The sequence below is a fragment of the Myotis myotis genome, unplaced genomic scaffold (genome assembly GCF_014108235.1).
Source record: "Myotis myotis isolate mMyoMyo1 unplaced genomic scaffold, mMyoMyo1.p scaffold_m19_p_8, whole genome shotgun sequence".
In the NCBI taxonomy this organism is placed as follows: domain Eukaryota; kingdom Metazoa; phylum Chordata; class Mammalia; order Chiroptera; family Vespertilionidae; genus Myotis; species Myotis myotis.
In genome coordinates this window covers 51,053,570-51,341,927 of record NW_023416390.1, presented here as the reverse complement: position 1 = coordinate 51,341,927, position 288,358 = coordinate 51,053,570, and the positions used below count along the sequence as shown (strand labels likewise).

At 37.7% G+C, this 288,358-nt stretch overlaps 2 protein-coding genes and 1 pseudogene across 4 annotated transcripts; 1 reads left to right on the top strand and 2 right to left on the bottom strand.

The window, feature by feature from the left end:
- Positions 1 to 15,394: 15,394 nt before the first annotated feature.
- SCN3A (sodium voltage-gated channel alpha subunit 3) lies at positions 15,395 to 126,165 on the bottom strand. The gene is made up of 28 exons (XM_036320582.1): positions 125,970 to 126,165; positions 107,697 to 107,871; positions 95,476 to 95,789; positions 90,853 to 90,971; positions 88,900 to 88,989; positions 84,280 to 84,408; positions 83,694 to 83,785; positions 82,371 to 82,643; positions 82,105 to 82,168; positions 79,969 to 80,110; positions 79,056 to 79,262; positions 69,876 to 70,166; positions 62,805 to 63,149; positions 61,663 to 61,795; positions 60,025 to 60,263; positions 54,150 to 54,323; positions 52,826 to 53,182; positions 50,367 to 50,834; positions 39,957 to 40,077; positions 38,446 to 38,600; positions 37,291 to 37,464; positions 28,688 to 28,810; positions 25,851 to 26,123; positions 24,916 to 24,969; positions 22,279 to 22,416; positions 21,151 to 21,255; positions 19,080 to 19,350; positions 15,395 to 18,568 (listed from the first exon to the last, which is right to left on the bottom strand). Exons 3-28 carry the CDS (start codon positions 95,737 to 95,739, stop codon positions 17,373 to 17,375), a joined length of 5,997 nt encoding a protein of 1,998 aa, XP_036176475.1. The 5' UTR covers positions 95,740 to 95,789; positions 107,697 to 107,871; positions 125,970 to 126,165; the 3' UTR covers positions 15,395 to 17,372.
- A 34,293-nt stretch (positions 126,166 to 160,458) lies between these two features.
- SCN2A (sodium voltage-gated channel alpha subunit 2) lies at positions 160,459 to 287,572 on the top strand. Of its 3 annotated transcripts, none has more exons than XM_036320464.1 (27): positions 160,459 to 160,657; positions 190,308 to 190,622; positions 192,266 to 192,384; positions 201,901 to 201,990; positions 202,741 to 202,869; positions 203,437 to 203,528; positions 204,407 to 204,679; positions 206,925 to 206,988; positions 208,397 to 208,538; positions 208,677 to 208,883; positions 210,218 to 210,505; positions 213,291 to 213,638; positions 217,886 to 218,018; positions 222,280 to 222,518; positions 233,369 to 233,542; positions 234,801 to 235,157; positions 237,458 to 237,937; positions 248,398 to 248,518; positions 252,926 to 253,080; positions 254,883 to 255,056; positions 260,337 to 260,459; positions 262,676 to 262,957; positions 264,409 to 264,462; positions 267,618 to 267,755; positions 268,111 to 268,215; positions 271,753 to 272,023; positions 279,133 to 287,572. In XM_036320464.1, the coding sequence occupies exons 2-27, from the start codon at positions 190,356 to 190,358 to the stop codon at positions 280,332 to 280,334; spliced, it is 6,027 nt and encodes a 2,008-aa protein (XP_036176357.1). In that variant the 5' UTR covers positions 160,459 to 160,657; positions 190,308 to 190,355; the 3' UTR covers positions 280,335 to 287,572. The 3 variants fall into 3 exon arrangements, with proteins under 3 accessions (XP_036176357.1, XP_036176356.1, XP_036176358.1); XM_036320463.1 differs by lacking the exon at positions 160,459 to 160,657 and adding an exon at positions 188,599 to 188,693; XM_036320465.1 differs by lacking the exons at positions 160,459 to 160,657; positions 203,437 to 203,528 and adding exons at positions 188,599 to 188,693; positions 203,250 to 203,341.
- LOC118662354 lies at positions 235,976 to 236,068 on the bottom strand (annotated as a pseudogene).
- Positions 287,573 to 288,358: the final 786 nt, after the last annotated feature.

The following is a 288,358-nucleotide window of genomic DNA, read 5'->3' as shown; positions in this document are numbered from 1 at the left end:
TTTCCTTATCTTTAAAATAGAATTAGTAAAATTTACCTCATTAGGGTCTTATGAGGTATAAATAGGATAAAATTTTATAAACACTGGATACATAGTACAGTGGTCTATAATTATCATTTTGCTATTTTCTTTCTGACCAATAGGAGATTCTTTACATTTATATATAATGCCTTTACATTTATTTATAAATTCTTTACATTTATTTATAAATACATATGTATTGCATTATTTTCTTCTACAAAAAAAAGATCTTTTAAAATAAATTTAAAGACCTCTGGGTCTTTATAATTCTGGGCACATAGGAATGCATGCAGTAAACAAAAGAATGTTGTGTAGTAGCTTCTAGAGATGGAGAAATCTCTAGATGTATTTTTCTCTTTAATGTTTGTATACATATATACACATATCACACATACACCAGAGTGGTAGGAGAGTACAAGTCCTCATATAATCGGCTTTAAATAAGCTGGCCACTAAGAAGTTCCAATTTTATAATGAGATGTGGAAAGTACTACTCAAGTTAAGAAGAGTTGGCCACTGTGAAATGGAATGCAAGGCACGTACTAGTCTACACTAATAAAAGAGAAAAATGGTAATTGGCTTATGGCACTACCCTTTTCATTGGCTAATCAGGGCTATATGCAAATTAACTGCCAACTAAGACTGGCAGTTAACTGCCAACAAGATGGCGGCTAATTTGCATATGTAGGCACAATGCAGGGAGGCGAAAGGGAAAGCAGGAAGAAGCCCCCTGCCACTGACAGTGATCGGAAACCCAGGGGGGAGCTAAGAGCTGGGGGGCAGGGCAAAGGCGGCCCCAGGGCCGCCTTTGCCCTGCCCCCCAGCCATGATCGGAGAATCAGGCGCCTTTGCCGCCCTGGCCAGTGATAGCAGTAAGTAGGGGTGGAGCCAGCGATGGGAGCTGGGCACGGTCGAAGCTGGCAGTCCCGGGAGCTAGGGGTCCCTTGCCTGGGCCTAAAGCGGAGCCCACGATCGCGGGGCCGCTGCAGCTGCGGGTCCCCGCTGCCCGGGCCGGACGCCTAGGCCAGAGGCGTTAGGCCTGGGCAGGGGCGGAGCCTGCAACCACGGGGAGCTGGGGGTCCCCTGCCCAGGCCTGACACCTCTGCCGGAGGCCTCAGGCCTGGTCAAGGGGCCGATCGGGTGATTGGTGATCGGAGGGTGATGAGGGTCAACTCCTCTGGCCGAGGCATCAGGCCTGGGTGGGGGGCGGAGCCGGGGATTGGGGGGATATGATGGTCCCCTTGCCCAGGCCTGAAGCCTGGGTCAGAGGCGTCAGGCTTGGGCGGGGGGTGGAGCAAGCGATCAGAGGGAGATGGGGGTCCCCTGCCCAGGCATGATTCCTGGGCCAGAGGCCTCAGGCCTGGGCGGGGGTCAGAGCCAGTGATCGGGGGGAGATGGGGGCCCCCTGTCCAAGCCTGACACCTCTGGCGGAGGTGTCAGGCCTGGGCAAGGGGCCGATCAGGCGATCGGAGGGTGATGGGGGTCTACGCCTCTGGCCGAGGCATCAGGCCTGGGCAAGGGGCAGAGCCAGCAATCGGAGGGGTCTGGGGGTCCCCTGCCCAGGCCTGACGCCTGGGCCAGAGGCATCAGGCCTGGGCTGGGGGCAGAACCAGTGATGGGGGGAAATGAGGGTCCCCTGCCCAGGCCTGACGCCTCTGTCAGAGGCGTCAGGCCTGGGCAAGGGGCCAATCCTGCGATTGGAGGGTGATGGGGGTCAACACCTGAGGGCTCCCAGTATGTGGGAAGGGGCAGACTGGGCTGAGGGACACTCCCCCCCACACACACACCCAGTGCATGAAATTCGTGCACTGGGCCCCTAGTATATATATAAAAAGCCAGCAACCAGGACGCTGTAACAACTGGAACGACTGGTCACTATGATGCCCACTTTGGCCAGCGAACCGGCCCGATCAGGGGGTGTAGCCAGCCAGCCCACTGCCCACAGCCCCACCCCATGGCTGGCCCCTCTCCCAATCGGCCCTCCAACCCCAACCTCCTGCCGTCTCCTCCTCCTGACAGGCCCAGCCCTGATCTGCCGGGCTGGTTGGACCCCACCTGTGCACAAATTAATGCACTGGACCTCTAGTGTTATTATTTTAAATGAAATGATTGCTCCTATAGTATGCTTTTAAGAGTACATTATTAAAATGGAAAATTAAAGCTTATAAAAATATGTATTTTTATTTTTTAGAAGCAGTTTTGAAATCATATTGTTTGGAGACTAGACTTAGAAATGATTTACATTAACATTTGGCCCTTGAATTCACTTTAAAGTTTGAATTCTGCTGTTTTATTCCCTGTATGATAGATACAAATTGAGAAATTAAATAATTGAAGCTGGATTAACTTCTTGAAATAAAATTTGAAAATTTAGAGAAGGAAAACTACACATACACATATGTATATATTTAAGGTTTGGGGGAGGCCAAATATACTCCCCTCAATCTCAAACCAAGCTAGACATTGTGTCTTCTTGGCTGGAATAAAGCTAGCCCACAAGGGTTACTATGTCTTTCTGCAGGCAGGAAGACCCCAAAATAGAACTCAGAAGGTGAAAGCCAAGTTTTCCTGGTTTCTTCTACTAAATCCCTGGGAGGATTAAGGTGAACAGAGCCTAGAAATTTTCTTTCCACACTTTTCCCTCTGGGAGATTGAGTTGGAAATTTCCTCTATGAAAACATGAGATGCATATGTGTCTCTCTGTGTGTATGTGTGGTGTATACATATACACATGTATTTTCTCTTTAATGTTTGTATAAATATATATGTACTAGAGGCCCGGTGCACAAAAATTTGTGCATTTGGGGGGGGGGGTCCCTCAGCCCGGCGTCTGCCCTCTCGCAGTCTGGGGCCCCTCGGGAGATAATGCCCTGCTGGCTTAGGCCTGCTCCCGGGTGGCAGAGGGCAGGCCCAATCCCTAGGTGCAGCCCCTGGTTGGGCTCAGAGCAGGGCCGATTGGGGAGTTGGGGCACTGCCCCCTGTCACATACAGAGCAGGGCGGATCAGGGGGTTGGGGCGCCGCCACTGTCACATTCAGGGCAGGGCCAATGGGGAGGTTATGGCTTTACCCCATCACACACAGAGCAGGGCCCGTGGGGGGGGGGGGGGCGCGCTGCCCTCTATCACCCACAGAGCAGGGCTGATCAGGGGGTTGGGGCGCTGCCACTCTTACACTCAGGGCAGGGCTGATGGGGAGGTTATGCTCTACCCTGTCACACACAGAGCAGGGCCCGTGGGGGCGTTGGGGCACTGCACCCTGTCACACACAGAGCAGGGCCGATCAGGGGGTTGTGGTGCCTTCCCCTGTCACGAACAGAGCAGGGTGGATAGGGAGGTTGTGGCCCCGCCCCCTGTCACACACAGAGCCACAGGGCGATCAGGGGGTTTGGGCGCTGCCCCCTGTCATGCTGATCCCGGTTCTGGGAGGCCTCGCGGCTCCACTGATTCCAGTGCTGGGAGGCATATTACCCTTTTACTATATAGGATAGAGGCCTGGTGCATGGGTGGGGGCCAGCTGGTTTGCCCTGAAGGGTGTCCTGGATTAGGGTGGGGTTCCCCACTGGGGTGCCTGGCCAGCCTGGGGGAGGGGATGATGGCTGTTTACAGCTGGTCACACACCCTTCAGGGTGGGGGTCCCCACTGGGGTGCCTGGCCAGTCTGGGTGAGGGGCTGAGGGCTGTTTTCAGGCTGGTGGGTGACTGAAGCTCCCAACCGCTCCTTTCTTTCTTTCTTTTTTTTCTTTTTTCATTCTGGGACACTTTATCTCTGGCTCCAGCTCTGAGGCCTCTGCTGCTGAAAGCAGGTATCTGGTTTGTTTGGGTTCTACAATCAAAACACTGTTTCAACTCCAGCTCTGAGATCCCGGCTGGCTGAAAGCAGGTTTCTGGGGTTTTGTTTAGCTTCTATATGTGTAACAATGTTTCAAACTGCAAGCTCAGAGGCCGGCAAGGCAGGCGGGGAATGTTGGTTTCCTCCGTCACTGAAGCAAGCAAGCCTCATGGTAGCTTCAAGCTGCCTGGCTGCCGGCCGCCATCTTGGCTGGCAGTTAATTTGCATTTCACCCTGATTAGCCAATGGGAAGGGTATCGGATGTATGGCTAATTACCATGTTTCTCTTTTATTAGATAGGATATGTATTATACACTCCCCCTCCCACTCCTTATGAGAGAGAGAGAAAAAGAGGGAGAAAGAGAATAATCAGGAAGTAGAAGGAAATGTTTTAATTGTTTTGTTTCAAAATGAAAAGTCAGAGTAGTTATAAAAGTCCAGGAACACCACCTAACTTACTGAAGATAAACTGCCATCACCATTTCTAATCTTTGTTCTTTTATTATTATAGTTAACATTACTGTCATAATACGTTATGTCCCCAAAGTCATTAAGAACTTAAATATTGATCATGACATCACTTTTTAGTATGTTAGGCAAGTGTAGGTATCCCTTAAGAAGTGCATTTTGCCTTTCATTATAGCTTAATATCCATTTTTATGTAACATTTCTTCATTTGTGGTTTGTTTTCCAAGTTTTATCCCAAAAGGATTGGAGTGGCATTGTGTTATAAATTCCTGTATTCATTTGTTTGATTGTGCTCTCAGAATCCAGAAGGATAAAGTCTTCATGAATAAATATGCTTAATTATTTGAAGGTCAAAAATTCCATCCATATTATCCATCATCTAAATTAAAAAATAACACACCACACACATTAGGAACTTTAGTGTTGATATACAGTTCATGAATAATGTATAAACCAAGACCTTCACAGCATTTTTACATAAGGTCATAAAAAAATCCAAGAATGTATTTGTGATAATTTTCTTTTGGAATTTTTTTTCAAGGGAAGTAGCTTGCAGTAATTAAATAATAAAAATAGTTTGCATGTAAATTTATTATTTAATTTATAACTTTTTTCATTTACATACTGCTTTTTCCTGTTTGCATTTTCTCCTAAAGGATACAGGATGTCAACATAAATTAAAGATGTGACCATAGATTTTCTAGACAAACTAGCTGTGCTTTGAATTTAATAAGACTACAGAATAAAGGAAGAAATGCTATTTATGTTTGTCCATACAATTGAAATATAAAGAATACTATTAAATATCACTGATTCACTTTTTTCTATTTTAAATTCCAGTTGAATTAATTTGCTCTGTTTTATAATATAAATAAGGCATTTTTATAAACTAGGAGGAGAGGTTCTTTATAAGTGGTAATAGATTCCATATTTTTACTTATGCTTGTTTTAGCCACTTTTAATTTGAGGAAATTTGGTAGTTTGTGCTTATCTTTTTGTACATATTACTGGCCTTTAATGAAAGATGACAATTACTAAACTGATATATAGCTTTCTTAAGGAATGTATATATTCTTGTTATAATATTATTTTTTCTTTTTACTATTACATAGGAAGACAATTATATTGGAACAGTAAGAGCTTTGTCTTTATTGAACCCTAGAAGAAATAAATGGCTTTCTTAAAAACAGCTCTTTGAACCCAGTCCGTGTGGCTCAGTGGTTGAACAGCTACCTATGAACCAGGAGGTCATGATTGGATTCCCTGTCAGGGCACATGCCTAGGCTGGGGGCTTGATCCTCAATGGAGGCTTTCAGGAAGCAGCTGATCAATGATTCTCTCTCACCATTGATGTTTCTATCTCTCCCTTTCCTTTCCTCTCTGAAATCAATAAAAATATATTTTTAAAAAACAGCTCTTTGATTTATTTAAATTTTAGCTAATGATCAGAGTATTCCTTATTGTCCTTAATATTGTATTGTGTGTGGGGAGGGAATGAGGGGAGATTGTTTGTATGCTTTTCCTTTTCTCTTTCAACGTCCTAGTCATTGCTTCATGTCACAGCAAAAGGCTTCACCGCTGTTTTCTCATGCTGGCTCCAACCAGCCCTGCTGCTTCTGCTCAGGGCAGAGGAGGAGGCCTCTCCCGTCTCCATGACAACCTTGTGTCCTCTGGGAACCTGCTTGTAGCTAGAGACCTTCTGAGAGCAGGGGGAGGGGCCGTTTCTGAGGAAAATCTCACCTCATTTCCCCTTTCCGGAGAAATTTGCTTAATTGTATCTCTCTCTTATTGTTTGTACATGATGGTGTTACCCAAAATCCGCTCGCTCACAACCTTATTTTGTATACAAAAAATCCACATCACAAGGGTTTTCCCAGCAGCTGGTACAGTTTCTCATTCACTTTCCTTTTATGTTAATTTTCACTTTGTCTCTAGTTCTCCAATTCATGAAATGATTTAAATATTAATGATCACTGGAAAGCTGAACCCTGCCTTAGCCTGGGAATATTGTTGCTATACATTATGAATATTTGAAAGGAATAAAAATTATTCCCTTTGCTTTTTGTTTAATCAGACTTACTGTTATTGGGGAAATGGAGGTATTCCTTTCCCTACTGAGTGCTGGGATGGAGTCCTGATGATATCTCAAGAAAAATAATTTTCTCAGACTCACACAGGCCGATGAGTGATTTTTATTTGTGTGGAATTACATCCCTGGGTTTCCAAAGTCCCATTTCCCTTAGTCCAGTTATAGAAAAAGTATAGTTGGGGTTTCAGTAGAGCTAAAAGCAAAGGCAGTGCCTAGACTTTCGGTTTCATGTTGCAGCTGGGTCCCGTTCAGCATCAGGCTAGGTGCAGCCCATTAGTCCATTGTGTGTGGGAATCCACATGGCCGTGGGCCAATGTGGGCAAATACAGGAAGCAGGAGCAAGCAGCCCCACCAGCCAGGAGTCAAGAGCAACACTCCATGAACCAAGAGCCAAGAGCACACGGGAAACCAAGAGCACAAGAGGGCACACTCCTTTGTTTAGGGGATTAAATACCCCAATTGTGGAGCCTTTGCAGTGACCACACCCATTCTGGTCAATGACCTGTTCCCAGGTGTGACTAACATGCAAGTACCTTTGCTAATCCCCCCCAGTTTAGCTGGGCATGTGGCTATTCTTCTCTGTGTCCAGTCCCTCCCCCAGCAATCTTCAGGGAAGAGTCAGGTGGCTCCCCAGGCAGTGTAAGCGTTAGCTTCCTGGTGAAGCAGTTCAAAAGACATACTGTTTGCCCTTCCCTTTGCTCCTTTCCTGTTCTTCATAATTAGGTTAGTTACAAGAGTATCTTTATTATTATAATTTAAAGTTGTACCCCCCTACCAAAAAAACAAAACCCAAAACAAATCACTGTTTTATCATTAGGCTCCACAGATGTGTGTCATATACTTTATACAAACCTAAATTTCCCAAGTTAATTTATTTTTTGGTGGGTGAGCATCTGACTTAACCTTTGTCACAAATTCTTAGCAATATTTTATATATATATTTACCCCTTTAAGTAAGTAAACTTTTATGAGAAAATAGGTATATTTTTGCCTTGTGGCTATGCCTGGTAATGGTAGTGGGTTGGTACAATAATTTTCCCGTTATTCTTTATCTCAAGGCCATTTCTTCCAGACTTGCGGTTTCAACTAGCATCCTGAATCAAATCAATTACAATTTGTGTCAAGGTTGTCTTGGGCCCCGGAACCATGCTCAGCCTGGGATGGTGGCCCATGTGGAATGAATTTAGATAAGCTGGAACTACATTTCCCAGAATTCCCTTTCCCCATGGCTTTGGTTTAGAGTTGCCAATAGGCACACCAGAAGCAGCCGCCATGCTATTTATGCTCTGAGGGATGCACTTGGCCCCCAGCAATATGCTAAATTGTGCCTGCTGCTTTTCATCTTGTGGGAGCAGCCCGGGCAGCATTGGGCCAGCAACTCCTCTGGCGCCATAGTTCATCTCCTTCACCTTCTCTGCGTCCTGGACCAGTCTGTGTGCAGCTCCGCATTGCCCGGCGACAGCTTCTAAGGCAGGTCACCCACCCTCTTGGTCTTCTCTTTGGGTTTCTCTGAATCCTGGGCCAGGTGCGTTTGTAGCCGAAACTTGACTAAATTTAAAGGAGACATAGACAAATTCACAATTATATAAGAGATTTTAACATACTTTTCTCAGTGACTAATAGAATAAGCAGACAAAAACTCAGTAAGTGCAGAGATGATGAAGCGTTAAATATGTAGATCACTGTATCTCACAATTGCAGAATAGACATTTTGATATACAGAACATTTACTAAAAATAACCCCCCCAAAACATGTCATCTATGAAGTACATCCCAACAAGTTTTTATTGTATTTATTTTAAAATTTTTGTTTTATTGTAGTAAGAACACTTAACATGAGATTTACTCTCTTAAAATTTTAAGTGTGTAATACAATATTGTTGCCCATGGATATAATGCTGCAAAGCAGCTCTTTAGAGTTTATTTATCTTGCTTAAGGAAACTTTATACTTGTTGATTAATAACCACCCTCTCCTTCTTCCCCCAGCCCCTGACAACCACCATTTCAATCTTTGAATCTATGATTTTGACTATTTTAGATATCTGGTATAAATGGAATTATACGTCTTCCTGTGATTGGCTGATTCCACTTAGCATAGTGTCCTTGGGGTTAATCCATGTTGTCTCAAGCTGCAGAACTTCCTTCCTAAATAGTATTCCTTAGTATGTATATGCTACATTTTTTTTTTTTTTACCCATTCATCATAGATGGACATTTAGGTTGTTTCCACATCTTGATTATTTTGAATAGTGCTGTGATAAAAATGCAATTGATAATACCTCTTTCAGATCTTTTTTTTAAAAAAATATGTATTTTATTGATTTTTTACAGAGAGAAAGGGAGAGGGATAGAGAGTTAGAAACATCGATCAGTTGCCTCCTGCACACCCCCAACTGGGGATGTGCCCACAACCAAGGTACATGCCCTTGACCAGAATCGAACCTGGGACTTTACAGTCTGCAGGCCGACACTCTATCCACTGAGCCAAACCGGTTAAGGCCTCTTTCAAATCTTGATTTCAGTCTTTTGGATAAATAACCAGAAGTGAGATTGATAGATCTTATTTTAGTTATTTTTAATTTTTTTTTAGAGTAATCTTCATATAGTTTTCTGTAGCAGCTACATTATTTTGCACTCACACCAACAATGTGCAGGAATTTCAATTGTCTCCATATGCTCACCAGCACTTGTCTTCTTGGATATGCAGATTAATGTATTTCATTAAATTCAGGAAGTTTTCAACTTTTATTTCTTCAGATGTTCTTCATTTTTCTTTCTGTTCTCTTGTTTTGGCATTGACATTTTATGTATGTTGGAGTGCTTAATGGTGTCTCATATTTTTTTCTAAGGCTGTTTGTCTTTTTTTTTTTCCCTCTCTCTTCTTCAGATTATGTAAACTCTATCAGTCTCTTCTCAATTTTGCTGATTTTTTGTTCTGCCAGCTCAAATTCACTGTTGAATCCCTCTAGTGAAGTTATTGTGTTTTTCAACCCTACAGTTTCTGATCCCACCTACCCTCAAAGACTGTTGTTATTGTTTGCGTGCTTCTTTTTATTTTTTAATTGTTTAGTGATTTGACTGAACTAATTTTATAAAGTCTAGTTACTCTAAAGTGTGTAACCACTAATTTTCCTGCTCAGACTGCCTTCCTTTATTTTTTTATCTTAGGTGTTGCCCTCAGGTTGGCATTAGCCATTTATTGGTCAAAGGTTGTGCTTAAGCCCCCTTATCCAGTTAGAGTTTTACTTTTTGCCATTGGATGTATGTGTGGCTTGGAGGTTGATTTCATGGTTCAGGGTGTTTGGGTTTGGGGCCCTATGTCATTCAGGGACTAGTAGCTTTGAATTCTTCTCTCTGCTCCGTAGCGGGTACAACCTTGGACATGCACACAATGTTTCACATTGCCAGACAAGAGCCTGAATTTATTATTAATCCTGCCTCCTAAGAGTCACCCCTGGATTAGAATCATGTGTTGTTCAGTCAGTGTTTGGGCAGAGGTTATATTTAAGCCTCTTATACAACTGAGCCTCATGCCATCTTATATGATGGCTTTGTGTGAATTTTGGGGAGTGCTTTCATGTATGCCCATATCTTGTTCTGATTTCTCCCAAGTGAATGAAGCCTAGTCCGTGTACAGTCTTTTTGACCCACATAATTGGCTGTGACCTTAACACAGTTCTTTTTAGCTTTCTTTTTCCTTGGTTCACTCCATTAAACCTCTGGCTGCTCTATTGTTTTGCTTGAATCATGGGGCTACTAGCCTCATAATGTCCACCGAGATCTTGTTGTTTTAGATAACACCCTTAGACATGGAGTTCTTTACTCTCTATTCCATATAAAGCCAGTCCCTCAGGAACTGCTCCAGAGCTCCTTGTCCTTAACCACAATTTGAGCTGAGACTCCAAATACATTCCCAAAAGTTAGATTTCTAGTTTAATTATATTTAAACCTGGTGTGGTCCATGTATCAGTTCTTTGAAATTTTTTGACACTTGCTTTTTGGTTTGTCATTTAATGTGTTTTAATAAATGTGACTATGCAATTGAAAAAATCATGATACTTTTTCAAATGCTACTGAAGAGTTCTTTGTGTGTCTAGTATGTGAAGCTTTTATTTATCATCAAAGAATACGTGTGCTTTTTGGTTTTTCATCCACTCATTACATTTTGACTATTGTTAATTTCTACCAGATTATTTTTTACTTTTTATTGATCTTATATTTCTATTTTTCTTTTCATTCTTGTGCTTTTAAATTCATTGAATATCAAGTTATTTTACTTTATTCCTGCACTGATCTTAACATTCGTTTTTCTTTGTATATCTTTGAAATTTTAGTAAGAGTTTTAAGCAAAGTTTAAAGTTCATGGTCCTACCTTGTGGTGACAGGAGAAGATGTGACTTGGATGGTGGGAACACTGTAATATACGGGTCTTGTAATATAGAAGCCCACACCTGAAACCAGATGATCATGTTGACCAATTGTCACCCCAATAAATTTAGTAAAAAATAATAAAGTTAATATTTTTATCATCCTCCTGAATAATACACAGACTTAGAATTTTTGAACTCCAACATCTCTCCCAGCTTGCATGAAAATATTTTACTCTTTTAGTTCTATTTTTTGTTTGTTTTAACCACTGAAGTAAAAATTATTATTGCTTCTTGCCATCACTGTTTTTTAATTTTATGTGTTAATCATACATTTACAGTTTTGTTTTGTTTTTGTCTCAACATTCCTTTCTGCATCTTAGAACTTTCTGATGAAATAATTTTTCTTCTACTTGAAGTATATCTTTTAGACATTTCATTGTGAGAATATATTGGTAATAAAATATCTCCATTTTTGTTTATCTGAAAATGTTTGAATTTCCTCTCTATTCTTTTTTTTTTAATATATTTTATTGATTTTTCACAGAGAGGAAGGGAGAGGGACAGAGAGTTAGAAACATCGATGAGAGAGAAACATCGATCAGCTGCCTCCTACACACTCCCTACTGGGTATGTGCCCGCAACCAAGGTACATGCCCTTGACCGGAATCGAACCCAGGACCCTTGAGTCTGCAGGCTGATGCTCTATCCACTAAAGCCAAACCGGTTAGGGCTCCTCTCTATTCTTAATGATAGTTTTCCTGTGTATAAAATACCTGTTTAACAGACATTTTCTTGTAACATTTCTTGCTGTTATATTAAAATTGTTCTGTTTACTTTGTCTTTCTTTTTACTTGTAAGTTTTGTCATTTGCTTTGTTGTGAAACTTATTAAGATGTGCCTGATTATGGCTCTCTTTTGTTTATCTTGATTAGGATTTTTGTGATTCCTGAATGTTAGAATTTTTGTTCATCATCAATAATGAAAAATTCTTAGTCATTATATAATCACATATTGGATTCCCTTATATTATAATTTCTCTTTTGGAATTCCAATTATGTTATATCTTCACACAACTCCCTTAATTTCTCTTAAGGTTTTTCATATATTTTCTGTCTTTGCCTCTGCTGTTTAGTTTGTAATTTTTTTCAGATTTTAATTCACGATTTCTCTCTTTCATGTAAGTTGCTATATAAGCCTTCCATTTGTTTTAATTTCACTTATTGTATGCTTTGTTTCCAGAAATGGCGTAATACTCTTCAAGTGTGCCTCATAATTTTTTATCTCTCCCTCACTATTCATATTTTAAATCCTTTTTTATTTTTTAATACCATTAAGCATACTTCTATCCTATATCTGAAGACAGTGGATGTGTTCTCCTGCTCCCACTCTACAGTTTTGTTTTCTCATTGTTTACTTTGTCATTTCTTTAATTATGAATTCATGTTTCTTGAACTTTATTTGTGGGGTATCTTTGAAGCCTGGGCTGAGCTGTGGTCTTTCAGAAAGGATTTCTGTTCATTTCTACCAAGAGCCTGGAACCACTGGCAACTTGTGTCTGCTTTAAATTGAATTTTTGCCTGGCAGTATTTTGTACTAGGCAGGTAGTATAAATATGGGTCAAATCTGGGTGAATGAATTTCAAGAGAGATTTTCCCCCATAAACCCAGAACTAAGACAAGACACAAGTTTGCTTACCAAAAATTGCCTTTCTATCTGCCTTTGCTAGGTTGGTTTTAAAAACATGTTTTCATTAAGTGAGTATCTTTTTGTGGTCTTGAATTTATTCAGGATCTCTCACTCAAATTGGATCAAAATATTTGTCTTCTATTCCCTATACTCAAGTTATTAAGACCAAGCTATAGGTTACTGGGATCCACAGAAGCCCCCAGAGCAGCCTCTGAGTTCAGCGCTTGCTTACCTTTCTCTATCAGCCCTATGGAATTTCCCTTGCTTTCCTGTAAGCCCAACCGTACAGTAAAATGGTCTTTAAAAATACATTATTCTTTTCTTAGGTATTTTATGATAGGAAGATTTTAAGATAGTAGTCTCATTATATGATGGAAATATATATTCGTTAAGCAAAATCCTAACATCATACTAAAGTGTACTCATGAATTATCAAATGTGAAAAATATTTTCATGATTAAGGTACCAAAATAAAACCTATGTTTTTATCCATGCAACATATGTCTGATTGAAGACAACTAAGTAAAACTATTCTTTCATTGATACAATTAATGAAATGAAGTTTTGTTTTAGTAGTTTCCGTTAGGTAATATATATTACTTGAAAGCCACAGCTAAAAGGTATACAGTATTTCCAAGATATGTGTATATTTTTAACTGATTATAAAGGTGGTGAATTTAGATGCTAATAAATTTGAGAGTCATTCTCAATTGGGACTGAAAAAAATGTATAGTACTAGTATTATTGTTTGGCACTTAAATATTTTTTTGTACTCCTGCAAGAATCAATTGTACTAGTAATATATCTGAATACTAATAGTCACTGATACTGTGGTAGTCACCGCTGATAGGAAAGAAGGGTAAAAAAAAATTAATGAGATGTGCCCCATACTTTAGATATTTACAATCTACTAGAAGAGATAAATGAAAAGGAGGTAATACAGCACATTATGATACACACCATCATTGATACACTTAAGAAGTCTAGGAAGAAATGATATATTCTACTGGGGGAAATCTGAGGATGGTTCCTAAAATATGATGATATTTGAGCCAGTTCTTAAAAGATGAGCAGTGCTTTACCAGGGGGGAAAAGGAGAGGGAAGGACACTTCAGGCAAAGAGAATAGCATGTGCAGAGACAGGAGAGATATCAAAACATTGTGTAATGTGACTCTATGGCGGAGAGAGCAGGGTTGTGGAGTGGTGGCCATGACAGATGATAGTAGTGGGATATGTGAAGGGCAGGTTATCCAGAGTAATTTTTTTTGTTTTACTCCATACTAAGATAAAACTGATCTCTCAGTAATGGGGTGCTATCTAGTTTAGAAGGTTTCTGATATACATTTCTGTATGTCAACTGGCAGAATTCCAGAGGACAGAGAGATTCTGAAGAGGAGAGGAGGGGAGGGGGGACAGTTGCTGCCAACAAAAGGATCTCTAGGAGTGAGTAACAACAAATGTTTGGATACATCAAATCATTAATTCTTTTCTCTGTAAAAAGAATAAAACATTTTTGATGTTATAAGGTAAGAGGATCATGTGCTTCTTTCTTTTGTGATTAAAACCAGTACTCTAGGGAATGCAAAACTTAAGCCCAACTTTTTCATGTTTTGTGGCAAATGTTAATGATCAAGAAATAAGTAATTTTTGTTTTCAGACAATTTCACAAATGACTAATTATTTATTTGCTTTAATCTCTTTGGTTATATATCAGATGTTATCTTTTAGAAATCTGTAATATCACAAAGAAGAAAAAATAGCTATTTTTTTTCAATTATTTTAAACATCCTTCAACCTTGTAGTATAAAATCTTTGAGGTCACGAAGACTTTTAATGGGATTAAAGTCAAGGCCAAATGTGTTTCTGTCTGTTTAAAGTTATCTGAGTAATTTTTTAAAAGGTATATTGACTCTTCTGACTATTTTAGAGGATGGTTATTTAGATACAATTCATATCAATTAACAGATTGCTTGGCTAATCTATAATAATAATAAAAGCGTAATATGCTAATTAGACCAGAGGTCCTTCTGGACGACCTTCCAGATGAAGCCAGAAGGACGACCTTCCAGATGAAGCCAGGGCTGCAAGGGAAGCCCAGGTCCCGGGAGCCAGAGGAAAGCCAGTGCCGGCAGCCAGGGAAAGGCAGGCCTACTCTTGCACAAATTTCATGCATTGGGCCTCTAGTAATTACATAGTAGGATACATAAAAAGGTTAAGGATTTTGCAAAGCAATACTTCTCTGTGATATTGGCAAGATATGAAAATTTATTTGAGCAGAAAGAAGTCAATGAATTTCAATTAAGTCACCTTATATCATTTATGTTGGGGTTAGGGTTAAATCTGAAATGCATATTTAGACCCAATTCATCTTCAAAACACATGCATTATAACTGGAGTTTACCACTGATAATAAATATTTGGTTTTGACATGACATCAATCCAAGGAACACTGAAAAAAGTTAATATAAATCCTCAATCACTACATTATTAATATTTTATCTGTAAATAGGAGTTCATAAAATCCATTTAAATATGAAGTATATAAGATTTATTAACTACTTAGAAATTTGGAGATGGTAACAGTTATACTGAGAGGGGTTGAGATTAAAATGATTATAGCCAAAGGAATTAATTTTGAGTTAATGATCATTGTAGAGAGCTACTGTTATTGTTAGGATACCTACAAACTGGAACATGTGGGTTTGATCCTTTGCACACACAAAAGTTCACAAAAGTGCTTTATTCTGTAGTACTGCTTGGTGGATCATGCACTAGGTTGTTATGTAATTAATGTGAACTTTTATGTATACAGATGTCAGATCAAGTATAGCTTTTACTAATTATATATTTTTTAAACTTCGAACAATAAAAAAAACAGAGGCCAAGAAATTAAATACAATAAAAAATGAAATATTTATTCTTTTGGCTCAATAATGACGTAGCTCACCATTCTCTTTTAGTAATAGCAATTCCCTGCATGCAGTTCATCAATACACTACAAGTAAATAGTTTTGTAAAATGAATTAACATTAAATTTTTGGTTTGTGCAAAAAATTATATCATTTCAGATCATTGCACAACTTTGCCACTTTGTTCATGGCTGGAAAGGACACAGCCCAAGTTATATCTCTCGTAGCTTTAGTGTAGCAAGAATAAAAAAATAATACTAGTCTGCATAAGCAAATACTACAAAAGTTGAGTTAAAAAAAAACTTCCATGAATAAAGGGTTATATTGAGGCAACCAGAATTTGTAAAAATGATCTAGGTTTGAGTTTTTGACCAATGTATCTACTATTGGTATGGTAGAAAATATAACAAAGAAATTCACAAAACCCAGTGTCTAACTTTTATTTTAGGAGATTATCCTTTGAAAAGTCTTATGAATTCAAAAGTTTGGAGTTGTGATTAAAAATAAGAAGCAAAAACAAAAAGCAAAATAAGTTGCCATGTCATCAACCTGAAAATAACTTTCTTATGTACAAATGCGACAAATAAAATTGATCATATTTTTACATTATATTTCAACAAGTGTTGGACATATTTATAGCAAAATATGAAGTATACAGGTTTTGACAACAGGCAGTATGCAGTGTGTTTCCTTGAGATCTAGAGAGGCATCACACAACACTCAAGTTAAATTAAAAATGCGAAAGTAAAAGTGCTTTTAAATAACTGCAAGCTATTCTGCTTGACGTACTAGACAGAGAGCTGGTTGAATTCACTCTACCACCAACATGTCACTTCTTCTAACCAAGACTTATAAAGAATAGGTTGAGGAAAATAGAGCAGCATAGGCAATATTAACATGCATTAGTGATAGTCTTCGAACTATTTATGTTTAATGAATGGTACAGGATATATCCCTGTTGGAAGCTCGCAAAAGACACATACACTGTGGTACATATTTGATTTAATAGAACTTGTTTATCAGGCTGTATATATACTTATATATATATATATTTGCCCAAACATGCACCACAGGAAAAAATAACTATTTACATAACAGGGTGTTTAATAAAATGTCAGCTTTGCTAAGAGCAAAAGATGGCAAAACAATACTGCAGCAGAAAGTGGAACAACTATTCTAAAGTGATACTTTAGATAGACTATACTTTTCTAGAACAGATTATTAAATTACTTTTTTTTAAAAGCATTTAACCAAAATTAAATATAGAACTCTGGAACTTGGAATAAAATTTGCACTTGCTGAAACAGAACACTTTGCATAAAAATAATCCTTTAAAATTAGAGGAGACTTTACAGGCACATAACTGTTCAGATATAAACAAACATAGACAAACACTTTCAAAATTAAAATCATCTAGAAAATGGAAGTACCTGAAATTGTTGATATTACAATTTTGTTTCTGGTTTTGAGCTAGAATTTCATCTCTCAGACAAAACACTTTTGTCTGATTATTTGAAAACTTTTGGAGTAGGAACACAGGGATCATATACTTTTTTCTCAACTTAAACCTCATTTACAAAAATAGTGACATAGTATTATGAATAAACTATGAATTAGGGACCAGGGAATCCACTAGAACAGATTTTGTAAAAATATGGCAGATATGGAAGTTAAAAATAGAGTGAATGCTAGTACTGTACTAAAGGTGTTTGGTGTAGTTACAAGGATCACTGCACAACTGTCCCTACAGTCTAGGTAGCTGTTGGGTTTCTCCTCAGCAGTGTCAGCTGGTAATGAGAACAGCAACCTTTTGTCATTGTTGATACCCTGACTCACAGAGTTGTAGTGACGGAGAGGCCACTGTCTTGTTATAGGCACTGACCATGAGTATTTGTTAAAACAGTCAGTTTGGCATAGACCTCCTCTGGGAGTCCTGTTGACACATAGACTTTACCTTCATAGGCTGTAAACAATTGATTACAGAGATAATTCTTTGTTTTTACTTCTGATTGTCCCTGACCTCTTTCCCTTTGCTTTCTTTTTCGGGTTTGTCTTTCTCAAACTTTTCTTTGTCTGGCTTTGTTACACTATCATAGGAAGGAGGAGAGGTGGTAGAGGAACTTGCATCTGTTTTTTCTGGGGTGGAGTTCCCATTTAATTTGTCAATAATCATGTCTTCTTTTATAGGTAAGTCAACCCTCCCTTTGATTGCCTCTTTATTATATTTACTTGATACCTTTTTTAACCTTTGCTTTAAAAGATAACATCTGAAATTACGCTGAATAATAGCAGCAGACACCTCCTCTTGTTTGCGTTTCAAAGTGGTGGTGATGGGTTCATAGGAGACTTTGGATGGGTTCGATGCCATGAACCGGTCTTCCATCTGTATTCGAAGGGCATCCATCTCTCCACTCTCACCCAAAACACGCTTTGTAAAGGCAAATAAAATGTCGAGGCAGTGGATCCGGTCCCCACTGACCATGGGCAGGTCCATGGCAATGAGTTGAACTTTGTTTGGTTTTGCTACCAGAAGAGGAGGATCCAGGGCAGCTGCAAAATCTGAGAGCTTGGAGAACTCTATAAACTGGGTAGCATCGGGGTCAAACTTCTCCCAAACCTCGTAGAACATCTCAAAGTCATCCTCACTCAGGGGCTCTGCACTTTCTTCAGTAGCAACACTGAAGTTCTCCAGGATGACAGCGATGTACATGTTCACCACAACCAGAAAGGATATGATGATGTAACTGACGAAAAAGAAAATCCCTACAGATGGGTTCCCACAGTCTCCCTTAACTGAGCTTCCAGGGTGAATTGCATCAGGGTCACAGTCAGGTGGTGCACTGTTGAGAATAGGTGCTAACAAACCATCCCAGCCAGCAGAGGTGGTAATCTGGAACAGGCAGATCATGCTGTTGCCAAAGGTTTCAAAGTTGAACATGTCATCAATTCCAGCTTCCTTTTTAACATAGGCAAAGTTGGACATGCCAAAGATGGCGTAGATGAACATGACCAGGAAGAGCAGGAGGCCGATGTTAAACAACGCAGGGAGGGACATCATCAGAGCAAAGAGCAGCGTGCGGATCCCCTTCGCCCCTTTGATGAGACGTAGGATTCGGCCAATCCTGGCAAGACGGATCACTCGGAACAGGGTAGGGGACACAAAATATTTTTCTATCATCTCAGCCAGAAACATGCCTGTGGAAACAATACAGAAAACCACTAATAGTGAATATCTTATGCTTACATGAATACTTTATCTTTGCAAGTTCTATGAAAACAACAAATTTATTATGAATATAAACCTTTGCTAAATATTTAGATCCACTTCCCAATTTAGCAATTAAAGATTACAGTTTTATACAATTATTATGTAATGTCATAAACCTATATGGATTTCTGCAAAATCCAACAAAGTAAATAATCTCATAGTGATATAGCAATTTAAATTTATACACACCATTTTCTATGAACAGGTATCCTCATATATGAAATGTGCTAATTACAAAGACTTTTTTCCAAAATTTACAAATATATTATTTTTTATTTTTTAATACCAACATTTTTCAGTTAGAGGGAAATGAACAAGACTGTTAAACTTCATATATACACACATTATAATTCTCAGACCTTATTTCCATGTTACACAGCTGTCAGGCCTTGAGGGACCTTCCTACAATAGACCTCTCTGTAATGAAAGCATCCTTACCTACAATGGAGAGAATCACCACCACAAAGTCAAAAATATTCCAGCCTATGGTGAAGTAGTAGTATCTGAGGGAGATAAGCTTTAGCACAAACTCTCCAGTGAACAGGATAATGAACACAACGTTGATCCGGTATAAAACTGTAGTCATGTATTTGCTCTGGTCATCGGTTTCCACCATCATGGTGACCATGTTCAGGCAGATGAGGATCATGATGCTGATATCAAAGACTTGTCTGGTTACAAAATCAAAGACCATTCCTTGGAATTTGTTCTAGAAGAGGAGAGAGGATAGAGAAAGTTAATATGCATATTTCATAAATAATGATCCAATAAAATTACAGTCAAAGTTCCACCAGTGGCCATGAGATGTACACCCTTCTCACATAACCCCACAAAATTATGTATGCTTCATTTCTCTTATGTTAAAAAAAAGAGAAAGAAATGAAAAAAGTGATTTGTGCCCAGCCAGTATGGCTCAGTGGTTGAGCATTGACCCATGAACCAAGAGGTCATGGTTCAATTCCTGGTCAGGGCACCTGCCCAGGTTGTGGGGTCAATCCTCAGTCTGGGGCATGCAGGAGGCAGCCGATCAATGATTCTCTGTCATCATTGATGTTTCTATCTCTCTCTCTCTCCCTCTCCCTTCCTCTCTGAAATCAATAAAGCATATTAAAAAAGAAAAAGTCATTTGACAAGAGCTAAACATAATTGGTTTATTTAGGTTCTATGGAAAGATAAAGCTGAATAAGGCATAAATTGGTGGCGGTTGGCTGATAATATGTATGGGTTTTGCTTGACTTTAATAACTATGATTATTTTTTTTAATATATTTTATTGATTTTTTACAGAGAGGAAGGGAGAGAGATAGAGAGTTAGAAACATCGATGAGAGAGAATCATCGATCAGCTGCCTCCTGCACATCTCCTACTGGGGATATGCCCGCAACCCAGGTACATGCCCTTGACCGGAATCGAACCTGGGACCTCTCAGTCCACAGGCCGACGCTCTATCCACTGAGCCAAACCAGTTTCGGCAACTATGATTATTTTTATAAAAATATAATGGCAACTAGTAATAAATATTTACAAAGGAGGTTAATGTAGACAGACTTGTACAATACTCCAATTCATTTATCAATACTTTAGGACCGATAGTATCTTTTTTCTATCTCTCTCTCCCACAAAATATGTCAGTCATTTTCTACTTAATTCTACCTCTTCTAACTGTAATATTTAAATGAACTTCAGTAAAGCAGGTCATGCCCTTTTGTGTACCCTGCACCTCCTCCTCCCATCTCCTACCCAGCTCTAACTACTCTTAAACATATGGTGAAGTGAAGCCATTTATAGGATTCAGGAGATCCTGTCTAGTCCCAGTTCTAGCAATTACAGGCTTTATGACTTGGGTTGTGATATTTACCTTCTGTGGGCCTCAGTTTCCTTATTACTTACACATCTGGGAGGATAGATGAGTTAGAGTACAGCTCGGTGAGCATGATACCTCATTATCATGCCTTCCTGTCATTAGGGAGCTCTACAGAGTATGCATTCCAAATATGTTTTTGTTGTGGGTATTTTGTGAAACAAACTATTTTGATGATAACCTTTTCCTTGCTAAAAATGTTAAGAATATTTTTAGTCATAAGAATAAAGAGAACAAGCAGCATAGAGGGAGGCCATGGGTGTGGGATGGGAAATCTGAAAAACTCCATCTACTTAAAAGGCCAAGAGGGTACCCTTAACATGATCACAGGTGCAGGATCCCAGTGCATTGCTGGCAGCAGTGGGAGCATTGAGCCTGTGTGGGAAGCAGTTACCTGGAACCCTTTAGTTGAAGACTTTCAATTGACAGACTGTAAAGAACATTTCCCCTTTTTAAAGAACTTAGTAATTCTTATTGAGTGTCTTATCGAGTGTAGCAGTTGTGAATTGTGTTACACAACATGGACCTCACAATCAGGTCATATTATGTATTGGTGATATCACACAATATGCTCTGATCCAGAGCACTGCTCAGTTTCATCCTATGGAAATCAGGCTTTGGAATTTTAAAGAAGATGAGTCATTCTTACTGCAGGCCGAGGTATGGGTTTCTGAGGTTTCTTGGACCCAAGTTTCTTCATTGCATTGTAATATTTCTTTTGTTCCTCTGTCATAAAGATGTCCTGACCTCCAAAGTAAAGACACAGAAGAAAATTGGTTACAATCCCCACATGTGTTACAATAGCACTTTTACAAAAATATGTCTGGGTCTTTCCTTTAATCCTCTCTCCGTTTTTAAATAGATTATTACCCTGCTTCATACAGATTTTTCTGCTTTTCCCATTTATGTGAAATTCTGAGTACTTAAATATTATGCAAACCCTGTAATCACATAAAATTCTGATTAGTACAGGATCTTAATTTGATTATAATATGTTTAGAAGGAGGATCAGAGGTCTCATATATTTTCGTGAAAGAAAAAAACGTTTTCTTAAACCATTTCACTGTTGACAGTTTTACTTCTTTATTCAACAATTTTTGAGCACCTCCTGTGTGCTGAACAATGTATCTGGTATCAGACTTTCATAGATATAAGATACAGTGTCAACAAATAAGCACTGCAGGCACTGCAGGGATAACAATAAATTCCAAGACTCGGAAATGGGCTTTGTGTAGGAGAGTACCCTTAAGCTAGATCTTAAAAGGCGGTTCAGTGTTTGCTAAGCAAAGAAGTCCAGGCTGAGAACATAGTCTACGTAAAGTCATGAAGGTAGAAGAACATGGCTTGTTTGGAAAAGGGCAGAAAATCCATGTAGCCGTGAGTGTAGAAAATGATAGTAGTGTTGATGGTGGGTGGGCAGTGACTGAGGACTAGGGAAGTGGATATAGAAAATATGTTATGGAGAAAATGAGGCTGGAAAACTGGGTGGAGATCATCCCTGAAATGCTTCGTAAGCAAGGATAAAACACTGGAGGCCCACTGGATGTTTTGAGGCAGTGGCCATATTTTTGGGTCAGGAAGACCCTATTAGCAGATCTGCAGAGGATGCACCTGGAGAGGATCCACTGACTAGAGCTGGATTCCTTTGCACCTGAACTGACCATATAGTGAATGGAAAAGAACATAAAAATGATCTAAGTCTGTCATAACTGTGAGTGTTCATATATAACAGAGAAAAGCTCAGAATGGAGAGAGGTGAGAGCTGAGGAATACTTATCTTCTTTTTCTGTTGGTTGAAGTTATCTATGATGACACCAATGAACAGATTCAGAGTGAAGAATGACCCGAAGATGATAAAGATGACAAAGTATAAGTACATGTACAGATTTTCTTCATACACAGGCTGCAGTTTAACCTAAATAATATTGAAAATATAAAATATTTAAAAACACAGTAAGTACTTAAACTGAATAACAATTTGATGAGTGTTGTTACTTAATATAGAGCTACTTTTGCCTTGCCCTGAAACAGTAGTTTGCAAAAACAATTCTTTTTCAAATTGTTGTGATGAAGGATAAGGAAAGTTTGTAATTTTTATGAGTGTTCTTGCATCTGTTTTCCCATTGTGGCATATCTGTACATATTATTTAGAGTAAGTAACAGTGGTAAAAACAGGGCAAACATTTTGAGCCTATTATTAGTCATATATATTTTTGCAGTATTTTCAATTTGGGTTTGGAAATGGAAATGCTGGCTCTTGGAGATACGGCTTTAATAACAGAAAATCAACCTCTCAGAGGAAAATTCAGCATAAATGATATGCTCTGAGGAATTATTTTTATTCCTATTTTTAAAATTGAATTTCCTTGAAACTTGCTTGCTTTTATCATGGTATTTTTGGAAGTTGTTTCCCAGACCCGGGTTGTTTATCATACTTACCAGGGAGAGGGAGAGACCTTTTCTAATCTTAACAGTTTCATTTGCTGGATCAATTTTACACCTTTTGATCCAAGAAGTTAGATATCTTTTTTTTTTCTAAGAAGTTAGATGTCTTTTCATTTTAGATACATAAAATAGACATGTATTAACCAAAAATTATCTACACTGAAGCGTATGGTCTTAAAAAGGTCATTTCTACATACGATTGTAAATGATCTGATAATATCTACACTAATAAAAGAGAAAAATGGTAATTGGCGTATGGCGCTACCCTTTTCATTGGCTAATCAGGGCTATATGCAAATTAACTGCCAACTAAGATGGCAGTTAACTGCCAACAAAGATGGTGGCTAATTTGCATATGTAGGCACAATGCAGGGAGGCGAAAGGGAAAGCAGGAAGAAGCCCCCTGCCACTGACAGTGATCGGAAACCCAGGGGGGAGCTAAGAGCTGGGGGGCAGGACAAAGGCGGCCCTGGGGCCGCCTTTGCCCTGCCCCCTAGCCATGATCAGAGAATCAGGCGCCTTTGCTGCCCTGGCCAGTGATAGCAGGAAGTAGGGGTGGAGCCAGCGATGGGAGCTGGGCACGGTCGAAGCTGGCAGTCCCGGGAGCTAGGGGTCCCTTGCCTGGGCCTAAAGCGGAGCCCACGATCGCGGGGCCGCTGCAGCTGCGGGCCCCCGCTGCCCGAGCCGGACGCCTCAGCCAGAGGCGTCCTGCAGGGGCAGGGGCGGAGCCCGCGCGATCGCAGCGCCCCCCGCTGCCACTGTGGGTCCCCACTGCCCTGGCCGGACGCCTAGGCCAGAGGTGTTAGGCCTGAGCAGGGGCGGAGCCTGCAACCGCGGGGAGCTGGGGGTCCCCTGCCCAGGCCTAATGCCTCGGCCAGAGGCGTTAGGCCTGGGCAGGGGCAGAGCCTGCAACCGCGGGGAGCTGGGGGTCCCCTGCCCAGGCCTGACACCTCTGCCGGAGGCCTCAGGCCTGGTCAAGGGGCCGATTCGGTGATTGGTGATTGGAGGGTGATGAGGGTCAACTCTTCTGGCCGAGGCATCAGGCCTGGGCAGGGGGCTGGGGGTCCCCTGCCCAGGCCTGATGCCTGGGCCAGAGGCATCAGGCCTGGGTGGGGGGCGGAGCCGGGGATTGGGGGGATATGATGGCCCCCTTGCCCAGGTCTGAAGCCTGGGTCAGAGGCGTCAGGCTTGGGTGGGCGGTGGAGCAAGCGATCAGAGGGAGATGGGGGTCCCCTGCCCAGGCATGATTCCTGGGCCAGAGGCCTCAGGCCTGGGCGGGGGTCAGAGCCAGTGATTGGGGGGAGATGGGAGTCCCCTATCCAAGCCTGACACCTCTGGTGGAGGCGTCAGGCCTGGGCAAGGGGCCGATCAGGCGATCGGAGGGTGATGGGGGTCTACGCCTTTGGCCGAGGCATCAGTCCTGGGCAAGGGGCAGAGCCAGCAATCGGAGGGGTCTGGGGGTCCCCTGCCCAGGCCTGACGCCTGGGCCAGAGGTTCAGGCCTGGGCTGGGGGCAGAACCAGTGATGGGGGGAAATGAGGGTCCCCTGCCCAGGCTTGATACTGCCGATCCTGCGATTGGAGGGTGATGGGGGTCAACGCCTGAGGGCTCCCAGTATGTGAGAGGGGGCAGGCTGGGCTGAGGGACACTCCCCCCCGACACACACCCAGTGCACGAATTTCGTGCACCGGGCCCCTAGTCCTATATAATAAAAGGCTAATATGCAAATTGTCCCATCCACCAGGAGTTCGACCAGGGGGCGGGGCTGCTGGCCAGCTTCCCACAGTCCCCCCCGCCCTGCTGCCCCAGCCCAATGGGCCCTGATGAGGGCCAGCCGGACCCCACCCATGCATGAATTCATGCAGCAGGCCTCTAGTCTAATATAAAATTCTGGGCCTTTCAGTTAAATTATCACAGATGTTCACTATGAAATATCTAGTAGCTATAAATAGTTTTTAAGCAACACTTACATCTCGTGAATCAATAGCTGCATACATTATGTCCATCCAGCCTTTAAATGTGGCCTGTAAACAACATATATTTAAATTCTGCATAAAAACCTAATCCAAGAATATGCATTTTACCTTATGAAAACATGATAGTGTTATTACAAATAAATTTTTGTACAATATTATGGAGTTGAATGAAGAAATGAAACTAAAGTAGAACAAGATTTTATTTTGAGTCTGGGACTTGTTTTCTTTGTTTCTCTTGGAAGGTTTTTTTTGTTTTTTTTTTTTGTTTGTTTTTTTTTAAGCTAAAATTTAACTAGATGCTTGATTCATAAAACCCCATCTCCATCTCAAATCTTTTTCATACTTAAGGTGTGCTCTGTGATTCAAACCTGTGACATGTTTAAACACAATTCAGTCATTTTCATTAAGTAATTATCGATTAGTTAATATACTGTCAATTAAGTCAAAATTATTAAACATTACTCATTTTTAAATTCACTCCATAAGTTTGCATTTTCACATATATTAGAACCATACTCTTTATATGTTGGAATAATTAACTATATGGCTAATAATCCATCCATTTAATTCATTACTCAATATACTAGTATACATTGTTATTTTAATGCATAAGATTGTTCCTTTGGTAATGATTGCTACAAAAACTTAGAAATGCTAATGGCACAGTAGTGCTCCATAATATTATAAGGAAATACAGGAAGCAGAAATATAAAATCACATCAAAACACACTAAAAGCTGAACTCTGGGGAATATTCATGATAAAATAATTGCAAAACATCTTTATAGTCAAGTCAAGCTTGTAGTATAGGTGTTATCATCAACTGTTTTTGTACTGTTAGATATTAATCATTCAAACAATGAGCATCAGAGAAATGATCTTAACTGAAACATTTGAAAATGTTTTCAAAACTCACACAGCAGCACTTACCACTTGCAGCAATGCGAGATATCCAGCACCAACATTGTCAAAGTTTACTTTCACGTTTTTCCACCGAGCTTGCTTGCCAAGAGCCTGACAATCGCTAAAGTTGTTGACTTCACTAACTTCAAACATGATACCCGTTGTTGTGTTAACACAATGGTAGAACTTGCCAGCAAACAAATTCACACCCATGATGCTAAAGATCAGCCAGAAGATGAGACAAACCAAGAGCACGTTCATGATGGAGGGAATTGCTCCAATAAGAGCATTCACAACCACCTACAAGAAGAAATGAGGATAAGGCAGCTTACGAATCGTTAAAATGGAAACCATTCCTTTCATTTATTTAATACTGAAATGGGTGTGAAAATAAAATAAAAAGCTAGATGGACAAGTTGTTTCTTCTAGTATTTTCTAGGACATATTTGATGAAGGAAAACAAACATAACTAAAGAGCTAAAGGATTTAAGGAAAACAATATGTCAAAGCATGAAAAGAAATAAACAAAACCTAATATAGTCAGATGGAGTCAGAAAATGTTTGCATGCTGGGGAAAAAAGAAACATTAAGTACCAACAAAATAAATAATCACCATTCAGCAATACATTTTAATTTTCAAGAGTGTTAATAGATGATTGATTACTGGAAAATGTGATTAAACCTTTTACAAATAAGCAAATATTAATGATGCATTAAATCTGTATCCACAGCACAAGTTAACTTGTCATGGATGTAAAAACAGGATTAGGAATTTGCAAAGTCTTTTTTTTTTTATCCTATTGATAAATTCAATTTAAAAAATATATTAGGAGATGAGATGAAATTTATCTCTGGACATGAAAGTACTGAATCTGTCCCCATCATTATTATTCCAACTCTCTTAAATGTTCACTTTGTGGCACATGTCACTTCACCAGGCTGACCTATTTCATTAAGGAGAAATTCAGTCATAGTCATCTTTCCTCTAACTAAATTCAGAAGAGATTCAGATGTATTTTGAAATCTCTAGGGCTATCAACAGTATCTTTTCTTAATAGAATCTGGTTTATAATGGACTATTTTTTAAGCATTTACACTAAGTGAAACTATTGTTTTATTTAAAAACTAGAGGCCTACTACACAAAATTCATGCACTGGGGGGAGGGAGTCCCCTCATCCAGTCTGTGCCCTCTCACAGTCCGGGATCCCCCTAAGCTGTCAGTGGGACATCCTTAGCACTGCTGCGGATGTGGGAGAGGCTCCCACCATTGCCACTGTGGTGGCCAGCCGTGAGCAAGGCTTCTGGCTGAGCAGCGCTCCCCCTGTAGGATCACACTGATCACCAGGGGGCAGCTTCTGCGTTGAGAATCTTCCCAGTGGTGGTCAGTGCGTGTCATAGTGAGTGGTCCTTCTGCTGTTTGGTTGATTTGCATATTAGTCTTTTATTATATAGGATATTATAAATATTATCTTAGAAATCAACACCAAAAAATTTTAAATTGACATCAAAACCTGGAATCCAAAACTGTCATATGCTACTTGAATTTGATTTCCTTTAGAAATTAAGTCAAATATATTATACTGAAATCTGGTTTTATGTTACTAAAGTTTGTGTAAAATTGCCTCCACAAATTCTCTTGTCATCAAATAAATGCATTATATATTTTACCATATTTTATAGCTGGAATGTTAATTTTGCCATATGACTGAGTTAAAAATGACAGAGTATTTTTCTCAGATTAAAGCAAATATATATTTTTTGTTTCATTTAATTGCTATGTCCCCTCAAAAATGAATTATTAATATGAAGCCATACAACCAGATGAGGGCTTACGTAATGTCAGTAATGGTAAAAAATTGGTGTGAAAAGAACCTGAAATTGTGTAATTTTATTAATATTATCTTGTGACTTCCATTATCAACTCTCAGTATAATAAAATTTTAATGTACAAACCAAGTATTTCTTTCCTTGCAAGGATCTGAAAAGTCTGGAGAGTGGTTTAATTCACCCTCAAGAGTGAATCTCAAAGTCAAGGCTGAGGTGCTTTTAGTATCCACACTTCTCCTAACATAAAAGCCCTATGGCCTAGAAGAAATTCAATATCCTTGTGCTTTTATAAGTTGGATTAAACAAAGCTGGCCTCTGCACTAAGTAGTATTTTGAGTTTGTTGCAAGTGGGTGTGTATACAAGTGTGTACTGTATGTTTAGATGCATAAAATATACACTAAGGAGGAGAGCAGGAGAGGAAAATACGAGTGCTATAGAAAAAGTGAACCTCATTCAGAATGCTCACTTCAAAGGGAGATCTATAAAGCAAACCCCAGGGGTTGCCTGCAATCTTTAATTACCCTAACCCCCCACTTTGTTTTCTTTGGATATATAGATTTTGTCAGAGGCTACAATTTAGTGTTGTTTTCTTGTTTAACAACTATTTTTATTGCTGATGTTAATTGAAAAAGTAAAAGCACACAAAAACCATTTTACCTTTCATTCATCACCCGTAATTTTTGAGGAATCAAACTACCTATTGAAGGGAAAAAAAAACCCACAAAACCCTCCTAGGATGAATGTCAGTAGTAAATAGTCGTTTCCATGTGTATAAGCAAAGAAAAGAAATAAATGGTTTTTGGAAGCATCCTTGAACTTTTGTCAGAAGACCCGGACTCTAGTCGTCCTTCTGCCACAGTTTTCTGAAGGCTTGTTTCAGTTTCAGGCTCGGCTCAGTGATCGCTAGTATTCCTGCTCTGAAACTTTGTAATCCCATTAAATAAATTTCAAGACACTATGACCCCACTCTGTATCTAAATCATAACCTACATTTAATGCTGACATGAATCATCAGAGAGCTCTTGGCCTTCTTACCCTCATGCCTTCAAACCGGGATAAAGCTCTTAGCGGTCTTAAAGCTCTTAGTGTCCGGAGGGATTTGATGGCACCAAGTTCTGAGTAGCCGAGTGCAGTCGCGACCAAGCTAACCAAAGAAACCTACAAAAGGAAAAATTATTCATCAGTCCACCAAGAAATAAACTGCTGGCTGAAGGCATCGAATATGGCCGAGTCTTCAATGGCAACCATATACAACTTCAGACATATCTTGGCAGCTTTCATCTCCCACATAGTGGGATCATCTTACATGGCCAGCCTCCTCTCACACTATTGCTTTCCTTACCAGCGAAACCGGAGTCCTTGCTCATTTTTATAAACATTTGGAAACTCCTCTGATTAGATATTTCGCCCATGGAGCCCTTGTTTTACTTCTGCATATATATAGGGTATTCTTCTAAAATGTATACACACACTTTGAGTACATATTAAAGGTAGTGTTTATTAAAATATATTTCATTTCCAAAATTGAGCTATACATTTTTAGGACACTCTGTATACCATTAATAATTCAGGCTTTGGTATAAAAGCCATATCCTCCATAGATCTGTGCTTAATATCATTGATTAGGAACCATGTTTCTCTCCTGAATTTATGTAGTATCTTCGTTATGCATAGTGGAGGCATTTGCCATGTAATCAAGTCAATGCATCCATTGGATGGCTTAAGGGAGTTAGGGTTTAATTTCTTGTGAAAGATGCTATTGGAAATGGATAATAAGTGAACCTACCAACAATCTTTTGAGGGCAGATAGAATTGGAGCCACTGTCCCCTCATTGTTTAATTTAGCATACATCTCACAAAATTGAACAGAAAAATAAATGACTTGAAATTAAAATTGACTAGTGGCAGGATAATTTATTGAGCTATTCATTTCTGTCTAGTGTTTGCTGCCGCAGAAGACTGGAAAGATGGGAAAGTTATTAGAGAACACACAGCCTTCTATATTCTGGGTTCCTTTGCCTCAGGAGGCTTTAACAACCCTTTTTATTTCTGGAGCTTCTTACTGAAGACTTCCTCCACCCTCCCAACTTAGTCTTTTATTTAGAGGTAAATGGCTGCAGAATTTCCAAAACCCTAAAGTAAGGAGGTTTGTGCTTTGAATGGAAAAGGAAATGGTAATAGCCAGAACCCAAAGGTACTGGCAGGTTAGGAAGTTGTGGGTTCAAAGGCTAGGAGGCGCCACTGACACATAACCACCCGACACTGGACTGAGTGGCTGGGTGTGTTGCTGGGGAAGCTGGGAATTATTGAATTGCCTTTAATTTAATGGGCCTCATGTCATTTTGTGTAATGCAAAAACTCACTTTACTGAGTTAACTATTGTGAAAACCTTAATATTCTTTAAGGTAATTTTGAAATATATAATTTTTTAAAGTGCATGTAATTTTGATTGATTTCAGAGAGGAAGGGAGAGGGAGAGAGAGATAAAAACATCAATGATGAGAGAGAATCACCAATCGGCTGCCCCCTGCATGCCCCCTACTGGAGATGGAGCCGACATCCCAGGCATGTGTCCTGACTGGTAATTCAACTGTGACCTCCTGGTTCATAGGTCAATGCTCAACCACTGAGCCATACCAGCCGGGCTTGAACTATACAATTTTAATATATATCCATCAATAAATAATTGGATACGAAAAAATGAAGTACTGCCATTTGCAACATCGATGGACCTTGAGAATATCATGCTAAGTAAGTCATTCAGAAAAAGCTAAGAACCATATGATTTCACTCATATGTGGGATATAAAACTGAAACTCAGACACAGACACCAAAATAGTGGTTACCAGAGGGAAGGGGACTGGGGAAGTAATAAAGGGCAAAGGGGACCAAATATATGGTGACAGAAGATGTGACTCTGGGTGGTGGGCACACAATGCAATATACAGATTATATATCATAGATATTTGCACTTGAAACCTATATAATCTTATTAACCAACGTCACCACAATAAATTTAATACAATACAAATAAATTCTGGACTCTGGAGAGCACAAGAATGATTACTTTCTCAGCCAGGCAGAAACCCAAGTGCCTGCAGAAGTCAAGTTGTTTCAATGGCCTCTCAATAGGGGCTGAACCTGGAGGCACCAAGTTCCTCTCAAATAGGGAGGTAATGGATGGCGCTGAAAACAGAACTGGTTGAAAGTCTCCACAGGAAAGCGAGTCCCTTCATCCACCTCTCTACAGCTCTGCAGGAGGACAGACGGGGATAATGCACCCTCACAACTTACAGAGTAAAGTCTGTATCTGCAGTAGAAGTCAGAACATAGAAACAATAATCTACACTGTGAGACCTGTGAGACCACAAAAGGCCTCTTCAACACATCATGAAATGGAGGGTTTTTCATGAATAGCGCCATCAGGCTCAACTTGCATGCGGACTAAATCAATATTTCTTACAGCAAGGGCACCTGGAGCTTCAGGACACATAGTGTACACCTCCTCTCTTCCGCCCCAGGACAGTCATTTTGTCCTTTATGCTAGGCAGCTGCTGAAACGGGGCTCAGATACTGGTGAGGGCCAGGTGCAAAGCTGCCATGGGGGTGCTGGCAAAGGGTTGTTGATGAAGAAGGGAGGTGAGGGATGCTGGAGCTGCTGGGGTTTGATCAACGGGGATGGGTAAGGTTTACGGCAAGAATGGGGGGAAGGATATCCAGTGTCTGTGAGAAGTAAAGCACAGTTCCTATGCAATATCAGTCAGGAATGAGAGCTCATTCTTATGTAAGGGGAGTTTATAAGCCAGGAGTTGCCTCTTTGCCTTTGACATCCCTCTACCTCTATCTTAGGATTTTACAGTTTATTTATTTGTCTTTAACTTTGTACATGATTAGAAAATCCACAATGCTCACAAGCTATAAAAAGCAAATATTTTGGTCATTATACCATTTATTTTTAATTATAATTTTTTTTTTTTTTTTTTTTTTTGGTGGTGGGAAGCTGGAGTTAATCTGTAAGTGTTCATCCCTGGGGAACGGATGAGCAAATTCTGGTGGGGCTTTACTATAGGCTGCTGTATGGCACACAGACCCATGGGTTCCACGGGGATTTCATTTAAATATTACTAACACCTTTTTTAAAAAAAAACAAACACAAAGAAAACAAGCACCTTGAACCAGGTCATTTCTAAGTTTACTTCCTTGTCTGAAATTCTATAATTCAATAATTTCAAGATGGTTAAAGCAAAATAATACTGTATTCATGCTGAAAGATAAATCACAGTATTTTTATTTACGGATACATTATCCTTAATCAGTACAATACTGGAAAAATACTTCTGTTTATGGGGTATGTAACTATGTATCTATCCTTGGGTTTAATCCTTTTTTTTTCTGGGAAAATAGGAATTGTTTTTGACATTTTACATAATGATTTTCCTCATCTACAAAATTGGGATCAAAACAGTAGATGCCTCAGTGGTTGTTGTGAAGATTAAATGAATTATGGCAAAGATTAGCTGTTATTAATATTATATAAGGGAACCTTTATCTGCCTTTCCTGCCACTATTTAGAATCCTAGATGATGACTGATATCATATCCGTTAGAAAGAGGGACCTTTCTAGGAGAGAGACTTTATGAGGTTATGACTGGAGCTTCAGAAAACATTTAGTAAGCCATTTCTTGGTCCAGTCAGTCATATGGTGTTAGTGCTAAAGGGGAGGACCCAGGTCCCCAATTTATTTTTTATTTGGTAACGTGAAAAATTTGCTGATCGTCTGGCTGTGAGGAGTGATAGAGAAGGGTAGGTTGAAGATGACATTGGGTATGGTTTTATAGATATACCACCATCAGACTAAACATGGAATTCAGGAAGAAATGCATGAATAGAGGGAAAAGAAAATGAATGTACTCATACAGAAGGAGTAAAAGTAGGTATTATCTAGGAAGCATTTAGAAAGGTGTGTTGTGGTTTCAGGAAAGACTAGAATTAAAGACTTAAACTCTCTTTGTGCTAAAAGTCATGACATTTTAAAGAATGAAATACAGAATTTTATACTGTTAATAGGATAACTGATTAACCATGGGCAGTGAGAAAGTTTTCTTATTAACAAATCGATGATGCTAAAAGAGAATTGCATCCTTCCCAAAAAAGGAACAAAGCGAATCATCCTTACTAGGAGACATTTATAGCAAAAGCTAAAGCACATACTAAACTGTTTACATGAAAGTATGTCTGCAGAGAGATCAGAAATTGACATGAAATGACAATAACTTAGGTTATTCAGTTCCTTTGGAAGTTCTTTTAACTTAACGTAATTCTCGTCACAAAAGCCCCAGCTGAACAAGGCAGGTGTGTTCATATTAGCAATTGTTGCCATTCCACCATGGAGTTCAGTGTAGGAACTCTTGGACTAGCGCAACACAACATGTCAAATAGGTGTGTGCTCTACGGCAAATATGGGGCAAAGAGCACAGTGCTAGGGAGAGGCTGCTCTGCCACTTACTGGATGTATGACCTCTCCAAACCTCAGTTTCTCAGTAGCAAAATAGTGATAATAAGGCTTACATCGCATGAGTGTTAAGAGGATTAACAAATAACTTATAACTCAAAAGAGATACTGATAATAAGTTTTATAATGTAGGGGTTGGGAGCACAGTCAGACTATTTGAGTACACAATTCATCTTAGCCTCTTATTAGCTATATTTACTTAGGCAAGTAACAACTTTTCTTTGTCTCAGTTTCCCCATCTGCAAAACGAGAGTGATTATGGTTTCTAACTCATACAGTTTTTAAGATTAAATGAGTATATATATATATATATATATATATATAAAGTGCTTTTAGTAGCAACTGTACACAGTAAGCATTAAATTAGGGTTATTAGTTTTAATTACTATTAGGAAAGGCTCTTAATTAGTACATTCTCTGTCTCATCCAGGTTCAGGGCTTCAAATGCCATTTATAACCTAATGACTCCTAAATTCATAACCAGGTCCTGGCTTCTCTCTAGAGTTCAAGACTTATAGAAAAGCCCACATATATTCTTAAATGTCTAATTGGCATCTCAAACTTAGTACATTCCTCTCCCACCTACCATCTGCTCGCCTGGTCAAATGTGTTTTGATCTTCCCCATTCCAGTTAATGGCTTCATTCTCTACCCGTTTGTTCAACCCTGGGTTGAAAGAAAATCTATTTGTGGAAGCCTCCCTTTTCTTCACACCACACATCTAGTCCATCATTCAGTCTCGTCACCTCAGTCTGACACAATCTTCTCTTTCCTAGATTATCAATACAATTCTCTAGTTGGTCTCCCTGTTTTGACTCTGCCATTCTTTCCCCATCAAGATATGATCATTTTGAAACTATAGGTCAGATCCCTGCACACACCCCTCCCTGAGCTTCCTATTGTAACTATAATTAATACATATGAAATTACTTAATATACACAATATGTAATAAATTACAATAAAAACACACAACTTCTTGCATGGCCTTTAGGTACCTTTCTTAAGTCAGTTTCTATCATTCTTACCCATGTTCCCTCACACACAAGCACAGTAGTTTTCTTTCTGTTTCTTGAGTGTCCTCTGCTCACACTCATTCCAGGACCTTCAGATTGGCCTTTGAATGACTGGCCCGTTATTACAGACTGAATGTTTGTGTCTACTCCCAAATTAATATGTTGAAACCTAATCCCCAGTGTAATAAAATCTGGAGGTGGGAATCCTTGGAAGGTGATCAGGTCGTAAGGGCAGAGCCCTCATGAAGGGGAGTAGTGCCCTTACAAAGAAGACCTCAGAGATCTCCTTTGTTCCTTCAGCCATGTGAGGTCACAGCAAGAAGAAAGCCTTCTAGGAGCCATGAAGCAGACTCACCCCAGTGACTGAATCTGCCAGTGCCTGGATCTGGGACTGAAAAGTTTATATTGTTCATAAGTCACTTAGCCTATCGTATTCTGTTACAGCAGCCCAAGTGGCCTAAGATACCCTACCTCATCATTTACCTTTGCAAAGACACCTTCCCTAGACAGTCTAGCTAATACTCTCCTCCTGTTCCTCACTTTGTAGTAATTCTCTATCCTATTATCCTGCATTATTTAATAGCAGCAATCACAATCTATTAACTTATTTTTAGAGTTTATTTGTTTATATCTCTACTACCTGTTCTATACTCCCATAGAACAGTGACTTTCAACCAAGATGCCACAAGAATTTTTTAAAAACAATACCTGACTATTTATGGGCACTGACCTCTTTTCCCACAAGTTGTCAAAATAATGACAACAGCCAACACAACAATAGCCATCCATTATGAATGAATCAAAATTACACCTGTCAGATCAGCAAAAAGATATCAGAGTGAAAGCTCAAGTTTAATCTGTCTTATTTATCTCTCCCTTATCTACAATAACAAAGTGCTCAGAATATTTGAATGAATGTTTTGAGGCTGGACAGGTAGCTCACTAAAATTTACTTTTAGGTAACGAATAAAATAGAGTACATTTTTTACATAAGTAAATTTTTCAACATTTGAAAGTATATTCCTTCAGGTATGACATACTTCATTTATACCTCAGATTTTTTAAAAAAAAAATTCTATAGCTGTTTAGTTTTGTTACTGCAAAAATACCCGATGGATTGTGAACCCCTGTTACATATATTTTACTTATACTTTCAAAAACTGTTTTAACTCTACATTTACATTAGCCTCGTGGTCTGAGAAAAAATAGTTATCTGAGATTACAGTAATTCATATATTTCAGTTCCTGCTTTAGGAGAAAGAAGAAAATAGACCCATTTAAGATAATATAATTTACCCAGCGACAGAAGGCTTTAAGTACCCAGTTCTAATCTACTAATTCAGTCCCACCAAAAGGAAAGTAATTTTTTGGGAACCATTCTTTTTCATTAATTTATTCATTTTTGACATTATTTAATAGACACCTGAATAACCATTTACATAAAGTGGTTAAGGATACAAAGATGGTACAATACCCCTGCTCTTGTGAGATTTTTGCATGGTATTCATGTCTTCTGCATGAGGAAAATACATGGAAATACTAAAAATGCAATGTAATAAGTATTTCAGTGAATGTACATTTTTTTCAGTAAATGTAAATATTCAGTAAACTTCAGAGTTTTCTGGAGTTCTATCACATTTGTGGATTTTCTTAATACATGGCAAAATCTTTTCAAACCAGAGAAGATTCTTAAATATATTTAGTGTTTCATCATTTCAGGGAGAAGCTAGAGATTATAAATGCTAAATCCCAAGCCCAGTCTGAAAAAAATATTACATTTATACCAGTTAGATATGAAATCTCGGAGTGGGGACGGGTAAGGAACACTGAATTTAGAATTAGAAAATTTGGACACTAATCTCAGCTTTGTTACTAAGTTGTGTTATTTTAGAAAAATTCTTTAAACTGAGGCTTCAGTTTAGAATAAACTCTTCAGAAAACTATCTAGAATAAAGGCTGGATATTCTTTAAGGTCCATTCCAGCTGCAGAATATGAGAATATTAAACTTAACTTTGATGGATAACTTTTCAGGACAATATTGAGACTCATCTCTATTAATCATTAAAGACCAGCTATGGAAATTGGAAGTTATTTCTGGTCTATTAAAACTGACTCAGCAGCAGATTTCTTTTCAACTCAAAGGGTTAAACACATTTTGGTTATAGAATTATGAGTATGTGTGAGAGAAAGGAAAGTAGAATTTAGATAAGTCCATACTTGTCAAAAATGATAAAAAGAATGAATGCACACATATGACAATCATTGATTTATAGTGCCAAGTGTTAGAGCTAAAAATAAAGTGCTTTATGATTGCTATGAAACAGCTAGAGGTACTTGCTGGGAGGCTGTGAAGCCTTGTGCAATGGAATATCACAGACTACAAAACACCAGGTAACTATCGTTTTGTCCCAGTGCCACTACATTGCTTAAAATAAAAATAAAAAAAATAGACTGCAAGTTAAACAGATTCCACCACTGCCAACATTCCTATGACTACTCACCCCAGGACAATCAGTTTAGAGCAGGACTCCTACACCTAACTCTTTGCGTGCTAAATATTTGATTACTACTGGGCTATATAACTACTGGTTTAAGACTAGAAATGCATTTCACTGTCTCTGTGGGTATGTGACTGAATGAATACAGTATAATTTATTTTAACATTATTTAATAACATGTTCCCTAGTAAGTGTAAGAGGTAGTTCTCACAATGCCTGGGCCCAAAGCTTGTCTTGATTTTACTTCCTTGAACTTACTTTAATTTAACTGTTAATAAGATAAATGCTTAGATCTGTCAATTAGCAGACATTTTTTTAGCTATTCCTGAATTTGAGCTCCTAAACTTTCAGAAAAAGAAGAGCTGTCTTCTTGTGGCATGGAACGTATTTCTGTACTTTCTGTTACCACTGTCCACATTTCTAGGACGTCTGTTTTCCATGAGACTTTTCTAATTTTTGTATCTATTATACATATTTTAAAAGGTAACTGCATAATTGTGTCAGGATTAGTGAAACTAAGTTCTCAAAAGTCAAGGTTTTAGTTATAGATATATATGAAATGTCAAACTTGCTATTTAAGAAATCATTTTCTAAAAATTAATCAGTATACTTACATCAACAATTAAGAAATCTAGCCAGCACCAGGCATTTGTGAAATATGTTTGAAATCCATAAGCTACCCATTTGAGAAGCATCTCCAGGATGAATATATAAGTGAAGACTTTGTCAGCATATTCGAGCATGGTTTTGATAGTCTTTCGTTGTTCAATGTATATATCCTCAAAAGCCTGTGAATGAAGAATTTTATTTGAATGGCTTGCCTTCCCCATATATTTGATAAAATCACTTAGTATAGTACTGGTCACACAGCAATAATTTGATAAGTATTAGCTAATATCAGACAAACATTGGATATCAGGCAAAATTTAAAAACTAAAACTAATGGAAAATGTAGTCAAATAAATGTCAGTATCTTTACTGATTTAGTATGTGCTTTCTTCCTTGCTTTCATACCAAATCTCTATTTCAATTACTGCTACAAAGACATGCTTTTAGAGAAGTAATATACACTGAGAAAAATAATTAGAAGTTTTGTTAATGAGGGGAAGACTTGACTTATTCCAACATGACCTTGAATGTTTCCCTGAAGGACCTGGTTTATTTTGAAAGAATAAATTGACTAGACATAAATAAATCAAGATACATGTTTTATTCCCTAAGTGTTAATATGATTTTTAGGGACAAGTGGATGGTATTTGATATGGAAGGTAGCATAGTTACAGAATGTCTCTGGAAATGGTTTTCTCAGTGAGGAGAACATCTGTTAGATAAACACCAGATGAGAAAGTCCATCTGGCTCGTCATGGTCCTGATTTATTCTGTACTGAATTTTGCAAAGTTAAACCCTAGATGCCAAGCTCTGCAAGGCACAGGTATATCTCACTTGCTTTTTGAAAAATTTTTAAAATTTTTATTGACTTCAGAGAGAAAGGGAGAGGGAGAGAGAGATAGAAACATCAATGATGAGAGAGAATCATAGATTGGCTACCTCCTACACACCCCCCATTGGGGGACTGAGTTCATAACCCAGTCACGTGCCCTGATAAGGAATTGAATAGTGACTTCCTGGTTCATTGGTAGACTCTCAATCATTGAGCCACTCCGGCTAGGGCTCATTTGTTTTTTAAACTCAGTGTATGCTTTTGGTATTTTCGGAGAATAAGCTATTTTACTAAGACCTGATTCTTGTCAACATGCATTTGACTTACCAAAGCACCACTACTAAGGAGGATCATGAAGACAATGAAAGTCTCAAACCAGTTGTGTTCAACAATGCTGTAGCAGGTTTTCCGAAGATTCCACCAGACCTTTCCTTTGCCTTCTTCTGTACTTACTTGACAGAATGGAAACTTTTTAATACATCCTAAAAGATAAGAGTAAATGAAATAAGTTAGGAAAATAACTTTTACTCTTAATTAGGAAAAAATAAATTTTGTTACTCCCATCTCAGTCTTAAATCATCATTTTATAGGGTAACTGGTTACTTCATTACCTAGTTATCTTCAGCACCCCTCCAGTATAATGAATCATCAATTCCTAGAATTCAAGGAATTACTTTACCAAAAGTTGCGTAAGTATAAATGGGTTCGTTCTTTAACGCTAGTTAGGATCTCTCTGCCTCAAGGCCATTGATGAAAATAGCACTTGTCAGGATTAGGGAAAAACTACATGTTCAAATTGCTTATTTCTTTTTTGATGCGATCCTGGATTTTCATTTCCCATTTTTTCATGCACAGAGAATCCCTATGTGTTCCCCAGTATTGGCCACTGTCAGTTTTTCCAAGCTAATTTATTTTCAGCCTCAGTGCTTTTCTTAGTCACACCTATGACTCATCTTGTCAGTCAGTATCTCTATTCCTTTGTCTTCCCCCTCTTTGCTTTCATGTTACTGTATTTCAAACTTCCATCTACTCTTCTGCTCTAACTCTCTGAGCTTCTCCTCATCAGATTTAATTCAATCACACTGAATCAGCAAATCTCTATTGATTTATAAGCAAGATGCTGTAGTGGTTGCTGTGAGAACAACTACTGTTCTCCCTGACAAAGCTCTACAACACAGCTATAGCCCCTAACAGCTCTGGTCACAGCACAAATTAAGCACATTTGAAACTGTAAGGGATGGGGTGTAATTAAATTTCTTTCTTTCTTTTGTTAATCCTCACCCAAGGACATTTGATTTTTAGGGAGAGTGGGAGAGAGAGGGAAAGACAGAAACATCGATGTGAGAGAAACACATCAATTGGTTGCCTCTTGCATGAGCCCCTACCAGGGCCCAGGCCGGGGAGGAGCCTGCAACCAAGATACATGCCCTTGACTGGAATCAAACCTGGGTTGCTCTATCCACTGAGCTAACCCGGCCAGGGCGGAATGGGGTGTAATTACAGCAGCTATAAATCAAATCACCACACTAACAATGGAGTCTGAAGGCATTGCTGTATCAGTGAGATGACATTCCAGAATGCCATTTATCTCATAAGGTTAACTTTTCCATATTCTGGAGGGGAAAAAAAAAGACATGTCAAATCATCTTAATTGCACAGGCGTGGCCACTGCTATAATACAATCCGGAAATATAGATAAATTAACTTTTTGGAAGAAAAGAGGAAAGCAAGGATAAACATGCCTTCATTTCTTTGAAATATTTCTGTCAAATGAGGTATATTCAGTCTCTGTAAGGAAAGAAGGGAGATTACATTTAATCGCATTAGAGCTAGTTTACCTTCAGTAAAACAAGCTTCTGGTTTAAGGTCTTCTTCAGGTTCAACCTCAGTTTGTTCACCTTCTCGGGGAGGAGCAACATCAACGGTGCTTCCTTCAGAGGAGCTGGTTCCATTTAATTTCTGGAAACAAAACCCCATTGCAAAGATGTGATTTCTCTCCCCTTTTATTAGTTAATTTGGAAATGCTCTGTCATAGTGTGAATAAAATGGTATTTGACTCCATTAACATTACTGATGATTATGTACTAATAATTTAACATAATTAAAGTCCTATTCAAAACAATGTAACTACTGACTTACTTCAGAGAAAATAAAGTTTAGACAGCATTCAATGTGGGTGACTGGGAAAGATGGGTTATACCGGTTAACTAGTTTTATGATCTCTACATATGAATGCCACATGAAAAGCATTTAACTCATCAATACTCAGGCCAACTCAAGAATAGTTTGATAAAAGTTTGGCATGCTGGCATCCACTACTGATTATATTAATTAAAATGTATCAAGTCAAATTCTAAATTTCCACCTCTTCCAATGGAAATTTTCAGAGGGCAAAGAACATTACCAGTTGTCTGTACTACTGTCCATGTTTCTGTAATTTTAGAAAGGAAGAATGGCTCATTAACATTAGTCAAAGTCATTATACTTCAATTTCGAGCTATATTTTTCTCTGACTTACATAATCTTCTTCTTACTTTACTTCTTTACTAGCAGAAAAATGATCTCTCTTTCTCTCTCTCCTGTTTAATATTTGCTAAAGATTTATAAATGGGAATTTCTTTATAAATGACATTGTTCAGAATTTGTTGTGACTTATTAGGAGCACATTTTTAATTCAACATGTGATCGGGCTGTGGATCTTTCCATTAAATAAATCACTGTGACATGCTACGTGGCTAGCAAGAACCACTTTAATGTTACAATAATAAATATCTAATAAGTACTCTGAGGTCACTTAGGAAGACATTATGGATGTGCAACATTTTATGAAAACTGATGCAAAGACATGACATACAGCAAAACCTAGGCAATGTAAAGCTTTCAGAATGAAAGAATGGTGCATGGTCATCTTAATGGTTTCAAAGCCTCCATTAGCTTTAGTAGCTGAATGGAAGGGTCACTCTGCCCTGGCCTTCTGAAAGAGTTAATGTGCTACTAAAATACGCCTAAATGTCTTCCTAAGTGCAGGAGAAAATTTGATTCAAAATTCTTGATTTACTGAAATCATAGTGCAAATATAGTTTGATATGTTATAATGCGACCTAATTGAAGAGTAGTATCCAGATGATACTTTTTGTGATGTTACTTTGAGGGTGAAGTTAACCAGGTGCAACTAAATAGATTATGAAAATTAAGTCAAAATATAATTCTATAATGAAATACCTCCTATCCTGGATTATGCTACAAAGAGAAGCGAAGCCATCATTTTGGGCTGATGGTTCATAGGATCATTATAGTACAAGAATTTTACCATTAAAATTCTCTATTTTTTGGAGAGGTGGACATATTTTCTTCGAGGACTTTTCTTTTCTTTTAATATCATTATTCTTTTAAGAAAATCCCAGGAAAGCTATTGCTGGATAGAATTGTAGCCGATTCTGGTATTATGAAGAAAATGCTGGATAATTATTTAGACTTGGCAACAACTCTCCCCTTCTAATTTCACTGTTTTATGGGGTTGGACACTGTAATGTTTAATGAGTGTTAGCAAGAATATCATAGTTGCATAATATGATAACATCACAACTGCAAACAAAAACCAGTAAAAAAACAAATATTTTTTGAGTTTACTTATAAAAAGTTTCATGCTTCTTCCTCTTGGCCAGTCCAAGCTCAATGATTTATTTTGAGCCTAGTCATGGTCCATCTCCCATGAAGCCTTTATTTCTTGCATTATTTCTCCACACTAAATTTCATAGAATGGTTAGTCCATTTTACTTGTTTGTTTTCACCAAATATGTTCATAGATATAGATATAGATATAGATATAGATATAGATATAGATATAGATATAGATAGATATAGATATCTAGATATCTAGATATCTAAATTACCACAGACAAAATCATAATTTATGTACATATACAAAAACATATATACCAAAATGTACACACACACACACACACACACACACATACCAGACAATCCAAGCACAAAATAGACAATACTGTTGTTGAGTTTATGAAGAGTGAATAAATGAATAATTATATTTCTATGTTACTCTTTTTTTTTTGGAAATATATTTTTATTGATTTCAGAGAGGAAGGGAGAGAGAGAGAGATAGAAACAGCAGTGATGAGAGAGAATCTTCAATTGGCTGCCCCCTGCACACCCACTACTAGGGATCAAGCCCACAGTTGGGCATGTGACCTGCTTAGGAACCAAACTGTGACCTCCTGGATCACAGTTTAACACTCAACCACTGAGCGGCACCAGCTGGGCTGCGTTTCTCTTACAGACAGAATTATAGTATTTAGATAATTTCATCTCTCCATTTCGATAAATAATTATTGTCTTAACAGAGCTTATTTAATTGTATTAGGAAACACATTTTTCTGCATAAATAGGAATTATTTAATTAATATTTAGTGATAACATATTTCAAAAATGTTTCTCTAAAATATTGGCAAACACTCAATCACTCAATAAATAAATCTGAGAGAAGAAATTAATAGTATATATGTATATACCCACATAAATACACATGTACTTTCCTATTTGAAAACTTTTGAAAATATACTCACCCTTCACTTCTCATTTTAGCACTGTTCATATGACTCTAAGATGTTTATTGTTTTTCATAATATTTGTCTGCTCTATATTATGTCTTATATTTAAATACAAATACTTATTTAAAGCAAACTCTTCACAGCACCAGTAATAGTAACTGCTAATCTGAATGACAACTGGATCTACTGTTTACTAAGTTTTGACCTCAATACATATTTTTGTTATGGTACTGTCTTTGGATTATAAATGTTGGTGAATGTGATTAACATATTTGGATACACATAATTTTAATTTTCTAAATGGCTCTAGAGACTATGCATTCAAAATCATAATGTAAAGAGGTTCAGTAGTGAGTTAGTTCACCTTATCCACTTGGTATTGTGAGACATAACATGTTTTTTGAAAACAGAAAAGGAAAAAATTCTGCATGCCTTCTCTTCCCAAACCTATTTTACAATGAGAATCGCTTCACTGTTATCCAGGAATTTTCTGATTCTAAGGATAAGTTCTTTAAACTTACAATCTGTAAAGCTCCTTAAGGAATGTTCAGAGATCTGTAGACCCTCATGCACCAAAGCTTCAAACATAGTTGGTAGGTTAGTGTTCGTTTCACTAAAAAGTGTTCTGTGGGAAGCTCCTTTCCCTATTGAGGTTGATATAAGATTAATTCTTAAATTAAAGAATCAGGCTTTTTCATATTATAATCTTCATAGGCCCAAATTTTTCATAGGAAAGTTATCAAAATATTATATCAACTACATAAAAGTTGTAAATTTACCTGCATTTATAATTAAAGCTTAGACTGTCATTACATTATAACAACTTACCGATTATGAGGTACTTCCTTATATGCTCTATTCACTGGATCCATAAAGAATTTTATTGCTGTGGTTTTAAATCATGATTTTATACCCCAGGTAACTAGTTAAGCATTTAAAATTCTATACATTGAGAAAATACTATCTACATAATCTAAACATTTTCTAAGTTCAACTCTTTGACATTCATACTCTGGTAGAGGGTAGTTTATAATACATTTTATCTTGGCCAAACCCAAATGACTTCTAGGATGGCTATTTAAACACATGTAACTGATTTAAAAGCAAGTGAATGGTGATAAATACAAAAAAGAACTTACTTTCTCTATATTGCCATAGCTGTGATACTACAACGATATAAAAAAAAGCAAAGAAAACCTGAAATGAATTTTTTCATATTAAGGAGCTTAATGACTGTACTAAATAACTAAAATTAATACTTGTTCTGAAGTAGTTTGAAAAACATGATTAGCTCTATAGGCATAACGATGCAATGCTTATGCTTTCATATAAAGCCACATAGTACAAGCCGAGACTTGTTTCCTTGTACTATTTTCTTCCTGCTCCTCCTAAATTGTATGGCACTTAAGATTAGACTCTCCCATCCCTTGCAGAAATTACCGAGTCTACAGAGGGATGATGGCTTATGCTGTACAAATGCACACTGGAAAGCAGGTTTTAAGATGCAACATTCTCCAGGCCTAATTCAGCCGCAGAACACATGCCTGGCTGTAGCAGAAGCCTGGCGCAATGCTGTGGAAGCTGCACGCTGATCCAAGAACCATGCGCTCAAAGACATGGTACCTGAACATGAAGTTTTCAAGAAGATTAATTACAAGTACCACTCATCAGAAATACCAGAATCAGCGCCCAGGAAAGCCATGAGACCATGTTTTCCCTTGAGAGCATGAACTTATATAGAAATCCTCCCCTTATGATGAATGTTCCTCTTGATTTTTATCCAATTAAATAATGAAATTTAACTTTCAGAGATAGAAGAGAATGTTAGCAACTGGCCTACTTCCACTGAAATGCGCTCACATTTCATTTGTTTTCAATCAGCTAACAAATGTTTGACTCTCACAAACTGCTGTATGAATCAAGAGGCGAAAATAAAAGATTCAGCCATTACAGATTGCCTTTAAAATCTAGCCATTGACCTCAAAACCCCTTCTGGGTTTTGTCTTGTAAGTAGAAGAGGAAAATTTTTTGGTCAGACATACTATCGGGCCTTAGTCTGATCTTTTGGATATGCATATCCATATCTTGAATGAAGACATTTCACTTGACGAACAGGTAGCCACATAGTTGAGACCACTGGGTTGCTTATCCAAGGCAGGAAGTACACAACTAGAACCAATAGTTCTCTTTGATGGACCACTTTTTGAATGGTTAAAAATATAAATCACCTGTATTTGGTTTGGCCTCAACATTTAAAATGTGCAATCCCCCCTAGACTCCTTTTAAAGTAGACTTAATAAGGACAGAATATATGAAACTAAAAATAATTATGTGGTAATTGAAGGATAAAGTAAAGGGGCATCAAGAGGGCAGAAGAAAAGGCTGGTTTATCTTGAGAAGATCCACAAAGAATTGTCATCTAAACCAGTCTTCATTGAGTAATTTCAGCAGAAATATACTAAAGCACCAGAACAGTTCTCTAAAATGGCTATTCACACACCCGTCTGTGCTTCTGTAAGAGACACCTCACATTCGGTCATTTTAAATTAAAAAAATGCATAAATCACCTGGGACTGCATTTTTTTTTTCTATTTTTCACTAATAATCTTATTTCTGAATTTGTTCCAGTCTACAGCTAATTATCAGTTATCTCTAAAGAATAAGAAAGTATTTATAAATTAAACCTAGAAACAACTCTAAACTCTACTTAAATATCATTTTTCACCAAGAGCCTTGAAAATTGCCAATATTCATAAACCTCTCACTTTTGCTTTATAATTTCTTTCCCAAAACCCTCACTCAGGCTCCAATAAGCAATGATATCAACAGGAAAAAGTTGAGTCAAGAGAATAAGCTAGACATTTAGTTAATCCACAAACCTACAGTAATTTTGGGAGATGCCCTTTACTCTTCATAAAACTATAATTAATATTCAAAAGTAGGAAATTTTCCAACTCTTTTTTTTTTGCCTGCTCAGTTTTGGGTAGAACATTTTAGGGAGAAATTAATGTAGATCAGGGAAATTTTTAAAAAATGGGTACACTGGGCCAATTACTTAATGATCAAGACACAAGGAACTTTTTCTTCCCCATATAATGATGCTTTCCTCCTTTTAATTACTTTACAGTGATCACTTAGGGCTTTGCAGACATATGATTTAACAACTTTTCTAAACTACATGAAATCCAAGATATGTAGTGCCCAAATGCATACAGACTATGGCCCTTCATATCCAAAAACTTATGATCACCCTAGTCTTCTTTTAAAAGAGCTTATCCCAAAACACATGAAAACAAACATTTCCATTTGGAGCACATGGGTTGGATGGATGGAAAATTATCCTTACAGATCTGAATATGGAAGCACTAATTAAACATCTATGTGAGTCTCATTTTGGTAATACAATTGACTTATAAGGGCTGAATCAACAACAAAAAGTTGTGGTCTTACTTTAACGAAATAAAAGCAGATAAATAAATAAAAATGCATGCCCTCAAGTTCTTGACTATCTTGAACTTTAAACATTCCTATCATGTTTTAAAATAGATATAAATCCTATGATCATGCAATTATTGCTTTTAAAAGTGTACAGGGACTAAACTGGAAAACTCATTAGCAGAACCAGATATGATGTTGAGGCTGCCCGTGTAGCTGACCATGCTGTGATGTGTCACACGATTCAGCAGAGAGCAGCTGAGCATGTCTAGCAGTTCCTTGCCACGGCAGGGGAAGGAACATAGCTGAGTAGCATGCAGGCCAGTCAAGATTCATTTAGTAAGTAATTGTACTTGTACACTTGCTTGGGTAACCTGGGTAAAAGTGGTGGCACGAGCCTCTGGCTGGTTAAAAACCCCCAGAGCTGCATTCTTGATGGCTCCCGCTCGATTTTACCCCTGTGAGAAGTAAGAATGGTAAGCAGTGAAGGTCACAGCAGGATAATGCTAGATTGTGCTTTGGAATTCAACTTCAAATATGACTCTTAAGAGCATTTATTCTATATCCTTTACCTAAGAAGACAATGAAACCTTTTAAGGACTAAATTGTCAAAATTGATAATTATAAAAAATTCAAAGAAATCATGCTTATGGAAACTTGAAAAAAGATAAAAATGAACAGAATTATATGTTATATCTTGTCACAATATTTGTGTAATTCCAGACTATTCAAAAAGAAAAAGATCGCTATTTTGAAATCTGTACCTTAAATTTTCTTACATTTTTTTCATGCAAAGCTTTATGTTTATTTTCATACCAGACTGTTTGTTAGTGGTCCATATATATCATATATCATATACTATATAATAACAGCAATTCATTTTTTATCTCTAAAAACTTTTATCTAAAAATTTCTCCCCAACTGTGTTACAGCTGGATAGAGTTTATTATGAAAATCAATAAAAGGAGTTGATTAGATAGGTTTTATACACCATCTACATTAATGATTAATTTACTGCCTCTTCCTAAAGCAGAAATGAAATGTAAAATTTCTTCTCTTCCTTTTTTTTTTTTTCTGTGATAAATGTATCACTCTGCTGGGTTTAGCTTGTTTTCTCACTTTGTCAGCAAAGAGATACGATACTGTGCTCTCCAAAGCACAGCTCAATGTTTTTTTGCTACTTGTGGTAAAAAACAACAACAACAACAATAACTAAGAAACTTGAGCCAAAATGTCACTTTGAGAATATGTGTGTGTGTGTGCACGCATGCACACATGCTTGCATGCATGTGCACAATAATTACTAAAAAAAAGAACACAGCTAACATTAATGTGCTCCTGAAATATGTTCAATGTCAGCAGTTTTCAGAAAATCAAAACTGAACTTTGCTGAAATTTATTTAAATCTTCTCTATAATGTTAGAACATGCTGATTTTTGTTTTAAAAAAGTGTACTTTTAATTTTTGTGTGAGCATATATGAAAATTGATTGCCCTGTTATCTTTCCAGGGATTTTTTTGGTACTAGTTTTAAAAATCATTGACATAAAATTTACTGTTGAATTTAATTTTACTGCACAAAATATTTTGCCATTTTATCCTAACTTTGTAAAAGTATTTAACTGTATATTTACTTTGATTCATTTTCCCACCTTATTTTCTGTACACTTTAAACAATTTCATTACATTCTGTAATTAGATTCCATGTATCCAAAATTAGCTTGAAAGAAGAGAGAATGCTTATTGAAAAAGTCACCCAATAAAGGAATTTTTGTTCTGATAACAAAATGTTTTCTAGGACTTGATAATGAAGACATTGTATCACATTATTCCAAATTTATGATTTTTTAGCCACTAAAAAGACATGACAGTGAGGTAGTATTCTACAAAGCAATCATTTGAGATATCTACAGACATTACAGAGTTTTTTGAAGTATTATGGAAAGCAACTGTTTCAAGATACTTAGTTTTCACGGTGCCAAGGTGATGAAACCTGGGATATTAATGTAGCAAACATTTCTCCAGCTCTTTGTCTTTTCTAGCTCTTTTTGAACCCAACCTAGTCTGGTCCCTTGTCTTCCCTCATTTTTTCTTTGTACTTACCTCTTCGGTAAGCTCCTGTAATTTCAAGGGATCAGAGAATTATGAATCTGCATTTTTGAAGCTATTTTTAAACCCTGACCTTTCACCCAGCCTCTGGTTCCACACATTGTCACTTCTACTTCAGCATAGCATAATGAAATTCCTTCTCTTCCCATATAAGCCTGGTGATCTTTTCTACAAAGAGTTTTAGACATTGGCATTACCATTTTTCCAATTTCCCAGATTTTTTATTGGGTTTATCAAACCCTCACACTTACTCCCTTACTCCAGAATTTCCTCACCTCATTGCTATCAAATGATTGCTACTACATTCCCCACCACAACCCCACTTATCCCTCACTCTAAACTGTTTAACTCATTGATACAAAATAAAATTTCCTAAAACATCATTTTTCTGTTGGTTTTCCCCTGCTTCAATATAGACAGCTTCTTATTGACTATGCAACCAATTCCAAACTCATCAACTTATTTCAAAGACTGAGCAATCTGAAACTAACTCATTCAAAATATGTTCCACTATCTTCTCAACCAATTCTTTATTCATGTTGATTGTTTCACTGGCTCACCTTAATATTAAGCTCACTCTCAATTCTGTCTTTAGTTTAGTAGGTTTTTGCTTTTTTGCTTTCTCTTTGCATATTTGACCCAGACTTTGAGGTCTGTTTTAATTTTATCTCTTCCATTTAGCAACTTACTATGTTCTTGCTGTTCTTAATACCCACACCCTTCTATTCAATGCTATAGGATTAATCTTTTTAATGTCTTTAATTATTTTGTGAGTTAGTGTTAGCTTCCTCAAAGATGTTGAGGTTTCCCTGAAGGGGGTTATGTTATGGAGCGCTCTTTTAATTCTTTCTTACTCTTGGTATCCAGCAGAATGCTAAGTTGATCAAAGTATTCAATAAATGTTTGTTAATTAATTGGTGTCTCCTCTTAAATAAATCAATAACAGATGAAAAATTAGAATTAACTTCTTATTTTACTAGAATGAGCAACATATAGATTAGGATTGAATTCACTAAGTAGACTTTGAGTGGAATTCAGAGAAAAAAATCTTATGCATCATTTAATGTCTATTTTTACTCTTTCCAAAATATTTTCAAACTTACTGTTATATATCAGCAGTTATGAAATGCCTAAAAAAGATTAAAAAGCTATCACTTGTAATATTGTCAACTACTTATTACTTATACAAATTCTGTTGCTACTGTTATTTAAAAAAGAAAGTTATAAAATATGCTCACAAAATCAGACAACACTGGTCTGATTCCTGGGGCGTCAATATTATGCCCTCAAACTAAAACTTTCTTTTATAACTCCATGGTAGACTTATTTCTTACTGGTATATTAGAAGTTCACAAATAAGTAATAGTAAAAATTTTAATACTGTTCTCCACAACACAATACTGCAGAATTAATACCATTAAGCTACTAATATGGTATCCTTTGAATTCTTATCATAAAGTGGGAAAAATTCCCTACTTTCTTTTCTTTTAAATAACTAGTCTATGACAATAAAAGTAGCTTTTGAATCTATAATTTAACTGTAATCTTCAAGTAGAGCTTTTGTAAGTAGTTCTTAGTATTTTCAAGTTCATCTGGAAGATTTGCTCATCACCGACTGGGCAAAATATAATCAGTGCTATTTGTAGCTTTCTAATATGTACAACTCTTTCATAAATGAATAACACAGTATCATAGGCAATAAAACTTTCAGAGGTGAACAAAAACTACATAAACTTTCACATTAAAACTGTAGCAAACCCTAATATATTATAGAAAGTAAGGAGATGACACTTTCACAATGATCAATAAAATATGGTTCCTTGATTTTTCTAAAGAGCATAATTAGTACAGAATAGAAAGTATTAGTTAACATCTCTTTTTTGGAAGGCCATATTTTTAAATTAGACTTTCAAACTATCAGGAAAATGAATATTAATTATTCAAAATGAACATGTTCTATGGAAAGTTGGAATTCCTATGATTGAATTTCCCAATGAAGAATATTTTATACTTTTTGAATATTACCATAGATAATGTCCAATATACTTTTAAATAACATAAACACATAAGAATACTAAGTAATCTTATTGCCTGGTTATTCAAAGAAAGGCAACACAAAGTTTAAAAGCATTCTTACCTCTTTGCTTTCTTCTAGTTCAGACTCACTGCTGAACTCTTCAGTATTTAAGTTTTCAAAGTCAGACTCTCCAACAGCAATTGGCACTGTCACAGTGAGGCTGGGGTTGTTGATGAAGGACATATCATTTTCATCGATTACATATTTTTCAACACTGCTTCCAGTACCTACACCACTGGTGGTTCCATTCCCATCTTTTAGATAATTAAGCTCTTTGCTTATTTCAATTCCAGTATTATTGGATATGCAGCTGTCTATTTTGTTGCCTTCCTGGATTTCTAGGACTTTTGGCTTTCTAATAAAGGTTTTTCGGAAACAGTCCCGTATCTTACTTTTCACATAATCAATTCCCTTTTGCATCCTTCCTACTGCAATCTGGAGATTGTTCATTTCGTTATCATCATCAGTAGCAGCAAGGTTGTCAGAGCTAAATGAACTCAACAATAAGGCCAGAAAGAGGTTCAGAACCTAAAAGAAAAAAAGAATTGTTACATTAATATTGAAATATGCATTATTATAATAACTTAAGACACTCATAGATCTTTGCTAAAATTAATTCATCAAATGCTTCTACATTGCTTACTGTATTTTAGACACCATGTCTTAATTACGTACTACTTAAAAGAACCTGACATCTGTCTGCTGTAAGGGCAGAATGGGAAAACAAGCTCCATCTATTTCCTACTGAGGACAATGGGGAAGCAGAGCTTCTAAGATTTAAATTGTGTCTACTCAGAGTGGTCAATGAAAAATAAATCCCATTTTTATGTCTTAGCTCTATGAGAAAAAAGTAGATATTTTCATCTTAGTCATTTTTACTTCATGTTATCAGTTTGTATAGGGAATGTCTAGTTTTGTGTTTAAATAATGAATTTATTTGTTTAATAGCCTAGCAACATGTTAAAACAATATACTTGAAATGTACATTCCTTTGTCCAATAGCCACAAACTTTTATAACAGCAGGAATTTCTAAATTCAAATTATATAATACATTTCCCATAAATATGCTTTGAAATTTGTGTCCAAATAGTTCAACAGATGGAGAAAAATCTAAAATTATCCCAAGGCATAGGCTAGACCCATAAATTACTTTTCTCTTTCCTCTTTTTGTACAGAAAATATGAGGAAATCTTATCTCTGAGAGTATCTCTGGGATACATGGAGAAAATTATCTAATTATCAGATAAAATATGACTAATACAGAATAATTAATTATAACTGATGCAAAAGGAAATTTATTTATAGGAATATTTTTAGCCTGAAATGTAGTTACTGAGTTAAAAAAATGTTACATGGTAGGAAAACACATGAAAATAAAAAATCCCAGTTTGTTTCCTTATTTCTTTATCAAATTTTGTTCAGAATATAGAGCTTCTTAATTTATTATTCTGAAAAAATTGCTTATTCAAAGGTATTCCACAACATTATTTTAAGCATTCTCATTTGAAATGTACCTCTCAAGGCATAGTCCAGTATGATAATATAAAGAAATGCTTTGTCTACACATGATTGAGAAATTTAATCATTAAAACTAAATATACAAATTGTGTTTTTACATCCATACTTTTAAGCCAGAGCCAAAAGTAGGTCTTTTACATCTAGTCAATGTCCATTCGTATGAGTAACTTAAACTGTAATAATTTTATTTTCCTTTTAGAAAGCATATACAGGGAAGAATATATTTAGTTCCTCCCAAGCCATTTGGATAATTACAATATATAGCTAAAAATACTAGTATAATGCTCTATTTCATTGAAATTTGTCTTCAAAATTTGGTACTGTGTAACTTACGCCCTTGAGTAAGTGAACAATATGAACTCTGAACTTATAAAGAGTGATTTCAAGATAGTTGTATTTTAAGATATATTGGAGATTATTATTTTATCAAAATAATATTAGGATAAAAATAATTCAGGTTATAAAATATTATGATAAAATATTTTTGATTATAAAAACATTTACTTGAAGAAAAACACTAATATTTCCCCCCCAAAAAAACTTCAGATAGATCTCATCATCATAGCAACCACAATATTTCAGTTTTGTTATTCCAGTTTCATGGTTTGGAAACTTGAGAATTTAAGTTACTGGCCCATGCTTAGAGTGTCAGCACTGGGATCTGAGTCTAAGTCATTGATGAAAAACCAAAGATCTGTCTATTGTGTAAGCCTACCATCCTAGCTACTGTCTGATCTTGTTCTTTTTTAAAAAATAATATATTTTTATTGATTTCAGAGGGGAAGGGTGAGGGAGAGAGAGATAGAAACATCAATGATGAGAAAAGAATCAGTGATTGGCTGCCTCCTGCATGCTCCACACTGGGGTTTGAGCCTGCAACCCAGGTATGTGCCCTGACTGGGAATCGAATCATGATCTCCTGGTTCATAGGTTGATGCTCAACCACTGAGCCACGCCAGCTGGTCTGTTCTTATTATGAATATTTGCAATGTATACGTACCACGAGGTTTCCAATGACCATGACCAACATGAAAACAATAAGGCACATGGTTTGGCCAGCGACCTCCATGCAGTCCCACATGGTCTCTATCCATTCTCCACATAGGACGCGGAACACAATCAGGAAGGAGTGGAAGAAGTCATTCATGTGCCAGCGTGGGAGCTTACAGTCACTGGAGATCTTGCAGACACATTCTTTGTAGCTCTTACCAAAGAGCTGCATGCCGACTACGGCAAAAATGAAGACGATGATGGCCAACACCAAGGTGAGGTTACCCAGAGCCCCCACTGAATTGCCAATGATCTTAATGAGCATGTTCAGGGTGGGCCAGGATTTTGCCAACTTGAAAACTCGAAGCTGCAATCAAGTGAAAAGCTACTCTTAGCAGCAATCACAATATAGATTTTGAAGTTAAACATCATTTAATTAGTGTACTATATTGTAGACCAACTCTGTGGGATACAAATTTGGATATAAAAATCTCAAAACATACGAAACAAATTCAAATCCAGGAAAAGGTGTTAATAATATTGGAATTGCAAATCAAATCATAATATTATTTAAATGCAAAAGTAAAAAAGATATAATATTTCAGATGTGATAAATAAAACATTTCTGATTCATCAACAGATACATCTATGAAAACAAATTAATATTTTGATTAGAGACATGAATTTAGCAAATTAATGTCATCCTCATACTATATTTCTGAGAGTAAAAAGAAATACATATCTTATTGCACATTTATAAAATAAAAGTAAAATAAACTACTTTGATAAAAACAACTTATAGAAAGCTCTCTGTCCATTTGAAAAAAATACACATTTTACTTATTTTCCAACAAAATTTTACATATTTTTTAAAAAAATGTTAGCTGACCTCAGAAAGTTTGCTTTACTATTGTTTAAAGTGCTGATGCTATCAAATATTTTCCTACATGTACCTTTAATGTAGCTCCCACTAATATAAGGTTGATAAAAAGCAAAGATTAATTGGGACCTGAAGTTTTTATTTGCATTTATGTATAGACTTTAAAGCAAAAACAAGTTAAGGAATTTAAAACATAATTTTAGAAGCACATAAATGTTTTTAAATGTGCCCTACATAGTTAATCATTATGAAGTGTTTCAACCATTTTTATCATTCTTAGAAAACAGTCACACTTAATTTTAAAGAGAACATTTATATATTTTCATAGACTACCACACATATTGGTATAAATTTAAAACTCAAAGTAAATATTTTATAAATACATTTTGATTCACTTGCAGAAGAAATTTTCTGTTAATGAAAAAGAAAATATAAACGGTCTATGTGCAGATACCAGTCTGAATGATCTCAGTACAGACAATCCCTCCACATTGGACAGGCCAAGCTCCATCAAACTGAGGCTGACAATAATGCCATCGAAGATATTCCAGCCCTCCTGGAAATAGTAATAGGGATCCATGGCAATGATCTTGAGAACCATTTCTGCTGTGAAGATCCCAGTGAAGACCTACAGTAAAGAAATGTGACAACTTGATACAAGCTTAGCATTTTATTTCAGGGGAGTATTTTAAATAGATTTGTTTTATTTAACAAATCTGATAGATTTTCAGGAAAATGCTGATTTTAAAACATTTCATCGTTCACATTTTAAATTTGATACCAAATAACAGCTATGGAGTTGTCGCTATTTTTAGTACACTATGCTTCTATAATCACAATTTTTTTTTTAGTATTTTTACATTAAGAAAAAAATCTATGTTATTGGAATATTTACACATAAATATTTTAAATTTAGTAAAAACAGTAATTTGTTCATGATTTTTGTTTTTTAAGAGACAATGTCTTATTTCTATGATTTTATAAAAATTCCTGAAAAATTCCTGAAAAATTCCTGAAAGAGTGTGCCACAAATGTTTTATAATAAGTATCTCTGGGTGCATGCCTCAGAATTGAGGTTAATGATTCATAGAACAAGGAACTGCAGATTTCATTAAAGCAGTAGGAGAACATCCTCAGTATGCACACATCCATAATTAAGACTAATAAATTATCTGAGTGGTTGCATGAATGTCTATTTGACAATAGAAAGAAAAACAATAAAACAAACTCAAAATTTGTTTCTTAACTCAAAACCGTAGGCAAAGAGGCCCAAGGGCACAAAGAGTTATGAAATTACTCTTGCAAAATAAGAAACTTTTAAGGCAATTCTCTTAAACAACTATAAGTAAAAGCTGTATTTTAGGACTTCAAAGTAAAACTTACTATTTACTAAGGTAAGTCAGCCTTTACCTTGGAGAAACTCTGTCAAAATAACAGTCATAATTATTTCCTAAAACATCATATTAATTAAAAATCTTTATCCACTCTTACTAATATGTCAGTGGAGCAAATATCTCATTTTCCCAGTCACAGTATGACCTAAAGAAAATACCCATCCAGAAAAAAAAAAATCTCCATTTCATCATTTATTCACTCAAATGTATTTCAAGCAAGCTTGGTACATGAAAATTCAGATACATTGTTGAGTGTACATTGAAATGTGATTATTTTTTCATTTTATGGAATGACTCACCATGATTATTTTCCCCCTGGTGAATCTAAAATAAGTTCTGATTTATACATATAGCATTTCTTATGTAAAGCTTCAGATGCAACTACTATTTGAAATAGGCAGCTTACTAATAGAAATATATTGAACTACCCAGGAAAGAGTTAGAAGCTATCCAGGTAGATGAACTACAAATATCTCTACCTACAGAAAATCATAAGGTGATCTTTTTAGCTAATTGTGTTTCTTTAGGCTTTTATATTTTCAAACAACCTGTAAGATCCTTAGAGCAGGTACCATGATCTGAGTTCCCTTCCGGGTTTAGCAGAATAAGGATATATCATAGACCCTTAATCACTGGTTACAATGAGAGTTATAGCAAGAAAAGTAATCACAAATCTTTAGGAACTACAAATCTTTGCCTCTATTCCATGGGAAAATAGTTACAAGTTAGTTGGAAATGTTTGTGTGATGAAGAGGTTGTCTAACCTGCTATGAATGATTGGAGGATTTCTTGGACTAATGATCAAAACACAATAAAAACCAAAACCAAAATAGAACATCTTAGAGAAACTCAATAGAAATTTGAGGTCTCTTAATACTCAAATTTAATCAACCCAACCAACAGAGAAATGATATAATTTTTATACGCCCCAGAAATAGGATGAAAAAACTTTACTTTCTAAGTAAACTTTACTTACGTTCTAAGTAAAGACTGAAAGTTGTACAATTATTTTATGAGACATTCTTGTGTTAACCAATTCAACCCAAACTTCTATGCTGTTATTTAAAAGGCAGTGTGCAGTCATTTGAACAGTAATAAACTAGTCCATAGGAATTCTAAATTATTTTAATGAGCAAACTATAAACCCCACAAAATGTGAAATGCAACCATCCAAGGTATATAATGCTGTCAAAAGCCAGCTAAGCACCAATGATGTAAGGAATATTTTATTTATCTACTTACATATTAAATATATATTTATATTCCATATGTGTGTGAAATACATAGTAGTTTTCATATATAAACATTTAGTATAAAATTCTTGGAATAAAATAAGATATATGAGGAATTAAACTATAAACTTCTTTATGAATATTATATGTTATTAATAATAATAAGGAACTATCAACCAGAAGAAACTGTCAGTTTACACATTCCCCTGTTCTTGAATAGTTAATTCAGGTCTGTTTCCTGTCATCCACACTCTCCATCTTGATGAGCCTTGTTTCCCCATCATTAACATCAGTTTATCAATGGTTTTACCAGTCACCAGTCTTCTGCCTCACTTCCCTGCCTCATTATCCTCATTGCTACTCCTAAAGTCATAGAATTTAGAACTAAGTGGGGCACGAACAGTTATCTAGTCAAAACATTGTACTCATGAGAAAAATAGGCCCAAAGATCTACGCCAACTTTTTCAGGAACTCCCAGATATTTAGCATGACCACTTGGACTTGGACTCAGATTTGGTGCTTTAGTCTAGTGCTTTTCCATTTGCTAATACTATAATAAAGCCTCTCTTATCATTTGCTTCCATATTCAATTGCTTCAACATTGGAATTCTATAAAATCTCAACTTCCTGCCTCACTCTGACAAATTTCTTCCTTCATTTGTTCAACTTCCCTAACATCCCGATATCCTGGGGAAAATACAAGAGCTAATTTCCATCAGTATTTCAAAGAAAGGTTAATAGCAGATATTAGAGGGAGGAAATTGTTTATTGAGCACATGCTAGATGCCAGGCATAGTGCTAAATGTTTTCACAGTACCTCACTTGACCTTCACAACAGCTCTGGACGATGGGTATTACATCCGTTTCAATAATAGAAAACAAAGACTCAGATGTTTTATCATACGTGTCCAGATGCTACATTATTAGTAAGCACTGGCAATGAGGTCAAACCCAGTTCCACCAGACTGTAAAGCCCACATTATTCCACAAAAACTTGCTACCTGAATCAGCCCTTTTGGATAGGAAACAATGAGTTGGTTGTTTATTGAGCAACAATCATGTAAACACTGTTGGAGATACAAAAGAAAAGTGGAGCATGACTTCAGCCATTGAGCTAATTTATAATAGGTTTGAAAATCAAGAATTATGATACCGCAAGAAAGTGTTTAATATTCAACCATGTTTTATTTGCAAATGCATTTGGAGTTAAGAAAAGAGTGTTTAATTGCCCTGAGTATCATTAGAGGAGATAAGACTGGAATTGAACATTAAAAAATATGCAGAATTAAGATGAGGTGATTTGAGTCAGAACACTCTAAATGTGAATGTAGATAGTAGTGAGATATTTTCCTCTATGTCACTATATAAAAATGTGTGTGGTGTTTGTGTGGTAGAGTGGTAAGGCTATACTGATGGGACTGATGGTGATAGATCAGGAAACACTGCAGAACAAGATGGTATAGGAAGGATGAGCTCAGATGGGATTAGGGGAGTCTTAAAAACCAGAAAAGGGTGTTGGCCCACAACTACAGAAAATAGATACTTTAGCAAGGTAATAGCACTTGAGTACCGAGTACTAAAAATGTTATTTTAATAATAGTTATAGGATTAAAAAAGACATACCTTGAATGAAGAAGTAATGGGTCTTCGTTTCAACTAAGAAATAGGGGAAAGGGAGTTAGAGTGGCTATAAGATTCCTATCTTTGAGGTTGGCCACTACTAGAGGTAACACAAAAGTGAAGTGATATTGTTAGGACTCTCAATAAACTGAGAGAAAGATTATTTTTCAGCTGTCATCTATTATATTTAAAGTTGTCCTTGACCATGGTCTGTAGCAGTTGGAAATATAGCACTTACTTGAACACAGCTTATATCACAAGAGTAAATAATTACTAGAGTTATTGAGTACGTACAAATCTTGAGTGAAAGACATAGCTGTAATAAGCATAAGCAAAGAAGTAGGGTTGGACTGATTAGAAAAATCAAAGAACAATCAGAGAAAAAAATCAATATTACAGGTGCCAAAGATGGAGAATTGCTCAAGAATCTGGTGGGGGTCTATTGAAACAAATAAGGCAGTGGAATTGAAACCACTTTGGGGGATAGATGTTTATGCAATTTTATTTAACTGTCTGCCCAGTACTTTCTACCTTCTGTTAGAGATTGCTCCTCCACATGTATGATTATATTAGTCTGCCATGTTTTCATATGGCTCCACCCTCTGCCAGACTGATTTAAACCAGAAGTGAGCATCTAATCCATGGTATGCCAGAGTTCCCCTGTCATGAGAGTATTTGAACTGAAACTGAAAAGAGAGCCAGTCCTTTTTCAGTGCAGAGGTTACAAGAGGTAAAACCAGTGATCTATGATAAGCGTATTTCCTGAACTAGAGACAAAAGATGCAATGATTATTTGGGCTACATCAAAACCCTTGGTTAAAGCAATTTCTTGGAGCCCAACTACAAAATTACCTTTCTGTGGTTTGGTAGTCTATCTTTCCTTTCCATTCCACAAGTCATCCTCTTCCCACTTTAAGCTAGTTTGAGAGGTTTTTTTCCGTTTTGTGCCAAAAGGAAGATCTTGATTAACAAACTAAATAAAATACTTTTCTTACTTGTTTATTCATTCCAATTTCTTTATGTAATTTAGGAGGAAATGTACATGTCAACACACATACATAGGTGACTGCTCTAGTAATTTGAATCAAAACTGGCTAAATTACAAATGCATTTTACCAACTATTTCTTCTCTGTGTGAATACTACTGAAACATTTCATTAGATCAGCAATTTTCAACTGGTGTGCTGCCAGAAGCACACTGGTGTGTGGCAAGAATTTTGTAAACATGCAATACCTGACTATTTAGTCAGGATACTGCCCCTTTCCCCTTAGATTGCCAAATTAAAAAATATCAGGAGCCAACTCAACAATAGCCATCAGTGTGAATGAATCAAAATTATACTTATTTTTTTGTCAGATCATCAAAAATAATTTTTTTGGTGTGCCACAGAATTTTTGTAATTCGTTTGTGTGTCATGAGATGAAAAGGGTTGAAAATTGCTGTTTTAGGTAATTCAATTTGAAATAACTATGCCCTCTATTATACAGAAATTAACCTGTGTGTTCCTTTAATTGGACATGATTTCTTAAGAGGTTATATGTGCTAAAATTCATGCTTATGGAGCTAGATTTAGATCTGATGGTTTCGCTAGACCGATATCTTCAGCAAGAATGATAGTAAAAATTTTAACAAGTTTACAACTGGTGAGACCATTATCTACCAGACTGATGTTGATCTAAACCAGCTATGGGCAAACTACGGCCAGCGGGCTGGATCCGGCCCGTTTGAAATGAATAAAACTAAAAAAAAAAAGACCGTACCCTTTTATGTAATGATGTTTACTTTGAATTTATTTTAGTTCACACAAACACTCCATCCATGCTTTTGTTCCGGCCCTCCGGTCCAGTTTAAGAACCCATTGTGGCCCTCGAGTCAAAAAGTTTGCTCACCCCTGATAAACAATCAGTAGTCAAAGTAGTTGAATTTTAGACCTTATCACTGAGAGTCTTTATAATATTTCTTTAGGTTTTTTTCCTGTGGGAAAAAAAGACTATATTTTTTGTTTCAATGCAGCACAAATGGGTTTCTTTTTTGGTCTATATCCCCCACTCCTGGAATTAAGTAAACTTCAAATAAACTTACCAGGTTTCCTATAGTCAACACACTACTGAATTGACCAGTCATTGGATAGTGCTCCATGGCCATAAAGAGGGTGTTTAAGACAATGCAAATAGTGATGGCAAGATCAACAAATGGGTCCATCACAATTAAATTCACAAGATGCTTCACTTTTAACCATACATCACAGCAGTCCCAGATCAAAAACACATTGGCAAATCTATACCAGCAAGGTGGACATTTCTGCCTAGATTCTTCAAGTTCTAGAAGAAGAATAAAGAAGAGTTAGTAAAAAAAAAAAAAACATTGAAAATGAATTGCTGCTCTAGATTATACATTATTTTATAAAATGGACATTTCTACTTGGGGAATAGAAGTTGATACAACAGCTTAACATACTTGAGAAGACAATCCCATTAAATATTTTCATAAAATGTTCATTAAGAATGTCATGAAATAGACTTTATTTATCCTTTAATTAAATACAAAAAAATAAACACTTTGAATTTAATATTTTGCTTCAAACTAACTTCATTACCTAATAACTTAGGTAATAGTTGATTAAATTGCTATATTCTCTCATCAAAACAAGTTTTTGTATCAGCTTTGTAGGTATATTAAATGTATCAAAGAATTATTGTTTAATTTGAAAGTACCTTTTTAAAAACACCGTTTAAAGATGGGATCTTTATCAATACATGTGACTTGTTCTTTCCTCTGCTTGTTTCCACAGCAGCACTGATCTTGCACACAATGAGAATATGGTATATATATATATATATATATATATATATATATATATATATATATATTTTTAGTATAGATTGAAACCCAAATCTACTTCTGCTTTTCATATTTCTTTATATGTTTCAGAAGTTTAGCCTACTATATAAAAAATTGCTAGTAATTTTAATGGGTGAAGCCTATTAAAAAATAATGATGTGACTGCTTAGATATCCAATACACTAGTAGAAGATACAAAATGTAACTGATGCTTTCTAAAGAACATATGTTAGGTATGACTTATGTAACAACATACACTGCAGTGCTAATTAAATAGCCTTCTAAACTTCAAGAAGTGATGACTCATTTAATGAACGAATAAAGGATTAATAATTACTGCCCATTCCCCTGTGTCAAAATTAGTAAGCATTGTGTCAGCTCTCCTTTGAGAGGATGTAATGGTTTCTGGGAATGTGGAAGACGGGGGAGATCTTTAGGGCCCTTGCTGAAGTGGAGCACACGTTTTGATTTGTTCGACTCAGATGCTTCTCTGAACCCCATTACCACCTCCTTGCCTGGAAAACAGGTTAAAGGTTGAAAGAGACGTTTCTTTGTGCTTCTTCATACCAACACTTAAAAGGGGAAGGGTTTACTCTAATTGCTTAAGGATAATGTAATATCAGGGTAAATAATCACTGATATAGTATCAAGTGGGGAAATGTCACTCTGCAGGGATGTTAAGGACCAAAGTAAAAAAGAAATAAGAACAATATTAGTTTCTATAACCAATGGGAACGTAATATGTTCATATATCATCTACTTAGGTCTAATATGTAGATCTGATCCTGGGCAATTAACTGTGGTAATTTAAAGAGAAGACCTGGGTTCCACAAAGCATCTGATTATAGAAAGCGGCCTGCCTCATGGCCTGCTTCTTACCCTCCATTGTGTTGGTCAGGATGCTGGCTATGCTCATGGCTCTCTGCCTTCCAGAGGAATCCTCTAGCATTTCCATCGAAATCTGGTAAGAACTTAGCCTTCTCTTTCTGACTTCTGTTTCAGTGGTGGTACCCTGCAAACCAAATACTGATGGCTCAAACCACCCTTTTCAATGACTAATACAACACCACATAGTATTTTTTTGGAAAACCGTGCTACATGCAATTTTTCCAAGTCACAATTTTCAAGTAATAAAATATTAAATTTGTTCTTAAGTTATAAACAGTTTTTTAAAAAATTACCTTAGGTGGTAGCCTTTACCAAGAATTCACCAGTTAGAATGCAATTGTATAGGGCAATTATATTGCAGAACCTGCTGGATTTTTCAGGGAAATTTTCATAAGCATGCTAATGTCAAATATTGTTTCATCTTGTTCACATTCAAATTGTTTTTCTGCTTATTTCAATAACTTATAATCAGATCAATCATCCCTCCCAATAAATAATAGGATTATATAGTCCCAAGGGTAAGTTATTTTACTTGAGGCTATATTGACAATATTGACATATATGGGCCAATTTTTTCATGCACAAACACAGATGTACAATGAAATGTGTGTGCTTTCCCGAGATTTTCTTAATTATTTCTATATGCCATTTTATAAGAAATAATATTTTAGAGCCATTTTAATAGATTCAAAAATATTTGAGTCACTGTGATATTGACAGTTGTGTAAAAACTGCCCATTATCTATATTGCTCACTATAATATTTAATTTTAAATATATGAAATTTCCAGAATATGAAAAATTCTGGGTGATCATATATCTATAATAATGATTTGGTTGTTAAAGTGCTCATTATTTTGTGTTGGCAGGTCTACTGAATTTGCAGATATTATTTCATCCCAGATTCTAAAAACTGGGCTCTTTTAACTTCAAGCATTTGAAAGCTATGGTCCCATACAATTCAATTGATTCTAAAAAGTTTGTTGTTTTGCATTTAGTGAATAATACATAATATTTAAGGACTGCTTCCAAAATGACAGTCCTTAAAAATAATGTATTATTTCATTACTAGGCCTTGACTATTGCAAATTGGTATATAATGTCAGTAGGAGCTAACTTATTATCTATTATCACCTCTGGCAGTTGTCCAGTAGGTGAGGTTAAAGCTGAGGGTCCACCCACCAAGGAAACCACACCATTGCAATCCACAGTGCTCTGCATCTTCCCATTTGCTGGAAGCCCTGGCACCATCCTGGATGACATACTGGCCTGACTAACGTTACTGTTGCGTCGCTCTCCATGTCTGTGGGGCACAAACAGTGAGTCTCTCCTGCTCTCGCTGTCTTCAAATGTACTGTGCTCATCATCAGCAAAGTCATTTTCAGAACCGACATCCTTGGCCCGACCTCTGAAGCTGAAAATACTTGTTTTGCTGTTGCGTCGTGGGGAAAACAGGGAGCCACGGATACTTAGCAGAGACTGAGGAGAGAGCAAGGAAGAAAGGGATAGGGGTGGGGGGTGGGGCACACACACAATTATTTAATAAAAGTCCCAATATTGCAGAATCTATTTCCTTTTGGGTTAAGAATAGTCTTGCTCTTAAACACAGGTAATCAAATTTATGGAGAACACACATGTTTTGATATTTTTATGATAGATCACAATGCAAATTTAAGTATAAAGTGTTCATTTCTTTACTGAGAATCTTGATTTGCAAGTTATTAAGTCCATGACCATTTCATTTAATCTTCATCTAGTACTGTGAGGTGTATTTTTTACTCACAATGTTATAGGGCTGGAACTTCACGTTGAAGAGGACAAGTGGGTTTTTTGTCTGTTTTGGTGGGAGTGATAGTTAAACAAGTAGTAGGTTGCTTTCTCTGCCAAATACTATGATCTGAAAGGACCTACAACTTGGAAAATAAGTTATGGCTCAAGTGAGACTGTTGGCTCAGATTTCAAATATTTGTAGAAAATATTTTACTTCTGGATATAATGGTTTAAAAAACAAAACTATTTTCATTCACTTCTTTTGGATTCTGACAGGAAATTATTCTTTTTCCAGACCTGTTTGTCTCTATCCCCCTGGGAATGAAAGTCATCAAGGTAATCTATGATGCTGTCTGCCAAATTTGCTAGCAGTTTCCCAAATGGCTAATCATGATTCACGCTATTTGGGAGAATATATATCAGAGTAATGACAACAGAGAGTATTTCTAAACTGCTTTATAAATCATTTTCTTATTTAACATTTAACGCTAAGTGCTTTAAAAAGCAAGATATATATACTTGACTTTGCTAAAGAGGGTGATATAAAACACAGCTTATCCTTCTGATCTCACTTTAATTTTATTAAAAGGAACTGGATGATTCAAAACCATTTTGAACATTACAGATGTTCGCAAATAAATCAAGTTAATAGTTCCTGGTACAGGAAAATGAGGATTTAGTATGAAGTCTCTTCTTTCACTTTTTGGATAGATTTTAAACTCGCAGCACCAAATACTTCTACGTTTATTCTAGCCTTGATGGTAGTTTTCAAAGACATCTTTATTCAGTCTGCAGAACCTTTGTTTACTCCCTTTCGCACTGACTGTGACACTCCCTGTTGCTGCCCCTCCCCCCACTCTCCAGTTCATCTCTCATGACCTCTCCTATCTCTCTGCATAGCCAGGGTAATAATGTATTTGTACATACAGACACATGTGCATACATAGTCATATGTCAGCATAAATATGCCCGGATCTTCCCTTTCTTTCCCCAAGCTTCAGTGTAAAACCAAATAAAATTTTAGTGGGGAAAAACATTGGAAAGGCAAACTCCATCAAATTTATTTTGGTCCCTCTGCCTAATTAGGTAATGCTGATTTTCTTAGGCCTCATTCATAGCTTTATTTTTATGACTTTTCCCAGACTACAAAGCACTAGGATAATCTTTGTTGCCCTTTATAACGGGGATGCTCTGAGAAGATACTATGCATTTAAAAAGATGCCATTGGCCCCGCCGGCATAGATCAGTGATTGAGCATCGATTGTTGAACCAAGAGGTCACGGTTCAATTCCTGGTCAGGACACATGCCCGGGTTGCGAGCTCAGTCCCAAGTGTGAGAGTGCAGGAGGCATCCAATCAATGGTTCTCTCTCATCAGTGATGTTTCTATTTCTCTCTCCCTCTCTCTTCCTCTCTGAATAAATAAAAATATATTAAAATAAGATAAATAAAATAAAAAGGTGCCGTTGCTTTGGATTTGGTTAGGATTGCCACAGGAAATACCGACTGCCTATTTGTCCAACCTGCGGCTGTGCCTGCATGACACACGTTTGTGCAGCAGGTTTGTCTACTCACTATGGACAGCACTTAGGCGGATTTCCACTCTTCAAACTGATCAAGAAATTAGACATTAAGGAGAAAGTAATTCAGCCCCTCATTATAAAGAATGTTAATGTTTTAAATCTCCTCAGATTCAATTTAAATGATCAGTACCTTGGTGATGTCCAGACTGGTTTTTGAAACTTTAGTGTGGATTTTTAGGTCCTTGCCTTCTGGAATTTGGATTCAGTGAGAGAGGGTCGGACTCTGGAATCTGAATATTCACCAGGTGGTTCTGTGCAGGTGGTCCTCACTCTACACTCTTACATTAATCCCTAGGACGGGTCAGTGTAATCATCTTAATATACTCATGTTCAGAGGCTACCTTTGGAAACTGAAATTCTGTATGCAAAGGTTGGGAGTATGTGGAACATTCATAATGTATCCTGTACATGCCTTTAATTTGCATGTTTTCATGTCAGGGTGTTTTCAAAGGCGGTCCAGATCTTTGAGTTTATTTGAAACTTCTATTCACTCTTCAGAAAGTATAATAATGGGTGTGAGCACAGCTTTCAAGGCAATGGAGACTGAAAAAGGCGATGACAAAAATAGTATTCAGAGAAAAGGAACCAAAAATAACACACTAAAAGATGCAGCAGAGTGCAGGGAATGCCCACAGCTGCGCCAGGCCTTTCTCCAGGGAAAACAAGCTTTTGTGCTCTAGGAGCGAAAGATCCTCTTTCTTTGCCTCAGGCATGCCCAAACGTCCATCCCAGGGTTTTATGTTACCTTGGCCCAGAAGGTAAATCTGAACTCTTTTTCTTAATTTTCAACAACAGAAGGGAGAATAGAAGAAGAATTCAGGTCTGTAAAACACAATGCAGGGCTGGACTCAAGTGGTTTTGTAAAAGTCAAGGTGGAAGACGATGCAGGGAATTTAACTCTGGCTGTCAGCTAATTTCCCTCTGCTAGGCCCCTCCATGGCTCCTCAGCACAGGCCTCCCAGCTGCCTGCTGGGCATCCCAGGCACACTACCGCACCGGGGACCGACTTACACTTTCTGGAAGAGCCGACTTACACCTGCTGTTCCGTGAGGTAGCTTCTTCGCTTGGCATCTCTAAATGTTAGCTAAGTGTCTCTTTTACAGTGAGGTTTTCCAGACCAACCCTATTTAAAATGTTTATCTCCAGTTAGTGATCCTGATTCCCCTTTTCAACTTTATTTATTCCTATACACCTTCTAAGACTTACTGTCTGTCTCCTCCTTTAATATAAAGTTCCCTGAGGTCAGCGAATTGTATTGCTTTCGTTCAGTGAGATATTTTCAGCATCTAGAAGTGTTTCTGCCACACAGTAGGTTATTAATAAATATTTGTTGATTGGACAAATGAACTAATCCACAAGTTTTTTTTGAGCACCATGATGAAACAGTGGTGGACAAATGCTGATTTTCAAAAACACATAGATATGTTCATGTAAATGTTGCTATACTCAAATTTCTAGTTTCTCATTTAGAATTCATTTTACCTATTTTAACTTAATAAGAGCTTTACTATTTGTCACATAGGTATTCCATATTGTTTATGGAATACACACAACTGTATAAGGTAGACATTATCACCGCATTTTACAAAGTAAAAGTGACTCGACCATGGTCATAGAACTAATTTGGAGTTGAAATATGAACACAGGCTTTGTAACATCAATCATTAAGCTGTGGTGTCAAATACTATTAATCCTAACAATTTCTACTAATCTTAATAATGCTAAACTATATCAGAGATGAGAGTTTAAGCCAAAAAAGAATCTGGTTCTATAGAGGTTCAAGTTAAACTCAAAAGTGTTATACTGATGTACTGTCATATTTTATATTTGTATTATGCCAGATAGTTGTTGGATCTCTTGATACCAGCATTATCTGTAGGAAACAGTGTTCATCTTATAACTTTTTCTGTGTACATAACTATTTTGTCCGAATATGAAAAGTCAAGCTATAAATTATTAACAGAGTTAATTTTTATTTACACATTAAATGTAAATTATAAATTAAATACCCATTGATAACTTGCATATGCCTTTTGCTCCCAACCAAGAACTAAACAATGAATTTTGGACTTATTCCACTTTTTAAAGAAGTTTTATAAGAAGTTTGTTCTTTATAAGAAGGACATATAGCCCTCGGTTGATTATATATATATATATATATATATATATATATATATATATAGATATATATTTTGCTCTAACTTAATTTTAATTATGTAGAGTGTTCCTCAAAATATTAGCTTTAGGGTATAATTATGACCCAGATTAATATGATTAGAAGAGTTAATAATTCATTGTACATGAGCATTTAATGGAACCAGTGTTCAAAGTCAATTTCATAACTATTTACTCTTTACATTATGTAACAGATAAAACTTATTGACAGAAAGTTAAAACGATTTTTCTCTCTGACTTGACATATGCTAAAGAATTGATTAGTTGGCATTAAATCAGAACAAAAATAGACCATCTTCAATTTAGTTCTCTTCAAGAGCAATTAGGTCATAATTTCATTCTAATGAATTATAGCATGACACCAGATCAGGATAATGGAGACTCAAAGCAGTACAGTTCTCCTATCCTATCTTATAAAGAGGAAATATGCTAATTGACCCTCATGCTATTACAAAGAGAGTGGCACCCACAGCCAATAAGGAGGGAATATGCTAATTGAATGCCCCGCCCTCAAAGATGGCAGAGCCCACAGCCACAAGATGGTGGTGCCCAGTCCCCTTAGCCCCGCTGGGGCCCGGCCTTGCCACACACCTACCTTGGGAGTCGCCCAGTTCCCTCAGCCCCCCAGCCGCCCAGGGCTGGCCCAAGGCACAGGCAAGCCTTGGATGGCTGTGGCCCAGCTGCCCAGGGTCAGCCCGAGGCACAGGCAAGCCTCAGTTGTCCGCTGCCCAGCCTCCCAGGGCCGCCCAAGGCTCAGGTAATCAGGGCTGGCTGAGGCTTGCGCTGCCAGCAATGGCAACAGCAAAGGTGTGATGGGGGCATCGCCTTCCTCTGATCGCCAGGTCACCTCCCACCCCTGAGGGCTCCCAGTCTGTGAGAAGGGGCAGGCCGGGCTGAGGGACACCCCCTCCAGTGCATGAATTTTTATGTACTGGGCCTCTAGTCAGAAGATAAAGGCCAAGTCCAGAGACATTTTTTTTCAAGATTCATAACATATGTTGCAATCAGAACCACAGATAATAAAGGCAGAAACCCAGATGTAAAGAAGATAAATTCATCTGAGATCTCAGAAAGGAAAAGGTAAGCAAAGGATTGCAAAACTATCTCCCTGAAAAGTATGATAGAGAGGTTTATTCCCCACAGCAACTCCCCTCAAAAAAAAAAGCAGATGAAGAAACATGGTCTCAAAATAATGAAACATTTAAAGCTGATTACCTTAAGTTAAAAGTTAATCTATATAAAAGGCTAATGTGTGAAGTGTCCCTCCCACTGTCTGACCAGTCGCTATGATGCACACTGACCCACTGACCACCAAGTGGCAGATGCTCAACACAGGAGCTGCCATGATACGCACTTGCTATTTATAGAGAAATGGCACCGTGGACCTGGTGCCCACAAAGCAACACTCGGCTTCCCCCAAGTAAGACACAGGCCCTGCCACCACCCCAGAGCGACAGCCCACCAAACCGCAGCTGACGCTGCCAAGACCCCATGGTGCAAAATGCGGCCCACAGCCCAGCCCAGCCCAGAAATGGTGGCTGTGGGCACTGGGTAATGACATCACATAGTAACGCCCAGCTTCCTCTCCCTAGTGACTAGCCTCCTTACAGTTTCTTCAGCCCAGGAACACGACTTGCTTCATAGCTAGGTGGCAACATTTCACACTGTAACCGAATGTTTTTCATGTGCCTCATCTCATTTGATCCTCATAGAAGTCCTGGAGCAGGTAAATAAGAGACTCGGTAAAATCCTATTTTCTTTTCATTAGCCGGAAAACAGAGATTTAGAAAGTTTAGAAACTTGATCCAATTGAAAAGAAGTAAGAAATGGTGGACCTTGAAAACAACTTCAGGTTTTCTCACTGCACAGAATATAGTCAAACACTGCTACAGTTAAATATTTTACCCTTTGTTCTCCCTGCGTGATCTATAATAATCTGCTTCATGTTGATATTTACTGCTGTGTTGCTGACAATTACCTGAAAGAGAAGTTGGGGTGCTTCACTGGACTGGAAAAAGTTTAGCTAAATCAGAAAGCAGGTCTAATTAAGCAAGTTTATTCTATATCTATAAAAGGCTACATTGACTCACGCAGGCACAATACACATAAAGCTCTCACTGGCGCCAATCGCACGCATGTGTTTTGATCTATCATTATAGGGAAAGGGCGAATACCAATATTAAAATATTTCTTCTAATTAATTTCCTTTCAATGTGCACGAATTCATGTACTTGGGCCACTAGTGGTTTAATAAAAGTCTTGTTTAAAAGTAATTTATAATACATGCCGAAGCCGGTTTGGCTCAGTGGATAGAGCGTCGGCCTGCGGACTGAGAGGTCCCAGGTTCGATTCCGGTCAAGGGCATGTACCTGGGTTGCAGGCATATCCCCAGTGGGAGATGTGCAGGAGGCAGCTGATCGATGTTTCTCTCTCATCGATGTTTCTAACTCTCTATCTCTCTCCCTTTCTCTCTGTAAAAATCAATAAAATATATTAAAAAAAAAAGAAGGAACTTTTTTTAAAAAAAAAGTAATTTATAATACAAATATAAATAACTATAGTAAATATTAGTTACCCGCCTTTCATTTAAATCAGATATATAAAACAAAACACAGCAATTTACAAGCAACCACAATGACAAAGTAAATTGGAGCACTTGGTAGAAAGCCAAGCCATACCTGATGAGGGGAGTAGAATTTCTTGTCACTAGTCAGGCGGTTTCCGTCCATGGAATAAAGGAAGCTTCTTCTCTTGACACTGTCTTCAGATTCAGATTTGGGAAACCTGTCTCCCTCGCCTTTGTTGTTTCCTTCAAGATGCTCCCTCTGTCTTCTCTTCTTCCTTCTGTTCCTCCACTCCTTAGCACTTTTGGAGCTTAACTTTGAGGCTTCTGAGGAACTTTCCAAGAGCTCTCCCAGGCCACCTATTCCACTAAAATCTCTTGAAGCAGCTGATGCTGCTGCAACTGCCTGTTTAAAACGGAGCGAGGCACTGGTTAGAACATACGACTTTGAAAACAGTTCAGTGGTACAAATGTTGCCGCTTATGGCTATTAACTATATGTGAACATGATGTCTTCTGGTCATTTCATTGTGCTTTTACTACAAGAGTTCCATTACCAATGACACAGTTTTACATACCACAAAGCAATATGCATTAGGGCAAGAAAAGTCCTGTTTGGCACATCTCCTGCAAAGATGTGCCAGCTTTGTGGAGATGAGCTTCATTTCAGGAGACAGTTATTCTCTTAAAAAATATCTTCTACATTTTAAAAGCAAATGTTTCTTTTCCTGATTGCTGGTCTGGTTACTATTCCAACTCCATTCATAAGCGTGTTTCTTCTGAAACATGTGATTGTAAACAATTGCGTGGCAGGTTTTTTTTTCTTTCTGAATCTAGGACAAAATATTTGTGTGTTTGTGTGAACTCAAAGCATTTAAAGTGTTTACTGTTTACCTCTGGATAGAAGTTGTGGGAATGTATTGGCTAGTTTATCCTCTTACTTCATTTGAATTACATTTATTACTATAGTTCACATCTTTAGGGTCATGTTAATCCCAGAGATCAATGATTAATTTACTGCATAGCACTTTTAATTTTAAATTCTTCAGTGTTATAAATTATTATAATGAATAATAACACAGGCTAACATATCAGTCAATAAGTACCTAAAATTATCATTCAAGGGTTTATGATAATTTTTCAGTATTTTTCCATATTTTAGCACTAAGTACATAGTTAAGCATTTCAAATTTCTGTACATGCTAAAGAAACACAGCCAGCTCTGAGATAAAGTATGGCAAACATTTTGTAATTTTATTTATATGAATAGTATTTTTAGACTGGAAGTGATATAAACATGACTAGAGAGGATATGAAACAGCAATATAGTGCATATCAAAGCTGAGTTCTCATTAAGTATATTCCTGTTTTTAAACATCATCAAGGAAGTGGAAATGATTACATTATGAGGATACTGGTTCAACTCTGTACATATGTCATTCCTAAGTATAAATAACTCTAACTTATCTACCATTTTGTTCTATCTTTTCCTCTAGACTGTAAATTAGACAGGACTTTTCTCATGTTTTGGTGTGCATTGCCTAGTATGTCACCTGACATAAAAAACGGGGGCTCAGTTACTATTTAGTAAATAAAGATGAAAAAAGGCATAATGTTGTCAGTTTTTTTTGGACACTTATGTGGGATTGGGGGAAGAATAAGGCATACTTAGCTTTGACTTTTCCAGATCTCATAGAAGACTGTCAGAATGTATAACAGAAATGTATTTTAGGAAAGAATGAAGATAAAAGTTATAATGCTTTGACATCATGTTGTGCTTTATGATCCTCCTTCCCAGGGAGAAACAAACTCTCCTAAGTAGCTTCCATTCTGAGTCTCATCTCAACTTAAAATATACCATATATAGAGAAATACAAATTCTCTAGGACTAACATGATTCCAGTGATGGAATCCCTGGTACTACGTATGGCACTAAATACTTGTGTTGAGCTAAGCAACAGATAAAATGTAAGACAGATATTTGTTAATATTGAATACTATATTAATTATGGAAACCCAGGTCTAAAATTTGGTATAAGACAATGCCTAGCATTCAGATGAAACATTAATTCAGAATTTGGGTATTTATAGAATTGCATATAGTCAGATAGCCGGACTTTTATTGAATTCTTGGTCATCAGTATTACTTCTAACATCATCAATGATGAAAGATGAGAAATATTATGAGATATTTTAAAATAGGAATATGTTAAATATAAATATTTGTAAAATAAATGAAAAAAAGAAGCACATTTCTGTAGCAAGTTAAATATAGTTGATTATGCCTGATATGCAGAATATACATAATACATACCATTGAAAGAATAGAATATACATGTATTCCTCTTTATCCAAATAAAGTCCTTAATGCACCTTTCCACTTTGAATAGACAGAAACATGCAACACACAGTGCTAATCATTTATTGTCTCACTTGTTGTTAGAAACAAAGGAAGTGGTGGTAATATTCCTTTGCCATAATCCTGAAACTTGTGTTCATTTAAATCACTTCCGTAATTTGTTTTGCATAAGACATGATTTCCCTACCTATTCTGGGTAACAGTTGGCAAATAACTCAAAACCAAAACAGATTTCTAAGGCAACAATGGTAACCTCCCGACACAACACATTTTCTGTGTCACTCACCAACTCAAATCTGTCATTTGTTCCACTTCCAGTGATTTGATGATCCCTCAAAGGCAGATGTTTCCTGTCACCTCTCATGTCTGTGTACCTGTTTATACCTAGCTCTGTGACATGGCCAATGTCCTGTTTATTTGAAAATGGCTTGCTGAATTTCTCTTATAGCAAATAATTAATAAGTCCTTAATAATTACAAGAGTATAACGTTTTCTTCTTTTAAAATATCTGTGTGATTCAAAATAGGCTTTGTAACTCAGTATCTGTGTCTTTAAAATATAAAACCACATGACTGCCAGTGATTATACTGCATTTTAAACATAAAATCCAGTTTTAAAACCCTACTCAAAACTACAGGACACCGTCCTGGCCAGTGTGCTCAGTTGGCCGAGCGTTGTCCCATGCATCAAGAAGTCGCCGGTTCGATTCCTGGTCAGGGCACATGCCCAGGTTGTGGGCTTGATCCCCATGATCAGCAAGTTCTAAATATATGGTTGAACTGGGTAACAAACTAACCAATTCATTGTTAAATCCACATCTCTCTCTCTCTCTCTCTCTCTCTCTCTCTCTCTCTCACACACACATCTCTCTCTCTCTCTCTCTCTCTCTCTCTCTCTCTCTCTCTCTCACACACACACACACACACACACACACACACACACAAAGCCTAAAATAAAGACCTAATATTATATGCTGTGCATCTTCAAAGTAACTAAGTATTATTAAAAACTTCAATTTTGAAACTACAAATTCCAAGGATATACTGTCAAATAAAGTTTCAAATATCTGGAGCCATCTATCTGAAAAAAAAAAAAAAAAAAAAGAATCCGTATATATCAAAAAGTCACTATGTACAAAAGATTTTTTGCACTTCTATTTCTGGCCAAGAAATAGTAACAGGGATCAGATTTACTCTCCTTCCTGAAATAATCAATAAAATGGACAGAATACATGTAATAATGGTTTTGAAGACTGAATGAATGAGACATTGAGTAGAGTATTCAGAAGGATTTTCACTAAACAGTAGGGAATAATTAACAGTAGGGAATAATTAACCCTAAACTAAGTGCTGCCCTAATTCTACCTAACGAATCTCAAAGTTTTGAAGATGTAAAAGGATCAAATTGTTTAATGTAACTACGACTCCCAAAAAGGATCAATAATTTTTATAGAAATACAAAAATATTGAGCAACAAAAAGGTAAAATGAACAGTGTCTGTAATTCAACTGAAGATTTTCAGCAGTGTAAAAAAACACACAAAAAACAACAACCAACAAAACAAAACACGTACAGGAGTAAATGGCCATTCATGAAGAAAATGATTAATTAAAACCATATACGTCATAGATGTTAGAATTACTAGATAAGGACTTTAAACAGTTATTACAACTGTATTATATATGTTCAAAATATTAGAAACAAGGGAGATATAAAAGAGATGCAGATTGAGTTTTCAGAGATGAAAACTGTAATGTCTGAGATGGAAAATACCCTGAATGGGATTAATAGAAGACATGACACTGAAGGGGAAAAGATGATCAAGACATAGCAATAGAAACTATCCAAGCCAAAATAAACAAGATGATTCTAAAGCTCAAATGAAACTACAAAGGACCTAGAATAGTCAAAACAGCTTTGAAAAAGATAAAAATAAAGTTGGAGAATTATCCCTATCTGATTGTAAGACTTATGAACCAGCTACAGTAATTAAGAGTGTGGTATTGGTGCAAAGACAGACAAATAAATCAATTTAACAGAATAGAATTCAGAAATAGACTCACTCACATATGGAGAACTGATTTTTGACAAAGGTTCAAAGGCAATTAGAGGAGGAAGAATATTTTGTTCAGTAAATAGTGCTGGAATAATTAGATATCTATCCTATCTAATAATAGACAAACATGGTAATTAACCGTACCTCCAAAATGCTTCCCATTGGCTAATCGGGGCAATATGCAAATTAACTGCCAACCAAGATGGCGGCCGGCAACCAGGCAGCTGAAGCAAACAGGAGGCTTCCTTGCTCTAGTGAAGGAGGAAGCCAAGGTTCCCCGCCTGCCGCTGCCGGCCTCTGAACTGCACTCTAAGCAACTATGTTGCAATTATAGAACCTAAACAAACCCCAGAAACCTGCTTTCAGCTGTCACAGCTGGAGCAAGCAGGACTGAAACAATGTTGCAATTATAGAACCCAAACAAACTCTAGATTCCTGCTTTTCAGCAGCTGAGGCCTCAAGCTGGAGCTGAGCCTAAGAGCTACAGTTGGCTCTCAGCTCCAGTGACAGCCATAGAAGGTAAATAAATCCCAGAATAAAAAAAAAAAAATGTAAAAAAGGAGAGGGGAGCTTCAGTCACCTGCCAGCCTGAAAACGGCCCTCAGCCCCTCATCCAGGCTGGCAAGGCACCCCAGTGGGGACCCCCACCCTGAAGCAACAAGATGGCAGCTAATTTGCATACTGAAGGTGGGCTGCAGCAGGCAAGTAGCGCCTGCAGGCCATCAGCGCACAGCAGTGGCTGAGCAAGATCTGCCTCCTGGCCCAGAAGATGCAGGATTGCAGGGACAGCCACCGTGGCAGGCCAGACTGACATCCTCCTGGCCGCACCACGGGGGTTTGTGGATCTGAAAAGCTAGAGGCCTCTGGTGTGCACATCCCCCCCTGGCATGCGAACATCCCCCAGCACACTGTCACACTCCCGCGCCTGCAACGGTTGCAAACCAAGGCGTGCACAAGTTCCTCCCGCCTCTCCACCACACTTCCATCAACCCAGCATGCCTAACACCCCCACAGGATGTGCACACATCCCCTCTGATGCGCTCATGTCCTTTGGAGAGTGTCTGGGTGTTCTGAGTGCTGAGGGTGGGCGCCTGTGAGATGACAGTGAAAGGGCGGAGTGGTGATGCCCTGTTTCCACGGAGGCCAGTGCTGCTACGAGATCACCTCTAGGGGATTAAGGCAGGTACTAAGGCAGGAGCAGGTGCATATAGACACACCTGGTGGGCGCGGGCGGCCCTCACTGAGGTGCCTTTGGTCAGTGTTCAAGATCAAGAACCCAGAGGTGGAGAGGAATTCTGTCCTCACAGTGAAACAGTGGGATAGTTGGGGCAACTGTAGAGGAGGAATGTGCACTTTGGGTGCCAGCACCCATGAGCAAAGGCTGCCCTGACTAAACCTCGCTTGCTTGGGGCCTAGCGCACTCCTGCCGGCCAGCGGGTGACAGGATGTGCTTTTCCAAATTAATGAGAGAAAACGTTGATTCTCTTGCTGCCCACGAAGGTGGAAAGTGAAGTGGGGAGACATGTGGGGAGTGAGCGAGGTTCCCTGTCTGGGGGTTCCAAATATGCTGTTGGTTTCTTTCACCGCTGACTAGAGATATACAGGGTGTCACCCCAAAATGTATACACACTTTGAATACCTACTAATTCCAATGGTTTTAAGCATAAGAAAGAAACAACAATGGAGCTGTTATCTGTTAAAAGTGTGGTCACAAACAGGTAGTTGGACATTCCCTGTGGGGTCTCAGATTGGAGAGGGTGAAGGCCAGACTGAGGGGCCCATTCCCCCCACCCCCACCCCAGTGCACAAATTTCGTGCACCGGGTCCTAGTCCTATCTAATAAAAGAGAAACATGGTAATTAGCCATACCTCTGCTACCCTTCCCATTGGCTAATCAGGGCGATATGCAAATTAACTGCCAGCCAAGATGGCGACCGGCAGCCAGGCAGCTTGAAGCGAACATGAGGCTTGCTTGCTTCAGTGACGGAGGAAACCAACATTCCCCGCCTGCCTTGCCGGCCTCTGAGCTTGCAGTTTGAAACATTGTTACAAATATAGAAGCTAAACAAAACCCCAGAAACCCGCTTTCAGCCGGCCGGCCGGAATCTCAGAGCTGGAGTTGATACAGTGTCTCAATTATAGAACCCAAACAAACCAGATACCTGCTTTCAGCAGCAGAGGCCTCAGAGCTGGAGCCAGAGCTAAAGCTGGCCCAGAATTAAAAAAAGAAAAAGATAAAAAGGAGCTGTTGGGAGCTTTAGTCACCCACCAGCCTGAAAACAGCCCTCAGCCCCTCACCCAGACTGGCCAGGCACCCCAGTGGGGACCACCACCCTGATCCAGGACACCCTTCAGGGAAAACCAGCCAGCCCCCACCCATGCACCAGGCCTCTGTCCTATATAGTAAAAGGGTAATATGCCTCCCAGCACCAGGATCAGCGGAGCCGCGAGGCCTCCCGGCACCAGGATCAGCATGACAGGGGGAGCTCCCCAACCCCCTGATCGGCCCTGCTCTGTGTGTGACAGGGTGCGGCACCCCAACTCCCCCCCCCCAACGGGTCCTGCTCTGTGTGTGACAGGGTAGAGCCATAACCTCCCCATCGGCCCTGCCTTAAGTGTGACGGGGCGGTGCCCCAACACCCCTATCGGCCCTACTCTGTGAGTGACGGGGGGGAGCTCCCCAACCCCCTTATCGGCCCTGCTCTGTTCGTGAAAGTGGGGAGCTCCCCAACCCCCTGATGAGCCCTGCTCTGTGAGTGACAGGGTATGGAACCCCAACCCCCCTGATGGGCCCTGCTCTGTGAGTGACAGGGGGGAGCTCTCCAACCCCCTGATTGGCCCTGCTCTGTGCGTGACAGCGGGTGGCGCCGCAACCTGCCCATTGACCCTGCCTTGAGTGTGACAGGGGGCGGTGCCCCAACCCCCTAATTGGCCCTACCTTGAGCGTGACTGAGGGTGGCATCACAACCTCCCGATCCACCCTGCTCTGTGCATGACAGGGGGTGGCGCCCCAACTCCCCAATCGGCCCTGCTCTGAGCCCAACCAGGGGCTGCACCTAGGGATTGGGCCTGCCCTCTGCCACCCGGGAGCGGGCCTAAACCAGCAGGTCGTTATCTCCCGAGGGGTCCCAGACTGTGAGAGGGCACAGGCCGGGCTGAGGGACCCCCCCCCCTTCCCCCCGAGTGCACAAATTTTTGTGCACCAGGCCTCCAGTATATATATAAAAGCCTAAGCAACCGGAGGACTGGCCAGTAGCTATAACCTGCACTGACCACCAGGGGGAAGGCGCTCAATGCAGGAGCTGCCCCCTGATGGTCAGTGCAATTCCACAGCAGGAGCGCTGCTCAGCTGACCAACAGACACCAGACTCAGGGCTCACCTGGCAAGCGCAGCTTCAGCGGCCCAAGCCTCTGTGGCAGCATTACCGAGTGGCTGTGGCAGGCGTAGCAGGGCCAGGATGAGCAGGAGCAGTGCAGTGCTCGACCCAAGTTCGGCTTCTCCCTGACTGCCTGCTACTTCTCTCACTACTACATCCCTCAAGGGATGTCGGACTGCTGGTTTTGATCCAATCAAACCCAGCAGTCCGACATTCCTCGAGGGGTCCTGGATTGCAGGAGGGTGCAGGCCAGGCCGAGGGACCCCACTGGCACATGAATCATCCACTGGGCCTCTAGTCTATATATAAAACAATATCAACCAATAAAACACATTTTACACACAAAAAAAATAACATTGATCTAAATATAAAACTTGTAGAAGGAAAAAATAGGAGAAAATCTTCATAATGCTAGTTTGACCCAAAAAAATACCACGAATTAGATTCAACACCAAAAGCACAAACAAAAAAGTTTGATAAATTAATTTATAAAAATTAAAAACTTTTATTTAAATAAATACTATTAGGAGAATGAAAAGACAAGTTATAGACTGGGAAAAATATTTGCAAAGCATACATGTTATAAAGGACTGACTTATTCCTAGGATATATAAAAACTACTCGAAACTGAATAAGAAAACAAACCGCTCAGTTAATATAATGGCAAAAGATCTGAACATCCATTTCTCAATAGAAGCTGTACATATAGAGAGCTAGGACATGAAAAGACACTCAACATCATTAGTCATTAAGAAAATGCAAAACAAAACAGCAATGAGATACTTCATATAATGGATAATAAGCCTTACCATACCCAATGTTGGCAGATGTATTTGAGGCACTGTAACTCTGACATGTAACTCTGAATTAGGTCTCACTATAGCTTTCCATGATATTTACCTTTCAACTAACATTTTCCTTTTAATAAAACGCTGTTATCCTTTCTCTTCTCCTCAAGACTTAAGTGTTCATTTAACATGCCTCTGGCCCAAATAGGCCATAATATTAATGAGAATTTAAAGTTAGAATCTAATAGAAGATGCCTTGCTGATATCATGAGAGGAGCCGCAGGAAACACCTTTTGTGCTACAGAAACCCAAAAGAATGGTTAGGAGTGGGTATACCTAAAGTTTTCTTCTTAACATTTTAGACGACTTAACTTCAGAATAAAACCTCAAATATGATAAGTAGTAAAATACAGTGATTGGAAATATCAGTGATGTCTCTTTTTCACATTAAACTGACAATCAGATTCCCTCTCGGCTTTCTTGAGACAATTGTATAGTAGTTAACCTCATCCCAAATGTATTTTCTACCACCAGCTAATTTTCTTATATATATATCTAAAAAGTTTCTTTCACTTCCCAACTTCAGCAACAGTTTTGTATTTCTCTTTTCGAATGAGAATGCCTGTATACCAAATGAAAACCCAGTTCCAATTTGGCAGAAATATTTCTACTTAAAATTTTAATAATAATAATAAAGCTTTGTTCATCCCTCAGTACCTGAGCTTCTTCCTGTTGCTTTTTAAGCTGTTCGAGCATCTGCTGAAATTCAGCCTCTTTCTGCTCTGCTTCTTCCAAGGTGGCCTGATTCTGTTCTTCATAGGCCATGGCCACCACAGCCAGGATCAAATTCACCAAGTAAAAAGAGCCCAGAAAAATCACCAGGACAAAAAATATCATATATGTTTTTCCAGCAGCACGTAACGTCTAAGGGGGGGGGGAGGGGGAGGAATAATTTCATGAGTATTTCATATCATGTCAATAAATACCTGATTACCATACTTAGATAACCAGAAGGTGAATGCTTTTTAGCATCCAATGTATTTTAACCACGTCTGAAAGGCACCCTCCATGAAAGCCACCCTTAACGCCTTTCATGCAAGAAACTCGCAATATATATGTACTAACTGAATGAACAATTGAGATCCTCAACACCCTGACTTTAAACAGGACCTTCCTCTGTATTCCAGAGTGTTATAAATAAGTATCCATAGTTTTCATTTCATGTATGTTCATAAAATTAAATTCTAGGCATGTTAATTTAACATCACTGTGATGGCCTAAATGCCCCCAGAATTCATATGTTGAAATCCTAATGCCCAATGTGATGGTATTAGAAGGTGGGACATTTGGGAGGTGCTTAGATCCTGAGTTGGAGCCCTCATGAATGAGATTAGTGCCTTATAAAAAGAGCTTCCAGAGAGCTCCCTCGCTCCTTACACCAGGTGATGACACAGTGATAAGGTGATAAGTTCTGAACCAGAAAGAAGGCTCTGGCCAAGGTGAGACCATGCTGGTGTCTTGATTTTGCACTTCCTAGACTCTAGAACTGTAAGCAATAAATTTCTATTATTTGTAAGCTACCCAGGTGTGGTATTTTGTTATGATAGGCCAAACGGACGAAAACACTTACCAATTGGTAAAGGTTTTCCCAGTAATCTTGAGTCATTAGTCGAAATAGAGACAAGAAGGCCCAGCTAAAGGTGTCAAAGCTTGTGTAGCCATAGTTGGGGTTTCGACCAGCCTTCACACAGATGTATCCCTCTGGGCACTGGCTGTAAGAGAGAAATGGCGCTAAGGTCAGTATGGCAATTACTGCAATCTCAATCAACATTGTTGTCTGTGATTAATTTTCTTGCCTTTCATTTCTAGAACCTTTCAGATAATTGCTCACAGTGAAACTCTTATCAGATGAAATTTATTAGGGAAACCAATAGAAAATTTAGGTTCAAAAAGTCAGGTTTATAGACAGAATGGCAGAGGGGCAACAATCACACACTTTTGTCTCTGTCACCATCAATATCCTGCTCTTTACAAAGTGGGAAGGGTCACAGTGGTTGAGCATTGACCTATGAACCAGAAGGTCATGGTTCAATTCCAGGTCAGGAACATGCCCTGGTTGTGGGCTCAATCCCAGTAGGGGGTGTGCAGGAGGCAGCCAATCAATGCTTCTCCGTCATCATTGATGTTTTTATCTCTCTCTCCCTCTCACTTCCTCTCTGAAATCAATAAAAATATTTTTAAATAAATAAATAATAAAACAATAAAAAGTCAGAAAACAACCAAAGGTTAATTAAGCTCAACTTAATGAGCTTATTTGTCAACCACTTTGGTAGAATTTTCTAAGATAACATTTATATTTTAGAACAATTTTAGATTTATAGAAAATTTGCAGAGTGTAAGAAACTTCCCATATGTCCCATACCCAGCTTTGGATATTATTAACATCTTCTGGTACATTTCAATAAATATTGATACATTATTATTAACCAAAGTCCATACTTCATTAAGAATTTTATTTGACATTTAACAATGTAGCAGTTATCAATTTTAGTAAATAAATGAACCAACCCATAGTATATACTCAATAAAAGGAAGTGATTGCTATTATTTAATAACAATAAAGTAGGCATTAACCAACCTTATCCAAAAACTTATCTAATCTTTTACATTAAAAATAATAATAAAAATAATAGGTAACATGCAATAAATGCTTATGATGGACCAGATGCTAGTAATTAATCACCATAACCATCATAAGAGAGAGGTTATATCACTCTCCCCATTTTAGAAATAAGTAAACTCAGCTAGAAAGAGCTTAGGACACTTTTCCAAGGGCAAAGAGTTTATAAATGGTGGAGTTAGAATTTGAATGTAGGCATATATGAACTGTAGAAGTTATGCTCTTATTTACTACAGTCTAACAGCAAAGGTTGGGAAAACTATCAGGAAAAAAAAATCTCCCCTAAACTCCATCTCTAAGATTGGTATGTTTTTACTAGCTCACTTAGACTTTCATGGCTAAACCAGTTTTCAGTTTTCTAGGATGACTCAAAATATGTTCTGTAAGTTCTGTGATCTAAGAGTCACTTACTATTGCTATCTCTTGGATTCTAAAAAATTTACTCTCTATCCTGATTTAAAATTAATTTACAATATTCTTTCAAAAATATGTTGGGTGTGAGAGACTAGCAGGATGGCTAAGGTATTGCAGCATCTGTTATGTAGAATGTGACCAAAAAGAACTGTTAATATACAAACAGACTTGAACATGCCCTTGACGTTCATCTGCCTCTTGGCTTCATTACACACAGGGCTTCATGTTATTTCAAGATTATGAATTCTCTCAAAGCTGTTTCCCAACTGGGCTTGCACCCTGAAGACCATGCTCTATTCTGGATCCTTTCCTGCCACAACAAAACTTACCCAACTGCACATCTTCACCCACAGCCTCCCATCTTGTGTTTCCTTCCCTGTATTTCCTAACTGGCTCTGAAGCATTTACAGGAAGGACAGACTATGGACATTCGCACTTTGGAGCAATAGTACAAGTACATCTTAATTGTGAAACTTTGCAGAGATCTTCGCCCAAAGGGATGGCGTTAGTGCCTATGAGTTTAGAACTGATAGCAATCCAGTAAGACAGAGAAGGTACTTCCTGGGTAGGCAGCGCCACCCTTTATTGTATGCATGTGATGCTATCCTTATGTTTTTTCTTACCTGCTTTTTCCCCAAGTGCTCTATATCTTTAAAAAATATTGTTCCTTACCCTGCATCTGAGCCATTTCCACAGAGTAAAGGATCTACATGTTCATCCAAAACATAAAAGTGACCTGTTAATATGAAAAATAAACTAGTTTAGTTCATGTCAGTCCTATTGACATTAAGAAAAATGAGAGTTTGACTAGCTCAGTTATTTCCAAAATAGACACCGATAAAGTATATTTACAAAGATAGCTTCACTCCCACAGCCTCAACTATTTATTGAAAATTTGTTCAGCAAGAGCAAAGGTTAGCAACGTAGCAGTTTCTTACTGTCATCTTCAATGTAATCCTTCCAGTTAAATGTGCTCATTGTTACATTAACAAATGTCCCGTTTGAATCCATCGTGCCATTAAAGAAGGAAGTGGTGTTGCTTTCAAAAGCAGAATCGCTTGGGGGCCACTGCAAGCATTTATTCCGCAGGTTGCCCATGAACAGCTGCAGCCCGATCAGCGCAAACACGCTCAGACAGAAGACAGTCAGGATCATGACGTCAGAGAGCTTCTTCACCGACTGGATCAGGGCCCCCACGATGGTCTTCAGGCCTGAGAAGAGAGAGTGCTAGGTCACCTGAGGAAGAGTGCCATACCCACATGTCCCCTTAATAGTCACACACATTCTCAGTCCCAGCTTTGTGGACAGCCAGATGGTTTGAGAAATGGATGACGAGCAGATTTCATTTGGGAACAATGTACTTTCTGGAGGTTAAAAATGAAAGTGTAAATGTCTAGGCAGGAAGTTGTGTGTGTGTGTGTGTGTGTGTGTGTGTGTGTGTCTGTGTGTGTGTGTGTGTGTCTCTGTGTGTGTGTGTGTGTGTGTGTGTGTGTGTGTGTGTATGTGTCTTTACATGCTGCCACCAACATGAAAAGACACAGGTCCAATTATTTTTCATTTCTCATTTTGTGTTTCATGAGGCTATTTCCCTCCAAGCCATTCTTTATACTAGCTTCCAAGTAGTAATGATTTAGAGGGGAAAAGAACTTTAAAATGATAAAAACAGCCATGTGCACACTGTTTAATAATATTTTCTCTTAAAAAAGATATCTTATTGAAATAGATCTGCAGTGAATGGTAAAATCCAAATCACTTAGTAAAGCCATGGTAGCAAAGCTATTTTAAGACTGTAAAAGAGAAAACTTTACATTATAAATGCAAAGAAAAAAATAAAGGAAGAGAGTAAAAGTAGTATTTTAATAGACACCTCATGCAATTTTCTCTTAAACTCAAGGCTGATTTCATAAATAAGGCATATGATTTTTAAAATTCTAGGAACTGGGATGCATTGAAAAATCAGTTAGCATCCTCAGAGGTAACAAGAATAATAAGCAACTGGGCTAATGCTATAAGTGTGATTTCAACTTCACTATTATTACCGTATATTCAGACAGCCTCAGTGTTTAACCCAGCTCTCACCTGGAATGACTGAAATTGTTTTTAACCCTTGGAGAAATCTGAATGTTCTCAACGCTGAGACATTACCCAGGTCCACAAGCTCTGTCACATATCTGCAATAGGGAGTTCACACAAAACACAGCAATGCACAAGAATAGTTGAAGATATAAGGGTCCTATCACCATACACCAGTTTCTTCTTACCTGGAATTACAGAAATCGTTTTCAAAGCTCTCAAGACTCTGAAAGTTCGAAGAGCTGAAACATTGCCTAGATTTACAAATTCTGTTATATACCTGTAGAATAAAATCCAAGTTACTGATAGTTTTGGCAAAGTTTATATTAAATAAAGAATGCAAGCTAGGTTTGACATATTAAGTCCTTGAGTTAAACAAGTAGAATTGTTATAGAGTTCAAGGTGCTATATGATAAAAGCTGCTTCTATGGATTAAAATTGTGCTGCTTTATTTCAGTATAATTTTCACTAATGTAAACAAAGGTGTTTGCAAAATGAATCAAAGTACAGTTGGTGGTATTAAATTATAGTCAATGAATAACTTCATTTTGATGAAGTGGAAGACTGTATGACATGAAAGTAATACCATTTTTAGCTCATTTACCAGATAAATATACCTCGTAATATGTATTCTAATATGTATTCTCAAAATATATGGAGCATATAGTTAATTTGATTAATAAGCATACTCTATATTCAAAATACGCTACAACATGATTTATGCTGCAACTATTTTCATTCCTTTGAGTTTATCAATTTTTCAGAAATACTCACGCCATCACAATGACACTGAAATCCAGCCAGTTCCATGGATCACGAAGGAATGTAAAATTTTCTAGGCAAAATCCTCTTGCCAAGATTTTTATTAGAGACTCAAAGGTGTAGATCCCAGTGAATGTGTACCTAGGAAAACCATCCAAATAAAAATTAACAATTTTGTTTGAACTGTTGAAATAGATGTTTTCAAATATAGCAAATCTTTTCCTTCTTTGGGTTTTAATTGACTAAAATTTTGTTCCTATTTTCACTTACCAAAAAAAAAAATCTAGTTTAATTAATCTTTGAGTAAAGGGTTAAACTGAAGAGATAATATTTTCCCCAAAGAATATTATCTTATTTACTACTTAAGTTTTAGAATAAGTTTCCTATGTTATGAATAATCAAACTTGATTCAAGCAACATTATCTGATTAAAATATAAAATAAGCTATATATGTAGTTTTCAATTTTCTTGTAGCCAAATAATGAAGAAGGAACCAGTGAGTCTAATTTTTATATTATATTTTATTTAAACCAATACACCTAAATTATTATCATTTTAATCATTAAGACTAGCCAAATTTCAAGTTTCAATGGCCTCAGATGCCGGTGTTTCCCTCATTGGGCAGCTCTAGAGGTAATATTTCTTGGGTTGGTATATTTATAATAAAATATTTCATTCAAATTTCATAATGATTAGAATTATTTTGGGGGATATTTTACATCTTGAATCTAAAAAATAGACTTAAGAGTCAGGCATAGAGTTATACAACTGCTTCTCTCTCTCTTCACATATGTTTTGTAGAAATATTATCATAAGAAACTTTTTAATTCATTAGTATGTAAGTGTATACAATTCCCAAATTTCAGAGATAAAATTCCTGAATCTAACCTTGCACCAGCTACTATCTCTATGCAATTGGTCCAAATCACGTGAACATGCTCAGGTTCAAATTTCAGCTCCTAAAAGGGTGAGAGACTTTTCCATTTCCTGTTTGCATAGTGCATTTCTAGCCCTTTCCTCTCTGAGTGTTGACAATATAACTTATTTCTATTTCTTCCAAAAATAATTGAAATGCTTGCTTGTCAACATTGTGTTTTTTTTAAAGTGCAATTTAAGTTTATTCCTCAGATTATTTCACCCAAGCCACAAATATTTGATTTACTCTTATTAAAAATCATTATATTTTCAAGCCTACTAGAATTTTATATGTGAAAAAATGAGCGTTATTTTGCACTGTTTCCTGTTGAAATTTTCTTATATGAGGAACAAAGAAATCAGAAGAAAATGTGTGCAGAAATCTCCACATCTAAAATTTTTCCTCCTTTTTTAGCCAATTCAGTTGATTTGAAAGGAATATATTTAATTGCTACCTTTACTTATTATGAAGTAGCTGACTTTATTAGGAAGAGATATAATTTGCAATGTCAAGATTATGTTTACTTGTGTTTTAGTTTGATTATTTGTGTATTACACATAATCATCAAGATATTACTGTTTGGAGAGAAAGCCGGCCTTGTAAAAGGCCATAAGAGACAGTTCACGTGTATGTTCTATTTATCATACTAATGGTTAGTGCCTTATGGTCTATACTTACACAATTCTGAGTAATCTACAATTACTAGGAGTAAGATTAAATTCCCTACTTCTATTCCTTTTTTTTTTTTAAAGTAAAAAATTTTGCCCAACCGGCATGGCTTAGTGGTTGAGCATCGACCTATGAACCAGGAGGTCAAAGTTTAATTCCCAGTCACGGTGCATCCCCAGTGTGGGGCGTTCAGGAGGCAGCCAATCAATGATTCTCTCTCATCATTGATGTTTCTCTCCCTCTCCCTTCCTCTCTGAAATCAATAAAAACATATTTTAAAAAGAGAATAGTTAAGTAAAAATTTTGTTGGGATACTTGGAGTATATGGTGAGTGCTGATAGCTATGGAAGGAAGAGTCCTAGAGCTTAACATAGGAGACAGATTGCACAGAACAGGTGTTGAGAAGTACCTATTACCAAAGTAGATTGAACAGGTAAGTGAGAATCAAGGAAACCTTGATCTTTCTTGGCTGTGTGCCCACTAGGCTCCTACTCATCCTGTTGATTCTGTCCAGGTTGCTTCCCCCTCTGCCCCCCTCCCCCAGTAATTATGTCTATATGTCTATAAAAGTGCCTTGTCTTACATCATATGACCTTCACTATACAGTGTGGTCCTCAGGCCATATCTGTGCATGCCAACTCTTTGTCCTCTTTGTACAGGGACTGTTTCTGCTCTGAAGACTTCTGTTTTCATGTCAGAACTGAGTTGTCTTCTCTTTTCATTGGATTCTGGGGTTTGGAGGTGGTTTTTTTCTCTAGCCGCTAATATTTTGCTTGTGTTTTTTTTTGCTAGAGATAATTGATCAGGAAACCTGTGTAAACTTTTCCAAATGAAAGATGTAATTCAAAAACAATTGTAAGGCTAAGTTTATTTTCATAATGGATATAGTCAACTCTAAAAATGACTTTAAAAGAGAGACCTGCATATTCAGGTGATAATATTCAGGTGTCATGTAAACATGTTTAAATGCTTGAATAACTTCTGGTGGAAAAAGTACATACAGAATAGTTGTATAGATATATGTTCATTTGTTAATCTCCAGATCATAAGTGATAACTGAGAATGTTGTTAAACGGCTTGCTTCAAATATAAAAACTGGATTTTCTACTTACTAAAATAATTTCTAGGGAGCATTTCCAAGCTACTACAAAAAATCTTTAATGTGTTAAGCCACTGGCAAATGATGGCTTAGGATGGTACAATAAATCTTCATGGAAATCTATAAAAATGGTTAGAAATAAAACTACAGTTTTCATCATAGTAACCCATCTCCTATTGAAAATTATTTTAAAAACTATAACAATAAAAATATTATACTAATTTTTCTTTACTAAACCAAATACCTAATTATTGTATTACACCATACATAAATAGCTTATATAACCTAAACACCTTATGCATCACTGAAAAACAAAACATGTTTCTTTATCATGAATAACCTCATATGTGATTTATAACCTTGCCTGTGGAGATAATGTTGTTCCAGTGCAGAAATTGTGTTATTTAATGCACAATGTTCCCTAGCCTATTGATGTTTTGAAACAATCAGGGGCATCTTTTCCCCACACTTTAAATAGAACATCCTGAGCAATGAAAGAACTTAATACTAAAGCGGAAAATTGTCAGAAGCGCCTTATTTAGTGCAAGCAGGGTCTCATTTAACATGCCCAAGAGCTACCGTGCCTCCTACAATATTGAATCAAATGTTTTATTTTGATAATATCTTTCAAATGTCCCCAGGGTCTCCATCTCAAGGGAAAAAGTACAGTAACCAAGGTCTGAGTCTACAAAGTAGTTGCTGGCTGTGATTTTAGGTACATAGAGAGTTAACTGGGCCAGTATCTTTTCATTGGGATTGTTACTGTTTTCATTAGTGTAATAATTACAGTTTCATAAGTGTGAGTGACCTTTCCTTTATCATCTTTTCCCCTTAAGTCCTTTTATTTTTTGAGCATACTTTTGTGGAGGCATTTTATTTCTTTTATGAAACACATCTCTGATGTTTTAGCACACATGCTAAAGTAAACAATATATCTGAATATCTAAGTAACTTAGTTATCTAAATGTATTTTTCCTAAATATACCATACTAGAGGCCCGGTGCACAAAAATCTGTGCACTCGGGGGTGATCCCTCAGCCCGGCCTGCACCCATTTGCAGTCCAGGACTCCTTAGGGGATGTCCACCTGTCGACTTAGGCCCACTCCCCGGGGGATCAGGCCTAAGCTTGCAGTCAGACATCCTTTTGGCAGCCAGGGAGCCCTTGGGGGATGTCTGACAAAAGGCTTAGGCCCCCAAGGGAGCTGTGATGAGGAAGCTGGGTGACAGAGGTGCCACACTGTCCCGCTCCACCACCCTGGGTCAGGTCGCACACGGGATGCCCGCCGCCCCAGGTCACAGATAGCAGGCCCGGATGGTGGCAGGGCAGGCAAGATGGCGGTGTCCCGCCCCACTGCCCTGGGTGGCAAATAGCAGACCTGGATGGCGGCAGGGCAGGCGGGATGGCACTGACCCACCCTGCCTGAGGTATGCAAATTAGCCACCATCTTTGTTGGCTTTTAATTTGCATATCTCGCTGATTAGCCAATGGGAGGCATAGTGAAGGTATGGTCAATTACCATGTTTGTCTATTATTAGATAGGATAATCAAAATGCCCAATATAATAATATAGAGCTAAACACCTATAGTAATAGACTAGAATGTAATTATTTTATCCCTCGAATCTTTCAAATGGTCATTGTATTTTATCTAAAATACATAAATATGATTGAGTATTAACTTATATGAAATGATTGGTTTTGTTCACTAGCTATTATATGCTATTTATAATCTTTCTTAAATAGATACTATCTTCGCTTGTTGGAAAAAAAATACCTAATTGAAGAAAAACTCCCCCCAAAACATCCCTTATCTTCTTTCATATTACAGAAATAATTTTTTTTCTAGAAGTGTTTAGCCTGACTTCTATAAGTCAGACCATAACCATAAGGAGATTGCTAGAGGATGTGAATGTGCATTTCTAATTGCAAGAAGTTATTCCTACTTACTCTACATTCTTTGTCCAGTCTGGAGGGTTACTCAAGGTCATAAATACACAGTTGGTCAAAATAGTGCACATGATAAGCATGCTGAATAAAGTAGGTTAGTTAAGGAGTCAATGCTAGTATATTATCATGAGCCTTTACAAATGATCCAAATCACGCATCTATCACAAACACAAGTTACCTGTGAAATTAAACTTACTTATTATTAGTTTTAAAACAATGAAAAAAATAATAAGAAACTTCAAAGCCTGTCATATGTTCTTGGTCCACCCTTTTGTAAATTTTATATCATTTCCTCACAAAACCGTATTTTATAGAAAGAGAACTCCATTTGAAGTAAGTGGGAAATCTGCATTCCAGTCAGTTATGTGAAATTGCACTGTAAGAGGAAATGACTGTTATTTAGTGAGTTTACAGTATAACACAAGTGTAAAAGTTGTAGTTCAGATATAATTAAAAATATCCACCGACAGACAAAATGTTAATAAATACAATATAAAAACCCTAAAAATGGATAGGCCAGTACAGTCAAGGATTACATTGACTGAGAATTCTACTGTAATGAGATATTCTGGTAGTCTTATAGTGACTAAACAGATAAACACTATTTTGAGAGCTTCCTGGGAATTAGTGTGGTAATTTCTCTTAAGATATCAATCCAGATTTTATTCTAAGGAAGCTTATGATTATTTTTAAGCGAATCTTTTATTTTTTAATATAAATACTTTCCAATATTTATCATAGAATGAGAGGATTTAAATGTACCTCAAAAGGTTATCAGTTCTATTTGTCCTATCTCTAGGGTAACCAGTCTTTTGTCTCTTTGGTTTTATATAAATCTACTTTGAATCTGCCTATATGAAATGCCTATTCTTGAAACTGCCTCAGAAGAGCACATTTCTATTTTATCATTACTTGTTTGAAAATTTTATTGAAATCCACACTTTTCTGTCATTTTACACATACTTTTTAAAAAATATATTTTTATTGATTTCAGAGAAGAAGGGAGAGGGAGAGAGAGATAGAAACATCAATGATGAGAGAAAATCATTGATTGGCTGCCCCCTACACTGGGGATCGAGCCCACAACCCAGCATGTGCCCTTGACTGGAATCGAACCTGGGACCCTTCAATCCACAGGACGATGCTCTATCCCCTGAGCCAAACCAGCTAGGGCTACACATACTTTTTTACTATCATTATAACTAAGTTCAATGATTTAAAAATATGTATCAATCAGAAGGGAAGGGAAACGAAGGGGAAGGGAGGGGAGGAGAGGGGAGGGGAGGGGAAACCAAACCAGTGTTGTCCCCGGTTCAATTCCTGGTCAGGGCACATTCCAGGTTTCAGGCTCAATCCCCAGTAGGGGGCTTGCAGGAGGTAGCCGATAGATGTTTCTCTCTCATTGATGTTTCCCCTCTCTCTGTCCCTCTCTCTCTAAAATCCATACAAAACATATTTTTTTTTTTTTAAAAAAAAAGGACGGAGCAAGGAACAGCCAGGCCCAGATGGTAAAGATACAGAGCCAATTAAGGCAAAAGAAGTTTGAACATTTAGTAATATAGGTTATAATACAATAGACTGTGTTTCTTTAGCAATGGTTATATATGGTCTAATTGAGGTTAATAAAAGTGTGAAGAAGTTTTGCTGTTGTTTCTACTGCACAATGTAATTCATTTACACATTCGCTATGATAGTTGCAATTTTACCTCTATTATCATTCTATAATCCACTAGTCATTCTATAATATAATATTCTATAAATAGAATAGTCATCTATAATACAATAATCATTATACAATACAGTAGTCATTCTATAATATAATATTCTATAAATAGAACAGTCATTCTATACTTTTTTAAGTAGCAGAAAATTAATGAGAACAACAGATTAAAGAACAATGTAAAAAATCAACCACTGGAAGTATCATTTAGACAATTCACATGAAAAGGATATGAATGTACCAAAATCTTAATAGCAAGTTTTCTAACAGGGTTTAGTGGAGTTAAAATATACAAGGCAGAGGTGGCACTGAATCGGAAAATTGCCTTCCCTTTATTCAATACTATAAAAGTCTGAAAAAGAAAATATGAGAAAAATTAATAGATTAGACATGTGGCTTATTTGAAGAGCTTACACACATGAGAACTTTTTACCTGATTTCTTGTTCAAACTTGTTTAAACCAGTTGGTATAGCATAACAAAAAAACATGGTAAATGTCTGTCCCCTAAAATAACTTACAGCTACAAATAAAAATATGACTTAACATTATCTAATCTGTGTCTAAGGTTCTAACTTTATGATACAAATTAATATCCAACACAAAATGTTTACCAAGTTATAAGGTAATTTAGCAGACTCCAATTCTATTTAAAGCTTACCATCTGTCACAGCTTTGGGAACTTTTCAGTTTATTCTGTACATGTTGCTATTAAAATAATCTTTTATAAATATTTTAATTACATCAAGTCATCTACCTCCAATGTTTATGAGGACTCTATTTTCCCTGTGGTAGTTGTCCTACTTTAAAATGTCAAAACCTGGTTTTGATGATTCTATAGATCTGCTGGTAACAGAAGAGACAACTGCATTGAAAATTAGGGTGACGTACATCATTTTGAAGGGAATTTTATAGCTAAAAGCCTATAATCTGAAACCTCTAATCATCAATTTAGCATTGAAGCTATGCTACCAGAGATTACCTACCACATCTCTCTGGCGACCCACAGGTTGAGAACCGCTAAGATCATCTTTTATTTTTTTCCTTCAAGGCAACTCTGCTTCAGCCAATTCAACTCACTTGTCAGTCCCACTCACAACCTGTCAGCTTCTCCCTCTGATTCTGAAAAAGGGTGTCACAGGATCCTAGAGGAAAGAGGACCCTGCGACGTCATCTCTGCAAACTCCCTTCCATTTCATGTCCATAGCAGACTTGACAATAAGATCCCTACAATGCCCCACTATTATATCAAAGTTCTTAGTCTTGTCTCATATTAGAATCTCCTGGGGTGACTTTAAAATTGCCAATATTCTGAAGAATGGGCACAGACATGGTATGTTTAAAAATTTCCTCAGATGATTCTAAAATTCAGCCAGGGTTGAAAATCTCTGGGAATGTCCTCAGTTATCAAAGTCACCTCTTCCATCATGTCTTTCCAAATAAATTGCGATGTCTTCTGATCACTCCCTAATTGTTTTCTTCACCAGTGAAGTCTTTGTATGTTAATTTGCACACTTTGACATGTTGCTTGTAATTATAGTTAAGTAGTAATTTACATGTAAGGCTCATTCCACTGAGGGCTAGGTCAGAAGTTATAAACCACTAAGCATAAAGAGTATGCAATCTTCTTTTCCTCCACACTTTTCACAGTATTTAATAGTGCTATTTGTAAATAAATACTTGTTTAATTAAATGTGGGTGTACCTTTAAGATGCCATTTACCTCTAAGACATCTATATACCCATTTACTTAATAATATGTTTTTACCCTTTAACCAACATCTATATCCTATATAGTCATGGTTACTGACAACATGCCCTGTTTGAACAGGTAGTCAGGAACATATTGTGAGTATAAAGGGCAGAGAACACCATTTCTCTATACATTGCCCTTTTGTATTTAAGACCATGGAGCCAACCATTACCTAACCAACCATATTTTTTTTTCTGAACGGCATTCTATAAATATGAACAATTCTATGAAGAGAGCAAGTAAGTTGTTCTGTATTAGCATTGAGATTATCCAGAAGGAACTGTGGACATGGGAAGACTGCCCTTGAAGCACAAATGCATTAAAAGATTTTCTTGAATTCACAGGATTAGATCATCTAATATTATAGTCAAACAGTCTGGATCCATTTAAGCAGTCGATGACAGCAATAACATATAAAGTTCACCATAATTCAAGATGCATTTGATTATGCTTTTTTGAAACAATTTCCCTGAAAAGCAATTGCCACTTGTAACATTAGAAGATTTTATTTTGAAAAAATATCCAAAGGCAAAGCGAATGAAAGCAAACTGTTCATTTACACATGGACTCCTACACTCCTCCTGCGAGATTAACTTGAGTGGCACTAATGGGATTAAAGCAGACATGCCAAGGGCGTCTTCACTGAATTTGCAGGTTCTAGAACAGAGCAGGCCTTTAGAACAAAAAGTATGTGTAAAAAAAGGCCAGTTTATTTCTGCAAAACAACACCTAACACAAAATAAACCTTGATTTCTGAGAAGTGAGATACTAACATCCTGTATAGGAGACAAGAAAGACATTTGAAATGTGGGCCCCGATGTTACTGAAAGATGTGAAAACTGAAAAGACTTGAGAAGATGACAGATAATTGGAGGAGGAGTAAATAGTGTCAATTCCAAAAGCTGGTCTTCAAGTAATGATAAGCAATGAGGTGACTTTAAAAATACAATAATAGCCCATTCCTACTAGGTGATGATTGTTATAAGTGGACATATGTTAAACTGGTCCTTGTCCACTCTGGAATGCTGCCTGCTTCTTTTTTTCCAGGTAAACACACATGTTATGTAGCTTTACTAACATTTTGGCTACTTGGCACAAGAATAAGCTTTACATCTGAGTAGGAAGGTTCACATCAATCAAGGAATTAAAAAAATTATACAACCAATTTTTAAACATTTTCTTGTGTTACATTAATAAACACCATGTAGAGTTCTACTTAATGGTTAAGAGCTCCAGGCCTGGAGCCTCACTGCCTGGGCTCAAATCTTGAATTCACTACTTACAATGTGAGATCTTGGGTAAGTTACTTAACTGCTCTGCGCTTCTCTTTTCATCTGTAAAATGACACTAACGTAGGACCTACCCCACTGGCTCTTTCAATATCAAATGAGTTACGTTTGAGTTCTACTCACAGTGCCTGACAAAGTATGTGCAGAACAAATGTTAGCTTTTATTATTATCACTGTCACTGTCCTTAAGTCATTCCCTGGTCAACTTAAATGCCATTAAAAGACATTGTGATGTTGCTCACTTGATTAGATTAGGTGTGTAAATGTGTCTTTAATGGCAGCAAACAGTTACATAATGTTTTACAACTTTAAAAAGCCTTTCACCTGCATTATTTCCTAATTAACGTAAGTTTCATAGCATATCTTAAAATTCCAGAACTTCTCCATTAACTTCTTACATTACTTGCACCTTAAGAGATCATAAACTACTTTTTCTTCAATAGCACCTCAAACTTCATCTTTATACATATTTCAAAAGGAAAGCAGTGCAGCCAACAGTGATGAGAAAACAGTCTAGATGTTTCTCAAGATGGGTCATGGCCACTATGAACAAATCAAGGTCCAAATCTGGTTCTCAGGCAGGAGGCAATAAAGCTGACTTTGTTAGCACACAAAGAACAACTCAGTTTCCAAGCGGCAGACTCACATTGACCAAGTTTTAAAGCCTAACATACGAAATCATAATGCCAACCCGTTTATTTACAATGAGATATATTACTTTCACATGGACTGAAATAATTGCAATAGCATAGCTAGCACAATCTTTCCTTTTAAGCAGATCTATGGGAAGACAAATTATAAGTGGTGTTTTTTTTTTTTTTTTGCTGAGGTTGGAGCCTTAAAAAACCTTCTTAATCAAATGATTCAGAATGCTTAACATCTCTGTTAGGTAGCCCACTGTACCTCCCCTACAATGAAATGGCCTTCATTTGAGGAGAAAAATGCTTTCAGGATACTACTAAATATCTGTCTCCCTTAGAAAATGCTAATATTAATCTCTAGTATTCTCCCCCCTCCCTTATTTATCTTACCATTTCCCTTGCTTAAAGATACTTCCTGTCTTTAAGTTGCAAATGCATTGAATCATGTCAAAGTAAGTGATACCCTGTCTCTTGAAGGTATCCTTGCAAATATATTCTTTTCATAGAACTGTCTTCTGGTTCCTTGGGAGATGTCTCACTCTCATCATCGTGTGTAATAATCCAGCAACTAAATTTCAAAATTTCTATAGAAATGTGCTGGAATAAATTACTTTTAGGAATCTAGGAATATATTCTCATTGCCACCTTCTATGAAACTAGTTTAAAAGGCAGAAGAAAAGAATTGTTTAAGCATTTAATTTTGTGTGGTAGATTTAAATAAAGCATTCTAAAACTTGCTGCTCAAAGTGTGTCCCATGTACGAGCCGCATGAGTCTCACTCGGTGGCACCTTAGAAATGCGGGATCTCTGGCCCCACCCCAGGTCTACAGAACCAGAATCTGTATTTAACAAGATCCTCGGGTGATAAGTACCAGTGTGCCATCTGCTTAAGTATGTCGACAATAACAGATACTTTGCTTTGCTAATGCCAATTTAATTCTACCTCAATTGCTGGGACATTGCAGACATGGTCCATCTCTTCACTTCTCTCCACTGGAGCCAAATCTTGACTTCATTTCTTATGAGCATTTCTGCTTCTTACAGAATCAAATTTGAACAGTATGTGGTGCGGCATGTATATGAGCCTGAGAAAAGCCCATTAATGTTGAGTGTTTAATAAAAGACTTAACTTTGGAAGCATAACTGAACTTTCAGAAGCACGGAATCAGCACTCACTTTCTTACTGATGTAGTACGGGTCCAGGTCCTCCAGGGGCTCTGACACCATCCCAGGAGGGATGTCTCCATAAATAAATGGAAGGTTTTTCCCAGCTTCCAAGTCACCATTTGGCTTTGGTTTGTTCTCATCATCATTGTCTTGTTCTCTCTTGGGGTTCTTGGCTTTCTCTTCTGCAGCACGTTTTTCGATAGCAGCAAGGGAATCTCTAGTGAAAAGGCGGAAGCTCTCAGGTCCCGGGGGTACCAGCAGTGCCTGTGCCATCTTTTCATCCTGCACATTTAATCACGTGTAGCTTCTTGCATAAGAATTGCCTGTAAACAAACAAAAATGAATGAGAGTTAGGAAAGCAAATGAATGAGAGGGATTAAGAAAATCATCCAAGATGTTATTTAATGTTCCTTCTAGTAATTTTTTTAAAAGTACTGCACTATAAATTTTAACTTGGACACATCATAATTCAATCTAAAATTTTTAATAAGCCAACTTTAGAAGTCTATTGAAACTCTGTTCTGAGCCAAAATATAGTATACTTTTGGTAAAAGAGTAATGCTTGTTAATAAAATACTTAAGGACTCATATTTCTCTCACCTCTCCTTTTATCACATCTTACTTTCCAAATAAAGACATATTGAAGAAAAGACAATATTATAGACTGACTCATAGAATCTCAGGATAGGAAAGAAGTTTTGCGTAACCCAACCCCTGTTCTAGTCATCAGCATCCTTCATCACTGGTTCTCCAGGGAAGGTCTGACCAGCAGCAAGTACAGGGAAGTCAAGACTTTGTTTCCTTTTAGCTTTTCCTTTTGGATCCTTCTGGGGCATCTTCTGAGGCAATGCAGAATATGGCAGGGGGAGAGGGGAAGGTAGGTTTACAGTTGCTCTTATGGAAAAGAATACAATCCTATATAATAAAACCCTAATATGCAAATTGACCAAACAGTGGAACGACTGGTCGCTCTGATGTGACCATCAGGGGGCAGATGCTCAACACAGGAGCTGCCCCTTGTGGGGAATCAGGCCTAAGCCAGCAGGCAGACATCCCCCGAGGGGTCTCGGACTGCAAGAGGGTGCAGGCCAGGCTGAGGGCCCTTCCTGAGTGCACAAATTTCATACATTGGGCCTCTAGTAATACTATATAATAAAAGTGTAATATGCAAATTGGCCCTAACGGCAGAACAACCTGGAACAACCACCAGGGGGCAGATGCTCAACGCAGGAGCTGCCCCCTGGTGGTCGGTGCACTCCCACAGGGGGAGCTCTGCTCAGCCACAAGTCGGGCTGAGGGCTGCAAACACAGCAGTGTGGTGGGAGCCTCTCCCACCTTCTCAGCAGCGCTAAGGTTTCTGACTGCCAGCTTAGGTCCTATCCTCCAGGGAGCAGGCCTAAGCTGGCAGGTGGACATCCCCCGAGGGCTCCCGGGCTGCAAAGAGGACACAGGCCAGGCTGAGGGACAACCACCGCCCCCCCCCCCCGAGTGCACAAATTTTTGTGCACTGGGCCTCTAATTAATAACTAATAACACTGCATTTTGCATACTCAGAACTGTGATCCTACTTTTGTCCAACCCTGTATGTTTATTTCATTTTCTAATCTGCTGCTCTTTAACTATTCTAAGACAATTTTCAGATGCTTCCTGAATCTTTCGTTTGGTATAGTGGTTAAAAGCATGGAATATGGCCTGGCTGGCATGGCTCAATGGTTGAGCATCGACCTATGAAACAGGAGGTCATGATTTGATTCCCTGTCTGGACACATGCCCGGTTGCGGGCTTGATCCGCAGTGTGGAGTATGCAGGAGGCAGCCAGTCAATGATTCTCTCTCATAATTGATGTTTCCATCTCCCTCTCTCCCTCTCCCTTCCTCTCTGAAATCAATTTAAAAAATTTAAAAAAATTAAAAAGCATGGAATATGGAGCTAGAACCCTTTGTTCTAAATCCTGGCTCTACCACTTGTGAGCTACATGACTTTGTAAAATGTAACCCCTCAGTGCATCAGCCTTCATCCATAAAAAGGAATAAGAGAACTGGCCTCCCAGGTTATTGTAAGGAATAAATGAATGAATTTACATGAAGTGATTAGAATAGTTTCTGGAATTAGTAAATACTATTTTAGTGTCAGCGATCATAATCTAATTATCCTCAGTCTCTCCAGCCATTACTCCTGTTGCGGTTTCAAGCATTTTTACGATTCAAGTCACTCTCCTTTAAGTAAGGTCTTGATTTGCTGGAACCACAGCCTGACCACAGAGCTCCAGGAATGGGCTGGAAAGTGAAGAGCGCGGGGTGGAGGGGGTGCATTTACACATGCCTGCCACCTGGCTGCGAGAGGAAAGGAGAGAAGGCAGACATGTGGAGTCACCTTGCTCAGTTTCCTGGGGAAGGGGGAAGCATTGTGTCTGCTGGAAATGTGACACAACTGTTCAAAATACAGGAAATCAGCGACATAAATTTTGAAAAGTAAGTTAATAGTTATTTTGCATTGTGCCAAAAAAATCACATTTTAAAAGTCAAGATAGAAAACAGAAACAATAACAAAATATGAGTGCATCAGTCGTCTTGTAGAATGATCTAAAACCACGGCCTCAAAGTAGTCATCAAAGTCGTCTGTCACATTTTCCCTGTCCCCATCCGCCCACCCAGCCCTGGCCTCCGCACTAGTCTAGTCGCCATAGTCATTTATCCCTCAGTGGCTTTCTAATTCTTAGCAGTTTGTTGCATATACTGAACTTATAGACAGTGAGAAACGCTGGATCTTATAGTAACATAAGAAAAGTTGTATAGGTTTATATCATTTTTTGAGTTTAAATCTGGATTACTGGTTCCCTAGTCTGTTCTAATGACAAAAAATGATTTTAATAGCTTTTTTTCATGGAATTTGTTTTTATAATATGACATTATTATATCCCCTGCTACTATGAAGGCATACTAAATAAGTTATAAAATATTAGATTTTTATACAAAAAAATTGTGTCATTTTCCCCACTAGTTCTGAAAAAGACCTTCTGATTTGAGGCGCGGTAAGGCTTTTTTTTTTTTTTTTTTTGTACTTCATTAAGTGGGATGTGAATGTAAATCAGAAGGTTTGAGAATAGTTATTCTGTTTTACACAAAAACAGTCAACTATTAATTTACAGCAGAATCAATGTTTTCTTCTATATCATGTCAGTTTTGATGGGCACATAATTGATCCAGCTCGAGGCTGTGTGGAATAATCACAGCCTGTATACTTTCAAGTATGGAAGGAGTTTGCCCTTAACTACAAGTCTTAAATACCCAGAGATGCATGATTCTCTCATCGCCTGTCATGAACTGAGTGGGTAAGTTTCTTCTCAAGTGTTCAATGAAAATGGAACAGCATGGAAAACCTGTCTTAAGAAGTTTCTATGAAACATGGTTGCTTTCTTAGGGGAAAAGAAAGGTTGCTTTTGTATTTGAGCAATGATTTTGGTTTCTTTATTGACAATGGAATGGTAAACATGTAGCAATCAGAATGGGAGATCTGGGTTAGCACTGAGTCTATCACTAACCGTTTGCCTGTGTCATTTAACCTTCCTCAACCTCAGTGCCATTGAAGTGCCTTATCATATATGTGGCAGCACTTTGCCACAAAGAAATAATTAATTATACTCATTTAATTGGACTCTCCTGGTTGCTAAGTTTTAAAATGAAATTAGGCTAAAAGCATTTAATGTGGAAATCTTTCAATAATCTTTGGAGATGATCCTGATTTCTTTGAAATATCATAGAACAAGGACCATCACAAAATCATGAATATTTATTTAAAAATAAATAGTTCTATACCTCATGTTCACTTATCAAGACTAGAATAACGAATCTGAGTCTTGGTCAAAAGATAGTAAAGAAGTCTTTTTAAAATTCCTATCCTCTTATCTCTTACATCCTGAGAAGCCAGGCCAGTCCCCAACTCTGCTTTTCCTCTCCAAGGGGAACTATTTGGATAGGCTGAGACATTAAAGATTACAGGGAGTAGAGTTTCCGGTGGCCCCACCTGCAGCTTTGCTGTTTAGAAACCTCTCCTAGTTCTTTGGAAGTTCTATTTTAATTTGAATTCTACTTTAAAATTTTTCTTCTCTTTGGTTCCTTCTGATCTTATTATACAAAACTCTTACATAATGTTATATTTCTAATAGAGCAGACTTTTAAAAATTAATCCCTGCCGATGTCTTGGCGTGGAATATATATTATTAATGAATATATGTGCATTATAATTTATTAAAATACATCAAATTTAATATGCCAAATTTTCTCCAGAACTGTCCTTGCAAGGACAAAAAAAGATAAGAATAAAAAAGATCTGAGATGATCTCTTAGATTAACACTAGTGTCTCTATGTGTGAATGTGTGTGAGTCAAGCAAAAGCATCCCTCTATTAATCAATAAAAAGATTGTGGTTCAAATTATCCTGTTATAGGGATGGACCACAGAATTTCAAACCTAGAAGGGAATTAGGATAATTCAGGAAATACTTACTGGGAGACTATCATGCATCAGTACTGTTCTTGGAGTACACACCTGTGGTCCCTGCCTTTAGGGAGCTGGCCATCTCTTGGGAGAGACAGATATTTATGCAAATGACTATAATGCAATTATATGTAGCTGGCTATTGTCTGCCCTCCATAAAAGGGAACAATTTCTTCTGCCAAGGGAGGGAAGGGAGGGAGGGGTGTGGTTCATGCAAGTTTCCCTGAGGTAGGTTTTGTAGACTATTTGGGATTTGACCAATTAGATGTGGTGGTGGTGGTATTTGGGGGAGGGCTAGTAGAAAGACCTATTTGTAGAGACATCTAAGCAGGGAGACAGCATGTACATGGATCTAGAAATAACAAAGAGCATGGAGAGTCTGGGAGGGACTATAAGGAATTTATTATGCATGGAGACTAACCTGCCCAAAAGGGAGTCGAAAGAGGAAGGACTAGAAAGTTAGGCAGGATATAGGTTACTAAAGGTCTTGTACAGAACACTAAGGTAAGCCAGGGATGGGGAGTGACATGATCAATTTAAAGATTAGAAAGATGGTGGCAGTTTGAAGTGTAGACAAGTAGGAAGTAACCTTAGAACATCGGGTTTCAAAAGTTTGGTTTCAGAATCCCTTTATACTCTTAAAATCATCAGTGACCTCAAAGAGCTTTTGTTTATGGGGGGACTTGTCTCCCCATGTTTACCATATTCAAAATTAAAAGAAAAATGTTACAACTTTTATTAATTAACTTAATAGTAAACTATTGTATGTTTACATATACTAGTAAAACAAATGTTTAGTGACAATAACTATATTAACCCAAATGAAAAGAATTGAGTGAGAATGAATTTGTTTTACATTTGGGTAAATCTCCTCATTGTCTGGCTTAATGAAATACAGCTAGATTCTTTTTTTAAAAAAATATATTCTTATTTATTTCAGAGAGGAAGGCAGAGAGAGATGGAAACATCAGTGATGAGACAGGATCATTTATCAGCTGCCTCCTGTAGGCCCTGCACTAGGGATCCAGCCTGCAACCCAGGCATGTGCCCTTGACCGGAATGGAACCTGGGATTCTTATATCTGTTTCTGAGTTCAATCTGTTGAGGTATGCTGTTTTTATCAAAGCAAATTAAGAAAATTAGTGGCTGGAAAAATCAGAATTTTAAGAATTTTAACTTAATTGCCTTTTCAGAAAATTGTGATATTCTTCTTGGATAAACACTAAAACTACAAATGTCAGGGTTTTCTTAAAAAAAAAAAATTAGTTTCAAAATGAAACCTGGACAGATACGTGCAAAAAAAATGAAACTTGACCACCAACTTACACCATATACAAAAGTAAACTCAAAATGGATAAAGGACTTAAACGTAAGATGGGAAACCATAAAAATCTTAGAGGATTCCACAGGCAGCAAAATCTCAGACATATGCCGAAGCAATTTCTTCACCAATACAGCTCCTAGGGCAATAGAAACTAAAGAGAAGATAAATACATGGGACTACATCATATTAAAAAGCTTCTGCACAGTAAAAGAAACCATCAACAAAACAAGAAAGCCCACTGCATGGGAGAACATATTTGCCAATGTTATCTCTAATAAGGGTTTAATCTCTAATAAGGGTTTAATCTCCAACATTTACAGGGAACCCATACAACTTAACAAAAGGAAGATAAACAATCCAATCAAAAAATGGGCAACGGACCTAAATAGATACTTTTCGAAAGAGGACAGAAGGAAGGCCAAGAGACATATGAAAATATGCTCAAAGTCACTAATCACCCGAGAGATGCAAATTAAAACGACAATGAGGTACCATCTCACACCTGTCAGAATGGCTATCATCAACAAATCAGCAAATGACAAGTGCTGGAGAGGATGCGGAGAAAAAGGAACACTCCTGCATTGCTGGTGGGAATGCAGACTGGTGCAGCCACTATGGAAGACAGTATGGAGTTTCCTCAAAAAACTAAAAATGGAACTCCCATTTGACCCAGTGATCCCACTTCTAGGAATATATCCCAAGAAACTAGAAATACCAGTCAGAAAGGATATATGCATCCCTATGTTCATAGTAGCACAATTTGCAATAGCTAAGATTTGGAAACAGCCTAATGCCCATCAGCAGATGAATGGATTAAAAAACAGTGGTACATCTACACAATGGAACACTATGCTGCTGTGAAAAAAAGAAGGAATTCCTACCATCTGCAACAGCATGGATGGAACTGGAGAGCATTATGCTAAACAAAATAAGTCAGTTGGAGAAAGGTAAATATCACTCACTTGTGGACTATAATGAACAACAGAAACTGATGAGCAAAAACAGATCCAGAGACAGAAAAGCATCGATCAGACCATCAAACCTCATAGGTAAAGCAGTGGAGGGTGGTGGGGAGGGGGAGAGATCAACCAAAGGACTTGTATGCATTCATATAAGCCTAACCAAAGGACACAGACACTAGGGCTGGGGGTGAGGGCACAAGCGGGGGCGGGTGGGGTGGAGGGCAATAGGGGGATAAGGGCACATATGTAATACCTTAAAGAAAAAAATACAAAAAATACAATTTAAAAAAAATGGAACCTGAAACTATATTAATGAATTTTAATTGATCTTGCCCTTTGCAGGGATTTCATCCCATCATGCATGAGTAATTTAGAAAATATTGGCACATTATTATGCATATGTTCTATATTTTGACAAATTTCATTATATAACATTCAAAAACTCACATTTGTTAATATCATCACTGAACTCATGAGAAAAGTGATAATGCATCGGGAGGCTGTCAAGCTCCTGGGGGTAGGTAAAAGTTTTCCAAAATTCCAATTTCCACTTGAAAGCTCCAGTTTTCACTGTCAACAAATGCTGTCATTTGCTTTTCCTGAAGTGAAAGGCTTATCCTTTGTTCATTTTCTGAAAAAAATATCTGCCTCATACCTGAGTCTGAATAACCAAAGTTTGTCAGCTCTTCTTTCAGTGAAAATGGTGTTCCATGAAAAGATAGGAGTGGCTCATTCAGCTCCTGACTCACAATCAGACAAGTGCTTTTCCTTGAGGCAATCATGTGCTTCTGTATGCAGCAGAAATGCTTTCTGTATTCTTCCCATTTCATTATACAGAATATTAAAACTATGTGTTCTTTAGGCTTGATATTATTAATAAAATTAGTAACATTTACTGCTTCATCAAAGATGTTCTTACATGAACTGGCACGTGGACTACTTCAGTTCAATGCTGCTGCCTTGATTCTTGCTAAGCCTTTAGCAGTTTTACCCCAGGACTTTGGCAGTATCAGTGCAAATACCAAAACAGTGGGAAAAGGCACATGCCATCTTGGTATTATTAAGAAAATAATTTGGACCTCATAGTCCCCCCAAAAGGGATTCAGGAACCATCCCTCACCCCCACCCCAGTTGCCTGCAAACCACCTTTTGAGAACAGCTGCCCAGGAAGAAAGCCAATGGACACCAGTAGTCTAAAGAATAGGGCAAGAAATTTTGACCAAATCTCTAAGGACAAAGCCTTGGTGATCAGAACGGTATTCAAGCTCTGGTTCTGCTGCGCTTTAGCGGTGTGATCTCGGACAACTGTTTTTATCCTTTACTCTTTAGGTTACCTGTCTGCACACTATCTGCATTATCTGGAGATATTAATAGCACATACTTTAGAGTTAATGTATATAACTGACAAAATGCACCTAGAGGGTTAGCATAGTGCCTAGAAGATAGTAGTCATCAATAAGTCAGAGAGAGAACAAACCACAGCCAGGGAACTGTTTTCAAGGCACAAGAAGGAGAGAGAAAACCATTGAGATTTTGTGATGACTTGATCTGAGAGAGGGAGAAGGAAGAACTACAAGCTCATTTCCAGATTGTCATTAACCCAACAGAGAAGTGGAGGTTTGTAGGGCATGATAATAAATTCTGTTTGGGATTTATTTAACTTGAGATGCCTGTGAGACAACTGGGTGTCTAATTAAAATAGGGGTCTGAGACTCAGGAAAGCCATCTGGGCTGGGAAAATATTAAGAATCAATGGTTGAAACTGAAGCTAAGAATACGCATTACATTGTCTAGGATAAAAACTGGAAAGATGAAGAGGCAGGACTCCTGTGACTACCAATTTTTAAGGAGAGGGAACCCAGGATATTAGACAAAGAAGTCAGAGCAGTTGTATGGATGCCAAAGGAGGAATTTCCAAGGTGCTAATGAAGAGGCATACATCGGGTTTGACAGTTAGTCCAACTCCCTGACTTTAAAGTAAATGAGATGCAGGCACAGAGCAGCTAAGTCATCTTCACTGAAATGTCTACTGACAAATAAAAATTATTGCTCTGAGGCAAAACATTTTCCACACGTTCTATTCTTGACTGACTTTTCCTATTATGCTTGACACTTTTTTCTTGAATCTTACAATTGTGTGATTTGATTGTAAAGATCTAAGCTGTATATAAATAACTGCAGAAAAAATAGTTATATATAGTTCAATTCTGTTTTCTAGGCTCACACATCTGTATGCTATGACGCTAACATAAGCTTCTGAAACTATATGAAGTCATAATTGTTAATGAATCAGAATCTGGAAAACAAAACAAAATGGCACGGTAAACATTTGGATATGCTGTGGCATTACTGGGGCAAAAATGAAAGTTTGTTTATTTATTTTTTATTATTGGTTATATAGACCATGAGTTCTCATCTTGTCGAATTTTCCATAATGTCAGTTTGATGAATTGTATTGTCCTATAACCTGATAGTATCAACAGTCTCTCTCTCTCTCTCTCTCTCTCTCTCTCTCTCTCTCCCTCTCAGTTTTGATGATTTTGTTACAGACAAAATCAATTAGTTCTGGTCTGTTACCATGGAAACAAATTTATGTCACAGGCTGTAAGTTTGCCATCTTCAAGAATGGAAAGTTGCTCTGTGTCATACAACTTGAAAGATTAGGGAAAAATACCTAGTGTTCTTGATGGAGAGAGGGTGAGTTTTCAGGAAAAGTCTGGGTCAATTACTGGGGCAAGAATGCTGTGTTTTCTTGGTATCAACAAAAGAGACTATTATAAGAAGGACATAATCTAAAAGGATGAACTAATTAATCACCCTCCTATAGAAAAAAGTTATTAATTTTTTCAAAAGGAATTTTCATTTGGGGTTTATGATTATCAGGTATTAGTATTTAGCATATGTTCTCAGGAAGCATGTGACCAAGAGCATCATATATTATTGCAGGCATACCGAGAGCACTCAGCACATTATGATAACCATTGATCATTCTTCCAAAGCAAAATTTAATATTATTTTTAATATTTCAAAAGTTTTGAAATAATGCCAGGTTGGTGTACCTAGCTAACTAGGTGGCTTTGAAGATTAAATAATAATACATAAAAACCATTGAATAATTACTATGTATCAGACATTCTGTTATATAATTTATGAATATTAACTTACTTAATCACCCTTATTAATTTATGAGGTTGGTATTATTATTCTCATTTTACTGATCAAAAAATTAAGATGCAGGTAGGTTAGATAACTTATCAATGTTACAAAAGTAATAAGTCAAGGAGCCAGGATTTAAACCCAGTTGGTTCAGGAAATAGCCTACAAAATGATATGTTTAGTTTATCTTTTCTGAAATTGAATTAGGATAAGTCAGCTGCTATATTGGGTGGTTGCTATGTATAGAGCCCCATGTTATGAATGGGGTGGTGCAACCTAAGAAATATAGCAATATAATCCTCACCTTTGTTTTAATATAGAAGATAAAACAAACATGAATGAATTAATAACAAAAATAAAATCAACTTCTAATATATTCATGTTCATATGTATGTTCAGCACATTGGAGTTATCTAGAGGTAAATTAAAAGCCTAGGCCACTTTCTCCTATATCATGTACCTCTTGTTGTCAGTGTGGTGTCAAAGAATTCAGCATTCCTCCTAGTCTGAATAAACTATTGAGAAAGTAAGTATAGCAAAGAAAGCACAATTCCATGGCCAAATTCAAATTTAATCTAGACTTTCACTACCCTTGTTCCTTTCCTATTAGCTAAACATATGACTGTCCAGACATAAATATTATTTATTGACTTGCTAATCTCTCTATATAAAACCCTAATATGCAAATAGACTGAATGACAGAACAACCGAACAACCAGTCGCTATGATGTGCACTGACCACTAGGGGACATGCACGGAACATGGCGGGTGTCAGCAGCGGGCGGCAGAGCACGGAACATGGTGGGCATTGGCTACAGCGGCATGATGGAGCAAGTGAGCAGGGGCGCCAGACCAAGGCAGGGTGCCAGTTGCTGTCATGGAATGAGCCTCTGGTGGTTACTGAAAGTTCTTTGCTCCCATGGGTTGTGGTCCCACTTGGCACTCGCTCCCGCTGCTGGCACCCAACGCAGGTCCTGATCACTCAGAGCTGTCATTGCGAGCAGAAGCTGCTGACTATGATCGCCCCTGAGGGCTTCTCCACCTGCCCTTGCTCCTGAGGGGCGATTGGGGCATCAGCCACTGCTCCTACCCACTGACGGCGCTGGCCCCAATCGCTCCAGGTCAGCAGCGGGTGCGAGCAGGGCCGGTGCTGGCAGCTCATGGGAGCAGCTGCGGCAGCAGTGTTTAATAAGGGAATCTATATCTGCTTTTCTCTACCTGGACTCAGTGTCATGCCCCTGGAAAGAAATAGCTGTATGAAAGCATGAACTCATCTCCATCTTCAGAACAATTTTTACCTCGGAAATAATTAGCTTCCAGGAGATGAAGTTCCCTGTGACTTTGTTCTTATAAGCTTAGAAAGACAACTGCCAACTAATAGCAACTATTAGGCCAACATAATTATAGACAAGTCAGAACTATTTGTTCTGATTTTTTTCTCCTGTATGTTTGCAAAATGAAATTGTCTGTTCAACTCCCCAATATTCATTCCACTTCAGACACCTCCTCCAAGCTCCATGCTAATCATTGGTTAAGAATAGGCATGTGGTCCAATTCTGGCCAACAAGAGGTGAGAAGTCCACCAGGTGGGTGTCTGTGAAAGGCTTCTTCACTGCTAAGAAAGAGACCACGGAGACAGAATTCTCTGGGATATGATACGAGGCATTACTCCAACTTACAATCAGAAGGGATGACATTCTGAGGGCAAAGCTGACACACTGAGGGCGGCAGATCACAGAGACAGCTCTACCCATGGGCTCTGGATGGACACTCAGCTCTTGGACCCAAACCACCTCTGCACTGCTTGTTACATTCAATAAACATTCTTCTTGACTAAGACCATTTTAGACAGCTTTTCGAGTGAGCAGCAGCTGATACACCAAACAAATAATACTCCTTGTTGGTTCAAAAACTTGGCCAGTTCAGAAGCCAGCTTACAACCAAATACTAACCGCATATTTGGATATCTTTCACTCCATGCAAAATGGTGAGCTATGGATCCAGTTGCCAAATAAATATAATAAAATGCAAGTACAATCCTGGGTTATTTACTAAGTATACAGGATGATGTCTTTCTTAAAAAGAAAACAAAATAAAAAGTTAGATTTGTCTCTTTCTCCCATCAGGAGCCTTTGGCTTCGTTCCATTCCTTGAGATCATCTCTGCCATGTCCCTCGCTATGCTTGCCTTTTTGTTCTGCTCTGACTGTCCTTGTTAGCTAATAGAGACTTTGGTTTGCTTTCCACAAACACAAATCTATGCCCACTAGTAGTTTAAGCACCTTCACAGTACCTTTTTCCGGAGAGCTCCAGGCCACTTCTGGGAATTATCTCATTTGTCGTACACTATCCCTAGAAGAGATTCTGTGTTTGTACCCCAGTAAGCCACTCTGCCAATACTCCTTGACAGGTATCTTGTCTCTGAGGAACGCTGATGAGGCTTGGTGTCAGCTTTCTTGTTCCAGGATCTGTGTAGAAAGGGAGCACAGGTGAAGTTAGTCCAGCATCTTGGGCATTTGGACTGAATTGCATGCTCCGGCTCTGGCTCTGGGTTTTCATACTTTGTTTACGCATAGCCCTAGATGGAGAAAGTAGGACTGAGGCCAAGCAGGTTGCTTGACCCTTGTAAGCAGTGCACCCTGGGCTGCTCAAGGAAGGATGGGGCCAGGAACCAGCGCCAGAGTCCTGGGTCGGGTGGGCTCGCCTTCCTCCGCTGGCCCTGATGCAGGAACTCTTTCTGAAGGCACACTGGAGTCCAGAGTATCCTCCTGTTCGTCACCTCCTACCCCCCCCCCCATCTCCCCTCTTTACTTCCCCTTTGTTTCTTTTCTTCAAATGCCAGAAAGACCAAAGAAGCAGACCAGTGAAGTATGCGGTTACAGTGTTTTAGTTCCTTTTCAGCTCCTCTTCCTCTCTACCTAAAACCCTATATGATAATATGAGTAAGGTAAGACCGATAAACTATATTCAGTGACTTCTAAGAGTAAGCTTTGTACAAGCAAAGGTGAAAAAACCAGCATAGTAAACCGAGGCATAATATCCATTTCAGTATAACCATCTGATGTTATATTCCTATCCGATATAACCATTGGGAATGGCTTAGCCCAGTTAAACTGGTGACTATTTCAAAGGAGAATATAAGTAATTTTAAAATCAGCAATTGATGTGTAAAACAATATTTATTTAATTCACTTATACAATGCCCATAACCCTAACTGGTTATGGATTCTCACCAATAAATTTTCTTTTATAATTTACTATGACAAAAAAATATTAAGTCTCACTTTTTTTTATTTTATACATATTTTTTAAAAAATCTTTGACTCCTGATGAGAACTCACTCCGAAGCCACCAATCATTTCTTGAATCTGTCATCAGAGTGATTTTTCTAAAACATGTATCCTAGCACTATTAAAAATCTGCCCGTCAGTGATTTACAGTCAGTGTAGCAAAGTGTGCAAGTGCCTTTAGGGTCTGGGCCCGCCTCTCCTCCCTTACCTTTCACTTTGTAGTAACACAGACCTGGCTCTGCCACTCCCTAGCTGTGTCACACTGAACATGTTACCTAACCAATCTACGTTTTAGTTTCCCATCTGTTAATGGGGATTATGATACCCAGAAAAATAGGGCTGGTGTTAGAATTAAATGAGATTATACATGCATATGTAAAGACACTTGCACAGTACCTGGTATAAAGTAGGTTTTCCATAAAAGCTGGAGGTTTTAATAGTATTGGAGGTGAAAATAATAGTAACGACAGTATTATAGTTATCATTTTCTATGAAATGATAATAATTCTAATAATACCCATCAAACAGACCCATGCATTAGAGTATAAAGCGTTACATTATTAAATAAATGTATAGCCTTTCAATAAATGTTAGTTCCCTCTCCTTCACAGCCACAGGTTAGTAAATGTCACTTCCCTTCTCTTCACAGCACACCAGTAACTGGGTTTTACATAGCTTGGTCTCCAGCCTGACATATGTAATGAGCATAATGTTAAATAACCGAAGTATGGGGACATGGAGGGGGATGAGGTAAGGAAGGCTGAACATCAAAGAGGGACTAAGAGAAGGGAGAGCAGGAGAGTACAGTTGGAGAAAGCATCCCCAAAGGTTCTCCTCTGCCCGTGTCCTCGCGCTTATTCCGACGATGAAAACACTTGGAAGCCCAGTGTTTCAACATTGAAATGAATCTTTCAGGTCATCAGGTTTCACCATTCGCGTTTTCAAGCGGTGGTCCCTAAAACAGAGCATCGGTGAGCTCATTGAAAATCACTGATTCGCAGATCAGAAAAATATAGCTTATGGCCTGGGCTCCAAATGGGAGAGATTTCTTTTTTCCAATTCCAAGAATCCATGGGAAATAGCTGAGTTCTGCGGATGGCCTCATGATCCACTTTAGGCCTCCTATTTCAAGTTGCATATGTCTCAGTAAGATTTCTAGCTCTTTAAAAGCAGCCCATGGCTTACAGATTAACCATCATATAAAACTGCATGTCTTGAGTTAACAATCGGGATTCTTAAAAGCAGTTCTGAGCTACACTTGGGCTATTTGTTAAAGAATCAGATTTTTGGGTTCAATCTCTGGAGACTCCGAGAAAGTTGGTGTGGGACAAGACCCAAGAATTTGCATTTTAAACAAACTTCCTCAATGAATCTGGTGCAGGTGGCACATGGGTTACAATTTGAGAAGACTGCTCTGAAGGAAAAGAGTAGAGGTTCCTGGAAATTTCAGTATTCGGAAATCAAGGGGAAGTTCATGCCACAAGTGAGGAAGTGACAGCTCAAAGAGCATGACAGAGGCCGCTCTGAAAAGGGTGGGTGTCACTAGAGAACCTTGGACAAAATGTTTTAACTTTATTTTTCTTCACCCATTTTTATTTTTACTATTGATGCTGCTAACTGTAATACTAATATCAACAATTGAATTTTTAAGAGATGAATGTAACTGTTTATATTTTGTTACTTTATTTTATCCTGACAGTTTATCCTTTCAAATGTTCCAGCGGTTCTCAACCTGTGGGTCGTGACCCTTTGGCGGTCGAACGACCCTTTCACAGGGGTCGCCTAAGACCAACCTGCATATCAGACATTTACATTACGATTCATAACAGTAGCAACATTACAGTTATGAAGTTGCAATGAAAATAATTTTATGGATTTGTCACAACATGAGGAATTGTATTTAAAGGGCCAGGAGATTGAGAACCACTGCCCTAGAGTGTCTTAAATTTTTGTCTTACTCCAGCTCCATTGTTTCTAACCATCATTTTGTCTTTCTAGTTTATCCTTTAACTATTTGGGGCCATTTATGCTATTTTCATTCCCTTTCATTCCATTTTATCTTCTTTTATGCTGACAGCATGATGCACCTGCTTCAGAATTTTCCAGTTCAAAACCATTCTGTCATGCACTCGGCTGTAAAACCCCGGGGACTTGGCTCTGTGCAAGGCCTGCAGCAGATCCACAGCTGTGGCCGAGGAACTCCCAGACTTTCCCAGCAGGTCCCCGCAGCGTTGCCCCTGGGGAAGGGGCAGCCTTCCATCTGGGTGGGAACACCGGTTGGTGTTGCAATGTCTGAAATAGTCTTACCTTACCAGCTGCTCATCTGGGTGGAGGCCCTTATTAAGGAGATAACTTCAAATGGCTAAACCACCAAGATGTTATGCAGTGGAATACTGAAAGTTTGTCTAGGAAGCAAACCATCCGTCCCCTGCTCTGGGTGCTCCAGATGTTCTCCTAAATCAGTTTGCATCCAAAGGCTTCATGGTGGTCATGTTAACTGGAAATCTGAGATTCCTTTCTTTGCATTGTATAAAATTCATTCCTGCCTTCACTCTAAAAATGTTGCACCCAGGAGGCTCAGAGCAAAATGTACATTCTAGAAGAGTAACTTCATGAACCCACAGTCTTTAAAGGGTTTATCATCTACACTTTTCTACATTTTCTTTGTCTTCAACTTCCTACTGTGCATTAATTTTTTTAAAAATAATGCACCACTTTATATGATCTATATATATAAAAGCCCAATATGCAAAGTGTCCCCTCAGGAGTTCGACCGAACAGGAGTTTGATCACTCGCTATGATGTCTGCTGACTACCAGGGGTCAGCGTGGAATGAAAGAAGGTCCCAGCCAGCAGCCACTAGGGGCCCTACCTGTGCATGAATTTTGTGCACTGAGCCTCTAGTTTTTTATATAAAAAGGTGGGATATAATGACTAAAAATCAAATTTCTCTAAATATGTGATTTAAAAGATTTTTTTTGTTCTTAAGCATGAGTCTATGCTTCTTATACATAATCATTTTTCTCCTATACTTAATACTATAAAGAATATAAATGTTAAAATTTGAATTTGAAAGCCCAGTGTTTTAACATTGAAATGAATCTTTCAGGTCATCTAGTTTCACCATTCACATTTTTAAGCAGTGGTCCCTAAAATTGAACATCAGAATCACCTGGAGGACTTTTTGTTAAAACACTGCTTATCAGGTCTCACCCCAGAGTTGCTGATTCTGCAGATATGGGAGAGGTCCCAAATTCTGCATTTCTATAAGCACACAGATGCTGCTGTTGCCACTGGCCCAGGACCACAATGTGACAATGACTGGCTTATTGAGTTCAGAATTAAAGGTTTTCTGAAGTTAGAAACATAAGTGCTAGTAATATTGTTCTAGTTTTAAATATATATATATATATATATATATATATATATATATATATATCCTATCTAATAGAGAATATGCAAAGATGGTGGCACCCACAGCCAATAAGGAGGGAATATGCTAATTGACTATCATGCCCTCAAAGATAGTGGCACCCACAGCCACAAGTTGGCAGCACCCAGTCCCCTCAGCACCTGCCTCCGGAGTCCCCTAGTTCCCTCAGCCCCCCCAGCCGCCCAGGGCCGGACCAAGGCACAGGCAAACCTTATATGGTGGCTGCCCAGCCACCCCGGGCCACCCGAGGCTCAGGCAACCAGGGCCGGCCGAGGCTTGCACTGCCAGCAGTGGCAGCAGCAGAGGTGTAATGGGGGCATCACCTTCTCTTGATCACCAGGTCGCTTCCTGCCTCTGAGGGCTCCCAGACTGTGAGAGGGGGCAGGCTGGGCTGAGGGACCCCCACCTCCAGTGCATGAATTTTCATGCACCAGGCTTCTAGTGTATATATAATTTTATTGATTTCAGAGAGGATGCAGAGGGAGATAGAAACATCAGTGAGAGAGAATCATTGATCAGCTGTCTCCTACATGACCCCCACTCAGGATCAAGCCCTCAGCCTCGTCATGTGCCCCAACTGGGAATTGAACCTCAGCTTCTTGGTCAGAGACTGAGGCTCAACCACCCAGCCACACCAGCTGGGTATATTGCTCTCATTTTTATGAATTCTCAAAGATGACAATCATAGCTTCTCCTGCCTCATTTGTTCATTCATTTAATGTCCTGTAGTATAATTCCTCCAAACCTGGAACTTTGGAATGATTTATGGTAGTATTTCACAGAAGCATGCGACAGCTTCGTCACTGTCTCCCTTCCAGCCTGACTCCCATATAGCCTCATTTCACCCAGTAGTCAGAGTGATTTGGGGAAAACAGAAATCAAATCATGTTCTTTTGCTGCTCAGAAGCCCAGAGGCTACCCAGTGAAAAGGCCAAACTCCTTCCAATTGCCTATAAGGCTTTATGATACAGCCTTCCAGTTCCCTAGCTAAATTCATCTCTTCCTGCTCCCTGCCTCTCTCACTCCTCTCTAGCCCAATTGGCTCCTGGCTGTACTCTGCACCAGCCAAGCACTCATACACTGTTCCACCTCTCAGGAACACTCTTCCTCTAGACAGCTGAATGCCTAACTCCCTGACTTCCTTCAAGTCTTGGCAAGAGTTTATCTTCTCAAAAGACACCTGCTGTGCTTTTTCTTCAGCTTTTTATCCCACTCTATTGCTTCCAAAGCACTTATCACCTTATTAAGTAGTATACTAGAGGCCAAGTGCACAACATTTGTGGGGGGGGGGGGGTGTGGTCCCTCAGCCCGGCCTGCACTCTCTCCAATCCGGAACCCCTCGGAGGATGTCCAACTGCCTCTCGCAATCCAGGACCGCTGGCTCCTAACCACTCCCTGCCTGCCTTACTGATTGCCCCTAACCACCTCTGCCTGCCTGCCTGATCGCCCCTAACTGCTCCCCTGCTGTCCTGATTGCCCCTAACTGCCTCTGCCTCACCCCACACCTGGGACCCAGGACTCTCTTCTCTGGCCGGCCGCAGGCACCCAAGACCCAGGCTTCCCTCCCTCAGGCTGGCCACAGGTACCCAGGACCCGGGCCAGCTTCACCTGGGCTGGCCACAGCTGCAGCCACAAGGGACCGTGGGTGGGCGGCTTCGCCTGGGCCACAGCCGCAGGCACCCAGGACCATGAGGTGGGTGGCTTGTCCCTCTCCTGGGTGGCAGGCGTAGGCACAGCCGCTGGCGCCCGGGACCACAGGGCGGGCGACTTGTCCCTCTCCCAGGCCGCAGCCTGGCTGGTCCCCATTTCTCTCTTGCAAGCTCATTTATGCCTGGCTGGTCCCCATTCCTTTCTCCCTGGTGTTGGGTGTCTGATCCATTTCATCGTGACGGAGTGAGGGTGTGACAACCACTTTCATATTAGCTCTTTATTATATAGGATAATTTGCTTATTTATGTTGATTATTCATTTTCTGTCTCTCCTGGGTAGACTATAAGCCTAGAAGTAAGCAGGCATTATTAAGTGTCTGTTGAATACAACTACTTAAAATTAATTCTACAGCAGCACAGTTCAACTGGGCAGCCACTGGCATGTGCAGTAGCTGAAGGCTTGAAATTTTGCTCGTGCCAAATTTTGAAATGATAATGTTTTGGGTATGTCGTCTCTTTTGTCTTTTTTTCAAGTTGGCATCTAGAAATTTCAAGTACCTATGTTGGCCTCATATTTCTATTGAAGAGTGCTGGTCTACTCTATACCTTTCTCCTACTCCTTCACCCTCCTCCAAGGGATCAAACCCATAAACAAATTCATGAATTAAGGAAGGAGGTGAGCCCCTAGTCTGAAATGCTCTAGAAAGCACTGCAGCTCTCTCTAGATTGATTAATTCTCGGTATTATTTGGTCAGATTGTTGTTCTTGTCCTTAAGTAATAGGATTTTGGACAAAGAAACACTACAGTGAAAATGCTACTTTGTCCATGAGCAAACATCTGTGTGTGTGCATGCATGAGCATGTGGAGCAGAAAGGGCATTTAAACCAGAATACAACAGACTTATAGGCAGCTTTCTATTTTGAAATAAGTTGGCATCATGACAAATAGAAAGCAAACAGCATTCTCAGCCCAATAATCAATCCTTGATCCGCATTCCTACTCTCACATCCGTTTTGCTTCAGCCATAATAGCCCTCTGAGGTGCCCTGGGCCGTGTTTCTCCTACTGCTTGCTGGTGCTTGTGCTTTAGGCAATTTCTTTCCAGGCAACCACAGACTGTTTACTGACTGTGATCAAAATGACAGCGCACTGTTTACACAACCGAGTGTTGAGTCGATTGCCTTTTTCACTTGGCAACCTGAGGAACTCGAGAATAGGGATCTTAAGGTACAACTTGCTACTTCAAGATGGTAGTGCTTACTTGACAAGTTTCCTGGACTCCTCTGGGGTTTAAAATACAAAGGATTGAGTGTGATCTAGCCCGGAGCTGAGTGGCTGTAATCACTGCCTTCACATCAGTGCTAGTGGTAAACGCAACTGGAACACAGGTGGCTTCAGGTGGGGCAGATATTCAGCCCTCACATGATTCTTCACCAGCCAGAACCCAGCCCCTGAGGGGCCTTCTCGACCGAGCATGCCCCACAAGAGATGGTTATAGTGCTGGGGAATCGGATCACTGTGAGGCGGTGACAGTGTAACATCCCCTGCCCCATCTTTTTAGAAACAAGTTTCAGTGAAAATATAGGGAAGAAAGGAAGGAAAACAGAAGAAAAGGAATGAGACTTGCACTTCAGGTAAAATGTATGTTAGACTTGTCTTTGCCAACACTTGCTGTGACATATTGAACACTCAGCACCTCTGATGATCAGTGTCCGCATTTGTAAAAGACAGTGAGGAGGGAAATGGACTAGTTCTTTTGTAGTGTGTCCTTTATCTCTCAAACTCTAGCCCAGTGCCCAGGCTCTAGCTCTCTGTATGAGGTAGAGTCCAACATTGATCCCTTATGGGAATTACCTGAGGCAGGGCAATAACCTCATGCTCTGAACAAGGGTACTTGAATGCTGACTAATCATGTGACTGAGCCAGGCTGTGCTATACCTACCAGAGGCTGTCTTCCTCTGCAGAATCCTCTAGTGCACTAGGGACTTGCTAGTTTTAAATGTAAACCGTGTTTATGATGAGTCAATAGGAATGCCTTGAATAGAGCAAAGCTGGAAAGTTGGTTACTGAAAAGAACGATTCCTCGAATTCTTTCTAACTCTAGATATTCAAAAGTCTGATACACGATTTCTGCATGAAATTATAGTATCAGAAACCTTCTCACCTGGGAAATTCTATCCAAATAGCAGTTAAAAACAAAAACACTGACAAAACTTTGTCTAGTTTTCAGTGAAATATGACAAGTCAGTTGGTTAATTCCCCCCCAAAATAGGACCTTTTAAAGGAAAGAATAGATGAAAATATCTATTTCTGGGACTGGAATTCAGTACCCAGAGGGTCTGTGCTTTCCTTTAGCAGCTGACCACATCATTGGCACCAACATTGGAGCAAGGCTTTGTGTGCATTGCCCTGATCTAGGCGCCCGGCATGCCACTACTGCAGCAGGAATATAAGGTGGGAGGTCTCCGCATGTAAAGGCAGGAGGGACCCTGTTCAGAGACCAGTTCTTGGAAGGCTAAAGGAGGGCCGGATGCTACAGGTTAAAGGAAATTACATGATGTAATTTCCCCCCAGACAGGGATGGCAGCAACCAAACTGCTAATGAGAGCCAAGACCCGTGCTTGTCTTTCCCGTGCTTCCTAGGACTGAGGACTAGCAAGTAAGACCCTGCCGGGGAGGACAGTCATGAGGAGAAGCATAAGAAGAGCTGAAGGGAGGAGATGCTACAGAAGATGGAACTGGAACTTCTGACCTTCCTACAGTGTTCCAGGTGTGCCACCTCAACTATCTCCTCAGGGACATGGATAACTCAGGATTTTGGTAAAATTGCCTGTCCAACACGAGGGCATTCGATCCACTCATTCTTTAAGTGTCCCTTATTTATTTATTTATTTATTTATTTATTTATTTATTTATTTATTTATTTATTTATTTTGGTTGCTTTGGTTTATCCTTTTTCTACTAGAAATGTTCTTGTCCATATGGATAGGGTTCTGGTATGCAATTTTATGCACTCAACGAGATCTCTCTCTCTCTTTTTTTTTTTTTAGGTGTGCTTTTAAAAAAAAAAATGGATGTGAGGTACAGGCTTTGGGGCAGATCCCAAGATTGAAAGTATCTCTAATCCCTCAGGAGTGGTTGCCTTGCATTCGTTTGGCATTAGCAAGCATACCCTCATGCAGAGTTGAGCTCTGCAAATGGTGGTCTTCAAGCCGAGGCCTGGATTGACAAAGATGTATTGGACTTGTCCCTGTTGGGTCTCCTCAGGGCAAGCTGGCTCTGTTCACATTCCTGGTACCATTTGACAAGTGTCTTAAGTTTTTATGACTAAGTGTCCCATCTTTAAATACAAATAATAGACTTTCTTTTTAGAGCAGTTTTAGGCTTACAAAAACTAAAATTAAATTGGAAAGTACAAATAGTTCCCACATCAAGTTCTCTTTTTTGTCTTTAATACTTAGTCTTCAAATTTTTTACTCAGGAAGAAATTAAGTAAATAAGTAGAAAGTATGTTGTCATGCATAAAATTCCTCAAATTTAGCTTTTCTGAGGGATATGGATTGGTGGGAAAAACATGTATTATTTTGTGATTCATTTGATCTCACAGACTGTTGTCTGACACGTGGCACCACTAGACTGCATTTGACGGGTATTTTAAAGAAATGTGTCTTACAGTGACTCAGGGTAATTTTAAGGCACCAAGTAAACAACATGTCTAACAAATGTCTAAGAGAGAGGTCATTATTGTGGCTTTGGTGGTGCATCTTAACTCTCGTGTTAATTTGCATAGAGATCTGCATCATGGTTCGGATGTGCTCTGCCACTTTTTATTTACTCCCAGGCATCACTCTTTTCCCTTTCAAAATGTACTAAATGCTTTGACTAACAAGTTGGAATGCTTTTCCCCAAAGAATCAAGTCAGTTCTCACAGTTGTCACCATGTTGGTGGAGGGAATGGTGATAGCACAATAAATTTTTGTTCTACATTGACTGAATAATTTAAGGTGATCCTTCTTCAAAAAAGCATACCTTCTCTGTCAAAAGAATGTCAGAAAGCATTCTTATTAATATTTTACTGGTTTGTTACTTATATTTTCATTGCAGACTACCTAAGGGCTATGTGTAAAAAAGTAAAATGTAAGTAAATAATGTAATCCCACTTTGAGAATCCAAGCACTGCTTCACAGACATCCACCATGAATCTAGCCTCAGACATACCATTGGATTGCTAATGTTTACCACAGATGTGCCAGCCTCCAGCTTCAGAACGTGGATATTCTCATCCTGAGATTTAATAGATCTTTTTACACAGTGATCATTTACTGACCAGGTGGACAGAATGGTAGAGGTCATGAAGAAAGCATAGTTAAGTAGAAATATTAAAGGATATTTCTCTAGAGGAAAGACTTTAGGATATAATCTGCTCTGAAGGACAAAGAAGATTATTTTATGAAAGGTTACCACTGTGTCATCCTCAGCTGTGGGAAGGGCTGTGGGGAAACCAACATGGAAACAACTGGGGTGTTAACCCAGTGAATGTCTCCTTAAAGAGTTGAAAAAGCTGAGTCACCTTGGTAAAGGAATTCCTTTTAAGAAATGAAATTAATTATTAATTCCTCTAGATTAATTCATTTTATTTATTTATTTTTTTTGAGAAATACCACTTTCTGAAAATACATTTTAAATGCATTTTGGCTTTTTCAAATGTGTTGGTTTACAGAGCTGCCTTTTCTCTGAATATTCCACAATTGCAGTTTCAAAAATTAGAAATCAATGTTTTGTTTCCAGCTGGCTGACCTGGACAGCCAAAGATTATTTTTCAATAGACACTCTTATTTTATTATTGAGAACAAGTTTCAAAGAAGCAATTCATAAGGCACAGAATGAAAAAGGGCGTATCTCTGATTTTACAAATTGAAGTTTGTGGATGCTTATTTCCAAGTGTGCACTATTATTTGTACTGTTAGTTTGAAAAATATATCATAAGCAGCTGAATCAACTTTCAGATAGACTTAAGGGTAGGGAATTAACAATTTGAAATATAAAACTGCTCACACATATGGAATAAATACCAGCTTGTTCAAACAAGAAAGAAATGGACATGAATGTATTTTTTTATTTTCTTAAGTATTTGCATAGTCTCTTTAGTTAACATGGGCTCACTCATTAGCATTTAAAGCAATTACTTTGGACATCATTTCTCAGCTACTTTTCACTTCTCTAGATAAGCTCCCATTAGGTTCTCTTATTTTTCTCTGCCTTCTTCTAGTCCAGTGGTTCTCAGCCTTCCTAATGCCGCGACCCTTTGATACAATTCCTCATGTTGTGGTGACCTCCAACCATAAAATTATTTTCATTGCTACTTCATAACTGTAATTTTCCTACTGTTATGAATCATAATGTAAATATTTAATATGCAGGATGTATTTTCATTGTTACAAATTGAACATAATTAAAGCATAGTGATTAATCACAAAAACAATATGTAATTATATATGTGTTTTCCGATGGTCTTAGGCGACCCCTGTGAAAGGGTCGTTCGCCCTCCAAAGGGGTCGTGACCCACAGGTTGAGAACCACTGCTCTAGTCAATTGGTTCTCAAACCTGGCTGCATGTTTGAACTATACTTGCAGAGCTTTTAAATAAACACTGATACACAAACCAGCCCAGAGGATCTCATTCAATTGGTGAAAGGTGGAGCCAAGCATTGCTCTTTTTTAGCTTTGCAGGCAAGAGCAGCATGCAGCCAGAGCTGTGGGCCGCTCACTGAATAAACATATTATGTTTTACCTCTTTCTTCTTCTCTCAGAATGTTTACATGTCTATTTGTTCCTCCTGTCACTTTTATTGAGGTTTTAAAAATCAAATTTTTTTCAATTCTCATTTTGCTTTTTATTGTTTTTCCATTTACTGTTCAAGAATTTCTCATTGCAGATATATGTATTTGATATATAATTTTATCTAATACTACCAATTTTTTATACAACGAAAGAAAATGCAGAGAGGCATAGAAGCATGGAACAGACTGAGGAATCTCAGAGGAAAGGTGGAGGGGGGACATATTAACCAAAGAACTTATATGCATATACACATAACCCATGAGCACAGATGATAGTGCGATGAAGGCCTTGCCGGGGGCGGGGGGGCAGGGGGGGGGGTGGGGGGGGGAGGGGGCATGGGCAAACTGGAAGGGTTAATACGGGGTAAAAGAGGACATCTGTAAAACTTTCAATAATGAAGATAAAATTTAAAAAAAGAAATAGAATGCAATGTGATTGTGAATTATACTTTTGTCTGTTCTTCCAATGCTAATGTAATAATATAATTCAATTACTGTCATAAATATATAAAGATTGATAGTAAAGCCCCATACAGTTGTTGAAAACTAATATTTAAGAATGGATTTACTTGAGTTGTAATCATTATTGGCTATGACTAAAGATATTTTAGGACTTGGAGACCCTGTGGGACTCAAGGACATATAAATATCCTATTAGTAAAAGTTATACCATTTCACAGCTAAAGGACATATGTTTGCTCTAAATTTTAAGCTTTAAAGACAGATTTTTCAATTGTTTCAGAATAGGGCAGAAGTGAGAATATTATATACTGCACCAACTAACATATCAGGAACAAGATACCCACAGCAAGGGAATCATTAAAAGCAATCAAAGGCTTGGGGAACTATACCTTTAGGGACCATCCCCTGAAGTTTGGAGATGTAAATATAAGGGGGGGGGGAAGTACGTAGAATATTCAAGGATTTGAAGTGAAAGAGATGGACAAATGGTGGGCAGCTGGGTGAGCCTGGAGTAATAGAAAAAAGATCTTGAGTCCCAGTGGCTATGCCTCTAAAAATTGTTAAGCCATTTCCTCTTCATGAGGTTTATTTTTCCTCATTGGTAAAAGTACTGGTTGGATTGGAAATGTTGGATTTATCCAGTGTTGTAAGTAATTTGAAATAGATGACAACATTTAACAAGAGGGAGATTCCTAATGAAAATCTGAAGTTTAAGCTTCTTCAGAGAAGGGGTTTGATTTGACATCTCTCTGGCCCTAAGGAGCTCCTCCTCTTTAGCAAGGACTGTTGAGTTCCTTAGTCCCACCTTGACTGGCTTCACTTATTTTTTTCTATTTTCTCTGCTCATGTAGAAATTTGAGTTGTTTTCATGGAAAATTTATTCTTAGGGTCATTTCCAATCACAATATAGTAAGTTCCTTGAAAAGAAAATGCCCAGAATACTTTGTAGAACAAAAATAACTTACAAAGAGAACAAAAATAAATGTCACAAGCAAACACACCAAGGAGACCGAGAAACTAACCAACAGGTGACAGGTTCTCAAATACAGGCTTAAACCCTTAATGTGTCTCATTAACCCTATGCAAGAATATTTGAGGTTCTTGCGCAGAAGCACAATGTCACTTAGCAATGAGAACTGGGAGTCAGTGAATTATTCCAGCCTGAATTCTTGGGAAAGGAAACGGACAAAGTGTTCTGTACAACTCAAGTAAGAATGAAGTATATTCTGAATATCAGGATATTAAAATTCCCAAAAGTGAGCTTCTTGGCAGAAAATGGCCAGAGTTATTTAAAGAGTGACTTCCCATCTTTAAATTCACCCATTGAATAAAACAATATTAAACCGCTGCTTAATAATTCAAGGCCCGTCACTTCCTTCACTTTGCTCCGGCACAGAGCTTAATCACATGCAGAGCTCCCTACAGGCAGTCTCCAAAGGATGAAAACCTAATTCACTTATTACAGAAATAACTCCAGACTTTCAAAAGATTCCTCTGAACTAAAACAACCCCTGAGAATTCCCTTATACAACCACCACCTCGCATATGTTTATGTGAACTGCTTATAAGTTACTTTGCAGTTGTTCTCTGTTCATATTATCTTGGGCAGAAACTTCTCTAAAATACTTTCCATTGATCTTTTATCGCTTGACATTCTGGAGAAAAGAGGTAGACTATAAAAAAAATCAATCACTTGCTTGGCACATTAAAACACGTGGTAGCCAGTTGAGTAGGTATTTATATAAATTGTAAAGAGTTATGTGTCTGGGTGTAGATTCAGATTTCAGATCCAAAAGAGCTGGTGCCACTCAGGCAGTTGAGAGGACAATGCATGTCTTTGCTTACTTAGCAAGAGAGCAAGATTTTATTTATTACTGTGTTATCAAGTAAACCACAACTAATAATATTCTGCTCTGAAATGTGTATCTACTAGTGCACTTGATATGTCCTATTACAATGTATCCAAAGAATGGGTTAACTTTATCCCAGAGAGAAAAATATTAGGTAAAGTCGAACTAAAAAGCAGTTTTCCAATCAAAGATAAATGTGTGAACTTGCAACCCAAAGCAACAATAGAATTGGCTTTTATCCTTCCCAAATTTTATAACTATTCCCAAGAACAATCTACCTCACAAAGTAGAAGTTCAGATACAGGTTCTATAACGATTGCCATTAAAATTGTTAACGGGCAAAGTTCAAGTGGAAGCAAAGATGATTTACAATTAAAATGAATCTAACTTTAAAAACTAGGTCTTTAAAGTACAGAAGTATACCGTTAATATCCTGAATTATATTTCAAGAGTAGGTGGGTAATTCATTCTCATCATTTGGAAAAACTGGTGAAACATCCATCAATATTAGGTAGACTGAATAATATATTTTTAGATGACAAATGAAACATTACTTTCCAACCTTCAGGTAGTTCACAATGTTTCTATATATGAATGGTAGTGAGAAAAAAGTAACCCCAGTTACCCATGCAAAGAAATTTCACCATCTTGTCACATGTTCCTTCTTTGGTGGGGAAAAAACACATTTGTCTTAATATGCTTATAGTTATGAGTGCTTTCCGTTAACTTCAACCCTAAAATTAAGGAATCACAAGGGCTAGGAGTGACCTAGTATCAGGAAAAATGAACTAGCAACAAATTCCAAGCAAAGCACTGTCTAATTGAGAAACCTCACCCTCATTCTTTAAGCCTTCCAAATTTTCCTCCACCTCAGATCTGTCTAATCATGAGCCCATTAAGTCATCGTGGCTGCCATGAAGATGAAACTGACAGCGCCATTACTTGAGTCAGTTTAAAGAGGCCCAGGGTGGTTGAAGGGAAGAACTGGGAGGCCTGGGGTGCTAAGAGGACATCCCAGCTCTGGCTCCAGAAGATCCCAGGAGCACACAGCTGTCAAGAGCACAAAGCTGCACACAGAGAAAACCTTGGGAGGAAAACAGGAATTTGCAGTATGTCAACAATTTCATCAGGCACAGTGGGCCCTTCCACCTTTTATTTTACCATTAATAGGATTTAAGCAGTAGAGAGCGTGTGCGTTGATCGCACAGCCAACACATGCACTTATTTGGGGGATTTAGGCTCTATAATTTGATGATCATAGTAGAAACTATTTGGCATTTAGATGTGATTCTTAGTGAAACCTAGATTTTCTTTGTGAATCTTCAGACTTTTGCCTAATCGGTCTATACTATTAAGGCACAAGTGAAATAAAGTCCCTTGCCCCCATTTTGTTAAAAAGAAGAAAAAATAAACCCTTTTAAGTGGAGTCCATGTATTCCATTGGGCAAGAACATTCTTCTAGAAGATAGCATGAGAGTTCTATAAACTCTCCAGGAAATGTCCACAATGTTAGCACTAATTGACATCATTACAGGGAACATATTTTGCTGTTGTTTTAGCAAGGGCATTCTTCCAAGATAAGAATTATTCACTTTTCAACTGCAGAATTCCTTGGCAGATGGTATAATATCTTCCTGTTGTGGTAGAAGATATTATACCATCATCACCGATAATAACAAGAAAACCTGTTCTGTTTGGTGGGGGTTGGATGGCAAGAGAGTGGGCACTTAATCATGTCTCAGGATACAGAATAAGCACTGAACAGACATTATTTTATTTACACATTCCTGCATCAGAGGCATGGTCATGCCTATTTGATAGAAGATGTAATAAAGATTCAGAAAGTTTAAATACTTTGTCAAGTAATAGTGGAGCTAGGATTCAATCTGCCAGCCCTAGCTCTTAACCCCTTCTCCACATTGCTTCTTAGTTGTTAGCACCACAGAAAGAACAGGCCAAGGACCTTTAAAACATCTCTCTCCCTCGACTTCTCTATCCCCATGTTTAGCGCACCATTAGTGGTAATATACAACACAGTAAGAGTCACAGATGTGCCAGTTAAGCTGAGAAATCAATTGGTGAAAATTCAGATAAATTAGAATCATAGAATTTTAAAACTGAAAAGTGTCCTTATATATCTTATATATCCTTGATTCAAATTCCCATCTTCTACAGGCAAGAAAAACATGCTTCAGTGACACTTGGTGTCAAATTTTCTGAGGTGACAAAGCTCCTTAGTGGCAGAATTTGAACCAAAACCTAAGACTTCCATCTCAGTACTCAACCTATTTTCTCTACTGCGTCAATAAATTACAGTATTATGCATTTACTATTAGCTTTTTCTAAAGAATAAGATATACAAGCTTATGTGATATACATTTAATCAAAACATTTTGTGATTAACTTTGTCTACGTCACCTCTTTACATTGTGACTTCATAGATAGACAAATAACTAAGAGATAATTGAAACTATACCCCCAAAACTGCTAACATTCAGGGCCAAATGTAAACACCCATTCATAAATGTAAAACAGTTCAATCAAGACCAGCTCTTGTGTTTACACAGAACAAAGTTACATTTGGTCACCTGTAGAGAGGCACTGCACGTACAGTACACACAAGTCAATTAACATCCATTTCTGGGAAGCCTTTTTATAGAAGCAGTTTTGTTTATATCCTATGGTAGAAGTTCTGAAATATACAAGACCCAGGGCTTTCTCAGAGGCATCCACTAGTTTGTAATTTTTTAAGGAGGAGTATTATTGTTACTCATTTTAAAACACTAAGTGAAAAATCAGTGTTTTTGCTACATCATTAAAAATTACCGTTGCTTTTAGGGCAGAGGCCTTGAGTTCTATTTTTAGGCCCTCTTGACCAGTACTGACTGGGAAGCCAGGTTGAAATCAGAGGTCTTTATTTCACACAGGGCACTTACTACTCAAGTGACAGTGATGAAATATTTCCATGCAAATCCCTACAGTCACTTATGCTTCATCTTTGTCCTCATATGCTACTCTATACCACCTACTGTATTAAAAAACAACAACTTTGTGATATCTAAACCCCTTCTTTCAATTACTTCCTATAGATTTTCTGCCAATAATTTCTTATTCTAAGTATGTGATAGCTAATTGAATGATGCATTTGTAGTTACTCTATACAATATTTTAGAGAAAACTATAAAGAAATATAGATTAAGTAAATAATTATTTTTTGGCTCATGCAGCTCTCCCTGGTAATTAATAATAGTAGTAGTAGTAGTAGTAGTAGTAATAATAATAATAACCAATTATTAAGTCTATAAGAAAAAAAAACAGAAATGTTTCAAGCTTATGAGACAATGCATCAAGAAGATATAATACCCTTTAAGTCAATACATTTAAAAGGTAACTATTTAATATAGAAATAAACATATCAAAATATAAAAGAAATTGCACATTATGGAGCATAGAGAGATGATTTTATTATTATAAAGTTAAATATCTTTTTTAATGGTTAGTGTTGGTGATCTTCTTCCATCAGTGAGAATAGATTTTTAGAAAAAAAGAGAATGTGTTTCAAACAGCCAAACACCTCTATCTTATTGTCACTCCCTATACTCACGGCCCCTTTAACGCTGTTAAATGAAAGACTAAGTCACAGTGATAGTTCCAGTTTCACTGTACACTTATGTTTAAAAATACTAGACACACTGGACATTTAAACAAAGATGTACAGCCAGAAAATCCATTAGGTTAGCTTCGTGTAATAAAAAATACTGTCTCTGAATACAATGAATCAAACATCTGCATGTTTCTGAACCACAGGACCAGTAATGCCTAGTCTGTACCATAAGTCACCATTTCTAGACAGAGGCTCTGTTTCTATTGAGAGAGAAAGGAATAGTAAGCAGTTTACACATCAAATGATGTCTTTGGTTTCTGTAATTTACATTCAAACAACATTAGGTTAAAATAGCAGTATGAAGATGATTTTAAAATAAGAAAAATGATGTGGTAGCAGGTTCTATGGTGCAGATAATGAAAGGTTTTGCCAGCTTACCTGATGAAAGAGAGCCTTAGGGATCACAGCATAACAAAGCCCCGCATCCAAGATGGTTAGAGTGCAGTGTGCCTTCTTTTGCAGTTGTTCACATTTTTGGCCACAGAGGTTTACAAATTAATTACAATGTTTTTTTTCTTTGCTCTCTCTGTGGACAAGGACACAAAGGGACCTTTCCAGAATCCTCTCTGCTATGCCTCCGCTTCCTGTTCTGAGATTCACTCTATGGTACCCAACATATATCAGAAAACAGCTTTGAGGGGAAACAAAAAAAAAAAAAAAGGCTGACAGAAACCAACGTGGTACCGCCATCTACTGGTAGACACATAGAATTGAATAAAAGGAAAAACAACCCCATTATTCTTTATCATAAAGTGAAACAACATATGAGTATGTACAGACTCTTTTGCATATTCAATTATTTGAACCTCATAATATGTTTTCAAATATTCATAAATTTAAAAAGTTGATTTATCCATAAAGTAGCACAATAAACAATAACAAAAGGCCCTACAAATATCTGTTTGAAAATTAGTTTTTTAGATTTCCATATACTCTACATGTAAAGTTTTGCAAAATCATGACTCTTGTGGCCTGAAAACTTTTGCTTGTCATAGAATGAATTCTTAGTAAGTACTCTGACTCCATAAAGAACAGCATAGCCCTGGCCAGGTGTCTCAGTTGGTTGAGGCATAGTCCTGTGCACCAAAAGGTTGTGAGTTCAATTCCTGGTCAGGGCACATATGTAGGTTGTGGGTTCGATTCTCAGTCAAGATGCATATGTTTCTCACATCGATGTTCCCCTCTCTCTCTAAAAATCAATAAAACCATATCCTTGAGTGAGGATTAAAAAAAAAAAAAAGAACAGTATCATGCACTTTCACTGGTAGTCTTTTTGAATTCCTTTTTCGTAAAACACTTACAAGAAACAACATCTGAATGTAGAAAAGTGTTGTAAACTTCAGTGAGGCCTAGATGCTTTAGAATGTGGATTACCTTGGTGTGTATATTGATACAAGGAACAGTTGAAATTTATGTTAAATGAGACAACTCAGCAGTTATGTAATATATCTTTATCTTTAAAATACTTCAGAAAATATTTATGAGAATATGGAAGCACACAATACATAAGCAAAATGGAAATGATTTTTTGTCAGTTTATTAAAAGACATTCCTCAGCTAATCAAGTGCTTTCCTTTCATTTGACTTTTCATATTTACTTAGCAAACAACTATAATTTATTAGCTTATTGTTAACTAGAGGCCTGGTGCATGAAATTCATGCACAGGTAGGTTCCCTAGGCCTGGTGGGCAATCAGGCCCTATCGGGCCTTCCGGCTGCCGGCCAGAGCCTTTCTTCATTCCACGCTGCCCCCTGGTGGTCAGCACATGTCAGAGTGAGCGATCAAACTCCTGGTCTCCTGGTTGAATTCTTGAAGGGACAATTTGCATATTAGCCTTTTATATATATAGATTAATGAAATACATTCATATTGATGGAGCACCTTAATTGATGTCAGGCACTGTATTAGCTTCAAAGAGACAAAGATGAAAACACACAGTTCCTATCATCAAGGGGATGTATAATGAAGAGAGACAAATATAATGATATTTTGAAGCCATGTCCTCAAGGAGTGTTATTTACTTAGTTTTCCATTCCCATCCCCATTTTGTCTAATGCAGAAAAATAAATGTAGTCAGTTCTGGGTAGATTGAGTCACTTGAGGCTTTTCCCCGTGATTTTGGGTTTACACTTAAACTAATGCATGGTTTTCCTCTTTCATCTCTTCTCATATGGACTCATCTACAGGTAAGTCCAGGAACATTTACATATCCGGACTTTTGTATGTGGGCATCCAATGGGTGTAAAATCCTGTGTGATCCTCAGGCATCATCATTATCCACACAAACATCTGCCAGTGTGCCCACGTTCCTGTTCAGCCCCAAACACCCCATCCATTTAGCTTTTCACGGCAGTATGTCCTCCTCATGACCTCAGGTTTTGTTGGCTTTTTCTTTCAGGTAACTACTGTTCCTGTCCTTGGGGGAGTAGGAAGGAAAAACAAGTAGCATCTTTCTGTTGGGGGGGGGGGCGGGAACAGTACCAGGTGTCTGGCCCCAAGCAGTCAGACCAAACCTGGGTTCAGCAACTTCGGTACTTGGGTTCTGGCTACGAAAGAATTCAGAGCCAAGACCCAAATGAAAGAGAACATTTATTTAGTAAATCACTGAGGTGGAAGAAGTAATTCCTAAAAGAAATGGCCTTAGGAAGCAAGCTATCGAGGTGAAGAAAGGGCCTTTGGAGCGTGGGAGTGAGGAAGCAAAGGTAACATGCCTGGGGTGGAGGGGTGCGGAAGGGAAAGGAAAAAGGAAAGGCCGGGACTTGCTCCCAGGAGGGAGAGCATACTGGATCCTCTTCCTGAGGGTTTTAAGGGCAGGGGCTTTAGGGGAAGTCCCAGGGAAAGATCTTAATAGAATATTCAGTGTCCTTTCAGGGTTGTGGTCTCCACTAATTATTGGATGGCACCAGTGCAGGGGGTCATAATTCAATGCAGCTGGTTCTGGCATCAGAGTTGGCTGGTTTTGTTGCTTATTTGGGCCTGAGCCGAAATACAACTGAGGCCTAGATGTTATTGAAATGAGTTTTAGGGACAAAATAGGCAGGTTTAGGAAGGTTTAGGGAATGAGGAGGGTCCATGGGAGAGGAATACATAGATGGAGACTTGAAGATGCCAGGGTGTTTATCTTACTTGTACAGAGGATAGAGCAATGTCACAGGCAGATGGAACTATTTCTGGCCTAAGCAATTAAAACATCCATAAACTGAGGACAGACAGGGATATCTCTGGCCTGAGCAATTTAAGTGACCATAAGTTACACCAAAAGTAGTCCTGACCTGAGTAGCTGGGAGAGCTATAAGATAGGGCTTTCTCTGCCAGCACAACTGGAAGAAAACCATAAGATAAATCAAAAGTGACCCCAACCAGCAAGATAAGGGGGAGAGAAAATGGTGAGGGGGGGGCACCACGTGGACTTAGAGCTTTGAAACTAATTTTATGTAGCAGAATGACCAATGAGGAAAGCGGAGGGCGGCGGGGGAAGGGGGGTTCCCAAATTAAGGAAAGGGACCAATTTAAAAAAGATCAGATTCAAGCAAAGAACTGCAGCATGTATAAACTTGAGACAAAGAGACACCAGGTAGGATTTTTAAAATTTTCCCATTAGAGAGAGAGAGAGCAGGCTTTTCCCATTGGGGGACTCTTTGGGGACACCCTTGCCCAGATGGAGTTTGTATCTGCTTCCAATACACTTCTACATTTTTTACTAAAGAAGCCTTTTTGTCCATGAGTTTATTCTTCAAACTTTGTGAGGACAAGAACCCATGGGAAGAGAAGTTTGCTCCCTGAACCCCACGTTTCAGATTATCTCTAGGGAGGAAAGATGATGGGGGGGAGTCCAAACCACTTGACCAATGATATGCTAGGGGAGGAAAGGTCACCCTGGGGACAAGGTCCCACCCTACAGTTAATTATCCATTGCTAGGCACCGGGGTTTTCCGCTCTGGTGACCTTCTGTACCTAGCCCTTCATGCTTGCTCTGCCCATGTCTGCCTAACTGCCTACCCCATTTCCAGGGCTACTCTGGGCTGTAATTTGTTGACCTAAGTCCCAGGTCACAAGCATTCCACACTGCTCTGTGGACTTCAGACAAGTGAGGCACACTCTCTGCCACATTAGAATATTCCAGCACCTCATTTTTCTACCTTTTAGCTAATCCTGGGCGGGCAAGCTATGTAGGGGGTTCGTTATCAGAGGCCTCAGCTGGGTTTGGCTCCCTTGCTTCCTCACACGCTTCCTTTCCAGCCCCAAAACTGCCTTCCGTGCCAGGAGCAAACTGGATCCGTAAGCTTTCCTCTCATTTCCTCTGTCTTGTAGCTAACTTACTAGTCCTCTAGGTCTAATGAAACAAAGTACCACACTGGGTAGCTCAGACCAACAGAGATGTGTTGTTTCCCAGTTCTGGAGCTCAAAAGTCCTAAATCCAGCTCTGGGACCTGAAGGGGAAGGATCCTTCTTGGTCCCTTTCAGCTTCCGGTAGCCCAGACATTACCGGGCTTGTGTCACTATAACTCCAACATCATCTCCGTGATTCCCTCTGGGTCTCTTCACATCATCTTCCCCTTGTGCATGCTTGTCTTTGTGTCCAAAGTGTCCCCTTTTTGCAAGGACACCAGTCCTTATAGGTTAGAGTCCACCCTAATGACTTCATTTTAGTTTGATTACCTCCATAAGACCTTATTTCCAAATAAGGGCATATATTCTAAAATACTGGGGATTAGGACTTCAACATACCTTTTTGTTGGGGTGGGGAGGGGAGGACTCGAGGACACAATTCAACTCATAACACTTAGACTGAAGCTTTTTAAATTTAAAACACAATCTGATGATGTTTGTATATGTTTCCCATGACAATTCCACTGGGGAAATAATGGCCTTGCTATCTGGCCAGAATCTGGGGGAGTAGCTGGGAGGCAGAGCCTCAGGTAATAGTCAAGAAATCCAACAATAGTAACAACAATAAAAACCGAAATTCATTCAGTGCTACGCACCAGCCACTGTTCTAAGCAGTTTGCATATTTGTTTAACCCTGTTGCATGGGAGGTATTATTATATACATTTTACAGATGAAACAAACAAGGAGGGAAGTAAAAACACATTAGTTAGTATGTCACGTGTCATCTTGCCACACAAGCAATTATAATTGAGTAGGATAACTGCTATGATACCAACATGGACCAAGTGCTGGAGGAGCATAAAGAAAATGAGCTCCCACTAGTTTAGACGCTCGCTACTCACACTATTTGTGTGAAAATTTATGACATTTTACCATTTAATTGCATAAGTTTTCTGTCATGAGATATTTCCACTTTCTAATAACTTTTACCTTAGTATTACTTAACTAAATGCTAATTCTGCCAGTCCCTAGCACTCCGTACTAATTTCTCCACTAGTCATATTCTTAGAAGTATGTTCATTCTGAGGCCTACTTTTGGGAATCCATATATTCAAAAGTATCCTGGCAGTGTTTTCTGAGAAACGAATTTTTTAGGTGATTCTAGGCTGTGTGTGTGTGCTTGCGTGTGTGCGTGCGTGTGTGTGTGTGTGTGTGTGTGTGTGTGTGTGTGTGTGTGTGTGGTTTTTGTGGTAGGCAGTTAGACAGACATGAGCAGAGCAAGGATGATGGTCCAGGTACAGAAGATCACCAGGGCAGAAAGCCCGGATGCCTAGCAACGGGCAGAACTGTGAAAACAAGGACTTTGCCCCCAGGGTAGCCTTTCTTCCCCTCGCATATCATGATCATGCCTCTGAGACCCTCCGACCTTCCATATCACTGGTCATATGGCTGGTCCCTCCCCTGGCCTTCCTCCCTGGCATGTTGCTAATCATTCCATAGACCCCCCCTTGGAGGAGGAACAAAAGGCTGAAGAGTGGCCTCATGTGACTCCCAGGAGGGCCCTTTCACAACCTCTCCCTTAAGCATTAACCTCTCCAGTGGTTCTCAACCTTCCTAACGCCTCAGCCCTTTAATACAGTTCCTCATGTTGTGGTGACCCCCAATTTCATTGTTACAAATTGAACATAATTAAAGCATAGTGATTAATCACAAAAACAATATGTAATTATATATGTGTTTTCCGATGGTCTTAGGCGACCCCTGTGAAAGGGTCATTCAATCCCCAAAGGGGTCGCGACCCACAGGTTGAGAACCGCTGCTCTAGGATCACATTTAGGCCTCAGGTGTGTTTCAGCTCCTGGCCCAGACAAGCAACAAAATGATAAGCGATGCCACAGCGACAGCAGGACCAGTTGCATTGACTAATGAGCCGCTTCTCGGGTGCCATCATTGGAGACTGTTACCCTGGGAGGCTGATGGATATTCTATAGCGATCCTCCCCTGGGACCTCCTCTAAAATCTCCACCCTTAAGAGCCCTTGGGAGGGAGGACCCAGGTGCTTTGCCTCTCCAGAGCTCCAGAGCTGCTCACTAATGCCTCTTCCCTCCTTCTCCTCCCCCCGCCCCCTCCCCCGCAGGTGCATTACCCTTACCTTTCTCTCTCCTAAGCCCCAAGAACCCTTCTTTTTCTTTTTAAATCCTCATCCAAGGATATGTTGCTATTGATTTTAGAAAGAGAGAGGAAGGGAGAGAAATACCGATGTGAGAGAAAAGCATCTATCAGCCACCTCCTGTACGTGCCCCAACCAGGTATCGAACCTAAAAGCTAGGTATGGGCCCCGATCAGGAATCCAACCAGAAATCTTTTTGGTGTCCGGGGTGGCACTTCAACCACCTGAGCCACCCAGCCAGTGCCAAGGGCCCTTCGTTTGCCTCTGAACCTTGCTTCCTGAACACATTTCTACCTCTGTGACTTTCTAAGTAAAATTTTGCTTGTATTTGAGTTTTGCCTCTGAATTCTTTCTTAGCAGAACTCAAGTACCAAGGTTGCCGAACCAAGGTCTAATCTCTGGACACATTCTGGTGCCATAATGGCAGCCAACATTTTAAAGAATAAGCTCTATCCTGAGGACAATATGTGGAATTATCATGGGATAAAATCAAAATTTAGGGCGAGAAAAAACCAAAGCCATTCTACAATGAAGTTAACTGACAAAGATAAAACAAAATTATATAATTATAATAAATATCAGTATAAATGTAAATTATAAATACAAATTATAGCAAATTTACATTTTAATGTAGAAATATCAGTCTCATCTAATTCATATATTCATTGCTAACATTTGTAATTGCTTCATTAGTTCTGGCAATGAGCAACGATTATTATTTCAAATATTTAAACCTAATTTAGCAATTCTCTTTTAAATTTTCTTAGATATCTCCCTCTCATTGCCTTTCTCTCCCTTATAATTTGGAACAGTGGTTCCCTAGGTCTAATCCAGACACCTTTGTCCCATGCACCTTTCCCAGTCAGGGCACATACTTAAGTTACCCATTCCATCCCTGGTTGTGGTGCATGATGGAGGCAGCTGATCAATGTTTCTCTTTCACATCGATGTTTCCTTCTCTCTCTCTTCCTTCCTTTCTCTCTCTCTCTCTCTCTCTCTCTCTCTCTCTCTCTCTCTCTCTTTCTCTTTCTCAAAAAAAATCAATAAAAACATATCATTGAGTGAGGATTAAAAAATACATTTACAATATTAAAAATACATTAAATATGCCCTTTCATACTATTTGTACACATTTGTTCCTCAGTTCTCTTTTTGAGTCTAGAATAGATCCCTTCTGCTATTTGAGAAGATGCTGAAATCTGTCTTCTTCCAGAAAGTCTCATTCATGCTGATATTTAGCTTCTATGTTTGTTTTTAGTCACCTTGATAGCAAACTTGCCTACCTCTATGTTTGCATTTATTTTTATTAGGTATTAATTTAAGCAAACATAAGTTAATTTATATTATGTTCTTTCTACCTTTTCACCTCTGTATCCATCCAAGAACAGAATCTCCTATTAAATACTGACACTAACTCACATTTGCCCAGTGCTTTTACATAATGTGTTGTAAATTACAAAAAGGACTCTGATAAAATACAATTAAATACATTCACATCTATTATACTTTTTTTTCTTTACAACATCTCTAAAAAGTTAGAAATGTACACATTTTTCACATTTTTCAGGTTAAAAAAATTGTTACAGAAAAGCAAAAATTACGTGGTGGTAAAAATTGGTCTAAAAATAGGATAATTGTCAGTTTAAAGTCTACTCAGAAGACAATGCAATTTTACATCAAGGACTCAAATATTCCAGATGTAATAATTGTCAAAATATTACTTATTAGGTATAATTCAATTCAGTAGTACTAATATATTTTTACCCTTACTCTAAAAGAATAATGCAGTAAAAAATACTATATTTCCAAGTGGTTTCCAATATAGATTATCCTCCATGTTGTGGCTATACAGCTAGGTAATTACAACCTCCTGAAGGTATCTTGGGCTACTAATTTGCCCCAAGTTCTTTTACAGTGTTATCCTCTCAGTTTCAAATCACTTTTCATCGCTGCCCTTCTCATCCCCATTTTCCTCTAACACCTGACCAACTGCTATTTATTCTTGAAGACTCAGGATAATGAATTTGATATCCTGTCCTGTTCTCCCCACAAATGTCTTAGACACCCTCCTCTTTATCCCCCAGGTTATATAAGTAGCATTCTATGCTATGGTTATATTTTGTTATATCATCATGGTAGTATTTTCCATACTACACTGTAAATGTTGCCTTCTTTCCAATCATTCTCTTTAACTCTCTCCTCCACAAGGCTATGAATTCCCTGGGAACAAGTACTATCCCTTTTATATACAGTCTTTTCATATCCTTTTCTTTGTTTTAACATAATGCCTGGCACATAGCAGATATTCAGTAGTATCTTTCTGCATAGGTTGGTATTTGTGTCACTGTTTATAAATTGTTGTCTTCTTTATCTCTTCCATTTAGAAAACCAGTAATGAGAAAAGCCTTGACATTTAATACCAAAGCTAGAACAAGATTCTATTCTATTTCTAAAAGGCAGGCAAACTCACTCCAACTTCCCAATAGTGTAATAGTTTGTGGCGATCTCTAAGGACAAAGTATCCACTTAATTGCTGTCTTTGAACACTAACTTTCATATTACTATGCACAATGTTGGAAATAAGAATGCCATTCATTCAAATAACTGAATATTCTTAGATGCTTGTAAGCACCCGTTCCATGTCATGGGGTTTCATTACACACAGACAGATGTGAAGCAGGTTCGGTCAGGTGCTGGAGATACACTTCCCTTCTTCTCTCACAGATCTATGGATAATCTGTTTACCCACATGCACACGCACTCTCCACTCTAGGGCTTTGTGACTAAGCAACAGACCATTTTTTCCTACACAGATTTGTTAGTGTGACGCTATCAAACTGTCAGATCGACTAAGCTAATAGGAAAAATATATTGCTGTTATTTCCATGATCCCTTAGCATTTATTGCTAATTATAAGTAAGCACTTAGACAAGTCACTTATACAATCTCTAATTCTATCTTCTAAAATTTGCTGGGTACAAGAAACTATGTCTAAATCTATGCATAATTAGGTTAATATGTGAAGAATTAAAAATTTTGATATGCTCTTTTTTATTTTTTGAAAATATTTACTTAAACTCCCATTAATAGTTTACAGTTTGTTTAGCATTATTTAATGCTAACACAGTAAGATAGGAAACCATGCTTAGACCCTACATCTTCTAAATCTAGAGGGTGTAATTATTTGAAAAGCTTATGTAAAACTAGGAAAAAAATAGCAAAAAAATTTTTCACAGTTCATAAGTTCACTTTATTAGTGAGAAATGAAATTAAAGAATTTATATTTTAATCATAATTGAAATTGTATTAATATTTCAGAACATAACTTTCCTGTTGAAATTTACAAGGTAGATTAATGCAACTTTCCAATGTGCTGTGGGCAGAGAGGGGGGCTGTTGAGAAAAGAATGGAGACCAGGGGGTGTGGGAGGAATTGGGAAATGCTAATGAAGAAAAAACTGGAAAGGAAGCAAGGGACTGCATTATTAAGGGACTCTATCTACTAGAAGGAGGCCAAGAAGAAAGATAGGGTGAAACTTGGGGTGTTACTGTTGTAAACCTGGGAGAAAGCCTGATAAATCACTAGTAATAGGTTACTGCCCATGGACCCCTTTACCCACCCCCCTTCCCTAAAACAGTATATATCCTGCCGCTGTGAGAATAAAGTTTGAGGCTTGATCAGAACTTGTCTTCCCTCCATTCTTTCGTGTCCTTTGTTTGTTTCATTCTCCTAGGGTGTCTCTTCGTTCCCCCGTTGTTGTCCCGCGGGTCGGGGCAGTGTTGCTGTGCATAAGTTGATGGAAGTGGAGATAGATGACCATCTATAAATTTGAAAGATTGATCTGGGCTGGCCAGGGGGAGCAGCCACAGGTGGTTGGCTGGCCGGCCCCACACCCCTGGTCAAACTTCCGGTTGAACTCCTGGTCGAACTCTTGGTCGAGGGGACAATTTGCATATTAGCCTTTATATACAACATATAGGATGTTGTATACTGTATATGAATTTCAATCTATATCCAGGTGTGTAATTTCAAATTCAGTAATTATTAGGGTACCTCCACTCATCATATTGTGGATGAAAAAGTGGCCATACTACACCTGACAAGCTTAGTGGAGGCCTGCATGGCAGCCTTATAAATTCAGAGACTTATAAATTCATAAGATGGTCTGAAATTAAAACCTCCTAACTAAAAGCAAGTCATGGAGGGTAGTCATGTTCTAGGTCTGCCAGTATCTTTCTTGACAAAGGCAAATCTTTACCTTAACAGAGCCTGTGTATTGTCTTTTTGCATCTGTGATGAATACCTTTGGATGTCAGGGTAATCTTTTTCTAGACCCCTCAGGGCACAACCTCCCACCATAGCAGAGACCACAGATCCCCTCATTTTTATCTTGTTCTCCAGCATACCATCTCTATGTGCTGTTAATTGCTAACTATCTTCTACCCACCAATGTAAAAGAAATATGTTTGTTTTACTTTTTATATAATCCCAGAGATTTCCCAGTTTTGCTTTCTCCCACCTCCCTAATCTATCACCGTGTAACTACCTTTCATGTAACTACCTTACATCTCCTTTGATTGTGATGTTTAAAATCAAGTGCAAAACTGCTGTTCTATGGAGTATTTTCTCAATCCATTGAGATTTTTTGCTTCCCAGCAATTGTCATCAATTTGGTTCACATAAACTCATAAAAAGTATCTAAACATTTGGACATTTCTAGCATTGACAATATCAAAGTTCCAGAGTCTTGTATAGGGCCGAATCATGAAGGTGGAGATGAGGGGGTTCAATTTTTGGTCATATATTTGCAGAGGTCACAAGGATTCATCTTATATAATAAAGGGTTAATATGCAAATTGTCCCCTCGACTGGGAGTTTGACTGGAGTTCAACCAGGGGGTGGGGCTGGCCCTCCAACCGCCCTGGGCCCCTCTCCCTGGCCAACTCCACCCCCAATGGGCCCCACACACCCTGACTGGGGCTGGGGCCGGCCTGCCGACCTGCCACATCCACTCTCCCAATATGATAGTCCCCAATCGGGACGGGCGGCCGGACCCCACCCATGCACTGGGCTCCTAGTTTATTTAATACATACAGGGGTTGGCAAAGTAGGTTTATAGTTGTGAGTATGCAAAAGTGTGCTTGAGGATAGCAAGTAGACTACAAGAATGTGTAAATAATGAAGACCAGCAATTGGAGCACTTACGAGATTGTACCTAAGTGCACTGTGCCATCATGACTTCCTTGAGTTAAAGCTTCTGTAATAATCGTAACCTCCATGTCTGTTTCCATATGAACTACTGTAAACCTACTTTCACCAACCTTTGCATTATTGAGCATCGACTGTTTGCCAGGAAATATTCTTGGTGCTTAGAACTGATAAGTAAACAAAGCAAAGATACCCACTTTCAGGAAGCTTATATTTTCTCTCCTCTGGACTTGAAGCAAACACTATATTTAGGAGAAGATATAGACAATAAAAATAATCATAATGGACTAGTCAATTATGTACTATGATAGAAGATCAATAGTGTTAAGAAGTTAAAACAGTAAGGATTAAAATGTAAGACAGGTTGTTGCAATTTTATGAATGATCACAAAGAAGGATTTATTAAGATGATAAATTTAAGCAATGACTCATGTCTATGGTAAATTTTGTCAAAATATTCTTGCGACTGAGAGTCTTGGTGCCTGGGTTCATGTCTTTTGGGTGTAAAATTTAGCCCTTCCTCTTTAAGGTTTTTGTCCCTTTTCAAGCTGCTAGAGAAGAGGACCGATTCCTGTTTCTTGAAAACCTACTGCTCTCAATCTGTATGCCAGTTAAAGGGGTCACTGCAGAAACCTCTCACTGTCTCTTCTCTCAGTTTCTCTTTATTCCTTTAAACCCTAACTTCCTTCTTGTTTTTTTCACACTGTAATTTTTTAACCTACTATTTTCTATCCAGCTTTCTAACTTTAGTAGTTGGGACAAGTATTGGGTTGCATTTGCTATAAACGGTGTGTACTTTTTCAGAGTCTCTTGCACATTCCCTTCTTTCTCTTACTTTATGTTTTTCCGGAACAGCTTTCTCTCCTCTGGACTTGAAGCAAACATTACAATATTCAAATTGGAGGAACCCACTTCCCCAAGTGGTTGCTGAGTGGCTAGATGGTGCCACACAGAAGTGGAAGGAGTAAGCTCTTCCTTGTCATCAACCTGGACCCGACGTAGTAAGTCTCAGTGACAGTCCACCATCTAGGCATTCAGGTAATACCATATTTCCTTACATTCAACAAACATTTTATTTAGATTCTGGTGCCCCATTCCACTGAAGTGGAAGGATATTTAAACTGTAATGTTCAGGACTTCTTGCCTCCCTTCCTCATCACCAGAAGGGTCATTTCCAAGGCCTAGCCATAGTTTTCTATCCAAACAATTTACTTCTCGGTTTTTCATTAATTTTTTTATATATTCTTTCATCTTTCTGACCTTTTGATATAAAAATATGACCACAAAAATGTAATAGCTTATATTTTGGGGGGTATGATGATTGGCAAGCACTGGTTATGTACTTCACATGGATTCCTCCCCTCCCCCCAGCTCTTTGAAGTAAATATCGGTATTATCTTCCTTTGCAGAAATTGTGTCTTGAAGAGGTCAAGTGACTTGACCAAGATCACACAGCTGGTGAATATAGAATTGGGATGTCAGTGGTTACTGAACTTTCATTTTCACAGTAAGGGATTTGGTGAAAAAGCTGGTTTGCTTCTTTTAGCATTTATTATGTGTTAACATTTATTATAATTATTAAATACTAGAGGCCTGGTGCATGAAATTCATGTATGGGTAGGGTCCCTAGGCCTGGCTGGTGATCATGGCTGATCTGTGGGGCGACTGGCAAGGTGATGGGGGGGGGGGGGAGGCCCTACTGGCACCGACTTGGCTGGCCTGGGGCCTGCAGACTGTGGGCAGCTCCTGCATTGAGTGTCTGTCCCCTGGTGGTCAGTGCACATCATAGCAACTGGTCATTCGGCCTATCGTTTGGGCAATTTGCATATTAGGCTTTTATTATATAGTACTAGTAGCCCAGTGCATGAAATTTGTGCACTGGGGTGGGAGGCGGGGAAGGGGCCCCTCAGTCTGGCCTTCATCCTCCTCAATCTGAGACCCCCTCAGGGAATGTCCAACTACCTGTTTGTGACCACACTTTTAACAGATAACAGCTCCATTGTTGTTTCTTTCTTATGCTTAAAACCATTGGAATTAGTAGGTATTCAAAGTGTGTATACATTTTGGGGTGACACCCTGTATATCTCTAGTCAGCGGTGAAAGAAACAGCATATTTGGAACCCTCAGACAGGGAACCTCGCTCACTCCCCACATGTCTCCCCACTTCACTTTCCACCTTTGTGGGCAGCAAGAGAATCAAGGTTTTCTCTCATTAATTTGGAAAAGCACATCCTGTCACCTGCTGCCCAGCAGGAGTGCGCTAGGCCCCAAGCAAGCGAGGCTCAGTCAGGGCAGCCTTCACTCATGGGTGCTGGCACCCAAAGTGCACATTCCTCCTCTACAGTTGCCCCAACTATCCCACTGTTTCACTGAGAGGACAGAATTCCTCTCCGCCTCTGGGTTCTTGATCTTGAATGCTGACTGGAAGCACCTCAGAGAAGGCCGCCCGCACCCACCAGGTGTGTCTGCCTGCACCTGCTCCTGCCTCAGCACCTGCATTAACCCTCCAGAGGTGATCTCATAGCTGCACTGGCCTCTGTGGGAACAGGGCATCAAAACTCCGCCCTCTCACTGTCATCTCACAGGCGCCCACCCTCAGCACCCAGAACACCCAGACACTCTCCAAAGGATGTGAGCACATCAGAGGGGATGTGTGCACATCCTGTGGGGGTGTTAGGCATGCTGTGTTGATGGAAGTGCGGTGGAGAGGCGGGGGGAACTTGTGCACACCTTGGTTTGCAACTGTTGCAGGCGTGGGAGGGTGACAGTGTGCTGGGGGATGTTCGCACTCCAGGGGGAGATGTGCACACCGGAGGCCTCTGGCTTTGCAGATCCACAAACCCCCTTGGTGCGGCCAGGAGGACGTCAGTCTGGCCAGCCATGGTGGCTGTCCCTGCAATCCTGCATCTTCTGGGCCAGGAGGCGGATCTTGCGCAGCCACTCCTGGGCACTGATGGCCTGCAGGCACTACTTCAGCTCAGCCTGCAGGCTCCGATTGGCGCACTCACAGCTGTCACCACCGCCATGTGGGGAGTACAGGCCGCCCTCCGCTGGCCTGACTCCCCTGATCAGAGGCTCTCTGCGCTGCTCACCTGCCCAGAGTGACTGGGGCTGGGTGGAAGCCAGGTGTCCTGCCCTGCCCAACCCCGGCTGATCCAACCCTGTGCGAGCTGCTGCCCCGCTGGGAAGGGTCATGATCCGGGTCCCGGGACCACAGACAGCCTCAAGCACTGCCCTGCCCCCCCCCCCCCGCAGGGTCACAGATCCGGTCCCAGACTGCAGACAGCCTTGCCGCTGCCACCTGCCTTCAGTATGCAAATTAGCCACCATCTTGTTGCTTCAGGGTGGAGGTCCCCACTGGGGTACCTGGCCAGTCTGGGTGAGGGGCTGATGGCTGTTTGCAGCTGGTCACACTCCCTTCAGGGTAGGGGTCCCCACTAGGGTGCCTGGCCAGTCTGGGTAGGGGCTGAGGGCTGTTTTCAGGCTGGCGGGTGACTGAAGCTCCCAACCTCTCCTTTTTCTCTTTTTTTTTTTTTTATTCTGGGCCAGCTTTAGCTCTGACTCCAGCTCTGAGGCCTCTGCTGCTGAAAGCAGGTATTTGTGTTTGTTCTATAATTGAAACAATGTTGCGGTCCTGCTGGCTGAGGCCCTGCTGGCTGAAAGCAGGTTTCTGGGGATTGTTTAGCTTCTATACTTGCAACATTGTTTCTTAGAGTGCAGCTCAGAGGCCAGCAGTAGCAGGCGGGGAACCTTGGCTTCCTCCTTCACTGGAGCAAGCAAGCCTCCTGTTTGCTTCAGCTGCCTGGCTGCCGGGCGCCATCTTGGTTGGAAGTTAATTTGCATATTGCCCTGATTAGCCAATGGGAAGTGTGTTGGAGGTATGGTTAATTACCATGTTTGTCTATTATTAGATAGGATAATTGACCACAAATAGATTGACTCATGAGAGTGTAAATATTTTCCTTGTCCTTGTAATCTCTAAATTTTTTGATGTGATCTCTTGTATAAAATATTTTATGCTTTAAATAATTGTGGAAATGAATGGAACAAAACCATAAAATAAGTTACAAAAACTCTGAAATGAATGGCTTTTATTATAACAAAAGAGGTAATGTATTTTATAATGCTGTAGAATCTCTAATTTGACACCCAATGAAGAAGCTTGAAAGAAAAAAAAAAGTAAAATTAAGAACTACAAACAGCAGAAGTACTCATATCAGAAGTTTTGAATTGCTGAGTGTGGAAAGAAAAAAATTTTTAAATGGCAAATACAGAGTTTATGGATAATGATTCTCAAATTTGACCCAAATGAAAAGGGTAGCAGCCACACAATTATTAAGAGTAAAAGTCCCATAGGGAAATGTGAAGTTTGTTATGGTGTTTAAGCCTAGATAATAGTAAGACAAAGAAGTAACTTTAGCATACAAAATTTGGTTATATGGAGAAAAGAACCTATAATTTACCACAGATCTACACAATTGTGTGGCTAGCCCTAAGCAATTCTTATCTCCCCCTTAGTAAGTATTACTAAGTATCTTTTAAAATCTTTTGGATGACACTTGCTTTTTTTTTTCTTTTTTCAATACTTATCTCTAACAACACAAGTCCTTTTTGTAAAATTTCTATCTGGAAAATAATAGCACTTTTACTTCCTTTGCAAAGTGTTTCTCCAGCTACAGACAATAATTTGCCCCAAATTAGCAATGTGTAGATTCCTAGAAAAATCTTTCCCTCTGCTACCCAGGTAGACAGGTGGCCCTGGTTTTGGTTCCTGTTGCTACGGGTCACTGTACACCTGGACTCATTGTTCAGTCTCAAATGAACAGGTGGGATGAGGGTGGGCCGTCCTGTGGGACATAAATGGACATGGCATGGTGCTTTGCAGCCGCACTGAGTGGGTGGGCGGGCACAGGCTATGGTAAGCTCAGGAGGGAGCCAAATAGAAGGGCTGACAGTGCAAACACAGACTTTAGAATCTAAAATAATTCCTGGCAGTCAGGAGGGTCTGGCAGCAGCTCCCATAGTAGTTAAATGCTGATTAACACCAAGGCAGGTGCTCTGCATGGGCTGGACAACTGTAAGCACTTGAATAAATATTAGTTGTTGGTTTATTCTCACTGTTTTAAGAGTCTCAGCTTCCCAGCCTTTAGATAGGTGCTACTAGCCCTTTATTTATTTATTTATCTATCTATCTATTTATTTATTTATTTCTCATTCATTCATTCTTTCAGTTTTAAGAACACAGCAGAGGAAGTAGCCATGTTAAAGCAAGGCTGCAGGTCATTTGATCTGGGCAGGTTTGTAAACATAAATAAAAGTGTCCAGCCTGATTAGCTCTCTATCTCTTAGGAATGGAAACATCAAAGTAAGAATCATGCCATGTATCTGTGCTATTTGAGTATTATGATACATCAGAGACACATTCAATTGTTTCATGTGAAAAATAATGTAATATTACTGGTAGAGGATACAATGATACAGGGAACCTCACCTTCAAAGTTTAAGGAATAATTTATGACAGGAATCTGGATGTTTCAAAATATTGAGGGTTGAGTTATTTATTTTCTTAACAAGAATTTATTAAAAGCTTATGATGCGCCACTCTGTCTGCTGGATGGTGGGACACAGCTAAGAATAAAACCTGGTCCCTGACCTCAAGGGTCTTACAGACCACGGAGGGAGACTGACAACAGAGCAGTTTCAACACGATGAACATCTGGAGATGAAGGTAGGCACAGGTGCTGTGAGACACCTGGCTGAGACTGCCCTGCAGAGAAGAATCATTCTTCCTTTCATTACGTGAAATAGAAACAACTTTAAAACTGGGATAGCATTTAAGATGTGTAAATGTCCTGAGGTCACTCACCTCACACAGGATGGTCTCTGTGAAGTGTATTCTGGATGCTTCTAATAAACTTTTTCAAAGGAAATCACGTGGCCCTATTGACACCATGTACATTTCAGAATTCTATGGATTCCAAGTTACAGAGCCTGTATTCAAAAGACTCAGGACAAAGGGGGCAATAACAGGCTAATGAACTAAAATTTGTAGGAGCTAGAGGTCCTTTGTGCTTATCTGGGTCCAAGTCCTGAAATGATGATATCTGGACTCCTCTGGACTCTTCCAATAGCTTTTTATTACTTATTTGTTAGTCACCTAAAAATTAGCCATACTTATTCCATTATTTGGAAACCTTTGAAATAAGATAATTATTCTAGGTGGCTACTAAAATGCCTGAACAAATTATATGCAACAACTCCCATTCAGGAGCCTTAGAAATAAGTATCCTTATACACATAGTGACAATGGACAATGGACCTTTGAATATGCAGATTTTTTTCTTTTTGTAAAAAATATATTTCTTTATTGATTTCAGAGAGGAAGGGAGAAGGAGAGAGAGATAGAAACATCAATGGTGAGAGAGAATCATTGATCAGCTGCCTCCTGCATGTCCCCTACTGGGGACTGAACTCGCAACCCAGGCAAGTGCCCTTGGCCGGAATCAAACCCGGGACCCTTCAGTCTGCAGGCCAATGCTCTATCCACTGAGCCAAGCCAGCCAGGGCCAGACTTTTTTTCAATAAATACCCATTCTTTTTTTGATCCACAGTTGGTAGTATGCAGATGTGGAGCGCTGACTGTATGTATTGATCTACACCATTTTACTAGAAAAGTTGATCATCTGGGGATTTTGTTATCTGAGGAGGTCCTAGAAATAATCCCCTGCAGATACAGAGGGACAACTAGGTTTTGGGAAAGTCAAAAGTTATACTCATATTTGCAACTGCACAGGACGTTGGGGCCCCTAATTCTGCTGTTGCTCAAGGGTCAACTGTAAATACTGGGCCATCAATTTTGAACAGAATATTCATAGCCAAATAAAACATTTAACAGACAGAGCTCCCAGGTTATGATCTCAAAAGTAACACTATTTTTAAAAATGGTATACAGTGAAAGCATTTCTTCCCCTGCTCTTGGTTCAAATCTTGGGCATGCCCAATAATTTTGGGGGTCACTCTTAAGTAATACAAAGTCATATGGTCTTATTTTGTCACAAACATATTCTAATTTACTGACTGTGTGTATCTAGACCCATTTAGGGAATAAAACTTCAAATTTGATTTAAACTTAGAACGTTCTCTCCCTTTGGTGGAAATTGAAAGGCAGTCCTCTCTTTCCCCTCCTTGAGATCCCACCTCTCCTCCCAGCATTGCACTCGGTTCTGACGCTTCTAGGAGTAAAGATGGATGGTCATGGAAAGGGGAAGGAGGGAAGTGCTTACTTGGTTGGTAAGGTTGTAAGATGGCTTCACCTTGACATCTCAGGAATTTCCAGAGTTTAAAGGTGATTCTCTTAAGACTGATTCTTTAGAGGGAATACTTAAGAATATTCTACTACCTTTCCCTTCACAAGAGCATTACCCCACAATCCCTCAAAGTGTTTCCTTCCTCAGCTCCTGGTTTTCTGGCAATCACCTCATAAAGATCACTTGTTTACATCTCATTGACTTTTCAAATGGCAATTGCCGTTTCTTTCAAACACTGGAAAGCATTAAAAAATGGTTCCAGAGTGTAGAAACACTTAAATATTTTTGCCTAAGAATTTCTGGGGATGGACTTTAATCTAAGTGCAGAAATCACTCTGTTTCATTTTGCAGAAGTAGAATTTGCCAAACATATCTTAAGATTTTTCTGAGCCCTACTGTTTATTAAATGGAGCTTGTATTAAGCTCCATGGTTGATCCCAGGGAAGCCCCTATCACTATCCTTGAGGTGAAGACTAATGGTGCTTCTCTCTTAGTGGAAGGTGTTTTGGGAACTAATCAGCAGAAGATTTTTTTAAGAAATCCTTTTTGAAAATCCCCTCTAATTTCCACAGACCAACCAACTTTTGTCCCCTTGAGGTGGATGCAGGGTTTTGAGAATCATGAAACTTGTCTCAGATATGGATGTCTGGAACCTTCTTTGGAATACAGCATTTTATTTATTAATTCTTATGGATTTTTTGTTGGAATTTATAATTTAAACATCCTGATTTATCTATTATGTTTAATCCATACTCATTTTGTCTCTCTACATCCTTTTCAGTGTGCTGTTGCATCTGTGTAAAGCCCCACTGATTCATTTACTTTTCAACATCCCTATAATCTATTGAATTGTTACCAGCAAATGTGATCAGGCATTCAAACAATTTTGTCCTTGCTGTGTTCCTCTATTTGAAGAGCATCCTTGTAAATTAATTGGACTAGCATAGTTCATATCATCACTGACAAGCAGCGTGATGTAAATGACGATAATTGACAATAATGCGGTGTATTTTTTTTCTTATGATTGAGTAGCATGAGCAATTTTCCTGCACTAATTATAAATGTGTCCTACAAATTCCCAAACTTTTTATAATAACTTCCAGAAAAAATGAAGATTAAGGAAATAGCTTTTACTCCTTAAATTGGTTGCTAATTATTAGTAAATGAGCGGTAAAAGACTTTAAACAACAAGTAGACAATTTGGTAAACAAGAAATAGCCATAATCATAAACTAGAGTGCTCATCTCTTAAAGACCACCTCCAGACCTCAGAGTCTGACATAACTAAAGCTACACAACCAATTAAATTCTTGACCACCTCTAGTGATCTAAACAGAAAATATTTGCCAGGAAAAAAGTCTATTCTGATTATGATGGGTTAGTGACATAGAGAACAATTAATGATTGAATTGTAGACAATCTTTGATCACATACACATGCTCGCACATACACACAGAAGTCTAACTAGAGACGAATATTTAAATAATCTTGAGAAACAGTCATAATTCTTTATGTCATTACACAATAGCATTCTAACTGCTGAAGAAGAAAGCATTGAAATACTATTTTATAAATCATAAACTTGTTCATTGATAGATGAATGGGTAAAGAAGATGTGGTATATTATATAATGGAATACTACTCATCCATAAAAAAGAATAAAATTTTTACATTCATGACAACATGGATGGACCTAGAGGGTGTTACAGTAAGTGAAATAAGTCAGACAAGTATTGCATGATTTCACTTGTGGAATCTAAAAAACAAAACAAATGATCAAACAAACAAACAAAAAACAAGGACAGATTTATAGATACAGAGTACAAACTGATGGTTGCTAGAGTGGAGAGGATTGGGGACAAAGGTGGAATAGGTGAAAGAGATTAAGAGCTACAAACTTCCAGTTATAAAATAAATAAGTCATAAGGATATACAGCATGGGAAATATAGTCAATAATACTGTAATAACTTTGTATGGTAACAGATGGTTACTAGATTTACTGAGGTGATCATGTCATAAGTTATATAAATGTTGAGTCACTGTGTTGTACACTGCAAACTAATATAATATTGTACATCAACTATACATCAAAAAACATTTTTTAAAGTTATTTCTATGTTCTCTTCTAATGATACCATTGTAATTAGCTAGTCTACACTAAAAAAAGACAAAGATGCTAATTGACCATACCTTTGCTATGCCCTAAACTACGCCCACCAGCCAATCAGAGTGACTATATGCAAATTAACCCAACCAAGATGGCGGCCAGCAGCCACGGAGCTGGAGCAAGCTGGAGGCCTGGTTGCCCAGGTGATGGAGGAAGCCAAGCTTCCCGCTAGCCCTGAGCCGGCTGAGACCTCTGCTCATGGCAACAAAGTTTAAGTTATAGAAGACAAATAAATCCCAGATACCTGCTTCCAGCCAGCCTCCACTGGGAGCTTGGGTGGCTGGGGGTTGTGGCTAGCCTGCAAACAGCCATCAGCCCCTCACCCAGGCTGGCCACACCCTCATGGGGTGAGGGTCCCTGCTGGGGGCTTAGCCAGCCTGAAAACGGGCCTCAGCCCCTCACCCAGACTGGCCAGGCACCCCAGCAGGACCCCCACCACCGTGAAGGGGCTGTGGCCAGCCTGAAAACAGCCATCAGCCCCTCACCCAGGCTGACCAGGCACCCGAGCAGGGACCCCAACCCTGAAGGGGCTGTGGCCAGCCTGAAAACAGCCATCAGCCACTCACCCAGGCTGGCCACACCCTCATGGGATGAGGGTCCCCGCTGGGGGGCTTGGACAGCCTGCAAACTGCCATCAGCCACTCATCAAGACTGGCCAGGCACCCCAGCAGGACCTGCCCACCCTGAAGGTGGTGTGGCCAATCTGAAAATGGCCCTAAGCCCCTCACCCAGGCTGGCCAGGCAGCCCAGTGGGGACCCCTACCCTGAAGGGGCTGTGGCCAGCCTGCAAACAGCCATTGGCCCCTCACCAAGGCTGGCCAGCACTACTATATAATAAAAGGGTAATATACAAATTGACCCTAACAGCAGAATGACTGGGAATGACTGGTCACTATGACACACACTGACCACCAGGGGGCAGATGCTCAATGCAGGAGCTGCCCCCTGGTGGTCAGTGCGCTCCCACAGGGGGAGCTCTGCTCAGCCACAAGCCAGGCTGACAGCTGCCAGTACAGCGGTGGTGGTGGGAGCCTCTCCCACCTCCTCAGCAGCGCTAAGGATAACGACTGAAGTTTAGGCCTGCTTCCCGCTGGAAAGTGGACATCCTCCAAGGGCTCCTGGGCTGCCAGAGGGATGTCTGACTGCCAGCTTAGGCCCGCTTCCCCAAGGAGCGGGCCTAAGCCATCAGGTGGTCATCCCCTGAGGTGTCCCAGACTGTGAGAGGGCACAGGCCAGGCTGAGGGACCCCCTGAGTGCACACATTTTTGTGCACCGGGCTTCTAGTTATTAATAACAGGGAAGGAGCAAAGGGAAGGCCAGATATTATAGGCCTGTCATTTAGACAGCTTCAGCAGGAAGCTACAACTTTATACACCCCTGTGTCCAACAAAGGGAAGATAGATGCATGCCCAGTAAAGTTGGGATGACTAGGGAATGTGCTTTCTGTCAGTCACATCCAGGAACAGAGGTGATTGGCCAGAATGGTCATGGTGACTGCAAATGTGCTGAAATTTGTTATATATAACCCCTTGAACAAAGAAGTTCACTCTCTTGGTTCCTCTTAGCAGGCTTGGCTCATGGCTTATGCTTGGTTTCTGTGTGGCCCACGGCCATGCAGACCCCCCACACAATGGATTAATGGACTGTATTTAGCCTGAATCTGAACTGAACTCACCTGGAACATGGAAAGGAAACTCTGGATACTGGCTTTTCATCTGGTTTTACTGGAACCCCAGCTACACTTCTTTTATGGCTGGACTAAGGGAAAAGGGACTTTAGAAACACAGGGATTTAATTCCATGCAAATAAAACCTAATCAATCTCCCATGCAAGTCTCAGAAATTTTTTTTTTCTTGAGATATCACAAGAAGTCCACCCCCAGTAGGGAAGAGGACCCCTTACTTCATACAATATCACTAAGAGTTTTATTTAGTTTTAAACTTACGTTTTTTATCCATTTTGACTTAATTTTTCTATATGTTCTAAGATCAGGGTTCAACTTCATCCTTTTGTATGTGCATAGCCAATAGACTCAATGCTCTTTGTTGAAGAGACCAATGAATTTTCTTGACACCCTTGTCTTAACTTGTTTTTAAATATTGTATATTATAAAATTTTAATTTCTCTCTTATCTATTCTTTTTTCATTCTGTTGCTTCTGCCTTAGAACCTTATTGGTTCTCATTCGGATTAAGGAATATATATATATTCCTTATATATATTTGTATGTGTGGGTGTCATCTCATCCATATACCATCCATATAATTGTGTGGTGTCTAAATATCTTAGTTATGAGACAGACTTTATTCCATAAAGATCTAAACATTAAAATAGAAAATAATCAGAAGAAAAATCCTTTAGATCTTCACAAACTATATGACCTAATTCTTAGAAACCACTTTTTAAAAAATATATATTTTTAAATTGATTTCAGAGAAGAAGGGAGAGGGGAGATAGAAACATCAATGATAAGAGAGAATAATTGGCTGTCTCCTGCACAACCCTCACTGGGGATCAAGCCCACAACCCAGGCATGTGCCCTGACCAGAAATCAAACCATGACCACCTGGTTCATAGGTCAATGCTCAATTACTGAGCCACACTGGCTGGGCTAGAAACCACTTTTTTAATTTGTTTTTAGGAAGCAAGTAAATGAAGAGGAGAATACTGAGTACCTGAAATGAGGAACATGGTCCTATGAAAGGAGGGAGACGGACATGAAAATGAAATAGTATGAAGCAAAGAAGAGTAAGGGTATGGCAAACTTTGGGTTTCCTGTATTTTGTGTTTGGGTTAAAGAATTAAGTAGTCTTTTAAATAAAAGACAAGTAAATTAATTTGCCAATATATCAGAAGGGCTTGTTTGAAAATATTATTATATAGTCCTGCTGGAAGAGTCATAGGAATGAATAGAGTTTGTATCCCAATTATACTAGAAATGTATTTCTTTCTCTAGATAAAATACAATTAATATGAATAAACCTTCTTTATAATCTTTTATATTATTTGTATTGCTACCACATCATTTATGGAATGTCTACTCTGTCCTAGACTTTTTTTTAAACTGAAATTTTTTACTTTTTTCTTTTTACTAAATGCTCACAACCTTACAGGATAGTTACAGATGAGTATCACAGAAGTGTCAAATGATACTAGAAAGGCTAAGTAAATGTCTAAACCAAGGCTTCACCCAAGGATTGTCTTGCACCAAAGCCCGCATTCTTTTCTAGCCCAGGCACGCATAAAGATATTTGCCGTCTACTGATTGTATTATTAAGTACCAGAATCAATGCCAAAACATGCATTGTTTAGAGAAAAGAGGCAATGTGGGCAAGGGTATTCAGGACAAGTTAAGAAAGAGGTGACTCTCGAGCCAGTCCTTAGGAGTAGGATGGAGGAGATAAGATAAAAAGATGAAAGAGAGATGGTGGAGGTGTTCTTCCATAAACAATAGCATTACATAAGAAAATAGTCTCTTAAAACATTTAGTCTGAATCTTATGAAAAATTGCTTTTTGATTCATCTCTTTGGGACAAATGTTCTTGCCTGACTTAATAGAAATACCATTTTCTCTGCAGATACCTTTGAGCCATATTCTGCATTGCACGGAATTCTTGTCGGAACCAGCTCTGCTGGCATGGTTGACTAAGCAAAAATATTCCTCTAAGCTATCTGAAATGGAGCTGAGATACCAATAAGCAAATCATAACACACAAGAATGGAAAAGTCAAACATTTATTCCATCCAGCTAGTGCTTACATTAATCTGATTAATTAAAGCATGAATGAAAACTATTTTCTCTTGTGTTGTGAAAGAGCAGCATTAAATTAGCTCTTCGCCTGAGGAGATACACTGCGATTGTTGCCTCTCGTCCTGCTTTTGGCCTCATTACTTTCTTCGTTAAAAGCAGTGCTTTTTCTCTCATGTTTTCTACTAGTTTATGTTGGGCCAATGCATAGCCAGAGAAGAGTTTCTGGTTGTTTTACTGCTGACCAGGCTCTAACTAAAGCAGATTTTAATAATGAAATTAATCATGAAATTTGTCAGTAGACAAGCTCATATGCATGCCCACAAGACAACTACCCAAATGGAAATTATAATATGAGACTCATACATTTCTTGAGGACTTTTCTAGGGGTTTAGTTCCCACTTGGGTTTTATCTGATCAACTTTCCTCTAAAATTTTTTCTAAGCACCAGTTTTATTTTCAATTTTCTATCTGCTTCATTTACTGTGGGATTTTGTTGTGGAAAAAATTGTTTTTATTGATGCTTCAGGGCTCCTTAAATTATATAGAAAACTTAATAATTTAGCCAAAATTGCTCATGTAATAGCCTTTTGCTCAAGATCTGATGCTGGCTTAGTTTTGGATTTGACCTTTCAATGTCTATGTGGAACAACTTTTTGAATATATTAGTGAGACTTAAGTGATCCTCTATTTTCATAAATGGGTCACCAATTTGTCCAAAAGACCAGAAAGTGTTAATAGTCTCATAAATGTAGAGCTGAAGTAATAGGGTATAGGAAATGAACTGAAATCAACTTAAAATGCAATTTAATGCCCGACCAGTGTGTCTCAATGGTTGAGCATCAACCCAGGAACCGGAGGGTCATGATTCGATTCCCGTCAGAGCACATGCCCACACTGTAGGCTTAATCCCCAGTAGGTGGCATGCAGGAGGAGAGATTATTCTCTTTCATCATTTGATGTTTTCATCTCTCTCTTCCTCTCCCCTCCTCTCTCTAAAATCAATAAAAACACATTTTTAAAATGCAATTTAACTTAAAAATAGTTGATTATGACATTGAATGACATAAAATTGAAAATATTTGCAAAAAAATCTTGATAAGAAAATTAATATACATAGTAGTAGTTTAAATATAACATCACGTTATGTTTAAATAAACATCAAGTTTATTTAAAATTTAGACTGGGTGCGGCGCAGACAGGGAAGGTGAAGCTTTAACTGATAATTAAAAATGTAGGTTATAACATTTTTCCAAATTTAGAATATATTTGGTCACATGATAAATTCATAAAACACATACTCTGAAAGGCAGGGCAAAAACCCCCAAAAAGCAGGTCCTCAAATAACATCATTTCATTCAATGTTGTTTCCTTATAATGTTGATGAGAAAAAAGAAAAGTTGATTCCCAGCCAGGGCCACTGTCTGTGTTGTGTTTGCACATTCTCCCTTGACTGCTGGGTACTCCAGTTTCCTCCCACATCCCAAAGATGTGCACATGAGGTTAACTGCCATGTCTACATTGCCTGAGTGAGTGGAGGTGTGAGTGCACCTTGTGATGGAAAGGTGTACTGTTCAGGGTGAGTTCCCACCTTACATCCTTAGCCATTGGTATGGGCTACAGCTACTCTCAACTCTAAACTGGAATAAGAGAGTTGGGAAAGAATTCTCTTACTTGTTTTTATTAATCTTTCTTACATGTTTGTATAGCTTACATTTATTTCAATGTTTAATATTAGAAGTATTTGGAGTCTTTAAAAATATTTTTATTGATTTCAGAGAGGAAGGGAGAGAGAGAGAGAAACATCAATGATGAGAGAGAATCATTGATTGGCTGCCTCCTGCACGTCCCACACTGGGGATTGAGCCTGCAACCTGGGCATGTGCCCTTGACCAGGAATCAAACCTTCAAACCGTGACCTACTGGATCATAAGTTGATGCTCAACCACTGAGCCATGCTGCTGGGCTAGGGTCTTTATTTAGAAACTTCATGCTATCTTTGTGACCAGAAATATGCTGTAGGAACTTAACTCTTGTTTATATCAATTATCCAATAGTAAAATTGGTTCCATTATACATTGTTTCACTTAAAGTTGCAGTTTCCAAGAACCTACGGACAACATTAAATGAGGACTTACGTAGGTGTGTGGTAGGAAGTTGTATAATTATACTGGTATGTATACTTCCGTTGTTTTACCTAAGAAACCTCTTTGGATCTCCTTGCTTCCAACCTTGGAAGCAGAGGTCTGACATCTGCTATACTTGCCTGTATTATGATATGTATCCCACTCATGCATATCTTGGGTTCATTTTCCTTCTCATCTATTAGAAACTGAACTACTTGAAGCAGAGATTTTCGCCTTGTTCATCTGTGTGTCCCTCTCACCTAGCACAGGATTTCCACAATGGTCTGGATATTCTCAGACATTTGGAAGTGCCTTCACTTAAAGAGACAGGACAGGATTGAAACATGGTGTCCTATCTTCTTAAGTACACATGACTAACACTTGAGGTGCAAACAAGGTGAAGGGGAGCCCAAGAGCTATTTCTAGGAAGAAAGCGTTTCTCTGATCCTTTGCTTCTGCCCACAGTGTTAATAACACTTCGCTCAGCCCCCACACTGTCAATTTCATTCCAGCTGGGACTCTTCTGATTAGAAGCCTGCTCTTTGTATCCCCAGGGACAGACTCAAAGAAGGGTGGACCACAATGACAAAATGAAACAAATGTGGTATCGCAATGTGACAGCATCTTACATCAATGCCGAGGGAGGAAAACAAAGGAGATCAAAGGTTCTCTTGGGATTGCTATCAAGCTCTGCCTACCGATAACTTTGAAATAATTTTGTAACAGCTTATTGTTTCAGTAATAACTTCACAAGCATTTTTTTCTATTTCATTGATCCTTATAACAACCTTGTGAATTGGGGTGGTAGAAGTAACTATAATACTGTATCCAAGAAAAGAGGGAAGGCATTGATGAATCTGCTTTAAATGGTTCGCACAGTCTTCACAGGTCCTGGGATTTAAAAGACTCGTAAATTATCAGATGGTGATGGAAAAGAAAGAAGCTTCTCAGTGGAGAAACAATGTGAAGAAGGGAACAGAGGCATGAACATGTGTATTGTGACTGGCAATACCCAGTAAGACATAAGCTAATATGGTACATGGTGGAAAGGGGGTGCAGAAATCATGGCACAAAGGCACTTGCTTGCCATCCTAAAGTGGGGGGACTTCATCTCTGGACAGCAGGGAGCCATTGAATGCTTTCCCCAGCTACGATAGTTTGCGCTAAGTGGAAAATTATTCAGAAAGCACAATTGCTCATGATGGAACATAGGCATTAAATCTTTCTCTGCTTCAAAATCTATGCTGTTTACACTGGAGATCCAATTCCATGGCTCTACCCAAGGTGAAATGTTATTATTAACTTGCAAACTATAAATCTTCTCTGCCCTTAACAAAGGGAGTAGAATTGACACTACTGTATGAATAATCTCAGATACAGTTTAAATTATATTAAAAAGTAATCATTTGCAACTGTTAGCCCCTTATCATTATTAAAAAAAACAGCATGCTCTTTACAATTAAAACACTTTGTCTCATCAGACAGACATGATCATAGAACGAGAAGGCAAAGAGCAGTCAGAGCACTGGATGGAGAACCGAGAGAGAGGCTGGAATTGTTGGCACGTGGCAGAAAACCTGAGCTTTGCTGCTGTAACCACAACTGCCATTAAATCTGTCCCAGCAGCAACACTCCCACTCTTATATTTTAAGCCTTCTGTGCTGGTACTCTGTTCTAAACTTATAAGGCTGCATGATTTCTAACTAACAAGTATTAAAAATACTGACTGTAGTCTGTGGGTAAAATTTTAATGTGTGGGTAAAGAATTTTTCTCCTTCAAGAATTCTATTGAAGAAAGCGTTTCATACTTATTCCCAAACACATACACAGATTTGGAAGCAGTGAGAAAAGTTCTCTGGAGTTATTTTGATTTGTGTTGTTTCTGTTTGGGAATCTACAGATAGAAACTGTTATATTGCATATTATTTGTTTGCATATTATTTGTTTATTCCAGTAGAACTTTAGAAGTGAGGCTGGGGGATAAAGATCCTTTCATGATTTCAAGGGCAAGTGTGGTAGATGAGTCCCAGGCTTTATAACTAGAGAAGCTCGAGAGGCTAATGTTTCTGACAGTACGTTCTATGGACTACTAGCCCTGAAGATATTCCAAAGAAAAAAAGTTTCTAGAGTCCCATATTTATGGAAAAGTCTTCTTCTAAAAAGCTCCCTGTTAAAGAATCATAATACACATTAGTGCTTTAAATATCTTGAGAAAGCCTTGAGTATAAAAATAATTGTTTTATTGTTTTAATCCAATGTAATAGACTCTAGTGTCCCCTCAAATGCTTTCTCACCCTTTTCCATAGTAAAAGAGTTCAACCTGGATTCTTCCCTTGAAATCAGGCATAGCAAAGCAATTGAGTCCTCACCAATGAATTATAATAGAAGATATATGTACAACTTCTACACTATTTGCTTAAACAAAAATTGCATGTTCTCCACTTCCTCTCAGCCAACTTCAAATATAACGATGAGGACAATGCTCTGCCTTCATACTTTAGACTTTTATGAGAGAGAAAATTCTTCTGTCCTGTTTGAGCTAGAGTATAACTTTGTTATATTGCAGTTTATGCTTTATTGTACTCAACATTCTTTCAATTATTTTTGACCACAGAAAGACCCTTTTTTCTTTTTGGGAAAAATCAAGTAACATGTTGAAAAACGAAACTTCTAGAAAATGCACTTTTAGGCAGCACTGGACCACCAAAGGATTCTTGAATTGTGGTTTCTAGGTTCTTTGAGGCATGTCTTGCTCCATGATTTTCCTCACCATTCTCTACCTCTAGTAGGAACTTCTCTAATTGATGACTCAGATACCATCTGGTTCTTCAGCATGTTCTACTTGGTCCTCTGGACCTGGCCAGGATAGAAGGAATAAAGGGGAGCATCAAGGGTCACGCGAGAAGATTAAAGGGCCTGCAAGAGGTGAACATCAGTTTTGCTTACATTGTTTTGGTTAGAAGTCACATAGTCCTATCAACTGCAAAGACTCTGACAATAGTGGCTTGGTTGTATGTTAAAGAAAATGAAATGGTTTGTATGTTGTATGTTAAAGAAAATGAAATGTCAGAGACTGACTTTCTTAATTCAATTCTTCCTGTTGCACTGTCTTTTGAAAATACACGGAATGCTTCGCAGAGAGCAGAACAAAGCAATGAGGCTACTTTTACTATAATCCCCGTAAGGAGTTGTACCTCCTTTCCATTGTCAGAGCCTATTTAGTGTAGTAGAAAGAAAATTGGTTAGAGGATAAGGTGGTAGGATTTCTAGTTCTCTCTCTTGAAGTAATATATTTGTTAAGTCATCTACCTTTTCTGAGGTATCAATCTGAGGTTTAAATCAGCTTCCAGACTTATAAAACAAGGGAGTATATAGATATTTGCCCTGCATCTTGTTCTTTAAGAACCCAAGTGGATCATAGGAGTCAGATATTTCTATATCAGTACAAAAATCCTCCATCCAAAAATCCATTTGACAACACTTTTGACAGGTGTACATACTATGGTGAAACTCAAAGGGTTTTCCACGGTCACATAGCTATCTTTCAGTTCTCTCTTATATTGAGCAGAAGCATTATGGTACAAGCAGGTGGAACTTAGATATTTGAGACCTTCCTCTTCACCTCAGCTACTTGTAAAACTATTGAAAGTGCCTCTGCACCATTCATATTTACACTGAATCATACCACCCATCTTCATAATTGTTCAAACTCTACACATCATCATTCAGCTCTCTCATGTGCAAATGTTTGTTCCTCTTTTGGTCCACTCACCCAACAACTCTGCCTACCAATTCTGAGGAACATAAAAAATCACTGCTGAATATTCTATGCCCTCTGACAGCTTTAGCTTCCTCATCTATGGGTTCAGTTTGTATCTCAACATTCATATATTTTATTTCTGGCTCACTACCCTCATCTATTCACTCTGTTGATGATAAATGTGAATTCATTTTCTGTAATAAAAATGGTTTTCTGTGCTCTCTATGACAATTTTGACCCTTCTTGTTCTATAAACACATATGAAACTTTTTCTCTTTGCTTAGACCTTATTCTCTCTTTAATCCAGGAAGGAAATGGGTTAAAGATCTCCAAATATGCAGACATTTTCTTCTAGGCCTTCTACTGGTGAAACAGTAAAGATCAAAATGGGAATTTCAAGCCACCCTGTCAATACAATGGGATCCTCTTGTGTATATCAAGCAGATATGCAAGGCTAACTTTGGGAGATCCTGGTTCTATCAATATATTTTGTCATTTCTAAGGTTTTCTAGTTACCAATGATGGGTGACTGCTGGTTTCTCCACTCTTTGTTACAGTTACTAATGTCAAGAAAGCAATGAATTTCATATAATCTGTTATTAGAGCGGAAGCCTTCCTCACTCAAAGATCCTGTTGGCTTATGCCCTGAAAGCTGGTTTAGAAGTATAATGTGTGCCAGGCAGATATTTACACCCCCATGAAAAAAAATCTCTATCTCATTTAAGTTTTTCCAGGTCCTGCTGAAATAGTAAGATCAACTAACCAATGAAATCTCCATTGAAACCAGAGCACTTTCCTTTGGGATCATCTTGAGCTCAGCCTGAGTCACCAAGTGCCCCTAGCTGACCACAGAAACAGTTTTGACATTACACATGCACAGCTGTTCAGAACCTCACCTGCTCATGGGCCTTGTATATCACTCCCCCCACCACTGATCTTATGTTATTTACCTCTGGTAATATCATTCTGGTGGTGATGTGTCATTTCTCCAAAAAACACATTTAAATGATTACTCTGATTTCAACCTCCTCTCTACTTTAGCAACTCAGTGACTGGCTACATGACTAAAACAATGTTTGTCCAACCAGAGAACTCTATTTCCAGTTGATTTTTAGAACAAGGAGATGCCCACCACAGCCAAATCCAAGAGGAGAACAAGCTGGCTCTTCACCGTGCTTATACGCCTCATCCAATGATGCTGGATGCTGGAGGAATACTATTTGGTGCCCAGATGTCAAAGTTGTTAATTCTGTGGCATTTCATTTCTAAGTGTTCCATCAACTCCTGAGTAACTCGTAGATTGTGATGAGCATGGATCGAGGGAAAAAATGTGCAGTGCCACCTCTTATCTCCAGAAACTAGAGTACTTATTCTTCACTGTAAGGTGAACCTGGAGACACTCAGAGACATCTCCAGACCTCACCTTTCGCTTACTACTCCATCCTCAAAGCTATTAGCATCTTTCAGGCTCCACCACTTTAAAATTTTATTTTGAATTCACTTTTCTTATTTGGTGATCAGAGAGGGTTCCAAGAGTGAAAGCAAAAGCATCAAGAAATGTTGAGTCCTAGACTTAAAACTGGAATAATATCACTTTTACTAAATTCTATCAGTAAGTCATGAGGTCAGCCCAGATTAAAGATTAAAAAAAATAGCTTCCATCTCTTAATTGTCCTGTATTCCATCATTGTCCTGTATTGACTTTAACCCTTCAACATCCCCTCAGTCACAGTGCAAAATACATGAATATAGGGAGGAGAAAAAGATTGTGACAATGTTTATAATTAAACCACAGTAAATTTGATAAGAACATATTAAAAATCCAAATTCAAATATATTTTATAACTATTTAAAATGCACCACTTATTAACATTGAACTTTTTGTTTTATGATTAGTCAAAATTGAAGTTATATGCTAGAAATGAATATATATTAAACAGTTTAGGTAATTACCTATTTGCTGAGGTGAATTGATTTTATGTCACATAATCTCACGGTCTTCAAAAAGGCTTATTGTGTTCATAGGAGCATGTGGTGGCATGCTTGAAGATACATAAATTCCCATGATAAATTAGACACATCTTCCTAAAGGGTAAATTTTGCTCTCAGAATAATAGGAAAAATAATATTACAAGAAAGTATTTAAATATCACATAAATTATTATACAATTTTCATGATTTTAATGATTAAGTAAGGCTTCAGTGGTATTTCATGTTTTGGCACCTCAGGCTCTGATTTGCTGTTTTCAACCTTCTTGGCCATTAAGAATGCTTTGCTGTAAAATGTGAGAAAAGTTATCATAATTTATGTGTCCTGAGAGTTTATATCAGGATCCTATGTTTTTGCAGAAAAGTTAGGAGATGATATACTTGTTTGATCTGCTAGTCACTTTATTTACTTGTGCAATGTTAATAATGTATTTTAAAAACTATACAAATGTATCTCAATGGTATAGTAAAAATAGGAGTAAGGTAAAATTTAGAGAACCAAGTTTGTTCTTCTGAATGAACTCTGGACTGGTTACTGAAGAGTGGGCTTAGGTATCCTCATCTAGTCAATGAGAGCACTAGTGCTGGAACAATATACCTTAGAAAGGATAAATTTAAATGCTCTATAAAAATCCAAAGAAAGTGTGACTGATAATTATGTTTTTACTAAATAGATTCATCAGCATTATGGCTTCTGATCAACATGTATACTACATATTCCGTGAAAAAAAATATTGCCTAAATAGTACCTAGATTTTTGTATCATAGGTACTATCACTTATTCTGGATGATATAAAACTTTTTAAAATGGGATTTATATCAAAATTACAAGACAACATTTCAGACCAGTTTAAGACTTAGAATCTTTGAGTACTGGAGTTGGTTTTCAGAACCACGGACAGAGTTACAGCGTTGCTGCAGTAGCAGCTAATGAAAGGCTTTGGAATATCAAAATACTCGGGAGAATTTTAAGTTACATACCTGTCCCCAAATTTAAACGGTATTGTAAAAAAGTGAAAGACTATCTTTTTATTTCAAAAATTAAAAGTGAACCAGGGCTTCACAATTTACCATAAAAAAGTAATTTAAAAATATATTATTGAGTACATAGTAAATATTCTCAGTTAACTAGCGTTATTTACCAAACGCATTCTCATTATAACTTAAGTTTTCTCTAATCCCCCCAATAGGGTATAACTACCTGCTATAGAATACAACAATTATCAAATTTCACATAGGGTGTAATTTGATATCTGTATGCTTTGAAGTCATTAAAAGCTGGGACTGATTAAAGATTTTCTATTATTTTTTTTTTAGTAATTTCATCGTCCTGTATTGACTTTAACCCTTCAACATCCCCCCAAATAAAAACAATAACAGCATAATTCAGAATTTCTCTAGAAACAAGAACTTATACAACTTCTCCTCAAAGAGGTACCCAGTAAAGACAAATTTGACATACAGAATTACTTTATAGTAGTTACATGATACTCATTCAGGTTGTAAAGAAAGTTAAATAAGTCTTAAGGTAAGAATGAAGCTATTTTTTTTAAGCTTGTTGTAATTGATTTTAGAGAGAAAGGAAGGGAGAGAGAGAAACATCAATGTGAGAGAGAAATTTTGAGGGGTTGCCTCCTGTATGACCAGGTGAGATGGTGCTTAACCAAGTGAGTCACACCAGCCAGGACTACATTTGAAGCATGAAGGTTTTAATGATGTATGAAAAGCTTCCATTTAAATATAAGGTAAGTAAATTTAACTAAATAAAAAAAACCCAAAATCCTAAAAGTAGGATTACATATTTTAAAAATTAATACTCTAATGCTTCTTAAATGTTTAATTTACAATTAATTTTAAGGTAGTTTATCTCAAATACAGTGGAATTATGAGCTATACACCACTTAAACCTGCAAGATGTGCCATTGCCAAATGATCTTGAATATGGTTCCACTTTTGGCCAGGAGATGGCGCTGTCATGTAAGACGCTGCCTTATATTTATTTATATATTTATTCATTTCAATTTAGCATGCTGCTTTCTAACAGACAGTGGATACCATCGAGTGAGTGTCAGAACGGAACGCTAAGGCAGAAACAGAGAGGATGCTGTGGTCATCCTTTCTTGTTTTTTATTTTTTAGTGATGATGGAACACATATAAGATTTTGCTTTCTGCTTTAGTCAAAATTCTGAAGAACTGCTTTGGAGACTCTTCAACACACATATGGATTCTGTGCTATGATTTACAATTACCTTTATTTCAGGTAAGCCAACATGATTCTATCTTTGACCTATCAAAGAATTGTTATCTATGTTAATGAAAACATTGAAAGCAAGATGTGTGCTTTGTAAACTTAGATTCAGATCTAGAGGATTTAAAAGCTCTAATTCTAGCTGTGCTGGGTTTTTAAATCTTCCTAGACTGAAATGAACTCCAACGCTAGCATGCTGTATTTTAATGATCCTTCCGTTTTCTGGCCTTTAGTGTCCATCTGTGCCATTCGTGTGTGCCTTTTGAAGGTAAAGCTTTCAAAGTGAAAGATGGGTCTGCCTCCTTCCTTCACTTTGAAATAGGGAAATACTGCTCCTTAATGCGGTGAACAAATTGCAGAGATGTAATGAAGCAGATTAACATGGCAGTGGCTTTGCTGAAGCCCGGAGCGGAGCCTTCTGATAGCAGCCTCAGAGGCATGCCAACATCCTGAGCCTAAGGGCCTTCTGAACATTTCCTGCCGGTAATGATGCTATGGCTTATTTGTTTTTGTTTGTTATTTTCCTTTATAGAAAAAAAAATATGTAAGTCTTTCTTCCACATCAATGGAAGATTTATGTAATGTGTTTAATAGACTTGGAATGATAATACAGACCTTCCCTCTCCCTCCGGTATGGATGTAAGGAGTAGACTGAAAACAAATTAATTGCTGAGAAATGGATTTTCCTCTGATCTTCGTGGCTTTGTGAGGATAGGACTGTGGCCATTAAAAATAGTCGATATTGTATAAGGTGTTCACATTTTAAATTATTTTTGATCATGTGACTTTAGCTGTGCTAAAGAGTGGAATGACTCAGGAGCTAGAAATTGCATGCAACAGCCCTGTTTTTTTTCTGCTTCTTCCTCATGCCTTCCCTTCAATCCTCTTTTTATTGTTATCAAATTAATAGGAAGAAATCAATAAAAGAGTCCTGCATTTAAAAGTTGCAATTGCCATTTAGATCAGTTTTAAATGAAATTGTAAAATATTTTGTAAAATTGTTTTTAAAATCCTCATTCTCTCCTCGGAAAGAGATGTGTGTGTGTGGGGGGGGGGGGAGGGTAGGGGTACAGGAAGTGGCAGGTGGTGGGGGTGCATCAGGATGTTTCTATCTCACTCAGCATTTTCCTATAAAGAGGTAACTCTGCTGTGTCAGAGGCTGTGAAAGCTATGGGGAATGATTTTATAGAATGGTTTGAACCACCAAGAAAAAGAAATCCATTCTTTTGATATGTGGGATCTATAGAGAGATTTAAGTCCCATGTGTTTCTATATGCATGGGCATGTTTAGAATCACAGATCTCTAGCATTTATCTATGTCATCATTTAAAGAATAACAACTGTGGCTGTGAGGTTAAGTTAATTTCCTAGAGCTACACATTAAATTAGAATCAGAGGCAAGACTAGAACACTGGTTGGCAGTTTTCAGTGTCTTTCATAGCAGTAACTCCATTTACCTCTGGTGTGAATCCAAGGGGCATATAGCAGGTGTATGAAATAGACGGTGTGTGTGTGTGTGTGTGTGTGTGTGTGTGTGTGTGTGTGTGTAAATTGTATGAAGTAGAGTTTCAGTGCACATGCTACTCAATACATATTTTATGTAGTGTTCAATTTTCTCAGGCCTCTGACAAAGCATCCAAGAAAACAAAAATAATGTTATGGAGACTCCCTGTTTCTTAGTATTCTCCTCTCCTCATTTGATGAGGTATACAAGTCTACTCTATGCCCATGAATGACATGCATGGTCACTTATTAACTCATGACTCTATTCCTCCTACCTAACAGAACAAAATGTGCATGCTCATTAGTCTATCCACCCTTACAAGAACATCATCTTGTGCCCTGTCCTTCCATATGTTTTTTTTTTTTTTTCACTTACTGGGCCTAGGCTACTTCTTTAATGTCTTGAGAAGGAAAATAAATTCCAATGCGGCACTCCCACATACAATATATATGGAGTGCCACACACCTACCAAGAAGTGTCCACTGTAGCGACTAAGACATACACAGAGGCATGTGTTTTACCTCATGGAGTTTGACATGGAGATGTGCATGAACAGGTAGTACTGTAGTTTGAAATATTATAAACATAAAAATGAAGATGAGAAAGTAATGGGGCAGGTATGTGAATACCCGTCTTGTACCAGGCACTGTGTTATGCCTGAGAGTCACAATAAGCCAACATTCACCATTTCTGTGCATGAGGAGCTCAGAGCCCAGAGAAAATCATTTTAAGAGGATATGACAGTTGAATTAGACCTTTAAGAGTGAGTTGAGTATAAACAAATAAAAATAGAAACAGGGGTTCAGACTGAGGATTAAATAAGAAAAGAGAAAAATGAAAAGTAATTTTAGGTTTTAAGACTTTTGCCAGTGAAAGAAAAGAGATAACTTTTTTTTTTTAAATTGAGGAGCAATGTACTGTTGAGGAAAATTTGATTTTAGGTAGGATTGGAGAAACCTCAGACCCTTTATCGAGTAAGGTTATTAAGTCAGAAAAGAAACATTTGTAAAACAAAGAGAAAAAATAAATTGTAATCCAATAGGAGATAAGAGAGATAAGGTTCAAGAATGTTTTTACTTTGAGATATGAAGAAGTAAGAGCTGATATAAAATAAGATGATGTAAGGTGCCCTGTTCTTGGAAATTAAATCTTTGTCTATAAGATAAATATCATATATATATATATATATATATATATATATATATATATATATATTCCCAGAAAAGGGTATTTGTGAAATATGGACTTTCTGGAATAAATAAAAAACACACTTTTCAGCAGAACACACTTTTGCCATATTAATCCTTGATGTTGAAACTAACAATACTGTTTCACATTATGCTTATTGTACATACTTTAGTTATCCATTTTTTTTATCCAGAATGACCTGTTTAAAAGTAGTTTCTCTTTTAAGTTTGCATAGGATCGGACCAATACATACCTAGTATGAGTATCTACTTTGATTATTAAGGTCTAGTTTGCCAGCATCTGCATCAATTATGCAAACTCTGGCCTTTTCCTCCCTCAGTTTCATTAGTACTTTGACAAGGATTTGGGTAAAGAGAGAAGAAAGTTTTACCTCATGGAGTTTGACATGGAGATGTGCATGAACAGATAGTACTGTAGTTTGAAATATTATAAACATAAAAATGAAGATGAGAAAGTAATGGGGCAGGTATGTGAATACCCGTCTTGTACCAGGCACTGTGTTATGCCTGAGAGTCACAATAAGCCAACATTCACCATTTCTGTGCATGAGGAGCTCAGAGCCCAGAGAAAATCATTTTAAGAGGATATGACAGTTGAATTAGACCTTTAAGAGTGAGCTGAGTATAAACAAATAAAAATAGAAACAGGGGCTCAGACTGAGGATTAAATAAGAAAAGAGAAAAATGAAAAGTAATTTTAGGTTTTAAGACTTTTGCCAGTGAAAGAAAAAGAGATAACTTTTTTTAAGTTGCTTATTTCAGGCACCAAGGTAAGACAAGCAAATACAAGAAAATAGGGAACTATAGGACATCACATAGAATGTCACACGCTTCCTTCCCTAAACTCCTTTATGCAGCTTCCTATCAGAAGTTCTCACTTCTTTAATGGTGCCAGAATCCTCTTGCACGTTCCCGAGAGCCAACTTCTAGCATTCCCTTGCACTCACATGCCGTGTAATGGCAATATGAGGCCTTGAAGAGGCGCAGGCATGATGAAGAATCCCATTCTTCACAGGGACGCCTGTGAAGTAATTGCTTTCTCAGTTCAAATGGACTCAGTTCCGGTCAGGATTGGTTGAGTAGAAATAACACTTCCTTGTCTCTATACCTGATTCTATTGAGCTGTGTGGTGAGCCTGACAGTTTAAGGAAAGAAGGGCAGAAGTAAGCATTTAGGTGGCAGTGCAGATACAGATAAAGATACAGATACCCCCTTTTCCTCACCTCAGGGCTGACTGGGGGCAACATTATAAAGGCAGACGTCAGTGTCCTCTTCTTCCCTCTTCTCTAGATGCCCTCATAACTGTCTCACTCAACTGCTAAGCCTTAAATGAGATGATCTAGCTTCAGTTCCCAGCCATAGATTTTATTTGTGTTTATTTTTATTCTGTTGTGATTAGGAAATTTCGGGCCATGGTTGCCAGCTGGAGAACCCTTATCCATTTCAGAACTTGGTGTTTATTTGTCTCCATCCTTTCTGGACCATCAGTGTGGCTACTTCGAAGGCTGATGAGGTAGCTGATGATCTGAAACAGAAACATTAACTCAAGTTTAATCCCATTGACAGCTGTTGTGCTGTCACAACTACACTAGAGGTTGGTACTAGAGGTTTTGAGGTGTCTGATCACCATGCCACAAATCAGGCTCACCACTTCTCAGCTCAGAGCACTTTCAAAGGGATTAAATTCTATGTTTGGTTTTGTTGATTCTCTTTAAAAAATATTTATTTTAGCCCTAACCGGTTTGGCTCAGTGGATAGTGTGTCAGCCTGTAGACTCAAGGGTCCCAGGTTCGATTCTGGTCAAGGGCATGTACCTTGGTTGCTGGCACATCCCCAGTAGGGAGTGTGCTAGAGGCAGCTGATCAATGTTTCTCTCTCACCGATGTTTCTAACTCTCTATCCCTCTCCCTTCCTCTCTGTAAAAAACCAATAAAATATATTTAAAAAAATATTTATTTTATAATTTTACTAGAGGCCCAGTGTACACGAAATCATGCATGAGTAGCTTGCTTTTGCTTGCCTCAGCTAGGAGCCCCGCCCACCACTGCTTGTAGCTTGTGCCCCACCCTCCACTGCTTGTAGCTCTCCCTGCTAGTAGCTCGCGCCCCACCCAGTCCGCTGCGAGAGCCACTGCTCATTTGGTCACGACGGACTTATGGCATGACAGCCACAGGCCTTTTATATAAGAGATAATAGGTCATAGAAAACACAAAGCAGGCCTCAGAATAATATATCTCAGATTTCTACTCTAAGTAAACATGCTACAAGGTATACATTAAGGACTTCTAAAATTCCTATTGAAAATTTTGCTAACAAAAGTCACAAATACTATTTTTTATTATTGAATTTTTAAAGAAAGAAAGGAGGAAAGAGAAAGAAAAATTGACGTTACAAAGATCAAACCCACAACATGGATATGTGCCTTGACTGGGAATCAAACCTGTCACCTTTTGATGTATGAGATGATGCTCCAATCAACAGGGCACAAATACTTTTAACATCAATTCCAGACCACTTTCAGATGTTGTCAGTAGATGGGAAAAAATCCCACTTCTTTTCTTGATTTTATCACTTTTTGCTCTATAACTTATTAATGCAGATTATTCAGGGTGCTTTAAATATTGATGAGAGTTACAAACAAGTTTATTTCAAAGGGAACCCTTAGGAAAAAAATTAAGAGATTTTAATAAACATGTTAAATTTTTAAATACTGTGGTTTGGATTTTTCCAACAGCTACTTCACATGTCTATTATCTTTAGAATTCAAATTTAATATGATCTATATTTTGTTTAAACATAGTAATGGTAAGATTTTTGAGAAAAAGTGGTTTGTTTATGTTGGTGGAAGATCTTGCTTTAGGATTCATAAAAGAAGAGTCACAATGCCTATGAAAGCAAATAAGATCTTTAATCTTCAAAATTGTAATATTGATTTTACGTATTGATTTTAAGGTACATTATAATTGTCATATTGATTTTAAGGTACATTATAATTATATATATTTTTTGATAATGATGATGAATATCATTGGTAAAATACTGATGCCTATTGACATATTATTTCTATGTAGGGAAAGATGGCCTGCATTAGAAACATGAAATGAAATTATATTAAAACTCAAACGCAAAAGCTACTAGTTTATCTCCCTGCAATATTTACACGTTAGTGTCATCTTCCCCTTACTGCATTTGGGCTTAGAGAAATCAGAGGTGGGTGGAAGCAGAGGTGAAGGTGGAGTTTGTAAATTTTTCCTGGTAATATTCCATTAAACATTATCTTTTCTATTTGCACATTGCCAAAGGAACTGCATGAGTGGATCTTGGACACAGGGGCTGAGGTATCAAATGTGTGTGCAAAAAAACAACAAAACAAAACAACCTCACAGTGAGAAGTGGAGCCAGGCTGGAAGAGAAGGGGGCAGGCCAACAGCTAGGGGTAAGGGTCCCTGAGCTGGCTCTCCCAGCTCACCCGCATTCCAGTGCAGAATTCAACTAGTTCGAGAAGCCTAAATGTAAACATGGCCTTCCAGGGTTTTATAAAATTAATTTGTCAAATTAAGAAGGTCGATCATACATTACTTCAGAGTTCGTTAGCTTGGTTCATAATTTTTAATTATTTAAATGTGTGTCAGCCTCCATTTGTCCTTTAGCCACAAGATTTTCATTTGGAAGAAAATATAATTACTAACTGAATTAATAATAATAAAAAAAGTCTTCAAACAAAGGCCTTTTGTTATTTGAAGAAATGGTTTAAGAATCATGATTATTTAAGTATATTTTGTCACAATGTGTTAAAAGATTTTTGAGTGCAAGAAAATTATTATTTTAATTAACTGTTTGTTTCTACTTGCCAAAAATTAATTTTGTACTGGAATAAAATGATCTTAGGAAGCAATCACCCTCAAAAAGAGCTTTTAATTGTTTGAATCATTGTTGTACTTAACAATGATTAAGTCTTGTATAAGTATCTAGGATCAGTTGGGATTTTAATACACTTTCAGCATGAGCATGTCTTCATGGCATTAATAAATAAAAATGCAATTATGCCTTGCTACATTTTGTGTGGGTGATATGTATGAGAAGATGACAATGGAACATCAAAATCTTGATGAGGCTCATATGAAAGATGATGGATTGGTTTGAATATCATGATAAATTTATGATAAGGTTGTGATGAGATGATTGATGTAAAAAGTGAAATATCTAAGGCATGACGCAAGCCAGTCAGGGACCAATTGTAGTATCTTTATCAACCCAGCATTACCAGCTAGGATGTTTTCTTCCTTTTCTGTGTCCCCTGGATTGAGCCACTGTCATGGTCCAGAAATTGCCAGGCAGTTAGGATGTGCCAGAGAAGTGTTCAGACTTATACTGCCTATTTCCCGGTCTCAGAAGACTGGGAAACCTAGTTGTAGACAGAGTGACTATGAAGTGTATGATCTATTCTAAACGACAGTGTAGTTTGTCAATAATTTCTGTAGACAACTGGAGTGAAACAGGACTGTCCCTGACAAACTGTGATATATGGTCACCCTATTTCTAAGAAGATGTAAGTTGGTTTTGTCTATATTCCTTCTTAGTGGGACCCCTGTGTCTTCTCTGTGTCCTTTCTAATCTTCATATTCAAATTTTTTGTCTCATTTAAATACCTGGTAGTCAAAAAATCTTTCTTCCATGAAGTTCATGAAATTCTTCATGACATGACATGGGCTTTGAGAGTGCCACTTTGATTTGCATAATACATAGCCAATTGATTTGTGATGACATCACTGACAGACCACTTGTAGCTTATATCAAGGGTTAGCAAACTATGGCCTTCTATTGACTCTTTTCTTTAAAATAGTTGGAAAATAAAGAATAGTTCATGACATAAAAATTACATGAAAATTGAAGTTTGGTGTCGATTAAGTAAAGTTTTATTGGAATATCCATGCCCATTTCTTCATGTACTGTTTGTAGCTATTTTCATGCTATTGCAACAGAGTTTCTTAATTGCAATGAAGGCCATATGGCTCACAAAGCTGAAAACACTTATTAAATGGCCCTTTTACAAACAGGGTTGCAGTCCTCTAGCCTTTATGCTCACATTGCTGTATAATTGCAAAGTATATATGTTTGGAAGTATTTAACTTTCTAGATGAATGATCTCATACAATGAAATGTATAGATATAGCTATACTACAGATATAATCTATTAATGTTACCCTTTTTAGTTGATTCTTTTAGCTTTTCTAAGTATATAATTATGGTAAACATATATACTCTTTTACAATACTTACCTTTAATCAATGTTTCCTCTACTTACTTCTAATCAATATTTTCTCCTAGTTACATTGGCATATTTTTCTGGAAAAAAATCAATAGTAAAAATTTCTATCTTTTCCCTAACTTTTGATATAAACATTTATAACATTTCATCACTAAACTATATTTATATCAGTATTCATAGTGATATAACTATACTGACGTAAATTTAATTTGGGACAGATTTTATCATGTAAGGAGTTTCCTTTTATTTCTCATAACAGAGAACATTTATTCTATTATTATTATTGTTATTATTAATCCTCACCTGAGGATATATTTCTATTAATTTTTAAAGAGAGCAGAAGAGAGAGGGAAAGACAGAGAGAAACATTGATATGAGAGAGATACATCAATTGGTTGCCTCCTACATGCCTCCTACATGGCCTGGGCCAGGAAGGAGCCAGCAACCACAGTACATGTCCTTGACCTGAATCGAATCTGGGACTCTTTAGTCTGCAGGCCAACGCTCTAGCCACTGAGCCAAACTGACTAGGGCTAAGATTTCTCTTTTGGGATGAAACTTAATATAGCTATATTATGCAACAATGGTTTCAGTAATTTTGAAGTTTAGGGTCCAGTGGCCTACAGAAAATAAAAGCTAATCAAGGCAGGGACTATGTAGGTTCGGCAGCCAGGACTGAATCCTAGGAAGTGAGGAATTATTTCCTGAATTCAGTTGCCTTCATGGGGAGCAGTATTCCTATTCTTTGTCTGGCATGGCCATCTGCACCTGCTGTAAGCTGGGCACAGATTTTGCCATCTGGTGGACATCTCAGAAATATTGGTGAAATCTTCAGTGTCCTACTACTGCTACCAAACATATTCTTCTTCCAGCCCTTGCCACGGTGTCCCATTGAGAATATGATGTTTGATGGGCACATCTTGCATTTATTTCTGAACTATAATGATCATCCTTGAGCCTGCAATTCTGCAAAATTCGACTTTTCTTTAATCTGCTCCTGCTGGACTGTATCTAAAAAAGACACTTATGGCATTGCAGTTGTTTCTTCCTAGTTTCCAACAATGATATGCATTTTCCCTTCTCAACTCATTCAAGAGTACAAATGTTATTTTCACTTGCATCAGGGACATGAGAGGGTGAATTAGAAGGAGAGGGATAAAATGTCTGTGATCAAAGGACTATTTTACCCCAAAGTAAATGCCTTCACATCCTAAGATTATTCATGAATAAAAGAAAGAGATATAATAGAAGTATTTGGTGTTGCTAATAAATATGTGTTTTTATTTACTTAATAGAAAACAATTCTCATTTTTATCTTTCAGTTCAAATACTTTTTGTTCCCTTTAAAAATCTCATAGCTTGTTCTATCCTTTATAGATAAAAAATTATTACCAGTGAAAATAAGTCAGAAAATCAGAGCCCTGGTCCCAGATCTGACAATAACTACCTCAACTCTTAAATTCCATAAGCTTTTATTTTATCACCATTAAAATGAAAGAAATGGACAAGATTCTCTCTAAAGTCTTAGCTCGATGTTTCTTCTAGTGCACATTAATACCATCATTGTTGATGCTATCCATGTTTAAAAACTGTAGAGTAAATCAACAAGAAAGGATGAGGTTATTGCTTCATTTAAAAGACAAAAGATTGCTCAAAACTCCAGTTCTGAATTGTTAGTAAAATAGAACAGTTCCAGCAGTGGGCAAACTACGGCCCGGGGGGCCGGATCCGGCCAGTTGGAAATGAATAAAACTAAAAAAAAAAAAAAAAAAGACCGTACCCTTTTATGTAATGATGTTTACTTTGAATTTATCTTAGTTCACACAAACACTCCATCCATGCTTTTGTTCCGGCCCTCCGGTCCAGTTTAAGAACCCATTGTGGCCCTCTAGTCAAAAAGTTTGCCCACCCCTGCACTAGATAGATATCAGTGTGCTTATAGATATCAATAGTTTAACCTTTGGTTTGCATTGTAAACTTTCTCTGTGTTATTAATTTTGTATTATTTGTGAAAATAAAATAGACTAACTATCTTAGTGGTGGTGTTGTAGAAGACTGAAGAAACCCAAGCGACGCTTAGAGAAATGGAGTTACACAGCTTTATTACGCCAGCGGTCTCAGAAAAGTTGCCTCCAAAGTCTGAGCAAACCAACATGGTGGAAGCTCTTCTTTTATCCCCTTTGGTTTCTCTGTCCCTCAAATATGGTTGGAGCTTCTGGACCTTTCATGGGCTTTGCATGGGGGCCTTGAGGCCATATCTAAGGGCCTGGCCTGGCGCCAGCGCTGATAACCCCTCCGGGGTTTGTGTATTGTTCATGGTTTATGGCCTCTGTGAAATGTGAGCATTTAGGTAACAGGTCTTGCAAGACCAGATAGGGGAGAAAGGGGCAGTGACTTAATTATAGGTTATCAAGAATGCACATTAGGTTACTGGCACAGATTCAGATTGCTAGCTCCCTCCCGCGCCCCCCCCCCCCCAAAAAAAAAAACAAAAAAAAAAACACATCAGGGATACATTGGAATTAGCCTTTTAGCCTTCTCAGAGGGTAAAGTGAGAGTGATTCAGAGAATGCTCCACATGGACCTTTTTGCAGAAAATTATCTCTAACAGAGAAGATTGCTGTAGTTCTACCACTTCCTCTCATACCTTGCCTGAGCAGCCCATCATTTCAGTCACTCTGCATCACTGTGTAATGATATTGAATGTGTTTTAATTGTTTGAAAAATAGAAAAGGCATGATCTTTCAATCATTCTAAAGTGTTGGTTTGTTGCCGGGAGCCGGTCCATGCTTGCTGTTTCAAGGGAACTGGCATATATGGCATACTGTTCTTAATATGTTTGTTCACCTTCTTGGCACTATGTGTTTTAACCAAGGTCTCTGAGAAAGGTTGTTTCCCCAGGTAGGGATTTTCCCCTGAAGTTAGGGAGGGAATAAAACCTCTTAACTAAGTGCCAGGTGGGTAATTAATCACTTTAACTACGAACAATCATGCTTAAGCTACATAATCTTTACTCCCTGGAATGGAGATAAGAAACGCCCTAACCTTTGAAATAGAGATTGATAGGATTGGAATCAACTGGTATAAATACAGATGTAAGAAGACAGAACGAGGAGAGACAGAACCTAGGCACAGAACCCACACAGAACGTTCTCTAGAGACAGAAGAACTTCGCTGGAGAGAACATGGCAAAAGATCCTGGACAGAAACTGGCCTCAGAACCTAGAGACAGAACCTAGCGAGAGAACATGGCAAAAGATCCTGGACTGAACCTGACTATAGAACATGGCAAGAGAACCTGACTAGAACCTGGTGACTGAACCTGGCTGGAGAACCTGGACAGAACCTGGCTGGAGATCCTAAGCAGAACCTCTCTGGAGATCCAGACCAGAACTTGGCTGGAGATCCTGGCTAGAGATCCTGGCTAGGGTGCTGATCAACTGAACTCCGTCTCCGTGTCATTCCTTCTTCGCCGACTCCATCCACACCTTTGGGGACCCCTGGACCTGCTGGGGCTGGACCCCGGCAGTTTGTAATAAATAGTAATTGTTTACTGTTTCTCTGAGTATTGCATAATCTGTACAATGAAAACGGCTTTTCAGTGCTTTGGTTATCTCTCAGATGGAATGGTCTCTATTTTTTTTTAACTGGTTATTATTGAAAAACGTCTCCAGTGAATCTAATCAACAATGTTATGCATACTTTACTATCCTTTTCCTAAGCATAACAGTAAAATGAATCTACCACTCCTACATTGTAGAGCCTGAGAATTCTTGTGAAATTAAACACAAAGTTATCTCTAGACATGGCAAAAACTAGGTGGATTGGGGATCCTATTCGAAGTAATAGTTTCAGTCCCTTATTAGCATGTTTTCAAATTTTAGAGGGGTGGAGAAATAACTTGTTTCCTATCTGCTGACTTCATTACCATAGGTACAAAAGTGCTGTTTATAAGGTAGCAATGTGCATGGCAGAATTAGGAGAACTGGGTTTCTTTTAAAGAATCAGTTTTGTTAATGTCTAAAAACCATTAGGTGTAAGTTTGAATCTGATAAAGATCCCAAAAATCTAATTCAATTAACACCCAAGCATCTCAGAGCTAGAAGAGGGTAACAAAGATCAGCTTTAATATTATGCAGAAACCCAGGGGAAGCCTTCTTTAATCAAAAAAGAGAGCGCATTGAAGTTGACGTCAAAATATCTGCAGTAATGGAATATTTCATATAGTACTATAGTAACAGAACAGATGGTGAATCATCTAAAATTATTAAAACTGAAAGGATATTTTAGAGGTAAAATAGGCAGGTTTAGGGAGTTTTAAAAATAAAGAGGGTCCATGGGGAAAGGACTGCAAAGTTGAGGGATGGGAGCTACCAAAAGGCACACATTCACAGAAAGAGAAAAGAGATGCCACAGGATAAGGGGAGAGGAAGGTACCCGTTCACAGAAGAAGGGGAAAGCCACAGGGAGTAGAGAAACAAAAGGGAGAAAGAGGAAAACAGATTTTCACAGGGGATAGAGAATTCTGCCACAGAAGAGGGAGACAAAGGGGGGGGGGGGCACGTGGGGTTTGAGCTTTGAAGCTGCTATAGTGACCAATCAGAAGGGAATATCAAAAGACAAAGAACTGCAGCCTTTTAAACCTTAGGAAGAAGGGGCTTACACCCTTGAGACCCCCTCTCTACATGGGAGTCTGTGCTTATTTTCCAATACATTTCCATCTACCACCTTTTGTCCGTGGCTTCCTTCTTCAAATGCACCTGGACAAGAACCCGGGAAAAGAAATCACCTTTGCATCCTGTCCAGAGGAAAACCACGCGTTTCAGTTTGGTTTCTGCATTTCAAAACCACGTGTGGCTTCTGTTTGGCATCGGAAGGCTCTTTGGTCTGGCCTGTGGAGATGCCTGTCAAAGTGTGACTTAAAAGGGACTCTAAGTCTGTTCAGCATCCCTGCATCTGCCAGTACCCATAACTCTAACCTACACGTTGACCCACTCACTCAAAAGTTTTTAATGAAATATAAGCAGAGCTATTCATTCTTCATCATGCCCCACTCCTCATCCCTGCAGTTTCACTTCCAACTGACTTGAGTTTCCTCCTGAAAAAGATTCCTCACTAGTATCCTTTGTTTTAATCTTCCTCTTGCTCCCATATCTCAGGGCAGAATAACTTTTCAACACAACTTTTGTCCTGTTTTCCTTCATATATTTGGGGCATCTTCACAGGAAATTGTACTTTAAAGAAGATGAAGATTAGTGAGGGCCGGGAAAGCAGAGACACAGTGTCTGCTTCCTGTGCATCAAGTGTCCCCCCCATCCCCCTGCAGACAAAAATGTTGGAGTCATCTTAAGTTTCTGCAGCTCCTTCTCCACCACTGTGCAGGCAAACCTTAAATGTCATTGAAGCAACCTCAGATCACCCCTTTTCCATCCCATTGCTCTGCCTCGTTTCCACGTTCACAGTCTCTTGTCTGGGCTTTTACAATAGCCCTTAATCTCATCTCCTGCCCCGAAGGTATTCACAGTCTAGACCTCTTCCGTACTATCAGAGTGATATCTAACAAGTAAACCCGATTGTGTTGCTCTTCAGAATAATATTCCTCAATGATTTCCCGTGTCCTTACATAAAATCCAGATTTAATTGCACATAAGATAACTCCACCCCATGGACTTTACACTTGAGCGTGAGGTTCGGCTCGATATAACGCCTAGGAGGAGGCAGTGGTCACAGGCTGTCCACGTAACAGTGGACCTAAAATAAAATCTTGAAACTTTAAGACAGTAACAGGAAATAGACCGTGACTGACATTGTACTGCTTACATAGTTAATTTTAGTCAACATGCAACATGGAGGTGAAGAACTTGAACTCACACATCAGGTTGCCCCAGTCCAAATTCTGACTTTTCTCCTTACTAATCTGTTCTTGGGCAAGAAATAAACCACTTGAAAAAAAGAATTAAACCACTTGGGCCTCCTTTTGTAAAATAGGGTTAATAATTGTTCCTACATCACAGGTTATTGTGAAGATTAAATTAAATAATACAGTGGATATGTAAAACATTTAGAACAGTCCTTGCCCTTAGTAAACTTTCAATAAATATTAGCTTTTGTTGACTAATTTTAAAAAGCTGGTTATTATGATGTCTTATTGTGTTACATTTCTGGAGTATCTGGAGTATTTTTCCTAATTTTAAACTAAAATTGACCTCATATGAGGACATAATATTTTCTTTTATTCAAGTGAGGGGAAAATGATAATTTAACAGTGCGAGGTCCTAAATATATAAGAATTATTACCTAAATTTATGTTTATCAAAATCAAGTTTCCATAATTTCTGTGTCTTTATTATTAAAATATCTTTTGTCTTCTATAAACAACCAGCAAACTCCATTTCTTACCAGTGATAATTCAAATGGCTTTATTATTTTTTCCTGAATTTTCTAATCCCAACTGTTTTCTCTTATCTTTTTTAAAGCAATACCTGGAACAGGAATATACTCAAAAAACTGAGGTGACCAGGCTAATTTTATCTTCTTTGTTATCAACCTAATCTAACTGTATTTTTATCCACCGATGCTGACTTTTTCACATACTTAATATTATTCCTCTTGATTTCAAAGTTTAATGATTCTTTCTTGTTCTTGACCCCATTGTATTCTCATATTCCAAGAGAAAAATTGCCTTAGGAAGTACTCTCTCCATAGCTTTTATTTTTGATTCTTCATTAACTGGTTTTGTTCCGCCTTCCAGCCAGCATGGCCCTTTCTTATATTGAAAAACGTGTGCTTTAGTTCTTTATCCACTCCGCCCCCCAACAGTGAATTTCTTAAACAACAGTTGTGCACTTAATTTATTAAGCCACTTGTTGCTTATCCATTTTCACTACTGTACTAAAATTATAGTCTTATATATGTATTAGTATTTTCATATTAATGTTCCATAACATTTAAGATATTTTGTAATATACACTTTTTTTTGTTATTTTACTTTTTTTTTTCTTAAAAGCTTCAGTAAGTAATCACTGACCTTTGGCGTTAAATTTGACACCTTCTCCATCTGGCTTCTATCATCCTTCTCTGATTAGATCTGAAACTTGATCTACCCCAAAACCTTCCCTCCAGTCCAACTGGTCTTTTCATTTGCTATTGTCCCAACCTACCTGTTCTCTCTTGTAGGTCACAGCCAGACATGCTTGGGGCTGGGCCTTCGCTCATGATTTCCCCTCCAAGTGGAATGTCCTTCCCTTTCAGCCAAACCTTTAAAGCCCAGTGTGAGTTCCACCTCATCCAAGAATCCTTTGTTTCTCACTTCAGCCGTCAATGTCTTTAAGCTTTTATGAATAGCAAGGGATATAGAATAAATCCTTTTGGGAGACCTGGGGGGATCGAAATGCATAAGTTGCAGTCTTGCATCTGTTGTTTATTTGCTGCGGACACTGACATAGGCTGGCTAAAAACTTAGTTTCTTCATCTATCAGATTAAGTTATTCACACCTCCCTGCTCTACCTCCTTAGGTAAAATAGTGTATATAAAAACATTTGAAAACTTTTTAGAAATCTATTCAAGCTTGTCGTGTTATCACAAATCAAACACTGCATTGTTAGTTGTCTTGTGTTGGTCTGTTCTCTTCTGCTGTTACTGTTATTCAGTTTCCATGTGTTCATTTTGACTCCCTACATTTTTAATTATTTTTTTAAACTTTATTACAGTGATATTAATGGTATTAGGATCAAAAAACAAAAAGAACCAATTATCTTAGAGGCATAATTGGGGTTTTACCTCCTAATAAAGTGGGAAAGAAGCTTGTATTCTTATCCTGGCCACTTGGAGATAATAAATTGAAGATATCTGACAGAAACTCTTACTGAAAGAAGGTCAGCAAGAGAGAAAACAAAGATGGTTGGCTTTCCCAGCTTAAATAGGTCTGGCTTGGTGTAGTCCACAGACTTATTAGAAAACAGGATGTTGAAGAAAGACAGTAGAGCTTGGGCTCATACCATTTTCTTTAATAGAAGTATAATTTGCATAAAATAAAATAATGCATTAGTTTGAATTTTGACAAACATGTTGAATAATTCTCTGTTGGATAAAAATACTTAATTTATTTTTTATTCACCTATTGATGGACATTTGAAGTGTTTCTTGATTTTTGCTAATATGAAAAACTAGAGGCCCCATGCAGGAATTCGTGCATGGGTGGGGTCCCTGGGATGGCCTGTGGGATTGGCTGAAACTCACAGTTCAATGCCACCTGTTGCTTCTGCCTCCACTTCTGCTCATCCCAGCTCCACTGCACCTGCTGCAGCGATGCATGCCAGCCATGAGCCCTGCATTTGGCACCCGTCCAGAGGGGGTGGGAGGGGGCTGGGACACAACTGGCCCTCAGGGCAGGTGGTGGGACACCTTGCCGGCTTGAATCCAGATCTGTCCCACTGATGTTTTCACAGGTTGTCAGGAGTCACCTGGCAACCTGTTGGGGTCCAACCCCAGCAGGTCCAGGGGTTCCCAAAGGTGTGATGGGGTCGGCAAAGAAGAAATGACACAGAGACAGCGTTCAGTTGATCAGCAGCCTAGCCAGGTTCTCCAGCCAGGTTCTCCAGCCAGGTTCTGTTCTTATTCTCCTGTTACATCTGTATTTATACCAGTTGATTTTAATCCTATCCATTCTATTCCAAAGGTTAGGGTGTTTGTTATCTCCATTCCAAGTTCGCTACTCTATTGTTCTGTTAAGCTACAAGGAAGTAACTGAAGGAGATTATCCTAAGTAAAGATTATGTAGCCTAAGCTTGATTGTTCATACTTAAAGTGATTAACTACCAGCCAGGCACTTAGTTAAGGGGTTTTACTGATTTATTCCCTTCCTTAGTCCTGTTAATCCCTAACTCCAGGGAAAAATCCCCACCTGGGGAAACAACCTTTCTTGGAGAGGTGACCTTGGTTAAAACACATAGCGCTAAGAAGGGGAGCAAACATATTAAGAACAGTATGCCATATACGCCAGGTCCCTTGAAACATATGCTGTGCAGATGTTTCTTCCCTGCAGCGACTGTGTCAAGCAGTAAGGATGGACCGGCTTCTGGCAGCAGCCACTTTTATATCATTTCTTCCTTGTGGAGCATCTAGGGAGGAAAAGTGCCGGAAGCTGACTTTCAGGAGGCAGATGGTGTTGTCGGGATTGTGCTGGTGGCACTGGTCTGTTGGTGCCTGGACCATTCTCCGGAGATTGGATTTGCAAGACTACTGAGGGAGTGAGTGGCTGCTGCCAGGCTGGTGGGCCATAGGGACGGGTCAGTCAGCTGAGCGGTGTTCCCATTGTGGGAGCGCACTGACCACCGGGGACAGCTCCTGCGTTGAGTGTCTGCTCCCTGATGGTCAGTGCAAGCCTAAGTGACTGAACAACCAAATGACTGGTCAACCAGTCGCTATGATGTGCACTGACCACCAGGGGACAGACACTCAATGCACAGGATAGGGCTCCCTCCAGTCTGGATAGGGCATGTGTGGGTCAGCCTCCCTCCTGTCTGGATCGGGACTGTGGGGATCGAGACAAAACCAACTATCCAACATCCCCCAAGGGTTCCTGGATTGCAAGAGGGTGCAGGCCAGGCCGAGGGACCCCACTGGTGCATGAATCTGTGCACCAGGCCTCTAGTGTATAGATAAGCTGCTATGAATATTCATGCATAGGTATTTTTGTAGGTTTATATTTTTATTATTTTTGCATTTGTTACCAACTGGATAAAAAACAAGCTCCAATGATACACTTTTTTCCAGAGACACATTTTAAGTCTAATAATACAGAAAGATTGAAAGTAAAAGAATAGCAAAAGATATAGCGTGTACACTGTAAGAAAACTAGTAGGGTTATATTGATAGTGAATAAAGTACACTTCAAGACAAGGAATACTAATACAGATTTTAAAAAAAACAACAACAATCATTTCATGTGGTAAAAGAGCCAATTTGTAACAAGATATAACAATCTTAAATTTGTATGATAAAATCATTGAATTCCAAAAGAGAAGAAAAAATTTACAGGACTAAAGTGAAAAATAGACAAATGCACAATTATTGTTAGAGATTTTAACAATTTTCTCTCAATAGACAATGGAACAAGTAGAAAAAAATTAGTAAGGATATAGATAAATTGAATAATATTATCAATGATCTAACATGAGGACCTGATCAATATTTATAGAATATTATAACCAACTACAGATTATATGTTCTTTTTAAGTGCGCATGGAACATTCACCAAAGACTATCTGCTAGGCCATAAATAAGTCTCAATTCATTTTATAGTATTAGACTACAGTGGAATGAAATTAGAAACCAATAACAATAAACTTATCTAGAAAAAGCCCATTTGGGGATTGGGAATTAAGCAACACATTTCTAAATTATTGATCCATGGATCAAAGAAGAAGTCATAAGGAATATTTAAAAGTGTTCTATGAGGAATGACAATTAGAATACAACATCTTAAAACAATCTGTGTGTTCATGCCTTTTAACCATTGTATTGTCTCAGGAACTACTTAATCAAATTCATATTTTATTCTTTTTAGAAGAACTGAAAAGTAGATAGGCAGAAGAGCAGACTGAAGGCTGAGAATTATAGGGATCATGCCCACCATCAGCCAATGTTTTTATTCTCCTACAATTGTAAATCATGAATCTTGGTTGAACCAATAAGTAAACATCCTTTCAATGGCAATAAACAGAATGATAAATGTTTTAACAATTTCCCCATAATAAACCCCAGGGGTGTGTATGATGTTTCCTATTCCACTCAATGAAGCACTAGCGGAAATAGTCTGGATACTCTTAATACTGATAGAGGTTATAACTAAAGAATAAGTGAGATGGTGATTAAAGAACGGAATAGATAACCAAGGAAAAATTCTGAAACCTCTGTTCTGAGACCTGGACAAAGGCATCTGTCTCTGATTTTAGTTCAATTCTTAAGAAATATAAGTAGTCTGTGTAAATGATCTCTTGGGAGGCCCCCTCTTTCAAACACGAAACCTATTATTTTAATTAGCATTGGTTGTTGTGCCAATATAAGGGAAAACTTTGCTCAGTGCCATAAAGAAAAGTAGGGGATTAATTCTAAATCTAATGCATATCTTCCAATTTACAAATTCTTTTATTTGGAAGAATATTTTTTTTTAAATATATTTTATTGTTTTTTTAGAGAGGAAGGGAGAGGGATAGAGAGTTAGAAACATTGATGAGAGAGAAACATCAATCAGCTGCCTCCTGCACACCCTCTACTGGGGATATGCCCGCAACCAAGATACATGCCCTTGATCGGATCAAACCTGGGACCCTTGAGTCCGCAGGCCAATGCTTTATCCACTGAGCCAAACCGGTCAGGGCTGGAAGAATTTATTTTTAAATAAAACTCAAACCAATCTCTCTCTTCTCTTTCTCTCTTTCTTTCTCACCCCCCCCCCAAAAAAAAATTGTTTGCAATTTGTAATCATGATTTGAACTTTTCAAAAGCTGTGTGAGTCATATCTTTCCCTTTGATAATTTCCAAGTGACGAAACTGTTTTATAGATCAGTCCTTGCTTTTAATGATTCAATATATTTTGTTTGTGTGGGACTGAGAAAATAAATGGGAAATGTCATTCACGAATATGAGTCTGGAAATGAATATGTAGAAGCACATGATCAGTTCACTGGGGGGAAGGGAGTATGTTTTTCTGAGCCTTTTGCCTTTCTCCATTCTCAAACCTGCTCTTTTCCTGTTTTAGTTTTCATATGAAATTGGTGCAACGATATGGTAGGGTGAAAATCACAGGATTTGACATATGTGGGCTTTGCATTTATGTACATGATAGAGAGCTGTTCAAAATTTAACCATCTTAAAAGCTCTAGCCATACTTTTATAATTGACAAACATTGAGTTATATAGGGAAACTTTAGAATATACATCATTTCTTTTCATTTAAAATCCCCTCTTTTCATTCATTTCTGCAGGCAAAATTGATACTTTAATAATATTAAGAAAATAAATAAAATAAATTTGCCTACAATGTATTGCAGTTCCAAAAATATTTTACTTCCAATAATATGAGTTTATCTCAACAGCAAACTTAGGATTTGACCAGGATAGGAATTATCTTTATCCTAAAGAGAGAGGCGAAAAGAAGGAGGAGGACAAGGAGGAGGAAGAGGAGAAGGAGGAAGAAGAGGAGCAGGTGGAGGAGAAGAAGACAAAGAAAGGAAAAGCCGAAGGGGGAAGAGATTAGGGGAACTGAGGAACAAGAGTGGCCAATCTGGTCTCTCCAAAATGTGTTAGGAGTGGTTAAAAATAAGGAAATGTGCTAGTGAGAATAGCTGCCAACATGCTACATAGACAAGTGCATTTTTCATACTTGAAAACCAACACTTTTTTTACAGATGAAAACAAACAAAAAGTTTTGTAGAAATACCTGTTTCATAATTGGTGCTATTGTGTCTTTTTATGACTGCATCTTGGGACAAGAAAAATATCCCCTTTTTAATCTTTTAAAATTTCAACAAACATTTGTAGGCATTTAGAGAGGCAACATTTTGCTTTGTCTGCTTCTCTGATGCAGAGCTGCTGCTAGCTGCTAAGACTGGCTGCTGAGCTCACCATTTCTGTGGACTGTTCTGGGTCCCCCTGCAGGAAGCCATCCAGGTGGATACTTTCCTGAGCATCCAGGCCTGCTATTCTGCTTTCTACACACCCCTTCTGAGCGCAGGCATCTAGGGGGCAGTGAGCTTTCCTTTATTTCTGGTCCAATTGTTGCTTCTCAGGTCTGGCTTGGGCTCCGATCTTGGCATTTATGTCACAGGTATCACCGGAGAAGCTGCTGGGAAACCAGATGGCGGGCCTAACTGAGGACAGCAGCATCTGCTGTGGTACTCACTGTGCCTGTTGCCTGCTCTCTCTGCTTCCTGTTGATGTGATTGCCTTGTGTGGTCATTTTCATTCTGTCAATGCTATTCACCTTTCTACAGACCTTTCCAAATGTGGGTATCTTTCTGTAACTGTTTTCATGCATTTGCTCTGCCTGGAGCCCCGCCATCCAGGAAGGCTCATGACTTGGCTGGCTTCCTGTGGGTCCTTCGAGGGCTTTTGCTTACAGGCCACTTCCTCAACGAGCCTTTCCCTAAACACCCTTTATAAATTTACAACATGCCGCTCTCCTCAACCTCCTCCCCTGATATTTTTCCTTGTTTTCCAGCATTATCCTTTTCTATAGCAGCAGCACCTGCTGTATTCTATATTTAACTTACTCGGATGAAGGCTGTATCACTAGGACACAGAATATAAGCTTCACGAGGGCAAAGTTTTGCCAACTTTTGTCTGTTTGCTTAGTTACTGTATTCTAAGCATCTGAAAATTGCTGGCGATCGCTTAGCACTTGAAATTTGTTTGGTTAAATGATAAATTGCACTGTAAATTTTGAAAGATCAGACTTCTGGCTTTGCATTTGGTCTTATTCATTTTGCTTAGTACAGTGCTGAAGAGTTGAAGGGCATAGGTAAGTAGCATTTGCTATGTGTCCTGGATATTTTATTTATCTTCTTTAATCATTACTATAATCCAAGTCCTTTGGCAGAGAAGTACAGCTAGAAATTAGCAGGGTCAGGATGCAAACTAGTTTCATCTGGCTCCAAAATTGGAGCCTTTTTCTTCAGAAGCATAGTGTCTACCAAATAATAGTCAATAAAAGCCCCTTGAAATGAATGATGTTTGCATAAATCACATGTAGCTAGAAACTGAATGCCAACACTTCTTGGTTAAAAAACAAACAAAAAACTGCACCCTAGCTGGTGTGGCTCAGTGGGTTGGAGTGTCATCCCATACACAGAAAGGTGGTGGGTTTGAGTCCGGTCAGGGCACATACCTAGGTTGTGGGTTCGGTCCCAGGTTGGTATGTGCAGGAGGAGGCAGAGCTGATTGATGTTTCTCTCTCAAAATAAAACAAAACAACAACAACAACAAAAAACCCTTTAAATTAGCTCCCTACGAAGTGACAACCCCCAAAGAAAGCATTATCTAAAACTACCACGGATACTGGATATTGTGGAAGCCATAAAGAAAGATGAGCAAGATGAGATGATAGGGGAAATAGGTTCCGTGTAAATAATACAAGGTAGAAATGACAAACTACTAAGGTATCTCTAAAAAATGAAAAGTAACCAACATTTATTAAACAAGTACTATGTCTTAATTTTTGTGCTTACCTTTTTCTTATAAATGTATTTCATAAAACTCAAAATGAGCCTAAATTTCTAGTGATGAGAAAACTGAGGTGCAAAGAGAGTTGAAGACTGATCCTAGCAGAAGTAAGCTAACCCCGCAATAGCAAGCGTATAAGGAGAAACTAAGTTATTAATAGGTGACCAGCAATAAACCCATGGTAGTCTATAAATACCTTAGGTATAGCCAGGGATCCAGTTAATTAAAAAATCAGACGTATTTCACATTACTCTTTTCAACTTCTGTATCAATGGCACATTTCTCACCTCCAAGGAAAAATGGTATAATCAAATGTATTTAGAATTTGAAATCAGCTACATGTGAGTTTAAATGCTGGCTCTGTGTGGTCATGATTAAACCAGGATCAGCATCACATTAGAAAAGTGAAAACACGACTTCCTCCACAACATGTTACAAGAATTAAATGAGATAACTAATATCAAGAACCGAGTAGAGTACCAGAATTTAGGCCATGTTAACAAGACATGAAGAAACAAATTTGTGGTTTCTTATGTTCTCATTCTCTCATCTCTAGTTCTCTCTCTCTCTCTCTCCCTCTCTCTCTGAGACACACACACACACACACACACACACACACACACACACACACACACATTTTGTACCCAGGTTTGTACCCAGGGCACTTTGGGATGTTGCTATTTTTTGAGCATCGTTTTTTATTCCAAAGCCCTTCTGCTCTCAACTCTGCTGGTTTTCTCCTGAGGAAGATTCCCAGACATGCAGATCTGCTAGCCCACTGAGGAGTTTATTGGCAACAAACAAACTCCTATAGACGAGGGTGAGGGCCACGGGGGAAAGTTGTAGATAGAGTCCTAATGAAAGAGAGGAATGAAGAAAGTAGCTGGAAATATCTAGGCATTTGGAACAAATGGGAATGTCTCCTTCTCTTGGGGATAATCACAACTTAAAAAATCTTTCTTACTGGACTGTTAAGATGCAGAAGTGGAATTCTGGGATTCTAGTATAATCTAGCCATCAAAAACAAACTAATAACTATAAAATATAAAATATAAAATATCAGATTAAAGGCAGCTTTCCAGCTGATTAGTCGTTTTGGGAGGGTTGAAGTAGTTCATGGATGTCTACTGACATGCATTTAATGCATCTGAAGTTTAAGGAAGGATGTAGAAACATGTTACTAGTTTACCTGCAATAAAATAAAAATGCTTTATAAAGTATAGGTCTATTTCATTATATGTAATTTTTTTCCTAGGAAAGTTGATTGTAAAGTGATTATCAGTACATTGAATAATTTTTCAGGGGTTAGCCTGATAACATTGGTGTGTATTTCTATTAAAGAAAAACAAAATGTGTTTAAAACATAATAATTTAAAGAAACACCTACACTTGTATGAAGAATATTGCTCAACAAATATTCTATGAATGTAAAATACTTAAAGTAAGGCTTTTAAATTGTAACTATAGCTGACACTTAAAGAGAAATGACGGTTTATCTAAATAGCACATAGTGAGCCTATGCCTTTTTTTTTTTTCTTTTTTTTCCTATTTTGCGCTGTTCCTAATCTAGAGTGGAAAAACATCCAAGTCTGGTTGTTCAGAACTTTTTCCCTCTTATGGAAATTGTTAGTTACAGAAAGGAGCTATTGGATCAAAGTTTAAGAGTGAAGGATATAAAAAGAAAAACAAAGTAAGTGAAAATCAGAAAGTTCATGAGAAAATAGACTCAAACCTATGGATTAAGGAAACTAGAAAACCCAGAAAATAAACCTGCTGCTAACATTTAGCAAATCTTTTCTTAGTTTTTCTTTTCGGCATTTCCTTAAGGTACTGAAGAGAATTAAACACTACAATTGTAAAATAGGATTAAAATATCAATTTCAGAAAAAGACATTTCCTAGTATTTCTCAGCTCTCCTAACTCAGGAACAAAAGCCTGTAAGTTTTTTGAGCACTTATCCACAGTCACTAATTATAGAATACGACTATAACTACTTCCTTATCTGTGAGACTTAATGAACCAATAATTTTCTTAGTATGAATTTAATTTTAGAGTACTTATTATTATAAATGTGGATCTCTGTTCAAAGAATCGTATACTATTTATTACTACATATCTTTGCTTTGTATTGCCTTATTTTTTGTATAATTTAACTACTATTTTTGTAGATGTCATTATATGTATTAACATAACTTATTTTTTCTTTTATAATTTAAGTTAGAAAATTAATTTTCCTCTTGTATAAGTGAGAAAACTAAAAGAAAGAAGGCATGGAAAGGGAAACAGAAATGTCAGCAGAATTTAGTAATCTAATTCTTAATATGTTTTCCTTTCTGGCTACTTAAAATAATATTGTTTGTGTTTCCATTATTTATGGGTTTTCCAATTATAGTATCTGGCCTTAAAAGTTGTAATACAAAATCTTCTGTCTGAAAAGTGGTATAACTGAATGAAGTTTAAAAACCATGGAAATGTGTCACTTAGCATTCTCATAATAAAATGCCATTATGGTGTTACCGGTGTCAGACCGAATGAAAGAAAAAACGGACATGCGTGACTTCTGAAAACTGTATCCTGGGGTATCAGAAACAAGAAACTATGATTCTTACTTCAAATCTATATTTCATCAAAGTCTTTTTGAGATGGTGTTGCTCATCTTAGGTCTTGTGTATTTTGATAACAAGTTCACCCTTTTAAATATCCTAAGGCACATTAACTGGCTAGGATCAATGGGAGAGAAAGAGATAATATATCCTACAACAAATATATTCTCTTGGTGTGTTTCTGAAAGTGGATGACTTGGAAAAAGGCTTGAGAAGCACTGCGTAGTGGTTAGGAACATGGATTCTATAGCCAAAGAGCCTGGGTTTTAATTCTGACTCTAGTACTTCCAGCTGTGACCTTATGCTTTTTGTAAATTATTTAACTTTTTGGTGCCTCGGTTTTCACATGTTTCAAATGGAGATGACCACAGTATCTAATTCATCAAGTTGTTAAAAGAAATCATTTTATAGTTCTCAAAATAGTGCCAGACAAAAAAGTTAGCACTATGCGTTATTATTATGGCTAATCGCCTCCCCAAAAATATGTCTGACAAATCACTATAAATTTTGAACTCCTTCATTTATTTTTTGAAATAGAATATTTTGTATAAGTTAGCTTATTGTTGAGCTGTCTGAAAAGAGACACCGGAATATTCCCATATTTATATGATAAATGAGGCTAATGCTTACCATAGAGATTTGTGAAATATTTGATTACAGTAAGACAGCTTCCTTTGGGGAAGGAATCTTCTAAATATTTTGCCACACCGGGCCTGGCCAGTGTGGCTCATTTGGTTGAGCGTCGTCCCATGCACAGGAGGCCGCCAGATCGATTCCCAGTCAGGGCACATGCCTAGGTTTCAGGCTTGATTCCTCAAGAGGGGACATGCAGAAGACAGCTGATCAATGTCTCCCTCTTATGGATGTTTCTATCTCTCGTTCCCTCTCCCTTCCTCCTGCTGAAATCAATAAAAATATTTTAAATTTTCTTAAATATCTTGCCTGGTGTCTAAGTCCTAAACATGGAATATTAATGAAAATAGTAGGTCTAGAAAGAAAGTATATACAGAATATATATATATAGAGAGAGATTTGTTCCTTATTGTAGTAAGATGCTGTAGCAGCTCCAGCCTCCCAACTTCCCAGACTTAAATCCAAGAGGAACAAAGACCCAGAAAAACTCATGTTGTATCTTACTTGAATATATATATACACATACTGATGTTACAATGTTACTCTCTAAGTATTGGAGCACTAGAAATATGACAGATATGTGACTGGAGTTCACTCATTTGTTTTTGTTAATCAGCAGCAATGCCCCCTTATTCTAGTTATAGTACCCCAACTCTGCTTTTGACAAATGTTTCTATACCATCATCACCTGACTGTTCATAGGTTTCAAGTGAGGTTTCCTCCTATTTCCAAGGGCAGGGCATTTGGCTTAGGGAAAGCCACCAAAGCACAAAGCTTGGCTTTGCCCTGGATGGAATGATGACTGCAGGAATGGGCATGTGACCCAACTGGAGTCAGTGAGATACACCATGAGTTTTTCTGGGTCTTTGTTCCTCTTGGATTTAAGTCTGGGAAGTTGGGAGGCTGGGGCCGCTATAGCATCTTACTACAATAAGGAACAAATCTCTGGAAAAGCTGTCACCATAGAAGCCAGAGCTAAAGGATACAGCATGACTAGGTGCAGGTAACATTAGTTGAGCTCCAAAATCATCCCAAGCCTAAAGATAGTTGTAGACAATAAAACTTGAACCAATGAACTCCCTTCTTCCCTTCCTCCTTCCCTCCCTCCCTCTCTCCTCCCTCCCTTCCTCCGTCTCTCCTTCTCTCCCTCCCTCCCTCCCTCCCTCCCTCCCTCCCTCCCTCCTTCCCTCCCTCCCTCCCTCCCTCTCTCCCTCTCTCCTTTCTTTCCTTCCCTTTCCTTCCTTCCTTCCTTCCTTCCTTCCTTCCTTCCTTCCTTCCTTCCTTCCTTCCTTCCTTCCTTCCTTCCTTCCTCCCTCCCTCCCTCCCTCCCTCCCTTCCTTCCTTCCTTCTCTCCTTCCTTCCTTTTCTCCTTCCTTCTTTCTATTCCATGTTCCCTTTCTTTTAAGCCAATTTGAGTCATTCTTTTGTCTCTTATAACCAAAACAGACTTGGTATAGTGACTAAAAATTCTTTAGGGCTATATCTTCTCTTTGCTTGTTTCTGATAAATGTATTTTTAAATGAAAATAGTTAAGCTAGAAAATAGGCAAAATATACCAATTTAATAATTATAACTTTTTCTGATTATAATTGGTGTCACTTTTATTCTTATTTTATTTTAGGCTTTTTTGCATGTGTAGGTGTTTGTTTTTAAGACTGAATTAAGTTCACAGATTTTTTGGTGTCAGATTTCGAGTTTGAATTCTGCTTGTGTGATCTTAGGTGACTTTTTCCTAACCTCAGTGTGCTTGTTTTCTTCAGTTTTTAAATAAAGGACATGAAAGTGTTTATCTGTCAGGGTTGTGGGGAGCATGAAATGAAATAGCACATGCAGATGTCTTAGCCCAGTCAGTGACTGGCACATAGTAAGCCTTCAAATCTTAGCTCTGCTATTAGTTGAAAGACTGGCATTTAGGATCCCACTGGCTGTTCAGTTTTCTTCTGATTGTGTTTCAGTCATTTAAATCAGAGATAAAATAAAATTGGTGTCTCATCAGGTTTATTTTATTTCTAGAGAAAGCTAACTCGTATAACACAAAGGCAACCTCTTTGTTGAATTAGCAAAGCATTTTATTGGATTTCAGATACTCTGGGGCTGAGCCTAGTGTTAAATTGCACTGTATATCAGACCTTCATTAATATAATTGCTGTTTTATGAGTTTTTATTTTTATCCCTAAGTTATTTACTTTCATTTTACTTTTAATTTGAATTATTTGTATTGATTAAATGATTTCTGGCTTGGCAAATAAAAGCACAAACAGAAGCATTATTAGTTAACAAAATTAATAATTGAAGATCAGACTTCCATTACTGAAAGCTTTGAGCTGCTTCAAACATATGTCTATGTACACCCTGAGGAGTTTCTCTCCACAGTTGCCCCGCCCTCTAGTGGTAGTTACAAGAATGCCATTTTGTAGTCCCCTGCACAGGAAATGCCTGTTCTTACTTCAGTTACCACAATCCTTTTACAGGAAGTTAGGTGTGGTCTTTGAAGGAGAATTAAAAAAAAAAAAAAAAAATGAAAAAAAGCATGATGGAATTTTATCTGCAGTCTTCTTGATGCCAGTTTATCAATCCCAAAATCTGAGTATAAAAGATTCTGCAGGGGTAATGTTTTAATATTCTTATTATGCTTGTTCTCTGTGATGCTTCTGTATCTTTACAGTAGAATCCTTGGGGGAATCAGCAGAGGACCACTTTCATTTTGAACCTGCTGACTGCATGTGTTAGCATGTCTCTTTTATTAGAACATCCAGGCATGGCAGTTCTCTGCTTGCACACTCCGGGGAGGGACTGCCATGCCTGTCTCCAGGCAAAAGGGTCTCTGGGGCTGGGTGAGGAAGATGAGGGCTGTTTGGAGGCACTGTGATACTGAAGGCAGTCTGCTGGCTGGGGGCTGAAAGGTCCTACCTAGTCTACTTCGAAAACAAATGTGGAGACGGTACCGTAGCTTATGTTATTTTTAATGTCCCTGTTTTGTCTGGTGCATGCTACAGAAATTACCCAGATATTAAGGAATTGTACTCTTAGAAAATGCACTTCATAATAACTGGCAATTCTCATTCCTGTACAGTGGGGTTAAAATGGATTGACATTTTTTAAAAGAGGGGAAAATAGGTAAATTATTGAATACAGATGACATCCCGGTGTCAAGATTTTGGTTGTATTATTTTAAAAAGCATAGACACTCCTGCCACTGATTGAGAGGTCACATTCGGTGTGATTGGTGTGCTCTGTTGGGTTATATATGTTAATCCAGCCAAATGTGATTAGAATACAGTAAAACTTCATTTATGGTATTGCGAAGACCAGCCGAATAGGAGTTTGCTTAAAGGATAAACTATCTTCAACTTACTGTTGTTTTTCAAGTCCAAAGCTGCTCTGTACCTTTTATGAAATGGGCACTATTTGAGAAAATGGGCTTTCTCCAGAGTATTTTCTAAGGCACTGCAAATTTGTTCACTTAGGAAGCAATGACACCAGCTAACAGCAGGTTGCTAAGCCGGGGGTCCTAGCTCCAGACCTCTGACGCGGGTGACTTCCTGCCCAGTTTGGCAGGAGCTGGATCCCTTCCTGTGCAGCTTCTGAGCAGTTCCAAACGCAACTGGGCATCCCCTGCTCCTTCCTGCTCCCTTGCTTTCAAGCAGCATCCACCTATGTTCCCACCGCCTGGCATTTCGGGATCCCCAGAGCTTTTCACCAGGTGCGTGGATTTTGAAGAAGCTCTTAGGGGTGGAAAAGTAGGCCAAAAGGAGCATAGAAAAAAAAATAAAGAGATACGTGCAAGATCCCCAGAGCAGCCCAGGTTCTACAGTTTTGGGTGATGATTCATCTCTTGTTTTGGATCTCTGATATTTTTTCAGAAATGATTTTTTTTTAAAAGATGGCTGCCAAATTATTCACACAAGTGAAACAGCAAGCACAAACCAGTATCCTCCATTTCTGAGTTCTGAATTGAATATTTCTACTTAAAACATTTTGGAAGAGGGAGAGAAGATTACCTCATAGACATCTACTGAATATGTAAGATAGATCTCCAGGCGAGCAAGTGAATACATGCAGAGAATTCCCTGGGTGCCAAATACAGCTGCCTTAGTAAAATATTGTTACATCTAGCTTGGTTTATATATTTCGTGTCAATATCATGTAATTGCCAGTCACCTTTTCCCCTAATGGCTATTGCTTTCTCTCTCTCTGTGTGTGTGTCTTTTGTTTCCATAGCACTTTCTTCTGCAAGGAGCTAAACAGTGACTAAAGCAGGATGAAAAGATGGCACAGTCAGTGCTGGTACCGCCAGGACCTGACAGCTTCCGCTTCTTTACCAGGGAATCCCTTGCTGCTATTGAACAACGCATCGCAGAAGAGAAAGCGAAGAGACCCAAGCAAGAGCGCAAGGATGAGGATGATGAAAATGGCCCAAAGCCAAATAGTGACTTGGAAGCAGGAAAATCCCTTCCATTTATTTATGGGGACATCCCTCCTGAGATGGTGTCAGAGCCCCTGGAGGACCTGGACCCGTACTACATCAATAAGAAAGTGAGTTCTTGATCAAGTGCCCTTGACTTCCCCTACTTCCTAATTGGTTCTGGGCTCTCCCCAGGGATGTCTGGTAAAGAGCACTGGGTCTCTTCCTCTCTGGGTCAGGTAGAAGTAGGATGCTGGGTGGGCCTGCCCATGGAATGACCTTATTATCCTAGAAGTGTCTTGGAAGCACTCATTGGAACCTACATTCTCAGAGCAGGCAGAGAATTAAAGAAGCATTCTGCAGAGTGGGAACTGAGGAAGGGCAAAGGCTGTCACCCTACAGTGTGGTGAAGCAGAAAGTGAAAAAGAGTCATTGTTTCATATGCGTGTTTTATACAGATGGGGCAAAAGTGGGTTCATGGGTGCTCATATAGAAAAAAAAAATACAATCTATACTAATAAAAGGGTAATATGCTAATTAGACTGGGAGACCTTCCAGGAGACCTTCTGGATGTTCTTCTGGACAAAGCCATGGTGGCGGGGCCGAGGTAGAAGCGGTTAGAGGCCAAGAGGGGAGGGCAGTTGTTGGTGATCAGGCTGGAAGGGGGCAGGGCCGTTGGGGGTAAGCAGACCAGCAGGGGGGCCAGTAGGGGGGCAAGCAGGCCATCAGTGGGGGTCAGTTGGAGGTGATCAGGACAGCGGGGGGGGGGGCAGTTTGGAATGAGCAGGCCAGCAGGGGGGCAGTTGGGGGTGAGCAGGCCAGTGGGGAGGGAAAGTGGGGGCAAGCAGGCCAGCAGGGGGTGCAGTTGGAGGTGATCAGGCTGACAGGGGGCATTTGGGGTCAAGCAGGCCAGCGGTGGGGGGCAGTTGGGGGCGAGCAGGCTGGCCGGTAGAGCGGTTAGGGGCAATCAGGCAGGCAGGCAGGCAGGTGAGTGGTTAGGAGCCTGCAGTCCCAAATTATGAGAGGGATATCTGACTGCTGTTTTAGGCCCGATCCCTGTAAACCGGCAGTAGGACATCCTTCGAGGGGTTCCAGATTGGAGAGGGTGCAGGCTGGGCTGAGGAACACCCCCTCCCCCGTGCACGAATTTCGTGCGCCGGGCCACTAGTAACTAATAAATGATAATACAAGAATAAACTTTGTGTTTGGTGTACTCACAGCTGTAAACCTACTTTTGCCTCACCCTACATTTCCAGGAGTAGTGTCTAAATGCCTCTTTATGATATTAAGCTCTATATAAGGTACTTGGCTTTTCAGCAGGTTTACACCTTCATGCCATAGACTTTGCCCTTTCCAAGTGCCCAAAAAAGAATGTTATCCAAAAATACACTTGGAAAACCCTGAAGTTCTTTTGAATTTATTTTTTTTTAAACGAAGAAGTAATCACAGCTTCCTTTTATGTGTTTCATGAATTATAATTACAGTTTAAAATACTGGTATCAAAACTTGATAAAGATGCTTAGACTTTCTATGGCATTGACTATAATTTTTTTTTTTTATTTTCTTTAAATCTTCATGTCATGTACTGATTTATGAGGATTTACAGTGCTCACAGAAAAAAAGCATCTATCGTGATGTCATATGTTGGTAATTGGTATGTTGCTACATTATATTATAAGGCTATGTGTCTAAAGAATGGTCTCCCCTTTCTCTTCAAATGTCCTGGATGCGTATTCTAAATCCTGCTTTGTATGTTGTGCCTTTTCTTTTTCAGACATTCATAGTATTGAATAAAGGGAAAGCGATCTCTCGGTTCAGTGCCACCTCTGCCCTGTACATTTTAACTCCCTTCAATCCCATTAGAAAACTAGCTATTAAGATTTTGGTACATTCATATCCTTTTTTCAAATAGTCACTTGATGTGACTTTGCTTTTTGACCGAATTATTGAGCTGGGATGTTATTTTTTAAAAAATATATGTGGTTGGTTGGCAATGTTATATGCGTTTTCTTTCCTCTTACTTAACAGTTAGCATATTACAAAATAGGATCATAGGTAAGTGAAACAGTTTTTCTTATCTTCTAAGTGTCTCTCCTCTCCCTGACATACTACTTCCTTCTTTCCTCCTCTGCTCCCCCCTGAACTGCTTGCTGCATTAAACAATTCTTTATGAATTTTGACTATATTGCCAAATTCTCCTATTACATGTCTTCCTCTTCAAATTTTACAATGTTATGTAATGGGTCAACTTCATGAGCTAATTTTGTTTACTGCTTCTACTTTTGGAAAATATAGACCTAATCTTAGTCACACAATTTTATTTCTTTTTTTTTTTTGGTCTAAATTTTATTATTTTCTGTTTTTTAACATTTGAAAGCTTTGGGTTGGTAAGTGCTTAAAATTGTGACTGTGTACATATTAGCCTTTCAATATTTCTTCAAATTCAATTCCCAACAGTATTCCCAGTGATTTTCTATTTTCCTTTCCTTTTTTCCTTCCTTCCTTTGTTTCTTTCTTTTCTTTCGGTCACTTGTTCTTATGTTCTATTCAAGTCACAGATCCTGAGATACTGTCTCTCTCCAAAGGATTAATGCCTGTCTACCATTTACATTCTCATTTTATTCTTTGTTCCCCTTATTGAAGCAGCTACTACTTCCTAGAAATGGGATGATGACACTTTGGTGAGAAATGGTCATTTGATTTACTCCTGGAAGTCACATAGAGTAGTTGTGAATGATGAGCTTTATTCCAGGGTGGGGCTAGGGGTCTGCCTGACAGCCAGCCTTGGAAGCAAAGGTTTGGAGGACTGGGCAATGCCACGCAGGGGCAGTTAGAGAAAAAACATGGAAGCATTGGGATGAGGACTGACATGAATCAGGAGCCAGAGGTAAGGTTCCTGAAGGGGAAACTGAAATTTAAGCAAAGCCTCAGCCAGGACAACGTTTCATGTTGCATCTTCTTTAGAAGAGCCTTGCCTGGGGTTCCATGGCATGGCCAGCCCAGGACCTGGCTGTAAAACTTGCAGTAGAAAAGCTCACTGCCCCTAGCAGGCCTAAATAATATTTGAAGTAAATCAAGTGCAGAAGTCAGGAGATGGGATAAGCTTAGTACCAGGGAATCTGTTTCAGTGCTTGGTGGAGAGGCTGTCAATCATGTCCCCAGATTTGCTCAGCATTGGGGTAAATGATTTCTTCAGAAGCATGGCCTTTTGGAAGTCAGTCTCCTTCAATCTCTAGTTCATTCCCCTCTCTCTCCCTCAAAGTTTTGTATAGGCATCAGCATATTTTAATTTGATGTTTTTATATTTTAAGATTTAATCATTTCTTTGGAATTATGTAAAGCAGTGTGTTTCCTTATTTTTTTTCAAGTAAGATAACCCAGGTGTACAAGGAGCAAAAAAAAGTCTTTGACTTAGCATTAGGAATGAGTAATAAAGTTTAGATTTAGATTTGGGTCTCCTGAATTATAAATTATGCTCTATTATTATGTTTCAAGTATTTATAATCTGTGCACTGAATACAACTTTTTATAAATTATTTATTATATCCTATATAATAAAAGGCTAATATTCAAATTGACCTAACAGCAAAATGACTGGTCACTTTGACGTCTCCTGACCACCAAGAGGCAAACGCTCAACGCAGGAGCTGCCCCCTGGTGGTCAGTGCACCAGAAGCCGGGCTCACAGCTGGCGAGCACAGCGGCAGGGACAGGAGCTTCTCCTGCCTCCATGGCAGCACTAAGGGCCCCCCAAGGGCTACTGGACTGTGAGAAGGCGCAGGCCTGGCTGAGGGATTCTCCACCCTCCCCTCAAGTGCACAAATTTTGTGCAATGGGCCTCTAGTTTCTCAAAGAATTATATACCCTTGATATCAACATTATCTCTACATGTAATTATGTGAAAATGCAGATTTACACTAGAGATTTATTCAGAGTAGAAACTGTAGAGTATGTGTTGAATAAATAAGTAACCAATGAATTACAGGTTAGAGAATCAGATGCAAAACAAGTAACAAAATGGAAGGTTTAAATAGGTTAGGAAAATCTATTTTGTTCTGAATCTGAATGATGAGATGGAATTAAAAAAGCCCAATATTAAAGAAAAAGGAAGCTTTTTGTTTTTTAAAAATTTACATGGAGATTTTTGAGAATGTCATGAAAGCAATAATTTCCACTCAAAAAAAATCCTAGAAGGTTAGGGAACCCATGAATTTTAATTTCTGACCCTCCAGAAAGGGAAATTCCAAGTGGTAGAGGAGGAGGGCAGTTTCAGAACCTCTGACCAGAGAATCAGGCCATTGAGGACATAGTTTATGGTGATTGCGCCCTAGGAATCAAGGTACAGCTTGAATTTGTGGGTTTGCACTTGCTTCCAAAAAAAAACAAAACAAAAAAAAACACAAAACAAAACAAACAAAAAAAACCCTAAGGGGCAAAGTTGTTAGATGGCCTGCAGTCATGCAAGTTGAAATGTGAAAGCTACCAGGTAGATCTATTAAGATTTGCCAAAAGGCTGACTCTCCTAGAAGCTTAAAAATTGGCTGATAGCCACAGTTTTCTTCCCATATAGAAAATGTAGATTTTTAAAAATCTCTAATTGCCTATATTAAAATATTATATTTCAAATTACCTCATGCTGGAATAGAGATATAATAAAAGAAAAAGCAGTTGGATAATAGTCTAAGATAGATAAATTTTTTAGTCTTTTGGTGATAATGGTGCACTTGATAAGAGATCCTGGTACACTTTAGTATATACAATTCTATACAGTTTCCAAGAGTGTTTCCTAATAGTTTTGTCTTTTATGTTTCGCAATGCAAACCCTAGGCTCAAATCTTGGTTTTCTGACTTCAGGCTCAGTGCCCTTTGCTGTAAGTTAAAAATGCTTAAGGATTGTCACAATGGGTTAAGAGATTATTGTGTATTCATTATCATTAATTTATAAACCAGGAAATGACCATTCAAAATAAAGAAATTTGTATTTTAAATCTAGACTGATACTTCTACTAACAATAAAAATGCCAGCTTGCTTCATAAAGAACTGTTATCTTCATTAGAAGCAGATTAATATCAAATTGGCTCTGTTTCTTGATTTTGGCAGAATAAGTTATACTTACTGTATTTTTGGCAGGGTATATTTTGAAAACTGAAAATGCTTTTGCTGTGCCTGGTATCTTGCTTTAGTAGTTAAATAAAATATGGTTACATTATTTTAGATAGTAAACAAAAATAATCCATAGTCCTTAAATTGCCAGAGTTTTAAATGTGTTTCATGTCAGTTTTAACTTAATATGCACTTTTTATTTTATATTCATTACTCATTTAAATGTTGATTTGCCAATAGTTATTGAGTATCTACTATGTGGCAGATGTTCTTCTAGGCATTGGGATGCAACATTGAACAAAACAAAGTCCAGTTCTCATGTAGTTACATTGATGTTTATGTGTGTATTTGAGAGGAGAAAGATAATAAAAATAAATCATATCATCTAGTGATAAGTGCTATTAAAAAATAAAGCAGTATAAAAATAAGAGTGGCGAGATGATATGGTCAGGGAAGCACTCATTTCAAATCTTTTTCAACAAAGATTCAAAGGAAGTGAAGAAGTGAGACATGGGGATTTAAGAGAAATGTGAATGTAAGGGGAATAGCAAATACAAGGACAAATTATGAAGGTGAAGGTGAAACTGGGGTGTTCAAGAATCAGCAAGGAGCCCAGTGTTACTGCAGAAGAGTCAGAAAGGCAGGGAGTAGAAGGAGATAGGTCAGTGAGAATGGAGATCAGGGGCTGAAGCTATAGTTCATGGTGAGGACACCAGTTTACTTTTAAGATATGGGAAGAGATGACTGAAGGGTTTTCAACAGAAGAATGTCATGATCTGACTCTCATTTTACAAAGATTGCCCCGTCTGCTTCACAGAGTATATGATGCATGGGGGAAAGTGTAGAAGCAAAAAGATAGATTGGGGGCCTACTGCCATAATGAAGTAAAGGGACGATCATGGCGTGGACTATGGTAGAAACAATGAGGATGGCAAAATGTTATCAGAGAGATGTATTTTGCAGAAGAGCTGTCAAGTTTTGCTGAGCAATTGGATGTAGAATATGAGGAAATGAGTAGAGCTAAGGATGAGTCCAAGTGTTTAGTCGGGTCAAGAAAGAAAAATGTAGTTTCTGTTGACTGAGCTTGGGATAACTTCCAGTGAATCAATAATGGTGAGTAAAATCCAGAGCTCTGATTTGAACATTATGTATTTTATTTTTTATTTTTGAGATGCCTATTAGATGTTCATTGGAGTAGTGTAGAGTTCCAGAAAGGATTGGGCTGGAGATATAACTTTGAGAGATATCAGTATATGGATGGTATTAAAAGTCATGACAAAGATAACAGATTTTGAAGCTCTCTATTTAGAGATACATATTAAATCAAAAGCATAAAAACCTGACTCTAGTTATTGCTTAATTTGTTTTAAAAGCAAATTATTTATTTGCTTTCCTTGTTAAATGTCTCTCAGGATCTTTAACTTAAGTGTCTTTTTTATTTTTCAAATGATAGTCATGCAATGTGGAAAAAAGTGTTTGAGCATAATGCTTTATTAATTTTGACTTACTGGATAATAACCATTTTTTTCTATTGTTTATTAATAGTGAAGTATATGTATTACTTCATTATAACTAGAGGCGTGGTGCACGAACTCATGCATGGGTGGGGTCTCTTGGCCTGGCGGGTGATAGGGCTGATCTGGACCAAGGGAGGTTGGCTGGCTGCAGGAGGTTAGCTGGCCATGGGAGTGCACTGACCACCAGGGGGCAGCTTCTGTGTTGAGTGTCTGCCCCCTGGTGGTCAGTGCACATCATAGCTACAGGACAGCTATCCGGTCATCTGGTCATAATGGTCATAATGGTCGCTTAGGCTTTTATATATAGAGATAATTCTACCATTATAAAGAGTAAATGTTTTAAGGGTCATAACCATTATGACATAAATTTCATGAGGCTATTAATATCCACCTTATGTTTTTATGTCCTCCCTTTCAAAAAAAAGTATAGAAACTTGTGTGCTCAATATATGTGGAGACAAATTTCATATGCACTTTTGCCCCATATCAATAACTAAATCATTAAAAAAGAAAAATATTTATTTAGTCATAAATGAGTTATAAAATTGATTTTCTTTAATAGTCAACTGATACTGTGTGAAATGACAATGATATAATGGTGATCCATACAGACTTTGTCCCTGCCCTCATTAATTATGCATTCTAGTAGAAATAATCAACCTTAAAATTAGTCATTGGAGGAATACTATAAGATGCTACTGGAATAGATTACTGGTATATCTAAAAGGTCAGGTGCTATTGTGAATAACTTTCTACTAGAAATAACTTTTAATCTGAATACTAAAGAAGAAGTATGAGTTAGCTAGAGTGAAGTAGAAAGTGTTTGCAAGTACTGAAGAAGGGGGGAAGGGATGGCATTTGCAAAGACTTACTTGAGAAAGAGCATATTTTACTAGATGATCTGAAACAATTATAATCAAAGGTACAAGGGAGAGTGCAATGAGGAGTAAATAATACAAAACTAGAGAAATAGACAGGAGTTAAGACCTTCTAAAATCTAGATGATTTAAGACATTTGATCAGGATCCTAAAAATAGTGGACAGCTCTTGAAATTATATTGAATTACATTTACAAAGGTCATTTTGGCACAATATGCAGAATAGACTTCTTTTATATATGGAAGTATTGCATATGTCTCCTTCTTCCCCCATTGACCTCTCCCAGCTTGCTCCCACCTCCCTGCACTGGCCATCACCCTCTATTGTCTGTGTCCATCTATTATGCTTCTATACATGCATATACGTCTTTTGGTTGATCTCTTACCTCTCCTCCCACCCTCCCCTGCCTTCCCTCTAAGGTTTGATGGTCTGTTCAATGCTTTTATGTCTCTGTATCTATTTTTATTCATCAGTTTATGTTGTTCATTATATTCCACAAGTGAGTGAGATCATGTGGTACTTATCTTTTTCTGACTGGCTTATTTCACTTAGCTTATTGGCATAATGCTCTCCAGGCCCATCCATGCTGTTGCAAATGGTAAGAATTCTTTCTTTTTGACAGCAGTGTAGTATTCTATTGTGTAGATGTACCACAGTTTTTTAATGCACACATCTGCTGATGGGCACTTAGGCTGTTTCCAAATCTTAGCTATTATAAATTGTGCTGCTATGAACATAGGAGTGCATATATTCTTTCTGATTAGTGTTTCTGAATTCTTGGGATATATTCCTAGAAGTGGGATTACTGGGTTAAGTTTTTGAGGAAACTCCATACTGTTTTCCACAGTGGCTGCACCGGTCTGCATTCATACCAGCAGTGCATGAGGGTTCCTTTTTCTCCATGTCCTTGCCAGCACTTGTTGTTTGTTGATTTGTTGATGATAGCCATTCTGACAGGTGTGAGGTGGTACCTTACTGTCGTTTTGATTTACATCTCTCAGATGATTAGTAACTTTGAGCATTTTTTCATGTCTCTTGGCCATCTTTTAAATGTTTTTGAAGTATCAATGAGATACATGAGTACATATACCATATGGACAATCGGATATGTGGAGTTCAGAAGAGAGCTCTAACCTGGAGAGAAATATTTAAGATCAGTGTGTACATAAATGGTACTTGAAGCTATGTTTGTTGATGAACTCTATTAGGATGAATATAGCAGGAGAAGAGGAACTGGCTGAGATATCCTATGTCCTTCTTTTCTTTTTTAAAACTATTTCTATTGATTTCAGAGAGGAAGGGGGAGAGAGAGAGAAAGAGAGAGAGAGAGAGAGAGAGAGAGAGAGAGATCAATGATGAGTGAGAATCATTGATTGGCTGCCTCCTGTACATCCCCTACTGAGGACTGGGCCTGCAACCTGGGCATGTGCCCTGACCGGGAATTGAATCGTGACTCCCAGTTCATAAGTTGATGCTCAACCACAGAGACATAATGCTGGGCCTTATAAGCATCCTTCTTTTCAAAAAGGAATTACAACCTTTAAAAAGATACAAGGAAATTGTTGCTCATGAGGCACAGGGGATTGGGACCTCGTGAAGCAAAGGGAAAAGGGCATAATGAAAGGGGAAAGAATCATCCTTATCAAATACTGCTGAGGGAGCAAGTCAAATAACTCAAAATTATCCTTTTATTCTTAGTGACAAAACATGAAGAGTGTGTTTTCTTCAGAAAGAAAAGCTAGTAGACTGAGGAAAAGATCAGCAGCTCTTTTGAGGCGTTTGGCTATGAATGGAGAAAAGAGTTAGGACTAAAAGTAGTTAAAGAGAATTGTGGGTTATAGAAAAGAATTCTCACTTCTTTCTCCCCAAGACAGGAGAGTCATAAGCAAGTTTCTGTTGATAGAAAGAGTCCAATAGAGTGGAAGATTGTAATATAAGAAAGAGATTTATGAAGTATTCTGGAAAAGTAGAAGGTGTCCAGGGTATGCATGGAGGAATTGAAAACTTCCCCCATTGAAACAGGAAGGAGAAATGATAGGTCCTACTACAGAAGGTTTGTCCATTTGGGGGTAGGAGTAGAGATATGGCAGACTGATATTATCTCTTCTCTCAGTGAAGTAGGAAATAAAGTTATCAGCTTCAGGTGGGAGGGAAAAAAGAAGAAGGTTGGAAATCTGAGTAGAGTAGAGAATATTTGAAATTGTCTTTGCAGAGAGTAAGAAAGGGAGCTAAGTGGAGAAATTCAGGACTATATTGAGGACCCTTGAGGTTGGGAACCAAGTATTCAGAATGGTGCTAATCTGCCAAGGAGAATTTTATACACTAACAGCAAATCATCCTTAATTTTACCTTATTTTTTGTTTGTTTTCAGCAATAAAGGAAAACTATGTGTCTTCTTTGAAATGGTGTTTTTGTGTGTTGCCTGGTTTGTAGTGCCCTCACGTGGCAGATCCACATCATTCACTTATGGTTGTTTCCATGTGGGTGCCTTTGGACAAGCTGAGAATTAAACATGTGCAATAATATATTGCTAATAATAAAAACAAGAAATCAATCATTGCTTTGACTAAAGCCAGTTGTAGATGCAAAGAAACTTCCTTTATAATTTAGTGAAATATTGGCTACTCACTGTTCTATTTTACCACAATTAAAATCATGTTGATATTTTGTTCAAGTACATAATGTGAAAATTTATAATTAAAATAAAGAGGGAGAAGGATTATGAATAGCAGCGATGTATTCTCTGGCATATTTATAATTGTGTCTAAATTTACATTGGTAAAGGTTGTTGTTTTCATAATTGCAACTGAATCCTCGTGCTTTTTATTAAATATAAAAGAAAGTAATTTCATTATCTGATTACCAAATATTTTCTTAATGAGTTTTGTTATTTTTCAGGAAACTGAAGATCATTGACTCTGTCTATAAAAGCAAAATAAGGGTAGAGTGAAACAAACTAGACATTTTTTATGAGTAATGTTATTTACAATTCAGGAAGTTAGAAAAGCAATTTATTGAGCATTTACTATATACAAACACATTAAGTGTAGTAGCTTTAACACATTTTAAATAATTAGATCTTCACAGAAATCCTGTAAAATAGTTATTTTTTCTTACTTTTATGGTGAAGTGAACCAAGGCTCAGAAAAATTAACAAGTAATTTGGCCACAGTTACAAATCGAAGAAATGCCAAAACTAATATCATCCATTTTCTCTTACTGTTCAGAATATTATAACCAATTACAGTATATTATATACTCCACTTAGAAATGATCTTATTAAAGACATTCCACTAGAGCATGGGTCCTCAAACTACGGCCCGCGGGCCACATGCAAATACAAATATTGTATTTGTTCCCGTTTTGTTTTTTTACTTCAAAATAAGATATGTGCAGTGTGCATAGGAATTTGTTCATAGTTTTTTTTAAACTATAGTCCGGCCCTCCAACGGTTTGAGGGACAGTGAACTGGCCCCCTGTTTAAAAAGTTTGAGGACCCCTGCACTAGAGTGACCCTTAGAATGGAGATACAATGCATTTAATTAATTACTTGGATTCTGAATTTTTTTGTCATTATTTACATACATGCTGATCATGCAGCAGTGGTTGAGTGAGTCGAGTCTGTCATTGAAAAAAGTTAAAATTGTTGAATTATTTGCTAATGAACCCATTGCTTTGCATTGAATCTTTTTAATTACTAAAAAGCACCAAAGTAGCCTCAAAATAGTTAATGACTTGGCTCGGCATGGCCTAGCTATGGGGTTGTTGAATGACAGAAATAGAAAGAACAAACTTCAATAATAAAAGTATAAGGTCTTAAAAGTTCTAAACTTCATGGTAGTGAAAGACATGGTAATGCATGAAAGTGAGATTTTCCATTGAACTTTGTCTTCCTTGACGATACTCTACTTTATTCAATGTGCTCATTATGTGCACCATTCTTACCAACTGTGTATTTATGACAATGAGTAATCCTCCAGACTGGACAAAGAATGTGGAGTAAGTAGAAAATTAAATCTCTCTCTCTCAATACTCTCATCCCTTTGTATTCCAAACTGTGCATTGAACAGCTTGAGACTTTAGCTTCCTTAACAAATCATACTGGCTCCTCCAATCATGTTAGTGACAATGACTCAAGTTCATTTCAAGCAATAACTTCCTCTAGGACCAAGTTTGCAGTGGTGGTTCACTCAGTAGCTCAAATTATTGAACTGGTCTGACAGCCAATATTTGTAGCCCTTTATCCTCCTTGTGAGTCTCACACTTTTGAAGATCAGTGATCACTAATATCCAATAATAAATATTATACCTATATAATTACAACTAGTTTGTATATTCATTTTCTCATGGCTATTACCTTTCTATGTTTTATTAATATATATTACATGTATCTTAATAATGCATATTTTATTAAACACCAATGCTTCATTCATTTCTTGGATTATTACCTAATTGCTTCAATCAGACCAAATGCCAGTGTATTACATAATATCTTCATACAGAATCTTATTATTTGGCTTTCAAATTGATGTAGCAAGTACAGTGTTCATTTAGTTATAATCAAAGAGAATGTCTTTCAAAATGTAATATTTTTTCCTGCCTTAAATCTTACCTACACTCTACATTTTAGGGAGACAGACATAGACCCATATAGAAGCCTCTAACTTGTGTCGTGTAAGTCCCTTTTGAGATATGTACATGTAAATCACCTACTATATCTTTAATGTGGGCTTGGCTATTTTTTCTCAGGTACACCTTTACAGGAATTTATACTTTTGAATCACTTGTAAAAATACTTGCAAGGGGCTTTTGTTTAGAAGATTTCACATTTCTACGGGACCCATGGAACTGGTTGGATTTCACAGTCATTACTTTTGCGTAAGTATTTTAGTACATTTTCCAAGCTGGAAGAATAAATCATTGATGGAAGCCTACACTGTATTTGTCCTTGGCGGCTTCCCTTGTCAGATCAAACATTTTTCATAGTTATCATGCGAATTTGGAATATTTTTCTTCCAATTAAATTATGTACTTTGGAGAAATTAAGGGCTATCATATTTAATTATATGGTTTTGGTTTCAAATAACACTGTAAAATAGTAGTTACCCAAGTAACAGAGATGATTGATGACAATGCCATTTTTCTCTTAATTGGGAAATCTAATGGCAACACTCATTGAAGTTGAAAAGGTCTTGATGTGAGACCAACATAGACTTAGATTTCCCTAAATTCTGAATAACTCTGATTTAATTCTACAGGTATATAACAGAATTTGTAAACCTAGGCAATGTTTCAGCTCTTCGAACTTTCAGAGTCTTGAGAGCTTTGAAAACTATTTCTGTAATCCCAGGTAAGAAGAAACTGGTATAAGGTGGTAGGCCCCTTATATCTCCAACTGTTTCTTGTGTTTTGTCATTGTGTTTGTGTGTGAACTCCCTACTGCAGATATGTGACAGAGTTTGTGGACCTGGGTAATGTCTCAGCGTTGAGAACATTCAGAGTTCTCCGAGCATTGAAAACAATTTCAGTCATTCCAGGTGAGAGCTGGGTTAAACACCGAGGCTGAGTTTAGCTGCATTGGTGCGTTGGCTGAGTTTAGCTGCATTTGTGCATAAGCCTTATTGCTTGTCACCTATTGCAAATACTGGTAAATCTGTAATAAAGCAAGAATCGCACATCATATTTTGGATGGACGTGATTCTTTGCTTTTACTAGTTGCTTTCTTTAAAACTGTTCTAAATCAGCCTTTGAGTTTAACAAGTTTTTGCATGAGGCATTTGCAGTAACAGGCTACATGGTCTGCATCCTATAGCATCAAGCTTTCCGCATAGAAGCTAAACTATGAGAAATTCGAACTGATGCAAATTGAACCACTTAGGTCAAAAACTTACCTGCAGGCAAATGAAAGAGCAAGGGATAGCATGAGTGTTGCATGAGGCTGTTTTCAGATGTCTTCCTTTTTTAACCCATACTCAAGCTTATAGAATTCGCAAAAATATAACCTCATAATTCAGTCATTTAAAGGTTTATTACTACTCTATTCATATAGATTTTTTTTTCAAAAATCACTAAGAGGTAAGGGAGTAAGACATCTGCAAATAAAAGCAAACTATTTACACAAGGTTAATGTTTAAGCATGAATAGCAAAATCATTTTTCTGCTCTAAGGAGTGTTTGGAAATACACTTTGGTTCATTTCCATTCAGTTTTCTAATGAACATACAAGTTCTGCTTCCATTCATTTTCACCAGCTAGCAGGCTTTTCATGAAAATGTTATTCAATCACAAACATTAAAGTAATATTCTTGGCATTCTGCATGACATCTTTATTTTCCAGGACAAGCTCATGATGTTTTTGTCAGTCAAGTAGCTGTTAAATAGTACATTTAAATTTCCCCCTCTGATCTTATTTGCAGGCCTGAAGACCATCGTCGGGGCCCTGATCCAGTCTGTGAAGAAGCTCTCTGACGTCATGATCCTGACTGTGTTCTGTCTGAGCGTGTTTGCACTAATAGGACTACAGCTGTTTATGGGCAACCTGCGGAATAAATGCTTGCAATGGCCCCCAGATAATTCTTCCTTTGAAATAAACATCACTTCCTTCTTTAATTATTCATTGGATGGGAATGGTACCGCTTTCAATAGGACAGTGAGCACCTTTAATTGGGATGACTATATTGAGGATGAAAGTAAGCTATACTCTTTTATCCATGAAGTTGTTTAGTCATTTATTTATTAAAAAATACACATAGTGGAAATGGCCTCAATTTTTATGTGAACCAAATGACCAGATCAATAGGTACGTGTGAGGCAGAAATTAGATATCTTTTTTCTTATCTGTCAATCAACATGGTAAAAGTTATCATTTGAATGTGTGTTATCTTTTCCTAAATCAGTGTTGAAAGCAATACCACATTAAGCTGTGTTTATTTGGTAGGCATGGGTCAGAGGTTTTTAATCATCTTAAATAAATGAGTAGTTTGAATTAATGCTGAAATATAATTTCTTACCATTGAAACCACCCCTTCCATCATTTGGTTTTCAAGTCTCATCCTCTCCATGTACAATTAGCTAAACAATTTCCATTGATCCCTTGATTATTAAAACTCCTAATTCTAAAACCTTTATGGCTTTTAGAACCATATGAAATGTTATCCCTTCTCACACTATATTAATATTTTAACATTAATAATATATTAATAATATTTTAATGTTCTTACAAAGATTATAATGGGGAGATTAAGATTCATTGGATAAATGAATAAATAAAACAAATTACTTTATTATTTGTGAGGTTTTCCATTTATTGATATAATAATAGCACAATGATAATCTTTGCACATAAATATTTCCTCTATCTCTAATTGTTTCCTTCAGGTGGATTTTCATTAATGGAATATTTTTGGTTCAAGAATACGACCAGATTAAGGTTATGGAGACATTGTCAAATTGCTCTTCAGAGAGATCAGACCACTCACTAATATTGTTATAACCATATTTAAAATCTTTTGATAGAAGGAAAAGTGTATCTTCTTGTTCCTAACTATTTATGCAGTAGAATTTAAAAGATATGTTTATTAGTATCATTAGTAAGTTACACATATTTTATATAATGTGAATTATCTTTTGATATTTTTACCCATTATTCCATCAGGTGATAGTATATTTACAAAATTCATATGAACTCTTACTTTATCAAGAATATTAACATTTTTGGCAAATATATTATCCAGCTTCTTTTTCATCTTATTACTTGTTTTTGATGCCCAAGGGATTATGATTTTTTTGGCAACAGTGCCATTAAATTTTTAAATCCTTTTCTATATTTTAGTTTAGAAAAAAATTTTGATTTAGAGATAATAAAAATTCACTTAGGTAGTCTACATGTAAAGCAGCCACCTCCATATTCTACATTAAAAAACTCTATATGTCCTTTATATCAGATTAATGGACTTGTTTATAAATCTTTAATCTTTAGAAATCTAAAATTCGTTTTTAATATATGTTGTGAAGTAAGGATTAAGACTTTTTTGTTTTGTTTTGTTTGCAAAACAGTGACCCATATTTTCCTGCATAATATATTAGGATATTTCTTGAATACAGACTAAGTATTCCTAAAAACAATCATAAGTTTTTGTTAGGTATTTGTGTATGTGTGTGTGTTTTAATGTGTGCATGTGTGTGTTTATATGTAAATATATAGATACTGCTGTTTATGTATGTGTATGTTTTCTGAGATCATCTTTGCAATTTATTAAAGTTATATGTAAGGTATTCCATAAGAATAAGAGCTAGATATATTTAGAAAATGTATATCTTCAGAGAAAGAAGTTTATTTTGGTCATTTGAAAGATAGTAATCAAGCCAAAATACAAAGTAAAACACTTATTTACAGTATCATAGAAAGAGCAAATTTCTAAGCCCACTTTTAAAAGGAAATTAACTTAAAAATGGGTGGGAGAAAAATGTCTGTATCTATTTGGAGTCCAGACAAAACGTATTTGTAAAGTAAAATTTTATTTGCATGAAAACATTTAGAAGCAACAAAGCTTACCTCTCTCTCTCCCTCCCCCCTCCTCTTTTTTTTTTTTTTTTTTGCCAAGAACACAGCCTTAATTTGGCAGCTCTTTTTGAAGTACCTCAAATAATTTGGGTTTATATTTAGAGTAAATTCTGATATGAGAATGTTAGCATAATTATTCCTTGCAAATTTTTTTAAAACAGATTTTTTAACATTTGTTTAATTTACAATGTTATATTTTGATATATTTTAGTATTCAATTATTATTAAAATATTTTCATTGTCATATAATATTTATTATTTTATTTATTTTGTTATAGTTGAAACATTGTAAGTTTTATTATCTAGGCAGAATGACAGAAATGCTTTGAGGGCTTTTTAATGATTCTTTCTATTCCTCACTCTTTAAATAGGTCACTTTTATTTCTTGGAAGGGCAAAATGATGCTCTGCTTTGTGGCAACAGCTCAGATGCAGGGTAAGTGATATTTCATATTGAGTTTCAGTCCACCTGCTCTATCCACCTCAATAATCTGCCACCTCCCACCCACCTTGCCCCTGTTTTCTCCTCATTCAAAACTCTCCATAAATTCAACTTCACGCTGACTCTCAAAATAGCTGGGATAAGTGTAGATTCTCACTTCTTTCACACACTCATATGCAGAAATTATTTTTCCATACTAGATAGCAGGTGATCTTCCAAATTAGTTTGATGAAAAATAGAAGAGCAGATAATAGAAGCTTACGTTAATAGAATTTATAAGTATGTACTTTTATAAGTGTGATATTTTATCTACTATGCTAATATGGTCTCCATGACTTAAAGGGTACAATATCTGAAGATAAAGTCATTACCTGAGGCATGGTGAGTGTATGTCCCAGATTATTTTAGCAAAGTGGTTAAGAGCATAGACTGGAGAGTTTGCATGGATTCAAACCCTGACTCTAACATATAAAGGCATTTCTCTTTGCCTTATAGTTTCCTTAGGTAATAAAGGGGTATAATAGGAGGGTGACTGTAAAAAATTAAATGGGTTAGTGAATGTACAGCTACTATCGCACTCAATAAGAACTTTTCATTGTTCTCTCTATGGAACGTGATATTGTAGACATTAGTAACTGATACCTGTAGCAAAATTCTCAATGGTTGCAGGCTTTGCATTTGACTCATATGATAAAGATTGCACTGCCTTTATTTTCAGATCCCAGGGATCAGTAAAACAGACTGCCTTTAATTCCTTGTCTGTACTGTACGGAATGCTATACATACAATATCCTATTCAATGCCTGTCCATTTGTAAGGCAGGTTCTGTCATTAGGCCCTTCTTACATATGAAGTGTCCAAAGCTGAGCCAGGTTAGGAAACCTGCCCCAGGTCATGTAGCCCAGAAACATCAGGCACAATGAAGCGCCCAGGTCAGCTTGATCATCAAGGTCATGTGAGTCATACGACATCTTCACTATGCAGAACCACTTCCTCCTTTCAACCTCTCCCCACCAACCTTTCCTTCACCCCTTTTCTCACACACACATTTCTGCCTCTAGATATTTTCAGTGAGTGTTTATTTTTTCTCTGTAGACTTATTTTTCTGTTTATGTCCACAAGTCCCCAGAGACTTAATCATAACATGACTGCCTTTATAAATGGAGATGTGATAAATATAACAATGGCAATGGTGAATCACATAGGAATTCACAAATAAACTTAGCAGATTCTGTTATTATGTAAATCAGTCCAAGGGTGCTGAGTTAAGTGCTGGGTAAAGTGAGAGAAATCTGCTTTCCTCGCTGTTGTATAAAATAGTCATTGGCATCTGTCCATCCAGAAAGACAGCCAGCAGATTTGCAGCTACTGACTTCCTCTCTTCGCTTGAACCTAATTTCAGCCAGTGCCCAGAAGGATACATCTGTGTGAAGGCTGGTCGCAACCCCAACTATGGCTACACGAGCTTTGACACCTTTAGCTGGGCCTTCCTGTCCTTATTTCGTCTTATGACACAAGACTTCTGGGAAAACCTTTATCAACTGGTGAGGACAGAAAAAAACGAATCTTCTGAGAAGCATGAAATACTGAGATCAGAACTGCTGTAGAATACTTTATTACGTACAGTGTGAGCTCATAACATCCCATCTCATTTTTAATAAAATATCTCTTCCATTTTGTAGACACTGCGTGCTGCTGGGAAAACATACATGATCTTTTTTGTGTTGGTCATTTTCTTGGGCTCCTTCTACCTGATAAATTTGATCCTGGCTGTGGTGGCCATGGCCTATGAGGAACAGAATCAGGCCACCATGGAAGAGGCAGAGCAGAAAGAGGCTGAATTTCAGCAGATGCTTGAACAGCTAAGAAAACAACAAGAAGAAGCTCAGGTATAGTTAGCAAACATTGAGCTCTTTTGTGTTTGTTAATCTCAATTCTCTATCCCAACCAGTGAAGTCAAGTGGCATGAAGTGAAGAGAAACAAAATCAGCAGTGGTTACATTGATATTTGAAACATGTCATGTGTGCTTAGTAAGTGCTAGAAGCCTGTTTGGTTATTAGAAGATTATTATTTTATTTTGAAAATTACTGTCAATACTAATGGCATCAAAACATGGAGATTTATAGTTGCTTTATTGACATTTTTCTCTCCCTTATGACCTCTCATTTGTTCAAACTCACTAAGTAATTAGACTAACATGCCTTCAATCAAAGTCTTTCCTTAAGCTTCTGAAGAGGAATTCAGTTATAGCTGCTTCTTCATTCGTGTCACTAAACATGGGAAAGGTCAGGAAACCAGAGTCAAACTGGGAAGATTATTTTCTAGAGTCTGGAAAGACAGATACCTATTTAATATTTATTTTCCATTTGAAGAGTATTTAAATGCAAGTTTGTGGACTGCATAAGGGAAACACTGCTGTGTGAACATAGTAAATCACTACATCCTCTGCCTTCTCCCCGTAAATCCTTTAATTTGTACTTGATGAAGCTTCCAAACAAGGCAAGAATTTCCCTAATTATATTTGCTTGACTTAATGACATAAACTAATTTAATTGCCTATTTTTGGCTTTTCTTGGATCTTTAGTATAGTTCTCTTTTAACACTGAATACAGAATAAAGGTGAGATAAATAAAAACATACTGGGGTAGCAGCAACAACAATGAACATTGTATCTTTCCAGAAACTGTGCTATTGTAATTTATAAATTCATTCAGATGACATGATCTGGGATTTCCTTGTATGTAATCTGTAATATGTTTTTGTTGTGCATTTCTTAGTGCAATACTTAATTTAAGTCAAAGAGGGGAGGAGTTCATTAAAATAAAACAATACAATACTTGACTGAATTAAATTCAGTGTTTTAGACTGGCATTAAAAGTCGTTGTCAAACGAAAGTGTGATGGATCAGGTTAAAACAGGAAACTTTAATTCTTAAAATCGTTGCTTCTTAAGATACTATTTAAATCAGAGGAAATATTGTTATGGCATTCACGTGTCTTCTTCATATTATTAGAGAATCAGAAAGTATAGTATGAGGTTCTCATCAGTCACATGTTTCATCTTCCACGGGTCTGTTCATTTTAATTCTTTAATTGGTTTAATGGCAATATATTATTTTCCAAAATATGTACCAGAATGATACGAAAGGTAAGTTAAACAGTAACATGGAGAGATTTTCCCCAAAGTCTGTATGCAACTAACATGTACTCTGTGCCCTTCTAGGCAGCAGCTGCAGCAACATCTGCTGAATCCAGAGACTTCAGTGGAGCAGGCGGGTTAGGAGTTTTCTCAGAGAGTTCTTCAGTAGCATCCAAGTTGAGCTCCAAGAGTGAAAAAGAGCTGAAAAACAGAAGGAAGAAAAAGAAGCAGAAAGAACAGTCTGGAGAAGAAGAGAAGGAAGACAGAGTCTGCAAGTCTGAATCTGAAGACAGCATTAGAAGAAAAGGCTTCCGTTTTTCCTTAGAAGGAAGCAGGCTGACATACGAAAAGAGGTTTTCTTCTCCACACCAGGTAAAAATGTGAGAGGACATAAACTGCATTTTCATTACAAACAATCTTGTAAAGATATGCCAGGGTTTGGCAGAGATAAAACTGCCTCCCCCACTTCCCCCCCTTGGATAGCACAATGCTTTCAGAATGGTCATGATCCTCAAGTGCTGTGATTATGACCTCAGACAACTTGTGAATTTTATAACTGTTGATATAAGAAACGTTCAAACCAGCAGAGAATTTTTTTTATAAGAGTTTATTTGAGCCAAACTGAGGACACATGGGGGGAAGCAAGATCTCACATGCTCCCGAGAATAACAGTTTTGCAATTTCTCTTATGCATTTGAATTAAAGAGGGAATGTAAGGAAGATCACATGAAGGTGGGAGAAAGCAAGGTGGGGGATCAGATTATTGGGAAGAGGGGGCCGAAGGGAGCCATTTCAAAAGTGTGTTAACCTAAATGCACAGAAACAATGCACGGGGCTTGCTTAAGGCAAAGACACACCTTTTATCAAAGCAGTTATTTCCATGGGGTGTGACTACGCACCATGACCTGCCCTGTTAGGAATTTATGACCAGACCGTCCTGTGAGATTCCTTTCCATAGAGTTCCTTTTTCTTCCACAAAAATTTTGGATCCCAGGAAAGCATTTTTAGAGCATAGATTCCACTGGGCATGAGAAGGCTTGTAGTTTGAGGTTTCATTAGAGACTCAAACATCTTGTGGCAACTTTCCACATGAGGAATTATCAGCAGATGTTTCCCAATCTCTTCTTAGCTACTGGGCCTGAGCTCAATGAAACGTGGGTTTTCTGAGTGGAAGGTTCCCAGTGGTGAATTGGGGACTCTCTCAGACCATCTGTGCAGTTGTTTGCATCCACGTGCAAACTTCATTTGAAGAGTGGATTTTTTTTTCCAGTTACAGTTCACATACAATATTATATTAATTTCAGGTATACAACCCTGTGATTAGGCATTTATATAACTTAGAAACCAGTCACCTGATAAAAAAATCTAGTACCCATCTGACACCATATATATTTATTGTAAAATTACTGACTATATTCTTTATTCTGAACTTTACATTCCCGTAACTATTCTGTAATTACCAATCTGTACCTCTTAATCCCTTGCCCTTTTCCACCCATCCTCTCAATCCCCATCCTTTCTGGCAACCGTCAAAATGTTCTCTATACCTATGAGTCTGTTTTTGTTCTGCTTTTTCATGTATTTTGCTTTTTAGATCCCGCATGTCAGTGAAATAACCTGGCATTTTGTCTTCCTCCTTTCTGCAAATTTTGCTCACAGATATAACATTTTTCAGTACTGTCTTCTCCATATCTCAGTCCAGGTTCTTCCAATATAGTGGCAAGATGCTTCCTGCAGCTCTACACGTATAATCAATACTAGAGGCCTGATGCACAAAATTCGTGCAAGGGACTCGGCCCTCGCAGCCCCGGCTTTGTCCGGAAGGACGTTCTGGAAGGTCATTCGGCTGTCTGGTCTAATTAGCATATTATGCTTTTGTTATTATAGATTTTTACCAACCCTAATTTAAAATGCACCTCTTGCCCAACAATTATAACAGAAAGAGGTGGCTGTCAATGGACCATCTTTAATCCATTCTCTACGTCCGGGGGTACAGAATATACCCATTGGCTATGCCTAAGTTATGGTATTTCCTGAGGCTTATTTTCAAGGATAATCAGAATACTGACAACAGAAGAAGAAGAAATAGATATTGGACAAGCAAAAATAAATGTTCACTACAAGAAAATTATAAAAGTACACTAGAAATAAACAGGAAGTGATTCATTGCACTCAATGCTGCTGAGCTAAAGAATCAAGGTAAACTGCACAATGGCAGAGACAATGTAGGCACTCAGAAAATTGTTAAATGACTGTGACCAGATACCTAGTGAAAACCAGGTTTTTGTAAATATGGTGCTCTTCAGCTTTCTTAAGAAGAGCAAAAATCAGGGAATGAGTCATACAGTTCTTTCAGCTTGATTTGTTTAATCTTATTCATGAAGACATTATAAAATATGCAAAGAGCAGGGAAGAAGCATCTCCTTGTGCTATAATTACACAGACCTACTAACATGAATTTTATTTTCCTCTGTGGTAAGAGCTGCATCAGGGTGTGGCACTAATGAGCCCTTATTCTTGGCTTTGAAGGATCTAAAAGTAGGTGTGTATTTAGTTGCTTTCCATTGGATTATTAAATCAGATGAGCTTCTAGAGCAGTGGTTCTCAACCTTCTGGCCCTTTAAATACAGTTCCTCATGTTGTGACCCAACCATAAAATTATTTTCGTTGCTACTTCATAACTGTAATGTTGCTACTGTTATGAATCGTAATGTAAATATCTGATACGCAGGATGGTCTTAGGCGACTCTTGTGAAAGGGTCGTTCGACCGCCAAAGGGGTCTCGCCTCACAGATTGAGAACCGCTGTTCTAGAGAGAAGTCTAGCAAAAATTTCACTTTTGGGTGCCAATTTTGGTACTCAACAATGTTGAGGGGTACTTGTGACTATCTTAAGGCATGGATAAAGTAAAAAAAAAAAAATGGCAGAAAATGAAAAAGGAAGGAAGGGAGAAAAGGGAAAGAAAAATTAAAGAGGCGAACCTTATAGAGAGTTCCAGACCCCCAGCAATTACGGCAGGAGCCTTTGGTTCCCCCTGTCTAAGGACTTATCTGTATGTAGGTCAACAATTCTGAAACAAGGAACCCAGTCTCATATTGCTCAGTCTCATATTTACTTCTGTTCATCTGTTTTCTGTTTCCCCTCTTGTTGTCCATAGTCTTTACTGAGCATCCGTGGCTCCCTTTTCTCTCCAAGACGCAACAGCAGAGCAAGCCTTTTCAGCTTCAGAGGCCGAGCAAAGGATATTGGCTCCGAGAATGACTTTGCTGATGACGAGCACAGCACGTTTGAAGACAACGACAGCAGAAGGGACTCTCTGTTTGTACCGCACAGACATGGAGAGCGGCGCCATAGCAACGTCAGCCAGGCCAGCCGTGCCTCCAGGGTGCTCCCCATTCTGCCCATGAATGGGAAGATGCACAGCGCAGTTGATTGCAACGGAGTGGTCTCTCTAGTGGGGGGCCCTTCAGCTCTCACGTCTCCGGCTGGACAACTCCTGCCAGAGGTGAGGCCCATTAAAACGCATCTGTTGGGAAGGGAGTAGGCTGGAGTATTTCGACACACACACACACACACACACACACACACACACACACACATACATACATATATATATAGAGAGAGAGATAGATATATAGATATAGATATAGATATAGATATAGATATAGATATAGATATAGATATAGATATAGATATAGATATAGATATAGATATAGATATTTGATTTCAGAGAGGAAAGGAGAGGGACAGAGCGATAGAAACATCAATGATGAGAGAGAATCATTGATCGGCTGCCTCCTGCATGCCCCACACTGGGGACTGAGCCCTGACCAGGAATCGAACTGTGACTTCCTGAATCATAGGTTGATGCTCAACCACTGAGCTACTCCAGCCAGGCCTGAGTCTGTATTTCAAAGGCCTAGGGAAAAGAGTTTCAGTTAAATACCAGACATTTATAGGGGTATGTTATTGACATTTCCTTTGTAAAACATAACTTTGTTATTAAATAAGATTTCATTTGCCAATATAAAAATATTCTAGCAATGTAATGTCATTTGATTGTATTTTATAGTTTTGCTGAATTACATTAAAATCTTTGCATTATTAATTTTTACACAATCCCATTTATTATAGTTAGACAAGCTCTTTAGACTTGAGATCTTATGGAGTGAGCTTTCAGTCACCTAAGAGAGGAGCTTCTTACCTTGCATTATAGAAATAGCCATTGATCTTCTTCACTTTTTTCCTCATGGCCTCTTTCCACCACTTTCTCGGTGAGAAATGTCCAAGTATCCTGGAGTCAAGTCAAATCATGAAAAAGTAGAACTTTGTACTGAAGGAACCAGGAAGAATTCAAACTTCCCTTTAAAAATAATCATGGCTAACTATATGCCAGACACTGTCCAGAACACTTCACATGTGCTAATTCCTTTAATCCTCACAAAAAGCCTTTATATAGTTACTAATATGTTCCCCATTTTACAGAGGATGAAATTGAGGCCTGTGTACAGTGGAGCTAAGATTTTACCCCAGGTATGCTGGCTACTGAACGGACTTTGTATCCATATTGAAATATTGCCTCCCATTGAATACTTTTAACTTTCTTAAATGGAAAAGAAGAGGTGGAGAAGGAAACAGTTTCATTTTAACCCAGTATCTCTCAAAATATACTTCACCCTCAAACTACTTATATCAGAATTCCTGAGATGCTTCTTAAAAATGGAGATTTCTCATTTCCCCTCCCCCACACCTGGCAACCACCATTCTCCTCTCTGCTTCTATGAGTCTGATGGTCAAAGGGTACAGAAATTCAGTTTTGTAAGATAAATAAGTTCTGGACATCTAGTATATAGCATGGTGCCTAGAATTAACAATCCTATATTGTACACTGAAATTTTGCTAAAAGTATGATCTAATGGTGTGTGTGTGTGTTTACCACAAAAAACAAACAAACAAACAAACAAACAAACAAAGACAACAACAATAAAGACAGTGGGAGAAAACTTTGGAAAGTGATGGAAATGATTATGGCCTTTATGGTGGTGATAGTTCAGGTTGTATACTATCCCTAAACTCATCAAGTTGTATACATTCAATATATACAGCTTTTTACATTTCCATTGGTCTTCAATAAAGTGGTTTAAAGAAAAAAAAAAAAAAAAGGAGATCCCTGAGTTAATCCAGACTTATTCAGACCAAAACATTGAGGAGAACAAGGTCAGGGAATCTTCTCCCTTGAAAAGCATCCACATGGTTTTTACACACAATAAGATATGAGTATCACTGATCTTGTTAATTGAGGCAACAAAAACAAGTGCACAGCTTTACTGCATACATGCACAGAAAGTGTCAGTCTGTCAGAACATAGCCTTTATCAGCAATGCACCATAAAACTCCTGTCCTGTCAGAAAGGATGGACTAAATCTCTGAAGGCAAATTGCGGCCAGTTGGAAACAAAGCCTAGTGTGATCCCTTTTTTTCCAGTTCCCTCATGTCCATTCTTCAATCCCACAGTCAGTCAGTGTCTGAGAGGCAAGGCACTGTGGTGCAGCCTGAGCTGAAGGTGCAGACCAAAGAACTTGGCTTTGAGAGGCTGCAAAGAGGAAATGAGGATAGAACATAAACAGCTGCAGGCAAATGACACCCTCCAGAGCACACAATATCTTGAAATTTACACATAAATTCAACATAAACAATTTAACTTAAAGAATTCCCTCAGTAATATCATTAGAAGTGTTGGAATCCATCGTTAAAAATTAGACAAATGTAGGATTATTGCACAATATAGTTCTGTATAGAGAAGAAGGAACTATATGACCTTTACGCAACACTATTTTTTTTTCTTTAAAAATTTTGCCTTTCTCTGACCAGGCAAAATATTTTAAATTTTGAGTGGCAACATTTTGATTTAAAGAGCTTTCGTTTCAGAGAGGGGTTATTTCTTTTCTCATTCATTTCACTCCCCTTTGGCTGTAAAATTAATTGAATGGTGACCTGCATGGACATTTATCACCATCATGTCAACTGTATCAATTGAGTAGAAACTTTGTTTTTGAATATATATGTATTAGACATGTGTATGTTGATAAAAAATAATGTTACTCATATCCCAATAAGGTCAAAGTAGATGAACATGACTTATATTGTTATTTTAGAAATAAGGGAAATTTTTAGAGAACTAAAAGTGATTTTTTATTTATTATTGGCATTCAGACCTGCATTTAAAATGCTTGTTTTACCTTTTTTTCTTTGATACTTAACTTCATTTTTTGGTCTTCTAAAGTAGGAATAAATTTCTGTCCATGTTGAAATTTTGGTGAGCTTATTTTGTAATAGAAAAGTACCAAATTATCATACCATTCTTAGAAATCAAAGACATTCCCCTCCCCAATTGGTGTTACTGCCTTAAACTACAGTTTCAATGCCAAGAATGTGGTATTTTGTGGATGGAATCTTTTTTGTAAATGTAAAAATGTTACAGATTAGTTCTAATAGTTAGCTTTATTATTAAGGATGTTGGAAAATATTATATATAATAATAAAAGTGTGACATGCTAATAAGACCGGACGTCCTTCTGGATGACCTTCTGGATGAAGCCGGGGCTGTGAGGGAAGCCTGGGTCCCAGGTGCCCAAGGGAAGCCAGTGACAGCAGCTGGGGGAAGAAAGGCCTACTCTTGCATGAATTTCATGCATCAGGCCTCTAGTCTGTTTATAATTAACACTAGAAGCCCAGTGCACAAAATTCATGCACTTGGGGGGGGTCGCTCAGCCCAGCCTGTGACCTCTTGCAGTCTCGGAGCCCTCAGGGGATGTCCGACTGATGGCTTAGGCCCACTGTTGGACATTTTTAGAGCTGCTGTGGAGGCGGGAGAGGCTCCTGCCACTGCCGCTGCACTCACCAGCCATGAGCCCAGCTTGTGGCTGAGCGGCGTTCCCTTTGTGGGAGTGCAATGACCATCAGGGGGCAGCTCCTGCATTGAACATCTGTCCCCTGGTGGTCAGTGTGCATCATAGTGACTGGTTGTTTCACTGTTTGGTCGATTTGCATATTAGCCTTTTATTATATAGGATAAGCATTTTACAGTGAAATTCACATTTTTAAAAAATATATTTTATTGATTTTTCACAGAGAGAAAGGGAGTGGGATAGAGAGTTAGAAACATTGATGAGAGAGAAACATCGGTCAGCTGCCTCCTGCACACTCCCCACTGGGGATGTGCCCGCAACCAAGTTACATGCCCTTGGCCGGAATTGAACCTGGGATCCTTGAGTCCACAGGCCGACGCTCTATCCACTGAGCCAAACCGGTTAGGGCTGGAATTCACATTTTAAGGAAACTATTATTGATACATATTAGGGAAACTTAAAAATTCTTTTTTTACATCACATGAATATATGTCTATAAAGATCTAATAACTCAATCTGAGAGTAATTCAAGGAACCATATGTTTCAGTCTGAAGTTCTAGGTGGAATTAAATACGAAAAAGGTATCTATCCAATTGTATGCATGGTTCCAAAATGGGGGAATTAGAAATGTCCATTTTGATAACAAACCCAGGCATTCCTTAAAACTGAGACTCTGATGGGCTTTCAAACACTTCCCAGGAATGGTGATTCAGCAATGTCTTAATGAGCTGTTCACATCTGAGAAAGCATGGTGAATAGTTAGTTAGGTAGCAAAAGTGATGGGAATGCTTTTAATTTTGCTGCCCTTAAGAATAATAATTTCATCTAAAATTATATTTTTAGGGGACAACTACTGAAACAGAAATAAGGAAGAGACGGTCCAGTTCTTATCACGTTTCCATGGATTTTTTGGAAGATCCTACAGCAAGGCAAAGAGCAATGAGTTTAGCAAGTATTTTGACCAACACCATGGAAGGTATGTCAAAGGTCCTACAGCATAGCTACTTGGTGGTGCTTTGCTAATGATGAAAAAAAAAAAATAAGTCCATAAATTCCAAGATAATTCTTTCTGACTTAATATCACATCATCATTATGTCTTTTTCTATACATATATTCTTCCATCCATTATAGATTTTTATATTTAGCCTCCAGGAAGCTACTGCAAACTCAAGGTATACTTGGAATACTACTTTCATAGAATAAATACTGAATCATTGAAATGTATTGTGCACATGACACTGAAAGGAGTGTAATGATAAATGCTTATTTTTAGAATGATGCTAATCCATTTGAAATGCATTAACTGCTTGAGAAACAGGTTATAAAATCCTCTGATTTAACCAGAAATGTAAATGAAAACTGTAAATCAGGGTTTGATATGAATCCCTTTGAAGCAAAGTTTTTAAATTTTTATAAATCTACTTTTGCCTCTCTCTGACCAGAGTACTATATTAGCCTTCTCTGCAGATTATGTCTGAGTAGTTAACATATTGTTTAGAAATCTGGTTCTGATGACGCCAAAGTAAAGATTTTGGGGACAACTTGATCTGTGACCAGTTCTTGGTTCTGCCATGTATTAAGTGTGTTAGCTTATGACTCTAAACTTTAGTTTCTTCATCAATAGAATGTGGATAACTATGTTTAGGCATAAGGTTGTTATAAGGATTAAGTGGGGCATCATATATGAAGCACCTATGTACCTGGCATGTAGAAGTCAGTCAATAAATATTATTATTATTCATTGTTTTGTTTTTGTTGTTTTTGTTCATTTACAAGTTTGTGCCTTTCTATACTGTAAGTGAACTGCAATATCTACTTCAAGTATTTGGAAAATACTTTCATATAAAATATATTCTATCCTCTTCCCTTATCCCCCTTTCCCCTTTTCTCCTTTTCTCTTTTATAATCCAGCCCTTTCCACCCTCCCCAGATATGTGTGTGTGTGTGTGTGTGTGTGTGTGTGTGTGTGTGTGTGTGTGTAGATGTGTCAAAGGAAAAAACAGATAAAGAATGAGAGAAGAATGAGAGAGGGAGGGAAAAGAGCACACATTGTGCACATGACTTTATCTTTAGTTATAGTTTCACTTATTATTCAATAGGCTCTTGGAATAAGTACTTTTCCTTCTGAATGGAAAAACCCCATGATACTCACAGCAGTACCAAAACCCTAAAAGTCACGGCCAGAAGAAACTCAGAGTGCAGATGGCAATTTAGATCACAGACATGTCAGCATTACAACACCCAATTTTCGTAATGTCCTAATGCAGTATCAGAAATCTTTTCACTGATTTCCATGGAATATTAAACTCAGTCCATTCTCCCCCAACCTCACCTGCGTTAGCTTGCACTCCCTCTTCTCCCCCAGCTGCCAGTAGCTTGCTCCTCCCTGTCCCTCCAGGTAAATCTTTTGAAGATTCTCTGGTCTTCTGCTCCTTGCCATAGCAAAACCACTGAGAGGAAGCTGCCAGTGGTTCTGCTACCGATGTCAGCAGTATGTCTGCTCCCTAAAGCAAGAAGCAGAGAAGGAGACAGGGTAAGTCTAAACCGACAGTCCTACTTTGCACTTCTGATAGCATTAAGTTTGAGCCGACGTAAGAAATTACTTAGGAAACATCAACCCACCACAAGACCGAACTTGTCCACGAATTCAGATACAGGGTTCAAAATTAGTGCACCCAGATCACCCTCCATGGGAATGTGTCTCAGAGGGTCACTTAGGGGGAAGGATGTCCTGGAACTAAGTGTAACTGAGGAAGCAGGACAAGGAGGGTTTGGTTTTAGTGTCTGCAGAGCTTTTGGCTTTATGGTGTTTTCTTGTGAAAGACAATGTCTAAGTTTTATTCGTTTTTCGTTGGCTGTATAGGATAAAAAGCTTACATTTTATTCAATGATTTCTAAACACCTTGAATGCGGCATTGATCCAAGCTTGTTGTTAGCAATCCTTAGCATGCATATGTATACCAGAGCTGTCTTTTCTATATAGCCTCTTTTTTGTTGTTCCTAATAATGGAGGGAAGGTTTCTTAGGTGGACATAATCTGTTTATTTCTTGCTCTTGTCTTCTAAGTCTAATTATGATTTAGTTTACTTTCCCTTTTTATGAAGCAGCTTGTTGATTGGGCTGGCAACTTTTGTTTTCCTTCTTTTGAATTACAGCCAAGTCTCCATTGTCCAGGGTAATGAATAGCTAATCAGTTCATGAAACTATAGGAGATGAGCAAAAATGAATTGCCTTTCCACTTTTTCAAAATCCCAAGCCATATAGAAATGTCTCCTGGTCACAGCCTTGGGAGGGATAGTGGGAGGGTGAGTTAGGAGTACCTGAGGAATTGAGCAGAAGTCTCAGCTGGGCTGTCGATGATTCTCAGTGTGCATAACTCACACAGGAATAATGGAGAGATGGTTGTAGTTCTCTCCTGAGTGCTTTGTTGTTTCGAAATAGAAAACTCTCCCTTTTTTGGCATGAATAATTGGACAATTTTACTTTAGAACTTAACAGCTTTGCTACACTTTTTCCTGGAGTCGAGATGAATAATACCGGCTGAATTTCCACTTTTGAACTTGTCTCTGATTTATTTCTTTTTTTTTTTTCTGCACAATTACTGTTGCTTCTGTTTATCTAATAAATGACAGGTAGCATTTAAAAAAATTTGCTCTGACTTGCTCTGACTGTACACAAAGAGATTTCTTTGTTTCTCTTTTGTGATTTACTGTAAATGATAATATATTTCAATCTCCAGCATAACCATAAGGTTATTTGGGAATCTTAAAAATGGCCACAAAATAGTGTATGATAATTACATTTATATTTTTCCTCTGATTTACAACTCAGCTATTCTTTATTGCTTACAAAATTGCATGTTAAAAGAAATATAAACAAACTGTGCACTGGAAGAATTTCAATACCTAAAAAGACAGTTGAAGAATCCACTGCTAATGGAATTCTGTTAAAAAAAACACACCAGGAAATTAATTTATTTTAGGGAAGTGGTAAACTTTATAGCATTGGTTAGTAGTGAATGTTTATCAGCAGGACAAAAATCATTACCTGTGGTTGTGATTGTTTATTTCATGTGCTGTTTCTTCCCTTACAAAGTTTAGTTCCTAATAAACTATACCAAGTTTAGAGGGATATTTCAGTTGCCACAGTAGTAATACCGAAGTGTCTTACCAGTGTCAATGATGCCACAAATGAAAAAAGAATCTTTCTCGCTACTAAGAAGTGATGGTCTCATTTAATAGAGCAGGTCGTAGGGTATGCGACAGTGATTTTGTCAGAAAACAAGTTCTGCATGCTGTTTCCACGGAAGAGTTGATTAAGAGATCATCCTACCAAAGGAAGAGAATAGATCATTTCCCACTTCTAATTTTCTAAAATTATTTTCCAATATTTACCAAGTTTCAGTATTGTGAGTATCATCTTAAAGACCTGTGCATTTCTGAACTCTTTTTCCCATTATTTAGTTAAAGTCCTTTTTGAAAAGAAAGTACTTAAAAATAAACATATTTTAACATGAAATTTTATATCATAGGTTTGTATAATAGTTATACATTTTAACATAAAAACTATATCATAAAATTTATGAATTCTACATTTTTCCACTTTGTGAAACATGGATTTATTATATAGTGAAGATCCAGTTTCTTAGAGTGGATATTTCCTCTTCTTTCATACCCTCTAATTAAATTAAGAAAACAAATCTTGTAGAGCTTAATATATAGCCTGTATCTAATAAGCTTAATTAGAAATGTTTTTACTAAGACTGGTGATACTGACAAAACTATTTTATTGAAAGACCCGCAAAACATATGTAATCCAAGAAACTGAGATTCCGCATGACTGATAAAGGTTTTATGGACATCTCTTGAGAGTAATTCTTTGATAATATATGTGTATCTTGCTCTATCTGGAACATGGATGAGTTTTCAGTATCATTAATACAAGTCCCACCTAATAATTTCTCATAGCTTTGAAGATAATTATCAGACCGTTTAATATTGCAGATAGAATCATGGAAACTCTGCTTAGCCAAGAAGAATTTGGAAAGTTTAATAGCTTTTCTGTGCCCATGCCTTCTATGACAACTAATCCATTATAAGTGTTTTCCTGCTCCATCATCAGATTAACACATTTATTAACTTTAGATTTTTTTTTCAATATCACTTTCAATTTAAACCAAAGGCTGCTTAATAGAAAGTAAGCAGTTTTCATGAGTAGTCTAACTTTTTTCTTCCAGAACTTGAAGAATCCAGGCAGAAATGCCCACCCTGCTGGTATAAATTTGCTAACCTGTGTTTGATTTGGGACTGCTGTAAACCCTGGTTAAAAGTGAAACATCTCGTCAACCTGGTTGTGATGGACCCATTTGTTGACCTGGCCATCACCATCTGCATTGTCTTAAATACACTCTTCATGGCCATGGAGCACTACCCCATGACGGAGCAGTTCAGCAGTGTGCTGTCAGTCGGCAACCTGGTAAGGCTCACTGAGGGTACCTCTTTCAATGGACTTAATGATTGACATAATGAATTTTACTCTCACACTTGATGAATATCAACTCTCAAATTAAATATGAATTTATTGGCTGAGTATACCTGGACAGAAAAAGTTTAGCTTCCCTTTATAAATAACAAAAATATATCACCAAATGAAGGAGTGCGAAAAATTCAAAGATTTTATGTACAATTTGATTTAGAATTAAATTTAAGTTGCTCATCTACTTATATATAAAAAAAATGGGTGTTGCTCATCATGACCATCAGAATCGCAACCAAGCAGAAGGAAGTCAGTCCTGCAGGGGTTGTCTTGGCAACGGCTGTGCGCTCCCCCGAGCTGTTTCCCAGAGCTGTTTCCGGCAAGGGCAGGGTTTGAGGCAGGAACTAGCCCTCAGAGGAACTAGCCCACTGAATCCTGGGTCGCTTTGCCAAGGGCTGCGCCAAGGGCAGGGTTTGAGGCAGGAACTAGCCCTCAGAGGAACTAGCCCACTGAATCCTGGGTCGCTTTGCCAAGGTCTGCGCCTTCCCCGAGCTGTTTTCCAGAGCTGTTTGGGTGTAACATCAAGCCAGAAGCTCGACCAAGTGGAAGGAAGTCAGTCCTGCAGGGGTTTCTTGGCAACGGCTACGCCCTCCCCCGAGCTGTTTCCTGGAGCTGTTTCCGGTGAGGGCAGGGTTTGAGGCAGGACCCGAACCTCGGAGTGTGGACCCACTGAATCCTAGGTCATTTGCCAAGAGCTGTGCCCTCCCCAGCTGTTTCCCATGTGGCCTGAGGGAAGAACCCACCCTCAGAGCACCAGGAGCACCCATCAGTAGTCAGTCCTGGGTTACTGAGGTGGAGGCCTCGGCATGGTAGAACTCTGGGTCTGGCCCAACAGGGGGCATGGCCGACCTTCAAACCAGACCCTGACAGTAGAAAGGAGGGAGCCCCATTCCCCACAGAATCCGATGTTGGATAGCTTGCTGTCAGTGGCCTGACAGCCAGGAACCCCATTCTCCTGTACCCCGGACCCTGACAGGAGGGAGGAGGGAGCCCCTTTCCTCATGGAATCGACAGGTGGACAGTTTGCTAATTGATTCCCTTTTTAAAAAAATATATTTTATTGATTTTTTATAGAGAGGAAGGGAGAGGGATAGAGAGTTAGAAACATCGATGAGAGAGAAACATCGATCAGCTGCCTCCTGCACACTCCCCACTGGGGATGTGCCCACAACCAAGGTACATGCCCTTGACAGGAATGGAACCCGGGACCCTTGAGTCCGCAGGCCGATGCTCTATCTACTGAGCAAAATCAGTTAGGGCAATTAATTCCCTTTTAACATGCACAAATTTCGTGCACTGAGCTACTAGTTCATTAGAAAGATGATTATGAATTATGGAGGACATTGATCTATGATTTTTAAAAAATCCTGATGTATTTTTCCAAGTATTTAGAATAGATTTTTAGGACATATATACTTTGCCAAACAAGTTATAAAATATGCCAAGTCAAATAATTTTATCACTTATAAATACACTTGAGGCCTGGTGCATGAAATTCATGCACTGGGGGCGGGGGCAGGGTCCCTCAGCCTGGACCTCGCTCCTTATTGCCCATCTGCTCGCTGCTCCTTAGCACTGCTCCTTAGCACTGCCATGAGCCTGGCTTCTGCCTGAGCAGCACTCCCCCTGTGGGAGTGCACTGACCACCAGGGGGCAGCTCCTGCATTGAGTGTCTTCCCCCTTGTGGTCAGTGAACTTCATAGCCACCTGTCATTCGCCCCTTCCATCGATTTGCATAGTAGGCTTTTATTATATAAGATTAAGGTGGATTCTTTGTGGTAGGAAACATCATATAGTGGTTATTATTTCTGTTTAAATTTCTTCTATAAAATTAGGAATTTATAAATGATGATTTTTGCATATATTTTTACTCTGGCTACATGATAGAGCAGGGGTGGGCAAACTTTTTGACTCGAGGGCCACAATGGGTTCTTAAACTGGACCGGAGGGCTGGAACAAAAGCATGGATGGAGTGTTTGTGTGAACTAATATAAATTCAAAGTAAACATCATTACATAAAAGGGTACAGTCTTTTTTTTTTTTAGTTTTATTCATTTCAAACAGGCCGGATCAGGCCCGCGAGCCGTAGTTTGCCCACGGCTGTGATAGAGTGATAGAAATGAAAGTAAAGTGGTCTTTACAGACAAACAAAAGGAATAAATTTATATAAAAATATAAGAGACTTATTAAGTTCTCATGCATTTTCCACTTGATATATGAACAGATAAACAGGTTGTATACAGATATTAAATAATATATTCTAAAGTATAATGTACAATATTTTTAGGATCTGAAGTAACCACTGTGTTTTTTATTATAGTCCAGACTGGTCTTCACTGATCCAATGATAAAGTTAATATATGCTGACCACTTGTATTATTAGGCACTATGCTAAATGGTTTACATAAAATCCTTCTCTCTAGGTTCCCACAAATTTAGTCCTAAGGTAGATACTGTGATTGTCTGCATTTTACCACTTGGGAAACTGTACCCATGAGAAACTGACATAGTGGTGGAAGGTATGAACCCTGTATCAGACTGTGAAAGCTATTTCAGAGAATATTGTAAGCTATCGCCAACAATCACAGACCTTTAGAGGAGGGAAGGACAATAACATTACCTCTTGCAAATTGTCATCTACATAGGAATCTCTTCAACATTACCTCTAAACTATGAGCAAGAGATGAAAGAAAGCTTTGTGGAGGGGGGTATTTAGAAACAACTCAAGTGGGCTTAAGCAAAAATAAAGAGAATCCATTAACTCAAGTAAGTAAAGTCAATTTGGGCATAGCTCCATATTTTAACCTGGCTAGATTCAAGTTCTCAGTCAATGTTATTGGGAGTCAGTTTCCTGCCCTAATTCTTCCCAGTATGTTTTGTTCATCTATGACTGGGTATTCTATTGGTGACAATGTTCTACACAATCTTTATCCTACCAACATAGGTCCTATTAGTACTTCCTAACTAATAGTTTTAACAGAAGCCTAAGAGTTGGTTATCATTGGCTCGATTGGAGTTACATGACCATTTCTAAGCCAGTGGTGACTCTGATTCTAGGGTTAGCATGCCTATTTGGTAAAACAATACCCCTGTTTTATCACTGAAGACAAAGTAAATAAAATGAATTATGAAGAAAAAAAGTAGGTCTGTTATTACCAGAAGAAGAGAAAGTAGTTGCTAGAAAGACATAGTAACAAATGGACAATTCATAGGTGGGACTAGTCTTATGTGTTAAAGAAGGTAAATTTGTATTTGAGGTGAATCATGGAGTAATGAAATATAGAGAGACAAGATACACATTCGGGTCAAGATCATATGGAATATTACCCAGGGTAAGTTATATTTTAAGTCATAAGACAAGCCTCTTTGAACTTAAAAAAAAGATAGAAATCATATAAAGTACATTTTCTGACAAAAACAGAATGAAATCAGTAACAGAAATAAATTTGGAAAATTTACAAATATGTGGAAATTGAAAAACATACTCCTAAGTAACTAGTGGTTTAAAGAAGAAAAAAAGGGTGTGTGTGTTGGTGATAAGAATAGATTATGGATTGTGGTGGTGGATATTCAGAAACAATCCATAATCTATCCTTACCCTTTAAGACACTAAAAAAGGAAGCAGAAACTAAACTCTATGCTAGCAGAAGAAAAGAAATAATAAAGAGTGAAAATGAATGAAATAGAGAATAGGAAAACTAGAAAAAATCAAGAAACTCAAAAGTTGATTCTTTGAAAAGACTGACAGAAATGACAAGTCTTTAGCTAGACATCTAAACTAATAAAAGGGTAGTATGCTTATTAGACCAGACATCTTTCAGATGAACTTCCAGATGTCCTTCCTGACAAAGCCGGGCCCAGGCAAAGCCGCCGCCCACAGTCCCAGGTGCCAGCACCTGCGGCCCAGGAGACAGAGAAAAGCAGCCTGCCCCGTGGTCCCAAGCACCAACGCCTGCAGCCCAGGAGATGGAGAAAAGCTGCTTGCCCTGTGGTCCTAGGTACCTGCGGTTGGCCTGGGTGAAGCCGCCTGCCTATGGTCCCTTGTGGCTGCAGCCTGCCCGGGTGAAGCCGGACTGGGTCCTGGGTGCCTGTGGCCGGCCAGAGGGAGGGAAGCCTGGGTCCCGGGTGCAGGGCCAAGGCAGAGGTAGTTAGGGGCAATCAGGAAGGCGAGCAGGCAAGTGATTAGGAGCCAGCAGTCCTGGATTGCTAGAGGCATGTCTGACTGCTAGTTTAGGCCCGATCCCTGTGGACATCCCCCGAGGAGTCCTGGATTGGAGAGGGTGCAGGCTGGGCTGAGGGACACCCCCCCCATGCATGAATTTCATGCACTTGGCCTCTAGTACAAAAATAAAAGACTTAAATCATTAAAGGGGGAATGAAGAAGGAAGAGGGAATCTCACTATAAACCTTATAGAAATAAAAAGGAGTATAAAGAATAATACAAACAATTGTATGCCAACAAATTAGATAACCTTGATAAAATAGAAAAATCCCTAGAAAGTAACAAAGTACTGAAACTGACCCAAGAAGAAACAGAAAATCTGCAAAAGCCTATAACAAGTACAGATTGAATTAGTAATTTAAAAATAATATTCCCACAAAGGCAAGCCTAGGCCAAAATAGTTTTACTGGTTAATTCTACTGAATGTTTTAAGAATTAGCACGAAGCCCTGGCTAGTGTGGCTCAGTTGGTTGTAATGTTGTCTTATACACTGAAGGGTATTGGGTTTGATTCCCATTCAGGGCACATGCCCAGATTGTGGGTTCCATCCCCATCAGAGTGTGTACAGAAGGCAGCCAATCAATGTTTCTCTTTCTCTCTCTAAAATCTAAATTTAAAAAAAAAATTAATACCAGTTCTTCACAAAGTGTTCCAAAAAAATAAAAAATAAAAAATTAGAAGGGAATACTTGCCAACAAAGTTGGGAATTTGAAGCAAACCAAGAAAAGAAATTGGACAAATTGGATAAATACTTTGAAATCCCAGATGGCTACACTTTAGGAGTAAAAATTATGTCAGAGAACCAGAATTATTAACTAGAACAAAGAGTAAACCAAAGCAACCCTACCCTAATTAAATATAAAACCAAAGTACTGTAAGTTTCAGGTGGCCAACCTATAATTTAACTGCCTGCTAGAAAAATATCAATACTCTTCAATGGAAAATAATTGAATCAAAAATTGCTACAACACATCATCCATAGCACATATAAGATTATGTTTTATGTGAAGAAATAGGTAAATATGACTCAAAGTTGTGAGAAAAAACACTCAATAGAACCAGAAATGACAGAATTGATAGACTTAACAAAAAAGAATTTTAGTGGAACTATTATTAAAGGGAGATTTTTAAAGGAGCTATATATGTATAAACATTTGAAAGGAAAAAAATAATCACAAAGAATAAACAGATAGAGAATATAAACATATATAAACATATATGTTTATATAAACACTAGTGGTCTGGTGCATGAAATTTGTACAGGGGGGTTGCCCCTCAGCCTGGCCTGCACCCTCTCCAATCTGGGATCCCTTGGGGGATGTCTGACTGCACCTCAGGCCTAAACCAGCAGTTGGACATCCCTCTCACAATCCAGGACTGCTGGCTCCTAACTGTTCATCTGCCTGCCTGCCTGATTGCCCCTAACCACTCTGCTTGCCAACCTTCTCACCCCCAACTGGCCCCCCCTACCAGACTGATCGCCCCCAACTGCCTCCTACTGCTGGCCTGCTGGCCCCCAACTGCCCCACACTGCTGGACTGCTCGTCCCCAACTGGCCACCCCTGCCAGCCTGCTCACCCCCAACTCCCTCCCCCACCACTGACCTTACCACACCCAACTGCCCTCTTCTCCTGGCCTGATCGCTCCTAACCGCCTCTGCCTCGGCTCCACCACCATGGCTTTGTCTGGTAGGACATATGGAAGGTCTCCTGGTCTAATTAGTATATTACCCTTTTATTCGTATAGATAGAGGCCTGGTTCATGGGTGGGAGCCAGCTGGTCTGCCCTGAAGGGGGTCCCGGATAGGGTAGGGGTTCCCTTGGGGGGCAGGGCCGGCCTGGGCGAGGGGCCTGGGGTGGTTTGCAGGCTTGCCATGCCCCTATCAGGGTAGGGGTCCCCACTGGGGGCCATGCCTGCCTGGGCAAGGGGCTGAGGGCCGTTTTAGGCTGGCCACACACTCTTTGGGGTGGGGGTCCCTGCTCGGGGGTGTGGCCGGCCTGGGCAAGGGGCTGATGACCATTTGTAGGCTTGCCATGCCCCCATCAAGGTGAGTGTCCCCGCTAGGGGGCATGGCTGGCCTGGGCAAGGGGCTGAGGGCTGTTTGTAGGCGGCCATGCCCCCATTGGGGTGAGGGTCCCTGCTGGGGGTGGGATGGGCCTGGACAAGGGGCTGAGGGCTGTTTGCAGGCTGGCCATGCCCCCATAAGGGTGAGAGTCCCTGTGGGGGGCACGCTGGCCTGGGTGAGGGCCGTTTGTTCAGAAGGACGTCTGGAAGATCTCCGGGAGGTCTCCAGTCTAACTAGTATATTACTCTTTTATTTGTATAAATATAAAAATGAAAACTATAAAAAGCAATCATTTTAGAACTGAAAAGTACAAATTCTAAAATGAAAAACTCACTGGATGTTTAACCAGTGCCCTGGGTTCCTGGGAACTCACACGATAGAAATCAAGAGTGTAACCACAGAATCAGGATTCAGGCAAAGGTTTTTTAAATAGATTGTGCTCACAAGGGAAACAGTGTCCAATGGGGAAATAAATGGTTGCTGCTTCCAGAACAAAAGCTGGGAACAGTTTTAAAAGGCAGGAGCCTGAAGTCTAATATTTAGAGGCAGGGACTCTTTGGCACCTGTGCAGTGGAACTACATGCTTCTTCCTACATGGACTGTCTCATTAGCATGTTAAATATCCACCCAGGTGTGTGTTTTACTGTTGTAATGAGGGTAAGGTCACCAAGCAGTCCTTCTGGTGCTTAACTGTGTCTGCACTAAGGTTGAGAAATTCCCTTTGCCTGATAAAGTGGTACTTGGTGCAGCTTTGTCTGGTGCTAATTAAGTACAGGGTCTGAGGGGCAACTGACAGAAATTACAACTTTTCTAGGAGAAGCACAGCTTGTCAGAAGAAAGTGTTGTTAAACTTAAAGCAAATCAATAGAAATTATCTAATTTGAACAGCAGAAAAAAATGAAAGAAAAAATAAATTTGAGTCTCAGTAATCTGTAGAATACTATTGAGTGGCCTAATCTATATATATAAAAGGCTAATATGCTAAGTGTCAGACCATCCGACCGGTCACTCTGACACACACTAACCACCAGGAGACAGATGCTCAATGCAGGAGCTGCCGTGACACGCACTGGCCATTTACAGAGAAACGGCACTATGGACTTAGCGCCCACCAAGCAACACTCGGCTTCTCACAAGTGGGACACAGGCTCCACCACTACCCTGAAGCAACAACCCACCAAATCACAGTTGATGCTGCCAAGACCTTATGGTTTAAAATGCGCCCATAGCCCAGCCCCACCCAGAAACGGTGGCTGTGGGTGCTGGGTAATGACATCATTTAGCAACCCCTGGCCTCTTCTCCCTAGGGACTAGCCTCCTTACAGTTTCTTCAGCCCAGGAACATGACTTGCTTTATAGCCAGGTGCAAACACTTTACACTTTAACCAAATGCCTGTGAAGCATTTTCCCATGCCTCATCTTATTTGATCCTCACAGAAGTCCTGGAGTAGGTAGATAGGAAACTCAGTGGAATCCTATTTTCTTTTCATTAGCTGGAAAATGGAGATTTAGAAAGCTTAGAAACTTGACCCAACTGAAAAGAACTAATAAATGGTGGACCTTGAAAATGACTTCAGGTTTTCTCACTGTGCAGAATATAAATCAAACACTTAAAATACAGTTAAATATTTTACCCTTTGTTCTCCCTGTGTGATCTACAATAATAATCTGCTTCATGTTGATATTTACCACTGTTTGTGTTGCTGACAATTACCTGAAAGAGAAGTTGGGATGCTTCACTGGACTGGAAAAAAAAATTAGCTAAATCAGAAAGCAGGTCTAATTAAGCAAGCTGATTCTACATATATAAAAGGCTAAGTTGACTCACACATGCACGATACATATGAAACTCTCACGATACATATGAAACTCGCACACATGTGGTTGACACTTCCGTTATAGAGAAAGGGTGAATAGCTATATTAAAATATTTCTTCTAATTAATTCCCTTTCAATGTGCACAAATTCATGCACCTGGCCACTAGTATTTGTATAAGGGAGATCCAGAAGGAGAAAAGAGAGAGAGTATGGAAGAAAACAAATATTTGAAGAAATAATGGACAATTTTTTTTCCATTGAAAAAATATTAACTTAGACATCTTAATAACAAATTATAAAATTTCAGTGAACATCAACAAGAATAAATATAAAGCAAAATACATTGAACACAGCTCAGTCAAGCTACTGAAAAGAAACTTTCAAACAGCCAGAAGACAAATACTTTAAACAGTTATGTACCACATTTCAGCCATAGACAGACCACAATGGAAGTCCCATCTACACTAATAAAAGACAAACATGTAAATTGACCATACCTTTGCTATCCCTTAAGCCAAGCCCACCAGCCAATCAGAGCAACTATATGCAAATTAACCCAACCAAGTTGGCAACTGGCAGCCACAGAGCTGGAGCAAGCAGGAGGTTTGCTTGCTCCAGTGATGGAGGAAGCCAAGCTTCCCTGCCTGCCGCGGCCAGCTCTGAGCTCCACTGAAAGCAACAAAGTTTCAAGTATAGAAGGTAAATAAACCCCAGATACCTGCTTTCAGCCAGCCGTGGCCAAGGAGCTGGAGTGAGCAGGAGTGGGTTGCCCCTGGCGACGGAGGAAGCCAAGCTTTCCCCAGGCCTCTGCTAAAAGCAACAAAGTTTCAATTATAGAAGGTAAATAAATCCCAGAATAAAATAAAAATTAAAAAAAGGAGAGGCTGGAAGCTTACATTGCCAGGGGGTTTGGCCAGCCTGAAAATGGCCCTCAGCCCCTCACCCAGACTGGCCAGGCACTACAGTGGGGACCCCCACCCTAAAGAGGGTGTGGCCAGTGTGAAAACAGCCATCAGCCCGTCACCCAGGCTGGCCAAACCTCCATGGGGTGAGTGTCCCCACTGGGGTGGACATCCTCCGAGGGGTCCCACACTGCAAGAGGGCATAGGCCGGCTGAGGGACTCCCTGAGTGCACAAATTTTTGTGCACTGGGCCTCTAGTAAGATTATAATGGAGCTGAACTATTCCTATCACCTGATGATGTCATAGTTATAGTATTGTCATAGCACATTACATTACATTACACAAATACCACTCTGTTGCAATTGCCAACAGTATTCAATATAATGATATGCTGAGTAGGTTTGTAGCCTAAGAGCTGTAGGGAAACTGAATTTGTGACACAGAAATATGTCTCTCTTGCATAAGGATTATTTTATTTTAAACTGGTTAATTTTAAGAAGCAGTAGACAGAGGGAGCTCTATAGATGAAATAGAACCCTTTGCAAAAGACAATTACATTTGTAAAAGAAATTTCCATCTGTAAGGGTGCCTCCCTGCTATACCAAGAAGAGGGGATGATCTTATCTCTAGAAATTCTTATCAATGCAGATGCAGGACTTAAACTTGCATAACAACCTTATCCCTGTTTACTGTGCTTTTCCTGGTAACCCTTCATAACTGACTCTCCTGACCCCCAACATCTTCTTTTGTCTCTAGCTGCAGATGGTATTTAAGGTGGTGGCTTCAGCCATTTTGGTTTCCCTGGATGACCTATGTATACGTGCTATTAAACATTTGTGGTTTTTTTTATCCTGTTAATTTCTTTTATTACAGGAATGTCTGAGCCAAGAACCTAGAGGGTAGAGGAAAAATGTATTTCTCCCCTACAGAGCAATAGGCTATAATATACAGCCTGGATGTGTATGTAGTAGGCTGTATCACTAGGTTTATGTAAGTGCACTTTTTGAGGTTCACACAACAACAAAATTGCCTTAGGACACATTTCTCAGAATGCATGCTTGTCCTTAAGCAGTACATGACTGTAATACACGAGAGACTAACATCTCACTGGAAACAATTAAGGCCCTAAGAAAGCAGCCTGATGAAAGAAAGAAAAAGATAAAACATTAATTTTAAAGAAAGGGAGTTTCATTTTATCTTTATATTTTATATGTATATGGATCTTTTAAAACTAAGAAACAACATATCAATTGATACAGTTGTACAGAAAGAAAATGGAGAATGGAAAATATTGCTTCTAGTGGCTGGGCATTATTAATTTTTGTTTAAATTTTTTTTTTATTATTTTTACCATCTGAAGGGTGAGTGGTGACCATGTTTATTACATACGGCTGTTAAGTGCATTCTTAGCACTTAACAACCCTGTGGGGCCATGGGAGAAAACCAACTACTAGGCAATCATTTGGCGAGTTTTTGGAAGGTTAGAGAGATCAAAGGCAGAGTCAGGCAGTTGACCACAATGAGTGAGCTGAGCCCTTCATATAAGAATATAAAAATAAGAATGTAAACTTTATTATCTTAACTCATGCGCTCTTCATCACTTGATAAACCTTAAATATAGTAAACAAATATTGATTTGAATACAAACCATTTGAGGGAATAGTTTGCTGGACTTAAACCGATTTTTAAAATACAGAATTATGATTTCTTAGTGGTGAATTACTCAATAATTATTTATGTTTTTAAGATTACTCACCCATGTAATAAACATTTCTCATTTAGGTCTTCACTGGGATTTTCACCGCAGAAATGTTTCTCAAGATCATTGCCATGGATCCCTATTATTACTTTCAGGAAGGCTGGAATATTTTTGATGGTTTCATCGTGAGCCTTAGTTTAATGGAACTTGGTTTGGCAAATGTGGAAGGATTGTCAGTTCTTCGATCATTTCGGCTGGTAAATTAATTGGGGGTATCCATAATATTATTCTAATTAATTTAATCTGTTTTCACCCTTTCTAGTAACCATTATGGTATTTTACATAGTCACAATATTATTTGAATACATTTGAAAAACAAACCAGATTGCTCCAATCAACTGAGCCACGATTAGTCTCAAGACAGTGTTCTGAAGTCTTTAGAATTTTCCTTACCACTTTCAAATTCCACATTTGAGTTGAGATCTTAGAGCTGTGGTCTTTTTCCCCAGCCTTCACAGAGAGCTATGGATCTAATTTGAAGTCAGAAGAATGCAAAAAATAGAATAAACATTAGAAATTATTACATAAAAGTAAATAGGGCAACTCTTTCAAAAAATGTTTAGCAAATCGTTGTGATAATGTGATGCAGTTTAAGGAAATGGGAAGCAAAATATCATTAGCATCTTGCTTAGAATGTCAGGCATTTTTGCATTAATTATCCTCTGGGAATAAATTAAACATTATGGTACTTATATTTGATTCTTTGAGTCACTTAGATGCCATTAAATAATGCACTACCACTGGCCTGACATTTGTTGGAGCATCAGAAATAAAATGTTGCTGCTGTTTAACCATAAATGGTATTTTAGAGGCTTCTATGAGCTAAAACAACCAATGAGTCAGGCACAGTGGTGGAGAGCCATTTACACACCCTAATGAGTTGTTGATTAATTAAATCACTGAAGACATAAAGGTTGACAAAATGCAGCTTTTACTTAAGTCAAAGTATTTCTTCTTTGAATATAATAAATCTTTAAAATACAGCTTAATGTTACAGTAAGCTAAAGATACAGCAATATATTTTTTAAATTAGTTTTTTTCTCTTGTACATTATGTAATTTGTTTGAATTTTACCTGCATCTTTGCATTTTAGCATGATATTTTAAGTACACTGAAAAAATATATCCACTTCAAGTTTTTAAATATTGAGAGCTTCTACTTCTCCGAAACAGTTAATTACCATTAAATCTTAAATACCTCAGTTCCTTACAAAAAAAACACACAAAAGAAGTATTACATGTGCTTATGTAAGATTCTGGGGAATTTGGTGTATCTATTTCCAAATGAATAGTGCCCCATGATAGAAAAATAAGCTGATAACATTTGCTAGATAATAGTTTGACACACAAGTAATCCATCACCCTATAATTGAGACATTGGAGATTTTCCACATAAATAGATTTATAGATTCTTTAGAAGACAGGACAGTAACAGCTTTCTTGATTTTGTTTCCAGCTCCGAGTTTTCAAGTTGGCAAAATCCTGGCCCACCCTGAACATGCTCATTAAGATCATCGGCAATTCAGTGGGGGCCCTGGGAAACCTCACCTTGGTGTTGGCCATCATCGTCTTCATTTTTGCCGTAGTCGGCATGCAGCTCTTTGGTAAGAGCTACAAAGAATGTGTCTGCAAGATCTCCAATGACTGTGAGCTCCCACGCTGGCACATGCATGACTTCTTCCACTCCTTCCTGATTGTGTTCCGCGTCCTATGTGGAGAATGGATAGAGACCATGTGGGACTGCATGGAGGTCGCTGGCCAAACCATGTGCCTTACTGTCTTCATGATGGTCATGGTCATTGGAAACCTCGTGGTATGTAAAAACAGTTTTCTCATTTTCAGTAAAATATAATGTAACCATATATAAGACTATGTTCAACTGAGGAATGTTTTATATGTTGTTTTTTGTATCAAGGCCAGTTCCAATTCTCAATTATTCATTATTTCAGGAGCTAGCTATAGTTTACACTATTGAAATCCACGTATTTTTATTTTTATTTTTTCTTTATTGATTAAGGCATTACATATGTGTCCTTATTCCCCCATTGCCTCCCCCTCCCCCAACTCATGCACTCCCCTCTGGTGTCTGTGTCCATTGGTTAGGCTTATATGCATGCATACAGGTCCTTGGGTTGATCTCTCCCCCTTATCTCACCCTCCCCTACCTTCCCTCTGAGGTTTAATGGTCTGATCAATGCTTCTCTGTCTCTGGATCTGTTTTTGTTCATCAGTTTATGTTGTTTATTATTACACAAATGAGTGAGATCATGTGATATTTATCTTTCTCCAACTGACTTATTTCGCTTGTCATAATGCTCTCTAGGTCTATTCATGCTGTTGCAGATGGTAGAAATTCCTTTTTTACAGCAGTGTAGTATTCCATTATGTAGATGTATCACAGTTTTTTAATCCATTCATCTGCTGATGGGCACTTAGGCTGTTTCCAAATCTTAGCTATTGCAAATTGTGCTTCTATGAACATAGGGGTGCATATATCCTTTCTGATTGGTGTTTCTAGTTTCTTGGGATATATTCCTAGGAGTGGGATCACACATAAGTATTTTTAGAAGTGTTTTAATTATTATTTTTTCTTATTGAGATATAATTGACATATATAACAATATTTTTTCACGTCATATGGGTAATGTGCTGATGTAACAAGGTTTCAGAGAGGCATATCTCACACAAGAGCATCAACATCACGCTTATGACGTACAAAAGGATCTATAACTAACTTTTAAGATACGTTTTGAGCCAAAGTTGTTCTTCATCACTAAAACCTCCTATTAGTCATGGAGAAGGCCATTTCTGGTTTTTATTTTTCAGTTCTTATGCTAAAGCATGGAAGGGTTACTAAGAACAGCCACTCGTTTCCTTTATAAATACTAACAACGGTATTACTTGAAGTGTTTCAGATTTGAGTTTTCCACAAATTGGAGTTAAAAAAAATAAGTGATCCTCTCAGTCCATTAAGAGTACATGAAGTTTTGGGTGCCTAAAACTAGAGTATGAGCAAGTAACATTGACTCAACAATCACTTACTATCATGTCTCTGTAAAATGAACCATGCCCAGCACCTCTGTACTGAGTCCTGGAAGCATGGGAAAGATGATAGGAAAATAAATATGGGGCAGGATAATACATTTACTCGAACAGAAGTAAAAATAAGAAGCCTCTAATACATGCAAAGTGCCATATGTCAAGTTCTCAAAATGACAAGGAAGGTTTTGTCAAGGAATTTGGACTTGAAATATCTTTAATTGAGGTGTAAGTTTTAACTTGGTAGGAAGAAAGGTTGACATATCTATTTTGAGTTGTCCAGACATAATAGCTCCCCAAAATTTTACATGAATCAAGATATGTTAATATTCTTTTCCCACACTCATACCATGAGGCCTATTGTTGGAAATGAGACTTACAAACTAATTACTGATCTTATTCATGGAAATACCTTTATTCCACAATCTTAAACTCAATGTTAGCATCACCATTATTTTATAGTAAACATTCATTTGTAATGTTTTCAACCATTGTATAAATATAGTGGCCATGATTTTCTGAATCAAAAAATAAATAATCTGTTTTTTTATCTAGTAAAAGGTATATATTTTTTCCTAATTTGGCAAGTTATCTAGGCAGAAAATTTGTATAATTACATAAAAATCAAAGCATATTTAAATATATTAGAATTACCTTTGGTTTGAAAAATAAAATTATAATAAATTATTATTGTCCTAAAAAATTCAGGTTACATGAGCAAAATTGCATCCCCACTAAAACTAGTTTTTTCTTTTTCACTGTACTATTATCTACATAACTAATATTTCTCTTTTTGAATGAAACTTAATATATATGTGAATATATATATATATTATGCAACAATGGTTTCAGTAATTTTGTAATGACTAAAAAGGAAATGTTAATAGCATCATTTTATATTAGCCAGGTATTTATTTCATTCACTTTTTTTCCTTAGGATAGTTGATTATGAGCTAGAAAAAAAAATTAAGTTTATGAAAAAATTAAGTTTAAGAGTAATTTTGGAAAACTTAAAGTCAAGAACCATTGAAATGACAGAATGTTTTGATCACCTAATTTCCTATTGTATTTTAGGTTCTGAACCTCTTCCTGGCCTTGCTTTTGAGTTCATTCAGTTCTGACAACCTTGCTGCCACTGATGATGATAATGAAATGAACAATCTCCAGATTGCTGTGGGAAGGATGCAGAGAGGAATTGATTATGTTAAAAGAAAAGTACATGAATTTATTCAGAAAGCCATTGTTAGAAAGCAGAAAGCTTTAGATGAGATTAAACCTCTTGAAGATCTGAATAACAAAAAAGACAGCTGTATTTCCAACCATACCACCGTAGAAATAGGCAAAGATCTCAATTATCTCAAAGATGGGAATGGAACTACCAGTGGCATAGGCAGCAGTGTAGAAAAATATGTCGTGGATGAAAGTGATTACATGTCATTCATAAACAACCCCAGCCTCACTGTGACTGTACCAATTGCTGTTGGAGAATCTGACTTTGAAAATTTAAATACTGAAGAATTCAGCAGCGAGTCAGATATGGAGGAAAGCAAAGAGGTAGGAGATTTTAAATAAGAAGATATTTTGGTATTAAGCTTTAAAATATCAAACTATTTAAAATTATGTTTTCTTTCAGTAAGAAAATAGGAAATATCAATTGATACATTTTCTATGGCAAATTGGTGATAAATCAATGATATATTAAAACATAGCTAGACAAGTAATCTGCTGACTAATTTTCAAGTATTTACTATTTTGAATTATTGATAATATTAAAAATCAGATTAATATGAATTTTTCTAAGTATTGAAATATAAATTTAGAATTGTAAAAATGCCTCAGATTATCCACTTTCTTCCTTATAATTCTCCCAAAATGATTTTTGTATATGTATCAAAAATACTTGTCGAGAAGGTAAGTTCCAATTCTGATTTTGCTATATTCTTAGCTCTTAGGAAATACTTCATAAAATGTGATTTTTATTTAGTTTACACAAGCATATTTATTCATGAAAAATCTGATTGGAATCTTGGCTTGATATTAACATATACTTTCATATTTTGTGAAGTAAATAATTTTTTAAGGAAGTGAAGATATTGAGGAGGAATCACACTGAAAAATATTTGTAACTCTATTGAGCCCAGTGCCTGCATAATATTTTATAGAATGTAAAATTGTGCATTTAATAACTACAATAAGAGTCTTGGTAGTTTAAAGTAGTTTTTGGTTTACCACAAGTATGAGTATCAGAGTATGTTTTTGTTTGTTTATAGGTTAATATGTGCAGAGTTGGGGTAAAGAGAAAAAGAATTGAAATCCTCAATATTTGTTTACCTATACAAAAATATGGATGGCTTTCCCAGTAACAAAAGCTTGCATAAATAAATAAAAATACCAACCAACACCAAAGATTTATCTTTATTTGTCACTTGAATTGATTGGCAGGGAAAATAAAGACCTCTTTTACTGTTCTCATTCTAAGAAAGATAGATGATTTGGGGGAATTTGAAGCATTAAAGTATAAAATTTAAGTAGTGGAACAAAGTATAATTAGGAATCAGTTAACAAAAATTATTAACAAAAATATATTTCTAAGAAGGGAACTTTAGATATTTCAGTCAGTATTCTTATATGTATTCCATAAAATTACTAAAGAATATGCCATTTTCTATTCTTTCTGGTTTATAAGCTAAACAGTATTACTAATGCAATGATTAGGTAGAAGTAGATGTTAGCATAAATTCAAGGGAATTTTAAATATAGGTACTAAAATTACGTATAAGTAACAAAGTTATAGCTACTAGTTTCACAGAATAGTAATGAAATTCAAGGGAAATAGTTTAAAACCTTATAGCCCAGGGCAAAGAATCACTGTAGTTAGTGAAGTGAAATGTTTACTAATAAGACCATTATTTTAAGATTGAATATCTTAAGATATGGTTAATAAAATTTCGGATAAGCATAGTTGGTTGGTCTATGCTGAAATGGTAGGGCCTAATTTCTGGTATTTTATATCATTAGAAGCTGAAGTCAGTGGTTAGAAAATAAAAGTGGGTCATTACATTTTAATATCTATTCCCCTCTTATTGTTTTGACATTATTCCTAACAGTTAATATTTCCCTTATAGAAAGGGAAGTCAATTTTTATTTTTATGTATGCTTAGAGTCTTAGATAAACTACGAATGAATTATAAATAATCAAACGTCTCAGTCCTCAGTCAGATTAAGCTTTTGGCTAAGTTTGAGCAATTTTTGAAGTGTAGATAACTTGACATCCAGTCTTCTTCATGCAGAAATTTTAAAGCCTCAACCTTCCCCAAAAGAACATGTATTGTGCCTCACCTCAAAGAATTAGGTTTGACATTAGAGGAGCATCCAGTAAGCTGGGGATTATAGCAGGAAAATCCAAACTGTCTTCCCAATTTTTTCCTGTTATCATTAAATTTGTCATTTGTTTTCTGTATGAGTTAAGTACTCCAAAATAATAAATATGACCTCAGTACTTTGGAATTGGAGGCAGACAACTGATCTTCCCTTTGTAAATAAAATTATTTTATTGCTTCAGCTATGGAGTCCTTCCCACCGTAGAGATTATTACCTGGGTGTTAAAATGTATTATTTGGAGAATTTTTCAATTATGGATTCATCTCAAGCTTCCTAAATATAAACTCATTAATGAATAAAAGATTATGTAATGGTTTAGGTAGGGAATATGTGCAGGCTTTAATCTTTTGGTATTTAATGTGGTAGGTCTAACACTAGAAAACAAAAGAGAATTGAAACAATCCAAATATTCCCACCTGAAATGTCTGATTTAGTGTTCTGTGTTCAAGTTATTTTTATCTTGTCCTTTTCTTAGCTGGTGGGCTGGGATCATGCTGTTCAATATTGCATGTAGAGTTGTAAGAAATGGTTTGAGGCTTATTGATATTCTTTTCTAAGTGGTTAAAAATATTAAAGGGAAAAATGGAGCACTTTTTAATTTTTGGAATGCCTACGTGATTTCCTTTTTATAGGGTAGATTAACCAAGTGGGCTAGAGGCTGTTTAGGTGCTTGAACTAAATACTCTTCTATTTTGTCTTTGCCAAATTCGCGTGATTCTTTGATAGTTCCGTAGATTCTTTAGAGCATATCATTTTAAATTCATCATGATCATGCATGCTTTAACTCCTATGTGATTTTTACTCTATTTAATGTGATTCCTTTTACACTTTGTGATTTTTGAATGATTGATTTTTCTCGAGAGTTTTAATAATGTTGAAAGCATGCTTGATTTTTCAAAGTGAAATTTACTAGTGCAATCTGGTGACCTTCACTGCTTACCATTCTTACCTCTCACAGGAGTAAAATCGAGCGGGAGCCATCAAGAACGCAGCGCTGGTGTTTTTTAACCAGCCAGAGGCTCGTGCCACCACTTTTACCCAGGTTACCCAAGCAAGTTGTACATATATCAATAGAACCAGTTTCTACATGAATTTTGACTGGCCTGCATGTTACTCAGCTACATTCCTTGCCCACCCATTGGCAGTAAAATAAAAACATGCACAGCTTGCTCTTATGCTGGTCAGGCAAGTCTGGCACCCCAACTTTTAAAAAATGATTTAGCTGCTAGTTTCCTTACATAGATTTTTAATGGAAATTATGCTCAGTGTAAAGTATAAGTGCATGCCTTTATGGATTATTTAATTTCCATTTAACGTTACAGAGTTTTTAACATGCTGAGGGCCTAAAGGAGAAATGTAGGTGCTCTTTGAAAGACTTACAGAAAAGCTTTCTGTTGCCATCCCCCCCCTCTGTTAAATTTATTTTTCAATTACCTTTTTTTAATATAGCCTCAATGAGTGCGCTTTGTTGGTAATTATTTTTGTTCAGTATCATATTAAGTTTTTCTGAAGGGTAGTGTGCAAATTAAAGCAATCCTTTATACATGTGCAAACTTCCTGAAGGATGCCTTTATGTTATAATAATGTAAATGAATGGGAATGTTTATGTTTTGGCTGCTATCAGCATGGGTATAATTTTTATCTGCTTAATTTTAGAGAAAATAGCATTGCTTTATTTAGCAATTGACCAAAAGTATTTTGCATTTAGAGTATGACCCCCTGGAGATATTGTTGTTTACCCCTAAAAACTCCTAAGACTGAAAAAAAAAAGAAATATTTTTTATACAAAAAAAAGACAGTCTTAAAGGTGGTATTTCCAGAAAGAAAATAGATCTGAAATCCACTTTCTTTATCTTATTGTTCCTCAGTCCTTTGTGTTTTTGTCTCTCCTCTATTGTGTCCAGACCTGCTGGGAAATTTTCTCCAGAAAAATATTATTTAAATATGTCATGCAGACTCCTATACAAGGAAAAAAAAATCATTGTGAGCTCTTGTTTCGATTTTTTTAAGATTATTAGTTTGTCACTTAGATGTGGTTTCCTCTCCTTCTGTCATCAAAACTATGAAACAACCCTACCATAAGCATATCTGCTTATTTAGAAGGAGAAATGATTGTGCCTCTCTTGTAGCATTCTCTTATCCTTTAGAACAAAATATTCAGTCACTGGCACTCTAGATTCCATAAAAGGTGATGCCTCATATATTGGAGGAATGATATATAAAATGAGACCTTAGAAGTATCATTGCTCATGATTTAACACATATACTCAGGGACTAGAAATACTTTTTCCTATTATGTAATAATTCTTCAGAAAAAGCATGACTCTTTAGGATAATGGCTTGTTCTTCTCAGTTTCTTGAAAAAAGTCAAGGTTAGTTTCCTTATTCTCTGAGTATCCCATCTGTGGTGTGCCTTTGTTGAGAGGTAAATGGGGGAAAGCAGATTTGGCTGCAGTAAGTATAGAATACAAACCAAATATGAACTGATTTAAATTGACTTTATTTATTCTCAACTCTCACATTATAGTTTCCAACTTTTTTAATCGGTCTCTGATCCTCCCTTAGGAAACATTGTCAGTTTTCTAAAAGAGTATATATACATACTTGTTACCGATTGGGGCTACCTGCTGGGACCTCGGTTCTTTTCATCGACATAGAAAAGATTTTAAGGTCAACGAAAATGAAAGTAAAGCAAAATGGGGTTTATTGAAGATACATTACAAAGGAGGCACATGCCAGGAGAAAGAGAGAGAGAGAGAGAGAGAGAGAGAGAGAGAGAGAGAGAGAGATTGGCCTTGAATTTCTGGGTTTAAAATGGAGGTTTTCTGGGTGAATCCTTTCATTTGTATTCAGGGATGATTGCCAGAAACTATCTTTCTTCTGGGCATGCCCTTACCCATAATGCATACAGAAAAACACATAGGGGTGAGGGGTGAAAACCGAAATGCAAGTTTTTATTATAATTACTCCAGGCCTTAGTAAGGTCACATTGTCATTGAGGTCATGTCGGTTTTCCTCTGAGCTTGTGCCAAGAAGCAGCTGGCTCCCAACTGCCAGTGGCAGTCTGAAGGCAATGTTGGTCCGACCCTAGTTCAGGATCCCAGGGCAGGCCTCACAGCAGCCGCTCATGTCTAACATACTGAATTCTAATACTTAAGAGGTGTGTGTGTGTGGGGGGGGGGGGGGGCAGGGGGTAGAGGGGATGTATATGGAAGGTTTGGGTAAGCAATGGTGGGATGAGTTCAATACATCTATGATTTTATCCTGGAGAATGTGTAGTTCTCAAAGGAAAGTTTTCCAGTGGGATAGTGAGGAAGGGAGAAAGAAAGCTCTAAACAACCCGTAAGAACAAAATGAGTAAATATGTGTGTTTGGGGGGCACTGGTACTCTGCTGAAGGATAGGCCATAAAGGTGCCTTTTGCCATCCGAAGAAAGAGATTTAAGATCCTGAGATTCATAGGTCAGAAAATTTTGTAATGTATTCATTATAAAGAATAAAGTATTTACTGGATAATGTAGTACATTAATAATGATACTTTTGATTTTTTTCCAACTCCCTTATTAAGAAGGTAACAAGGACTACAGTGTAGTACTAAAGTGTAACTTTGGCCTTAAGCCTGTCCCAAAGCAAGCAAGACCACACTTTCATTGTTCCAGTGTTAAGATTTTTCATGTAAAATGACCCAGAGCTGCCTTTAAGTACAGATTAGCACTAGGATCCACATGGGACAAAGGATTGCCATTCTTAAAGACCAAAATGTTAGTTAGATATGGAATACTTGATTTAATCTATACTTGAATGATCCTTTTATTTTTTAAAAAATATTATTTTATTGACTCAGATTAGAATATACTAGTCTTTTTTTCTAAATTATATACAATGTTTACTAATTGAATTTTTAAAAAAGAGCTGCATAACGAGAAATATGTGTGCTTATGAAAATCTTAATAGGAAGTGAAGTTTTCTCTCCCTTTTTCTATTTGATTAATTATTTTTATAAATACTTATACTTTCTGAAAGAAGGACAATTATTTTGGCACATTGATGTTTAATAATAATTTATCAATGATGTAGAAAGCAAAAGAATTATATGTTTAAAAATGCAAACTGAATATTTGTGTCTTGACATTTATTTATTAGATCACTAAGCAAAATATGGTTTTGCTCTGCTTAACTCCTAAAACTGGAATTTCCTAGCTCTTAGAAGAATCCAGGTTTTAAATAATATGAGCCCTATAATGAAGTTTGCACTTTAAAAATGTTTAATATTTACATTTAAAAGTAAATGATTGCCAGTGCTATTATTCGTAGCAAGTAAAAATTTGCTATTCCTGTTTGGTATCTTAACTATCCTGACATTGGATTCGGATTTTGTTAAAGTTTAATGAGGTAAGGGCTATGCTAACAATATCATTCAGCCTACTTGTTTCCCAATAAATAAGCTCAGACAATAAAAAGATAACCTATCCATCTAAATTTAGCAAGGAGAAGTAGAACATGTCAAGTACAGAACTTGAAACTATAGAACTGGTTTTATTTCTAGACAGTTAATATTTTGGTCTCTTGCTAATATAGCATTTTGTAGTGAACTATGCATAGACTGAAGTATGACAAGCAGTCTTTATTTGAAAATTCTTTTTTAGGTGTATGAGGACTAATAGTTCCATATAATGATGTGTGTGAAGTTGCACTGTAATTAGGATTGATTGTAATTATGACCTTTTCTGGAGCTGAAGATTTTTATAGTCTTAGATTCATTTGGCTTTCATAGGTGCCTTACAGATTTTAACTTTTAGTCAACATATTTTGTATAATTATGATATTTATCTCAGGTGATTTAAGAAAGTCATTGAATTGAGGTTATCTAGAAAGATTTTATAAGTCAGAATTTCAAAATATAAATATAACCTGAACTAATACTACGTTCATGATCATGAGAGATGATAATTGACAATATCATGAGAACTATTTTAAACTTACAATGTTTGATTACATGTAAAGTCTACTAAATGTTTTAAATAGATAAACATTGGGTTTACCTATGAATCTTCAAAGAAATTCTCTAAGGAAAAATGGGGTACAGAAGATCTAGAGTCCAACTACTGACTCATTATGACTTTTGAGAAGGTGATTTAAAGCTCCATTTCCTTCTCTAAATAGACACTGGCATGGTTGATGTTGAGGATGAATGTGCAGCCCAGATTCTTCATTTGTCAACCAAGTAAAGCTATTCAAGTAATTCATGTGAGCGGTAGGTCCTGTATTGTTCCACATCAGAGAGAAGATGGAGAAGGATGAGCGTTCCTCTTCTTTAAGAGGTTCCATTCACTTGCTGGGACTGTAGATCCTTGTAGATAGAGTGAAAAGAGAGAAAACATTGTCAGCATCAGTTTTCCTGACTCCAGAGTTAAACTACGGTTTGCTTTGCAGACTCATCTCAGGAATGAATAATTGGGAGCCTGGTGTTAAGACAGCACTCCTCATTCTAAGAGTTGTTGGTCATTACACAGTTTAGAATCTTACAGGATTTGTGTTACTCTGAACTTTAAGTCAGAATATTATTTGTATGCACTTGAATATGAAAGTAAGTATTAGATAGGAGGTGTTAGAAATAGTGGTGGAATAAGATTCCATGTAACAGTCATTCATTTACTCAACAAACATTTATTAAACACAGCATTGATGATAAGTACTAGAGATACAGAGATGGTAAAAGCATGATATTTGTCTCAAAAAATTAAGTCTGGCGAGATATGTCTTCTAGAAATACAAAATATTTTATGTGCACTTTTGAAAAAGTAATAACATGACCTTTAAGTACATACATATTTGGCTTCAATAAAAAAGCATCTAGCATGGCTCAGTTGTTGAGCATCAACCTATGAACAGGAGGGCACAGTTTGATTCCCAGTCAGGGCACATGTCTGGCTTGTGGGCTTGATCCCCAGTGTGGGGCATGCAGGAGGTGGCCAATCAAGGATTCTCTCTCATCACTGATGTTTCTATCTCTCTCTCCCTCTCCCTTCCTCTCTGAAATCAATAAAAATAATATATTTTTAAAAAAGCATCTACCCCTGGCCTGTGTGGCTTAATTGGTTGAGAATTGTCCCATGAACCTGAAGGTTGCCTGGTTTGATTCCTGGTCAGGGCGCATGCCTGGGTTGTGGTTTCAATCCCCAGTAGAGAGCAGGCAGGAGGCAGCTGATCAGCTGATCAATATTTCTCTCTCACATAGATCTTTCTCTCCCTCTCACTTCATTTCTATCTGAAATCAATATTTTAGAAGCATCTATTAATTTTATGTCAATACTAAGTCGCTGGGCTAAATGAAAGGATTGATAAATTGATATTACAGGGCCCTCTGGAAACTTTTGAACATTTTGAACAAAGTTTTCCTGGAATATCTTGCCTAGTGACTTTTTCCAATCATTGTCAAGGGCTAACCTTCATTATGTTGTGAAGTCCGCTCATTCATTCATTTTAAAACAATATTTATTGAGAACCTTCAACATACCCAGCCCTGATGTAGGCTCTGATACAGCAATTGACCAATGCCAGCTTGAGAGTGTGGCACACCCTGAATATGGATCCTCGTTTTTACTTGGCCCACTCCCAGGTCTTCCCCTAATCTGTATTTGCAGTGTGATGCTTGTTCCTAAGAGGAATGTCATCCAAATCTAATTGTGGGCTGTCTGTAGTTAGATCACATATGATTGGGCTTTAATTTTTCTGATTACTTATATCATATTTCAACATCCTGCAAATGATGAGTATTTTCAGATCCCTGATAGGTAACAACTTCATGCGAATCAGATGGGTTGGAAAGAGAGGGTAATTAAGTCATTTCTTAATCAATTATGTATGTAAAAAAAGCTACACATATCTAAGACGGAGGACAGGAAATTAGAAATAGTCCAAAAACTTAGAATATTTGTAATAAATTTCACTTTGACATTTCATCTTATAACAAAATATATTTAAATTTTATTGACAAAAATATTATAATTGAGTATCTGTCTAGTGTTGTGATATAGTTGGTAAGTAGAAAAATGAATCAGCAAACTTTAAACACCTTATAATATATAATCCTTGATTTTACTAATTTGGTCAAATTAAAAATTAGTTCCAAGGCAGACATATATGATATTTACATTTCTATCATTGGTATTATTAAATTACATAAGATACAACATTTTCTGTTTTTAAAAATATTGATTGATTGATTTTGAGAAAAAGAGAGAGAGAGCAACATTGATTTGTTGTTCCACTTATGTATACATTCATTGGTTGTTTCTCCTATGTGCCCCGACGGGGGATCAAACCTGCAACCTTGGCATATCTGGCTAACACTCTAACCAACTGAGCTCCCTGGTCAGGACCAGACAAAGCATTCAATCTCATATATTATCTATAAATATTTTACTTCATGAGCACCACTTGTCAAGTAAATATTTTATATAAAGAAAATTATTTTCATACAATAAAGTAACCATTTCCCCAGGGTAATTCATAGAATCCTTAGGCCACATGTGCATAGATTGTTTCTAGTACTGACTACATCCATTTTATAATAGTTCAACATATTTTAACCTGCATTTTATCATGTGCTTACCTCATCCCCTTTATAATGTAGCTCTTACCAGCTCAGCCGTTTCCTAATGTTATGCATTAATGGTAATAACATTGTAACAGGTTGGAGAATGCCCTGGCCCAAACTACTTTGATTCCATGTGGCACTCATACCTGGCCCTGTGTCATGACTGCAGTAACTTACGATCAGGTTCAAGGCTGGGGTCTCTTCATTTATACTGATCCATGAAGGACCTGACCTACATAAAGTTTATTGCATTTCAAGGTTTAAAACAATTTCTTTCTAGTACATATATATACTTTTGGTGGTATTTGATTTAACCTAAAGGAAAAAAAACAACAACAACCAAAGATTTATTTCTGCTTGTATGAACAAAACAGGTAGGAGTGCCAGAGTAACAAGTAGTTTCCAAATGCACAACGAAACCCGGGCGTGCATTGGCCAAAGAGAATGCGAAATGTCAGCTCTTGCTACAAAGCTAACAGCGCGCTGCTCTTTTGGGAATTAGAAAACTATAGAATATATTTAATAACAACTGATGGTATATGTTTTCATGTCAATGAAAAGTGGATAAATTTAGATTGTTGCTGTTTATGTGCATTTGATCAAATCTTTTCTGCATTTGACATGAAAATACACTTATACAGCTTTCGTTGGTTGGGTCACAATTTTAGAATAAAACACACTATACTATTCGCAAACTAATTAACAAAAGCAAGATCACGGACGACCATACAACTCTGGCAGCTTCCATGAGCTCTCTGCAGGATTTTATTTCAGAATCTTTATGATGGGCTTAATTAAAAATTGTATAAGTTGTTAGTAGCATATTTTTAAAGAAAAAAAAAATATCCTTTATTGCTGTATCTAATCTTGTGACCCCCCACCTCTACTAAAGCAGATTGGCATTATGTTTAAGATATTCTTAAATTACAGATCAAGGGGATACGTCCCGAAGACTTGAGGGCACACCTTTTGAATTTTTATATTATAGAGTAAAGGAAACATTTTAAAAGCTTTTCTGTGGAATTGATTTTCAGAAGTTAAATGCAACTAGTTCATCAGAAGGCAGCACAGTTGATATAGGAGCTCCCGCTGAGGGGGAGCAACCGGAAGTGGAACCTGAAGAATCTCTGGAACCTGAAGCCTGTTTCACAGAAGGTAAGAGAAACAACGCATGTGTGTTCAGATTTCTCTTAGCCACCCATCTATTCCCCTCCCGCTTTAAAATCATCTACATCTATCTAACAACCGTCATGTGTTTGCTTTACTTTTTCTATGTCAAAACAAAGATGATTTTTAAAGAGGTAAGATTTAATTTATGTGATCAGATGTTCTTATTTTTGTGGATCCTATTCAACTCTTGGAAATGCTGCTAACTATCTGGGGTTTTTGGGTGACCTATCGAATAGAAGAGAAAGCCAAATCACACCTATCTCTCTTTAGCTTTAGAAAATAAGAGAAAAAAAGTTGAAACTCAAAGAACTAGGTTATGGTTTACTATTTTACCTGATCATAATGGGTGCTAACTGATGAGAGTACATTTTAAATTGTCCCTAAAGGATTACCTGTGTCTGCTAAGGTTAAACATTTTTAAGAGCTCTAGATTATAAGAGATAATTAAATGCTAAAATAAACTATGAGTTAATATATACTATATTGTATGGGGCACCATGCCATTGGAGTAATCTGAAGAGGATTTTCTGCAGAAAGCTAAAAGTATGCCATTTGAGATATGGATCAATTATCTCTTGAACAATAATACTGTGTATCAAACCACTCAAAATTTCTTAGCATATAACAACAAGCATATTTTTGCCCACAATTCCATTGCCGGCTAGCTAGTTTTGCTGATCTTGCTTGGGCTTTCTCACAAGTCTGAGGTCTTGGATGAGACAATTGAAGTGACTCAGCTCCGCTTGGCTATCTCATCCTCCACACCCTGGCCTGAGGTTGTTCCAATCCTGGAGGCAAAGGGGCAAGAGAGGAAGCCTGGATACTAAGGTCAAGCTTCCACTTGTGTCCGGTGTACTTCTGTCCTGGCCAATCCAGATTCAGTGTGAGAATGTACTACTAATGATGCCAAATGGTACACAAAATTAGTGCTATACCACAGGACACAAAATTCTTTTCATTTCTTATGTAAGCCACTATTATAGACAGAGAAACGCTTCTCTAAAACCCTGGGACTCACTTCATTTTCACTCACTTTTTAATTAACAGCTATTTAATAATTCATACTATGTCTTAATCCCAAATTCAATACCATACAGTAATTGCTGAAATAAAAGGGGTTTTTTTGTTTTGTTTTGTTTTGTTTTTTATAATAGTGACTGCTTCAAATTATTGCTAGTTTATTGCAACTAAATCTAAAAAAGTTTCATTTGGGCAATATATGTTTATATTAAGGACATTAAAACTGTTTTAATTTAAACTTTAAGCTGTTTTTAAAAATGCAACTATACAGATGTTAGAAATCACAATTGATGTCAACAGATTCTTTCTAGGTTTTTATAGAAGATTATGTTACATATACTTATTGATTTTGGACTTAAATGCATTGGTGAAAATAAATATTTAAATATTCATTTCAAGTTTTAAATAACTTTAGAGCAAAAGCTGTTTGTTCAGCATAAGTTATGATGGACACTACTTTTTTCTTATTTCCTTCAAAAAATCTACATACATTTCAGTATAATTACTTGATTATAAAAAAAATTTATGAGCCTTGACCAGTGTTCTAAGTGGTTAGAGCATCAACCCACGCACCAAAGGGTCTCGAGTTTGATTCCCAATCCAGGGCATGTACATGGGTTGCAGGTTTGATCCCGGCCTGGTCAGCACATGGGGAGGAAAGCAACCATCAATGTGTCTCTCTCACATCCATGTTTCTCTCTCTGTCTTTCTGTCTTCCTCCTCCCCTCTCTCCCTTCCACTCTCTCTAAAAATCAATGGAAAAAAATATTCTCAGATGAAGATTAACAACAACAAAAAAGAATTATGACTTCGCAAAACATTCAAGTGGTATCTCACAAAAATTATTTGTGTGGCATTAGTTATTACTCTTTCCCAGACAATTAGCTTACTTTAGGATATCTATATATATAAAAGCCCAGCAACCAGAACGGCGGAACAACCAGAATGACCGGAACAACCAGTGTCTATGATGTGCATTGTGGCAGCCAAACAGCCTGCTCTGGGCCCTTATCAGGCCCCCTCAGGCTGGCCCCGCCCCCCATCGGCCCCACCACCCCGATCAGGGGCGGGGCCAGCTGGCCAACGGCTGCGGCCCCTCCCTTCTGGCTCAGCCCTATGGACCCCCATTGGGGCAGGGCAGCCAGACCCCACCCATGCACGAATTCCTGCACTGGGCCTTTAGTATGCATAATAATAAATATGATGCTATCAACATTGTTTTTTATAAAGTTAAACAATTTTAAGAATGAAATATTACCAGCATAGCATTATAGACAATAATAATGAATAATTCATAGATACTGACCAACTTTGACAATTTGAATATATTTGTTATATTTGCTTCAGTTTTTATTTAAGAATAAAACAGATACAGATTAGGCCTTTTTTGTACCCCTTCCTTTCTTCTATCTTAGAGGTAAACCAGTGTCTCAATATTTTGTCATTTATTATTCCTACTAACCTGATCTTTCTTTTTGGTTAAACAGTGTCTTTTCATCTCATATCCTCATTAGGAGGGGAAATTACAGTTTCATTTAATAAATTGCAATGAATATATTAGGGCATGTAATTCTCCTTAGTCCTTTGGGAAATAGAAATATCAAAAGGAGCTTGCCCTCAAAAAACAACAAATATGCCCTGTATTTCTTAATGAGAAACTAATAATATTTAATAGCACTTCATTAAATTTTCATGAAACAAAGGAGATGATCTGGCTGCTTACATTATAAAGTAGCATTTGAGAAATATCTACCCAGTAAAATACTATGCTCCAAGAATCCTCTATCGTGGTTAACACCCTATCTCCTGGCTCCTCTGGCTCCCACACACCAGTGACACCGTATTCCGTCTGCTGCCAGGTCCTATCAACTTAGCAGTATCCTGACCACTGTCACCACCATTACCCCTCCTTTCATTTTCTTTAACGTTCAGTTGATTGTGTCTCATAGACTCTGAATTCCTTTCCCCTCTTCTTTCTTCTATCCAGTTTTCAAAATAGGCATACATAATTCTAAATCAGTGTTCTTATCAGGTAAATTTTCATAACTTATAAAAAAAAAACAAAAAAAAAAAACACCCTTCAATGTTTCCCCCTGAGACAGCAGATCAAATTTAAATTTCCTCATTCAGGTCCTCTTTGCAGATTAGCTCTTGGAGTCTTTTCTAGTCTTGATTCCTAATCCTGTCTGTCATGCAGCTTCCAGGCATTTATCTCACCAAGTTCTACTTGTATCATTGTTTCTGCATTCCTTACAGCTCCAGGTACTAGAACTGGTTCTTACACATCTTTTAAAATCTCATCTCAAATCCATTACATCCATAAAGCTCAATATCAGAAATTAATCTCTGCCCACAAATTCTCACAATACCTTATTTATTTTGTGATAATTATTGCTTTTTGTAATTATAGAATCTCTCCTGCTTCAAATGCAGATTGTTTTTAGAGCAAGGCTATGTCTTAAACATTCTAGTATTATAATTTGTTCAATACAAGTCCTTGAATACAAGAGATATTCAATAAATATTTGTTGACAAGCCTTTGATCTAGTAGTCCACACATTACACAAAGGTGTTTATTACATTGTTGCTAATAATAGCCAGAATTAAAGCTATATAAATATTCAATAATAGTGGAATAACTATATTAATTCTTGTTAAGTCTGGTAATCTTATTTAGAGGTATTGTGAAAGCTTTCATATTCTATTTACTTGTAATTAAAAAGGAAATATTGGCCCTGGCCAGTGTGGCTCGGTTAGTTGGGCATGGTCCCATGCACCTGGGGGTTGCTGGTTTGATTCGCCATCAGGGCACATGCCCAGATTGCAGGTTCGATCTCCAGTTAGGGTATGTGCAAGAGGCAACTGATCAATGTTTCTCTTTAAGTCAATGTTTATATCCTTCTCTCTCTCTCTCTCTCTCTCTCTCTCTCTCTCTCTCTCTCTCTCTTTCTCTCTCTCTCTCTCCCTCATCCTCTCTTTCTCTCTTCCTCTCTCTCTAAAAGCAATAAAAACATACATTTTTAAAAGGAAATGTTTATATTATACCATTAAGTGAAACAATTAGAATTCAAATATACAAATATCCACATATGAATGAAATTATCAACTTCTGGTTATTTTAATTTTCTCTCTGTTTTTCTGTCTTTCTAATGCAATATAATCCAATTTAATAGTCCCGTAAACATAAAAAATGTGCGGAATGAGTAATTGAAAACATTATAGATGATTTCTATTTCTATAAGTGGAAGCCATCTTAAAAAATGAAGTCATTTACCAGTTGTCAGATAATAATATAGATGAATATCCCACCAACACAAGTGTTCACAATCAAAGAGTATTTTCTTTTTCTTCCTTTACTTTGACATATTTTAGACTGTGTACGCAAGTTTAAGTGTTGCCAGATTAGCATAGAAGAAGGCAAAGGAAAACTCTGGTGGAACTTGAGAAAAACTTGCTATAAAATAGTGGAGCATAACTGGTTCGAAACCTTCATTGTCTTCATGATTCTGCTCAGCAGTGGGGCACTGGTAAGTGACATATGATCTGCTCCTTTACCTTTCCTCTCGATGCACCTCCTATTTCATGTTTTTACAATAACTTGTTGGTGAGGATGAGAGACATCGTGTGATATTTTTAGCATAGTTGTGAGAGGCTCAATAAATAGGCTCAATAAATTTATTATTCTGAAGTAGGCCTCAGGATGAATCAAACAGAGAACACTATGGTTTTTGTAATATCTAAAAAAGGATCTTTTTTACTTTCACTCAAAAGAGACAGTTCTTACTAAGAATAACTATGCAGGTATGATATGGATTATCGCTAAATATCAAACTATGTAACATAACTCCATTGCTGCAGGGAACTCACCTGCCTTGTTCGTGCTGATTCACTAGTGCCAACCATAGTGAATGGTAAATAGTACACTAACATAATTACTGACTAGCAGAAAAGTGAAAGCATTACAAACCTATTTTATGTCTGATTTCACTCAATGGAATGATCAATTTGGTCAGAATATTGATTAACACAATAAAAAGTGTGACCAGTTTTCCTATTTGGTGATACAAACGTGGTTGCATTTGTACTATTTTTTCAGTTAGTCAGTAGTGTTGGGTGAATTGATTTCAATATAAGGATATGGCATTGTTTCTGGAGGCCTCTAAGCCCACCCCTGATGTAATTGACAATCCTGCATCCTGCCATGTACTCATAACAAAGGGGGTGAGCCCTGTGTTTTAATGCCAAATGGAAAGACAACCCTGAATCTCATTAGTGACTACTGTCCTTGTTGTAGTAGCTCTTGGTTCTCAAGTACATCCAGTCAAAGCTCACGGAAGTACATCAACAGGCTGGCTTCTAAGCAGCTTCCACCTTCAGCTGTAAATTGAGCTGAAAGCTTTTAGGGCCTGGTGCTAAGCTCACAAGCTCAGATTCCCTTTTTCTTCAAAAAAGAAATTTTTTCTTTATCATTCATCCAGACCACCAGTTTACCCTCATAGTCTTCCCTGTAAGGCAGCGGCTCTCAACCTGTGGGTCGCGACCCCTTTGGGAGTCGAACAACCCTTTTACAGGGGTCTCCTAAGACCATCGGAAGACACATATATAATTACATATTGTTTTTGTGATTAATCACTGTGCTTTAATTATGTTCAGTGAAATTGGGGGTCACCACAACATGAGGAACTCTATTAAAGGGTTGAGGCATTAGGAAGTTTGAGAACCACTGCATGTAAGGGCATTGAGTTAGACAATTACTTTTTTCATTCAGATGTCCCAGGGACTCCTGTAAATGAGTCCCCAACCCTTTCTGAGGAATTCTGCAAAATGATGGCTTAGGGAGCTTCTAGAAATTGTGTGTGTGTGTGTGTGTGTGTGTGTGTGTGTGTGTGTGAGAGAGAGAGAGAGAGAGAGAGAGAGAGAGAGAGAGAGAGAGAGAGAGAGGCTATAGTCCAGTGTCCTTCCCCAGGCTAACGGAGCTCATTGCTTTACATTTGCATTAGTGAGGGGGTACATCCCAGTGACTGCACTAAAGGAAGTGGGTCTACTTGCAGTGACTTTCTGCTGTAGAGATAAGCAGCTGGCAGTAAAAAATTTTAACTTTTTTTAAGGTACTGATACTAAAACTTTAAAATCATTTGAATTTATTGGTTGACTGAAATGCCGAGGCAGCAGCCATTTGCATATAGATAACTATAAGGCAAAATGCAGCTATGAACACAGGAAGGCTTCCAGTGTGGGCACCTGAGAAGAGGTTTGCAGCATGTATTTTCTAATAAGCTATCAATTAGCGACAGTACAATGAAATTTAATTGCATTTTTTTCCTTACAGGCCTTTGAAGATATATATATTGAGCAGCGAAAAACAATTAAGACCATATTAGAATATGCTGACAAAGTTTTCACTTACATATTCATCCTGGAAATGCTTCTCAAGTGGGTTGCATATGGTTTTCAAATGTATTTTACCAATGCCTGGTGCTGGCTAGATTTTTTGATTGTGGATGTGAGTATTCTCCACTGTTTCATTCCATTGGCATGTGATGATACATCAAGCATGTCAAACTCAAAGGCTAACATGAGCCAGATAAACAAGGTTTACGTTTATGTGGGCTGTAAAAAGCAAAAGCTTCAAATTTCATAGAAATGTAGGTTTATTTCAGTAGAGACATGCTGAATACAAAGGGCTGAAATAAATGAGAAATAATAGAACATTTTAATAAAAATTAATATTTTTTCTTGAACATTAACTTACCAGACACTAAATAACTGCACAAATTAATAAGCGTAAAGCAACTAAACCTATTTTTCTTGTTCTCCGAAAGTAAAATATTTCCTGTTGCACACACCAAACAAGTCAGGCCAAGACTAATGATGCGGCAATCAGCTGCTAAAATATTTGCTGCTAGTATTAGTGGGGAGAAATGGTGCGCCTACGCATAAGGTGCATAAAGGAAATGAGTGCAACACGATTATAGTAATCAGTCATTAGCGAACATTGTAGTTCATTATTAATAATTATGTACAACAGGATATCGTAAAAATTAAGTTACGAAATTTTTATTATAACATTTCTTACATACCATTATATTGGCTGGGCTGCACATGTGGCCTGTGGGCTGCGAGTTTGACATGCTTGTGATACATATTAGTCCTCGCAATGATGCTTAGCATATATATAGTAGGCACTCCATCAATACTGTCTGCATGGGTGCAAATATAAATGGTGATTTCTATTTTGCCAATGATACAAAGTCCCCAAACCCTTTTTTTTTTTTGGCCAATTTAAATACATATACTTTCATAGGTGAAACAGCAGTCAAATGCTATGTTATTATCATTATTGATTTAGCTTCAAATTAATATTTAACATTCCAAGCTATACAAATAATATGTTAATGTAGTTTTGCTTTTTTCACTCTCACATTTAATACAATAACTATATTTAAATTGTTCACATCTTTGACATTAGCATCTTTGTTATCACCAGAGACTGTTGAGAAATGCTTGGCCCACAGATGGATTACTAATTACAAAGAAATGTGAAAGTCCAAATAGCAAGAGACACTTCTTGATTCATATGATGGTTGAAACAGATTGGCTATCAACTAATTATTTAAAAGTTTATTAAACTGCATTGGTGTTGAAAATAAAGTAAGACAGAGAACCAGAGTATAAGAGGTTTTAAAACATTAACATGAGGTTACTCCTGATTTCTGAGTGAGAAGTTTGAGGAACATCTCATCTTTTATTCACAAATATGAGGTCATACTGAATAAAAAAGTTTTAAATTATGTTTATTTCATTTTGGAGATTTACTTCTTAAATGCCTTTCAAATTATTAATTTATTCAGAATCAAGAGAAAAGAATTTAAAGGCTTTTTGTCTAGACAAGTCTAGGGGATATGTTCATAGCAGCACAATTTACAATAGCTAAGATCTGTAAACAGCCCAAGTGCCCATCAGTAGAGGAGTGGATAAAAAAGCTGTGATACATTTGTACAATGGAATACTATGCAGCAGTAAAAAAGAAGTTTCTTTTACCCTTTGAGACTTCGTGGAGGGACCTGGAGAGTATCATGCTAAGTGAAATAAGTCAGTCAGTAAAAGACAAGTATCACGTGATTGCACTCATATGTAGAATCTAAGTAACAAAATAAGCTGATGTGGATCCAGAGACATGGAAGCATAGAACAGAGTGCAGAATCTCAGAGGGAAGACAGGGGAGGGTGGATGGCTGGGGGAGTAATCAACCAAAGACCTTGTATACATATATGCATGGCCCATGGACACAGACAATAGGGTGCTGAAGGCCTGGGGTGGAGGGCAGGGGGCTGGAGGGCATCAATGGGGAGAAAAGGGGACATATGTAATACTTTCAACAATAAAGGATTATAAAAAAAGTAAAAAAATCTAGGGGAGCTGGTGAGCACAGAGAGTAAGGATGCGGGGAAGGGAACAGATTGATGATCACCATCAACACAGAGGAAGAAAACTGAATTTTCAGGAAATCACAATGTGTTTAATAATGCATTGTAAAGATAATATATTGATTTTAATAATTTCTTGACAATTAAAGACATACTTTGATATATAAAATTTAAATATCATGTTAGCAAAAGAAAAAAATAGACACTTTCTTGACGAAAATTATTTTTTACAGTTTCAGGTAAAAAAATATCAGTTTTTAATCCACTGTGACCTTTCTAATCACGGAACACAAGAAAAAATTATGTAAGAGACAAAGAGCGATCTTTGCATTTAGCAAAGAAAAATATATTTGTTTTATTTTTTTCCTAATCTTCGTGAAGCAAATCTATTAAATATATAAAATTACATACAAAATCATATCAAAAATTTTCTGGCAATAAAATGACAATAAATAATAATTTAAATCCATATGTTTAGACATTATAAAAAATGGAAAAACATACCAAAATTATACCATTCTTTTATTTGTATAATGAGTTTATAGATGATACTTTTTCTTCTTATTTTCTTTACATGGTTAAGATACTTGATAAATGTATAATAAAACACCCTATATTTAACACACTATCCGATATAATAAAAGCCCACAGACTGGAACAGCGAAACGATCAGAATGACTAGAGACCAGAATGACCACGGCCCCTCACCTTGGCTGCCCCCCCCCCATCCCCCATCGAGCAGTTAGGGGCGATTAGGCAGGCAGGCAGGTGAGTGATTAGGGGTGATCAGGTAGGCAGGCAGGCAGGCAGAATAGTTAGGGGTGATCAGTCAGGCAGGCGAGTGGTTAGGGGCAATCAGGCAGGCAGGCAAGCGGTTAGGAGCTAGCGGTCCCAGATTGCAAGAAGGATGTCCGGCTGCCATTTTAGGCCTGATCCATAAGAAGATTGGGCCTAAACTGGCAGTTAGACATCCCCCAAAAGGTCCCAGATTGCAAGAGTTTGCAGCCCCCCGGGCCTCTAGTTTAATAATAAAGGCATTAAGGCAATACTACCTGAATATAAAGGAATCTGTAAGAGAAATCAGTTGTCCTGTAGCTGGTGTTCATATTACCTAACATATCCTGATATTTACCTTCTTGGATTAAAAAAAAAAAAAAAAAAAAAAACTAGTTTGAGAATATTAAACTAAACAATACTTAGCTTTATATTGATATATATTGCGCATCTATTTTGTTATTGAAGAAACTAATGTGAATGTCATTTTTCCAGGCTTTTGGGAACTGATAGTTGTCTTGTGAGGACAGATAGCTATTCAACTAGAACAGCGGTTCTCAACCCCCTTTGGGTGGTTGAACGACCCCTTCACAGGGGTCACTTAAGACCATCAGAAAACACATATATAATTACATATTGTTTTTGTCATTAATCACTATGCTTTAATTATGTTCAATTTGTAACAATGAAAATACATCCTGCATATCAGGTATTTACATTATGATTCATAACAGTAGCAACATTACAGTTATGAAGTAGCAACAAAAATAATTTTATGGTTGGAGGTCACCACAACATGAGGAACTGTATTAAAGGGTCGTGGCATTAGGAAGGTTGAGAACCACTGAACTAGAAGATGACATGTGTATTAGTCCATTCACTTCACTGAGGGAGGTGGAAAGTCTTGAGGGCAGTGCAGTGGGAGCTAGAGTTTAAGGGAGGAGAATGTCAGCAGGTGCAGATGAGGGGAGGGGCACCAAGATGCTCAGACACTGATGCCTGCCCACAGGGCCTGTTCAAGAAACAAGCAGCACTGGAGGGTAAGCACAGTGCCACAGGGTGAGGGAAAGCGTCCTGCAAATGGATAATAAGATCGGAACGGTAAGTTGGAGAAGAGTTTGGAGAACCTGAGATGCCATCCAAAGAGATTTAGACATATGATTCAGTAAAGAAGATGCCATTGAAGATTGTCTGTGGAAAGTGGCAAGGAAAGCTCACTCTTTGAGGGAGAGAAATTTGGTGGAGGTATAAATGATGGATAGAATAAAATGGGGATTATTTAGAGGCCCAAAGACAATTAGGAACTTTATGTTTAAAATATCTGTGAAGAGAAGACTAACAAAGCCTAGAAGTTTAGATTTTGAAAAAAAAAATATATAGCACACTTAAATAATATTTTATAGCTCAATTTTATTACAAATTTAGAAGTTTTGCTATTTTAGATTACATGTGCAAAATAAGTTTGATTGTCATTTTATTATAAAAATGTTTTGGTTCACTTATTTTTCTTAAAAAAATATATTTTTCAAATATCTATTAATTCCATAGTCTTAAAACTATACTATACATCTATTTTTATTTATTTGCTTTTGAAATTCAGGTGCACTTTAGGAGAATATTTTTTTCTTAGCTTATGTAATTTTAATGAGTTTCCTGTGTATTTTCAAAGGAAGTCAGATATTTCTGTGTCACCTGTGACAGTCCTTTCCTTTTTTGTCAGCTGAGACTTTAAAACTATACCAACTACATTAGTCACTTGTACACATGATTAAAGAAAACATTGTTTTGGCAATTTCTAATTACTTATACTAAAACCTCAGCTTTTATAAATTAACTAGAGGCCCGATGCAGGAAAGACACGCAAGGGGCTCGGCCCTCGCAGTTGGTGGCTTGTCTCAACCTTCGCAGCCCAGGCTTCGTCCAGAAGGTTGTCCAGAAGGATGTCTGGAAGGTCATTCGGCTGTCTGGTCTAATTAGCATATTACGGTTTTATTATTATAAATTTGAGCTAATTAATGCCTATACACCCTCACACTAAAATTTACATAAAGACAAAGCCACTATGTAGAGGCCAAGATCTTTCTGAATGTGTTTATGTTCAGATTCACCAGTGTTTTGCAGTTACCCGTGTACTTGTACCAAGTTTTAATTTTCCTCTCAGGTCTGCTAAATAGCATGAAAAATGATAAAGTGTTACAGCTACATAGATTGCATATCTGTGCCATTATTTTTCTTGCTTTGCACTTAATTTACAAAAATGTTCGTGTCAAGATTCTTGGGAAGAGAACCTGCATAGTTTCTTCTTTTTCATAAGTGTATGATAGTGGTTCTAAAAGTGTGGGTCACCAACTCCTATCATTAGATTCATCTGGAAATGTTAGGAAACGCAAATTATCAGGCCCCACCCCAGACCTATTGAATCAGACTCTGCCAGGATCTTTCCTTTTCAACAAGCCCTCCAGGTGATTTTCATACTCGGTGAAGTTTGAGAACTAGCTACTTATTTATTGCGTAGAGTATGGTTGATCTGTGTAAGCATTTTTGTCTGTAAATAAGAAAATTGTGTTGCTTTTTCTGTATAGGTCTCCTTGGTGAGCTTGACTGCAAACGCCTTGGGTTACTCAGAGCTTGGTGCCATCAAGTCCCTCAGGACACTAAGAGCTCTGAGGCCACTGAGAGCCTTATCCCGCTTTGAAGGAATGAGGGTAAGACCAAATGCTTAGAATTTGTTGAAATTATAAGCAAGAACAGACAGACATTTTGTACCTTAGAAATGACACATCCATGGAAATGTGTGTCTTCTGCATTCATACTGACCTAACCGGTCAATCAATAATATTTGTCACTGCTGGGGACACTCACAGAATATAATGCCTAAGTGCTTGTTCCTTACTAGATTTTTTACTCTGTGGGAAATCTCTATCGTGTTGTAGAAGCTTCTGATGTGAGTCAAGATAAATGGTGTTTATTCCATTTATAAATGTGCAGGAAATCCCACTCACTGTAATTTAAACAAATCATGAGCCTTTCAAAGTCCAGATCTGGCCTCTTAGATTTGAAACACCGGCTGAGAGGGCTGAAAAGTAGGTCAACGGTGGAAATCTAACACTCATGTAGAAAGGTGGTACAAAGAACAGGAAGGAGTTTGTGCTTATCATTTTTCATCCCTGCGGCACGAAACCTGAGACCACATACCGTCAGCACTGAGGAAATGATGCTGTGTCAGAGTGGTTTAGTTATTTAAAAAGGAAGTTTTAAAAAATGATGTTTTTTTGTGATATTTGAAAATTATTGGGACTTTCTATGAATATTTCAGACACAACATTGGATGGTAAGAATAGCTATGTGTGTCTGTGTATTTGTGCACATACAGTTGCATGGAAACTAATTATTAGCTTCTAAATTCTTTTCACTTTACCAATTTAAATTGCTGTGGGTTTTAAAAAATATATTTGTGTTGATTTCAGAGAGGGAAAGAGAGGGAGAGAGATAGAAACATCAATGATGAGAGCAAATCATTGATCGGCTGCCTCCTGCATGTCCCCTACTGGGGATTGAGCCCACAATCCAGGCATGTGCCCTGACCGGGAATCAAGCCATAACCTCCAGGTTCATATGTCAATGCTCAACCACTGAGCCACACTGGCCGGGCAAAATTGCTGTTTTTACAGTAGTGGTTTTTCTTGTAAAAATGCAATCAAACTTTCAGTACTAGAATAATTTTCCATTTTTTTAAATCAAATTTGCGGATGTATGCACCTAAATCCTTAATACTTCCATAGATTTAACTGTATTGGAAAACGCATGTGTTGTTTTTTGCTACCCAGCTTTTTAAAAAATATATAATTGTATTAATCAATCTCTTCTCACATTTGCATAGTAGAGCATTTTCTATGGTGAGCTTAAAAATTAAGTGTCGCCCAGCCAGCGTGGTTGAGTGGTTGAGTGTTGACCTATGAACCAGGAGGTCACGCTTCAGTTTCTGGTCAGGGCACATGCCCAGGATGTGGGCTCCATCCCCAGTGGGGGTTCTTGCAGGAGGCAGCTGATCAATGATTCTCTATCATTGATGTTTCTATCTCTCCCTCTCCTTTCCCCTCTGAAATAAATAAATAAATAAATAAGTGTCAAGACAAAGTACCTCGGAATTATGAGAGTTGAAATTCTGGTAGTAACTTCACACTTTAATAAGGTCTTTAAAACTTGCTTTCATTTCTTTTTGAAAGGGATTCCACAAAGGAGGATCCCTAGGGCCAGAAAAGTTACATAACTTGTTCAAAGGTGCATAGCTAATTTGTGATACAAACTAGAGTACAGATCTCCTGACTTCCAAACTCTTTCTCCTCCTCACATGTTCAATCTCCATGCTTCGCTCTCTTTTCTCCAGTTTTCCTATGTAGAGTGACCCTATACTGCTGCTACATTGCTTGGGACAGTCCCGCCTTACACTTCCTTTCTCAGAATAGTTATCATTAGTATTCCCTTTCACCCTGAAAACTGACCCTCAAGTGTTCTCTTTTACTTTCAGATTTTGGATAGTAAATGCTATGGTTGTCATGATTTTTAAAAATTGTGACATTCACATGATTACATCACTTCTGTAGTCATGTCATTATTTGTATTCTTAATTATTTTTTGCATTTGTGATTAGTCCCATCCTTTGGTGACAATTTGATATGAATATTGCCTTACCACTTGACAAAACAATCTACAACATAGAATATATTTTATACTATTCTGAATTATAATTTAAACATTTTAGTTGCAGCCACTAGAGACTAGATTCTGCCTAATCTGTAACTTTAAGAACATATATATTTTCTCTCATTTGATTGTTGTTCTTTTTATAGTGTTTAAAAATAGTTAACCATAAGTAAATATTTGTTGTTGACTTTTCACCTATTTTTTCTTCTCATGTCAGGTTGTTGTCAATGCTCTTTTAGGAGCCATTCCATCCATAATGAATGTACTTCTGGTTTGTCTGATCTTTTGGCTAATATTCAGTATCATGGGAGTGAATCTCTTTGCTGGCAAGTTTTATCATTGTATTAACTACACCACTGGAGAAATCTTTGATGTAAGTGTGGTCAACAACTACAGCGAATGTAAAGCCCTCATAGAGAGCAATCAAACTGCTCGGTGGAAAAATGTGAAAGTAAACTTTGATAATGTAGGACTTGGATATCTTTCTCTGCTTCAAGTCGTAAGTAACCATTTTATTACTCTCTGTGATGTATTATTCAAGTGAATGTAATTTTTTTCTGTATTCATAAATACATACTTCGCCAGGTCCATCTGTATAGACCTGAAAAAATACTGAAAATTACTGAACTATCTGTCTTCACTATGTTGAAAGTGGACAGCTCTGCAAAGTTTATCATCTCCCAGGCTATGCATTAGACCCCAGTAACAGTTCTTTGTTACTGAGATTTCTTTGTGGGTTCCCATTGTTTTCCCCATCCTACTCTAAGAAAGTAGAGGCACAGGCCCCTGGGTGGGGTTGGAGTGGTAGACTTCTGTGCTCTTTCTCAGGTACCTGAGAATATAGATAAAAGTCCTTGCCCACCCATACTTCACCCCACCCTCACCAAAACTCCCCACCTTTACATCCTTCATACAGACTGCTCCCTCATTTGCATGTTCCTGCCTGCTGCTTGAACACTTTCAGCGAGGAGAATTACTCTCTTGCAAATGAAAACCTTCCTATCAAGTCTATTATGTCACTATCAATTCATAACAATTCATATCAATTCATAGCAATTAGTGCAACTTCTCAAATGACCACTCTAAGTTATGTCCTCATGCTCCATGAGATGACCCACCCACACAATTCCCAACACTGTATGAACATTAGAGGGAAGAGCCTGTGACACTAAGGAACTGAAAAAAATGTACAAGACTTGTTTTCAGGATTACTGTGTCCACACAAAAAAACAAATACTTAAAAGACTAAATTGCAATTGCATATAGTGTTTGTTTCAGATTAAGAAACTCCTTATAGAATAGTGCCTCAAAATAGTATATTCAACAATATGGAGGAGATTTTCAGGAACAAACCATCATGATTCATATTATTGATAATACCTTTTAGAACAGAAAACATAGGTAAAAAAGCATTAAGAACAAACAATGCACCATCCTTTTCAACTTGTTTGATGCTAGTACTACATACATGAAATTATTTAATCAAATTTCATGTTAGGCACATCAGATACAAAAGTTGTTAATAATTGCTTTTATAATAGCATGCTGTTATAATTTATCAGAATTTAATTAAAGATGTTAAAGATAGATGATATAGATATAGATATAGATATAGATATAGATATAGATATAGATATAGATATAGATATAGATATAGATATAGACATAGACATAGACATAGACATAGATATAGATATAGATATAGATATAGATATAGATATAGATATAGATATAGATATAGATATAGATATAGATATAATAGAAGAATATTAAAGTGGAAGTATTTCCAAAGCATATATTATAAAACTTTGCCCTAAGAGTTTAGATATTAATTCCAAATTATTATATATACCTGGTTTAAATTAATCTTGGTCAATCAATCTGATATGTAATTTCTTTTATAAAATTATAATTTGGGGGGAAAAATTAAATGATGTGATTTTTTTACAGGCCACATTTAAGGGATGGATGGATATCATGTATGCAGCTGTTGATTCACGAAATGTAAGTCTTCTTAGAGGGAAAATTGCTTAATTTGATCCAGCGAGTATTTTCACAGTGTTGTATTTTAGTGATATTGTCAATAAAATAAAACCGTGGATCAATTTATAGAACACATCTATTTTACAAAGATAAAATATTCACCTGATATTTTTTCTCACTGCAAATCTTTTAACATATTTTCTAGTGTCTAGCATGACACCTGGCACTTAAAAATTTGTTGACTGAATTTGAGATGAGACATTTTAGTTTGGGCTCTGATAGTTATGCTCATTTGTGTATTAGGAGCCCTCATGGGCACTTTCTTCATCTATCTAGGTTTCCTTCAGCTTTATCTTTCTTGTAATATAGGGATCTGGTTAATGGTGGGAAAAAACAAACATTACAAAACAAACAAAAAACTTAATAGTACTCCTCCCTGGGAAGTGAGATATTTGTGGTAGAAGAACAGGGCATTCACAATTCACCTTATACACTTCAACACTTTTGAAGTTTTTTGTACAATTTCCATTAATTTCATTTATTTGTTGATTTCATTAACAGTGAGGGAGGAAATCACATTAAAATAAAAAAGACTGATCTCTGGTATGTCACCAGAACATGATAATTAAGCTTAAAATGTTATCTACCTGGCACCAGCCACCAGGTTTAACTCAAAAGAACTCCTGAGGGGTTTTTTGTTTGTTTCTTTTTGGAGTGTGTGTTTATTTATTTATTTATTCCACTTACTAATAAAGAGAGCACAAGAGCTAAAGTCCCTGCATTGTACCTCTGTAAGTGCTATGCCAAGGACTTTCTGACATTTTGTCATTTAGTCCTAAATAATAACCTTATCATGTAGTTTGACATTCAACTCTATTTTATCATGGAAGCAAAGAGGATTAACACACTAAGTGGTAGGACATATTTTTGAACTTTTGACCACAATGGGCTTATAACTGCTTTCTACAGTAGTTTTCTACTTATTTGATTACTTCATTTAAAGTTCGCTCTATCTTTTTTATCAATAACCTACGTGACATGCAACTTACTTTCAGTTTCTATCTTAATCATTTAGCATACATTGTCTGCTACATAACTCCTTGACATTCAAGCACTTTACGAAAGATGGACTCTAATTGCCCCTTAAAAATATGAAAAGTTGCTCGCTCTTACTCTCATTAATCCACAAAGAAATGTAAATTTAATCCAAAATGAGATATCACCTGAACACCTACCTGACTGGCATATTAAAAAGTTTGATAGTACTAAGTACTGCCAAGGCTGAACAGCAATAATAACTCTTACACTTTGCTAATTGGGGGAAAAAGAAGATAAATATTCCTTTAAAACCTTGGGAATCATCACATTATTGAATAAAGTTAAGAATTTCTTTAAACCTGCAATTCCATTTTTAGCTATATCCTGCAGAAACTAGTGCACATACATAGGAGATCTGTGTACAAGAATAAACATAACTTTTTTTGCATTACCAAAAACTGTAAACAACTCAAAAGTAGTAGAAATGGACAAATAATTGAATATTATTTGGTGATAAAAATTATATATGAATACAATATGCCCAACAATGTGGATAAATCTGCAAAATATAACAGAGCTATAACAAATGTGTCTGCCATGAAAAATGTAGACAAAATTAATCTTATTGTTCATGAATAGGTTCTTAGGTGTTAACTCTAAAGAAAAAGCAAGAAAATAATTACCATAGAAGTCAAGATAATGATTACCTCTAGCAGAAATGGTCAAATTTATGTTTGGGAAGGATAGGCCAAGGGTTTCTGAGGTCCTGACAATGTCCTGAGTTGTAAAATTCGCTTTATAACCATTTATTACATCTTATACTTATATGCTATGTATGCTTATGTATTTATTATATAACTAGAGGCCCAGTGCATGAAATTCGTGCACTGTGGGGCTAAGGGGAAGGTCCCTCAGCCTGGCCTGCACCCTCTCCCAGTCTAGGAGCCCTCACCAGCTGTGAGTCCAGCTTCTGGCTGAGCAGCGCTTCCCCTGTGGGAGTGCACTGACCATCAGAGGGCAGCTCCTGCATTGAGTGTCTGCCCCCTGATAGTCAGTGGGCATCATAGCGACCGGTCATTCCACTGTTTGGTTGATTTGCATATTAGCCTTTTATTATATAGGATGAAAAACATTTTAAAATGCCATTTTATATTACTTTCTACTAACTCACACAAAAGAAATAAAAGTATTATCAAAATATATGTGTTTTTATAATATTTATTATATTTATTATTTTATTCTATTTCATTAGGGGAAAAAAATAATGTTGGCCATTATCCTCTAGAGTGATTTTATGACACGTTAGGTGATTACCTGCATCCATTATCTCCTGTGACTGGTTAACTTAGAACAATATTCTGTGAGACCTGAACTATAGATTACAGCCAAAAGCACAAACCAACTATCACACCTTTTTTCGATCGAAAGTGTGCTGGACAAGAGAATTCATCTTGTAGAATCTGTGCCTAAGGCCTACTTAATAAGATGAATCAATAGACTCATATTCAGAATGAGACCCTTCTGATATACCTATATCCGCACATACATATCATAAGAAATGTGTAATAGAAATTAAACCTTTATTTTCAGCTATTATATTACTACTGGAGGCCCGATGCATGAAAATTTATGCAAGAGTAGGCCTTCCTTCACCCGACTGCCAGCACTGGCTTCCCTCTGGCACCCGGGACCTGGGCTGGCTCCCCTCTGGCCCCGGCTTTATCAGGAAGGACGCCTCAGAAGACATCTGGTCTAATTAGCATATTACTCTTTTATTATTATAGATTCACCAAGCACTGTTTTAAGTACTCTTCATATATTACTACTATATTTAACCTTCCAACCACCATATGAGGTTTAGGCTTTATTATTTCCATTTTACAGATGAAGAAACTGAGTCAGAGTAAATTTTAAAGGTTTTAACATAACATCTCTTCTTTTGGAGGAGGAAATCCTCACTTTGCATGCCCTATTGGGGTATTTGCTCATAAAATACATTCATAATCTAAGTAGTTATTAGGTGAAATTAATTTTATTCCCAATTATTGAGGCATGTTTTGAGAATTGAAAATTCACATGATATTCTTTTTATGAAACAAGTATTAGGTCTAATACTTGTCATTCTTTATATTTTGTAGGTAGAATTACAACCAAAGTATGAAGACAATCTGTACATGTATCTTTATTTTGTCATCTTTATTATTTTTGGTTCATTCTTTACTCTGAATCTTTTTATTGGTGTCATCATAGATAACTTCAACCAACAGAAAAAGAAGATAAGTATACTAAAACTTTATCTTTGCTCTAAAATGTGAACTGAACGTGTCATATTATTTCCTTTTGGCTCCAAAATGCAGCCACAAAAAAGAAAAAATGTAAAATCCATAAACTATTTTGAGAGACTTATTTAACTATAAGATGGTTTATAAAACATGTATTGTATTTCCAGTATAGAAATCTGACTGACCAATATGGCATAACTTATATATTGACTATATGCATCCTTATAAATAGAGATTAATGAACAACATTAGCATAGAACGTGGAGCCAATTTTCACACAGCTACTAAGGTGGATTATATAGCTAGCAAAGAACATGATTTTAAACAAGTTTTGTTTTCATTTCTTTACTTTGGAGGTCAAGACATTTTTATGACAGAAGAACAGAAGAAATACTATAATGCAATGAAAAAACTGGGTTCAAAGAAACCACAAAAACCCATACCTCGACCTGCTGTAAGAATAACACTTTCATCATCAGTAAAAGCTATGTTATCTCTCACTTTCACAGTTCAAATTGTTAGATACTAGTATTTTTTTTTAATTTTCAAAAAAACGTTTTACCTTAGCAATGTGAGACTAGCTAGACTAAATAGCCTAAGTGCATGTATTTTACATATGCAATATGTATAAATATATTTTATATACAGGCATGTAAAATATATATATATAAAAATGTCAGTTATATCATTGAAGAGCTTCTAATAATGTGAGAGGAAAATATATCCATATTGAAATATTGTATATGCTCAGTGTGTAGTGGAAGCAGATTGGGATAATGGGTAATCTCAGATATGCCCCATTTTCTGTCCAACTCTGTAGACTGGATGAAATCATTAATGAAACAAGTAACAGTGTGGTTGTTTTTTAACTTCATATTTTCTCCAAGCATCTTGCCCCTAAATCAGATAACATGATTCTTTTTATGACCAGTTGTAGCTATTCCAATTATATATTTGCCATTTGCTGCTGGTTCTGTTTGTTGTTGGAAATTGTTGTCAGGAAAGTGCCCAAATTTTTTCAGAACTCCTCCCCCAAGGCATACATAGTGCGAGGCAATCCAGTGTTCTCCAGGAATCCATATTCTACGAATCAACTAATGACAATATAAAACTAGCTATGCCCGTGTTCAGTTTGTAAGTTGACCAAAACAATCAGAAAAAATAGATAGTGTTATTGAATAAAACATAAGGAATGTACAGTTTGAGCCTAGTTTTTGAGAAATAATACAGTTTGAATGGATGGGAAGAAAAGCAGAGTACATTCCCTGTATGAGAAAATGTATAGTCCAAGCCATGAAAATAAACATTTCCATTGATAACAGTGACATTTGATTTGGTGGGTAGTAAATACAGGGTTTTCTGGGCTAAATGAATGAAGGTAACCATTATCAGTCTGAAGAAATTGATCTTAATTAAGCAATACAAATGCAATATAGTTAAAAGAACAGCATGCTAATGTGAAAAAAAAAGAAGATTTTAGAGATTGGTTTAAGAAGATGTTAGAGACAAAATAACAGATGAGTCTATAATATGGGGCCATGCCAAATAGGACTGAAACATGAGAGATATATGTGCTAATAAGAAAACTCAATGGGATGAGGCAGCTATAAACTCTAGGAAAAGAAGGAAGATATGTAGACAATGAAAAACTTAGAACAGTTGATGTTTTGTGAAAGATTGGTTCCAATAACCAATGAAAGGAAATGTATTATAAATGCATTTGGCAATACAGATGTAGTTCCTATGGGACATCAGACTGAGGTAAGGATTCTAGACTTGCCAGACAGAATTTAGTTACACTCTGAAGCATAGATTCATTTTTGAAAGATAATTAGAATAGACAAAAAAAAGAAAAATGCTGAGCATGAAGCCTTGGGCACTTCCCTATTAGAGGGAGAGGTAGATCAAAGAAGGAAGAGATTGATTAGTCAGGCAGTATATAGAGAAAGGTATGATGGAGAAAATTTCAAAAAAAAAGAGAGGCTGTTTAATTACATCAAATGACATAGATTTACATGGATGGGTGTAGGGATACATGGGTAAAAATCAGGGCATTTAGCTATAATATTACTGGTGACAATTTGGCAAATTAGGAAATGATGTAGTACAATCCATCTTATTCAGTCATTCATTAAGAATGTACTGTGTGCCCTGGCCAGTGTGGCTCAGTTAGTTGAGCATTGTCCTGTGCACTGAATGGATGCCAGTTCAATTTCCAGTCAGGGCACATGCCCAGGTTGTGGCTGAACCCCTGGTAAGGGGCTTCGCTCTCACATCAATGTTTATCTCTCTTTCCCTCTTCCTTACTCTCTCTCTAAAAATCAAGTTAAAATATTTATAAAAAAAGAATATGCTATCTCAAGCATTTGAAATTTAGTATTGAACAACACAGAGTCTATTTAGTGCAGCAAGTTGTAAGCAAAAAGTCACACTAATAGAAATATCCAAGAAAGAATACATACGCCACTTGGTTGTGAGAGCTGATAAGGGGGAGGGAGCTCATTAATAGGAAAGTTAGGGAAAGCTTCACTGAAGTGATGCATGAGTTGAGGATTGAAGAAAATGAGAAGGTATCAATAAGCAAAGTGGAAAAAGAAAAGTCCTCCAGGAAAAGGAGAATGCATGTGTGAAGGCCCTGCAGTAGGAAGGCCAGTGGGGCTGGAGTGCAGAGAGCAGGGAAATTTCTGAGAAAGCGAGAACTATCCTGGGAGCAACTGAGGAACAAAGGATGTTTTATCGTTATCAAGGGCTAAGAATAAGATGAAGTGATAGAACATAAATCTCTGGTGAACAAGGCCCTCAGGGTTATACTAGGACACCTTCCGCCAGCATATTCTACACCCTGGAATTTAAATTGGAGACATCAATCAGTGACTGAGGATTGAAGTTTTACATAGAGGTGACCCATTAGGAAACTATATGGGGAAGGCCTCTTAAGATGTTTCTTATTGATCATGATAATATGAAAATAAAGACCAAATTTCTGCTTTTAAGCACATCTGAAACCACTACAACTCCAGGTGCTGTATCTGAGAGAAAAATGACACTATTCTGTCCTGACAGAGGCTCCAAACAAGTGGAAGAGAAAATTTAAGTTAACTAAGAGCAAATCATTGACAATATAATGTCATCAACATTATGACAAATGTGAGCACAAAGTTTTCTGAGAGCAGAGTGCTTAAAACATAAAACTGAGTTAGAATTCACCAGAGAAGTCATTTTAGATAGAGGAGACAGATAAACAAGACAACATGATATGACAGTACAGTGATAGAAAATATCAGGAAGGTAGAAATAGAGGGAACATAACCAGACCTGGGAAGTGAAACTGCAGCAACCAAGTAGAAGGAAGACCTTAGAATAGGAATTCGATGCATTTATTAAGTCCAATCCAGCAGACCAGATATGTATTCAGAGAAAAGCATAAAATGAACAACCACGTGGTGAGGTCAGAACACCAGTAGAGAGAATCCAGACCTGTGAATGTATCGAACCGGGAAACTATGAAGTGTACTAGTATAGGTAGCAGAACACCAATCACTGAGAAGGTAGAAGACAGCTTAGCAGAATTTTGTCATGGCCAATGCCTTAGAGTGCTTGATACAGACAAAAATCAGATACAGGCAAAAAAGAACAAAACATGGCCCAATTTGCAGAATTGGTTTACAAGATGAGGCCCTAATTTCATAAGACATGAGGCCCATAAGTGCTTGGAAATAAGGCCCAAACTAAATTGGGCAAAAGTGGAATATCTGGATTGTGAACTATAATTTTTAAAGATAATTTTATTACAGAAGAGTTACCTCATAAAATCTTCACCCAGTTTTTCTTATTTTAACATCTTACATATCAAATTCTTCCTAATATAAAACAAACATGGTGTGTTTTTTATAAAAAGCTGCATTTTCATATTGCTGTGTTAAAATCAAATGAGTTGAACTTGATTTTCCCCCCAGTTCCTAAATGATCTTTTACATATTCTTTGTTCCAGAACAAATTCCAAGGAATGGTCTTTGATTTTGTCACCAAACAAGTCTTTGATATCAGCATCATGATCCTCATCTGCCTGAACATGGTCACCATGATGGTGGAAACTGATGACCAGAGTCAAGAAATGACAAACATTCTGTACTGGATTAATCTGGTGTTTATCGTCCTGTTCACTGGAGAATGTGTGCTGAAACTAATCTCTCTTCGTTATTACTATTTCACCATTGGATGGAATATTTTTGATTTTGTGGTGGTCATTCTATCCATTGTAGGTAAGAAGAGGTACTTTTACTCAATCAAGAAAGTTAGCAGTGAAAAGGTGTGTTCTAAAACTTTGGTATTAGCTGAAGGATTATCATATATGGCCTTTATTATGTTGGGATACTTTCTGTCTTCTATTTTATTGAGTGTTTTAATCATAAATGATGTTATATCTTACCAAATGCTTTTTCTGTGTCTATTGATAAGATCATATGACTTCTATCCTTTGTTGTTGTTGTTGTTGTTGTTAATGTGGTATATTACATTGGTTGATTTGCGTCTGTTGAACCATCCTTGTGCCCCTGGAATGAATCCCACTTGATTGTGATGTATTATTTTTTTGATGTACTTTAGTATTTGATTTGCTAATTTTTTTAAGTATTTTTGCATCTGTTTTCATCAGAGATATTGGTCTGTATTTTTCTTTTTTTGTGTTATCTTTACCAGGTTTTGGTATCAAAGTTTATTGGCCTCCTAAAATATGTTAGGAAGTATTGCCTCTTCTATTTTTTGCAAGAGTTTGAGAAGAATATTTTTTAAATCTTCTTTGAACTTTTGATAGAATTCACTGGTGAAGCAATCTCATCCTGGACTTTTATTTTTTGGGAGGTTTTGGATGGTTGTTTCAATTTCCTCACTGCTGATTAGTCTATTTAGATTTTCGTAGTCTTCATTATTTAGTCTAGGAAAGTTACATATTTCTAGTAACTTCTCCATTTCTTCTAGATTATTGATTTTGGTGGCATGTAGTCTTTCATAGTATTCTAGTATGATTCTTTGTATATCTGTGATGTTGTGGTGACGTCTCTCATTTCTGATTTTGTTTATATGGGTCTTTTCCCTTTTTTCCTTAGTGAGTCTAGACAGGGGTTTCTCAATTTTCTTAATCTTTTTAAAGAACCAGCTCTGTTTTATTAATTTTTTTTAAATCCTCACCAGTGTATATTTTTTCCATTGATTTTTAGAGAGAGTGAAAGAAAGAGGAAGAGACAGAAACACCAATGTGAGAGAGACACATCGATTGGTTGCCTCCCACATGCAACCAAGTATAAGCCATTGACCAGAATTGAACACGGGACCCTTCAGTCCACAGGCCAACGCACTATTCACTGAGCCAAACCAGAAAGGGCTATTCATTTTTTATATAGTCTTTTTGTTCTCTATTTCATTCAATGCTGCTCTAATTTTTATTATTTCCTTTCTTCTGATTTTGGGTTTTTTTTTTCTAATTCTTTAAGATATGATGTTAGTTGTTTACTTGAGATTTCTCTTGTTTCTTGAGATAGGCCTGTAATGATATCAACTTCCCTCTTATTACTGCTTTCTCTGCATCCCAGACATTTTGATATGTTGTATTGTCATTCTCATTTATCTCTATCTATCTTTTCATCTCATCTTTTATTTCCTCTTGGACCCAGTCATTTTTTTAGTAGTATGTTCTTTAATCTCCACATATTTGTGGACTTCTTTACTTCCTTTTTTGCAGTTGATTTCTAATTTCAAGTCATTGTGGTCTGAGAATATGCTTGGTATAATTTGATATTCTTGAATTTGTTGATGCTAGTTTTGTGACTCAACATATGGTCTATCCTTGAGAATGTTCCATGTGCACTGAAGAATGTATAATCTGATGTTCTGATGTTTATTGATTTTCTATTTGGTTGATCTGTCTAGAGCTGTTAATGGAGTAGTAAGGTCCCCAACTCTGATTGTGTGTTGATCTGTTTCTCCCTTTAGTTCTGTGAGTAGTTTCATTATATATTTTGGTACTCCCTGGTTGGGTGCATATATCCTATCTAATAATAGACAAACATGGTAATTAACCATACCTCCGACACGCTTCCCATTGGCTAATCAGGGCGATATGCAAATTAACTGCCAACCAAGATGGCGGCCGGCAGCCAGGCAGCTGAAGAGAACAGGAGGCTTGCTTGCTCCAGTGATGGAGGAAGACAAGGTTTCCCGCCTGCTGCTGCTGGCCTCTGAGCTGAACTCTAAGAAACAATGTTGCAATTATAGAACCTAAACAAACCCCAGAAACCTGCTTTCAGCCACCCGGCCTCAGAGCTGGAGCTGCAACAGTGTTTCAATTATAGAAGCCAAACAAACCCAGATACCTGCTTTCAGCAGCCGAGGCCTCAAGCTGGAGCCGGACCTCAGAGCTGGAGCCGGCTCTCAGCTCCAGTGACAGCCATAGAAGGTAAATAAATCCCAGAATAGAAAAAAAAAAGAAAAAAAGGAGAGGTTTGGAGCTTCAGTCACCCATCAGCCTGAAAACGGCCCTCAGCCCCTCACCCAGACTGGCCAGGCACCCCAGTGGCGACCCCCACCCTGAAGGGGGTGTGAACAGCTGCAAACAGCCATCATCCCCTCATCCAGGCTGGCCAGACACCCAAGCGGGACCCCGACCCTGGTCCGGGACACCCTTCAGGGCAAACCAGCCAGCCCCCACCCGTGCACCAGGCCTCTATCCTATATAGTAAAAGGGTAATATGCAAACTGACCCTAACAGCAGAATGACTGGGAATGACTGGTCACTATGACACACACTGACCACCAGGGGGCAGACTCTCAATGCAGGAGCTGCCTTCTGGTGGTCAGGGCGCTGTCACAGGGGGAGCTCTGCTCAGCCACAAGCCAGGCTGATGGCTGCCAGTACAGCGGTGGTGGTGGGAGCCTCTCCTGCCTCCTCAGCAGTGCTAAGGATGTCCAGCTGCAGTTTAGACCTGCTCCCCACTGGCAAGTGGACATCCCCCGAGGGCTGCCGGGCTGCCAGAGGGATGTCTGATTGCCATCTTAGGCCCAATCCCCCAGGGAGCAGGCCTAAGCCAGCAGGTGGTCATCCCCCGAGGGGTCCCAGACTGCGAGAGGGCACAGGCCAGATTGAGAGACCCCCCTCCCCCCAGAGTGCACAAATTTTTTGCACCGGGCCTCTAGTATATATATATTAAGAAGTGTTAAGTTTTCTTGATGTAGTGTCCCCTTTATCATTATAAAATGTATATCTTTGTCTCTTGTTATCTTTGTTACTTTTAAATCTATTTTGTCAGGTATAAGTATGGTTATACCTGCTTTTCTGTGGATGCTATTTGCTTGAAGAATCATTTTCCACCTTTTTACTTTGAATCTACCTTTGTCTTTGCAGCTTAGATGTGTCCCTTGTAGACCACATATGGTTGGGGTTGTTTTTGTTTTGGTTTTTATCCACTCTGCTACGCTGTGCATCTTTACTAGTGAATTCAGACCGTTTACATTAAGGGTAATTATTGATGTACGAGGATTTCCTATAGTCGTTTATCGTTTGTTTTCTGGTAGCTCTATGTCTCCATTGTTTCTTTTCCCTTATGTTTCTTTCCGTTGTTTTTGTTTGGTGGTATTTCATACTTCTTTCCTCTGTTTCCTCTTTATTTAAGCTATGTGTCCTGGCTTAGGGATGTTTGTGTGTGGTTTCAATTAAATTTATAAAAATAAACTGTTAGAAACAATGAACAGATATAGTCAAGTTCCAGAATACAAAATCAATGTGCAAAAATCCATTGCCTTCCTGTGTACTAACAAAACTTCAGAAAAATTAATGAAAAAAGAAATTCCTTTTGCAATTGCAACCAAAGAATAAAATACCTGGGAATAAACTTAAAAAGAATGTGAAAGACCTATATACTGAAAATTACAAAGTATTATTAAATAGATTGAAAAAGACACAGCAAAATGGAAAATATCCTTTGTTCATGGATTGGAAGACTCAACATAGTGAAAATTGTCATATTACCCGAAGCAATATACATATTTAATGCAATCCCCATCAAAATCCCAATGTAATTTTTTAAAGAAATAGGAGAAATCATCAAATTTGTATGGAACCACAAAAGAACCTCAATAGCCAAAGCAATCCAGAGAAAAAAGAACAAAGCTGGAAGTATCATGTACTTGATTTTACATTATACTACAGAGCTACAATAATCAAAACAGCCTGGTGTTGGCAGAAAAACAGACACACATATCAATGGAACATAATAGAGAGCCAAGCTATAGAACCATGTTTATGGACAGTTAATTTTCAATAAAGGAGCCAGAAACACACACTGGAGTGAAGATAGTTTCTTCAACAAATGGTGGTAGAAAGCTGGAAAGCCACATGCAAATGAATGAAACTGGATTACAGTTTATCCCCATGTAGAAAAATCAATGCAAAATGGATCGAAGACCTAAATGTAAGACCCCCCAAAATAAGTTACATACAATAAGAGGAAAATATAGGTACCAAACTTATGGACATTGGTCGTAGAGAACATTTTATGAACTTGACCCCAAAGGTAAGGGAAGTAAAGGCAAAAATAAGTGAATGGAACTATATCAAACTAAAAAGCTTCTTCATAGCAAAAAAACTGACAAAAAAAACAACAACAACAAAGAGACAGCCAACCAGATGGGAGATAATATTTGCAAATAATAGCTCCAACAAAGGTTTAATTTCCAAGATATATAAAGAATTCATAAAACTCAACACCAAACAAACAACCCAATCAAAAAATGGGCAGCAGACTTGAAAGTGCACTTCTCCCAAAAAGACATATGCACGGCCAATAGATACATGAAAAGATGTTCAACCTCACTAGCAATCAGGGGGATGCAAATCAAAACTACAATGAGATACCACCTCACACCTGTTAGAGTGGCCATTCTCAATAAGACAAGCAACAACAAGTGTTAGAGAGGTTCTGAAAAAAATATTCAGAACTCATTCACTGCTGGTGGGAATGTAGGCTGGTACAACCACTATGGAAAGCAGTCTGAGTATTCCTCAAAAAATTAAGAATAGAGCTACCATATGACCCAGCAATCCCTCCCCTGGGTATTACCCAAAAAACTTGAAATCATATATTCACAAAGATATATACACCCCTATGTTCATTGCAACATTACTCACGTGGCCAAGACATGGAAACAACCAGTATCCCGCAATAGAGGACTAGATAAAGAAGATGTGGAACATATACACAGTGGAATACTACTTAGCCATAAGAAAGGATGAAATACTGCCATTTGCAACAACATGGATAGACCTTGAGAACATTATGCTAAGTGAAATAAGTCAGTCAGAAAAAGCTAAGAATTATATGATTTCACTCATATGTGGGGTATAAAACAAACTCATGAACACAAATAGCAGTTCGGTGGTTGCCAGAGGGAAGGGGGTGGGAGCAGAAAGGGATCCTAATATATGGTGACAGGAGAATATTTGACTTTGAGGGGTGGATACACACTGCAATATAACAGATCTTGTAACAGAGAAATCCATACCTGAAACCTATATGATCATGTTGACCAATGTCACCTCAATAAATTTAATAAAAATACAACTTTGAAAGTGTTTTTTAATGAATTTTTCTCATTCATTCAGAAATCTCAAATAAAAATATAACAGCTTATGATTTCTCTAATTGTACGCTGTATATAAAATAATGTGTAAAGCCCTGACCAGTTTGGCTCAGTGGCTAGAGCGTCGGCCTGTGGACTGAAGAGTCCCAGGTTGGATTCCAGTCAAGGGCATGTACCTTGGTTGCGGGCACATCCCCAGTAGAGGGTGTGCAGGAGGCAGCTGATCAATGTTTCTCTCTTATGGATGTTTCTAAGTCTCTATCCCTCTCCCTTCCTCTCTGTAAAAAATCAATAAAATGTATTTTTTTTAAATAATGTGTAAAAACAGAATTTCTATTTTTCTGCTTTCACATATCATCTTGTCTTATTTTAGATAGTCATACTGCTGTTATATAGACAAGTATGACTTTTAATTAACAATTCATATATGCATACACATATAAACCGCTGGAAGTAGTCCATAAATAAGATATCCTTGATAATTGGAATAGTACACATGTGTGTTTATATACATGTGTATATATATATATATATATATATATATATATATAAATATATACATACATATACACACACACACATATATATAGATGCATATAAGCTTCTTATCTTTGAGTTTAGATAGTTTTCTGTGGTTTGTAATATTCTTCAGAAGTAGACATTTGTTCAAAAATTCAAAACAGATTCATTATCTTCAATACATATTAATTATTTATGTATGTGACATTAAATGAGATGTTAGAAGTAAAAACAAAAGATTTAAGACAAGATTCTGCCTATTGGAGGAATATGAACATACACATAGAGTGAAAAATAGCATTGCACTATTTATACACTTTCTCTGATAAAATAGAACTTTGAAAAAATGTCCCATTTCATTTACTCCTCACAAAAGAGCTATGTGGTAGAAATATAATGATTAAAGGATGAGACTCAGGGGTCATTCAGACCTGGCCTGGGGCAACCCTGTTCTACTACTTACCAGCTCTGTGACCAGTGGCAGGTTACTTCACCTCCCAAATCCCTCATTTTCTAAGAAATATTTCTGTGAATGTTGTTGTGAAGATTAAATGAGAGTATATAAGTAAATACACTTAGCACTGTGCCAAGCACAAAAAGAAGATTCAGTAAATTTTAAGTTTAACGACGACAACAACAACAACAAAACAACAAAATGAGGGATTATAACCATTTAGTAATACATAAAATTGAGGGCCAGGATTCAGTCCCAAGCATGCCTGTCTCCAAAGCTGGGATTCTCCCCTGTACACCTTCCAAATAAAATGGATCACAGCCATCTCAAAAGAGTAAGGACTCTCATATTCCTGATCCAAATCACATGCTTTGTCCATTATTTCTTATGCAAATACTAGAACTAGTATTTTAGAAATATAAATCCATTTCTATGCTTGGCTGCCCTACACTTTGTGGCATATTTAGACCTTCAGTGGTTGGGTATTTCTTTTGATAGAAGATTTTCTTAAACTAGGAAAAATGGCTACTAATACCTTCAGTTAGTAGAAAGGTGTTCATGTTGTAACACCAAACATACCAGTTTTATTTTGCCAAACAAATATTACAGATTGTTTGTGTATATATGTGTGTGTTAATACTAATATATACCTAATTCTCACGTTCACATTTTATAAAACTAGTTAACGTTTATCTTAGCAATGTAAACTTTTATTTGCTGCTGTTAAATATAACCCTATATTTGTTGTTGTCTCTTGGTTTTCCACAGGTATGTTTCTGGCTGAGCTGATAGAAAAATATTTTGTGTCCCCTACCCTGTTCCGAGTGATCCGTCTTGCCAGGATTGGCCGAATCCTACGTCTGATCAAAGGGGCAAAGGGGATCCGCACGCTGCTCTTTGCTCTGATGATGTCCCTCCCTGCGTTGTTTAACATCGGCCTCCTGCTCTTCCTGGTCATGTTCATCTACGCCATCTTTGGCATGTCCAACTTTGCCTATGTCAAGAGGGAAGTTGGAATTGATGACATGTTCAACTTTGAAACCTTTGGCAACAGCATGATCTGCCTGTTCCAGATTACCACCTCTGCTGGCTGGGACGGGTTGCTAGCACCTATTCTTAATAGTGGACCCCCAGACTGTGACCCTGAAAAAGATCACCCTGGAAGCTCAGTTAAGGGAGACTGTGGGAACCCATCTGTGGGGATTTTCTTTTTCGTCAGTTACATCATCATATCCTTTCTGGTTGTGGTGAACATGTACATCGCTGTCATCCTGGAGAACTTCAGTGTTGCTACTGAAGAAAGTGCAGAGCCCCTGAGTGAGGATGACTTTGAGATGTTCTACGAGGTTTGGGAGAAGTTTGACCCCGATGCTACCCAGTTTATAGAGTTCTCCAAGCTCTCAGATTTTGCAGCTGCCCTGGATCCTCCTCTTCTGGTAGCAAAACCAAACAAAGTTCAGCTCATTGCCATGGACCTGCCCATGGTCAGTGGAGACCGGATCCACTGCCTCGACATTTTATTTGCCTTTACAAAGCGTGTTTTGGGTGAGAGTGGAGAGATGGATGCCCTTCGAGTACAGATGGAAGAGCGATTCATGGCATCGAACCCATCCAAAGTCTCCTATGAACCCATCACCACCACTTTGAAACGCAAACAAGAGGAGGTGTCTGCTACCATTATCCAGAGGGCTTATAGATGCTACCTCTTGAGGCAAAAAGTTAAAAAGGTTTCCGCTATATATAAGAAAGACAAAGAAGGTCACGGAACACCTATCAAAGAAGATATCAAAGAAGATATCCTTATTGATAAACTAAATGAGAATTCAACTCCAGAGAAAACCGATGTGACACCTTCTACCACGTCTCCACCTTCCTATGATAGTGTGACCAAACCGGAAAAGGAAAAATTTGAAAAAGACAAATCAGAAAAGGAAGACAAAGGGAAAGATATCAGGGAAAGTAAAAAGTAAAAAAGAAACAATATTTCTTTTGTGATCAATTGTTTACAGCCTGTGATGGTGATGTATTAGTGTCAACAAGACTCCCACAGGAGGTCTATGCCAAACTGACTGTTTTTACAAATGTATACTTAGGGTCAGTGCCTCTAACAAGACAGGGACCTCTGGTCAGCCAACTGGGACTCAACAAACCAGAAAATCAGCATTGACAGGAGGTTTCTGTTTTCACAACCAGCTGACACTGCTGAAGAGCAGAGATGTAATGGCTACTCAGACTATAGGAACCAATTTAAAGGGGGGGAGGGAGGTTAAATTTTTATGTAAATTCAACACGTGACACTTGATAACAGTAATGGTCACCACTGTTTATGTTTAACTGCCGCACCTGCCATATTTCTACAAAATGTACGCTGTGAACTTATTGCTTTTTCTTTTGTTTTAATTCACAGGTTGTTTACTATTATATGTGACTATTTTTGTAAATGGGTTTATGTTTGGGGAGAGGGATTAAAGGTAGGGAATCTTTACATTTCTCTACTGTATAATGATATATTTTAAATGAAGGCATGCTGCACTTCTCATTCACACATGAAAAAAATCACATCACAAAAGGAAAGAGTTTACTTCTTGTTTCAGGATGTTTTTAGATTTTTGAGGTGCTTAAATAGCTATTCATGTTTTTAAGGTGTCTCATCCAGAAAAATTTTAATGTGCCTGTAAATGTTCCATAGAATTCACAAGCATTAAAGAACTGTTTTATTTTTACATAATTCATTATATGTACATGTATATATGTATATATGTATATGTGCATGTATATACATATAGATGTATATACACACACCATTACATAGTCATTCAGAATCCCGGCAGCATGACTATAACATTTTTGATAAGTGCCCTTTGGCATAAAATAAAACTATTCTATCAAGTCCTTTCTAAGAACCAGAACTGACCAAAAAGCATCCCCACCACCACTTTATAAAGTTGATTCTGCTTTTTCCTGCAGTATTGTTTAGCCATTTTCTGCTCTTGGTAAGGTTGACAGTGTATATGTCAATTTAAAAAAAAAAATAAAAGTCTGCTTTGTAAATAGTACTTTTACCCAGTGGTGCATGTTTGAGCAAACAAAAATGATGACTTAAGCACAGTATTTATTGCATCAAATATGTACCACAGTAAGTATAGTTTGCCAGCTTTCAACAGGTAATATGATGTAACTGGTTCCATTATAGTTTGAAGCTGTCACTGCTGCATGTTTATCTCGCCTATGCTGCTGTACCTTACTCCTTCCACTGTTCAGAAGTCTAATATGGGAAGCCATATGCCAGCGGTAAAGTGAAACCAGTTGTTCTACCAAGACCTCATTCTTCATGTCATGAAGCAATAGGCAGCAGCAAAGAAGAGCTTCTTGCTTTTTATTCTTCCAATCTCCATTGAACACTCTATGGTTAAAAAGCCCAACTGTGCAAACATGTTGCAAGCCGCTTAAATCTGTTGAAAATATATGGTTAGAGTTTTCTAAGAAAATATAAATACTGTAAAAAGTTCATTTTATTTTATTTTCAGCCTTTTGTACATAAAATGCAAAATTAAGAGTATCTTCAGGTTGATGTCACAGTCACTATTGTTAGTTTCTGTTCCTAGCACTTTTAAATTAAGGCACTTCACAAAATAAGTAACAGACTAAGATACAGTGTAGATTTCTGCTTTTTTATTAGTACTGTAAACTTTGCACACAATTCAATGTGAGAAAAATATCAAACTAAGTCCAACGTTTATTTGCTTTCAAAGTAATGCCTTATCATCAAAAGGCTTAATTAAGGAAAGATCAGTTGTTATGCTTGGCATTGCTTGATCAGATGTTTCCACATAGTCTTTATATTGAGTAAATCATCAGTCTTTTCTAGTGTTTGTTTATACAGGTAGATCTTATTCTCATTAACCCACATGGCATTATAACTGTATCAGGTATGGTATGAGATCCAAGCTTTTTCCCCCCCCACAGAATCAGATAGTGAAATTATATTACCGGTTATAGCAAAACATTTTGTGTTTCTTTCACAAGCAACATTAAATGTAGATTCTTTATACTAAAGCTATTGACTTGTAGTGTGTTGGTGAAATGCATGCAGGAAAATGCTATTACCATAAAGAACGGTAAACCACATTACAATCAAGCCAAAAGAATAAAGGTTTTGCTTTTGTTTTTGTATTTAATTGTTCTGTCTTTGTTTCTATCTTTGAAATGACATTAAAAGGTAAATTTCTATCATGTAAAAATGATCAATCAGAAAAAATTAATGTAAAGAATACACATGAAATATAATAATTCATCTTTAATTTTTTTTTCATGGAATGGAAATTAATTAAGAAGAGTGTACTGGATATCTAGTTTAAATATAGGCCAAAAGCCTAGATATGGTATTGGTTAGTGGAAAGTTATAAAAATTAATAAAAATTGACTAACATTTTAAGTTGTGCATCCTTTCTCCTTCCCTCTACCTACTATTTTATTTTATTTTTCTCTTTTTCATTTTAGTTTCTTCCCTATGTATCCTTGATCTACTTTCCATCTCCTCCTCGGGCTCTCAGTATTTTTCACTCAGGATATCTTGTTTCTTTTCTGTTTACCAAATTTCTTATTTATCACAATCTGAACTTGTGCACTTAACCCTTAATCTACTGCCATTATAAAAGTCCATATAGTAGCTATTTATTTCTACAATTAAATTGCCAAAAATTCAAAGTGAGCTTAGATCTGAAGACTTCATAAAATGCAAACAAAATGACATAGCTTTGGTTTTCACATTTAATTATGAGCAGTTTATCAAATGCTTCTCAGGTCAGATTGCGTATTATAATTACCCAAGGCACTTTTTAAAAATGCCAGTGCATGAACCAAGACCAGACCACCTGAACTCGTATTTCTGGAGATCAGACTTAAGCACCTAATTTTTTTAAGGCTCCTATTGGTGCTGATTCAGATGAAGGAATGAGAGTCAATGATTTATGGTATCCTTGCCCAGTAGGAAAATATATTCTACAGAAAATGCACCTGTTTCCTTTAGAGATTATAACTCATATAACTCATCATGTACAAATGAGGTTACCAATATTAATGGCTTTGGGGGTGTTTGTCTTGTAGTGTGACATTGATACATTTATATTGGGGGTTCTCTTCTAGGACAGAAGTTGGTGGGAAAAGTATTCCACAAGAATAGTGTACAGAGCTTTACGAATTACACATATATACTCACACACATAATGGCACTGTAACCACCCCTCATACATACTGCATGAGGTGAATATGGAGCTGGTTTTGGAAACAGTATGGATTCATGAAATACCCCTCCCCCACCCAGGTGAATCCTATGTGCCTTGTGTAAGAACCATTAATCTGGGCTAATGGGAGGCAGCTTACACTCGCCAACATAAAATAAACATTCACTTTGTCATTATCAAGTCATGAATTTAAACAGGAAACATTCCCATTCTCAAATTATCCATTCTTGAACACCTCCCATCTCACTTGTTTTCTGTATAATACAGGATAATTTACAAAGAAAAGAAAGGAGTAAAAAAATAGGGGGGTGAAATGGAGAGAAGGAAGAGGGAAGAAAAATAGGGAAAAGGAGAGGAAGGTAGGATAGTATAATAAATGTGAGGGAATGGTTTACAAATGATCCTCTGGGGGAAAATATCTTTTACTGTTAATATCTACAGAAACTATGGGGGAAAGGGATAGAAAGAGGTAAGAGGGAAAAAATTGTGTTCAGTTGTCAATATATTAAATAGACAATAAAACATGTTTCTCCTCCAATTCTTTTTAAAGAAAAAAAAATATCTATGAAAAAGGTAAGAGGATGTTATTAAAGTAAATGTTACAATGATTGCATGGGTAGTGTTTTTGTCTTTCTTTAATTTGAACTAAATAATATTTGAGTGTCTACTACATAATCAGATTTTGAAAACAGCTGAGAGATCAAAGATGGACTTAACTGTCCAAAGGAAGATTGTATAGCCAGAGGTGAAGAACCTTGAAAGTTATGCTGAAGAGTCTGGAATTTATTCTGTTATCAATGAGCAGCGATTAATTGTTCTTGAGCAATAGAATAAGCAGTAAAATCAATACATCTGTCCCTATTTAATCTGAAAGTAATAGGCTGCATTGCCCTTTTTTTGGCTAATAGTTTACAGAGATCTCATTTCCCAACTATTTTTAAAGATGTCTGTGTTCTTACCTTTTAGTATATGTTTTTTTAAAAAAGATACACCTCAATTAAAAAATCCAATCTGACATTTTCTGTTAATAGCCTATCTTAATCTGCTCACATTTATTTTATATATAGATATATTTTATCTTATTTTTACACGTTATTTCATGCTGCCCCCCACCCCAAGTTTTTCTTTTCTTGGTTCCTTCCTTCTTGACCTCTTTTGCATTAATTTTTTCTTTATTTTCTTTACCCCATCTCTACTGGTTGGAAAGATGCCACTGTCTTCCCTTTTTCCTTCTTTCCTTCCTTTTGTCTTGCTTCTCTCTGCAAGTGATTCCCCTTAAATTTTAACATGCATACTTAATTAGTGAAATATAATCAATAACCTGGCCTGCAACAGTGAAGTTTCTAAAACAAATTACATACCATTGCCCAACTCTTAGGTTATTTTTGGTCCACTATTTTAATTCTACCTTATCTGACAGTCAACAAATTGAACAGTATTATGATTGCGAATTTGTATAGCAGTACTTATTTAGACTTCCTCACATATGAATGAATTTGTTTCCACAAACTTGCTTCTTCTGCCCACTTCATTATTTTGTGTTCTATTTCCTTAAAATATATGAGGAATTCTATTAGCAAGGTCTGTGAGTAGCACCACCTTTATTTCAGCCACATTTTTAATAGATTAGTTTAGATTATTTTGGTGTTTTTCAATTTTTTAGCCAAGCCATGAAATTGCTTTTATTAATCAAAATTCATGCCAATGTAATTTAAAGATTCATATATTTATTAATATCTTTGATAAAATTTGAGGGAAATTTTCAGCTTTTAGCATTATAATACTTTCTCCTCCTATATTTTATTCTCTCTATCTTGAATTCCTGAGGATTACATATTGAAATTTCTAAATTTTCTTCCTTGTTATCTTAAAGTCACTCCCTTATTTTTTATCTTTCAATTGTATTTTGTATTGGTTTCAGGTGTACAGCTTAGTGGTTAGACAATCATATACGTTAACATAGTGTTCCCTCAATATTTCTTCTTTTATTTTTGGTGCTCTTTCTGGGTAATTCATCAGGCTTTGTTATCAGGATAGTCTGTCCTTATAAAACAAGTTAGGAAATATTCATTCTGAAAAGAACTTTTGTGAGAGTGGGTTTATTTAACCCATATATATTGATAGACTTCACTAGTAAATCCATCTGATACTCGAGTCTTCCTAGGTCAAAAGTTTTTAATTAAAGATACTAATTTCTTTAACAGATACAGGGTTATTAAGTGCTTTTTTTTTTTTTACAGTATTTTGTTTTAATATTTTGCTTTCTATTTTTAAATGTATATTCATGAAAGAATTTGGCTTGTAAATTTTCTTTATTTTAATGTGCTTGTTAGAATTTGATCATAAGATTATGCTAACCTCTTAAAACAAGTTAGGATGGTTTTCTCTTTTTTTGCTCTCTGGTGGAGATTAAGATTTTTGTTAACTTTCCTTAATTATTTGGATAATTAATTAGTGAAGACTTCTGGGGCTGAGTTACTTTTTAGCTACAAGTTTTTAATTATGTTTTAATTTTTTTAATAAATAAAGGACAGTACAGATTTGCTGTTTCTTCTTGTTTCAGTTTCTAGCACAACTTTTTTAGAAATTTACCCATTTCCAATAAAATTTAATGTTTATTAACATAAAGTTGCCTATAACTTAATATTATATTTTAAAACTCTATAGGATCTGTAGTAATGGCCTCTTTTTTATTCATATTATTCATATTTTGTGACTTCTTTTTTTACTTATTCAATCTTTCAAAAAAACAACTTTTGGCTTTTTAAAAAATCATTTCTTCATATGTCCTTTAATATTTCTTTTCTTTCCTTTATAATTATCATGTTCTTCTTCCTATTTCTTTGGTTTTAATTTAAAATTATTTTCTAAATTATTAAAATTGATTTTTAGCTTTTTTTTAAGTAAATGTACTTAGGCTATAAATTTCTCTCTAAAAATGGCTTTGATATCATCCACAAACTTCTTTAAATTTTGTTACCATTCAATTAAAATATATTCTAATTTCCATTCTGACTTCTTTTTATCTTATTAGAAATTAATAAGACCACTGCTAAATTTCCAAATACTGAAGGATTAAAGATATATTTGTTTTTATTTCTAATTGGACTTCCTTTCATTAAGATAACGTACTCTACATGCTTTTCATTCATTTTGGGTGAACTTCTTAGCTCAGCATTTGTTGAACATAATATAATTGTTATGTGTAGTTGAAAATAAAGTACATTATTCAGTGGTTAGATGCAAGGTTTTATTTAATAGGTCAAGTTTATTAATTATGTCATTCAAAATACACCTCTACTGAATTATTTTGTCTGATTGTTTTCTATCAATTACCTGGAAAGATGTGTATAAAGCACTCATTATGATTAGAATTTATTTCTCCTTTTATTCCTGTTAACCTTTGTTATATATGTTTTTATTTTATTTGGTTATTTGATGGATATTAGCTGCCTAAATTTAAAATTGCTACATTTTCATAGGTTATTCCTTTTATCATTATGAAATTGCCTCAATTTCTAGCAACAACTGCCTGAAGTTCACTTTGTCTGATATTATATCTACAATGGCTTTTGCTTAGATAGTGTTATATGGTATATCTTTTTTATTGTTTTACTTTTAATATTTCTGTAACATCATATTCAATAATGAATATAAATGAGTTTGTTTTGTATACAATCTGACCATCTCTGTCTGACAATCACATACATACAACATATGGATTTAAAATTATAACTTCTTTGGATTCATTATTTGTATTGTCCCATTTTATACATTTTGTTACTGTACAGTTTGTAGTTGCCCCAGCAATTGCCCCATGCTTTTGTGACTTATTAAATTCTAAAATAAATTAGTACTTTTACCAGTTGTTATAGATTGCTAGGACATGAGAATACTTTTATTTCTCCCCTCTCATCCTTTGTGCTATTATTGTCATATATTTTCATTTAATAAATATTTTAAACTCTGGAAGACATTATTACAGTCAACACTCACACTTGCAAAAATATTTATGCTTTTGATTTCTTCCTAATTTTTTTTTTTACCTGTTTATAAATCTACCTACCTACTTTCCTTCTGCCTGGGAAAAAACCTCCCTTTAGTATTTTCTTTACAGTGGATCTGCTCTTACTGAGTCTCTCAAGTTTAATTTTTCTCAAAAGTGTCTCTCTTTTACTTTGTTTTAAAGAATATTTTCACTAGATAAAGAATTCTAAAGTAGTATTTTTTTCTATCTTAGTATTTTGAGGATGATGTCATTGTCTTCCATAAAATTATAATTTCCACAAAACCACCTAAAATCATGACTCTCATATGCATAAAAAATAAATACATGTCAAAGATTTCACATAACTCATTAATTAATGAGAAAAGCTATAAGAAGCCAAACAGTAGGATCAAATGAGAATTTGGCTTAGAGAGACGCATGATCTCTACCTGGCAACATTTACTTGCTGGTCACAGGTGAATTTCCATGAACAGGGACTCTGCATTCTCTCCATTTAAATTCCCACTTCTCTCTATTCCAATTACCTTCAGAAGTCTCTGATCCACTGTGTTTTGGGGACTTTCATACACTGCTTTCTATCCCTCCCATGCTAGAAGTCCAAAGAAATTCTGGATTCTCTTACATGTGAGAAGCAGACCTTATAACATGGTAGCCACTCTCTCACATTCTTCTCATACCTATATGACAGCACTACATTGCTGCAGGGTTTTTCCAAGTGTGGTGGGCATTTCTAACCATGTTG

What these genes read in the sequence shown, in the direction of transcription:
- SCN2A (XM_036320464.1), top strand. Translation starts at nt 190,356, where the DNA reads ATGGCACAGTCAGTGCTGGTACCGCCAGGACCTGACAGCTTCCGCTTC. An exon ending in AACAATTTCAGTCATTCCAG is followed by an intron (nt 203,529 to 204,406) that starts GTGAGAGCTGGG and finishes TCTTATTTGCAG; the next exon opens with GCCTGAAGACCATCGTCGGG. An exon ending in CCCGCTTTGAAGGAATGAGG is followed by an intron (nt 260,460 to 262,675) that starts GTAAGACCAAAT and finishes TTCTCATGTCAG; the next exon opens with GTTGTTGTCAATGCTCTTTT.
- SCN3A (XM_036320582.1), bottom strand. Translation starts at nt 95,739, where the DNA reads ATGGCACAGGCACTGCTGGTACCCCCGGGACCTGAGAGCTTCCGCCTT. An exon ending in GACTGGACAAAGAATGTAGA is followed by an intron (nt 84,409 to 88,899) that starts GTAAGTAGGAAT and finishes TGGTTTTCCTAG; the next exon opens with GTACACATTCACTGGGATCT. An exon ending in AACTAGAAGAAAGCAAAGAG is followed by an intron (nt 40,078 to 50,366) that starts GTAAGAATGCTT and finishes TTTTGTTTCCAG; the next exon opens with AAATTAAATGGAACCAGCTC.